This window comes from Anopheles marshallii, chromosome 3, assembly GCF_943734725.1.
Source record: "Anopheles marshallii chromosome 3, idAnoMarsDA_429_01, whole genome shotgun sequence".
NCBI classification, from domain to species: Eukaryota; Metazoa; Arthropoda; class Insecta; order Diptera; family Culicidae; genus Anopheles; species Anopheles marshallii.
In genome coordinates this window covers 12503859-12736086 of record NC_071327.1, presented here as the reverse complement: position 1 = coordinate 12736086, position 232228 = coordinate 12503859, and the positions used below count along the sequence as shown (strand labels likewise).

Genomic DNA, 232228 nt, shown 5'->3' with positions numbered 1-232228 from the left:
AACTCTCGCAAAGTAAAATGGTAGTTTGGCAACCAAGCAAGGTCCTTGGAGAACATTAATCTTTGGAATAGAGATTCAGATTAAAGATTCGTTCAGATTAATGAATCTGTATCAAATTTGTCCATCACTATTTCATTATTTGTTGGCTTCTTTCTTAAATGTATAAAATAGGACCTGTTGATCGCAGTAATTGAATAATTTTAACCCGATTTATTGGATATTAAACCCTCCTGAAATGATCACCGCGATCATGCCATAGAACTACACTGAAAAATCCAACCCCACTTGCTCATCCCTGGGTTAGGTCATTGCGCACATGTAAACACTGATCTAGTCGTGATCTTTACCCCAACACTCGACACAACGAACAGCAGTGCGGTACAACCGAGGTTTTTGGAATTGCCGACGTGCAAACGGATAAATTACAGCTGTGTCTGGTGTAGGTTTTCAACCCTGCACAAATTATGCATTCCTCGGCTAGTAACACCAAGGTCCGATGAGAATTGGTACTATTATTCTAAAATAGTTCGATTGGAATTTCTCAATTGGCCTAGTGATGGCACACAGTTTGCTGCGTTGTACGTATTTTCTGCTGACTCTTACGAGGGAAGAGATGTTGCAATTTCGACGTGCTTCAGCGTGCCGGATGTAGACGGAAGATATAAATAATATTTCTCTCAACCGAACTACTGTATGCAGTTGTGAAAGCGAAACATTACGGCCATCTGATGATTTAGGATAATATTTCCTTTAAAAAAATAACTATCCAGGGCTATTGGTTCCTAACCTCAGCATTTCTAACCGGTGCCGCACATGAATCTTGTGGGGCCATGGGGTTTTCACCCTATGGATCGTGTAGCTCATCTCAATTACCAACGTAACATGAGGTTCCTTTCGACTGTTCCACACTGAAATTAGCTGGCAAACACACAAGGAATGCACGTGAGAATGAAACGAAAACCTCATCAAACCGTGCGAGCAAAACCCAATGCTTTACGGGGGGGGATCCACCTCCATGAGGCTACTTTATTGTATCTGCACCTTGTTAGCCCGCCTAGCCGAAGGGACACTGCACACGTGGTCGTTTGTGGACAATTAAAATCAAACCATTAAACCGTGAGTTAGATCGTCTGGATGCATTAGAACGGCAAGTGAAACGAGGCAAATGAAAAGTGAACGCCATAAAACCGAAACGCATCGTGTCCGCTGCTGGGTGTTACGGGTACAGGGAAAGCCACGCGTTGACAGTTTCACATTCGTTTCCTGGTATCTGGCATGGGAGATATTTTTTTATTTCTGGAGTGGTTCGACTGTGTGATGGGCATCAGGTTTTATGATAGTAGCATCTGAAAGCAGTAAATGACAGTGAGTGTGTCGAGTTCCCTCTTGTACGACATTTTTGATATTTTGTTGGTAAAACAAACTACATGCGTCTAGGAATGTATCATCGACACATGGACATGGGTCCTGTCCAGTAGAGTTGGGTCACAAGAACTGAACCTGTACAGTTCCCATCAGTTATTTTAAGTGAACGAATGAGCTTCGTTCGTCAAATTATGTTGCTGTAGTTCACGTATCTAACTATCTAACTATCGATCTTTATAAAGATAGCAATTAAACGAGCTATGAAACAGGTTAAATGATGCACGTTCAACGGCTTGTAACGCAGGTTGAACGAAATGTAACGCAGAAATGGAACGACCAAGAACTGCAGATTGAGCGAACTGCCCGTCGAGTGTAGGCACAATATGACGAGCGACTTGGAACGACCGGTTGAGGAAACTGCCCGCCGAATGTACGAACATTTGGTAAGGGAGCTGAAATAGCAGGTTGAGCGAACGAGATAAAGTTTGACAGCCACAAGAACGAAAGATCGAGTAGAGTTCGTTCCGTTCATTACAAAGAACGAACCGATTCGCTCAAGCTCAAACAAAATTAATGATTTATCCAATCCTACTGTCCAGAATTAACAAACTCCTCTATCGTGCAGTGTCAAAATCGTTCAAGGGGATTTCCATAGAGCATCACGTGTTAGAAACAGTCTCTATAGAGTCGCCACAGTGGGCTGATCACGTCATGAGAATGACACAGTGTTGTAGCTTCATAATGAGTTGACTTTATAGCGAACGAATAGGCACATACTGTAAATGTAACTAACTATTCCCCTCAAACACCACATTGTGTCCAAGGGTCAACAAATCTCACGCAGAGCGTTACCGATACTTGAGACGTTCCTACGCAAATCCACAGTCTCGTGCAGATCATCCACATCCTCCCATGCTAGAAAGAGGTTAATAGCCATCCAAGAGTAAACATCCACACGGCTCGCTGGCACTTTCTTCTGCCCGAACTCGCTAAACACGGACACTCCACTCCACCATTGGCTCCACCGATTCTTCCCGGTTTTGCAAACGCAATCGACTATGATTTACACGCGTCTCGCGGGATTTCAGACGACGCATCGAGCAATTACTCAAACCCCAAGCGTGACGGGCTACCGTTTCCGTTCGATATATTAATATAATTTGATGTCATCACACCCGGGCAGGCAGACAGGGCTTGCAGACAGGCGGGTCCAGGGCATTGGAAAAACCGTACCGAACGCACTGCCCTTACCAGCATAAGAGGAAGAGGAAAACGGGGGGGTTTTCTGCAGATGAAAGGCGACGTGGAATTTGCAGCAAAACATGCATCACAAACAAGCCGTTGCATCCGGTGTGCTGCGCGTGTTGGTTGGAGCACAGGAACGTCCCAACGTGCCCGCTCACGGTGTGCGGAGATAAATGACGCTTAAATTACCATGCGGAACACAGGAATCCGATGGCGGAAGCCGAGGAAGTCGCATCAGCAGCGAGCACATTTGTGGTTTTTGGTGTTAGGTTCGCCTAGGTCCGATCGCTCGGTGCACACACACACCAGACGAGTGGTGCATTTAAAAATAATGTTTGCCAATCCACGAAGGCGCCTGCCATTGCGGTGGCAAATCGGCTGAATTCGCAGGGTGAAGACGTGTGAGTACAACAACAAGTACGCAACAAATCTGACTTTGAAAACAACCATTCACTGTCCCTGGCAGCAACAGTGACTAAGATGCTATTTATCACTTCCACACAAACCCACAACCGGTTGCCGGTGAAACGTTGGACGTGAAAATGGATGATTCAAAAGCGATCATGACCGTGTTGCGAATAGTTCATTGGTACCCCCCGCGGTAACGAGCTTGCCTTTGATATTTGAGCCTCCCATGACGTGCTGTTCGTTGTTCGGGAAGAGCAATTCCAAACACCGCGCCTACTGTTCGGTACGTCACAATTAATAAACACTCACTTGCAAAAGGAACAGTATCTCGCCGTCTCGCACACCGAACCAACGACAAAGAGTCGCGCGAGGAAAAGCGTATATTGCACAGCGAGGAAATAAAAAAACTGTCACTGTCCAACACGGCACGATGACGGTTCTGCCCACACGCACGGATCCTCGAGACGGAAGCATTTATCCACACACAGCGCGGAACGATGATGAGATTAAGTGTTAAATCCGCTCCGCTTATTGCACTGCTGTGTTGTTTCCCACCACTGGTCGGGAACCGTCGCACGTCACACGCGAACCAAGCGTTTTCGTTTACTTTGTCATCGTGAAGATCTTGCGTTGTCGATGGTGGACCTCATACCGCTCCACCCCTTCGGTGGGGGATGGGATACGAGATGGGAAGAAAATTTACGCCACTTTTGACGCACATAGTGCCGGTTTTCACTCACTTGCACAACCAACACGGACGAAAATACAAGCTATCCGGAGCTCTGTTCTGCGATATGAAGTCCCGGGGTTGAAGAACGCCACCTTGTCGGTTGACTATGAGCGAGAGTGTATTCACCTTGGGGTTTTAGTACAACGATCACTAGCGCACACTAGCACGGTGTTGTTTCAAGAGCGAGGATATTGAGGTACTTTCTTCTAATTTCACTACATACACTACATTTAGTACACTTTTAGTACAAATGTTCGATCGTGGAAAGGATCGTCAAACACACACCACACAATACCCAGTACCACAGGACACACGGGGACACGCCGGTTTTTTTTCCGGACCAGACCAGGACCGTTCCGATGGTATGGTCGAATCGCGACTGCCGGCTACAGCACCATTCGTAAGTGTGTCCCTCAAACCGGCCTAGCCAGCCGCAAGGCGTCGTGTGTTTGCGAGGAAAAATTATAAATACTACAACCGAACCAAAAACCGACGATACTCGGTGGAAGCGTTCGGTGCCCCGGTGCTAGCACGAACAAACGTAGAGCAAGCAAATACAAAAAATGGCCACAAACGCACACACTTCGATACACTTCGCGGTGAATGGGACGCCATGGTAAACCCGAAACGTGGTCCATCAACGTGGGGCCGGTTTGGGGTGTCGTTGAGTTTGCAATTTTTTTGCATAGTTTCTTCCCAGTAATCGTAGCGTTTGAGGTTATGTTTATGGTTTTTTTTTGTTGTTGTTGGGCGGAAAATGTAAGCAAAAAATGCAGCAGCGATCGTTTGAGCCGGTCGTGAAAGATCGCTTCGAAATAAGGATTGGGGTGTGGGAATAGTGATGGGAATTGCGTTCCGAACCTACTAGGTTCGTTCCGTTCCTGCTGTGGAACGATCAAACCTGTTTTTTTTTTCTATCGATACAACAACCTCAAGAGGACGATGGTCTACCTTTTGCTGCTTTCCTTAACCTTATTTACCCGTAGCTGGATAGTCAGTCCTGCGTACGGGAAATAGGTCCGGATGAGATTTTGGATTGGTCCTTTCGTGTGAATACCGGCGCTGTTACCATCATGCCCAAACGGAAGACCGTTAGATGGGGTAGAAAAATTCAGCAGCATTGTTGTTACATCTCAATTTGGACCCATCTCGCTCCCTCCGGCCATGTGGACGACCTAAAAGGACTTTATGGGCTGGGTTGTCCGGTGTCATTCTCATGACGTGACCAGCCCACTGGAGACTGACGAGTCTAATCCGCTGTACAATGAGTTCGCCGTACAGCTCATATAGCTCGTCATTATAGCGGCTCCTCCATTGTCCACACATACGGGGCCAAAAATTCTTCTGAGCATCTTCCTCTCGAACGCGACGAAACCCCTTTCGTCAATTTTGGACAAAGTCTATGCCTCAAAGGCGTATGTGAATACTGGAACTATATAAGTTCTATCTATAGAAAAATAGATGGAAATATGCAAGTCAAATATCTGTAGAACGATTAAATAGATTACCGCTGATGATGAAAATATAAAACTTTTGCAAGTAGGTTCATTGAACCTACTAGGTTCGTTCCGTTCCGTCAAGTAAAGGCCCTGATTCCGTTCCGATAAAATGGATCTTTCCCATCACTAGTGTGGCTGAATATTCTGCAATTGGCTTGCGTTGGGTGTTTTTTTCGCAGACGGTTTGGAGGTATGAAAATCCACAACCCATCGTCAGCGGAATTGAATACGCTTGCAGGTTTGTTGAAGTTGGTTGCGAGATGGACGTCATTTTGGAAAGTCAGCAGTAAGTGCTAGAAATGGCAGAATATGTATCTCCACATGGACGCTCTGCCAACATGAGGCGATAAATGATTGGGGCACAGCTGTTCCAAAAAAGCTGTTCCGACCTCATAAAACACCATCGATCAAACATTCACCACTTGATGACTCATTGGTGAGCTAATTAGCACGACATCCAGATTCCATCTTTCTTTGTCTGCCCAAGAAAGAAATGGAGTCTTTTATCACGTTGTGGGAAGTGGAAAAACACGTCCAATAAATCGAAGCACTTTATGTTGCAGAACAAACGAAACTCCAAAGTTCGTTGACAACATCTTCAGTAAGCAATAAAATCATCCACACGAGGAGAAGGGAACGTCCCTGGCTGCAGTCTGTCCGCTCCGCACGACTGCACAGTGCATCGCCCATTTCGCAAATTGGTCACCATTAATAACAATAAAGGTAATGATTTCATAACTTTCGTGCAGTCACGAAGCCACTAGCTTCACCTAGCCGACCGTAACGTCTTCATGTCGAACAGCACCGGGCACCGGCGTGGACCAAGTGTAGGAGTTAAATGATTGGCCAGCCTGGTAGATGGCGAGGAATGATGCGCGAGCTGTTTGGCTATGTGTTTTCCGTCACTCCATTCTATTTCTCGGTGATCGTTAGTTTCACCATTTCACCACTGTGTCCGAATGTTGCAAGAAGCTTAAGTTTTCCACCGAGAAAAAGTAGCAGCCCCGCTCACGGACGTCCCTCTGGGCGGACGTCCATCAGCGGGTTGACACGGCGATGGCAACTTCGCGCCGATGATTTGTTTTCTGTCGTTCTTTGCCAAAAAAAAAAGCTGAACGGCTGTAGCAGAATCTTAAATTCCGGTTGGATGGAGAAATTTTGTTGAGACGAAAATAGGAATCCCGCACCATCCTTCGTGTGAAGGGTTCGCTCGTTGACCGCCGGATATAGATTAAGCTTAGCGAAACCCGGTACACAAATCGGGATCGCTTGCTGAGGTCAGTAATTGGGGAGGAATCAATGAAGATCGCCGATCTTCCATCTCCGCTTTAATCGATCTAAAAGAATGGCCAACCATTCTGAACCTTGTGCCACGACGGTGACATATGGTCAATTAACGATACGACATGGCGATCAAAATAGCAACAACTACACAAAAAAAAAACACACTGTGAGAGAGAAACCGTGTGTCCCCATATGGCACCGGGGGTGTAGACCACCGCACTGCTCTGTTTAATGTGTGTTTTCGTTTCTTCCCAAGGCAACAGCACAATAAAGCCACAAGTGAGCGTCGAGCGTCGATCGTAAAAGACCATGCGTCGCCATTGCCAAACCAATTCGACATTTGTGGGAAATCCCGGCACCGTTCCACCGGGGTGTTTTTTGGGGGTTTTTTTTCGGTATTTTCGTAATGCGTGCATGATTAATCGTGCTCAATTAATCTGTCCTGTCACAAGAATGCGCTCGAACCGATCGAAAGGAAAAAATGTCACCTTGCCACTATGGGGGTTTGGTTGAACCAAACTCCACCCAACGTCACCAATTGCTATTGGAAATATATGGGAAAATCATGCGTTTGATTCTTAGCCGCCGGTACGATCGAATAGTGGGCAAGTTTAAAAATAAACAATATTAACTCCCCAGTAAAAAAATTAGAATGCGAAAACAACGGGAAGGGAAAACGGTCGGAATGTGATATGTGGAATTTCAATATCCAAAAGACCACATGCCAAGGGGTCCATTCTAGTTGTGTGTGCCTTTGCCCAACAACTCAACAGAGGATGAATGGGGCCATTTAAGCACCACCAGGCAAAAAACCATCACCAGATTGCTTGCGAATGGTGATCGAAACACGCGTAGTACGTGTGTATGCGTACGCGACACTAATTGTCCGTAACCGATACACAAGAAATTCAATCGTGGCGTGGAGCTCCCACTGCAACTGCTCAATTGCACACGTTTATTTATTACGCACTTCGCGCCGTTCTCGATCGGTGTCAACTGGCGGAGGCACGTTCGAGTCCAATCAAAAAAGGGTCATCCGTAGAAGATACACACATTTTCCTTCCTGTTGACGGGGCGAAAGTATCCCATCCGATGGGTTTTGGGTGAACAGCACGCGGTTCACGTTGCACACCGCACTACGAAAATTTCAGTCTGGGCGAATTTTCCGTTACATTAGGCACTTCGTTGCCCCATTTCCAACCCTTCGTTGTATCGCCAAAATTCTCATGTCCAGATCGTTGCGGGTGGTCGCCAAATTGTAAACAGTTCGTTAAAGCGGTACACGATGTGCGAGAAAAAAAAGAGCCCCCTTCGGGAGCAAAGAATATAAATTTAGCGATCGAGAGACACAACCTTTCAACGCCGAGACGCGCCAGTGCATCTCTTATCGTCGGCAAGGATCATTGCGAGTTCCGAAAAAATCACCTTCCAGAATTGAACTATCACCTACCATCCGATCTTTCGAACGAACCGGGGACACCACACACACACACACACGAAAGATGCCGCGTAATTATGCGCTCGTAAGCTCTGACCGCGACGACGCGATCCTACACCGTTGGATGCTGCAGAAAAACTAACAGCGAGCGCGTGAATGATTGCCGGTGTTTGAGACGGTTTAGCGCGGGTAAGTGTGTGTGCGTGGTGTTTCACAACGGCAAGCGCCACCATCGCTGAAAGTGTGGATGTTCGATCGCAATCGTGGTTTCGATCGGCGGTTTTCTTTTTATTTTGCTTTCCATGTCCCGCTCTTCCGTGTTCCAGACTCCGCGCGATCGTGTTCCGCATTGCATTAGAAGAGGTCTGGTTGAGTTGATTGTGATCTGTGTAGGGAGTGTAGCGCGAGGTATTGTTCTTTGTGCCGTATGGTATTGGGTATCGGCAAAAGTAGAGTTGTAAAGAATATGAATGATATGAAATTTAGCATTGATAGTGCTTGTGTATGCAAAACAAACGGCCCTGGCGTTTTCGATAGAGTAAATACAATGAGAAAAACATGAGTTTCTATTTTTATGAATATTTAAAATTAGTGGGTTCCGAAAAATAACAACAAAGCAGCATGCAAGATGTTTGATACATTTTAATTTTTATATCTTTCTTGTGTGAAACACTCCTGCAGTGCAAATGCAGCTCTAATACGGCGCTCCTATAGAGCTAACGCTCCTGCAGCCCTAATGCAGCTCTAATGCAGCGCCAATGAAGCGCATTTGTAACACACTAAAGCAAATCTAATCTAATCTAATCTAAAGAGCAGCGCCTCTGCAGCACTAATGCAGCGCTTATCTAGTGCTCCGGCAGTGTGAATGAAGCGCTAATGCAGTACCAGAAAAAATAACCATAGAATATGGGATTTAGCGTTAAATTGAACAATTTTTACATAGTTTATGTGGAAAAAAAGTATGTTTTAGCAATTAATAAAAACATGGTTTGATAGAATAAAGATATCCGAACACACTTGATACGGCACTTTCAGTGTTGCCAATTTAACAGTAATCCAAAGTTCCAAGTGCCCATCACTACACAGCCAGAACCAGCTGCTGACCATCTGCTCAGAATCCACATCGATTACACACATTTACAGCTTTCGTGGTAATCCGAAAGAATTTGTGAACTACAAATTAACATTTCGCCTTCACATTTCACTCCGACTTACCACATTTCGGTGATATTTTACCCGAAACGGAACGATTTACGCAGTTTTCAGCACAGTACGTATCGTTTCACCGCATCACGTAGCAGTCTTCAACTATGAGTTATAAACTCTCTGACAACGAAAGAAAATAAACCATGGAAACGGCTCTTCAGCAAATAAAACATTATTCCTCACTGAACGTAAACGAGTGTCGATTGATAAATTATAAGAATTCGTGCGTAAGAAAAACTAATATTTTTCATTTTTAATTTTGTTTTAACTACATTTTATAATTGCAATCCCATCGCAAAATATATGGGAACGTATGAAATTCAAGAATTCCGCTGTACAGTTTTATGTTTGTTCTGAAACGTTCGTTTTCTGAATTCGTTCAACTCTCTCGAACGGTACGAAATAACCTTTTCCTGCTGGTTGCCCTACCGTAGCAATTGGTAACCTTCCTGACATACACTTTGCGTAGAACTTGCCAGCGAGAAAATTCGTGTGCGATCAAACAACAGTGAAAGCTAATCACCAGATCACCAGTGTCTCAAAATCGTTTCAATTAACAAAGATTGTGTTTGTGGTTATAGGATAAACGCGTCCCAAAAATCACGGAAACCCTCCCGTAACCCCACGTCGATCGATTCGATCGAAAACAACCCAATAGTGCGTTTAGCAACAAGCGCGTCTCCCGCGACCAGCGTTGTCTCTTCCGACCCGTCCCCGGTGACCCAGTAAAGAAGCGAAAATGATGGAAAAATACAAGTCTTCTTTAGGCAGCTATTTGTAGCCTGGTGTGTGCGGTTGCAGAAGGGTTACAATTTTCCTCATCTTGCTGTGAGCGCGCTCGAGTAGAAGAAAACTGAACCGAAAGTGTAGATGCGCTACGGCAAATGGTGCGTATTTTAAGTTCAATTACATTCCGAATCCACCGTACAGCGTCAGCGGACAAGTGAGCAAGCGAAAACATAAAGAAAATCTGTCCTGTGTGTATGTGTGTCTCCGTGTGCGTATTGTGTAGTTGCGAGTGCGTAAAGTTTCGTTTCGTTGGACTGTGATTTACTTGAGCCGGAGTGGCCCGCTTGCTTTCGAAGAAAATGCGTTAAATTTTTTTCGCATCCAGTGAAACGTGTGTTGCAAAGTGTGTGTCACACGACACCAAATATTCCTGTCCCTTGTTTGGGAGCGTGAGTGAGTACGTGATTTATCAACCGACACTGGAGGGCAGCATCAACCTTGATTCTATCAAGTGCTGAAGGTCAAACAAGGAGTTCATCCTCGAAAGTGCTATAATTCTTGGCCTCAGAATTCTACAAACAGCAAGTTTGAGTGTGTGTTTTGTGCACAAAATTATAAGCGTCCTCAGCGGATTGTGTGGAATTGATGATTTGACCGTAAACAAAGAAAGGTTCAACGAATACGGAGAAAAACTTCCGACCCTTCCAAGAAGAAGAAGCCCTCTTGTGTACAAACGAAACGGGTCGAAGCCGTTTCTACAATATCATAGTGTGCGTGAAACGTGTGCGTCATCTACGTGACCACCAACACACAGGCGCAGCTTGACGCAGTGCTGTTTATAAGTGTGTTTTTCTTGTTGGTCTCATCTGCCTTTCGTCACAATTTTGGTGTGCGGAAGGTATCGTTACGTTCGATTCGGACTCTCCCTGAACTCTGGTACGTTGCGTTGGAACAAGGGATTAAGCGAAAAGCTACTTCAAGGTGTATCAAACACCGTCGTCCTGCAAAACTTTAAGATACACTACTTGCCTCCACTACAGCCGGCAAGGGCAAGACACGCTTTCTCCGTGCTTAAATGTGCCCGCAACCGGTTGCTTCCGTCGTCGTCGCCGTCGCCCCCGTCACCAGCAACAGCATCCATATTAGTAGCCGTATTCATCGACACCACCACCAGCATCAGCAGCAGGTCGCGAGCGCGAAACTGTTCAAGAAGAAGCTCTGCGTTCACCCGACCACCATGTTCAGAATCGCCGTCAAGATCAACCACGGCCTGATAAGATCGCCCAAGATGGTCAAATACTCAGCCGCCCCGTGCCGGAGTTGTTTCGCAGTGAGCCCGCTGCCGCTGGTGCCACTGTACTAAGAAGGGGTGGACATTCTGACCCTTTTTCTAGCGCTGTAGCCAATTTGGCCAGATTTTAAGGAAACACTGTAGCTTGTAAGCAACCATAAATAAGGCATCGTTTAATAATTGGTTTGGTGAAACTACAACAACAACGAGTAAAGCAAACAACAGAAGCCAGTGCACGCTTATTTAGCAACGCTTAGCAGAGTGAAAAACAAAGCGAGAACAAAACATCATTCTCTCTTAGCATCGAAGTGTACTGTGGAGTATTCACACGCAACAAATATCGAAGGAAATATTGTTCAACAACAACGGAATAAAAAAAAAGGCATCCAAGAAATCCGCGTATACACGAGAGGAAGACGCGACAACGACGAACGAGTTTGATAATCTTCTCTTTTAGCACTTATTAAACCCCCTTATTCGGACAAGATGAAACTCCTCGAAAGTACACGGTTCGAGGCGGTCAACAACAAGCTGCACATCCAGACCGGGGACAGCACGATTTACGGCCGGATCGAGTCATACTCGTGCAAGATGGCGGGAAACGATAAGGCACTGTACAAACGTTTCACCTCGGAACAGTCGCCGACCGATCTGCAGGCCCTATCGCCACCGCAAACGCTGCAGGACATGTCGCCGCAGATCCTTCGCAGCAGCCTGTCCGGCGATGAGGGTGTCACACTGTGCGATACGATTTCGCGCAAGACACTCTTCTATCTGATTGCGACGCTCAATGCAGCGTTCGAGCCGGACTATGACTTCAGCGAGGCTCGGGTAAGCGAATGATGGCCAGGAGAGAAATGCGCCTTTCTTAGAATAAACGTTGCCCTCACGGTATCGGTAATGCGCATTTACGAATTTCCACTACATAAAAAAATGTCATCCTTACGACAGAACCTGAAACGTATAGGATGAAATTTCTCTCCGTCCACTCTCTTGGACGACGAACATGACGAATTTGTTTAGTTTTGCCTCCCTCCGGCAAAAGGATAAACTCACATTTGACCTTGTGTGTAGGTCGGAAAAGTCTTTATATGTTAGCACAGCTGAGTGGAAAAGGGACCAAAAATATGCGATATTTTGAAACGAGATGAGAACAAGGCAAAGGGAACAGAGAGACTGTCGGCTTGTTTTCAGCTGCGTACACAACATTATCATACACGTACACTGGCCGCGCAACGGCCAGTGCCTCTCTGCGGGGGAAACTTCTCAACCGTCAACCGCTCGAGAGGTTTTGTATTGGTAAACATTTTGGTCGGTGCCGTTTTCGGGCGGGAAAACGTTTGCCACGGTATCCTTGATGAGATGGGATGGGATACCGTGCGCCGAATTGATGCTACCGCCTGATGGTCATGCTGCTATATTTATAGTGTGTTTTTCGTACGAGAAAAGCGGCTGTGTCGTGTATTTGCGTCATATTTTTTGCTGGGTCGATATAATTGTTTTGGTAGTTTTACTTGTCCGAATGCTTTCTTTTCGACGGTTAGAAAAGGGTTTTTTTGTAAAGGAAAATGAATGATTCTTTTAGACTATTTTTAATGTTTCTCACTAGAGAGTATCGACGATTCTTTTTCTTTATTCCGTTACAAATACAAACGCTCGATAACAGACATATTTTACCGCCGCTTTCAGAAGCGCACCACAAACTGGTTATTGACCCTTATAGATATTCCTACGTATTTGAACGATACCTTAAAAAGAGAAGTGAAGAAATTACAAGTTCCCTGTACATACCTTATGCTACAGTTGGTCGTCGCAATGGACAACATGTCCTATGATCAAGTTGCCGAAGATTCCACACCGCCAAGCGTTGATGCGCTGATGTAATCAACCACGGTGACCATTAGTGGTTGGTTCACTTTCCACCACAGCACAGTGTGTCAAAAGAGAGCTCGTTGTTAATGGGACAAACCGGATTCGGCTGCAAAAGACGATAATATAATTACGTTCGTTTTACGCTGTCTGAAGGAAATAGACTCACTGTGAACCATCGCTTATCTCAAATGAATTCATTTATCTTACATCTTACATATTTGATCTAGGCTTTTTACAGCTGGGTAGTATCGGTGGCATGGGTCAGTTAAGATTTTAAGAGATTTCGTTTAAAATACAGTCAACCTTCTCATAATATTTGGAACAATACAATGTTACAAAAATACCCATCGAACGAACTAAATCTTGCATTAAAGCTTTTGAGCTGTTGAAACTTTTCTTTTTTTACTTCTTGCTGTCCAAGTTGAAGTCAATGAATAAACTTTGACGGGAAATGGAATGTTCAGTAAATGATCAGAACAATTCCACCAGAGAATGAATGTACTGGTTACGTTGGCCGCTAGTTGTAAACCCCTACATAATACTATAAATACGTTAAAAAAATGCTAGTATTCTTTTAATTGTTATCAAACAGTTGTAAATTGTAGTAATTTGAGGTTTAAGTTATATTAGCGTGGATTAATTTCTTTTTATTCTTAATAGTACAATGAAAATAATTATCACTTGTTTGGGAGTGTATTTTTTGTACACTGTGATCGTACATCTAGTTTGAATGAAAAGCAAATTACAGAGTAACAATGAGGCGAAGATCTATTAATTCCTTCCATCCACATACATTTGTACGGAGTACATTGAGTGTTTGAAACCTTGTGTTTGTGGGTGCAATTGTTTTCCCATGGAAAATGTTGCACAGCATCTCAACTTTGAATAAATTTTCCACCTCCTCCATGTACTCTCTTGTCTACGAGCGATCTTTTCGTTCGATCTCGCTCAAACCCCATCATTGATCGCCGAGTACATGCATCATGCTAAACAATCTGTTTTCTTCGCACACTTTCAGAGTCATGAATTCAGCAAGGAACCATCGCTGCAATGGGTGTTGAACTCGATCGAGGGCAATCTGGGGCCGGTGGCTGGCGAACAGTACAGCAAGATCCGTCACGCCCTCTGGACGACGATCGAGGACGAGATTTCGCTGAAGGACTGCGACATCTACAGCTACAATCCCGACCTGAACTCGGACCCGTTCGGTGAACCGGGCTGCCTCTGGTCGTTCAACTACTTTTTCTACAACAAGAAGCTGAAGCGCATCGTTTTCTTCACTTGCCGTGCGATCAAGTAAGTTTTCTCTCGTCATGCGCGCCTTTTTTCAGGCGGTTTTGTTGATATTTTTGTTAAATAGCTTCCTTGTCTATTTTGTTTTCAACGTTGCAAACTCGCGCTAAAGGCGGGTTCATTTGGTACGGTTGAAAGGTTTTGTTGTTTTTTTTTTTGCGGATGGACATGGTCTAGTGATGCCCGGTGGAAATACCGCAAAAATTCGTATCCAGTCACATTTTGACTTTGTTGTGGTCTTTTGAACAGTTTGTTTCATGTGATACGATTACATGAAAATAGAAAAGCACGAGTGAAATTTTCGACGGTGATATTTCCCTTAATTAGTCGAATTTTTAGTCAATGTAGTTCACGGTATATTATTGCCTTTTCACAATTTTATTAGCTAAAACCGCACGAAGTGAAACTATGCTAGACACATGGTTTGCCATCGAATGCATATTTAATCCTAAAATAGCAACGCGTTGCACGCAGTTTCGCTCACAGCGTGGGCCATAACGCGTCCCTCGCGTCGGATATAAATGGTAGCCGGCATAAAATTGTGGTTGCAAAACAAAACAAAGAAAATGGTGTCTGCCACACACTCTTTCGCACAGATACATATTTCATCAGGAAGAAAGGTATGTATCGAACGGTTTATGTTTAAGCCAACGACCCGAGGGTTGCGGTGGCAATAGTGTCGTGGTGGTGTCGTTACGCGCGAAAAGAAGATGATTTGCGCAAAACTAATACCGCCCGAGCTTGTTATTGGATGACGCCTAAGCGAGGAGCGTGTAATAGTAGCTCTGTGCTCAGTCTGACAAGCGCAATGCAATTTGTGTGTTTTTGTCTTTTGACCCTTGAAAAGCAACAATTTTCTCGCCTTAAATGTTGTACGCGCGCGCCCGTTTGCTTCGGAGGTAGGTTTGCAAAGCGTTTGTTATTTATAGACAGCATTGATTTAACAAAACTCTTCCACCCCGTGGTCTCTTGGTGCAGCCATTATTAGAAGGTCTAGGTGGCTTCTTCTACGTAGTATTGGATTATGGGAACTGTAGCAAGCGTTGATGATTGACATCATTAATTGAAAACTGAGCTTTAGTTCATGTAATAAACAATAAAAACATTAAACATAGTCTAGCGAACCCCGCAATTTTGCTCGTTTCTCTAGAGCGTCGTGGTTACCGAGCAACCAACATCAAAGCAATCTTGCCACATTGAAAACTATCAGCGAAACAAGAAGCTACGTTTTGTCCGAGAAGGTTAACCAAGCCTAGCGAAGAGTTCATTCTCCTCTTTCTAGTACAAGACCGCTTTTCGACCGGTAGTTTAACAGGCAGAATTGCCGCACCAAAACATGCTTAACGTTGGTTCATTTATATGTAATGAGTTCTAATAAAATACGCTAAGTTTGTAACAGGTCTCCTTTGCATAAGTTAAACTTTCTCACGTTTGTTTACACGCGTTCGGCGTTGACGGCCAGAATTCAACAAACAAAACGTGCCTAATAAATAAGTCCACAAACACACAGTCCCCAGTGTGGGACACGCGGGATTGCCAATGTAAGCAGAAATTAGTCTTTTGCGATCGATTTTCTGTGCGTTCTATTATGTGTCGCTATAAATAAATGCACTACTATAGAGGCGTGTATATACAAAGGCATTAGAGACTAAGCTAAATAGCAAGCCTTGCGTTTTAACCGCACAAGTGACATTTCCACCCGATTACTATTTCCGCATCAGTTTATTTCCCAGTGAAAATTTTTTCTTCAATCCGCAGTTTTTAATTTATACCTCTCTCTGTCTTCTTCTCTTCTTTTCAGTTCGGTTTATGTGGATTCTGGATTTTCGAGCGATTTTGCTATGGAGGACGAAGAATGTTACTAAAGCATATAATTCTTAAAGAGCACGGACAATTGATTGGAACATCAACTGGATGACGAATAATTTGCAGTGCATCTACGAAATTTTTCGTTTCGTTCGTAGGTCTTTATTTATAACAATTTCTACATTATTTGATAGTTTTTCATGTTTTCGCGACACTCGTCTGACATTTTGTGCTTTTTTTATTTTCGATTTTCCACCAAAACGGACTTAGAAGAATGTTTTGTTTTTTTTTTTCAATTTAAAGTGAGATTTTCTTGTCCATGTGCATGTCATGTTTTGTGCAGAACAAGAACGATGAGCTCTTACAACTTAGCATCGCTCAAAAAAGGCGTAGAGCACAAGCTTTATGATCGTAGATTACATTACTTGATTACATTCAATATTCCTGATTTGAACTTTTCTCTCCCTTTTCAACAAACTATACTATATGTTCAAAGCGAATTAACTGCATAGTTGGACCGTTTTTGTATTAGTGTGCGTGTTTCTTTTTTTTTTTTTCAAACATACTACGAATGGATCTTAGGTTAACATTTTGTTTGTCTGTGCAAGATTGAAAACCACGACTGTATGAACAATATTTCTTCTCGATATATACAATGTAACGCTGGTGAAATACACCGAAATATGCAAAGTTGCAACAGCAGTGCACAGAGAGAGAGAAAGATAAGTAGCAGAGCACAGTGCTATTGCTGAACGCATCATGCTAAGTAAAACGTATTTGGCAAAAAGTAATAATAACACAGTTTAATGCAGGAATGAAACAAACCAACCAAGAACAAGACACGGCACCGTTACGTGAGGGCAGGTGAGAGCTGCGGCGTGAGAACTCGCGTAACGGTGAGTGCGCGATGCTGGCAACGTGTAGCCAACTGGAGCAGCTGGAAGAGCTTATAAATAGATTAGTATAGGGGTATATAGGCGCTGGTAATAGCGATGTAATGTGTTTGTGGCTATCATAACCCGGGCCAGTTTATGTGAACGTCGAAAGGAAAAGAGACCGATGGAAATGGAACGGTGAAAAAGCACCGTTGTGGCTATGGAAGTTGACCGTCGATTTACATGGTGTGAGAATGTTAAGCTTTTGCCAAACCAAGCACAGGCAGATTAGGAGCGGCAAATAAGAAACACCTTCCATATAGCAAGGTATCAACACAGCCGTGGCACGGCAGCAAATTAGTAGAGTTATTTAATATAAGCATACGGAGTAATCCTCCATCAAAGCAGTGTAACTCTTCCGGTTCACTGGTAGAGCCGATAGGTAACGTTAGTATAAAGCTCTTCCGCGAGAACTCCAGCCATTGTGTGTCACGCGTGACAATCATGGGACTGTAGTCTCCCAGTTGGTGAAATTGCCCCTGTTTCCTGTTTGCGAACGATGCGCTCGGATTTTCCACACTCAACCCTGGAAGCACTGGTAAACTGAGCACAAAGGGGAAGGAAAATCTGTACCATACGTACCATCTTACATGCCTCGTCCGCAAGCAGTTGACAGTGACCAGGTACACTGAGAGGGATAGGGCGGTTCCCGGCGATATAACGACGGGGCGGGAAAATTTAACATAACGAAATGTCCGGCATTTGCTCACCGGCACATCCCACCATCGCATCATGCATTCCATCCGCATGCCCGTGGTGGGTGTGTGCAGGGTGAGTAAGAAGTGGTCTAGAGATTGCCGGAGTTTTAATGAAGGAAATATGTTTACCAGCTTTAGAACACCACCGACTTGTTGGGGTGTTTCATCCTTCTGAGCGTAGGCGTAGTGCATTCCCGGCCACCATCGACGGTCCTGTTGTCCGATGGTGGGACCGCACGTGAGAACTATTTCACTGACTGTACCAATTTTGTGATATTAGCAACCTAAGTTTTATCAGTTCGCCCTCGGCCAGCTTCTACTTTCTTTAACAGCTCCTTCGTTGATCTTTTTTTCTCTTTATTGTTCTGTTCCATTGCAAGTTGGAAGTTTTGGAAAGTTTGAACAGCAGCATTCAATTCTCGTACGCAAATGATTAATATTTCTCAATGATAAGTGAGGAAACATCTCTGGGACACAATGTTACCCCTGCACCGAAAACGCGCACGTCCACAAAGCAGCACACCGTGCACCGTGTGTTATTGTCCTATATCTTATCTATCTAATCACAAACAAAGATAGAGAAAAGATCAAAAATAACAAACGTCTTCGTGATCATCATTACAAGCTGAAGTACAAACTACACGAAATGTGATAAGTAGCTTTTAGACCACGGGGGGACATAAAATCAACCAGCCAGCGGACGTATGAACCGCGCACGGACGATAACACACATGGAGGTGTATGCAAAACGGGTGAAAAATAAAAACAGTGTTGCACGGTAGATATCTCGCGTCACTTTAACACAAGCGCATAATTTGATCTCGTTTAAGTGAAGTGTTTTATTCTAACCTACCATATACCATAGGCAAAGCACCACGGGGAAATTAGACGACGGAAGCACATATGCCTGTTGTGGAGCGTAGTTTAAACATTTACATTTTCCTGCATGTAAGGTGTGTAACGCACATATATATTGATCAAGAACAAGAGCTGAGCTCCCAATAAGTGACTCAATTGCGGAGCTGATGTATACATTAGTGCACCGTGAACTTTTACACTTCTCGCTTGTTATCGTTCGCGTCACATACATGCTGTGATAAGAACCATTATCAGTGTTGTTGCATCTCCAAGCTTGGGTTAATGTAATCCCGGAATGATAGGAATGGTGGTTGCTGGTTCGGTACAGGCGTAAAGTTAAATGTCAGTCTCAGGAGGTACATTTGTTTTAATCCTCATTAAAGGGAGCTGAAGAAATTTCTACCAAGAAGTAGTTAAATATTTTTGTCCTATTATCTTCAGGATCTATAGCACAAGCAAATCGCTATTTTTTTCTTGATATCTGGAGTGAATTGTGTATGAGATCGACTTGTGAAAGTAGATAAACTCTAATAATAAATGTTTAGCATTTCCCTTTTTTGAAATAGAAGAAGAGAGCTGTTACATTGGGCAGGATCCGAGATGGCGAATATTAAATTAAAACTAAATATATATATACACACACACGCAAACACGTAAAGATTCACTTAACATAATTTAAATCACGTTTGCGTAGAGAGCGGCGCGGGTGCATACCAGCAAATGTTGTTGCGCATAATCTACTTTTTGCCCTTGCAAACAATCTCCCCGTTTCAAGTTAAATATCTTTGTTAAGGGTAATTGCTAGTACTTGTGCACCGTTCAAGATGATGGTTGGATTCTAGAAAAGGCGGTGACAAGGCAAACGGATTCACAACACAACTGTGTGTGGAACTGCATCCTAAATAGATGCTAAATAGAGGCGAGGACCGTAATCTAAATAGAAGCGACGAAACTTTTGTCGCAAGCGTGCACTACTTTATCCATTATTTTAAATGTATTCTCTTTAGACAATGCAAGATTGAACCGTCATAACACCGTAATGGTTAAGAAAAATAAAATATGGAGAACAAAAAAAAGTTTAAAAATGTAAAGAAGAATAGTATTTGTTCGAGCATAGAACTGTTAGTAGGAGTATCGGAAAAAGCAAAAGCGAAAGTAGTAACGAAAGAAAACATTTACGTTTACTTTGGAGAATTTTGGGTATCGTTCTTATGGTCTAAACTCTCTTTTTAGCTACCAATCAGTGCTAGAGCCTTCTTGTCTCTTTACTAGAATGCACACTGAGGCATTTTGCAGTAGATCAAACAAGCATAAGGTTAAGCGATATACGAATTGATGATCAAAACTGAGCTAAGGCTACAGATATTCCGGTGAGTATGGCAGATCAACCAGACTATTTACTATTGTATATTTTTCAGTGGCGCGAGGAAAATGATCCAAAGAAATTTTGGATCCCCGTATGTGTGGAAGGACAATGGAGGAGGTGCTACAATGACGAGCTCTTTCAGCTGTTCGAGGAACTCACTATCGCACAGTGAATTAGACTCGTTAGGCTGCAGGATATGGCTGGGTTGGTCATGTGATTAGAACGACACCGGACGGCTCAATTCATAAAGACTTTTTAGGCCGTCCACATGGCAAGAGGAGGAGTGTTGGGTCCAAACTGTCTTCATCGTTGATACGTCCGCCAGAAACGACGGGATAATGGATTTTTCTGATGAGGGCGTTCGATCGTGAGCGGTTGAGAGGATTCCTGCAGCAACCCAAGACCGCGAAGACCTTGTCTCAAAATAATTCAGTTACTAAGGTATAAGGTTAGTTCTAGTTCGGTCGCTTGTTCAGGTAGAATCCTTCGCAGAATATGTACAGAGATCGTCGCAGTAAGAGTATTGGGAATGGATAGAGAGAGACGAGAGAATAATGAGCCCGCGGCAATACATTTTAAAGGAAATAGAATTTCGGCAAATCCCCGTACTATATCATCCTCTTTACCGTTTACAAATTAAAAGAACAGACCAATGTTACATGTCAGCGTTTATTGATTTTTTTCTGTGTTTTGGCCATTAGTTGTTTTCCGATCTCGATCGATTACTAACGTTGGTTTCACTACACACTCTTTTTCTTATTCTGCACTATGGAAAGCGGCTCTTCCATCTGCTGCTACTGTAGTAAGAGAACATCATAAATAGTTGTGTAGCTGCTTCTACGTTTATATCACCACCTGCTACAGGACACATACACACACACGCGCGCTAGCGTTGACGGGGTTGTCATCCTATTTACCAAGTTCCGTCGAGAACTGCCCGCGGTATGTGTTGCTTTTTAAGCGTTTTGGTGTGTGAGTGTCTTTTTTTCGACGAACTCCACTATTTTCGTTAGGACATTATGCCCCGACACAAAAAATCACTCCAACATCTTCCTGAACTTGGCCTTCCGGCACTCGCCGTGTGGTTTGATTTGTATTATTTCGGGCGCATTTGTTTTGTTCGTTTTGTTTTTTTTTCACAGTTTGTCAGGTATCCAAAGGGGGAGTAGCAATAAGAAAAATTGGATCTCGTAAGGGGTGAGTAGTGTGTAGCTATATAGCGTATATGTATAATTAGATGCTAGTATCGCCATCCGATAAAATGGGGAAGGAAGTAGTACTATGTATGTGGGTGTACCAACCAGCTATTGCATTGTTGTTGTACTTGTTTGTTCGTAGATATTATTTGTTTCGCACTTCTGCTTCATCAAACACGGTATCATAAGCGCATAAGAGTTGACCCTCCTTTCGATTGCCCCTGGTTTATCTTTGCTCAACAAACACTGCTCGTAACCGCACTCCACTACGCACAAACTGTATACAGACGTCTACTACACGTTTAGAAAGTAACCCCATCGCATCAAACTTCTTCTCCCCTAAACAAGACACTTTTCTTCACAACACCAGCTTCTCTGTTTCCGGTCGTAATCGGTTTTGAAAACCACGAGAAACCAAATCGTTGGCTATAAATTGTTGTTTCCGTTTTTAGGCTGTAGAGATATAAGATGCAGTGTAGAAGAAGGTAAGGAGAGTGTGAGTGTGTTTTTTTTCTAACATTATTAAGTAGCTGTTTCTTTTGTCTTTCCAATTTGCTACTTGTCAGGTATCGGAGGTGTTTTCATTACAACATGAAACACGAACATTGAACAAACAAACCCCTCTTTATGGCAATCACACCACTACGGTGCGATGCTTTTCCCACATGTGATATAATGTTTTCATTTTTAAAAAAATATTTTCACCCGCTAATATTCATTCTACGCTTGATTTAACTTCCACAAAGTGGCGAAACTTGTTTTGGTTCACATTTAACTGCTGCTACTGTGGGTGAAACTCGGTCCAAAAACATCCAAAGCTTCCTGCTGTTACCATTTTCTTCCAGTAAATCGAGTACATTTGCGTTCGTTGCAAGGATACTACTGTATTACCATCGTGCAACACGCCTACTTTAGTAACGCCACAAACACATTCCCACGTTAGTCAAGGTTTTAAGAAACAATTATGAAGCACCTCAAATAGCACGGCAAACTTTGCAACATTAACCTACTGCTTTGTTCTTCTATATTTGTTCGTTTGAGATAAATACACTACAAAAACACACAACCCATTCAAGGGTTTGAAGGGAAGCGAAAACTGGAGTGCTTACATGATGGTGGTTGCATAGAACTTAAATCCAGTAAGCAACGGGTGTTAGGCAAAACTAGTCAAATAGGGAAATTGTCGAGAAATTTGTTGGAAGAAAATTTCCTCCCTTCCATTTATATCAATAGTTCGATGTCTTCATAATTGTGCTTCTTCTAGGGGGTAGTAGAATGAGTGCCATAGAGAACAGACCCGCCTAGGTTTAATTCTTTATAGAACTGGTTCCGCGAGTAGTAACTATTCAGCTATGAATATTTCAAATCACAGATAGCCAACGCAGACCAAAACTATGAAATAAAGTCACATAAAAAAATTCCTTTAGATGTGCTGGAGAATTAGGCTTTTTAAAGACATTGCAATGGATCATCAACCAGCCATACGTCTCCATTGTATTAACGTTTGCGTATGGTTGTTTATCAAGCTCGACTAGCACACTGTAAGCAACACCACCATCACCTCCATCTCCATCCTTCTTATAGTTTGCTGCTCTGCTTCAAAAGCTTCCATCAGCTAAATCATGCTAAACTACCGCCGACACGGTTGTACTTAAGTATTTTAAGTGTTGCGACATGTTTAAGGCTCCTACAGCTCAAAGATGACTTTCGTCATTCAAAGTGGCAAATTCTAAGCCTCCTAAACAAATTCAGGTATATATTATAAGCTGCCAAACGAATAGTATGCCATATCTTTAGTGACAGAGAAATGTGTAACACCACTAATAAAATTTAAAGGCTTTTACCAAGCGTCCATTTCTTCTTACGATGCTCACGACCAAGAAGCAAATTCGATCGCTTACCCCCCGGATACACAATGTAAACCTCAAAGACAGGCCAGCTGTCATGCGCATAATCCTTACGCTTAGTTAGTGTTCAGCTTAACAAAATCTTAAAACCGCTACGTACCTACCACTACACAGTTGGTCATGCCTACTACTGCCAACTATCCTTAACTATCCCCGTTCCGCAATTGAATGCTTCTTGGGCCAACAGTAAATTGCATTTTCCGCGTGAACTCTTATTTAAATTCCATCATTTTTCTTTCGTTTTATTTTTTGCTGAAAATCCGTAACTCCACCTACGTCCAGTTAGCCACCCTTCAAACGCCATAGGAAAACAGATAACCACGGAACATAATGTGTTAGTTGCGCATACCTCTTGTTACTCTCCATATGCCCTATTAAATCGCTATTATTGCAAATATTTTCACAAACTTCTTTCCGATTTTGGATGCAGACGATTTTACATCTTTGTCCTAGGTAAGTGTGTGTGAATTTGGTTGTTCTCCGTCGCATTTACGTTCAGCTCTATTTGTCACTGTTTCTTTTATTCTTTAAATTAAATCGCGCAATCATATAACGCTCAACTATATCCCGGCCATTTTGCTTTTCTGCATAGTAAAGATAGGTTTGTCCCAGTTTGTCTAGTTCTTTTTCGATTATACTTCTAAAGTATAGAGTTTGCTCTGAAGCCGTTCATACCACCGTTCGATTGCCAATTCTTGTGTTGTTTTCCTACTTGTATAATGTATAAATATATATATAATATAGTATACATATATTATTTCTTTTCTTTCGTTTTTATATATGTATAGATGTATAAGTATATTCTCTTTAGATTCTTGCTTTGTTTTCATCTAATCGGGGTATTTTTGTTTTGCTGTTCCACTGCGTTTAGTTTTACGCACTTCGTTCAATTTTCTAAATATTAAAGAACTTTTAACCAGGCCTTTCTCACTAGCGTATATCGCCTTAACTCTAAAGCATAATCATCCTTTCTTCAACCGTTACTAGCAGAAAAAGTAGTACATTTTAGGTCAGTTGATGGAAATATGTAGCATGTGTGTGTATGTTTCCAGTTAGTTTGTTTTCAAAACAAAACAAAAGCCTCCAATAACAACGAATCCCGCTGCGGTGTTAACTCACTCCTTTTGCCTTTTTTCTTTTTTCCTTTCATCTCCATCCCATAGCGGGTTTGGTCCAAAATTCTGGCTCAACGATACTTGCGTTCGTGTTACCCTCAATGTTTGTTTAAAACGTTTTGCGAAATTCCAGCTGGACATTAAGTGAGCCATTCACACCGTTTTCAACATTGACTGTGTGTACCTATCAACACCACCGATTCAATCAGGAATTGCAACAACGTGTTTGGATTTTTGTTTTGTTATAAAATGTTTGACCATTGACACAGAAATGGACCCAAGTTGTTATTTATCGGTACATCATAACGTCGGTGCTTTGGTACATGCACATGTACGCATCGCACAGCAATCGCTTGGCATGTTCAGGTAACATTTTGTCGTTGACTGCCTCCTCGTTTAGCGCCCGCGAACCTTCCTCCGTCAGCCAACGGGGTAGATCCGGCACCGGAACCATTTTTGGAATATTGTAACCATTTTGCTCACCTGGGCGAGGGAAAGTAAACAAGGAGGATTCAATTAGGGGAAATTCAAACCACGATAAGGAACTTTCACATCCTTACCATTACGGTCAGCCATGGAATCAAAGAAACACCAGGGAGCATCCTGACCGGAGGCTGCCTTCACGAACGCTACGTAATGGGACGTTTCGATACATACAACCGCGAAGAGCTCCATGTACAGTCGAGGCACTTCGCAGTGTGGAGCCATCGGGATGAAATCTTGCGGCACCGACAATGGTACCGGTTTATGGTTCAACCGCTTGCTGTGGTGATGAACGCTATCGATGCAGCTCTTGCAAATTGCCGTACCCTCTAAACCTTCGCATTGCATTTTGCCGAAACACTCGCGACATTCGTATTCCGCTAGCTTTCCGCATACCCAGCACTGACGTGGAGCTGTAGAGCAGTTAAGAGGAACAAAAGAGTCACTTTTTGAGGTGTATATGTTGTCCGCAACAATTCCACTTACAATCCTCAATGATGTCCGTCACGTCGAGGACCTGGGAAGGAAGGATACGGGGATACATCTTGAAGTTTTTACCGAACCGGGGCATCTGGATGATCAAACAGGACGGTACTTCCTTCAGCTTTATGTTGGACGCCAAAAAACTCTGCTCGAACAGTTGCTGTACCGAGGGCAAGTTTAAACGTTCATCCTTCTCCACAAATAACTGATAGTAGAACGTGTCTAGACCGGAACTTAGCTAAAATAACGACATATTTAAAATTAATCAAAAGTTGTCTCATTTTCTTTCGAATAATGTGCTCCTTACTTTTAAAAACGGATCAGCACGAAGGATCTGCGCGAGCAAACTGTTAAGAAACTCTTCCGGATCTTTCTCTTCACTCATCAGCCCCGTAACGGAGCTTAGTCGATCGAGCAACTGGCGCAGCTTAAGCACTCGATCCGCCCGTACGAAGTGATTCTTTCGCAGTGGGTTTACGATCTCTTCCAGCAGTACTCTTTGCACCTCCTCGTATTGAGGATTGTCCTGGAATGGAAACAAAGGCCACAATTAGAACCAACGTTTTCTGTTTTTTTTAAATCAAGCCCCTAATGGACATACGCACCTCAGGCTCTTTAGGCCGAAATAGCAACGAATCGAATACACTAGTGAAGGTAAACATCGCAAAGAGGGTTGCATCTAGGTAGCAGGAATTATGGTGCCCCTGTATACCCTTGAACTTGCCACAAATTTCTTCCAGTTCCTCCAGTTTTAGAATTTCTGTAATAAACAAGTCGGACGTTAAGGGGACCCGCCGTTGCGAAGCTAAATCGATGTCAACACACTTACTCAATGGTGGCATCCTTCCTTTCACGACCGGACAATCGACTTTCCCAAACATGGTGGTGTCGGTTTTACTGCCCGCAGACGATACTTGAGTTGTTCGTGAGGTGCACGGTGACATAGGCGGTATGTCCTGGAACCGCCGGTCCCGGCTGCACTGACTCGTATGCACAAATATTGCACGATTGGCAGGACATTTGAATAACCTACGGGAAGAGACAGGTTAGAAATGTGTGCGTTACACCGCACGCAGCAAAAATGTATGACACTTTATGCGAGTTCGCCGATTTTACAAGTCGTTCCGCAATGCGGCGCACAATTTGCATCACAAATTACCTCACACCGTTGTGCGTTCCGTTGGTCGTTTCGAGCGTGGGATCGATTGGTTCATCCTCCAGCTCGACGCCGACCATCGCCTTACGATGGTTACTGCCACTGCCCGCTGTTGGCAGTGGTCCAATCCAGCGTATAACACCGTACAGCAGCGGATCTGTCGTTGCCGGCGTAGAACCGGGCGTTTCGAACGCGTCGAGCGTAACCTCCACCATCGAACCGACGCCAAGCGACGGATCGTTCGGAAGCTCCTGCAGCGGCGATACAGCCGGTGGTCCACCGTTGTCCGATTCTGGCGATATGGAACCGATGCGGGGGAGTAGACCGTTGGTCGTGATCGTTCCGTTATTATCGTTGCCATTCGATACTGCCGCCGTTCCGATACCGTTCGATGTGATGTAGCCTCCGGTTGTAGCACCGTCGTTTAGTTCTGTGTGAGAAAACACAACATCAGTAATGGTATGTAACACTTTGCAAAGCAGCGACCAAAGGGACAACACTATCAACCAGAATGGGTTAATACGTCCGGTAGTGATGATTATTTTTTGCGCGCTCATCGAAACGTTTGTAAATTTGATGTTTGATTTAGAACACTTAAAACAAAAATCACCAATTACGATTGCTATCGGTCAACGCATACTAGATTGATTAGTGACTGTTAGTGAAGTTCTACGTCAACAAACGTGTTAGTAAACGTCATTTCAGCAGTAAACTTGGAATTACAGTGGAGCGCCAATTTTCCGTGCTCATCGGGACTCGACGGTTCCCGGATAATCGGTTCATGGATAATAGGTACATTTATTTTTTCATGATAAAAAATAGTGTATAATGCATCATTGGTAGGCCACTTTGAATGTATTTTTGTGATGTGTTTTATTTTTCTGTCATCGCAAGCAAGCATGGAAAATCAGACACTCGACATTAAATGGCACCCGGCTAATCGGTGCTCCACTGCATTTCAAATTTAAACATTAGATCAGCATCAGCAAACTACTAAGAAGCTGAAGAAGGAAGGCTAACCGTTGATGGATTTTACAGGTCAGAATTACATGTCACCGTAGTACCGCTACATCCTCCATTTTTCCTGAAAGATTCCGGATGGCAGTCTGAAGATTACGGTAATTCTAAGACATAAAATAATAATAACTCGCGGATCTTGGTCTCGGTGCTTTTGTGTCCGGTTAATGCACAAAAGATTCAACAAAACTGGACTAATCTACCTAGACGCAATCGCATACAAGACGAATGCTTACTAAAAATGGATTGATTGACATTGAACATTCTGACTTGTAACCCCCGTACATAGCATTCCGCGAACACTCGCCGTAACACAACATATGTACACCACAAACCTTCCTCCGCGTCGCCTGCCACTCGTCGTTCCGTTTCCGGCTCATCTTCCCAATCGAAGTGTTCCAACACGGTCAGTGGAATGCCATCGAACGAATCCTTATCGTACGTGTCCGGTAACATATTTGTGACTGTGCTGCTACTGTACTCAAATTAGGAACGATTAACTACACAATTTTAACCTTCCCACTACGCGGAGGGCTTCCTTCAACCAGTACGGTTCGAAACCGGTGCCGTATGACACAACAAAGGCAGCGATCAAGTGATCGTTACAATGCGCATCGGATTACGCCGCTCAGCAGCATAGTTGCGGCGACCACAAGAACACTACACCGATCTGCTATGTGTGCCTTGACAGAGATGAGCGCCTTTGGTGGAGCTATTTTAGAGTGAAGAATCGCACGGGATGCATGATGTCGAACTGTACATGTACACGCCACGGACAATGGGTACCAATAATGTTTCGCCTCTTTGTCTACTGTTAAGGACTATATTAGACACTAGCTTATCACGCGACACTACGAATTCTTTCTATATGTCACACATTAAGAAACGTTTTGTTTTTTTGTTTTCGCCAGGTTTAGCCACATTCACAGTCATTAACCGTACAAAACATAACATGGAGAACGCATTAAACACAGTAAAGAACACGTGAACCTGCAGTCGGTTGCATGATTTAACGTCTGGGGACACCCGTGAGCGTTGAATCGAAAGAAGCTGACAACACCGAACGTGACGGTTTCGACGAGGAAATATTATATGCCTGCAGTCGATCGGAACGCGAACCGTTCGCACGCCACTCACGAGGATAATTCTGGTGGGTATCTAACGCGAATCTTTAACCGAACTGCGACAGACGGCGGCTGCTGTTGCGATTACCGAAATTATAAGTGGAGCAACGCAACGGATCGACAAGACAACCAAGCGAACGGCAGCAATAGCAGCAGCAGCAACAACAGGGACGGTGCGGCATGATGATGAGTTCTATTTTTAAGAAGACATCGTGCCGGCGATATTCTACCGTTGAAGCGCGTTCTGTTTACGGTTGGGAAAACGGATTGCCCTTCCTCCGGTTGTTTTCTACAGTGATTTGGGGGGGTGGGGGGAATTTTCGCCCAACATCGGTAAAGTATGTAAGTGCAGCCATGTTTGTGAGTAATTCGCTTTGACAGGGTGTAGATGAGAAATTCGAAGATCGACTGGGAAAGTGTTGTTTGACGGATTTGAAAATTCGAGTAGTTTGTATCGTTTTGTAGTTTACTGTCATGGGAGTTTTACCATTAAGAGATCAGAATGTTAATAGCCTCAATAACATTCCAAGAAGCCTAACACTACCGCAAATCACGATACTATCAAACTGAACCCAAGAAATGTGTACTAAACTGAACTGGAACGACTTTGGGCCGTTTACGAACATAGTAGAACGTCGATTATCCGGGCAACTGCTGACCGGCCGCATTCACGGATAACAAGCACTTAAGCTTAATACGTTCAACATTTACAAAAGGAGGTGACAGGTCTCTTCCTTCTTTTGAATTGTCCTACCTCATAGCCTTCTCGATAACATACGTGATATGTGTTGAGCGTACTCGAGTGTGTCATCAAAGATGACGCGCAAGTACTTTGAAGATCGCCTTGAGTGTATGACAAGAGGTCAACCCTAAAAACATTCATATGTTTTTAATATCAACAGCTGTTGTGGTCATCTCGAGTCCTCCTACTATGAGGACCATAGTACGGAATGGAATATTTGCCGTATATTTGTAATTTTTTAGCTCACAGATAACCCGCCCCCCGGTTAATCAGGCCCCAGATAATCGACATTGTAGGAAAACTATTAAATTACCAAGCCTGTCTAATATTCAATTCCCACACGTATTTACATTGTACTGGAATAATGAACTAGTTTTAATGAGCAATAGTAATACTTACTCGTCATTGTAGCTACATCCACCGTGGCGGGTTTAGTATCGCCCGTCCGCACCTTTCGTAAGCCAGACGCAAGTGTTTCAACAGGCTTCGGACTCCCGATGTGCGCAAGAGGATTAAGCGATTTATTCCGTTCATAACGGACGGCTGCCGTTGACCCATTGTGGCTATGATAGCTGTGATTGCTGTTGGCCGTACTATTGCTACTGGTACTGCCGCTGGTGTTGTATCCAGTCCCCGTTGCCAAACCATTTCCGTACGACAAGGCAGTCGTCGTTGGAGTTTGCGTTTTCTTATCGCTGCTGTTCCCTGACAGTATGGCGGCCACTTCGCCAGCTTCCGCCGGCCAGCTACCACTGCCCAACAGATCCATCAGCTCCACCTCCCGGTTATCGGTTGGGCTGAGTACTGGCGGTGGATCGACCACGATCACATCACTTGCGCTCTTGATCGCTTCATCGATCTCGTTCGAATCGATCACAACCACATCCCGATCGGGTAAGCTCAGTATGGTGCTCTGTTTGCTAACAGAAGGAAATCCACCCCCGCCCGCACTGTTTACGGACGAGTTGGATCCGGACGAACGGGCCACCTTTCCCGATCGTGCCTTGGAATGTTTCAGCGTGCTACTGTTCGAGCTATTCTGCGAGCTACGCCCCGAGCTACGGTACGCTTCGTCCGCGAGGTGGTGATGGTGGTGATGCTGATGCTGCTGACTATGCTCGACAAATCGGTGATACTCATCCCCGTAGCTATCCATTGGATGGCTGTTTACGTACCGACCAGAGCTTCCCGTACTGCTGCTGCTATCTTGCTTCGACAGATTCGGGCTCGATATGGATGCAGCAATTTTCTTATGGTGCATTGCCTTCGTACCGGCCGGGTCCATCTGCAGACAGCTGAAACTATCGTACAGCGTACCGATGTCGGTAGACTTTCGGTTCGATCCGCCCGCACCGCTGCTCGTCAGATCCGGCGTATAAGATCGTGCGTACGGTGGGTATTCGCTGTTGATGACCTTCCCACTACGGACTGCTCCACTTTTGCTCGACGCGTCGTCCGTCGAATGTTTGCTGCTGCTGCTGCCTGTCTTTCGCGACAAGCGATTGTTAAGATCTCTTGCACCGCACACTAAACTGTCCAACAGGTTGCGCTTATGATGATGCTGCTTGCCGGCAGCTTCGTGTTCGGGAAATTTGATCCAATTCGCTGCTACAATTAATGCTAACCGCGGCTCGCAGTTCATGTAATCGGACACAAAATCGATGTCATCTTTTTGAGGCGATTCACCATTTTCTAAATTCTGTGCACATCCGGAAATGGCCAGCCAAAAGAAACAATAGACAAAGAACAGTTAAAATCGTATTATGAAGATAATTTTGATTGAATTTAATGTTCAACGATGAATTAAATACACACAAGTGTAAATTTTAGGTTCAATCTTCCATATTCACACACTTTAGCAAATACAACTGGTCCAACGTCAAATTCAAGCCAATTCCATGCCAATTCAAGCCAATCAATGTTGCTAAAGTAGTATTAAAAGAATATTAACGAAGTAACACTACAGTGCTAATGCTATTTACCAGAAAACAAACGATATTTAGTAATAAACGCTATATTACAGGGTTTCACAGGTCAATCACGGAATCAATTGTTCATGTGACAACTTACAATTTTGCAATACTTTGTGCATTAATTAGTACTAGCTTATAAGTTCGCCTAAATATCACTTCAACCTTAAACGAAATCAATATTGTAATAGAGAGTAAGTTCGGGAGCATGAGCAATTGATTTTTATAAGCATGTAGGAATAATATATTGTTTCGCCATCAGTGTGGCCAGTGCGTCACTTATGAAACCCCATAATAGAGAAAAAAAGCATAATAGGATAAAAGCGTTCAAATGATTAATCTACCAAAAAGGGATAGCTAATTCCACGCTGTAATCTCGGATGTCTGTGTTACCTGTTATGCCGATGATAAGTAGTTGGGATGTGGATTGGTTTATAAGGGGTGATACGGTTTTGTACTAAATTTTTACAATTTCCTTTCCCTTGCACTTGCTGCCGTAGCGCTTTCTAACACAATTTTGCCATACAGTATTTTTGGAGTTTATTTGCAACGGGAGTACATCCTTCAAATTTTGCGGTGCAATATAGAAACATGGTAGTGTGCGTCTGTGTGGCTGTATGTGTGTATGTATGTATGCGATGTGTGTAAGTGGGGAAAAAATGCGAGCGTTACGATTTGGTGTGGGGTGGGTTAGGTAAATTGGTGGAGTGTTTATAAATCGTGTATCATTAAACAATAAACGTAAACATGAATGAAAGGAGAAACGCTTTACCAGTAGCTCGAGTCCAAAGTAATAACCGGGTCCGATTTTCGGCACCGGTCCCACGTAACGTATAATGCAATCGTAAGTTACGTGCCGATTTTTGGCCAGCCACGAAACCATCACTATGTCGCCGGTGCGGAGCTGTTTTACCGAACCGAACAGTTTCGGCCGTTTCGCGAACTCGCACCGTTCTTGTGGATCCAGTATTGCTATGATGTACGGCCATATGTCGGAGGGGATCCGCTGCAGGTTTGCCGCCTGGCATTGAAATATTCGATTCTCGTATGGGTTTGTCTGTACATTGTTCACTGCGCCCGGTGTTCCGGCGCCACGGCTGTTCGCTGTTGCCGTCGTGCCGTAAAAATCTTTGATCTTGATCAACGCAATCTTACTCGACGGTTGTTCGACGATCTGCAGTGTCATACCGGGCTCGATGTCGATCCTATCATCGATCGCCAGCGAATCGGCTGGTGCTGCGGCAATTGGCGAACCGGTTGCGGCCGCATCACTGCCCGACATAAGGCTGCTACTGCTACTTCCGCTTCCACCGCCTCCCGCATTAATACCACCCAACGAAAGCGGAACATTTACCACCTTCGCACGGAACCGTTCCGTGCTGATGGCATATATGTTTCCACCTGATGACATTTCGCTTCGCTACCTTCTCACACGCGCAAACAATCCGTACCGTTGTATCACAGATGATTAGTAGCGATCGATAAGATCTTTCGCTTTTTGGCAGGGGAAATTCGCGCGTAACGGTGTATATATTTACTAGGAATGTTAGATTTCACATGCGCGCATTTACACCCGTTTCCGATGCCTTTCGATATTGCAAATACTGACGGTAGTGCCTCATCGCTACAATTGAGAATAAATTATATCTGGCCGTGTTCCATCGCCAATCCACACTATTGTTGACCACAGTAACGACATTCAGCATACACCAAATTAAATACCTTTGCGAAGAAAAACACAGGCATATGCAGCAGATTGGGTGAGGTGTGTAAAACAACCTAAAAATAATAATAAACATAAATTAAGCAAAACGTGATAAATGTGTCAACGAAAGGTTAACCAAAGGCAGAACGTTTAGGATAGGAAATATAAATCATTAAGCACCCTAGATCGTAATCAGACAGCCTTATCCTTCAGTTCTAGCGGGAAACGATGCCCACACACACACCAGACGATAACGATTCCATGACTAACTTTTCGCGGCCAACCGAATCCCACTTGGATGGATTCCAGGAGGATTAATTTGTCTTCGCCTACCGAACATAATCTTTTTTTTTACTGTAAAATTTGTTATATGCTATGGCGCAAGGTTTACAGATTGGTCGTAAATGTTAACATGAAATTTACATACAATTTCAAATAGCAATTAAAAAATCTTTCCAACACGGCCTGTTAAAATAGAAATTTAAACGAAAAATATCTCAGAGATAATCTTTCCTGCATCCTTGCTAATAGGTGTAGAATTTCGAAATAGCGTTCCTAAATCTGGCCTGCCAACCCTGCAATCGGTCACGTTGTAGCTGCAATGTGTTTAGGGCATTACCAAAGGAACAGCTGGGACAGCTTAGACTACTCATGTTACCTCTCCTTTTACCACCATTTCAATCTGTTGTAAACAGCATTAGACCAATTAATTAGATCATGACTTAACTTCTGCGTTACGTTTCACTGTGTCTGACAGTTAATTAATAGTTAATTTTTAAACAAAACCCTATGAAACTATATTACTTCAATGTCCACATTTCAAACCGGCTAGATAACTAAAACCAACTGAGCTGCACAAATTTTAACCCAGGCGCTGCCCTTTTTTTCGCTCGCGCAGTACTTTGCTCGCTATGGATAAGATTACCATCACGCTTTGTTTGGTAAGTTCTCGTCACTCGTTTGCGAGATTTTACACGCGAGCCGTTTACATTATCGTGTACTCGCATCCAGCGCACACTGTCAAAGCACGTTTGGAGGATTTTTTTCTCGCCTCCGTACACTAGATGACTCACGCAAAACAAGACGACTCAACCGGACCGTCCCAAAGAAGGGTGTGGAAAACCGTAGATAACGGGGGAAGGGCCAGAGAACTTGACACAGATGTGTGACAATGCGCGTGTATTGCGACATCGACGGATTGAATAAACGCGCCGCGGTCATGAAGGTCATTTGGGCCTTGTTGAGGAGAATTGTTTTCCGCATCGATGAATGGGAAAAATATCGAAAATTGTTCTGGGAAAATTAACCGCCAGCTTTAGTGGGAGACGTGCACAATTAGAAATAAATTATTACATTAGCACCCCGTTATGCACGCCAAACAAAGAACCTTGCACCGCGAATATAGAAAAATAAAAGAAATTAGGAATGACTGAACAATAAAAAAAAGATCAAAGTAATGAGATCAACACACAATTCTAGCACGTGCAATCAAAACACGACACACACACACTGCTTCTCATTCCCCGGCAGCTGAGATTTTGGAAATGGAGTTGAAAGTGTGACCACTAAAAACAAACTAACTTCGATACTTAGCATGCAACAAAGCAACACAATTAGCCGGAGTTTTACTGCCGACTTTCAGCAGCTTGCGATGTATATCGAAAATCCAATCTTAGTCACTTTCTGAAATCTTTTCACTTTGCGGATGAGACACTCTATAATGCTTTATATGAGCTATAAATAAGGAATCGATACGTTTTGTCCTCTCCCATTATTTTGGCACCTTTCCCTTATTGTGTTGCCTGCAGTACGACAATTATCGAGCAGACTACCTCGTACGCTATTGCAGGTCCATTTCTTCTACTGATTGAACTTCTCCAGCTTAAACAAAAACAAAACAAACATAGCTAACTAGTATCGATCGTCATCGAGGGTAAATGTGGCATGCAATAAAGAGAGAATCAAGTTGAACAAAAATACATCACCAAACAATACTACAATTTTAGGACATTTCTAATTCGTGGTGGAAAACATTTGGCGTGCGCGCGTTTGGAGAGTATTACGGTAGCCTCCGGAACTCGCGGTTCACGGGGCTACTACTGCTGTATGACCTATGATGATTGTAAAAACAACAACACAGGAACAGGAAAGGGCCAGTGCAAGGACTGGCGGACTTTCGCTCAGGAATGCTTTCCATTCCTTCGGTAGTCTGTGTTTGCTGGGATTTGCACCTGTAACTAATCGATGCACACCTTCTCTTCCACCGTGTTGTGTTACACTGTTTATCCGTACATTTCGTTCGTTTCACTGCTAAATTCACGGTTGAAGGTTGCACGTAACTTCGTTTAAGGTGTGCAGAGGCTGTCTGCTTAATTGATTTTGCTATTCGCGTAGCCCCACACACAGTGCTCCACGCGAAGGTGGATTGGTCTGTACTGCAGGATTTTAACCTCAAACCACTAGGTGTAGCACAGCCCGAACGTACCGATGTTACTTTCGTTTTCTGCAAAACATGCCCGTCTGGCACAACCACTGACTCTGCGTTGCACTATTTTCCCCGCTGGTTGTTCTGGTTTTGTGGCAAAGAAAACATCATCACAACTTTTCCTCCCTCTCGATGCGCTGTGTCGTTGCTGGTGCACGTAATGACAACCGAATGACATTTACCGTTTCGCTGCGCTCTGGCTGAGGTTGTTTTTCACTTGCCCGTACGCTTACTCTGTCACACGCGCACCGTGAAGGTGCTGATGCTTGCCTGCTCACGCAGTGGTGTATTTCGTGTCAGCTTCATTGTTCATTACACGTGAGGAAAATAGAGGTAGACTTAATAATGAAAAGTTATCACTATTTTTAGGTTAAACACTTCACAACTGCAAAAATCACAATTTTTTGCGCTACGCGTTGATCCCGTTTGCAAGCAAAACTGTTTGTTATTCTTCGAACTGTCAAAGTGGTTTCATAGTGTGTGTTTATGTTTAAAACACTAAACATACCGCTGTGGAACAGATGTCTCTTTTTGTGCGGTTTGAAATATTTCAACATTCTGATCCCGAAAACGTCAAAAATGTATCGAAAAATGTAAATCCGTTAATTGGGCATGCCAGCTTACTGCGCAACTGTTATGCTAAATACACATTCATTAATCGATCGTTGCCGAGACATCCGTTCTTGCATTCTTCCGTTCTTCCGTTCGGTGCAACCAATGACATTATTAATACGCAAAAGTACTAAAAACCTCCGAATATTACAATTCAGATTGATATTATGTTTTTCAAACAAAACGACTCGGTAGGACATACTGCATTTAAGGAATATTGTTGCGTTCTTTTATGTAATTGTAACACTTAGAGACCCTTTTGTCAATGTTGCCCTTCGTTGTGTATTTATGGAGGACGGGTGACGATTTGAACCACCCTGTTTTGCGTGATGGTTTTTGATCCCTGATTGGAGAGACAGTTGAGAGGACGATTTCACTCAAAAGTTTCATGATGGGTTCATGTTTCATTTTATTTCAGTTCCATGAAACATGCACTATTTCAGTATCCGTATACTATATTAGTATCTACATACTATTTTAGTATCTGTATACTATTTTAGTATCCCCCATATGCTTGATATGTACTATTTTAGTAGCCATATACTATTTTAGTTTACGTATACTATTTTAGTAATCCACCGTATACCATGTTTGCACTGTTTTAGTAAACGGTTACTAAAATAGTATACTTATACAAAAAGAGTACATGGTTACTAAAGTAGTACAATCATTGCGGCCCAATAACGGTATTATTGGGACTGTTATCAGGCAGCCCGATAAGGCTGTTATTGGGACTGTTAATGGGCAGCCCAATAGGGCTGTTATTGGCCAGCCCAATAAGGCTGGTATCGGGCAGCCCGATGTTCTATATATGTACATATAAAATTTATACTCAACTACAGTGAAGGTAAAGAACCTGCAATGATTCCAATGGTGGACTTTTTGTTCTCAATACTTTCACCCAAAAACGCACGATCATGCTGAAAAAATGTACCAAAAATTTTCTTTTTATTTCGCACTCCACTGCACGCCGTATAATTTCTTAACGATGAAGAAAAAAGGCTACCCACAAATATTGATCTATAATGCATACATGATGCACGCACTACATACTTACATTGCTTATCACCTCCCTTACTAGCTAAGACATAGCTCGGATTCTATTACATTACCTAATGCATCGTATATTACAAACCCGCTCTGGCTTATTCTCGCTGCATTGCTAGCTGTATTACAATTTCTTCAATTTCAGCTGAACAATGGGGGGCGTATATCCGGGGCTGCAAATGACCTACCGAACGTTACGGGTATGAGCATGACTACACACAACATGTAAAACGATCGATGCTGATTTTACTAACTTATGGAAGATTTTAACAAGCGTATTCCGCAATAATCAAACGTGTGTTGCAGCTAACTGTGAACGAAACGCTTACCAACTAACTAACTATTTCCTACCAGAGTAAAGAGTAGTACAGCTGGCTACATCTATCATGAAAAGTACAATGGTCCTGATTAAATAACCGTGTATGTCCTTCGCCTCTAGAGAGGTCCAAGGGTGCTGTCCGGTGAGAATAATAATAACTCTGAATCATAAGGCCACACACACGCTAGTTTCATATATCCTAAGTGCGTCCCCAGTACCGCACAACATTACTCATGCTAATCGCCCAGGCAGATTCTTGCTTAAGCTTTGTGCCGCCATGGGCATTTACTTATCAAATATCAAACTCTTGCTATTCTCTTTGTCAAATGCTGCAAGTCTTTTGTTGAATTGCATTACTTTTTATGGTTGTATCATTTAGGCCGGCTGACTGAAGAAAAAAAATACATTCGAAATGCGGTAATAAGTCTTGTATGTAGGAAACGGAAGGCGTAAGCTTCGCCGCAATGAGAGGAAGTTCTGTTGTTCCTTCGATTTCAGTCTTTAGCGGAAATATTGGTTAAATATATCTTGAAGGCAGAACACACATATCGTCCAGATAAGTGTACGCCGCGTTTTGCCTTTTGGTATTATGCAGCAATAGGTTGCCTCTGCTCGCCTGTACTAAGTAAACAATCTCTAGTTTCACTTATCGGTTCTCTAGCGTCGATGATTAGCAATCAATCAACCTAAACTAGTCCTTCGTTTGCAAAACAACAACGGTAAACAAGAATGCTTGCGTATCGAACGCCACATTGTGGCCATTAAAAGCACATTCCACTGATTCCCACTTCAAACCGTTTCGTCTCAGCTAGTTCCCTCTGTTCAGATACCGCCCGGAGTATCATAACTTCTTAATAACTAATAAGATCAATCAATATTATAGTACTGCATAATGTTTAAAGTGGCCAATGTTTGCATAGTTGGAAATTTACTTAAAATAAACATTGTTTTAGAAGGCGTTTTAAGATAGGGTAGGTGTTTATGGATGTAGAACCTTAATCTAACCAAATACAACGATTTATCAGATCGTTTTCAACGAACTGTTAATTTATCATTCTTATTCATCGTCCTAAACAGTCTTGTACAGCGTACAAGAAATGAGGAGAAGAATTGCACCCATTTTCCGCACTTGCACAATGTACAACAAACACCCAAAACACAGGAAATAAACAAAAGGGAGAAAAAGACCCGTACCAATTTGTGTCTGATACAGAAGTCAGTTCAGCACCCTATCGGCCAGGAAAGGGGGGAGAGAAAACCGTTGTTATCGGCAAAAAAAGACGCTGCGATAACGGCACAGAATGAATGTGTAGTACAAAACGGCAAACATAAAAATCCAACCGCATACATTGGGTTGGGCCACAATCTGCAAACAAATCATGGACAAGCCATGTTTACAATCCCGTCTTTACTGCCTATCGCGTCCAAAGACACACAAAACCGTCTAGTGAATACGCACGCAACAGGTACAAATAGTCTTAGTTACATTCTTGCCAGCACCCTACAGTTACTGATTTTGGGACGAAACGCCCTATTAAACGCTTATCGTATTAAATATGTTTTCAGGGTTAACATTGAAATCTTTACAATTGCCGCACTGTGCATGCCTCTCTGTTTTCGTTGTTTTTTTCCCGTCCAGGGGTTCAGTTGTAGTGGTTCACGAGCGGTTGACAGATCGACCGATTAGGTGGCTGGTAGATGCCTTTATGAATGCCGTCACCACCACCTGCCGGATCACCATCGTTCCCTACCGGGCTACCCACCTCCGATGGGGACAACTGTTGCAGCTGGTTCTGCTGCTGTTGCTGCTGCTTTTGCCGGTATTTGGTGGAATATTTGTAGAAATCGGACATCTCAAACGGTTTCGTCACCTCCTTGTAGGGCATAATCTTGCCTTGTTGGACAACGGTCATGTTTTTGGGTGATTCCATCTGTATGTCGGATGGTGGCGCGGCTGCTGTTCCCTGTACCTTACCGGCGGAAGGTGTTGGCGAGGATGGACCAGAAAGTCCGTTTTCTTCTAAACCTCCAATGACCGGTAACGCCTGCACAACGGAGGTAAGCGTGTGGGAGGATGCTTGCGATAGCGTGGGTGAAATGACCAGATCCGGATGCCGGGAGGAGAGCGTGTTGGAGAGATGTCCTGCAAGCGGATAATAGCCGGAATCGGCCTGATGCTGAGCACTCGTTGCACGATGATGACCGAGGGAGGGCGAATGATGGGCGGAAATAGATGGCAAGAGGTCCAGATGTTGTGGTTGGGCAGGCGTTGAAGGTGGATGCTGCAACCGATTCTGCAGCTGCTGCGAATGGTGATAATGGTGTTGGTTCGGTGGTGGCAATGGAGGAGGTGGCGGATGCTGATGTCGCGACTGGTAGGGTGGCATAATTGGAGGGTCTGGTTGCGATTGATATGAATTACGTATTCCACCACCTATCGAACCCATCGGTGACCGGGGCGACACGGATTCCTGTTGCTTTGAGACGGTGTGAAATTGTTGTTGCTGTTGCACCTGTTGCAGCTTTATCCTTTGCCGTTGTTGTTCCAGCAGCTGTTGCTGTCGTTGCTGATAGTAACGCATCTGTTGTGGCGAAAGTAGCAAAGGCGAGCATGGTCCACCGTACCCAGAAACGTTCGTGTTAATGTGTAGTGGAGCCGTGGAAGGATTGCTACTCATCGGTGGAATATATGGCGGGGACTGTGGTACCACGCCACCATGCGGTGAACCCATCAATTGTCCGCTACCGATTGACGATGGTGACATCTGACCTTGCCCGGACAATGAAGGTGGAACCGGTGGCAGTGCTTTATGTTTCACCACCGGACTGTCAAGTGACGTTTCGCGCCATACCTTCTCGCGCTTTTTATGCTCGCTGGAACCGGACGTGACAGAGATGGCATCCGGCTGCACAGACATCATGTCATTGTCATCCAGCGACGACGATTTCCCGATATACTCCTGGAAGTTACCCAGGGAGGAAGATTTCACAGCCGGTGTTACTGCACCGAACTGGCCCGATGATTTGGGGCCACCTCCGCTCAGCTTGGTGCTCGTACGCGATAGCTTCATACTCCCACCAACACCGGTACTTTGTTGCTTACGGTCAAGACTCGAAAACTGACGACTATCGACGGAGCACCATACTTTTTCACCGTTCTCTAGCGTCATCCAATATCCTCCAAGACCGGCTGGGACAGATGACGCTGCTGGATCGTGCGTCGTGTAGTCATACCCAGGAGCTCCACCTGCAGTAGTTACGCTTTGTCCCGCAGCAGTCATCGTATTGGGGCAATAGTTCTGATCATTTACAATGTGACCGTAAGACGCTATCACTGCTTGCGGTGAGCGAGCATTGTTGTTAACACCTGCGCCACCACCTTGCAGCCTTGAGATCACTTTCGCATCGTAAACGAACGCCTGGCCGGTTCCGTTTCCGCCCGGCGAAACTCCAACTGACGTAGGGGAGAGCACATATCCAGGAGTGGTGGTGGTGCTGGCGCCACTCGGAGCCGGCGGACTATAATTCATCCCCATTTGTTGCTGTATCAGTCTGTTCATTCTACCCGGTCCCGGACCGATCTGATGATGGTGATGGTGATGCGGATGTAGATGATGATGGCCGTGGGTGGACGACGCTGCTTGCTGCATGTTGCTGCCTCCACTGGCAATACTTCCACTTCCGCTGAGCGGCGACATTTTAAGGCTTTGCTCCGTTGTGCCGGAACCAGCCGAGGCGGAATCGTAATTTGTCGCTATACCCGGGAAGCTATCCGTTCGGGCACGGTGCCGTAGCATGCTGAGCTGGGATATCATGGCAGCCGAGGCGGCCGATGTCATGCTCTGCGAACCGGACGGTATAATACCGCTGTGAATTGAGTAAGGCGATATCTGTTGACTCTGGTGCTGTTGCTGATGCTGCGGTTGTTGCGAAAGATGATAATGACCACCGGGTATTTGTACCTGTAGCATCTGTTGATGATGCTGATGTTGCTGCATCATATGATGCCCCGTAATGCTACCGGACGCATTGGAGGAGGTATTGGATTTGACAGAATTGCGCCGTTCGGAAAGGTGCATCAGCATGCTGCTGCTGTTGCTGTTCGATCGGAACCGATTCACCTGGGCCGTTTTATGCAGATCGATATCATCCCGTGAGGTGGGCCGATGATCATTGGCTTGCTGTGCCTGCTGGTCCTTTAGCTGTTGCTGCTGCTGCTGTTGCTCTTTCTGCTGTTGGCGTTTCTTCAGTACGCTTAAGTTCTGATTGATCGCTAACAGCTTCTGCTGGGCCATTTCGTAATTTTGTTTATGCGTTCGGCGTACGGATTTGGGTTGGCCGGTATCGTTCGCCAACCGCAGCGATGCTTCTGATATTTGCTGCTGTATTTGTTTCTCCAGCAGCAGTTTGTTAATGTCGTCCTCTTTGTTGTTGAGCAGATTTTCCGGCAGCTTAAAGCTGGTACCGATTTTGCGTCGTAACGTTGGCGCAGCTCCGTTGCCCGTTCCAGCACCGCCACTACCCGTTCCGGACGTTCCATTCACCCCATCGGACGAACTGGATGGGCCGATGCCGCAGCTGAAATCGCTCGGATACATCCCAATCAGTTGCGCTTCTTCGCGCTTTATTTGCTGCAGTTGGCTATATTTTTCATTGAGGCGCTTTTCTAGCTCTTGCTTGCGAAGTTTCAGCTGCTCGTACTTAAGACTAGCAGGACTCTTGTCTTTTCCCGCAACAGGTGTACCGTTGTTACCGCTCATTGTATCCTTGCCTGGTTGTTGTTGGGGGCTTACCGGTAACAGCCCACCTGTGGCATGCTTTGGATCCATAACTACCGTTTCCATGGTAACGGTACCGTTTGCTTTCGATGTTGTACCGGAGGGCGATTCGTGAGTCTGATGATGATGATGGTGATGGTGAATTTGATTCCCGAAAAAGGGCTGCTGCTTTACCTTCGCATCACCCATCGTTTTTAATAACACACTCACGAGCGCGATTACAGGCTTTATCACCGATTAGTCCCCTCGGACGTATTTCGATGATAACCGCTGCAAACCGTACCAATAAAATGTCTACGGTCGTGTTTTTTTGCCCCTTCTATACAATACTTCAATGAAGAGGCCTTTCTGAAAAACGCTCGTTGCTTTTGCAATCTCCACTATCAGGCAAGCTGCTTCTATTCGTTCGTTCGTTGCTTCGAAGTCGATCGTGAATCATTCATTTGCACATTCAATCCATCATCCAACGCGAGCGACCGTCATCAAACCGAGCGCATCGGTCGCGTGAAGGAAGCTTGCGGCAACTGCATTCGTACACTCATCGTCGTTGTTGAATCATACATGTTTCATACGAACATTCCCACCACTTCGGGGCGAGTCGGCGGTGCCAACAGTCGATAAGGCACGGATTCCGCCACCATGCACGGAACGGTTCATTTTTCACAACAAGAGCTTCACACGTTCGGTGCCCTAAAATTCAAAATTTGAAACACATTATATATTATGCTAGCGTGCAGAAAAACGATCTTTTGTTGGTTTCAAGTGTTATACCTTAATATCGCGATCTTCCGTAGGCTGTTGTGCTGCGAACCGTTGCATTTCGTTATTGTTCTCTATTCTTGTGTGTGACTCTGGCTCTTATGCTGCTGTCACTTTTGTGGCGGGTTTTAGGGGGATCGAAAATTTCTCCCCATTTGGTATGGATCAAAAAGGGGCGCGATTTCTTCTTTTGCTGCGAATCCTTGAAGTTGGTGCGGCTTTGCTATGCACAAAAAAGGGAGAGTGGGCCGTATGTTCCCGTTGCACTGTGGCGCCTTGAGAGACCCGCCCGAAATGAAAACGCGAACTAAGAAAAACGCCCTGCTGGCGATGCACACCCGTTCGTTGGCTATTATGTACGGAAATTTATTTGCATTCGCAAGTTTCCCGTTCCGCTTCGCTTTCTTCTCCACGTTATTACAACGTTTATGATCCGTCTCACTCGCGCTACACCGATCGACACCCTGCCCCGTGGGTCCTGCCAGTCCCACAAGCGAGGTCAGCACTTTAACTGCTCTGCTTTGACGTGCTGTGATGATGGGCCAGCGAAGAAGAAGCCACTTTGTTAAAAGCGCACGAACAAAACCAAAACTCACGGCAACGTAAAAAGACACCACAACGAAACGCACTTCACTTTCTGCGAGCCACTGCACAGCACTTAAAATGGGTCCAAACAAATTAAACTAAAACGCAACGCAACTAAAGTAAATAATAATAAAATGAAAATTAGGACGACGGAACAAATCTGCTCCGAAACACAATCAACGCGCTGTGGAATTTTTGTACATAGTTGAGTCAGTGTGTGTGAATGCGTGTGCGTATTATGCTTCACGCACACTATGATTATTGCACAGTGGAGAGTCGCGTCGGACAACCGACCCCGACATTCAAAAGACATTTCGAGCATACAGTACCGCAAAGCTAAAGCTGTACAATTTTAAATTCCACAGTTTCGGTATATTGAAACTTGCATTATTTTAGGTTGTTTTTACTATTCATTTGTATATTATTATCGAATCTAATATCCTTTGTTATTATTGATAAGTATTCCTTTTCAACCTTATCTATGAATATGTTGTACTTTTTCGATTCGTTCGTACAAAGTGAATACTGAAAAGTCGTACAAAGTTTATGCCAAAATAAATACAATAAATTCAATTATTACAATAGTCAACATTATTTTATCGCCCTCTAGATTATTTTGAATGCAATTAGCAATAGAATGCCTCAACAGATAATACGATTTGCCATCTTCTGTTTCAGTTCTACAAAGTTGCTTGGACCATTGCCTAATAATTTCCGGATGAAAACAACGATTCCAAAGTTCAGTCCTTCCACTGCCAAAGTGTTCGAATGGTCTTCCGCGTGAACACAGAAGGCTCTCGACATGGCTCTCAAGGGAATAAAGGTTATCGAGTTCGTTGGATTGGCCCCGGGACCGTTTTGTGGCATGCTGCTAGCCGACTTTGGTGCTACTGTTACGAGGATTGATATGGTAACGTCTTTGGGAAGTAATAGAATCGGCTCTCATTAACATGGTTGTAATGCTCTCTACTTCATGCTCTAGAATCCTCGCAACTCGCTCGATGTACTGCAGGGAGGTAAACGATCGCTCGCCTTAAATCTGAAACAACCGAAAGCAATTGATATGGTCCGTTCCTTGTGCAGTGGGTCAGATGTACTGATAGAGCCATTCCGACCGGGTGTGATGGAAAAGTTTGGTCTAGGTCCCAGCGTACTTCTACAGGACAATCCTCGGCTTATTTATGCGAGATTGACGGGTTTTGGACAAACCGGGACACATGCAGTTCGTGCTGGTCACGATCTTAACTACGTTGCGCTTTCCGGAGTACTTTCGATGCTGGGACGTAAAACGAACAAACCGACAGCACCGATCAATTTAGTGGCCGACTTTGCAGGCGGTGGGCTGATGTGTGCCTTTGGCATTCTTGCAGCCATCGTCGAAAGACATCGTTCCGGCAAGGGCCAGATTATAGATCATGCGATGGTAGAAGGTGCTGCATATGTCGGAAGCTGGCTGTTCCGATCTCAAAGCCTACCGGTGTGGGGTAAAGCGCGTGGCGAGAATATCCTGGATGGTGGGGCCCATTTTTACGATACATATGAAACGAAGGATGGGAAATTCCTATCCGTTGGTGCGATCGAAAACAAATTCTACCGTTTGCTACTGGAGGGGCTCGGCTTGAATGCCGATTTGCCACAGTTTGAAGATGATGAAAAGCGAAGAGAACTATTCGAAGACACGTTTAAGACAAAAACGCGTGATGAATGGATGGAAATTTTCAACAATAAGGATGCTTGTGTCTTTCCGGTATTAACGCCAGACGAGGTAGAATCGTACCAGCACAACCTTGACCGCAGTGTGTTTGTAAATTATCGACAAACTGAGGATGACGTGCTGGTTCCTACACCGGCACCAAAACTAAGCCGTACGCCAGCCCGTTCCGGTGCGACAGTGAAGGAAAGAAGTGAGCTAGAAATGGCTGAGGAAATACTGAGCGAAATCGGTATGGAGCGCAAGGAACTTGTTCACTTGTATGAGGAAGGTGTTTTACTGCTTTCCAACAAACCAAAGATGTGATACAGTTTATTGGCCATAGAAACAACTTTTTTAACCTTGTTTGGTTACGGGACTTTTATCTTATTCATAATAAATATATATATGATACGTTTTTCGCTAATCAATATTATCAATATTCGCTGATGTAATTCGTTGCAAACAAGCCAAAGCCAAATCGTTGAGATCAGGATAATTGGCCAATGATTTGCTTTTCATCATCTCCGTAAGCAGTTCACGTACTGTAATTAGATCGTACATCACGTGGTTTCTTCCAAGCACATAACTATCAATCTGCTCCACATGTTTACCATCCTTAAGGCTCCTCAAACGTTTATCACAGACATGTTGTATGATGGCCAAAAAATCAGCATAATCCATACCGAAGCTAGCCTTCAGCATCACCTGACAGTGCTCGTCAAAGTTGTCCATATCGCGACAATCATCAATCTCACGCTGAACGTCTCCCAGCGCCTCACGAAGATTGCTCCATATCGTCATCACGTTGCACCCATTAAACCAATTATGATTAACGGATATGGCATCCTCAACGTTTGTCACCTGATGGTACCATCCGGACGGTACGAATATGGCTTCACCCGGTTGCTGCAGAATGGAGAAAAACGACACACCGGCATCTTGGAGGCTTTGTTTCGTGATGCTGAAAGGTAGATTTCGCAAACTATTGAGCAGTTTTTGTTCCTCGCCGGGTGGTAATAGATACCACTGCTTCTGGCCAAATATGTTGACAGACCAGCTGTACGATCCAAAGACATCCGCATGGAACGCAGTCCACGTGCCTTTCGGTCCAATGTACACGAAGCGATAGTCATCGGAACCAGTTTCGACGAGATACTCGTTCAACCAATCCGACGCGAAGAGGGCTGGTGTGCGATAGAAGTTATACTTCGGGCATTCACTGCGAAGGTGCCAATCTTTGAGGTAGTATCGATTGCGCTGTACTTCCGGCATCGACGAGCCGTCACCGTTCGTTTCATCGTACTCCCAAGATCGCAGGAAATCAAACAGCGATCGCTCAATTTTCTCGTGCGAATTATAACGCTGCTTTCCACAGTCCGCCACCGGTACAGGAACATTCGGCAAAATCTCTTTCAAATACGTGACATTGAGTTTCGATGGAATCACGGACCAATCAATCCAGCGCCGGAAGCATTCCCAATCGGTTGCAATTCCTTCAACAACAACGGCACGGTTTAGTTGGATAAAGTTTCGAAAAAAAATATCATACGAAATATTGCTCAGCGTTACGCGTTCAATTTTGTCATCGCAGACGTTCGAAATTGTGGTATCAGTTGTAGGGGACGTAATTTCGATTTCTTCCATCCAATTGCGTTAAGGAACTGAACCCGCGGGAACTGTTTGCACCCGGATAAACAATGCGCGCGTACTCCAGCAAAATAAACACACCTTGCACACTGGGCGACGATAACCGTCACCACAAATGACAGCTTGCAAGATTTCCCATAGCATCAATTGTAAATTCTTTGCAAATATAGATTTTTCGTTCGATTTACGATATCTCCCTAAATTTCAGTAATTCCCATACTTCAGAACTATCTTACAAATGCAGCTCGTAAAAAATAATCTCGTTCGCTGCAGCTAGCTTATCGAAACTGCCATCACTGTTGAACGATCAACTGACATCCCACGAGAAAAAAAGACAACACAAGAAAAATACCAGAACATCAGAAAAGCCACAAACGTTCAGTTCACTTTCGCATACATCACATTAAACCGTAAAATATAACATCTTCTGTTGGTTCAGGCGCATTGCAAAATGCTGGCAAGATTTCTTGCCCAATCTGCCGCCGATTCGTTGTTGAGTGTAACAGTGTACCTTGTGTTTTCGTGAAACTATTCCTCTAAAAGTCAACTTCATACGACGTCACCTAGTACGATGGAGGAGAAACAAGATCATTCCGATACTCCAGTGAAGGAGGAATTCCAGTGCAAAATCGATGGATGCAAGCAGAGCTTTACCACCGAGCTGCATTGCAATGTGCACACGAAAAAGCACGACTTGAGCCTGAACCTGGAGATGCCGCTGAAAGGTCCGGGGGTCATCTTCGCCGACCAAACACCCACCCCGACGCGTTTGATTGGTAAATGTGAAGAGGTTGGTTTGTTCGAGGACCTACAAAAGGTGAATCCGTTTGATGAGACGTTTCGCCGAGCGGTTGAATCGGGTGCGAGCAGTGGTTCTTCGTTGTCCGGTGAACAGACCCCTTTGGCCACTCCACACACGACTATCTCGCTCTCCTGTCGAGCTGCAGACGGGGAAACACTGCATACCCCGCACATATTCCCCAGTGGTGTCGATCGATCGTCGCTTGATCCCGTTGGTAGCGAGAATGTCGCTGCTAAGCAACGACAAAAGATTAAAGCAAGCGGAACGTCTTTGCGAACTAAGCAACAGCAACTAGAACATGCGGTGACTGTTAATAAAAGCTCGAAAAAGACACCCACCAAGCGTAAAACGCCTTCTGTGGTGGATATACTTCCGAAGCCGTCCGTACAACACATATCGCACGCAAGCGAATCAATTCCAGTCATAATCATTCCGTCCGGCCCTTCGGATACAAAGCTACCTGCGGAAGGAAACGTTCATGTCAAAGAGAAGCTAAAAGAACATTTAGCAAAAGTGCGTGAGACGTCGCAGGGACCGAAGGAGAGTACGTCGGCTAAGAAACGTGTAAAACACGAGGAGGGTAAGGCAGAGGCGCCCATCAAACCCGCGAAACCAGTCGATCTCATTAAACCTACGGACGAGAAAGTCGATTTAAAGCATGAACGATGGAAGGAGGCCGCTAAACGCTATCGGTAATAATAATCCCTGGAATTTCGAACGCAGCGTTATTAATATAGTGTTTTTTTTTTCCTTTACAGCTTGCGCGTTAAGAAAAGCCAAGATCAGCAACTTCAGCGCAACCGCCTGCTGGAAGAGGAGAACATTCGACTGCGAACACAGCTCGCCGAAATGCAGTACGCCCACCGCAACTGTAACGTAACGCGTAGCAACGGTTCCTTAAAGGTTGCCCTGGTGCAGGGTACGTTGCAAAGTACTGCGAACGCCTCCGTTGCGCAGCAGGATGCGAGTGCCGCACTGCTCAACACAATCGAACAGCAACAACAGCAGCCGGCTCCACTGTCCGTCCCACAGCAACGATTAATTACATCGCACATCATCGATAGCAACACTTTTAACCGTATGCCAATAATCATTTTGATGGGATCGACGGCCGCGCAACCAGCTGCGCCCGCTGTAGTGAGTGGTGTATCAGATAGTGGATCAGGTGCCTTACAGGATGGGACTGGGTAAACATAAGAGTTTTGTTTTTTTTTTTGGCATTTATTGTTAATTTCTTTTTTTTATCAGTGATTTTAGGACTTTGTCGGTTAAAACCTGCTGCAATAGGCATTTTTGTTATTTAAGATATCAAGATAGATCATAACTCCGACAACGTCGTGCATTACTGACCATACAAATGTTACATTATATAAATTCACATGGAAATAACCGGTATCAATCAAATTGTTTTATGCTTATTTCATCTAAACGCTAAATATGTCTAAAGGGCAAAGGTATGCAAGATATTTATATAGAAAAACAGCTGTACAAGTAAAGTAAACATTACATTTGTTAGTGGATTTCAAATCGCATAGTTAGAGTAAAACTTTAAGACACAGTGAGCTTGTTATCGTTTTGTTTAATATTATCAAATCTGATTCAACCTGATTAACAACATGTATTAGTTTGTGTGAAAGGACTTTTAAAGTGTAACTGCTAGCCCATAAAGACATTTTCAAGATAAGACGTCTACTAGATCAGACCAACATGGATGCAAACGATCAAGCAAAGCGATAGAATAGTGCCTGATTAGAGTGTTCCCGGTCCCTAATCCGGACCCGCCCATCTAACGCCCTTTAATAATGGGACTTGCCCTCTAGTAGTTTTGCTTGAAACACGTAGTGTTTCTTTTTAAAAGATGGGAATAGTAGTTGTTCAGTACATTTGTTCCTTTGTACAACATCGAAAACATTGTAATTGTTAGTACGCGTTATATTGCTTAATAAACCTGCTCAGCAAATCTACAACGAGAAGTAGTAAATATATGAACACAGTTAAGGTATGAGCTACACTCCCAGCTCGGTAGAGATCGGGAGAGAAAGTAATGTGCGTAACGCATGCGCCGTTCATGCGGCTTATGTTTGATCACATGCGTGTGAAGAATCACGGTAAGAGAAGGTGGTTTAGTCGTGAATCTGATGCTCGGTAGTGCGGACGTTTCTCTGCGGTTGTCAATATTATGCTGTTAAGCAGTGTTGATAACTAACGGACAGTATTGTAATACAAGCGTAAAGCTGAATATGCGATGAGTTTTGTGAGGAATTAGACGAAAGCGTTTAAAAAGAAGTGGTACATTTCTTACTTTCCGTGCAGCTGTTCGGGCTCGCTTCGTTTGAACCTGGGTTTGGTTGTGTTCGGGATTTGCACCATTCGTGAGGTGAGTGAATATGAGTTTATTTACGGGTCGAAAGCACCTAAATAATGCGTGCATTACGCGATCGAGATCTCGCGTATGGCAAACACGGATTTGCTCAAGGCACAGGAATGTTTCGTATCGATTTGCAGCACACCAATCGATTTTCCGTCCATCAACAATGGAATGGACCCGGGAAGATAGATAACCGTATGCTACATCTTCCCACTTTCCGTTGGATCTTAAATCCAAACGGGTAAGCAGTAAACACGTTCCTGTTTCTTGACCATCTCCAGCGCCTGCCCGCAAGCTTGTTTTGACCTTTAGCTACTTGCCAACGCTGGTCAATTTCGATGTTTCCTTGATCCGACGAACGCAAACAAAATCATTTCACAGCGTAAACGCCACGTTACGCCTTCCTCGGTCCGGAAGGTTTTTGCCTGCCCGAGCTATTGGTGGCCCAGCACACATCCGATAAACACAGTGATCGAGTTTAATGATGTGTTTATATTCGCGATCACGTTATTCCAGCGATTTAATTCCCCTGCAGCCAGCAAATTAAATGGCCAATCCCGCGTGTGCGAGGCGTGTAATGTTCCGAAACACCTTCACGCGGATCAAAGACGGAACAGAATGGGATGAAATTTTGCGTGGTCACGCTTTGGTGCGAGCGCCAGCAGTGATCCTGGCATTGAGTGTTTTCGTGAGGTGAGGAAAGATGGGAGAACACCAAGTTTTCTTTTCGAAACAAACCGAAAGAAAACCTTGAACTAATTCTTTTCATTTTTTGCGTTTCGTGTCGTAAACGCCAAAGTGTCACATAACAAGAGTTATGAGGTTGGTCGTTTGGTTGCAGAAGTATACGGATCATTGGGAACGGAGCAGGGTAGGAAAACGGATTGGGCAGTGTGGAATGGATGAGACGTACGTACTAGAACTGTTTACACTGCGTTGTCATTAGCATTCCAGTTCCGCATGTCTGCCTGTGAAATCCGAAGTATAGTTGAAAGAGATCCCCGACCGGTTTGAAGTAGCCCTTAGAACGAATGTATTCTAGCTCACACCTTTGAGGCAAGAGATATGCGTACCAAAAAAAAAACACACATCTCTCTCTTCAGATCGGCATCCGGCACAGTGTGGTTGGTCAACGGCCGCATATGAATAGTAGCATGGCTAGGTAGAGCAGCATGGATGCGACCGATGTTGCTGTTTCGTTTACATTCCGTTCCGTCGAAGTATTATTTATAGGTACCTGATGGCGGGCCAACAGCATCGGCTAAGGCACTGATTGATGCGATCCAAATGGCCCGGAAAGATGGAACGGACCTACGGCAAAAAGTCACGTACCGGCGTCCGGGCAAAATCGCGCCTTTACGAGGTATGAAATTAACTGTGAACACTTTGGCACCGTTCGAGTGGACTACGGGCGTTAAAAATTTATTCACTTTTTGGGTGGATGGAGAGTTTTTGATGAAGCAATGTTTTGGAGCGGGTTGCTTATTGGTCTCCAAGATTTCCATTCTATAGCGGATTCGATATTTATTTCTCAACAGATTTTGTTTTAGCATTCGAAAATGAAGTTGATATTCATGTCAGCAGCGAGTAGAAGTTTCGATCTTGTGGAGGACTATTGGACGTTGCAGAGTGCAACGTAGTTTGACTCTCATGTTCCGATAGAAACTCCTCATAAATTAGAATCACGGGGGCCTGTAACTATGTTGTCACAAGTACCGATCGTACTAAGTGTTCCGCTCCAACTTTAAGATCTGCGTCATTAACCAATATTCTGACTCTTATCATGGTTTTATAACGGCTAGAGCCTCCATCATAGCCTTTGCTCTGTTCCTCTCTTATGGATCACATGACGACATTCTCAGATGATGTCTAAATTACCTCCGAAGTCTACTATTTAGAGAGAACCGACATCATCCAGGTCTTCGTTGAATTATAAGGAAGAGAGTTTGATGTCTTGTCTTAGTGCAAGATATTGTACCAAGAACTTCCACCAGTAGTACCACAGAACATTCTTAGAACTTGTATATGTTGAAAGCTGGAATAGGCATTGGCGCATCAACGCCATAACTCCATCTCAACTTGGGAATACCACGCCTCCTCTGACCATTAGGACCCCAAAGGACTTTACGGGATGGTTCGTCCGGTGTCATTCTCATGATGTGACCAGCCCACTAGAGTCTGGCGAGAAAACCCGCTGTACGGCAGTGAGTTCGTTGAACAGCTCGTAGAGGAGCTCCTCCATTGTCAAACAAAAACCTTTTAAGCATTTTCATCTCCAATGCGGTATAGAGGGTTTCCTCAGTTTTGGATAAAGTCCAAGTCTCAGAAGCGTATGTGAGTACTGCAATTATACAAGTTCTATATAGTTCTAGTTTCATTCATCGCGACAGTTGTTTTGAGTAAATAAGTTCCCTCCGACTGTAGACCAGCCTGAGATTGGCAGTCAGCAATCTCTGTCACGTATCTCATCATCGATGTTGTTGTCGATGTGTAACCTTTGGCCCAAGCTAGGTGACACTTTGGACGACTTCGATAGTGCATTCACCTATTTGTACTTCACCCCTGCATAGGTTAGGATTTCTTAACAGGATGCTGCTGAAGTTTTTGAAGAAATGGAAGTACTGCCGCATGCAGAAGTCCTGAACTGATTTCCCGTTAAGGAATCCCTTCGGATAGTTTGCAACTATTTTCTCGGCGAATGGGACAAGAACGTTTTTGTAGTATAAGGGAGAATATATACCAAATCTCCTGTCCTGTTCCTGGACCATATTCACCTTAGAATTATTTTTTCTCGTTTCAGGATCTTTCCTTTAAACATAATAACCATGACTGTTGAACGTATCGACACCTTCTACGACCTGGACAGCATCTATAGCACCATCGAACGGATGCTGTTGCTCATCCGGCAACTGTCAGGTGTGTCCCGGCTGGGGGAAAACGGCCGCTCACTCTCCTTCGAGCTCCAGTGGATCAACGAGATCGACGAGCGCAAGTACCAGATCGAGGAACTGCGTAGCGCGGTACAGTACCTTTTCGCCCAGTTCCGCAAGATCTATCTCGTCAACAAGGATCTGTACGCACAGCTGAACAAGCGCGGTGGCCGTGTGTTCGAGCTGGACAAACAGATTGAAGCGCAGGGTGACAGCAAGTGTTTGTACTTTCTGACGGACGCGATCAAGTACGAACCGGCCCTGCTCGCCATGCAGCGTGTGCTCGATCGTACGATGCGTGAAATACGCATCTTCCGGAACCAGCGCAACCAGCACAAGCTGGAACTCTGCATCGGGCACATCCGGTGTGAGAACTATGACAAGGTGTACGACGAGTACTGTTCGTTTGAGAATGGGCTACAGCAGCTGCCACTCATCATCGAAGCAGTGTTCGAGCGGGACATGAAGAATCTGCTCAAGGTTCTGCTGTTTCTTACCGGCTATCGGAAGCTTAACAAGGCAAACTCTGCTGAAACGTTTGTGACCGGGTGCGAGTACTTGCTGCAGCAGATAAAGCAATCTAGCGAATTGTTCGAACATCCACTCAGCCTGCTCCTGTACGGGTTTGTGGTCGATGCTCTTCAGGAACCACCAGAACTGTCGGTGGCGTCGAGAATGAAAGATGTTTTCCGGGAGCGGTTGGAATCTGTCCGATCGGAGCTGATCGATTGCATCCAGCGCGCAGTGAGGCTCATACAGACGAAACCGCAAGCGACAGCATCGTTGGCCAAACTGTTCCATCACATTGCGGAGGAGATCCTGATCGAGCTGCTCAAGCGGGCGTACGAAGGCGATGTGCGGAACCTGCAGAACATTCTACAGTTTGTGGCACACTTGTCGCGCATCGACCATGACATCGTCAGCTACCGTGTGCTGTACGCTCAGATGGAACATTACGATCATCTGCATCAGCCAGAGGTATTTCTGCTTGCCTACCGCATCAAACAGACCATGCTGAAGGCGGGCTTTCCGACTTCGAGTCTTCGTGGAGACTTGGAACGCCTAAAGGCAAGTCTTCCTCCGGTCGTGGTGACGATCCTGTGGAGCACGGTCACCATATCTCGCCACGAATCTCGCATCTTGCTAAAGTTCAGCGCTATCGGGAAGGATGTTGGATTTTCGCGCTACACTGCCGACAAGAATCGTGTCGAGTTTGAACCACTGGAGGAGGGTAACTGTTTCCGTATTCGGGCGTGCGCCATCAACGGATTCCTCGGCGAAAGTGGCACCGGACTGCCAATCGTTGCGCCCAAGTCGGAAAGCCTTTCGAATACGAAGTTTCGCTGGAAGCTAATCCCGGTGGTGGGTTGTGAGTTCTTTCGCGTGCAGAATTACGCCAGCGGAGCGCTGCTACACTCGCAGATCCCGTGCGCGGAATCGGAATACGATTTCTACAACAGCCAGGAGGTGCTGCAGCTAACAGGCAGCGATCGTTCGCTGACCGCACAGAACAGTTACTGGAAGCTCGTGGAGTTTTCTCGGCGATCGCGCACTGGAAGCGGTGGTTCGGGTGAGGGCGAGTGTCGCATACTGTGAGCGAGGGACGTGTGAACCGACCGAGTCCATTTGTTTGCCCATCAGCCGGCTAATGACACGCGCGGTCGCCTGGGCTAAGTGCTAACGATCGCCGCTAACGAAACCAGATGCAGCTGAGCAAATAGAGTACGCTAGCGATCCGGTGCGGACGTTCCATTTGCAGGATGCGATTGTTATTTTTGCTCCATCTCAGCCACCACACCCACCAACGTGCGGCCATAACGCAACGTGTGTGCCCACATCCGGCCCCTCGTGCTCGATCGGAATTACTCCAACCGGTAGTGAATAAGGACCATAAATAACCCGCCCCATTGATGAGTGTGTATGTGCGGTGCGGGACGCGCCGTTTGTTTTGATTGTACTACCCTAATCGAGGCCGGGCGTGAATGAATCAGAACAAACGCATTACGGTGGGTGAACTGGTAGGGCTAGAATGTGCCCGCCTCCGTTCGGGTCAGCTATGCTTAGTGTTTTTACACGTGGCACAACGTCCGGGACACCGATGATGACGATACCCTTGGACCAGTTTTTTTTATATGTTCTTCTTTCGTCCAAATCCACGATTGGGACAGCCCCTTACCGGGACCGTGATATTCAAATACGTAGTGCTATATTTTAGGAATGACGAAATGAATGTGAATTCCAAGCATCGCCAAGAGTACAGGGGGTGTAGGAAGAATGTTTGGTAGGCAACCGGTTGATTATCTACGAAACATTGTTTACATTTCGTTGTTCTGCTTTTGATCTGGTTTGAAATTTGAAAACGGCCGAAAACAATGACGATGCGCCAGGATTGTCCATTACTCATCGCTCTCGTGGAGACTGTGTGGCATGCAGTGCCGTTATTATTATAAGATACGTAATTATAGTGGAGTGGGTAGCGTATATATTTGCTATAGCATATTAGAATTTTTTTATTAAATTTAGCTTATTATTAATCCATAAAACGATGAGGAAATGAATAAAAATACGATTTTTATGAAAAGCACCAGGCGTCTCCATAAAAAAAGATTTAATGAAAAATAAAAAAAACATAGGTTAAAACGCATTCAATATTAATTGTATTTGCTACAGTTTTCGTAAATTTCATTCTGAATTAATATTTTGGCTGCAACACATGCAATATCGACCCAAAGTTGTAAACATCACACAATTTCTACTGTGCGTAGTAAACTTCACGCTAGCGTAAACTAGAGGGCGCTAGTATAAGTAACTTTTCATCCTAACAGAAAGCTTTCCACGCACTTTCATTGTATTTTTAGCATCCTCTACTCTCCTCCCCCGACTTATACTTTCCTCCTTCTTCGTACCTTCGAAGATACCAGTTTTAACTAACGAATAATCGTAACGTAAACAAATGCAACGTTTATACTAAAATTGCCGGACCGGATTTACGTGCACCGTTGCTCGATTAAAACTGATTTACGATCACTTACGTTCGATCTTGCTTGTTGCATGCACGCTGAAACATGGACGAAGTTTGGAACCGGGAAAATAGGGTTGGTAAAAATATGTTGTTTTCAATTCGTTTACGGCTTTTGCCTCCTGCGGGATGAGATTTTAGAGCAGACTGATTTATTGGCCTAGCATCAACAATTGCAACCCGTCAATCACTCCGCCAAAGAAGGGTTTGAGTTTGATTTTGAATGTTATTGGTGGCTTTCGGCGAAAGATACTTGCATATGTTTTAGCATAAAAAAGTAAAATTAGATACACAATTTTCCTTGGAATATTGCGGTAAAATGAAATATTTTCAATAATATTGCAAACATTTGAAATGTTTGCTTCAATGTTTAATTTACAGTGTCGTTTTCCCAGTTCAAGAAATACACACGCACACATTTACACCGATACAGGGCCAATGGCCATTTGGGGTTTTCCAGCTGTCATCTAACGACAACAAACCAAAATATTATATCTCGTTTGTTTTCATTCTCTCACAATTGTTCTCTCTTCATGTAGCAATTTTCTCACTGGAAATTCTCCACCATTCTAGTAAATTATAAAATTTTCCACCCTAGAGCATAGAGAATTTGTTCAATTTTCAAATAAACCTCAATCAAGTACAAGGTTCTTTAAAATAATATCTAATTTTGCTTTCACTCTTTGAATAATCCGTACAATGACCCTGTTATAATAAACATTGTGGGCCCATGAATAATTTTCGCAATTAATGCCTATCTGCGATTGAGAGGAGAGGATGTGTGTATACACTACCAACACAGCAAAACATTACGAGGACGGCCGTTGACGACCGAGAAAATGCGGCCTGCCGAGCAACATGCGACGATGGTCAACAACCATGCAGACAACCATGGCCATTGAGTAGTCAGATAAATTTGCATCCTCGTGCGACAAAACGTTCCGGGAGCGAGAGAGAGAGAGAGTGCGAAAATGCTGAGAGCGAGAGATTATTGACCAACGACGACGTACGACGCGTACGTCGACACGGATCTTGACTTTCCCTTAACAGAAAGAACGCCACTCAGCAAGGGCCAGTTGTGTGCCATCATCAGTTGGAATGACTTGAGCTGTTTTAGAACAGCACAACATTGCCCATCTGTGCAAAGGGGAACTTTACTCCCATTGAAGTGTATACAATGTAAGCGAATAACTTAGTCTGGTGGTATTTAGTGCGACATTTTAACTCACAAAAAGGCAAATGGCAAAACTTCCCCGTTCAGTGGTGGTAGTGACTGCCCGAAAAGTGCTCTTCAGACAGTTTTCCGCGATGCCCGATCGGACGAAATGATATATATTTTTAGCTACACATCTTCAATATAGTGAAAAAGAAACAGTGAGGTAGAACTCATTTTAGACCCGCCGCCTGCGTATTCGCAATCATCCCCGCTTTTAACTACCATTGCCTATTATTTGTGGTTCGGTTTGTTCCGTGCTGTTATCTTTTCTTCCATGGATCAAAAGATCTGCAAAGATATGATAATTTTCCATCCCATCTTCACGCTTTTTCCACCATCCACCGTGCGGATTTTGACAGTTGACAGTTTGATAATTCGCGCAGCCCGTAGGCAACGCAGGGGGTGGACGACGATGACGGCGCTGGCCTGCCAAAACGGTAACCGGTGACAGCAGTCGCTTTGGCAGCCACGAAAGCTTGCCCGTGGTGCCGTGAAAATTCCGTCCCGTTCGGAAAACTGTCAATGTCGCATTGCGGATGAGCGTCGCGCTGCTGCGAGTCGGTTGTTACGAGCCCCGTGGTCCGTGGTTCCATGGCAGTTGTGCTGCTGAAATTGGGTTTCTAGTGTAAAACGCCATCCTTTATAGTTTAGGGCCTAGTTGGATCAAACGCTGTGTTAAAAAGTGTATCCGTGGGGTGGTGATTAGGAGCAGATTGTGCACTGTAAATAAGCTGTAGCATTGTGTAAATCGGAGACCACCACACTACTCTAACTGGCCGTTTTCGGTCGCATCTATTTAGTATTCTTCAGCAGCTTTCCGTAGCTCACCATTTACATAAGTGTACTATTTTTGTCGTATCGATTACAGAGGGCCGAAAAAATGAAACGAGTGAAATCTGCATTAGCATAAGCCATCCATAAGTGTGTATGAGTGTCTGTGTATTCGGTGCCCAAATCTAGTAGGCCATAAAAATTCGTGTAAAAGTGTAGAGTGAAGCGGCAGTGGAGAGCAAAGAAAAAAAAATCAATTATCTGCAACATAAAGCAGTGGGAGCAGTAGGAGCGGCTGGCAGGGGGAAAAGTGGAGGGAAAACAAAAGTTGGCACCAGCTGCACCACAAACCCAGCAGTGCGGGCCGCCTGAAATCAATATCTGGTCCACCGGGGGACAGCACCAGTGACAGTGGACTGTGTCGAGACCCGTCGGCAGTAGTCATATAAGGTGGCTCGGTTTAAGGGTGTCGGTGTCCAATACAATGGTACGACTCAGTTAGGGTTGCTGTCGACCTAGCCCGGAACTCAATGTCGCCATCAGTAGTAGCAAAAGAAGCAGCAGCAGCAGCAGTAGCAGCAGCAGCAGCAGAAGTAGTAGTACCAGCGTCAACAGTATCGTGTCCTCGACGCCACCAACGAAACCACGGAAGAACGGAATCTTCGTAACCTTTTCTTGTGCGCTTCCTACATTTCTAGCGCACTTCCCCTATCTGCTCTCCTGCTTTTTTTCTCTTAATACACGACCAAAAAACGCACACTAGAAACGCGCGTGAGAAATATCCCCAACACACACACACACACTCACACACATACACGTACACATATTATCCTTCTCTCGCTACGGAGTGTGCTCTCTGCGGTTTGCCGCACACTGTTGCATTTCAACCGCGCCAAACATCACACCACTAACGGTCACCCGTTAAGTTTCCATCATATGGTACGAGCTTTCTGCTCCAGGAACCGGCACAAAAGGGTTCCATCTCGTCTGCACTGCGAAAGGATTAAGCGACCGGAGTGCTGCACGAACGCAAAAACGTTGTTATTAGGATAGGCGATTTTTCAATTGCAACCAACGCATAGAAATGGATCGAAAGCAGTGGGTTATAATTCCTTTAGGTAGGTCGTACATACAAATTTACTGTAATGCACCCGAACAACACTGCTGACACAAACACATCATTCATCGTGCATACACACACATTCGCATTTCGCAACAATTCATAGCCGTAGACGGAAATTGTCAGCACGTGGCTGCGTCTGATGGAGACGCCTGGTACATCAAGTGGCATTGGAAAGTTTCCATCTATTTGGTGGACTTTTCCACATAGTCGAATGACTAGTTTATTGTTTTTGTATATCAAAACGTAAGGGGGGCCTTTTTATTGTGTTAGAAGTTTTTGTTATTTTTTGTTTTTGTATGTATTACCTTTCTAAACTGTTGATGAAATACTTCAAAGTTGTTGCCAATTTAATTGTTTTAATTGTGTATCTTTTACACATATTTAATTTCCCAGTAAGACGTCACTTGGCACCGCATTTTCTTAATAAAGTTTTTCATCGTCAAACTAATTATTTATTTTTAATCAACTATAATTATTTCAATTAATCTAATTAATATAATTAATTCTATAAACCTTTTAAAATAATTTTTTCGAATTCGATTGTTTGAAAGATTCTATTATATGTTCATTAATTTTCAGAATCTTTTTACAGCTAAACTAAGTTAGTACATTTAAAGTTAATGTTTAAATTTCGGTCAGGGGTAAATAGTGACTAAAATAGTTTTACGAAACTTGTTCCTTTCTGGGAATTAATGGATAATAAAAAACTACAAAAAATGAACGTAATTTGCTACTAACAACATTGAATTAACCGGTAGAATCAAATGCAATGAAATACCTACAGGCACTTAAATTAGAGGAAAGCACTTAAAATTTCCTATTTTTTACCCTTTTTTTATTTTTTTCTCCATGTACACAGCTCACAATACAAGATTTTGTGCCTGTCCCACCAAAGTCTAAATCTATTTTGTTTTTTTCTTTCTTCTTGAGATATCCAGCTCCAGCTTTAAAGTAATGTTTCAAATAGCGCATATCACAGGTCAAAATGGCATATATCAAGCTAAAAAACTTAAACCCCCTTACGTTTTGCGTAAAGATGATCATATTCGCACACTAAACATGTTCGGTTGATCGCGTACGAGTAAATCTCTTCTCGTTTCCTTTACTCCGTTTTCTTTCTCAACGTTAAGTGATTCTGTTTTCGTCCATTTACTTATGTTCTGCGGACAATTGTTTTCCATGTAAGTTATCGGTTTCGTATCGGTTGGTTTCGCCCCTTCATCCCCATACAGCTGTTTGCAATGTGTTTTTGCTTGATTTTGTCTGTTGGTTTGACATATAACTGTCCCATGATATGCTGTTGTTTATCGTCGACCGTTAGAATTTTACGTTGCTATTGCTTCATCTGGTGTTTAGTTGGTTTTGTGTTATTTGCTTTCGTTTCGTATGTCTCTATCACTGCACAAGTGTATGGAAAAAGGCCTGTGTTATGTGACCTCTCTTCTTGTTTTTGTCAAAATGTAACGCTCTAATGGTTGTTGCTACGTATGCATGCATCAATCATCGCCCAATACCGAACCATTCCGGGGTTGTGTTTTTTTTGTTTGTTTGTTTCAACACACCATTCACACGCAAACTTTGTTCAACAAAACTCATGCAACACATTTTCACAAAATGCTCACCAAACCAGTGACTGGCTGACCGGCGCTCCTTCTACCCTGCCTTCAAACCACTAACAGCCGAATGTATGTTCTTTTTTCTCTTTTTCATTCCAACAACAAACGCATGCTCTCTTCAAATCCATAAAATCGTACGAAAAAACTACAAATCCTCACACATAACTCGCCAACAAAACCTTCGCATCCGGTGTCCATCTGGAAAATACATCCTGCCTTTGAACAACGTGCCATCAATGGTTTAAAAACTCTCACGCCATCGTACAACGCCAATGTCATAATGTTGCCACTTGGAAAACTCGAAAATACAAAACAAAACAGCACTGGTAGGAGTGTTTTGGTTTTGGATTCCACAGGTTTCCGCAGAGTGTCAAAGTAAGCACAAATGGCTACCGAATGTAGCATTCCGAAGTTTAACGCATTCATCACCTTTAATGTGTATTATGGCGTTGATGAAAGAATTAGAAAAGTTTTGTTTTTCTTTTTCGTATTTTATCCTCAATCATTATTTCTGTACCACCTACTGTAACCATCCCTCATAATTTCTCAATCCCGTTTGGAGAATAGCGAGATAATCAATATCTTGTGCGCCGTGGGATAGTGTTGCAATATTCCGCGTAATACTTATGAATTTCCATCAATCAATAACGACGTCTCCTCTTTCGGATTGGTTTTCTTGTGATGGATGTTTTTGCACGCTTCGGCTTGCAAACACACAACACACAGCGGGGATGATTGCTTTCGAGAACGTCTCACTGTCTGTTTGTTGCATTCTTTCGCCCACTCTTAGGATGGATTCAATACCATCCACCACTACGGCCTCTGTCATGTCCAATTTCCGATCCCTCAATCAACTTCTAAACCATCAGAAGCAGCATTCCTGTATCGGTGGTAATTCAATTTTCATCGCCATCTCGTTCCTTCGATCGTCGTGCTCGCATCGAACGTAGTTTTCGATCTTCTCACTGCGTCACATCGTACGGCACACTCGTTAATCGTTTATTTATCACACTGAATTTTGTTTATGAAACCGACCGTCTTGCCCGTCTTCTTTTTCTTGGCCAACCCCCCTACAACTCCGAATCGTTTACACCACCGAAGCGCCTTCTTTGCTTTGCCAAGACTCATTGTTTACAATCAATCGGGTAGCGGCCCACAATCGGAACGATTTCGTACCGCCGCTAGTATGCACGCAGAAAATTAAAACAAATACCACTTTCGATGGATCGATGGGTGCAATGAATGGAAATGGAATTAATCTGGCCCCCCGGGTTACGATTCGGAAGTGATCATCATACGGGAAAGCCGTGGAACACTTATAGTGCGAGTTGTAATATGAAACACTTGGAATGATATCGCGTTTGATTGAAATTGCTTCTCAGCGCGATGCATTGGAAAGGGGCTGTTTTGAAGTGGCTTAAGAGTCGATCTTCAAGCGGTTACAGGTTCAATAGGTGTTGGCTACATTACAGTGCAGGACAAAAAAAAATGTTTTCTCTCATTTTGGTTTAATAAAATATTCATAGTTAGTCAACTTGTAGGAGGATTTCAGAGACTTATTTATGTTTTTACATCATGGATCGTGGACAGTTCCAAATTTTCGTAGGGATTTTTCGTTCTTGCATGCACACCGAATTTGAGTGCAATATTGTTTATACTTTAAGACCAAAGAGTCAAATTTCTTATTTGACCGTGATGCATTCAGTACCTTTGACGACTTTTTGAATATCACTTTATTTTAAACATTATTAACTAACGAATGTAATCTATGAACAAATTTATGAAAACAACTTTTTGATATTTATTACAAGTTAGTGGTACAAACTAACTAAACTATTTCATTTTAAAACTCGCAAATTTGCGAATTCTCGTCTAGAAGATGAGAAATGTTTCCAGTTTTCTATGTATAAATTTTAAATATATACATTCTGCACGATAAAGTCGCAAATGCTAGGAAAAAAACAACTTTCCTATGCTATTGACTTCTCCACGAAAGCCGTCATATGGTAACGCAAGTGATTTATTCCTGGACCTTTTTCTACAATTGTAGTGACTTGAGTGAGAGTCCAAGCTACTGACGCGTATTCTATAATTAGACGCACGATACAACGAAACAGACAACGATACAACGAGTTTCAACGCAGCGAATCGTGCAACATTCTGCTGCAACTGAAAGTTACAAAAAAAATTATTAATGTTATTAGTTTGGAACCTTTAAACAGAATTTTTGACAACTTTACATTGTGCAACTCGCATTACTTTACGTAATACGTAATATTTTTTTATTGTGCCGGGCACTGTAAGCTGACGATGTGACGGAGTTATCGGCGAGCTGGAGTGTTATACACAAATAACTGTTGCATCGACTACCGTACATCTTTCCCTGTTATGCTTGCAGAGAGTTGAACTTATAATCCCGTAAAAAATTCTACCGTTTAATAATTGCTGTTGCATCAGCTCGTAGTAGATCGTTTGTGCACTTCGTTCTACAGCCAACTAAAACTGAACTAAGTATGCCCCTCTCTCCGTCATCCTTTGCGATCCCTTTTGTCGTCCCCATGTTCCAATTGTTATTGTGTTGTTTAACTATTTGTATGTTAGAGTATGTTTTTTTTCTTCTTAGTTTAATTATAACAAAATCCTTATGTATCCTCTTAAGCACGAATTGTACATGACGACTTTTACTAATAATCTTTTTACACCTTCATCGATCAACTTAAAGCACGTTCCATCTACTGCTACGAGTGTGATAGCTGGACGGATGCGCGATGCAAGGATCCCTTCAATTATACCGCCCTGCCCCGCGATCAGCCACCGCTGATGACCTGTAACGGATGCTGCGTCAAAATGGTTCGCCATTCGAGAACACGTAAGTAAACGCCGAGCTACCAACGAAACATTCCAGGGAAACATTGCTTGACATTAGTTACGGAAACGTATTACCCAACCAATACCGGTTATGAATTACGATCGTTTGTGTGTATTGTTTTCTTCGTTCTATACGTTACCCGTACCAATTTCGTACCGTGACGATTGTTACAGAATGGATAAAATATGTTATTATTTCTTATTAATCCGAATTTATCAAGCTTTTCATTTAATATTAAATTAATTTTCATAGTTTAAAAAAAACGTACCATTTACTCATTCCCTTCGACGTGTTCATCGTTGTCCGCTTGTGTAATTTAAGTTGTCATTGCCAAGTATTAAGACACTTTTCATTTCATGATAATGTACAATAGAGTAGCAATTAAGTATAGAAAATATATGCAAACTGAATAATACATGTTTCACTAATTCAACTTGACAATAAAACACCATCAAAACCAAGCATAGGTATTAATGCAAATATTTCTCTTTTTTCTCTTTCCCCCAATTTCTTTCTCTTCTCTTTTTTTATTGTTTTGCCGTACTTTGATATTTACTTACGTTCTTATACATTTTTCACACTTTCGCTTCAAACTTTTAATCGTTTTTTTTATACAATAAAATAATTATCATTCTTTTTACAATTTTCTCTTCTTGTTCTGTATTATAATGTTTCCAACCCTCTCGTTTATTGATCTCGTTTATTGATCTCGTTTATATATTTAATAAATTACTTTTTTTCTATTTGCCACCGATGAATGGCTTACACACCATACACTTTGTCACTTTTACTTGAATTTAATTCGCTAACGCCAAATGCCACCGCGCCGCAAAATGCAATCTCCCCCGCCACATTGTTTCATCGAATGCAACGATGCAACGATGAACCACGCGCACACATATATTCCGGTGATGCGAACCACACACAACTGATAAACGGAACCACAAAATGCAAAAAAAAAAAACAACTAACCAATCAACGCCCAAAAACACACACAATCGCGCCGTCGATCGTAACGTCCACCGATGTTCGGATCGTCTGGAACTGTACCTAACTAACAACCAACACTAACGCACACTACAAAACACACCATCGTGTCTCGCGCCTTTTCGGGGACACATGGTGTCGGTTTTTGTTACATTCCTCGTCATTGTATGATCGAACGGAATGGTGTACACGTGTGACGATTGACATTGACCGTCATGATGGTACACAAACAAACAAACGTCACACATCCCGTGCTCTGGCGTGCGTTTCTCAAACATTTGCCGAACGCACAAACACGCACATACACGCAAACACACATCCACACACACACCCACACACAAACACATAAACAAACATGTATGCACCTAACGTTCGTACAGCGTACGAAGTCGTGAGGCGGATGTGTACGTCACAGTTGCAGATCAATCTGTTCATGGTAGATCATGTGTGTATGATGGAAAGTTCTGGCAATGGCCATATGTGTTTCTGTGAGGAAGATATGTGTAACTCCAGTCCCTCCAGCTTGCTCACCGCAAACCATCACCGGCACACCGTGCACACGTGCATCGGTAGCGTGCTGGCCGTGTACTTGCTACAACTCCTCCAGCGGGTCTTTCGGTAAAGCGTGTTGGGTCGGTTCCGGTTGAACAGCACACGGTTCCCCAACCGACAGCTGCTGTCACCTGTCCATGGCCGCTTTCCCTTTTTCTTTCCCCGTACTCCCTTTTCCCTGTCCCGGTAGTGCCCCGTTTCCAAAGCACCTGACCCTTTGCGGACCTGTGCAGACAGCTGTTATACCCGGCGCAAAACAATGAAAGACTCGCGTACTCGTCCGTATTATTATCCCGCTTTAAGCGCACCACGCTCGCCTCTTTCTTATATGTTCCTGCCGAATATCAGTTCGATCTCCGGTTCACCACGTCCGCAATGTAATGTCACTATTCGTTACCGTCACGAGTAGCTACCGTGTACCGCCACCACGCCAGGCTAATGTGAAAAGGGTGACTTATCACTCCACTCCTTGACGGGTGTCCTTCAACCGGGCGCCCTGTACAGCCCTCACCGTGTGCACAAGGGATGTCGGATGTCTCTTATGACTTAAGGACACCCCAACACCACTACGCACCGGTCCAATTTCCCAACCAGCCGAGAAAGAATACTTCCACTTGAAGCACCCCAAAATAGACTCGATGTGATGTGAGAAGAATCCTTAACCAACAATCAAACGGATGGATCACATTCTTTCGGCATAGCCTTCGGCACACGGTACTCAATACGTAGAACGCCATCTTGTGGCAGCCCATCTTCCCATTTCACTATCACCGTTCCTTTCACACTGCGTTCCAAAAACCACACTCACACACCAAAAAGCAAAAAAAAAGAAACCACGTCCACTCCATCGCTACTATTGTTCGGTTTATTTCTGTTTATTCTTTCCCGTGCAATCCGTGTAGAAAACAAACACAAAACGTTTTTAAGTTTTTCAATTTCATTTCCCCACAACAACCAAAGCTGCACCGAATCGATCGTTGGGTAGAGAACGTTTGTAGTTGAATTTCGAAGTTTTTTTTCCTCCATTCTTTGTTCAGGGTTAGCTCGTGTGAGTTTTACCACATCAATTTTGCTCCGATTTACAATCTGAAACTATTTTACGTTATATGTTCTACTTTTCAATTTATTACGTTTTGATTTGTTTTTACAGTAGGTAGTATTAGAGTTTTGTTTTTTTTCTTCTTTAGTCTCATCTCTTCTCTATTTCTCTGTTTCTCTTCCTATATTCGGTTGCTGGATATCGTACGATTAGCGTTGTTCATAACGATATTCCCATAACCTGAAAAGCTTTACCCATTTTCATGCTCATTAGAGATTAGACCTACACGCCTGTAGGTAATGCGAGCAGTTGAACCTTTGCTATTTCCTAAAACAATGAAGAATATTCTCCCGTACTGCATCCTAGCTTTAAGATATTGTACCGAACCATCTCCATCATCGGCCGCCACAATGTGTGAGCAAGACAAAAGGGGAATTTAATTGCACTCTGACGATCTTACAACGCATCGTCCCGACCAAATCCAAGCATCGTGCATCGCTGTGCGAGGTTCATATTTGCAAAACACCTCGCCAAACATGTAAACACACGCGCTCGGAAATGTACGAGCACATTTCCGACCGAGTAGCATTAGATAGGAACAAAAGAACCTTAAAGCAGACGCAATCCACATTGGAAACTCGCTGCGTCAGCATTGCTCCGCACTCACGCAATTTAACCGCGCACTGCAAGAACATTTGCCTCGATGTGAAGCGGGAATCGAGCTCCAAAACGAATGGTTGTCCACCAGCTGGTAGTGTGGAGATAAAGAAACAGATTCCCTGCATGAAGCATTCTAAACTGGTTGCGAAGATGGTTACTAATCCGCGCCTGTGACTATGGCGCACCATTGCATTTCTTCGATCCGTTACTGTTTTGGCACTTCGTCCCACGTTTGATTTTGTCTCTGTTTGGAACTATTTCGCTGTATAAAGTTATACATTTTTCCCCCGCTCTGATTGGCGATGAATCTCCTGTAAATACCGTATATACTTATAACCCCAGTTACATCGTCCACCTGCTGCTAGTGACGTTCGGTTTTTTTATAGTGGCTGGTTTTATCATGTTTTTTTGTTTTGTTTTTTTTCTTCAAATAACATTTACAACTGATAACAACTAGTTCTTACTATTTTTTAAACCCTTTTTACAAATCTTGTTCTGTTTAGTAGAAGCATGATAGGAATAGAGAAAGAGTTTCTACTAAAACACACTAAGTCACTAATCTTTTTACTGTTCACTACTCATTCGGTTTTCGTTTGTTCTCATTCTCACACTGTAACTCTGGTTTTTTCTCTCTCTATCTAACAATTTATCGAGTTTTCTACTAAAGCCTAGATATGTACTATATCTTTTTCTCGTGTTTCGTTTTTTGGTTTCACTTTCACTAGTTTGACGGTTGACAAAGTTTGTTCGTTTTTAACTACGTTTACTGCAGTTTCTCTTTTATTGTCTTGTCTTTTTGTTTCTGTTTTTAGTTTTTTGTAATTGTTTTTTGAAAGTAGTAACGCGTTTCTCTTGATTCTTTACCAAATCCTTTCCCAATCCCCGCCCACTTACACATTCCTATCGACCCTTTTGCTCAAACTCTATCCCACTTACATGTAAGTGAATTTGGCACCTTTCCCTAGAGTTGGACCATCTTGTTCGATCATCCAAATAATATCGCCTTTAATAGTGTATTCCTTTATCCTACACAAAAACACACTTACCCGCACACACACACACCAACCAACAAAACATCCTCTCTTAGATAGCGCATCCCGAGTTAAATAAAGTTTTTTTCTATGCTCTACACCTGCTATTACCTTAGAGAGCTACCTTAGACGCCGTTTAGTTCGTTTTTTGAGCAGTTGTAGACAGTACGTTTTTGATACGAAAGCACAGCAATAGTTTTCACAGCCACGTTTGCTGAATTGTGAAACTGAAAGCGCCAAGAAGAAGAAACCGTTGTATGTGTACATGAAAACTAGACAAAAACAACAAATCTCATAAACACACACATTCATCCGCTACCGGAATCGAAAGATGCTCGAAACGATGGACGCTAATGCAGTGCGATAGATAGATACATAAATTTATATACATACTTTGTGATTATATATGTACACACACCCACACCTACACACACACATACACAATCATAGCGTTGGATGCACAACAGAACCAAACCATACTAGCCACGTGCTAAAAACAATGGTGGGTGTAGAGAATGAAACCATGCCCGCACCCACTCAGCGCAAAGCAATACTAGACGAACATTCGACCTCTGGCATCTGATTCATCTTCCCGGCCCAAAACTATCGCCATTTTAGTTTGTTCATTTTAGAGTTCCACTTTTATAAACAATCATTAAAGCACCGCTGTCATCGGTACCGGTACATCGAGCATTTGTTTGTTGCCCTTTCATCGCTTACACCCGTGTGTAAACACGAACGCTGGCCTACGTGTAGGCATTTCCCTTGCGTTGTAAGAAGTGGTGTGCGTACTGAAGCGTGTAGCATAGTGATTTTAATTATAAAGCATGTATAATTTAAGAATCAAACCTAGCGCCTACTTCGATTTACTACTTAATGTCAAACTCAACTGTCAAATGGATGATAAACAACAATGGTAACTTTTAGTTTCTCTGTCCAAACGATATTAATGTATGAATTTTAAGCACTATTAAATTTGAATGAAAAATTGTCATATTCATCTTACAAATGACAGTAAATTGCTTTAATTACTGACATCCATATACTAAGCGTTTATTGATCGCTTTTGATCGTGTTTGACACATCAAGCGTTTCATTTGTTATCACACTTACCAATACTCGTTACGTTGTTTGGAAACCCGATAAGAAGGGCAATGAATTGCCAAGTTTTTTATGATATTGACGTAGTTTTGTGCTTCATTCTGTGCTAAAAACCCTTGCAGCATCTTTATTCATGATGCTGCATATATTTCGCATTCGTAATGCGAATATAGCTAGATATGGTTTTATTTTGTTTGTTCTTCGTCGCATATAATGTTGAGCAAACAGCACACAAGCGCAGTGATCTGTGTTGTCAAACAAAAACCGTAATGGGATCGGTTCCATTTTGAATTTTCTTTCTTTTATTTATTCAACATGTCGACCAAACGACTAGTATGTCCCTTAACGTGAACAATAAACACTCCGCAAACAATTGAATTCAATCAAATACACGAGCAATAGCAATACTACTTCACTCACACGTACCGGATCGCAGGTAATGGTTCTGTAAATCTGTGCTAACATGGCAAAAATTGAAAATTGTGTGTGAAAATAGAAATCCTCTAGGTCGGGGGTTGCAAATAAATAATAGATTAAAATAGCTCACCGTAACGCACTGCAACAGGCAGAAAGGTGGCGATCATTAATGTCACACGGTGTGCGAAACAGAATCGGATGAGAGGATCTTATGAGCTTTTTTGACGTGTTAAAATCAATAATAAAATGCAAATCCTTACGATAGAAAGGAAGTAAAAAAACACAATAAGGTAAATGACCTGTAAAGACCTGTGAAGTATGATATACAAAAGCCCAGAAGGAACGATATATTTTTCTTATTGTATGAGAATTTTCAAAAAAAAGACACGCATACACACCGACACAACACACTCAAAAACAACGTGAATAGATGAGCGATTCTATTATTATTAGCTTAGCGAAAATGAGGTTATGCTTTTTCCCCAACTTTTTACGCCTTTATGAACAGTACGGTGTTGCTGATGATGTTGAACGTTGTTCTTATTGTTTTAACCCAACAAGTGAAGTTGTAAGAATATCCACGTTTTGTACTGCTTTAATGCGAATTTCTTGGAAAATACGCTAATAAATTGGACGGAAATTTCGTTACAAAATCATGTTATAACATTTGCCGCCAGCAGTTGCGATCGAAAGAACATCTTTCGAGCGCTCTGTAACTTTACGGAGTTCAGCATATTCAACTCAGGCCATTTTGAGTCTTGTTGGCTTTTGATGCTAACACTCTTCTTAGTACTCCATCGCCAATTTGCATCACAGTAATTGTTATTTATTCTAAGAAAAGGACCAAAATATTCAAACATCATCATTAGAGTAAAGTTTATGCCACACCAAGAAGAAGCGCTCATTTGTAACATGGACAAACACACAAGCTCAGTAAAACACATTCTACACATAGAAAGAACGTACTTAAACATTTGAATGTAATTTTCTACCAGTGTTCCGGCGTTGGGAAGTAACAAGAGCAAGGAGTTTAAAAGCTCATCTAGTGTAGTATGTAAATCATCTATCAGCCATAAAAAAGGTGCAGATATCCTCCCCTTGGTAAGAAACAAAACCTTCTCTTCCCTTTGACAAAAAGTGTGCAAACAGCAGGATAATTTATTGAAATGGATCGTATATCGGTGTGAGTCTTTGTGCTATCCTCGACGGGGAGAGGTCGACTGTGTTCGTGCGAACAAGGGTGCTTCAGCCCCACACAAAACCAGGCATACTGATAAAAAGATTATGAGAACGTAAACTGAGAGTGAAAGTAGAGTAGATTCTACCCTTAATATGCTTCTGTTTTCGCACGTACGTTTTATACAATTACATTGTTGATTGCAAAAAAAACAAAACTCGCTTTACTTGCGCCGAGTGTAATGTGGTTCCATCCAGCCGAGCGGTATGGCTCTTTAATGAGCTTTTTTTAAGTATTCGCGATAGAAAAAGAAAATTAAAGATTTAGGCAAAAAAGCAGATCGGTCTACCAATTGTATCGTTATGTTGAGTATGTGTAGTTACAGCTTGGTTTAGAAAAGAAAAACAGAAACTTGTTAATAATGTTGAAAAATTGCAAAAAAACGAACTATTAAACCCAAAATCGGAAACTAACTATGCAACCAAACAGAAATGGATTTGTAGCATTTGGTGGTGCAAGGAAAAATTTAAACAAATAGAAACGATATATAAAATACTTATACAAGTTTTTTGACATTTTTTGAGTATCGTTAATTAAGCGCAGGGGCATATTAGGAACAAAAAAAAGAAACAAGAAGCACCGATGGAGAGCAGCAGCATGCGTCAGGATTAGATTATTTTGGATGATACTTTTGCGAGGAGATATGGAAACACACAAAAAACCTAAAAACAATCCACTAACGAGCCGTAAATCAACAAAACAAAAACCCAATAATCCTGTACAGTTTGTGTGTGTGCAACAGGAAGAAAATTTAGATAAAGTTACCAAAAATCAAACTCAAACAACCTACACATACTCACCAACACACAACAAAAGTATAAACAAATGGCAGACAGCATAAGTGCAGTGAAACATGCAAGAAAACAGGAAAAAGAATACCAAACGAAACACAAAAACAAGAAGACGAAGCGTGTGAACGGAACACGTAACTTAGCGTATGATCAATAATAAATGCAGCTATATTTAACTTTGGATTACGGGTTTTGTGTGCTGATTATTTCTATTTCCCACCCCCATCAACTGACAAAGGGTGCATCCCGACGTTAATTGGGCGGCAGAATCTGTGCCTGGCAAGCCTTTTACACCATTTTAATTGCATATTTTTAGAAGCAAAACCAAACAACAACAAACCCTAAGGCAAAGCGAAATAATGTTGTCGGAAAAAATAGAAAAAAGAAATGCAAACCGTTTCTTATTCCATGCTTTCCTTTGTTATGTTCCTTTTTTTAAGGAGAATTTATTATTAAAAACAAATAATAATAAGCTTAACAAACCCACAACGGAGGCTATTCTTCTGATGAAAGCGTTTCGCCTAATACCCATTAAATTAGCCTATTATTTTCCATCTTCCTTCATATCCACCAACACACACATTCTTTTCGTGCTTTTCTCGCTTTCTCGGCCAATGGAGTCGTTTTGGCTCAACGCTTACAAACACTTACTCTCACATAGCAAAACAAAAAAAGCAAACAGAGCATTTGAACGCTTTGAAACGCTTTACTGGGTACGTTACGAGGTAAATTGCTTTCTAGCAAACTATCTAAACACACTTTCTGACAAACTTAAAAAAGTGGAAATACCAACAAGAAAGTACAACAAAATAAACAGCCATTTAAACCAAAGTCGAAACATGTATCCGAACAAAATGCACGAAACTCCGACGACGGTAGAACAACGACAGTGCCATAACAAGGCCAAGGAACAAAACAGTGTACTTAGAAAAACAAAAACCAAACTTACCAAATAAAAAGCTGAAATATTGCATGCTTTCCGCGATCATACCGAACTGTCGTGCTTTTGTTATTATTAGGCTTCTGCTGAAAACAGAAAAAAAAACGAATCAATTTGCCAATTTAATCTCGTAGGCTTACGTTTAAACTTCGCTTTGTTTTCGTTTAGTTTTACTATTGTCAACTTTAGCTTCATTTTGTTTGAATGTGCACATTATGTAATCTGTACAATACAAGCCTTCTGTTTGATAGTGTGAATATCTTTCTATTTTCTACCACTACTCGCTTTGTTCAACTGGGCTGAATGTGTTTTCATGTGTGTGCTTTTGTTATGTGTGTTTGTTTACTGTTAATATAGTTGAAATGTCTTATGTGTTATCTGCACGTGCTGTTATTGGTTATATGTTTTACTGCATACAACAATTTTCCCTTTTTTCCGTATTGTTGTACAAACATAGAGTTTCATCGCAATCGTGTCCTTTGTCCTTTTTCTTTTCTTATGTACTCTCGTTTTTCCTCTCGTTGGTTGTGCCGATGGAATCAAAACATGTACGCGAGCTTAGGTCAATGTTTTATCTTTCATTATTTTCTTATCAGTGTTTTCTTACCTCCAATGCTTCGGTGTCGGTGTATTGTGCGTTGTACATTTTATTTCTCTCGCTCTCATTTCTCCCCTTGTACTTGTTGACTTATGATTTATTAAGCGTCCGATGGCGTACCTTTTGGGAAGCTCCACTGAAGCTCACGGTACAAAAGGGGCCAATTATTCTGTTTTGCCCTTCTTCAGTCCTTTTTGCATTTTTGTTTTTGTTGTGTACGTTTCCTACCACTTTTTGTAGCGAGCTCAACGACCACAAACCGTACCATTTGCATTCTACAAACATTACGCACACTCACATACCGTTTTTACATTACTCCCCCTTTTTCCAGCTCCAAAGATACTAACAAAAAAATAACAAAATAAAAACCCTTTCGAATACATGCCGGGCAAAACCATTGGCTGCCAGGATGATTTTTCTCCTTTCCAATCCCAAACGTGCCTTTAGCCCTGTTTGCGCAGCATAATGGTAGCCTCTGTAAAGCAAAATACCCCATATAATTCAATTGATGGCAATTTATGTCGATATTTTGCTGTTTTATCAACACCATTTTCAGGCGCAAAGGGTGTATTTGAAGGTTATCTATGATGGTACACGAAGGAATGTATCGGAGGATGACCTTTCACCCTTAGCATATTGCCTGGAAGTACATAACCGACCGGCCTTCGAAAGGTTACCTCTGCCGTTGGAACTTTTTTATTGTTTCGCAAAGATAACATCGTTCAACAATCTTCGGAAATGAAATGTCAAATGCCGGAGGCTGACACCCACTAGTGCACGACCATACAATCACTCAATTCTAATGCATAATGTTGTAGCCATTTGCGCAAAGTCTCATTCGCTCATTGTTCTTCTGTTCGGTTTCTTTATTTGAAATTATACATAGTTTGGTAACTGAAAAAAAAAACGTTTCAATATTTACCATTTCACAAAACACCAGGCGTCTCCATTAAGGTTCGTTGGGATACCGGGCGTCTCCATTAAGTTTGAATGGAGTACAAGGCGTCTCCGTTGAATTTGACTCAAGACCAGGCGTCTCCATCGGAAATAATTCATGCATCGCAAAGAGAACGTACGTTTCCACCGGGAGAATTTGTTAGCTAGTGCTAAGATGCACGGCATAAAATATGAATATCGACCAAAGCCCGTAACACAACCAGGCACAGGTCACGTTTCCGTATCGAATCATCCGAACTGGGTCAATTGGACGCTCCGATATGTTCTGGCTCCGCTCACAGTTAATTGTACCACAGTCTTTGCACGCTACATTGTATTCTGACCCGCGTAACGAAAGTTCTATTTCAGCAGCTCATTAAACGCAGAAAAGGGCAAGATGAAAGAATTATAACCGCTACCGTGCAAAGAATGCGAGAAATGTTCTTGCCGCACCGTTCCGTTTTATGTGCGGATTTGCAAAGCTGTTCTTACCATAAGTACCATTCTAAGCACTACCAGCGTGATGGAGAGTTCCATCCCAGTATGTGTGTGTATTGTGGTCATATTGTGACAGCAGCGCTATGTCCGCGAAAAACTCACGTACTTTTGACTTCTAATTCCTCTTTGTAGAAAGTTATGAACGATTCGTTAGACTTTAAGCGTCATTGAACCTAAACAAAAACGTATAATTGATATTATTTTTTAATTTCAACTCAATTTTGAACTAAAAATGTTTTAAACCCATAACAAAATATCTTTATGTCTACGCTTGCAATACATATCGAAAAGAGACCTCAGTGGTCACTTTAAGTACAACTTCTTCAGCGGCAAATGTAGTTAAAGAAACCTTACACATTGCGTTCTTTCAACGGACAGACAAAAGAGGTCACAAAAAAAGGGAAAGCAAACAGAAATCAATTTCCTTCACGGAAGCTTCCCATTTCCTGCTTTCATTACATGTTGTTCGTACGCGTGTTTTTTTTTTCCTGTTCCGCAGAAGGACAGTACGTGCAGAATGTAATTTTCCACCTTACACTTCTTTATCCTCGCACACTGAAGTAAATTGTCCGTAGCAGAACGTTAGCGAATGAGTCTATGGGCGAATATTCTCAAGGAATGGTTTTTTTTTTGTTGCTGTTCGAAAGAATGAACGAAGTGTAACCGTATAACCGAGACTGTGATTGTAGGCTAGTACATGAATTTTAAAAACGACATGTAAGGGTAATATAAAAACTGAATAGAATGAGATGAGCACGAAACTGAACGGCAATGAAGACGAAAGGAACAAAAAAAAACCATTCAACGTTTGAAAACTAATTGCATTACCAGATTGGGTGAGTGTGGGCATACAACTCGTGGCACTCGTGAGTCAGCTTCCGTGCCGCATTGGGTGGCAGCCTTGAACGTGGTGAGCTACAATTGAAAGACATACTACCGGTCGCGACATGAATCGAATCGAACTGAAACATGGAACTACAGAGAAAAAAAAAAACAACTCCCCTCAACAAAACCAGCAGCAGTAACGGCGCGCTCATGATTGGCGCACTTAACGAAACACATATTTTTCTCACAAAACGATGCCAAATTAAATGTTTTGGCTCCGATGGATCACATAGACGCAAAAAAGGAAAAAGAAACAGCAATCCAACCAACAATCTGCGTTCGTTTGCGCTCGTTTTGGCAAACACGTCGACACGCTTGGACGTGTTTGATTAGAGACGGTGGGCTAAGCTGCGTTGCGCAGAGTTGCTTACAAAATAGTAAATCAATTATGTTTAAACATAAAACCAAGCAGGCCATAGTTGTCACGAGCTAGGACGAACGCAACTGTGGATGGAACTGTGCTTTCTGCTGCGCTACGCACGTATGAAAGCCAATGCTACGATATTTTTTCTCATAGACACAGGAATGATCTACCGTGAAAAACTAATACTTTAAACCAAAGCTTCCCATTTACGGCGGCGAACGTGAACGTTTCCTGCAAAGCGCCATCCCCATCACACACGTGACCGAGCTAAGCTGAATGAAACTATTGTTCGATGCGGTGAATAAGTATACAGCAGGACAGTTGAAGGTAATGAAACTTGACCGCAGAGCTGCTAAGTGTGCGAAATGAAACAGGAGGAAAGTAACAAAACATTTCGATCGTAGCTAAAACTCTTCACACTCTAATGCACACACACGAGCGATCTACTTGGTCAATTTTTATTTGTAGTGTCAATACTAATGTGGTCAATTTTTTTTTAATATTTAACTGTTGAAGAAGGAAATCCAGCAAAAACGGAACTAGAAAATGAGGTGAAAATTATGTTATTAAAACATTAGGAAACAGAATCATAACAGAAGAATGTTTTACGAAACCCTTTTTAAATTCACTTTTAGGCTTCCAAGTTAAAGAATGGCAGAAATAGCAGCAGTTACTTATAGGCAATGCTTAGTACATTATAATGAACCTTTGTTTCCCACCCGCTATTACTATATAAAGGATACATAAACGAGAGATAGATGGTTTTGTAAATAATTTTACATTATTAGTAATAGACCATTTGTTTCGGTTCCGTGCATAGACCAGCAAGATAGGTTATTTTCCTTCGCTCATTCGGGTAACGTTAACAGTGGCGAAAGGATGAAATTGTGTGTGCAAAATTATCATTTATTCCTTCCAGGTCCACTGTCCACGGTTCTAGTTGCTGGAAAATAGTTTAATTCTGTTGAATATTTTTATAGTGAGGAAATGCGAACGGAACACGAGTGACATCTCGTAGCAGAGGGGTTTTAAAATAACTTCCACGCGATAGAACGCAAACCGGAGGTAAAAACAGAGCTCTTATAAGGCTAGTATTACGTTAGTATATAAACTGATATATCATAAAAAAAAAATAAAACCCGAGCCGAAAAAACTCAAAGCTCAACTTGCTTTCCTTGCATTATCCCGAGGAACAGTTGCACGCACGCGATCAGGAGACAAAAAAAGCAAAGGAAAATACAAAAAAAAACAAGCAGAGAAACACGTACAGTAATATTAAAAACAAACACACAGAAATACACAATTTTGATTAAACATAAAAGCTAATACGATAACGAAATCATATTTCTAGACAATTCGATTAAGCTGAGACGCCGCGCTAAAACCTGCTTGCATGGCGCGATCGCGTTGAACAATTCTCTCTTTCTCTCGTTTTTAACCAAAAAAAAAAAGACACGTGTTTCTACCTTTGACTATTTATCACGCTGTCGGAGCTTTAACGGTTGACTAACACCTGCAAACTAGGGGAATAGAAAATGGTGCCCGAAAGTAAACCAATAACAGATAAACACACAACACAGCAGAGATAGAAGCGTTAGGGTAAGCTGCTATAAGGAAACGAACGTGAAGAAACAATTTGTTAAAAAAAAAAAGATGTGACAACAGTGCAGGAGCAGGAACAGTGATGGCGTAACGATAAATAAATTAATGTTTCTTACCCTGTTTATCCCTCCCCGAAATGCATCCTCAGTGAACAGGTGAACTGAATCCCATTTCACCATTATTATAGTGGCAGAAAAATACTACTCTCATAAACCGTGCATCGGCCATTGGGCAGCGGGAAAGCCAATAAAAGTTTTGCCGCAATCTGAAGGATGTGTGTTGCGGAAAGAACCGTGCAAAATGAAATTGTTTCTGTATGTTCCCAAACCACCAATCACCGATTGGAAAGATGGATGGAAAGGTTGCTTTTGTTTCACCAACAATTAATTAGTGCCATGTTTCTATTTTATTTATCTCTTCCGTTTTTACAATGCAACCATCAACGAGACATCGCTGTGGCTTTACGTTTCTGTTTCCTCTTGGATAAAAAGTTTATGCTTGTCGCTGGCTCTTACAATTAGTGAGCCATTTTGTTTTCCCAGCCCATAATGGATGAATGGTGACAAACTTACTAAACCACACACGCACACACATACACACGTACAGAACCAATTTACAAGCTACTCCGCAAAAGCAAATGAAAGTTTCAACATCAAATTTGTGCTTGAGTGTATGTTTACTTACTGTTTTCTGTTTCACTTTTTCGTTTCGTTTTGTGTATCGAAACCGTACATCTATTTTACAGTACTAGAAGTATTTCCGTGTCGATGTCGTGCCTCGAATAGAAACACTTTTATGGTAAAAAACAATAATACAGCAAGAAACAAACACTTCCCGTATGTCTCCTCTCTCCTTCTTTGTCTGACTATTTCGGTGTTTTCTTTTACGTTTACGTTTAGTTGCCAGAGGACAAATCAAACACACATCCACACAAACAAAACTTTATCGCCCGATAAGTACAGCAGCCAGTATTCAAAGTACGTTGGATAATGTTCCAATGTTGCAAAAATTCTTGCGAACGTATTTAGTTTATTAACTGTTTAACTGAACATAACTGGTTTCGTTGCGTAAAATTCGACGAAGTCTGTGGTTTAATTCTATTTTAAACTTTTTTATCATTCTCAAAGTTTAAGAGAGCTTGTCTTTTCATGTCCTCTCTTAATCAAACAACGGGTAAAAATACATTAGCGTCATCTAGAGTGTAACGTAACGAACTAAAATAGCTACATATGGGGCAAATTTTAAATAAATTATTTATTTTGGCCCTGTCAGCAATACTTTATCACTTTAATGAATCGAGAATATCGCTTCGAAAAAAAGACCACTTTACGATTCGCAACTGATTGGCGGTCTAATTTTTTTTCCACTGCACACAATAACACAATACTTATCTCTTCACTTTTAAGTGTTTTAATGACTCGCGAAACCAACGATAATTTCAAACGACTGAAAGCATCAATATTTCAGCAAACAGAGGAAAAAGACAAACTATCGTAAATGACGGACTTGGCGTAAGTGAAAATGTGTATGTTTTTTTTCATAGTGCTAAGCTAATCGAAAGCAACAACATAGAAACGAAAAACTCTTTTCTTTCAAACCCACTTTCCACTAGTCATACTCTAATGAGCTTTGCACCTGTTTCGACTGTTTCTTTACCTAAGCTCAAGCGCGCGCGCGATACTTTTTCTTCCACATTCTCATACGCTTTAACGTTTTTTCCTTCTACTTTTACCATATGTACGACATAATTTTTGCGCTGGAAAGAACAATTCTTTTCCTGAGGATAAATGAGCTTTTCCTAGTTACCTTACACTTCCCGATTTTATCAGCTGAATATTCTTCAGGAAAACACCCCATGGATGATTATGGATTATAATTCTGAACCTTTTGCCTCAATGCTGAACGTGAAAGCCAAAATATTGGTGGATGTTTTTTTACGTTTCCTCCATTCTTATGATTTCGTAAATGGCATTAATTCTACTTCTAGCAGAACTTATGGCAGCCTAAGATCCTATGCAGATAACTGATGTGATGCCCTGAATTGAACGGAACAGACGCGACGAGACAGATGATTCAATCTTCCAGTTTTACCGCCGATACATACCGCGACTCAAATGATTGTAATAAAGATTGAATTGTTATTTTAATACGGATAAATGTGTGTCTTACTGTATCCTTTCCAAATTTATCCGAAAACTATATAATTTCAAAAACAGATGAATTTACTGTACAAAGTGGATACTTTTGATCGTTGATCAGATCTGTGATAAAGGATAATAAAATAATGGAATTGACATAAAACATGTTCAAGATGAGAAAAAAACACATTAGACAACATTAATTAAATGCAACCTTATTATACATCCGAATTTTGCTTACGATTCTCCCCGTAACCTGATGCGTTCTAATCGATAGTCATGTTTGCTGGATTTGTCGTGTTTAGCTGCGACACATCTAGATTAGCATCTGAAACGTTCATATGATACGAAGAGCCCATCACATCTAAATCATCCTCGTCTTCGTACATTTTCTTCATTCGCTGTTTGTAGCTGAAATATTAAAAGATGAAATAAAGCAATTTTTCTTCGGTAAAGAAGTCGATCCTTTCCACTCACATCTGGCTGTCGGGATTATTCTCCTGATTTCGACATTTTTCGAGCTTTTTCTCCAGAAATCGTACACGATCCTTCGGCGGTAGTTCGATGGTCCGCACCATAGAACGAACTCTTCGTACGGCTTCGATGAGTACGGGTAGCTTATCTTTGGCGGACCCAAACAGCGATTCCGTAACGTAACTATCTAAATTTTCCTGCTCTTTACTAGCGGCATGTAGGACGGCGGCAAGTGCTATCTGTGATGGTGCGTACATCAGTGGCGCATCGGTAAGGAACGTTTTATCAATGAAATCTTCTATACCAGGTCGCAAACGATCGGGATTGCTCATATTGCATCGTGTCTGAAAAGGATATGATATTAAAAATTCAGGCAATGGAAATTGAACTATTCATTGCAAAACATCATACCTTTATGTCGATGAGAAATCCCTCTATCGGCCTCATCGGGTTGTGGATCGTGAGATAGTAGTTTAACTCCTGCATTAGCAATAGCTCGTTCGATAGAATTATATCCATAGCCTTGACTCGGTCACCCTTAATGTTAGCCACAAACTGTGCAATTGATACGTTGAATTCTTCCACCTTGCAAGCCAAGTAAACGCAAGTTGCCCTACAAACACAGAAGAATCGGATAGATGTATCAATTTACTTATATGATAATTGAAATCTCTTCTAGCGCATAGCAACTTACAAAATTTCCTTTGGATGGTAGTCCATAGACGAATTGTTCAGATAAAAGCGTTTAAAGTAATGAAATGCGGTTCCCACGACATATTTCGGCATCGGAGGTTCGAAACGTTTACAAAACTCTTTAAGCTGTAACTCATACTGCTTCAGCAACAATCGCTCCTCGTCTGCGGAAAGAAAGTGTGCCTGTTTCTGTTCCTCCTACAAATAAATTTCAACGCAAGTTAGCGACTTTGCTTGCGTAGTAAACAGTATCTAACCCACCGTCATGCTGGCACCATGCTTGGTAATGAATCGATCATTTTGTTTCACACGCAGTTCGGCTAACTCCTGTTCCGTTTTGAAAGTCCAATACTTTTTCTGTGAGCTAAGGGAATACATTTTTCACTTGTTAATGCACGATTAGTTTTATTGCTGAGGTGTTATGCCGCTTCTGGATCAAAACACTCTGGTTTTTGTATTTTGCGAGCGAGTAAATGACATGTTTTGTATCCTCATGTGCTGTCAACGTACATTTGAACAGCGTTGCTTGATGAAAGAACCCCATATTTTATTTTCTTTTTTTTGCTAAAGATATTTAGGCCTGACTACACGTACGCAAATCAGCGTGGAATCAGCCCAAATGAATGTTTTGTAACATATGATGTAAACGATTATATTTTGTGGTTCAATTTGGAAAAGAGAATAAACGGAAGGAATTGAATGGAATTAGCTATCTTTTTCAATACAATGATTAATCTTTCAATTCGCTGTAAATGGCAATGGCAAACATTTGCCAGAAAATCGTAATGAACGATTCGTGTACGCGGTCCTGTAGCAGAGTGTAAACAAAGATGTACTTTCATTCGCAATCTTGGTGTGTCTCAGACGTGATATCTTCACCTTGGGAAACCATATGCAAAACGTCAAATGTGTCAAAGTGTCAACAAAGAAGAAAAATAGTTTATCAAAACCACAAGGGAAAACTTAAAAAAAGGCCAGAAAACAGACAGGATCGCTGGCTTCGCCGTCCGAGCTGTGCCATCTGCTCGGTTTTATCGGTTGTTTCTGTAGATTGTTGCAACAATACAACCACGTGTCTGAGACCGTATGGTAGTGCTGGTGCAATGTGTGCCCACTCTGCAGTTCCTTCAGTGAACAGGATAATGCAGAACACCCGTCGTAGGTTTTGGGTTGTACAACGTTTGTGGGCTTGTGCAAAAGAAAGAGAGTAGGAAAATGCAATCATAAAAGGTGTGTTGTACCCTTCCGTTCCGGGAACAATAGTTACACTTAATGGCGTAGAAATATTCGTGTGTTTTAAAATCACATTAATGTGTACATCTTCGGATCATCTGCTGACTGGGTCTCATCCAAAGCAAAACAGCATCCATTGTCGTTTAAGTTTCTCGTCCTTGTCGTTTGGCCTTACGCACGCATTCGATCATGTCCGGTATGTACGGTCACAGCCGTGAAGCAGTGCGAGTGAAAGTGAAGGTAATTGAATACGTTAAAGCGGAAGAACAATCGAATGTTCAAATTGTAACGATTTTTATGACGGTGTCTATTCTACCTTACCCTTTTTTGTACAGAAATGCGAGAAGAATGTCCCATCGGAAACGAGGAAATTTAGCGTCGATCCTCAGATTACCAATCTCGAGGTGCTCTACTCGCTGCTTGCGAAAGCGTTCGATTTGAAAACCGATTTTGGTATCAGCTACAAGGTGATTGAAGCGAATGGTCAGGAAAGCTATCTCGTCGTACTGTCCGACTGGGATCTGGAGGCTGCCTTTCTGCGTGCCCATAATCAATCGATCGCAAGCAAGAGTGAACCCTGCCTGAACCTTCGCGTCGACATAAAACCGTTCTCCGAGGCATCAGAATGGGACGGCAACGGTACAGCCACTTCTACCAACATTCCGCGCGAGCTGGTATCGTTGCAGCAATCGATCGGTGCCGGACAGAAATACGTACAAAACAAGCTGCCCGGACTGATCATGAACCAGATGGAGAAAACCTTCTCGATGGTGCAACGGGCGTTCAACCTGGTCGAGGACCCGCTCCTAACACAGCCAATAAGGCCGCCCCTAGCAGATGCAGAGTTTCGCAAGTTGCAAGATTCTGTTGGTCAAATTTTGGCACCTGAACAGCTTCGCAAAGTGATCTATCTGGGTGGAATTGACCCCAGTCTGAGGCGTGTTGTGTGGAAACACATACTAAACGTTTACCCCGATGGCATGACGGGCAGGGAACGGATGGAGTACATGAAAAAGAAGTCAGGTATGTGCAACTGTTTCTTCCATTCAGTGCAAGGTCAATTAATGTGTAAAAGCTTATCATCAATGTGCAGCACGAGTGTAATCGTTTTTATTGGGCTGTTGCCTTTCGGAACCATTCGCCTGTGCAAATTGTTGGTGATGAATAATGCATTACAAGCTTTAAACATCCGTTCAAAATCCGACATAATGCAATTTATTGTTTTGCAATAGTGACCCATACTCATTGTCCAATTCGTTTTGTATCTTGTTTTTTTCTGTAAAATTCTTTAGCGGAATACTTTCGATTGCGTGACGTTTGGCGCAGCACGATGCAGCGAGGTAACATCGTTGGTGAGCTGGCGTACGTGACAAGTATGGTGCGGAAGGATGTTCTTCGCACGGATCGGTTACATCCATTCTATGCCGGCAGTGACGACAACCAGAACATTGCCGCACTCTTCAACGTGCTCACGACGTACGCACTGAATCATCCGGCCGTCAGCTACTGTCAAGGCATGTCGGACATTGCCTCACCGTTGCTGGTCACGATGGGCGATGAAGCGCAAGCTTACATCTGCTTCTGTGCCATTATGGAACGGTTGAGCTGTAACTTTATGCTGGACGGCATAGCCATGACGCTCAAATTCGCTCATCTGTCCGAGGCGCTGCAGTACTATGATCCGGACTTTTTCGCCTACCTTAAGCATCACCAGGCAGACGATCTGCTGTTCTGCTACCGCTGGTTGCTACTCGAAATGAAGCGAGAGTTTGCGTTCGATGATGCGCTGCGTATGTTGGAAGTGCTCTGGAGCTCGCTACCACCGATGGCACCGAAGGGTGAGCTGGCACTGTACGAACGGGAATACGAGCCACCACCGCCCGACGAAAGCATTCATCCACCGCCCAGCCAAAGCCCTTCGGTTATGTTGCGAACACCACGCGAAAATCCGTACACGAAAGTGTGCGCCCTTCGACGACAAAGTTCGGCCCTGTCGCTTAGCTCGTCCTGTTGCACTTCTACGAATCCACTAGCGAATCAGTCGAGTCGGTACGAACGGTACGGTGGCGTAGGCGTTGGTGGGCGTTTAGATGCGTCACGGCGTCTCAACCTTAGCTTGGATGAGAACATAACGCGCGAAAACATTTACTCCACAAAGGTTGGGCACGTGCAGAAGATCCATCAAAGTCTGGACGAGGCAAAGATCGCACTGGTAAAGCAAAGAAAGATCGTGCGCAGTGTGGGAGATGACGATAACATACAGGAAGGGTTCGAGGTAGGACATTCAACGGGCCAGGGCGAGGATGACAATGCGACCGATGTGGACGATAGTGTATTCCATTCACCGCAGCATCAAATCACCACAAAGTGCAACAGCAAAACGAATCCTTTCATCGACGGATCGATGGAAAGTGTTTCGACGCAAGAGCAGTTGGCCGGAGATGGTGAAACGAGAGCGCCCACCGATGCGGCGACAGACTTTAAACCCGAATCGACAACTCCCGGCACGAACAGTAGTAGCGCGGCTAGCAGTGTACGAAACTCGCCGGTGATAGGGCGTAGTCGAAGTCTTTTCTCGACGTCGGCCGCAACGGGAAAAATGATCGCCAGGCAGCTAAGCAATCAAAAGAAACATTTCACTTCTGCCGCCAGTGCGACGGGCACGGGTGGAACGACCGGGGTGGGACATTTCCATGATCTGAAGGAAAAGCTAGTGGCCAGCAGGAAAGGAATATTTGCTTCACTGGATAAAACGCACAGCGTCGATGGTGGAAATATGATCGATGGCACTGTCCGTTCCAACAGTCAAATGGAAAAGACAAAACCGAAGCTGGTAAAAAATTTCAACGAGTTCCTTAGCTTTGCCGCCATGAACAAGAGCCGCATTAGCGATCGGTTGGTTACCAAAAAGATGCTCACGAACGCTAGTATCGCGAGCAACGCCAACAACAGCTGTTCCATCGATTCCACTACCAGCAGCTACACGACGACCACGACCGGTGGTATTGGGGGCGAAGTGTCACGGGACGACTCGACGGAAACGATCGAGTACAACGAGCTGAAGCCGAAACCGGTCATCAAGCTGACGAAATCATCGTTCGACGATTCCGATTCTTCCGCCACGAGTGTCGGCATGGGAATGGATTCGATGGCAACAACGACGGCACTATCGCGATCTAGCGACAACAGTAGTTTTATCGTTGACGATAGTTCCGCTTCCGTATCACCTATTCACATTAGACGCGAGGAATCGGCTACAAACGATGAAACTGAAGCGAAATCTTATCTCCACCGACCGGCGGACTTGTTTGTGAGTGGAACTTCCACTGTAGCTGCAACGGTCGGAGAGGGGAGCAGTCCGGACGATTCGCAAGAATACTTCCCGATGACAACTTCCATGACGAGGGAATTGCGCCTCGAGCTGGAAAACCTCGACCGCCATGTATTCGGTAACGATTTTCACAGCAAGCAGCAACGGTTCTATACGCTTAGTAGTTGCATGGATCTGGAGACGCCACCGGAGAGCGGTGATTCAATTGCTCCGACACAGGATCGACGTGTACCGCTTGCCGTGACGGCGTCGACGACTTCAACTACCACCATAGCGTACAGCAAGCTCGACAATAATGGTAGCCTACCGCGAACGTTTGATACGGCAATGGAAATTGAATCAATTGATGAAATCTGTGATCGTTCCCCGCTCGGGCAAGGAGTTGAGGAGCCAACGGGGGACGTGGTACGTTATCGGGAGAAACCGGGACGGCGCCGTACGGGAACTGGCGGTGCAACGGGTAGCATCGTGAGTGAGCATCGTGATAGCAAGCGCATCAGCACGTCCAGTGCAAACGTGAGCAGCGATGTATTTGTGTGGGAAAATCCGCTCCATCACGAGTGCGGTGATGAGGATGCGGTAAGTCCGGTATCGGGTGGTATGGTAACTGGTGAGGTGACCCAGATACAGCAGCGCACAGCAACCACGCCCGATGAACATCCGGAGCTGGAGTACGATGGGGAAATTATCGAAGAGACAACGCTCGGCAAGAAATCCGTCACCCCGATACGGTTGGTGCGAAAAAATGGCGAACGTTCCGTGCCTGGTTCGGCGCGGAACTCGATGATCTTGCCCGATTCCTCTGACTCGTCGGATGATTCACCGTTGTCGCGCTCACCGGCAGCTGTGAAGTTTAAATTTCACCCAAATAATCCTTTCTTCGATGCTGCGTCGAACGCAATCGATAACCGACCATCGGCTCTGCTACACATGACGGCGGATGATGGAGACGGCGAGATGCTGGAAGAGGGTACGGAAGCGTCCGTTGTTACCGGTGTTGCGGCAGGAACACTGCACGCGGAGAGCACTACTGCTCAACAGGAAGGCATATTACCGACGGAAGTATTAGCTTCGCCAACCATTATCTCCTCACTTCCACTGGAACCGAGTGGGCTCGATGTGAACTTTGGTGAGGTTGGTAGTACCGCCGTCACTGTTCCGCTGTCCACCGCCAGCACAGTCACCAGCACCATTCCCAGCATGAAGGTCGCCGGAGTGCTTCCGCCGCCCCAGGAGTTCGGTGGTGGCAATCCCTTCCTAATGTTTCTCTGCCTAACGATTCTGCTGCAGCATCGGGACTACATCATGAAGACGGGCATGGATTACAACGAGATGGCAATGCATTTCGATAAGATGGTGCGCAAACACAACGTGACACGGGTGCTCAATCAAGCCCGCCAAATGTATGCCGAGTACAGGCGAATGTACCAGCAGCAGCTGATGGCGAGTGGTGGTGGTGGCAGCAGTAAGGGAAGTTTGCCAGGTTCTGTATCGTTGATGGCCAACAGTTACCATGGGAGCATGAGCCTCGGCAGTGGCACCACCGCGGATATGCTGGCACGGAAAGCATCCGCACCGGAGGTAAGCTCGGCGCGAAGAAATACTGGCGGCGATTTAACGCTCGTGACGTAGTTTGGCGTCGCGTTTGGCCACGCGTGTTGAAGGTAATTATGTTTATTTGTGTTCCTTTCTACATATACCTCTGAGTTTGTAAGCAAAAATTGATAAGACTTGTGCAAGACTATTTACAGTGAGATTTCATTTTAAAACACAGGGAAAAACTAGTTTGGTCTGTGGGTTCCTTTTATTGGGTCGTTCGATACGAACACCGCATGGGCGGTTTCCGTTTGAGATCTCTGTATAGGTAGACAGTCGACTGAATGTGAGCGATAGGTCAACAAAATCACAGGTGTTCACACAGGGATGCTGGCATTTAAATTAATTTTATTTCTAACTTACACTGTCAGTCTTCTCCAATCGCCAATCGACTTCTCCTATCTCAGTACTTTGGAATTGTGTTTTTTTTTGTTTTTAAAAGTAGTGAAGTTATGTTGGGAAGCGTTACATTTAACCGCAAAGAGATAATATCGTGATATTTTAATTAGAGATACGCCTATCGAATGATGATTGCCGAGATGGGGAGTGTTTTTAACCTATTAAGTTTCCAGTATACAAGGCAGCAAAATCAGAAACCGCATGACTCAAACCGGACATTTTCCTAGTAGAGGCACTAGGGAGACAGCTTAAACATTTCTCGCAAAAATAAAGAAATGGCACGGCCGCTTTAGTAACGAGCAACGTCACATAATAATTAGTAAATAATCAACATTTCAATTATAAAATGCCCGGTATATATATAGGAAAACTGCACCTCCGTCACAGCAGAGAACGCTACACTACACTCGCTACTACATCCACCGAATATTTCATCTGAAAGCATAGATTTAGCAGAGAAACAACATGGAAGCAAAGCATAACAAAGCAAACAAATGACGCAATCGAAAAAAAAGCATATAAGAAGGGCTGCATTCGCAGCAAAGAGCTATTTACAGTGAGTAGATTCTAAATACGGAAAAGGCAAATGCTAAACGATATTATGCACCCAAGAAAGCAGACACCCAAGCCTATTGCAGCCTGTAGATATAGATAGAACACATCCAATTATAGCGACTAAAAACACACCCGTGTTTTGTTCGTGCGCTGGTATGGTAAACGATGGAATGAGAATGGAACACTTGTTGGATCTTGGATGGGAAACCCTCAAAATTTGCAACAATCAAGCGATAGCGGGAAGGGATTCGTAAGAATCAGTTTGTGTTGAGTTATTTTCCAAAGAACAATCTCCTCAGTACGTTTTCTTCAAGATTTGTACGACTACAACACCCGTACGGCTACATCGAAAGCACATGTTTTTTGCTTTACTGGCATCAAATTCACCACAATGAGCACCAAATCTGTTAGTGCCGTGCTTAGTGAATCGTTTGCAACGAATCATTCATATGTATTTTCAGCGAATCATCCCTCAAAATAATTGAAAAACTATTAACTAATCAACACAGATTAATGAACCGTCAAAGATTGACGAATCCTTCACCAAAGACCCATGATTTCCAATTCTTCCAATTCAAGATTTCCAATTCTTCAAAGGTTCATAAATCGCTTATTAAGCTTCTGAAATATCTCAAGCATGAAATATCTCGAATGCCTACACCACCAAGTCATTCATATGAATCTTTTGGGACGAGTCGTTCATACGAATCTGTAGTGAGAAGTCATTCGAATCAGGCATTGACTCTGCAAAGATTCATGAATCCTACTGGAGGAGCACGCCCCGTGGAGACCTAAAGCGATAACCTAAATAGAGTTTCTGACCCAACGTTGCGTTGACCTATGAAAATGACCCAACGTCAACGGTCATAAGTGTTTGAAGATTCAAAAATGTTTGAGGATTCATGAATCTTTAAAATAAAGATTTAGAGTCATTCATTCAGTTCAAAGATTCATTCCGATTTTTACATCTGGATCAGACTAAAGTCTACTAAAAGAGGAGCAGAAAATGCTCAACAAACGTTACTTTTACTCCCGCTGTTGCATGTGTAATACGAGTCGTTGTTTAGTGTAAACGTTACGTGCACGGCGTCACCAACAAGATGATAGTGGATCCAAATCTCGACTAGACCGCTGTGTTGTGGGTCCCGTTACCACAGCACCCCCCTATCCGTAAAAGGATTCGTTCTGCTGTTATAGGTCAATCACATGGTCCAAGATCTCACCCAAAAAGCCCATCCTGCCCCCCTGCTCAGAATAGACCGATCATAGGCGCCTATGGCGGAGCCACCCAATAGGTAGAAGAAAGCAAAAGAAGAGTGTATTATGTATATGTATGCATGTATCTTTTACCCAGGTTTTTCTGTGTACGTGTGATAGAGATCAAAAGGCTAGGAAAATGAAAGGGAAAAATAGATAAGAGCAGAAAACTATTCCATACTTGTTTGTTGGCTAGTTGTTGGACTTAGTGTAGGGAGAAGAGCAATCAATTGTTCGTTCGTCGGTTCGGAATGCTGTTGCAGGGCCCAAAATAATTACAACACCATGTTAACTGTATTGGTAGGAAATGTCACGGCTTTGCACCGTTGCAAAAAATTGTTACACAGCGGCTTTTGATTTCCTTTCCTGGCACACTAATACGCATATGGTCACTTCCTTTCGAAAGCATAATTGAACGAGCTGTCTGATGTGTGTGTGCGTGGGCGTTTAGTGATCAGCAGCAGCTTTTACTACACACTCGCTATTTTCGAACGTTTCTAAAGACTTTAATACGTGCACAAAAAGCGCCTATCACTAGTTTATCGTATCGATCGGTTTTGCAAACAACCGACGCGTAAGAATGTGTAACGATATTGCATTCCGTGAAGGAGTATTAGTAGGAGCAGTGAAACACACTCATTAAACGTAAAATGTCGTTCTTTTCGTGCTCAAAATGCCAGAAAGTACACTAACAAGATACGGTTGCTACGATGGCGGCGGACAAGCGTGTGTCTTACTTATTTGAACTGACAGTTAACTGCCTCACGAGGGAGGAAATCATTACAATTTGCGTTCGAAACACATTCCTAGAGCGGAAAGGAAAGAACATGACGTAATTAAAGACAAAACAAAAGTATTAAGCAACAGGACCCAGGCATTTGGGCAAACAACAGGCATCAATTTCTCTCATAATACCGTAAAAGCACATGAAGAATTGGAATAAAAACATTCTTTCTGAAGAAAGAGCGTTCTGTTCGTGCACCGGGAAAGAACATATACTAACGAGCGTGTTGGCATGGCCAGGATATCAATTCTTTTCCTGGAAACTCGACCCAAGCGTGCTTTCCACCAACGCTGGTTTTATCCAATCTCCAACAGGTTAAGCTCTCTAAGCGCCGTTCCTCTGCACCACGCTGCCGAACGGATCGCTGACGAACACCTTCCTGGAAGGGCTTAAGTCTCGCATCTTCATCACGGTCGCTAGTCCCGTATCTTTGTCTATGTCTACGTCTGTTTCGACAAACAGCTCAGTTATTTCGTAGTTGATTCTCCTTCTTCAGACGCCCTGCTCACAAATATGGTCGAGAATGGCGAGAGCTGTACGATATCTTGTTGGAGACCTTTGGATCACAGGACTTTGAGGAGCCCATACTAAGCGAGGAATGGCTTAAGTTATTGTCCGAAGTTTGGTACTCCACTCCATCAATTAATACTCTGCTTCCCAGGCGGTCCCTATCATAATCAGAGCATCAGGCAAACAGGTACTTTGTCTTGATCGCATTGATCCTCACTCCAATGCTAAAGGCCTCGCTTTACACATCGCCGAAGATGTCCGTCCGATGATGTCGATATCATCTGTGAAGCTAAGAAATTGAAGTGAACCGATGACCATCGTGCCGGATATCGGATATTATGACCGGATATCGAATCCCGCCCCTGTCATGATACATGCTGGCACTTCTCATGTCTCCCACAGCTATATTCAATAGCAAATAGGAGAGTCCTCTTGCCTTAGTGACCCTTGCGATTCAAATTGTTCCGACAACATATTTTAAACTTTCTCTACACTGTAGAGAATCTTGTACACACAAGATTCATCAATGAACTTCCCTTTTGAACCCGGACCCTGAAATTTCTTTCTTTACCAGTTTCCTTGAAATACTTAACGTTTTTGTTGCATTATTGATGATAATATTTTTCTTTTAAATATTGATCATCTTTTAATCGCCGCTCTACACAGACCTTTCGGAGCGTCGGACAGCGTTTTTAGTTGGCTATTCACTTCTAGCGATTTATTCTTTGTCTACCGTTATCCAATCTTTGCTATAAAGGTTTCGTTTCTCTGCCAAATTCTAATTTAACCATATACCACCTCCGCTTATCATGCCATCTGGGCCTTGCTGCAGTTCAGCCTGCACTAAAGATTAGTTGTGAAAAAATTACATCTTGTTACATATTTTTATTCCTTTTCGAAGGATGGTTTCAAATGTCCACAACGGGAAAGATGGGATCTTTTTTATCAGTTACCTGAACAATTGTCTTATAGAAAACATCCTTCTGTTCGCTGTTATCGCAATACTACAAGAAATTAAGTTACAGCATTTTTGGTTTTATTAATTTATAATTTTCTTTAGTATATATACTGCAAAACTTTACCATCAACTGTGGTTCTATTTTCTCGCTCATTCTTGCCTTTTGCATTAATATGTGAAGTTTATCGCTCTGATAGAATTTTGGGATAGAAAGGAAGATTGTTCACTACGGAACAAGGTAATGGAATATCATTAGATCATTTATTGAATTTTGTTTCAAACATCTACATCCGTCGCACAATTTAACTACTTCATATGGTTGGTTTCTTCGCGTTTGTACTCGCAACATTGAGATTTCGTACTTCACTCGCTCTCATTCGTCCTTGTGGGGGGATTAGATAGAAATTAAAAGCAATGCAATATCTTTACCTTACTCTTTACTTTTTCGGCCCCGCCTCCGGGTCCCCGGGGGGAAACTGTCTTTTTCGTGATCTGTTCCTCCTAGACCAGTTATTACCAACCGATGTGATGTATGTACGATTAAATACATATTAATAGGTGCAAATTGTCTTTCCATACATTATGCACCGTGACGGGGGCCACAAACCATTTGGACGACCTTTGTGTCTACACGCTAAAACCTCTTCCTCGATACAAAGACTTTCATTGTGTTTGATAAACATGTTGAAGGTGTTTACATTCCATTGATACGGCTATGGTGGATAGATTGTGTTTGGTACACACTTTTGCTACACATAATCCTGCACTATCCTGATGCTGGAACTTTGTTTGTTTAACAAAACAGAAAAAAAGAACACTAAAACTAAAACATATTAGCGGGAAAACATAAATATAACTCCCTTTCTTACTATATTTGCCACAATAAAATACATCATCTTACCGATCGACTAAATTGGGTATGTTTCATCTTGATCACTTAAAATTGGTTCCGTACCGTCAAACAGTCTAGGTACTACCGGTTGTTCGTAGTCTTGGAACGATGTTTGGATCGTCCGTGCTTTCCTCTGTTTCCTCGCTGCCTCCACACAAAACTATTAACAACAAAATTAACTTAACAAAAAGCGCGGAATTGTTCTATGTAGGAAAAAAGAAACGATATCCTAATTCGAATGTTAGCGTTGCGTGGGTATGGTATGAAATATCAACAAAAAAGCGTAGGATAGTAAACGATCAGTTATCATCCATCACTGATCCATGCATTCCTGTAGAACTGATACTTTCCGATCAAGATCGCGTATGACTTTACTGAAACTGGTGTGCTTTTTCCTTCACCCGGTGCTTCAAACTAGGTTTGAACGCAATTGCTAACAGCACTTTCGCACGGAAGAGCCAAACACACACTCTAGTTCGGTGCTTCACAGTTTCGCTGGGGAAATGGGAAATGGATCGATTCGATTCGGTGTTGCCGTACACGGTCATCCATTCATAACCATGCACATCTAACAATCGACCGTGCTGTGGCAGAAACAAGTAGCGGTAAAGATTCCTTAGCAGGAGCAATTTTCCTTGTTCGTTTGCGCATCGTTACTGAGCGTCGTTCGGCCGGGTTGGGCCGGCTTATGCTGTACGCCCGTTTCGGACGAGTTCAGATCGAGTCGGCCATCCTTGATGCTTTGGTAGATTTTTCGCGCGGTTTCTAGAAATGCTTCTTCGACGTTTTGACCGCTGCAACGGTAAGGAAACGGTTAAAGTTTATTAGTGCTAAGGTTCGAACAGGGCTTGAGGATTATTTTGCGCCCGTTGGATGATTATGAAAGAAACAAAGCATTAGAACGATTACGTTCATAAGTAATCATAAAATGCATTTAGGTGCATGATGCCCTAAGTTGGATTTCTAAAATTATTTGATGAAACTAAATCAATAATTAGATAACCCTCCAAAGAGAAAAAGTTTTAATCGCAAAGCGTTCAGAGTAGCAAAAATTATTGATTGCTTCCTAACCTATGACTTCGGGAGAGAAGGAACTCTTAATGAACATTGAGTTGAACTTGGACTTTAAATCATACCCATAAACTTGAGCCATAACCATGAGGCGTTGTAGTTGGTAGTGGCACCGATATCAGGTATCAAATCCCATTCAAAATGTTCTCCCGTAGCCGTATACTGACTATCAGTCTACGTGGTAAAACTAAGCCTAGTAACCCAGTTATAGCAAACACGATCTAGTAGGTCGTTACGCCAAGAGGAAGTAGAAGAAAAATTCCATATACTTACGTCATTGCACTAGCTTCTGCAAACAGCAGGCCATGCTCGTCGGCAAAATTTTTTGCCTCCTCGTACGTCACCTCGCGGGTGCTTTCTAGGTCCGATTTGTTGCCGATTAAAAATATCACAGTACTGGGATTCGTTAGATTGCGAGTGTCCGTCAGCCAGCTGGACAGATGGTTGTAGGTTGACCTACAAACAGAGAATGCGCGTTACAAATAATGCCCATATTTCGAACGGGCCATCGTTTCCTACCGTCGCGTGATATCGTAAACCATCAGCGCACCGGCAGCACCGCGATAGTACGAACGTGTCACCGCCCGGAACCGTTCCTGCCCAGCCGTATCCCATATTTGCAGCTTAATTTTCTGCTTATCAACCTCGATGATGCGCGTACCGAACTCAACACCAATTGTATGCGGACAGCTGGCCATAACTGGTGAAACAGGAGGAAAAGGAATGCATTAGCATCCGTTGGAGATGGTTCGATTTGGAGGGAAAAAAAACCTTGCACACTTACACTTCTTCTCTGTGAACTGATGCAACAGGCAGCTTTTGCCAACTCCCATATCGCCGATGATGATGTACTTGAAGATATACGAATAATTATACGGTCCAGCCGACATGATGAATACTGAAAACGGACAGGTAAAAGAGGTATTTGTAATTCTAAAAATTAAAAGCGATGGTGAGCTATTCTATAAAAAAAACCGTTTACTTTTCTCGTAGGTTTTATCGAAGCCATCGTACAGTTTTTGAGACACAGAAGCAAGTACGCTCATATTTCGTGCTTGTACAAGGGGCCGCACAGTGTGTGTTTTACAAGAATTCTGTTAACAAACTAGCGATAAATGAAGTTAGCTATACAACCGGTCGCAATATTCTGCTGCACGGTTGTTTCTGTTTGGCGCAGAGAACGGAAAATTGTACCAACACACATCCGGTCCGTAGCGAATTTGCATTTTGCTGATAAGGCACCCATTGTTTAGTGCTGCTATTGAAAAACTGGGCTCATATGAAACCTAACTGTAGAACGCACTTTCTTCCATCATCGAAATTCATTTCTGCGCGGATAGTTCGATGGGACTGGTCATTCCGAAAGTACTGTAGTGCGCTCGTGCCCATGTTTTTTTTTTATCTGTCCTTCTGTGAAACGTTCAAATATCATATCATTCTTGGAGTAAAAATAATTTGGCAAAACAGAATGATAAGAAAGCATACGGTTTTCTAATGGTCAATTGAGACGATAATGATAACTCCAACCATCTCCGTAAGAGTGCCAGTTGTGATTGGTGAACTGTTTTTGTTTCTCTGAATCATCCAAACATATACGTACGTGCGTAGTTAATTGCAGCTTTCTACTGGTCAGATGGGAAGTTGATTTTCGCTTAGTGCATTTTCACACCCAACCTTTATTACTTTCTCATTCCACCCCCAAAAACTGCAGGCCGTATCTTGTTTCAAGGCCATGGGAAAACATAACGATTTTATCGACATGAGTAATTCAATCGGGAAAACACTTCCTGCTGAGCGAATGGAGCCACTGATATTATGACTACCCATGCACACACACACACACACGCCTTCCTTCTCTTGCCCATGCCCACCTTTTACCCTGTACATCTACTTACTTCCTAGATTCCAATAGTTTCACTTGATACACATCCAATGGGGAAGAACAAAATCTGCCAATCGACTGAAGAGATCTTTGTTTCAGGTACTTCCCTGGCGCAAGTTGTACCGAGCCCTTGCACAATTCCTGTATCCCGTATTTTGTATTTCGAACAACTCTCGGTGAAACTCAATCACAAAAAAGGCGTAATTACACTGTGTCAGTGCATGAAATCGGTGTCGATGGCAGGATCGATCGAACGTATTTTGCTTCACTTCGCTGGCAGAAAGTCCCCGATGTGCTGGCGCAGAAGATTGTGGACAGAATTCCAGCAGAGCATTCCTTTCCACACAGGGACTGGGATTTGCGTTTTTATTGCTCGCTTTTGTCCTTCCACCATACGTTTGCAAAATTTACAACAAATTCACACTGAATGTTGTTGATGAAGCGGTTGGTGTACGCTGCGATGGTAGGAAAAAGGTTGGAACTGTGACAACTGCTGACCGTACATAAGTACAGGGGTTTTCATCAAAACTTTTGATGGCATGTATATATACATCCTGTTTTTCTTAATTAATATTCATTAAAATGTTTCATACAGACCACCGTGACCAAAAATTCGACCATTATTATGTTTTATCTTGTATTTCTATATTTTTAAAGCAGTCTGTCTGCATATAAATCGTGGAAAGGAGATAAAACAACTCAACAGTCAGGGGTGTCAAAAGGACAGCATGAACCAATACGTCATATTTCATTAGTGATCCAACCCGTACGTTCGCCGGTGAAATTTAAATGGCGGTCGCATTCAAACGTCTGTTTCTGTCAAAGCTTTGATGTGATCCCAAAACAACCGATCGTACGTTCCCCCTGTTGATTTGCAGCTAATTGTTTTTGCCAATTATTCATTAATTACTCGGTTTAAATAATGGAATCGTCTGCCAGCGCGATGGAGCCCACTTCCAACATCGCCAAAATATATTTACTTCAAGAGGATCGAGAGAAAAGTTTCAAACATTGGCCATTTACCACCGACAAACAATGCAGCATACAGAAGGTAAACATTCGTGAAGCTAGCGCTCGTTTTGCTTTTGAGAACGCTAATAATCTTTTGTTACGATTGATGCTTGTATATTAAATGTAAACGATTCCGTTTTGCGCAGATGGCAGAGGCAGGGTTCTATTGGCATGGAACGGATATCGAAATCGACATAGCCGCCTGCTTCGTGTGTGGCAAAGAGCTGGATGGTTGGGAAGAATCGGACGACCCGTGGAGCGAGCATCGGAAACATGCACCACAATGTCCGTTTGTGAAATATGGTCGAGCGGAAGCGAATTTAACGGTAAGAAATTAGACCGGGATCAATTGGGAGATACGGTACCAGTAAAAACTTTCGTTGCCTTCCGATACAGTGTGAAGAATTCGTAAACCTTATGATGGCAACGTTGAAAATGAGGTTTCAAAACAACTACACTACCCTTAAGACCAACGGCAAGATGCTAATAGAGAAGAAACGGAAGGAAATGGAAAAACTGCTACGAACCAACTAGGACAAAGACGCCCACATCCTGACATCAACGCAGCACCTATACAAAACCGTGTAGGATAATCTTCCGGCCATACACGACTACGTACTGGGCGTTATGTTATGGTAAATAATAAGAGGAAATATTTTAAAACTAAAGCAAAGCGTCGGAGAATGCTGTTTCAGTATCATCATCCAAAACGAAAGGCGTGTTCCGCATGGTAATTAATCTTTTAGTGGTACATCTAGGCTAAATTCATCACTTGTAACCTCATTTGCTTCGAACATTCTTCGAAGGCGTTTCTGGATATATTGCTTCTCCGTTGTCTTTCATGTGGTAAAAGCAACACGTCCACCGATCAAGCAAATAAAACACGCATGTCATTATAGGAAAGAGTTTAAAGCTTTTAAATGATTGCTAATAGAATACTCATTAATTTTAGAAAATTCTCATTAAATTTCTTTCATTATCAAACATTTGTTCTCAAATGTTGCTTTGTTGCTGAATTAAGATAATTGTCTCTTTTATTTTCGATTATTATAGTTCATATATGTAAAATAACAGGTAACAGATACTATTGTATCTATATTTACTTTCATTTATAAACTTTTAAACCATCGGTTGAATGTGGGTAGTCACAACAGCGAACAACCCCTAAACCAACAGACCCATGCGGCAACAGTGAACCCACACACCCCTTTACACTAGTAATGACACATTTTAGAAACGCGACTGTACGCGAAAGTGACGATTGTGTGTGCCTAGTTTTCTAAAAATACTCGGCGCGCAGATTTGAGCCGAACGGCAAGCAAACTCCCTCGTTGAAACCGATCATTTTCTTCCGAGCTTATCCGGCCGGCAGAGCGATTGCGGCGTACAATGCTCTTTTCCCCGCATGCGTATATTACGCAGGCGCATCAGCAAAGTCCTGCACTGCGGAGCTGAAGATATTTTTACATCCTGCTCGTAACGGTTCAGTTACAGGCCAATGGTCCGCTCTTGCGCTCGCCTTTTTCTCTCGTCGTCGGTTCGCGGTGCGTTCCTGCGGTCCAACAAACTTGTGCTGCAACATTCGCGATCGGTCGGAGGCGCGGACGATGTGCGGGGGAAACGGTTGCGATGCAGCAGCAGCAGCAGGGTCTGTTCGCAGGCGGCATTACACGCTATAAATAGCCGGTATACCATGGCTAGAATGAAGGCGTACGTGCTGCTGCTGCTATTTCGCTGGTTGGGAATAGTTTTCCGTTTGCGACGGTTCATGGGCCCGTTTGGTTGTAAGTTTCGCGGGGACATTTTTGAACTTGATGAATTGCTCAACCCAGCGAAAGGATCCTCGTTCCCAGTTGGACAAGCTCGAGCGCTCCATACTTCTTTACATTCCATAGGTTTTTCAAACGGCACTATTGAATGCAAGGAAGCATGGAACTTTCGCAGCTGCTGGTTTGTGTGATTTGCTTCACAAGCAAGAAAGATGGCGCACGTTACATCACAGATGCTGGAATAGTTGAAGCGTTCGAAAGGCCAGTAAATGCTACAGGAATAACGAAAGTAAAAAGGAAAACCACATATGTACGACAACTCCGAAAGGTTTCCAGCTATGGAGATCTTCCGTCCTAGTCTTTTTTATCGAGGTTCTTACAAACGTATGCAACATCCATCAGGATCAACATGCAGATCTACCATGCCAAAGAATTGTCGCACATTTGAACATGTCTGTACCGCACGGAGGCGAGACTCGACCGTCTTAACGTTTCATTTTTGTCACCAATTTTTTCCTTCGTCCAACGTTCACACACCGTCTGGTGATCACGTGTTTGTCATTCTCGCACGGCTGCAGCACAACATTCATATCCAGTTTTGCCTTGTTACGCTCTTCTGCCATATCTCTGTTCGTCCAGGAAAAAGGAAAGGAAACCCAAAAAAAAAATTAACCCTCCCATGTGGTACCGTGCGCGTATACGAACCAACTAACGCCGGTTTTTGTTTCTACTGTACCACTGACAACGATTGCTGCAGTTTAGCTAAAATGCAACATTTTGCCGAAGCAATCGAGAAGCCACAAGGACAAGGGCGTGAAGAATGAAAGAATAAAAAAACATTCCCAAACAGCCTGCTTTGGGAGGGAATTATGCAGGAAAGCGTATCTTCAAGTGAAGCAAACCTCTTTCCGCGTAGAATCTCAATTTGCTGGTCACATTAAATGTATCTCGGCAGATATTTGTCTCCCCTAAACGTACACACTTTTACTGTCTACTATTCTACAATTTGTTGGAGCGCCATCTTGGTACTTCTTTTGCTGGGAATCTTCTAGCTAACTCCGGAATTTTGGAAGCTTACCCGGTAGAATTAGTTTCATAGACACACTTGCACTGTTCACCTTTGATAGCGTTTATGTCGTCATTTACAATTTCAAAGCACACTTGGATACACTGTACGAAGCAAACAGAAACCAGCAACATTCACACGCAATGACTGACGCAATCAAAGTGTTTCCGCCAATTGTCAGCTCACTCCGCAGATTTTGGGGGCTCGAAAAAAGAAAAGAAAATGGCCGCGATGGTCAAAGAGATGCTGTGGTCCGCACGAGTTCGCTACAGTTTTTTTTTTTTGCTCTCCGGACTTAACGCGGCCGCGCGTACAGTGTGGTGTGGTCACCGTCTCGAGTCGAATCGTAGCCCGCAACCCGGAATTTTGGGTAACACAGCGTCGACGCGTTTTCTACCACTACCGGCAGGACAAACCGAGATGTGCGCGCTGTTCGGCAACTGAACGCAGAATGCACTGGATGCATTGACTATTGCTCCCAAGATGAAGCGCGCACCCGGCCCATCGGCTCGGGGCGGTGGGAGGCCTCTCCTGAGGACGAAGTTCTATAAATGGCCACCACCCGTTAAGCCGTGCGCGGGCTGCGTGCGTGTGTGTGTGTGTGTAAGTATCACCGAAAGGATACCTCGCCTTCCCTCCTGTCACTGCTTCGCCCGCTCGTGTGCTTCCTTTCGGCAAGCAAAAGCACCACCAGCAGGGGTTTTAGAATGTATACCGTCCTGCGCACATGTTTCTTATCCGCAAGATTTTCTCTTCACTCTTCGAATCGTTTCGTTCCATTTTCCTGGCGTTCCGTTTGGATAGCGGAACGGGGGTTTGTTTTTTTTTTTTTCCTCGTTTTTTGCACTTCCAACTACGGAACGTCGTTGGACGACGTAACAAACTTCTTCACTACGGAGAGGGTTGGGAGGAGGGGAGGGGGGGGGGGGAGTGTGTGGTGTTTTTTTTGTGTTACATTGGTTAAAGTTTTCGAAGAAAAAAAACGACTCCAACCGGGAAGATGCGCAGACGCGCGCACCGCTCTCGCTTGGATATCGTAATGTCTACTAACACTAGTGCACAAACTATTATTTTCCTGTGTATTAGTCCCTGTTGAGTAGACGTTCCAAAAACCAACACGCACGTGTTTCGATTGCGATGTGTGCGATGGAAACGTCGTCCACGAGTGCCAAGAAGTGGGAAAATATATATGGGTGTGTGGTTTTGCTTTTTTTTGTCTTATTCTCGTCTAAGCCATCTTTGATTCTATGTAAATTTATGAATACCGTCTTTTACCGATTCGGTTCGTTCAAGCGTGTGGATATGGAGGATAGAATGATGAAGGATGTAGGAGATGAGGTGCGTTTTTAACAGTATTAACCTTCCTCCTATCGATCGGAAAATCGACATCTCGAGAAGGTGGTTGGGCCGCCGGTTTTTCCATCCCGCATCTGCGGGGTGGATCCTTACTGTGGACTTGGGCCATAACTCATCATCCCGGACAGAGCGGGGTGCGAATTGAACGGTGTGCGATCGGTTTGGTTGTGATCGCGACGGTTACATAATCGCACGACGCGTTTTCCGTCTCGAACAACACGCTACAGCAAGTTGTTGCATAATTCACGAGTTGTTTTTCTTTTGCAAAGCAACAGTTTCCGCTGGCACATTGTCAAAGATTTGGGGATTTTGTAGAAGTTAGAAGTTGTGGGAATTGCAGGAACGACAGACCTTCAGGATATTGCAAAGACCGACCTTAAAGGGAATGAACATTGCACAGTCGACGAAAAGCCAATCGATAGCTTCAAACCATCAGCTTACCATGTGTGTTTTGTTTTCCGTCTCTCTCCTTTCCGTTCTCTCCCTCTTTCGTCTAATTGCAGCGCCTACTAGCCAGCTGAATCCCGAAAGGATCAGAACAGAGTGGTGGTGATCCTGTTTTTCTCCTCTTCCCGCATCTCAAGCAGCATTCCTTGGGTGGAAATTGTAAACGTTCCAGATGTTTGTGCTACAGGACACGAACGTCCTACTGCAGAAGGACGCGCCTGCCTACACTCTAGCAACAGTTCGCGTCCGGGTGGTAATGGCGTGGCTTGGGTAGCTAAAATTTACGACACCAAATGCCAAGCAACTCGCACACAATCGTGATTGTGTGTGAATCAGCTCGACAGGAAGCGGGATTTTCACAACACCAAAAATGCACTCACAGGAAGTCTTCCCCGAGCGGACCATGAAATTTGTGTGAAACAAAATTCAAAAATCGGTAGGTTGTAGTGCTGTGCCTAACCCATTACACCCCGAGGGTACGGAATCTCAATTCGAATGGCTTGAAACTTTGTAGTCGTTCTAGAAATGAACCACAGCGAGGGGACTGGGACGTTATTTTCCTTTGGACCTCTTTAGAACTGGACTAAACTATCTAAGGAAAAAAAAATCAATTTTTGCATACACAATTTATACTTTTTTTTTATTTTATTTCGAATTTTGTTCAAAATTACTTTGTAAAGTTCGTCCACTGTCATTCTATCGCAAATTTGATTAATTTTTTTGTGATATAATGGGTTAATGAATCTTTTGAGAAGAGTCATTCATATGAATCTTTTGAGGAGAGTCATTCATGTGAACTGTAAGTCATTTATGAGAAGTCATTCACATCAGGAATCGACTCTCAAAAGATTCATGAATCCTGCTTGCGGAGCATGCTCCTTGGAGATCTAAAGCGGATTGGTAGTAGAGCGCAATAGAGAATCAGATTCATGCATTTAGTCTGTGCTCACGAAACTCAACCTCCCTCCTCCCCAATTCGACGATAAACTCATCCCAACGTTCATCAAACTCTAATTAAATAATTTATATCTTTTAATAGGTGAACGGATCCAGCCTGCACACGCTTTCATGGACGGACCATGTTGGGAGTAGCGACCACATCCACGTCACATTCCACGGTACGGCAGATGTTTTCCAATTCCAAGCGCTCCCATTCGCCTTCTCGCTAGCCTGTTTCGCGCGCTGGTCAAATGGTTGTCGAACTACTAAATTTAAATCTCTAGTCCCTCCTAGAGACATTAAAGTCTCTCCTCTTGCTGCCGTCCTAGCCGGTAGCCGCTCCCTGTCGACCGTACGGACGTTTGTCATCTTGAGGTCGTGTGTCCAAACGTTGGACGCACGGTACACGGAGCGACACAGCACAGGGTGTGATAAAATCACGTGGTAGCGCCACGGTGTGTGCGTGTGTGCGCCCATCCCCTGGAGATACATATACCTCCCCTGGAGGTGTTTGCTGTGGGGCTTAACTGTTGTGTGGAGGCTATTTTTAGCCCACCAATAGCCAATATCCCAGCGCTCCCGGGGCTGGAATGTCGGGGATATGCTGCTTATGTGTGGGGGGGGGGGGGGCAAAAGAGATGGCACCCCTTAACGGAATCCGTCGCGTGTGGTGTGTTCTGGCGCGGGAACCGATGATGCAAATCATGCCCGTAAAGTATTGCTTGCTTTTAGTCACTATCTAATTCGGGGATTCGTTGTGTGCGGATGCGTGGATTATGAGAGGCATCTAGGAAGTGAGTGTGTTCTGGTCTGTTTAAGACCATTACACCTTAATGTTCGGTTTTTAAACATTGGATAGATTAGTCCTCTTATTTCTAGATTAGTCTTAGATTCTTCATTTATGAATGTTCAAACTACTTTGCTGATCGCACCAACCTCAAAGTGATGTATCTAGCGCACACTATCTAGTGCGGATGCTGCAAAGTACAGGAATGGGGACCACTTACTCAATCCCCAATCTAGTACCCATACCTTGGCGGCCGGAAAATGTGTCCACCTCACACTCAAACCTCAATACATGCGCAGGCAGGGAAATGCGTTTGCGCATGCCACTCCTAAAACGGGACACACCACCCGACACCATCGCGCCGGGCCCGTACGTTGCCACACACGGTTACCGATGATCTACACGACGTGCATCTGCAGCGCACCGCTTTCTGATTCAACGGCACAGCCAGTGGCGGATCAATCCCCCTTGGAGGCCCTGGGTGGAATGATAGTTGGGGCCTCTAATATAAAAAAAAAAGTTCAGGGCCACCTCTACAAGGTTTAGGCGACGCTTTTTGGGCTCATTTCTAGCATAATTCATACACTTTTTTCTTCGAGTTACGCGAATTCAAGATACGCGATTCCCAACATTTTGACAACTCGTGTAATTTTGTATGTGGAATTGAAGTTTGTAGTTGTCAAATTTCAAATTTTCATAAAAATACGTTATATTTTGTTATTAAAACAATAATTTTGGTTAAAATTTACTCTAAATTTACTTGTAATAAACGAAAAAATATCAATTATGAATATGCTTTCATATTAATTTTTCTACTCTCCATATCCATTAGTAAACAAATTGACCAAACAATTGCACAACAAAGTAGTATATATCAACTAAATTAGTGCACACTATGTACCAAATTAGTATACTCTTAGTACACTCACAAAGAGAAGTGCGCTGATATACTAAATTAGAATAAAGCTGCTTAATTTGTATACTAAAATAGTATACACAAACTAAGATAGTATGTGCATACTAAATTAATACCCTTATACTATTCGAATAGTGCAGTTTTCGGACACTGAAATAGTTTACGGACAAGTATAATAAATTAGCATACGTGTACTAAAATGTACTAAAATAGTATACATCTCCTAAATTACTATCGCACTGCATCACATCGTGTAGATCGCCGGTAAGGGAACCACAAACAGAAAAGTCCTGAACAGGTCATTGAGATGTATGGTAGTGTACGGTTTCCGGCCCAATCGAGTCGAGTTGTGGGTGTGGGTGGGTGATGGGAACATAAAACAAGAAAAACCTTCGGACAACGGTGTTTTATTTATAAAAATACCTTATTCCTTCTCCTTGCGCGCGTACGGTCTATTCGGGGAAGGGCAGTGGGATGTGTCTTGTGATTTTATTTCGTACACACAAAATTGTTCATATTTCTCTATTTCGTCTGTGCGCAGATTCATGTCCGAGATCCGGTGCATGGGCATTTGATGCAAATGGAAACGGTTTTTCTTTTTTTGTACACTTACACAATTACATACAGAAGGTCTTTTTTCCTCGCTTGGTTGCAGTGGAAGCAGTACCGTTTTCGAGTGCGATCTTCCAACTTTGCCCTGCGCAAGTGGTGATGGTGACGAGAGCGGGTGCTCGTTCTCGGATTGGTGCAGGTCTTGTGCAATGCGGCTGAAAGGAAATTGCAAACGAATCGCATCGCCTTGCAGTGCAGTGGTCGACGAAATCGTGAGTGTTTGGGAAACCAAATTAGGGAACACAACCGGCCGCCTGAACGCGTGTTTTAATTGGACGTCTAAATCTTTGCTTTGACCGTTACATTTATGCTTAAATAGCTTTAAATGCTTGTATGACATGTATCGCAGTATAGAATAAGAGACCAAAAGAGAGGTTGCAGAAGGGCGTTAGACTATTTGCAATATCCTCTTCTTTCCGATGTCTTTCTCTATATTCTTAAATTATGAATCATTCCAAATATTCCATTTTGTAATTAATATGAATCATCATCCGCAGCGAATTCCACGCCTCCGTTTGTCCGTTTTCGTCATGTCGGATGAATGCTTTAAATTTCCCTCCCTGCACCATTGCTTTGCTGTGCAAACTTTTCATCACTGTCAAATTTAGTACACGCAAGGCCTGCTGCATTCGACCCACCGTACCCCACGGACGTTCCCTACACAAACGCGTTCTGATCGAGGTGCGTGATGTTTTCAAACATGCGACAAAAACATGGGCATTTTGCTCAATGCTTTAAGTGTAATGGTGTTATAGCACATGCAATGATGTGCTAATGACTGACCGAAGTTTGAACACATCAACAGGGCGGGCTTATTATAAGGTATGAAGGTTCTTATATAAATTGAACCATTTACATAATTACGGGACGGAATTCTGTCGACAAGATGCCTCTTTTTCTATTCCTATTCCCTTTAAAATTATAGCAAAAAGCGGTTTACTACCTCTTTGTGCATCTTCGCCTATCAGGCCACAAATCGCCGTACATCTTATAGAATACTTCCCACCATTTTGTACGAGTGGGAAAGATATGAAGGTATGTTTTTTTTACCTTCTTCTTTATACTTTAACAAATAAATTATCTATGGAACACGCTGAAGTGTGTTTGTTTCTGCTCTTGTCCTTTTACAATTCTTTAGCATCTCGGCAAGACCGTCCAACATAGATTGTGGATGAGCTTAGTCGCTTTCAAAAAGATGATTGCGATTATTCTATAATAATAAAGCCTATTTTATTTATGATGGGTCATGGCATGCATGACACGATCAAACCATTCAAATTTTGTGAGTTTGATACAAGAAATGCGGGTGGGCCGGTGGTGTATTGGTCCAAAATCTCATCCCGACCATTCTCTCGTACGCAGGGTTGATTATCCAGCTATGGGTTAACAAAGCCAAATACTGCAAACGTAGACCTGTTGAGGTGGGCCGACAAGGAAGCAATACATGAAAAGGTTCAAGTTTAATTAATTAACAAATATAACACTCGTATAGGTACACTCGCAAGCAATTCAAGGACTCAAAATTGAAAACATGAGTGTTGAAGCTGTTCCGACAATTTTCATTGCATTCGCTTACGTTTTCAACATTAATGGGATAAAATACGCTTTATAATCGAAAACATAGGGTGTATTATGTCCTAATTGGCTCAACATGAACATTCCGGGTCTGATGGGTCTCTATTCGGGGTCTCTATTCTTCTTTGTAACCTGCGAAAAGCGATTGAGAACGAATAGTTCATGGCATGCACAAATTTAAAACCAGTTTACCAAACCTTTCGATACTCCTACTGAGCGATCTTCATTTATATCATGAGCAGAAAGAAAGCAAAATGTCGACAATTTAAAAAGAAATAGTGAGAGCCTCTTGTTCAACAACTTAAATATTGCCCCATTTGGGTAGCATTCAAGCCTGACGACCCCTGCATCCATGTTCCAAATGTAAATATTTGTTTAAATACAACAAAACCTCATCCTAAAGCACATACGCACCTGTTAATAACAGCCATAAATGGTAACAAAGTAACGCACCGATCTGCGATCACCGTGATCGCATGCATTACATGTGAAATTTGTACACTCTTTACAACCCAGCTGCGCGTGCCGGGGACGATTAGTACCGGGCTCATAGCCTACACTAAGTGGTCCGCTGTTTAACGAGCCACTTAAAATACTACTGAAAGGTCCATCAATTTTAACATGTTTGTGCAGGTATCTATACTCCTAGCAGGGTCTCCTCTTGTTCGGCAAAGGTGTAACAAAGAGACACACACATCTGTCGCTCATTTCCTCCAAACAAAGCCGGATAATGGGAAAACTGCACTTGCTCAACATGCATCAAAAAGTGATTATATCGTGGTCCCTTCCAATCGTCAAAACGGTGCACCATTTTCGTCCCCGCTCGTACCGTGTGTGGCTGTGTGCTGTGGCATTTGAAAGATCCCACATCGTCGTCCCTATGGTCGTCTACGTTTTGGTCCGTCTCTTGGTGGTAATACTGGATGGGTGGTGGTGGTCCGTTTCTGGATGGGACAGCATTATCGCTTCGTTGCGTATCTTCCCCGTCCGGATCTATTTTAAGGTCCCTGCCGTGTGGAACATGGAAAATACATCTCTAGACCAGACGTAAATGCCTCTAGACACACAGACACATGCTCCTGTAAACGGGTAGATTATTTCCACTCGGCGCGAAGGCTTCGGTGCATCGGGCCGGATAAATCAAATTTCTCCATTACGCATCGCGGGTGTGCGCGCGTACAGTTATGGTTACCCTGCTCTGCAATCTTACTATGCACCCGAATGGCTACCACTTGTGAGGGTGGAGTTGGGATGTTCATTACGAATTGTGATCATTGTTGAATGGGGGAATGGTTGTACTAGCAGTGAAAATGGACGTACTGATTGTCGGTTCCCTTAATTATTTGTGTCTTACTGTTACCGAATAACAGATCTTCTTTGCTGTTTCCGGTTAGTGTATAAATATCAATTTAATTAGCTTAAAAACTACTTCATAGACATATAAAAATATAATTATGAGACAAATTAACATGAACCTCAATGCCTGTTCTAAGATATTACAATACAAAATATCCATGTCCGCAACTGACTTAGTTATTTGGTCTAACTTCAAGAATCTAGAAGAATCTAGAGGAAAATGTTCGGAATAGTTTTTGGTTGCATGCATGTAGAAGTGTAATGCAGTAGATTCTTTAAGGTGAAGAGATAGTCACATCATGAGAATAACATCGAAAGAACTGCATCACGTAATGTTCTTATGAATTGTCTCTAAAAATAAAAGAAAGATAAGTATTAGAAATGAACCAACGATTTAATCAAAAATAAGGGTATAATGAAATGTTTCATGAAAGATTCCCAATAATTTCAACCATTGAAACTGAAATGTTTCATGCATTTCACCGGTTTGTTTTCAACAGCCACGACCATTGCCTCAGGAGAAGAATACAACACAGCCGTGACATTCCTACCCACCAACATGAACTGTTGTCCTATTGACGTTTCAATTTTCTGCTCACTCCAAATTCGTTCATTTTTTCTTTTGCTGTGGCTATTTCAAAACAAAACATAACATCATTTCCCACGAGATTGATTGCTCGCGGGACACATTTGCAAACGCTTGAGCAACACAAAACCACCTCATTTCCAGGCAGGATGACTTCCAAGGTGTTGTTGAATAAGTTCTCCTCCTCCATCCGGCACGTATACGTGGTCAATCTTGGTAAGTGCGTGTTTGCCGGTATGTGATCTGTGCGCAGCATCCCTTCGCTGGACCGCTTGCACCGCTCTTGATTGCCCTCGTAATCGAATACTGCATTGCGTATTGTTAGTAATTTCATGCGTGCTATTCTTTGCAACCGTAGTTCCCTCGCTGTCCTTCTCAACCAACAAACCACCAACGGATAAACCGGTTAGTCCGCGGATGGAAGAGTTCCAGAAGAAGTTGCGCGAGAAAACTCCCATCGGTAAGCTAGATGAAATCGTCGGCAAGCATCCGTACCAGGAGAAAGAACCTCTAGAACCGTTCCCAAACAATACAAACCCAGCCACGGGCGAAATCGGTGGACCGAAAGGACCGGAACCGACCCGATACGGGGACTGGGAGCGCAAGGGCCGTGTTAGTGACTTTTAACATGCGAACACACACTGTGTGGATAATTTATTTTGATTTTTAGTACGTTTGGATGTTAGCATTTAGAAGATCTATCCTGTTTAAACAAAGATGTTAGAATAGATGTGAAGTTAATTCAGTTTGTTGATATATCAAGGCAGGCAATATTATGTCATCGTGTTAGCAATCGTGTTGAACGCCAAGCTGCATCACGTTGTTGCACAATAAATGGGATGTATTTTAGTTCGTCAGTAGACCGGACTACAATGTTTTACCAGACATTTACCTGTTTTTATTGGGTCTCCATTCCCATCACACGTTGGATCATTTTGTCGCTCAATTCCCACAAGCTTTGCTGGAGCTGTTCGTTCTTGGATGCACCGGACGGATCACACACGTAACAGTTGTTAAAGTAAAGTGCGGTCAATCCGGTCAATTCATAGGCAGTTGCACAGTAAATGGTGGTGCTAGCGGCTTGTTGCTAAAACAAAATAATTATAATTAAATATTTTAAAAGCCTTAACGGGAAAATTTACTCGTTTTACATTACCAGTGATTTGGTGAACGGACGAACCAAACCAAAAAGGAAGCGATAGAACCACCAGTTTCTGGAAAGTGCGGACGAAACCATATTACCTGGATGGAGCACAAAAACCGAGATGCCTCTGGATTTCCAGCGCTAGAAAGAAATTGTTTGAAACAAATATATTTTAGAAGATTTTACGTAGCCGACAACCAACCATCAACTGTCAAACATCGATTCATGATGGTGGACAAATGATAACTTGATCCAACCGTCTCTACCGTAGACAGTTCTCAAACGCCAATGACAGCTTCAACCCCCAGTTTGACAGTAGTGATTCCATTTTGCAATCCTTTTGAAATCTGCACCACGTTACACGGTGTGGTGCAGCAGGAGCCCCCAAATCTTAAAAATCCGTAAAATATTGCGTGTTTTATTGCCAGAACACACACAAAGTAGTGCAATCTTTTCGCGGAAAACGAACAAAGTTGTAAGCTTTTCCCCCAATCTGTCGGTAGAACATTACATCGAGCGTCGCCTACCTGGTGTTCCAGTGTGCTGAAATCGTGAAAGGTATTTATTTCCAAACCTGTGTACGCGTGTGTGCGTGCGCGGGCTCACATGCGTGCGTGAGAGATACTGTGTGGGCCACAAGCAGGAGGTTGGGAAATGGGTGGAGATAGTGTTTTTTTTTCTTTGCTAGCAAAAGCAGTCAATTTGTGGTGTCCCCAAACGATCGAAGATGATTTTCTTCATGGTATTTGAACCGCTATATTGCCACCATTTCAGTCGTCATCATCATCAGGAGCTTCATGTCCTCCCGAACAAGAGCAAGGGTCCGGGGATGTTTGGGAACTTTGTGAAAGGTAGCAAAGTGTGATTGCGTATCTTAAGTAATACACACGACCAAAGGATAACAGCTTCAAATTGATAAAAAAGGAAATGTCTCGGACGACAATTCATCAACTTGGGGGAGAAAAAGGTGACTTCTGGTAGCCTGTATCAGCTATTACACGACACTCTCCGTCCCCGCAAGAAACCGGAAAGAGACAAAATGAGACTCCCCCGTCACTGTCAGCACTGTGGATCCAATGGATTGGGGCTGAAGTCCACGATTGTTGAAGTTTCTTTACTGGACCATAATTTCTAAACCTTTTTAGATCTCTATAAAGCCTTTTAAGTTGGCAATTAATTTTGCGGGCAGTTTATGCTCTCTTTGTTGCTTACATTTTCCCCCTCTCTCTCTCTCTCTTTCCTTCTCTCTATAACGCAATAATCAGAGTTTGATAGGTACGCAGTAAAACACTGGAAAAAAGTCCCGGAAAGGTGAGAAATTGGTCCCGAATTCAAGAGGGAAATCTCGTCAAATTCCGGCACCCTTTCCGGTTGGTAATGTGGATGGGGGAAAGGGATAGTTATGCAGACGGTACCGGATCGTTACCGTGGAGGAAAGAAGCAAGAAACGCAGCAGCTGTCATTTTAACACGCACGTGTGCGTAATTTGCTCTTCTTTCATTGACGGGCAAAATAGGAGGTCCCGTTTAGTGTGATTGTGTGTTGTTTTCATTGAGTGTTGCGTGCGTAGAAAGAGGCGCACATACAACACACAAACGAACGAATGTACTATTTTGCAACCTTCTTTTGTATTAAAAAAAAAACACAATTGGTCAAAGAGTAAGCCGCGTGCGCAATTATCGTTTTTCGCTAATGACACCATCGCAGCAACCCTACAACACAACCCAGCCTACTACTACCGCACACACCACCATGATAATAGAGGTTAGATTGTCGTGCCATGGACAAAAAACCCACACCTCATTTACGTCGACATTTGCGATTGTGTGGAATGCCGTCATCGACGTGGTAGTGTGTGTCCGTGGTGCTAAAATGAAAAGTGAATCTTCCGTGCCCCGTTACCGTGCGTAATATCTGTTGAAAGCGTGTGCGTGAGTGTACCTGTGTGTGAGTGTGTGTGTGTGTGCGTGAATTTGTTGTGCCGTCTTTATCGCACCTCAGGAATAACCCTGCCGTGGTGGTGCCGCTACACTAGCGCGTTCAGAAGGATCCATACGAATGTCCAGCATCAAACAGCAACAGTAGCACGCTCTGTCTACGTGTCACAGTATGGCTTGATAGTGAAGACGTACTTTCGAAAGGACATTCCAATGCAAAACTCGTAAAGAAGTCTTGCGTGCCCTTTACCAAAAGGTGACATGTCAAAACGGCGAGTGGCTGTGGTATAGATATATATGTGTGAGTGTGTATCCATCCATACACACGTGTGCCTTGCAATTTTCTTTTCATTTTAGTCCCCGTTCATGGTCAGCAGCGAACGAATGAGTGGAGAAGTTTAAATACACACCAACACACAGCACAGAGAAACCAGAAGACCTCAGCCAAATGACGTGACAGACAAAAAATCCTACCGAAATTTGCGAATTCGAGTCACACCACTACACGTACGCCAACACACGCATTGCACGGCGACGGAGTAATCATTCCGCGGAACACACCACGCGATGCAGTGATGATCTGTCTCGCTCTATTGTGCCTCGTGGGGCGGGCGTGCGTGTGTGTGTGTGCAGATATGTGTGTTACAAGCTACTACTGCACTCCGTTTCTGCGCCCGACATTGCACTACATTTCGCATGCATTTCAAAGGTTCCAAGGAATATGTTTGATAATGGAACAAAAGTTGTAGAAGAAGTCAGCAACTGTCTCAGACCCTGCCATGCTGGGAAAATGATAAACTTTCACACACATTTCGGTTGCTGAGACTTATCTTCCCTTGGGGTGTATTGTATTGCCTCCACCTTGTACACGTGTGATGTGTTCGCCTTTTTTGGGGGTGCACATAGCAATCGGAGAGTTGCATAAGCGCTCACCGTGTGGACGTGTGTAGTGTAGGTGCCTCGGCAGTTTATTGACGGAGTTTTCGTCAGAAGTGAGCGGTATAAAGTCTATGAAGAGAGAAAAGGGGCAAAGAGGGAGAGTGAGCGAAAGAGACAGACATCGTGGAATCATGAATGAAATATGCCAACGTAGCGATTTTTTTTTGTCGCTAGAATTACTAGTCTTACTAGTTTGAAAAAAGGACACACAAAGAAAGGCATGCCAAGAGCACCAAGATCGGAATGAGTTTCGCCATCGCATGCAATTCAAAGCAATGAATGTTAGTGTCAGCTGTTTCGCTAAAGAATAGGAGGCTTTGAATTGATAAGCCAACGAAGGCTAGGCGTTTTTTTTCTATCAGTGGTTTTGTTTATTTGTAGTTTAAATACGACATACAGCATCCATAAACACACTGGTTTTGCAGTGTTGAGGAATAAGGAGTAACGAAGCGATCGACCTTTTCTAGGTCAAAAAATAACAAAACCATCCGGGCTGTGTTTATAACGCCACATTAATGACGAACGATTAAGGTTCGGTCTAACACAACGCAAGATTGTGAGTTCTTAGTGGGATACATTGGTTTACCTTAAGTGCATAAACCGCATGACCTAAACAGTTCATTGTGCCAAATATGAAGAAGAAAAGCTCCACCCTATTTCTAGATCTCGTTTTAAGATGTGTGTTTTGTCTTTTGAAGCAACTGCAGTTTATGGTTCTCCCGACAAAGACACATGAGGGCAGCTGGGTTGGTGGTCCGTTATTTGCAGTACACACAGACAAACGATGCTTTTGTTGTCTGGCAAAAGTGACTCGGGAAAACATTTTCACTCAATCTATTCGCTGCAAACAAACACATGCGGAGTATAGCACGGATGAATACGGGGAAGGAGCTGGGAATCGGGAACCCGAGTGCAGTGACATTCACTTGCTCTGCAGCAGCAGTATGTCGGGGGTTCATGTGTTTTACACCTTTCCATATCGATTCGTCCTCTGAAGGTCGTGTTATGAAAACATACAACGGGGCTCGTGCCTAGAGTTCTCCCTTTCCATTCAGTAATCTTTGAAGTGCAATTTCCTCTTCCTATGTGTAGCCCCAAAATAGGTAGGCACCACCATGCTTCCACAGCAAGAGCAACGTGAACACGAAAAATGATTTCGCTTGTATTTCAGGTATGCTTCACTATGGCATTTACGAAGGGACGAGAGCTTTCCAATACTGGTTGCTTGAGGCGATTAAAATGCAGTTTCGATCGTTTTGTGGCTATGCCATTCGAAAAAGCTTTCTCCGGTAACTTCACATTGTCAGTTTGCTGGTACCGTTTTGTTTCCAATTGAATTTGTTGAGTTGAAACACAAACGTTGTCTGTACGCAAGAGATAGTAAGTTTGGAGTTCGTACTATAGAAGAGATGTGTTGAACGAAATAATCCATCAACTACAGTAAAATGCTTGAACTCCAAAAATGTTTCTTAAGAGGAAACATATCAGTTAAAATGACTGAACCTAGTAGATACAATAGATTAAATAAATAAAGAAGGCACGGAGTGTCTATAATTCAATCGAACAAGGATAAAGTTTCGTGTTCCAAACAAAAGTATAACATAAATCCACTACCCGGTACCGACAGTGTAGAAGATAGTTAGTTGGATGTTAAAGCACATAACACATAATAGTTATCCATGATGTGACCTCAAATTCCAGGCGCGTGTGGCAGCGCACTGGAAAGAAAAAAAAACGCAAACCGTATCATTCACCGGTCGGGAAACACGTACACGCCAGCGAATTTCCAAAATGCATAAAAAAACAGCGAAACAGAGCGAAAGAGATATATAAAGCTATGACCCATTGAAAGAGAAAAACTAGAGCATCGTGTGTGTGTATGTGTGTGTGTACAGCTCTAGCCCACATAAAGTAGGTAGAGTGTTTTTGCAACGGGTTTAAAGATAGCGGACATCATCATCAAGTCCCTCCGCTCCGGACATTACAATCCAAGGAGAAGAGGCGAAGAAACGAATTCCAATCCGCTGGTCAGGTGTGCCGGATAAAAGGGGGAAATACTCCCGTCCCCCCGTATGTCTATAGGAAGACACACAACAGTATCCAACGGATAGCGATCCCCAGATAGAGGAGTTAGAAAACGGAGGTCCGCGTACGGCAGCAGAGTAAAATGCATCACGCAAGCATCCAATACCTCGTACCAGCGACTAGCTCCGTTTGAACCATTTTTCTTTCATGTGTCGGACTGGAATGCTGCAATGAATGAAAGTTTTGCCCAGACATGCGTCTCTTTCATGGAGTTAATTCATCATTGTGCATGGAGTGAAATCGATCAGTAATATGTTACACATCATGATCATGCCGTTGGGTTGGTGACGTACGGTAGATCAAGGATCAATCTGCGGATCAATCCACTCCGTGATCATATTTCATGATATGCAACGTTGTGTAATTTAGCTAAGGGAAATTATTTCTATTGAGTCGTGTTAAGCACGCCGCTAGATGAAGGTAACACGGATGTAACACTTGAAACAAACTAGAAAGACACACTTTTCTCGCATAACCCCACTACGACTGTGTAGTGAAGAACAGACAAAAAAAAAACCCTCAGAAACCCAAGCAACAGTCTCACGGCGGGTTTTGTTCGCACAAGTTTCTGCAAACTCCATTTGGACAGGATTTTCGCTCATTGCTCGATGCTGCTTCCACACTTTGTTGCAGTGTGTTGCGTGCGAAATTTTCATCAAATTAACTGTGTACCGTGAACGTGTGGCAATGCGGGACAAGAACAAGAAAAACAAAAACCTTTCCATGCAATTCCACATGTGCAGCACGATGACGGGGGTCCCAAAACTACCACACCAAGATTTGTACGCATACCTGGTTGGTAGCAGTAAAGGTAGCAGTAGTAGTAGTAGACCAGCGTGAGATCATAATTATTGCAACCCGGTTTGCAGGTTGGATCGGATATCTCAACTCTCCGCTCGCTCTCGCCTATCGTATTCTGTGCAGACATCTGGACCACTTTCTGCACTTGTTCATAACGACCTTGAAGAAAGGCCTCCATCGTTGCTTCAAACATGCGCCTAAATGCACCGACCTAAACGTGTAACAGTGAAACATTCACAGCATCGCACCAACGCACGACACGTGTGTAACACTTTAGAGCGAGTTTCAAAGTGGAGAGTCGTTAGTTGAGGAGGTAATTAAGTTATCCGACTTAGTGGACTTGCAAAACCCAGTCACCATTTCGCACGGTGATTTCACTTTCACCTGTGCGCGAAAAAAAAAAGACAAAGCACCTAACCACCACACGCTCTCACGGTCGTGTACCACAAATACAACCAATTCTCTCATCCTCATGATCATGGTTGAGTCACAACGTCAGTGTGATTTTGGGAAAAAAAAGATTTAATTTATAGTGAGAGCTTCCCGAATTTACAAGCTTTCCTTGATTAAAAGTTTCCTTCTGGTGGGTTGTAATAGTGTCTCATATTATCAATCCAATTATTGCGCGTGAAACAATTGGCAATTGATAAGGGTGTAATGTTACTCTTTTGTTTCCACCTAATGAAAATGGTTACCTGTGTTTATTGTAGAGGAAGAAAAAAAAACACACATCGAAAACATAGTGGGTGAAATTATCACCAACACACATCAGCAGTGTCCGTGTCACACACAGGCGCGGGCGGTTGTGCCATGCAAATGATAAAAATAGAAAAGACAAGAACACCGTCGTTGACCGTTTTTTTTCTTCTGGTTGACGGGTGAAAATTCAACGGAACCCAGCAGGGAATGATCTAACGAAAGCCGGGCCCAATGCATCTGCCAGCACAGAAAAAAAACATCAAACCTCCGAACCTCCCATGACCATCCCCTCCTCATCATCAGACGAATCTCCCATGATGAGCTATATGCAAACTTCGCCACCAACCACCGGATTCTCGATTGAGAGATGAGTTTTGCTTGAAGTGGGTGGTTCCGTCCGCGGAACCGGGGGGTACGCGATGCGCACTGTAAGATGCGCAACGTCATCACAATGATGATAACACGCAAAGAGAGCTGGCCTCAAATCAGAGTCAACTCGTTACTATTCTTCAACAGGTGTCAGCCCGTTCCATATTTATACACAAGGCTCATCCTATCTTATTTTTTCTCTCTCTTCCTTTTCTCTACTGCAGATTAACACAACGGAACGTGACGAAACGCTTTACCGGCTAGTAGATCATCCACATACGATGGTGGCACACTAGCTCAGTAGCTAAGGAAATCGTCACCAACACTACCTATCAACTGTTTTATTGAGCAGCGAGAGAGAGAGTGTGAAAGAAGCACTCATATTCCAACGGAGCCATACTTAAACAAGACGGACGTTTTTTTTGTTCATTCATACCTGCCTGCGTATTGTACCCAAGAGACTGTTTAACAAAGTTGTGCGTTTGTCATAGAATTAGAAACCTTTCGCCGTCCAATCACAACACAAGCTCCAGCAACACAAACAAGACACTGCCAAGAAAAGGCTTCCACATCCACTAAGGAGCTTCCCCCAAAAATTCGCTAGCACGTCAAGAGTCGTGGTCTAGCCAGGCGGAAAGGGGGTTCGTTCGTTACTGGAAGCGTAGTTTGCAACCTGGAGGAGGGTGTGGTACAGTGTACGAAAGCGAACAGACCGGACAACAGGAGGGCAGGAAGTTTAGCACCGTCTGAACCATGGCAACCGATAGTGGCGATGTCGCCACGCTGGCACAGTCGACGGTGGCGGAAAAGCGCCAAGAGGAGGATAACAACAACAAGATCGATCTGGTAGCGGACACGGTATCGAAGCTTAGCCTGAACGGTACGCTGGGTGAACATGGTGAAAATGAAACGGCATCGGCTGGTGGCTCGCTGGAGGAAAACAAGCTGAACAATAACAGCAGCAGCAGCACCGGTGCTGATGGTGATGAAACAGCAGCGACCGACAGTACGGTCGGTAACAATAACAGCTCGGAACCGGCTACTCCAACCACCCCAACGGGTGGTGTTGCCGGACCCGGTGGTCCATTATCGATCGGCAAGCGCATCCGCCGTACGTCGGAAAAGCTGAACGAGGATGCGGTAAACGGTGCACGCAAGAAATATTCCCTCGATCTGCTGCTTTCGCTAAAGGATTCGGCAATTGGGCGTGAGAAACCAACCACGATACCGGACGTTTGTAAATCGCTGCTGAAATCGAGCCCGGGTACGTTCGTTTCCTCGTCCCGTCATATTGGTGGTAGGGGAGGTGGTGGTGGCGGTGTTGGAAATATCGGTGGTGGACAGGATAACAGTCTGCTGCCCGCGTTCATGAGGGGTATGGGATTCGGTGGTCCACCGTTTGGCGAGGGAGCAGACGGTGGCAGTGGCCGGCCACCGATGAATCGTGCCCCGTACCGTGGCCGACTGTCCGCGAAGGAAATGTCCACCCGTTCGTCTGCCGGTGGACCGGGCGGTGCGGACGACACCGACGGGCAAATGATCAAGGTGAGCCTGAACATCACCGAGGAGGTAAAGCTGAAAGGTTCTGCCAACGCCTGGAAGCCATCGTTCATGATGCCGAAGGTAAAGTTGGATCCCGAAACGGAGGCAACCCAGCAGCTGTCGCGTGAGTTCCGCAGCGCACTGAACAAACTGACGCCCGAAAACTTTGGCGTGCTGAAGGAACAGATCAAGCAGCTAACGATTGATACCGAGGAGCGGTTGGGCAACTGTATCAAAATTCTGTTCGAGAAGGCCATCATGGAGCCGAACTTTTCCGACACATACGCGCAATTGTGCAAGGAGCTCGGTACGGAAATCATTGTCAAGACAAAAGGATCGGACACGGTGATGAATCTGAAGCGTCAGCTAATCTCGCAGTGTCAGGTGGAGTTCGAGAAGCACCATAAGGAGTGCAAAACAAACACGGATCTGCAGGAACAGAACGAAAAGCGCACGGAACAGGGCGAACAGACGGCGGAACAGACCGAAGAGATGAAGATGGAGCTCGAAGAACAGACGAATCGCATTCGAAGGCGAGCCCTCGGCACGATTCGATTCATCGGTGCGCTATACAAACAGGAGCAGCTCGGTACGAACACGATGGTAAGCTGCGTCATGCTGCTACTGCAGGACAGCATGCTGGACGAGGAATCGCTCGAGTGTGTCTGCAAGCTGCTCACGACAATCGGGGCGCGCATCGAGGACTCGCAGGGCCGCACGTTGCAGGATTGCTTCGACAAGCTGCAGCAGATATCGGAACGTAAAAAACTACTGTCGAACGGTGAACCGGTGTGTAACCGTATCCGGTTCATGATCATGGATCTGCTCGATCTGCGTAAGGATAAATGGCGAGGGAAGCATGCGCAGCACGCACCGAAAACGAGAGTCCAGATCCAGCGCGAAGTGGAAGCGGAAGAGAACAAGAACTGGATGCTCAGCTATAAGCTGCCCCGTGGCCGTACCGGTGGTGACCGTGATGGAGGTGGTGGAGGCGGAAGTGCCTCGAAGAACAAGCGTTTGGTCGATGAAGATGGATTTGTGCTACCTGTCAACAATCGCAATAACAATACCTGGACCATGCCATCGATTGACCCGAAGAAGATAAACCTTGCGGTAGGTATTGATACTCCCTAGAAATGGTGGTTAGCCCCCCCTCTAATCGTTGGTGTGAGTTGGTTAAAATTACTCTCTTCTACTTGTACTATAGGTTTCCAAACCTCCCGGTGAGACACGTCTCGGATCAGCCTCTATGTTCCAGGGTTGGAATAAAACAACCAATGTGTTCGCATCGCTGAACCCGGAAGACGCGGCTGCACAACCACCGAGCTTCTTCGGTGCATCCGGCCCGATGGGCGGTGGTGGCAGCAGTGGCGGCAGCGGCAGTGGCAGCGGTGGTGGCCCCAAATCTAACAACAAGAAAGGTGGTGGCGGTGGCGGTGGAGGTGGAGGAAACAATTCCAAAAAACATTACCAGGGCCGCAGCAGTAGCTATTTCTGATAAGGAGGTTATTCCCATCGTGTCATCGTGCCCCGGCCCATCGTCCACAATTGCACATCCGTAATTGGGGGGAAAACACATAAGCAAGGAAGGACAAAATCTTCGAGTGAAACTGCAAAATAGCGCTGGCGCAGGATTAATGTAGGAAAAGCAGGACACGACGTGGAAATTCAAATGTTTTGCTGTTCTTTTTGAGGGAGGAGATCGTCATGTGGACTTATCTCCAACTGCTTTATTTTTGACATAATTTTTGAACGAGTTTTGGAAGTTTTGAATCGGGTGGAGAGAACGAGGGAGGGAGAATTTAGTATCAAATGTCAGCTGATCGTGACCGGAAGTAACGAAGCATATATAACGAGCAGGAAGACAGGTAACTGTATCTGTAAGATACGCATGAACTATCTCACTAACCACAAACATGGGATTGCAATTTAGGATCTTTTCGTATAATGGCCATGTGTGGAGAGAGCGAGAGAGAAATAAGGAAATATTGAAAAACTCCTCGGTACAGAGTTAAGGTAGGCACATTTTATGATGCAAGCACTAAAATTCAATGTATGTTGTGTAATTGTAATCGTGAGAGAAAGGGGGCAATGATCGCACACCAATATTATCGCAGCACATCAATTTGAAAGTTACAACCCTATACTCTTGATACTTCGTGCTCTTAATTGGCATTCACCCTTTTCCGAAGGGAGATATTGGAGATTCTACTGACCTGCTGGAATTTACATCTCCAGATAGATTTTGGCATGTGGTAAGAGAAAAATTATGCGAACCAAGAATAACAGAGAGAGAGAGAGAAATAGAGAAATGAAACCTTCCACATAAGAGTACTCCAGGTAAAAGAATGCTTCATTGAAGAGATATACTCGATAAAAAAAAATCCGTACTACTATATGTATACATAGTTGATTAGTTAGGACACAAACCGATTGCAAATTGTGAGTGAGGTGTTATCTTTAAGATTCCGGTTATAAGCCAAAACCAGCAGCAACAGAAATAGCAGCAAGAAAACAGTGGTTCACAGCGCGGAAGCTGCTTCCGCAATTACAGTTTCCGCACTGTGTAATGTGTGTAAAAAGAAGGAAGTGAAAAAAAAACAAACCATTTACAACAACTCTACGCCAGGGTAATGGTATAGGATCATTATAAGGTATCGGAAAGAGTAACCTAGCAAATAGAATAGTAAACCATAAAAGCAATGAAGCAGGAACAACTCAAACAATGCAAACTGTTGCACGCAACAGTGTACTCTTCACAACAAAACTTGGTTCCCTGGGAATAGCAGTAGTAAAACGGAGTAGATTCCCGATGAAGCAAAAGCTGACAAGCAGCAAGGCATGAAATAAATATTATAGTCACCACAGTGTACAGTGTACTGATGAGCGCAATATAAGGGAAGTACTCTTCTATGAATATTACGTTTTTTTTTAATATTAATCGAAACACAATAAAAACTCTGGATAATGCGTGGAGCGAAAGGAAGAAGAAGAGAGCGAGAGAAAAAGGGAGATATAAATAGAGGGAAGAATTTTGTCGTCGGACATTAATCATTATCAACAGCCACCACACGCGCGTTAATAGAGTATAGTTTAGCAAAGAGAGATAAAAAACACAGTGGAGTAAAATTACCTAGTTATGTCATTAAGCTACATTAGATGATAATTAGGGTTTTAAAATTAAACGAATTTGAAGGGACTACTGTTGTTGCGGTGTAACGTATGCAACTGGCATGCTATACAATCCACTCATATCGCACAGCAAAGTAGAGGTCACCGAACATGCCCATGTTGTACTATCTTCCAAGTAGCGGCAAGCTACTGCTAGGTGCGCAACTAAATTCTCGCTCTGTTTTTTAAGAAAATGTAACTTTTATGGTAAAAAATGATGGTATTTGTAATTTTCATAATTTTCACTACTGTTTACTAAGCGTAATTGCCATAGCTCTTAATAAGTAACACCCGGCCTGGTCTAACAGTTGCTGTATATCTTCACTGTAGTGGGCGGTTGCGGAGGGTCATGCTTCGTCGCAGTGGTTTATTGCAGCGAAGGTATCGGGATAAGCAAGAACTCACTATCGGACATACCAGGGAAAGTATCCTATTTTATACTGAAATGATGGCTCACAGTAAGAGAAGTTGTCCGCAGACAAAAAAGGAGGGACCCTTTGTTTTGAAATTTAACTCCTTACTAGTGTTTGAATCATTCCTAACGCACGCAAACGTTTGGAAGAGTTTTGCGAGAATTTAGTTACGCATCTACCACACAGCAAACTCGGCAGGAAAAGATACAGTGTACCCATTCAGGAAATATTACCTCCCGAAGGTGGTGATTTTTGCTGATTTTTACTAGTTTTCTAACAACAAACCATTACAAACCGATGAAAAGGCACGGTTCCTGGTAGCAGCTTTCAAGTAAATAAAACTTTGTACCGTGAACTACCCCCGTCTTGTGCCGATTCTTTGTGGTACGTTAGACCCGCGAGTCAACAAGACGGTTAAAATATCGTGCTATAACGCTAAGTTTACTTCAGACATGGTGCCGATGATAAGGAACGCCTTGTACGTGGTTTTGGCATTCGCTATTAATATTATTACTATTAGCACTCTACTTTATCGGGCGGATACACCTCAAAATAATATATTCTGTCTATTCTTCTTCGTTTTTCCTCATTTAATTAGTGTATGTAAAAATGTAAAACCTATGACATTGTAAATAAACGGCAGCCTCAATTTGTAACAGCAAGCAACCGAAGATCTATCGTGCGCCTTCTGGACAATATCACCAAATTACTTATCACCTAATGAAAATGTAACAAGTTTCAAGAGCTCCTAAACTGAAGCAAAATTGCTCGAGACAGAAAGATACACAAAAATCGTTTTCATCGTAACAGGTTGATAATCGTAATTTTCAAATTCAAATATCAACCCAAACCAAACATCAATTGATCGAGAGGTTATGAACAAAATCGATAAATGTTCCAGGATAGCTTTCAAATAAAGTAAGGCCCATCCTCATATCGCTATCGAGTGGAGGATAAGATTAAAGCAACAAAGATAATAAACAACCTTACTCACCTTCGCCAGCTCCACCGCAAACAGAACGTTGCACAGCTTGGAATTGTTGTACGCAATCATGCTCCAGAATTTGTGCTGTGGTGGACAAAGATCGCTCTCGCTTAATCCACCACCGCTCGGTAGCGTACTCATCCGATGCGATTCGGAAGAAACCACGACGATACGCGTCGCATGATCGTACAGATCTGACAGCAGGTTCGTCAAGTAGAAGTGTGCCAAATGGTTCACCTGGAATGTACGCTCAAAACCGTCCTCAGTGACGGAATGGGGTAGCGCAAATACTCCCGCATTCAGGATCAACATGTCGATGTGCCTGTGGAAGAGGAACAAAATAAATGAATGTTACCATCATTTGACCCCCTCATTGGCACCACCCCGGGGAACAGTTTCCACGAACTTACTTGTGGCGTTTTTTAACCTCTTCCGCTGCTTGTTTCGTCGAGCGAAGGCTACTCAAATCTAGCGATACAAAACTGCACCGCTGTCCGGCAGCTTCCTTTTCCGTACGGATCCTTTCGATCGCGTCCTTGGTCGACTTTTCATCCCGACAGGCAAAAATAACCTCGCATCCGTGCAGAACGAGCGAGCGAGCCGTCTCGAACCCGATACCAGTGTTCGCACCCGTGATGAGGGCCACCTTGCCATTCAAATCACGCCCGTGCAGTACCTGCAGCGCGTTCGTTCCACTGTCGAACCGCTGGCGTAATTCGCCAACCTGCTCCGGTGCTTCCTCCACGGCAAAGGCTAGCCTTGGATCGGTGTACGATTTACGTTGCGTTTTCTCTTCCACGAAAATCACCTTCCGGGTGTCTTCCTCGATGTGGCGTGTCCAACCGAGCGGTAGTTCACCGGATACGCGCTTCATCTTTCCGGTTCGTGGATGAGTCCACTGCGTGCTTTTGCTTTGATGGCTAAAATAGTTTTGCAAGAACCAAGAATCAATCAGAACGGCCCACGAACGAGTTGCGGTGCCTCCCTTAAGGAAGACTTACTTTACGTAGTACACGAAACCATCACTCGTAGCACGTTCTTCCCATGCTGGAGGAAGCTCATCCTCGGAATCAGATTCCGGCATTAGCGCGGGCATGCTGGTGCTTTTATCGGCTGAAAAGCGATTCTTCGAAACTGAAAGTAGCTACACCGTTGGCTCTGCACGACACAAACTGAAGAAATGGTAGGAAAACAATTGACGAACACGGTATGTCAACAAAGCCGGCTTACGATAAGGTTGACAGCTGGAGAGGTTAGCAAAAAATATCGTCCTGTTCTTTCGTTTTTAAGTTGGCAAGAATACCATGGTGACGAAATGGAATCCAAGGAACGTTGGCGAAATATTGCATGTTTCAAACAAAGTGGTTTTTATGTTTTGGTTTCTATTTCTTTCGCAGTTTCTCTTTCTTTTCCGGTGTCCGGTATACTTTTTGCATCGCCCGCTTCATCACTTTCTTCCTCTGTCTCATCATCTTCGTCCTCCGATTCGGTGTTGGGAAAACTTCGATCTGCTTGCAGTTCGTCCTTTGCATTTTCCAAATATTGTTGTTGCACCTCCAAAATCTCCTTGCTGTTTGCACAGTTTGCGTATGCATCGAGTAGCTCCTGGTTAAGCTCCACGAACGAATGACCCCAGGAAAATTTGTTTAAATACCAGAGTGCTTCCTGCTTGTAGCCGGTAATGTACATCGATGCGGCAATCGCTTCTACGCAGGATAGTTTACATGGCTTTCCATAGTTAACTGTCGCAACATGAAAGATAATTAAATTATTAAAGTTTTGTCCGTATTTTTGCTCAACCGAGAAGCTGCATACTCGGATTAGCAGCAACCAGGAACGGCAGCAATCGTGGATTTGGGGAACGCATCTTGTTGAACGGAGTCTCATCCAATCTAGCCCACGAACAGTCGACCACCGCAATACCAGAAGATTTTATAATTTCCCTATCCTGTGGACTCACGCAATTAACGCCAATGGGTGTCAAAACAAGCCCGGGAAATCTAAAACAATGAAATAGAGTTACTTTTTCGAAGGCTTTTAATAAGCAGCTACCAAAACATTACACACTTTTGTCCCAGGCGTAAGTTTTTGATCAATCCATGCCGGGCTAGTTTACGGCCAGAACACTTTTTAGGATCGCAGTGCTTCAAATCCCACATGCTAACGGGAAACTTGGGCGGTTTTCCAATGTCGAATTTACTTTTGGGTGTTGTTTCCTCTCCAGAACTGTGGCCGGAACACGATCCATCACTTTCCTTTTCGGAATCGGAAGAGGAATCACTATTCACGGCAAGATCGGACAATTTCTCAGCCAAGGGGCGACTCTCTCGATCAGGACGATGCTTACGAAAGTTGTTATTCTTTCGACCTCTTCCACCTCCGCGGGATTTATGCATTATGGCTGAAATGAGTTGATAACCTGCGGTAGGTCAAGTCACATCTTATAATGAGTGAGAATTATTGTATGCTTACCCTATGCGCTATTAAAACTACAAAGAAACTCCGAAATTCCGCTTGTTTGTGTTCTATCGTCCCTGCAAAACACGTTCTCGACTGTCAACGCAAACGAGGTAAACATTGGATTGCATTGCTCCCCAAACAGGTGTAGAAATCTGTCAGCTCACTAGGATGCTTTTTCATTTCTATGTGGATTTTTTAAGATTTCCTGGACCGTGAGCTCAACATATTGTCATCAGACGAAAAGAACTAAACAAAACGTAGATTCCAACACGACATTTTACTACATCCTTTCCAGAAACAATTCATTATAAAGGCGCTTGACGCTGAGCCTTCGTATCGGAACGTTTTCGCTTCATGGCCAATCGTTCTCGGGCAGCTTTCTCGTGCCTTCGGCGTAGTCTTTCGACCGTTTCCGCCGATGGTTCAGTCGTGATCGGCTGCTCAGATTGTCGTATGAACGCGCGTAGCTTTTCCAACGCATCCGCAGTATTCATCTGCTGGGAACGGGTCAACTCGCTTTTGATTACGAGATATCCATCCTTCGTGATTCGTCCCCTTTGCTGTGGGACGGAAACGATTTAAAGGTTAACATTCAGCAGCAGCATTGCTGGTCATAAATGTATTATTACCAACTGAGCTAACCGATTGCGAGCATTTTCCGACAACCAGGTTGCTGTTTCCAGGTGAAATCGTAGATCCACTTTCGTGCTGACGGTGTTCACATTTTGTCCGCCGGGACCACTGCTGCGACTGTACGAGATGTTCACCTTGTCCAGGGGGATGTATCCATTAAATGTTCCGTCAGGTTTAGGCTAGAAATATACATTTGTTTCTATAGTTGTGCAGTCCCATCTTTGCTCTTCTTTGCTAGGAATGCTTACTGCCGGCGGTGGTGGTGTGTACAATCGAAGGCTGCTGTTGGGATAGATCGTTTCCAGGGCAAGATCGCTTTTGTAGCTGAACCGTTTGCCAAGAATGTGAAACGATTGAGCACTGGGTAGGGTCCGACATAATGGAACCGTTCGTAGAACTGTGGAAAAAAGCTTATTCATGGCAAAGTGGACTATTTTGTGGATCGATTGGAAATCGGCACTGCTAGTTATGTATTTGTTGATTTTGTATTCTCTGCAAAACCGGGTTGCGCGAAACGTCACCTGATTTTGACAGATGAACCCTGCAGCAAAACCTGTCCGTTTATTTCTCTAGCATCAAAATATGCGTAATTTGAATAAAATGGCATTTATATGGAAAATTTGTCTAGTTTTATGTTACTTTAAGCACAAAGATCGATATCTGACCTGAAGTTTAACAGAATAAAATCTTTTTCAACCAAAACACTATTTTTCTGAGCCCATGCAGCAAATGTATTTCAAAACTTCAAATTGCGCGGCAATCGCAGCATTTGTTTACGTTGTTCAGTGCTTGCTTTCGTGTTTCTCGTATCGTTGTTTTTTCACAGATTTTTTGTCTACTAATTATGCACCAAAATGTCCTGCACATCAGAAGAAATAGCTGAAAAACGTCGATTAGCTATAGAACGTTTGAACGCACGTAAAAAGTGTATTGGAAGTCAACAAACCAACAACAGTGTTAGCGTAGATGGAAGCAGCGTTCAAGCGGTGCCGGCAACAGGAATTAATAGGACTCCACTCACCATTAGTACGTTTTATGATGGAAACCAATCTTCGTTCGGTAAGTCGAGCCCATCGTTTCATGCGAAACGTGGTCCAACGGCGTACCCGTACACGAAACCAAATCAGAAAAACGGTCCCGCCAAGGTTGCGCCGATTTTCGTACGTACGGTTACCTGCGCTTGTTCCATCTTGTCGGAAAGTAGATTTGTTGCCGAGTCAAATGGTTACAACGAACAAATGATTGAAGTGTTCAAACAAATTCCTTCCAAAAGTTATGGTAAGAGACTCTGCTCTACAAATAGCAAATGGGTATAATTATACAATTTATCTCCTGTTGTTATAGAATCTTCCACGAGAAAGTGGACTTTTGAGTTTAAAGATTACTCAATGCTACAGGAACGGATCACCGCTCTCCACCCGCATGTTGCACTCGGGCCTATTCCAAAGTTTGTTTTGCAAGAGTTTGTTAGTGGACCAAAGTCGAAACCAAAACGCGTTTGTCTGAATGCAATCGAACCTTCGCTCGTCGAAAGTTTACTGGAGTTCCAGAAGGAAGGCGTTGCTTTTGCCATCGATAAAGGAGGCCGTGTACTGATTGCCGATGACATGGGTCTGGGAAAAACTTACCAAGCCATTGCGGTGGCCGATTTCTACCAGCAGGATTGGCCTCTACTTGTATGTACTACCGCCACAACGCGTGACAGCTGGGCGCACAAGATCCGCCAGTTGCTTCCTCACATTCCGGTACATTCCATAGCTGCGCTCAACAGTGGCCAGGATTACATAAACGAATGTCGCGTACTCATTTCGAGCTACTCCATGATGGAACGGTGCGGCGAGAAGCTGCTCGACCGTGGCTTCGGCATGCTAATCTTCGACGAATCGCACACGTTGAAAAACTTCAAAGCAAAATGTACAACCGTTGCGCTGGCGCTGGCCAAAAAGGCACGCCGGGTGGTGTTGCTTTCGGGAACGCCTGCTCTTTCCCGGCCGGTGGAACTTTTTACCCAGCTCCAAATGCTTGATGGCCGGTTCTGTAGCTTCAAGGAGTACAGCACGCGGTACTGTGCCGGAAAGCAAAGTAATTTCGGTTGGGACGCATCCGGACAGTCGAATCTTGCCGAATTAAATCTTCTGCTGGGTCGTAAGTTCATGATCCGGCGTACGAAAGAAGAGGTCATGTCGGAACTTACGGAGAAGAATCGCGAAACGGTCGTGCTTGATCCGTCGTACCTGTGGACGAACGAAGAGGTGGAGGGCAATATGAATTCGTATGCGAGCGATTATACGGCCAGCAAGGGACGGCAAAGGGAAGAGGCGCTCATCAAATATTACAGTGTAACGGCGGAAGCCAAAGCACCGGCAGTGTGGTAAGATTATAAAACAGTGGCCAATTTCTTTGTAGACCTTCAAGTGTGATTTCTCTCAATCGCTAGTGCGTATCTGAAGCAGGTGCTAAAGGAGAAAAAGAAATTTATCGTGTTTGCCCACCATCACGTCATGCTCGATGCCATCGCGCAGTGCTTAGCGAAGCAGAAGGTGGAATTTATTCGAATCGATGGTTCCACACGATCAGATATACGTGCAGTAAGTAGAAGACGGAGAATATTCAACCTAACCTAACCAGATAATTGCAACCATTTTCTCACGATTCTAGACGTTGGTGGAAAAGTTCCAAACTAAACAATCCTGTCATGCGGCGGTCCTTTCGCTGAAAGCATGTAATGCAGGCATTACCCTAACCGCAGCACAGTTGGTATTATTTGCCGAGCTAGATTGGAATCCAAGTGTAAGTGCAAGTCACACCTTTTGTCGTTTTGTTTCGAATCAAGCAATACTTCATATTCCTCCGTAGACATTGGCACAAGCCGAAAGCCGTGCGCATCGTATCGGGCAATCGGATAATGTTACCGTGCGCTACCTGTTGGCGAAGAAAACGGCCGACGACATCATCTGGACTATGTTACAGCGCAAGCAGGAAACGCTCAGTCGGGTTGGACTTTGCAATGAAGATTTCTCCGACGCTTCCAGTGTGCAAGCACCGAGCGATGCGGGCAATATAGAACCATACCTTAACAAATCACTCTCGCCAACCGCTGGGAACTCGAGGAAAGGAACACTTGACGGTTACATACAGCGTTCCAGTCCTGCACCATCGAAACCACCACAAATTGGCGACGTAAAAAACGCGGACAGCTGCGCAATACCCAACGAAAACACGTGCCTAACAAGCTTTCTCAATCCGGACGATGACGATGATGATTTGGCCGGTTTGGAACTGTGAACGAGCGAAAGCAGCGAATTATGAACAATGGTTTTTGTTAGTGAAACAAAGCGGGTACGTTTGCTTTATTGACTCAGTAACAAACAAGGTACGGATTGCGAACAAGTTCATACTCCGTTAGGAAAGTCCCGAACGAATCCTCATCCAGAACGGCCTTGGCCCGTTCGTACAGGGATTCCATGAGTTGCGGTTTGCCATGGTCACGCTCGAACTGAATGTACTCCAGCCAAACGGTTGGTTCTTTCTTGCCGTACAACAGAGCTGCATTCTCGTGGCATTTGCGCCACTCAGAGGGGTCCGGTGGTGTCTGCATCGCTTCCAAGCTTGTCATCTTACGGTGCAATTCCAACGTGGTGGTGTAATTCTTCACCAACCGGTGATATTCACATCGTACCTTTGACATGTTGTTTGTGTCAATGCTCCTCTGCATTATGTACTCCAGAAATAGGGGCTGATAGTAGTTGGAAATTTCCGGCTCCTGATCAATGGCACGCCGGAACAGCTGCTCCAGCTTACCCGGTAGATCTGGTCGATTGTTGTAGTACTGGAAGGCCATCTTCCAGAGTGGCAATCGGCTGACCTTATCCGGCAGACTGTTGATGGCTTTACGGAAAACACCCTCCAGCTCGTCCACCTCGACGTCTTTGTGGACGATCAGGTAGCGCATATACGATGTCCAAATATCTACACATGCCGGATACTGTTCAAAACCCTTGTTTATGACGGTCATGATGAGGTCCTCCTTGGGATTGTTGTTGTGCAGCAGCAACTTCAGATACTGGAGCAACTTGTTCTCGTCCAATAGATCGGCGGCTAGCGCCCGCTTGAACGCATTAGCAAGAGCTTTTCGTTTTTCCCTTTGGTCTACCGCCGGTTCTTCGATGGAATTGAGCTCAAGCATTGTATCAATACAAAGACTGTGCATTTTCTTCGTTGGCAAACGCTCTAGTGCTTCCCGGTATATCTCGACACATTTCTCAAGTAGATCAACAGATTTATGTTCTTCTTCCGTTACTGACGCGTTACCCTCGAGCACTAGATTCGCTAGCAAGTTCCACATCTCCTCCTTATCGGCAAGAACTTCTCGCATTTCCGTAACCGCTTTCTTCGACAGTTGGTTCGACAGCAAACTGGTGTACTTTTTCAATTCTTTTAACAACTCTATAAAGAATGTTATATCTTTATGCTCAAAGTTCTTGTACACCAGTTGGACCGTGTCAAGCGTTTTACTCAGTTCCCGATTATCTTCCGTCGGTTTTCCATCTTCTGTTAATTTTGCGATGAGTTTTTCAGCTTCGGTCAATTGTATAGCGATAAACTGTATACACAGTTCGCGGCATTCTGGATGACGTTGAAGACCGCGGAGCGTAAAGTGCTTTGCGCGGGCCATATTTTGGGCGTGCCGATATTCAAAGTTGACTGCGCACAGCCACGCTTTCGGTTTGTCACCATGGTAACCGAGCATCTGATCGAGAACACGTGAACCTTCGGTGAAGAAACGACGCATCTGGCAGTACTGCAGGAAGTGGACCCACAGGCGATACTCGTAAGCAAACCGAGCCATCGCTCGTTTATAAAGCACCCGGACACGATTATGGATGCTTTTCTCCAGACTAACCCATTCTGCGCGGATGTGCAACTTTCGGCGTCGCTGCAGCAACAGTTGAAACATATTGCACTCGTACGCGATGTAGTTGATGAAGTCGGCCAGTTTTTTCGTCCGGCGTTCGATCTTGTATTCGTGATAGTGTCGTTTGTTTTTGATGTTCTGTATCTCCTCGTCGGTGAACAGCTTCAGGTGCTTCATGCACTCGTACTCGCGAATCGTCTGCTCGCGGCGAAGTTCAACCAATTCACTCATCGCGAAGATAAATGTAAGGAGATTAAAGCGAGGTTGTACAACGAGTAAGTTTCACAAATGTTCCATGAAAAATTCACAAAAAAGTACAGAACTTCACAGAGCAGTTCGATCAAAAACGTGCTTATATGTTTTGACTGCTTTTGTAATGCGTGGTGAATTGTCAATTCAGTTCGTCATGACGTTTCTCGTTTGCTAGTTTTTTTCCTGTCAAGATCGCAACCAAACGGCGATGCTAGAATTCGCGCGTTTTGATTGGTTTTGAAAAATATCATTTAGCATCTCTAGAACATTGTACGGTTTTAATTAAAGACGATCAGCATACTTTTTATCCAGTTACGATGTCTGTCTCGGAAACGGTGACCAGAAACCAGGCGACCTCACAGCAACGGAGCCTCCAGGTGGCAAACCAGCAAGCAAACCCACTGTCGGAATTTCCCGAGTTTCTCAGCTTCAAATGCACCCAGAACGATGGCACGGAGCTGCAGCTAAAGCTGCAGTGTAAGCGAAAGGCCGACATGGATCCAAAACTGCTCAAATGGGCATTCAAGCTGGCCGAACGCAACGTTGGCCCACAGTATCGGGCGTGCAGTTTAGGCTGGCAGCCGAAGATTAAGCAGGCGGATCTGAACAAACCATGGGCACGGTATCTTGTAGCGACAGATGTGGCCACCAAGAAACCGGCAGCATACACGATGTTTCGCTTCGATCTGGACTACGGTCGTAGTGTTCTTTACTGCTACGAGCTGCAAGTGGAAGCTGAATTCCAGCGCAAAGGGTTGGGCGCTTTCATGATGAAGGCGTTGGAACAGATGGCACAACACTTTACCATGGAGCGTGTTGTGCTAACGGTGCTGAAAAATAACGACGATGGCATGCGGTTTTATCGAAGGTTGGGCTACGAAGTGGATGAAATGTCTCCCGATAAGGAGGAAAATGCGGCTTACGAAATAATGAGCAAATCAATGTTTTGAAATAACGAATTGGAGAAATTTGATCTGAATCGTGAGCTGAAGATGCCAGAATAAAACAACATTACAAGACTGCCCTGTAGCTGAGATAGTTGCTATAGAGATTACTGGAAAGGATGTGTTATTATAGTATGATTTATTTGTAATACCTATTAACATTAGGTGCTTCTGGACGATGCTATTAATGAAAAATCTTTTCTTGTATGTATGAATGCAAACATATCGATTATTTCCTTCCCCAGTAGCTAGGACCAACTATTCGAATAAGTGGTAAACAAATATATTAAAAAAAGATTACGAGTTGCACAAATTGAACCAGGAAACGTATCGTGTAGAAGCACCAAGCCATATGCGTCCAATAATGTGGGTCTGAGGTAAAAGTAGTTTAAGGCACGTGTTTCGCTTATGGGCGATGTTGCTACAACAAGTAGAACTCCATTTGATTCTGCTATCCCAGGATCCCATGGCTGGAGACTAACTCTAGTGTCTTCCTGATAGAGCACGATTCCTGCACCCGTATCACACGTTCCAATCGTTGTATCTTTCCGGAATTTGGCAGTGTCTGGTTATTTTTCAAGTACGTCAAACAAATACTCATGTCGGTACAGCTAGGCTGGTTGCCATTGCTTGTTTTCAACGCTTTCTTTGATGGGTTCAAGTATGATTTCCTCAGTTGATTTCTTCAAGTGAAACGTTTTAATGTGAGATCGTGCATTATGTACCCAACGGAATTGAATATCGCAAAAAGGACAGCGGTACACATACTGCAATGCGCTATGTATCATCGTCTGGTGCCTTTTCAGCGTCGCATGGCGATTAAACGATTCATCGCATTTAGCACAGTTGAACAATCGAACGGTGTTCGAATGTAATTTCATATGCGTGCTGTAGGACTGTTTGGAGGAGAACGTCTTGTTGCAGACATTGCACCGGTGCGGTCGAATACCGGTATGGGAAATCATATGTTGGGTAAGGTATTGTGGTTTTTTAAATGCTGCCTTGCATACTTCACACACGTGCGGACGCCCTTTAGTTATGCCTTTCATGTGCTCTGTTCGACGACTTTTAATAATTTTATGTACTATTTCTCCATCGTTTTCCATTTGCTGTGTCGTGTTTGAAGCAGAAGAATCTTCATGCGAAGAAGTTGTATTATTATCATCCTCATAGTCACCACTGGACGATTGCTGTTTGCTGTTGGTCGTTGCCGTTGTAGGTTTTAACCACTGGTCGAACATTACCATCTCACCGTGAATGCGGGCTCGGTGTACTCGTAACCGACCGGCGCATTTAAAGACCGAAGGACACTTTTGGCAGAGAAACCCGTTTGGCAACACCGGATCGTCAAGCGCTGGATGTCGTAGTTTTACATGTGTGGTAAGATTATTTTTCTGTATGAATTTCATCGGACAGAGGCTACATTGGAACTTCTTCTCTCGCAAATGGATTAGCATGTGTATCCCAAGACTTGTCTTCTGTGTGAAGGATTTCGAACATTTTTCACACTGGTGAGGTTTTTCCTTGGTGTGAACTAACTCGTGCCGATGAAGGAAGTAGTTGTCGAGGAACCATTTTCCACACACTTTGCACTGGACGGTGCATCGTGGTGGATCGTCCGAATCAATAGATTGAACCGATTCGCTAGTTTCCGCTGCACGGGTTTGGGTGATGTGTTGTATTGACGGGGATAACTTCAGCACTTTCTTTTCGCTTGTACTTTGTGTAGCATCGTTCGCCGAAGGCTGGAAGATAGAGTGTCTCGTGAGAAAAGGAACTTAACAGAAGCTGTAAGTGCAAAAATACCTGTCGTAGTTCCATGAGTTCATCATTCTTCAAATGGAAATCCTATGTTGCAACTTTTCCAGTAGAAGTGCCGTACAGTAATGTTTTGTCTGCTTCGATTTTGAAACGTCAAACAGACGGCAACTGTCAACAGCAAAAGTAGCTCAGAAAATAAACAAACCAACGCAGAGGAATCCAATTTTTCGTTGTACAATTTCGGTGCAGGTTTGCGCTGCATTTGAAATTAAAATGCAGTGTAGAGTATGTTTGAAGCAGTGTGATAACGATAAATGTGCAACTCTCTTTCATTCTTTCATAAACGGCGTGATGGTTGGAGAGCTGTTGAATGATTTGTTCGCTCTTCAGGTTTGCAGGCAGAGCCGAGCATGTGCGCAAAAGCCGTGCTTACTGATATACATTTTAATGTTGCTTCATTTTAGATATCCGAAGATGATTCTTATCCACAAACCATCTGTGAGCAATGCCACATTGAGCTTCAAATAGTGTCGATCTTTCGAGATAGGCTTCTGGTGTCTGACAAAACGTTACGCACATTGACTCAGCTTGGACAGGCTGCAAAATACGAAGAGGCATTAGTTGAGGAATCCGTTGCATCATGTACAGCAAGTACAGCTACATTGGAATGGACGGAACAAGACTCAACGATGATTCAGTTACCAACTACCAGTTGTAGCGATTGTAAAAAGCGGATATACGAGACGGAACCAACCTATCTGTTTCAGCAGAGCTGCCCTTCTGGTGGCATTTCGAACAAAGTGCTCTGTCAGACATGTTACCAATGTATACCAACTGGCCAAGAAGACACGAAGGCTGCAGTGGAGGAAAATAGCGCCGAAGCAAACCTCGTTATATCCCCTTTAACACTCCAATCACAGCCATCGGAACCATCAGTTGCTGATTCAAAATCATATCGCTTTTGTTGTGTGACACACTGTTCAGAGAAGTTTACCGATGAGGCAGCGCTGGTAAAGCACACAACAGATTTCCATGCGATAAAAGTTCGCAAAAATCGCGAAAATCAAGAACCTGGGAGACCGTTCAAGTGTAACATATGCTGTCGAGCGTTTGCATCATCCAAAAACTTGCGCGTTCATCAGCTGGTTCGATCGAATGTGTATCATCGGAATTTCACATGCAGCACATGTCCTTTTCGAGCCGGCAGCTTGGCAGCCCTAACCATCCACGAACGGTCCCATACCGGGGAGCGTCCGTTTGAGTGTGATTTGTGCGAGAAACGATTTTATTCCGAAACGCTACTAAAGTCACACCAAGTTTGTCACCGAGACGAACGACCATTCGAGTGTTCGTCCTGCGCGAAAAAATTCGCACGCAAACGAAACATGATGGAGCACTTTTGGTTGTGCCAGTCGGACGAAAAACCGTATCCATGTGATGATTGTAGCGCACGGTTTAAAACGATGCAGCACCTTAGGTTGCATCGACGATTGCATACGGGCGAAAAACCGTACACGTGTAGCCTGTGTCCTAAAAGCTTTCACTACATTAACGATCGCAAGCGACACGAACTATCGCACGTGGGAGCTAAGCCGTATCATTGCCAGACATGTGATGCATCGTACACTCGGAAGTATGCACTTTCCATCCACGAACGGACACACACGGGTGAGCAACTCGTGTTTGGATGTACAGATTGTGGAAAACGGTTCTCTCAATCTGCTTTGTTGAAGAGGCATGTAGCGCGGCACAAAAGTGGTGAAAATAATGTTTTCAATAGGCAGCAGAATAGTTCAGTAGGACGTAAAAGTCGATCGAAAAAATCGGAATGAATTAAAAGGAATTTCAAAACAATTTAAAATCGTCTTAATTTCTTGGTGAGTTTGAATTTGATTGTGATGCGTTGGATTGTAATAACATTTTCACCGGGCACAATCATCGACTGTCACTTTGATGAGATGATTGTTTACAAAGCAAAGGCTCAATAACAAAAAAACCAAGGCCGAAAAGCACATACCATCGCGCATCACTCCCAAAATTCCAAAGATGTGGCAAGAGGATTTCAATGTTTTCAAAGATGATCAAACTCCCAAAGGTCCGTCCACACAAGTGAACCGAACGAAACTACCCCGACGAGCAAGAAACTTAAGGTTAGTGGTTCTTGGAGCTGTACTTCGAGAAATTTTATCCATTCACCTCACTCGATACCCTCGATATTTGTTTCACCAAAGCGAAGAACAGCTTCAAAATGCTCTACGTAAGAAAAAGGAATGTAATGCCAAGGCACAACGCACGGTAGAAACTTTGATCGAACCGGGACGCACCGATGAAGAATTGCTGACAATGCTAAAGGATATCAACCAGTGCCACATGCAGGATATTATAGAGGAGCGTGCTATTGTAAAGCTCTGTGGTTATCCATTATGCGATAACCCGCTTGCGAAGTAAGTCCAAGTTTGGCTTTCATTTTTCCTATTGCTGATCTGAAAAGGTAACTTTTCTCATCTTTAACTGTGCCCTCTTTCGTTTCTTTTTAGCATACCGAAGCAAAAGTACGTCATATCTGTGTCGAAGAACAAGGTGTACGACATCACGGAGCGAAAGAATTTTTGCAGCGGTGATTGCTACAAAGCGTCTCAATTCATCATACAGCAGATGCTAACGAGTCCCCTTTGGTTGCGCGACCAGGAAGATATACCGAATTTCCGGCTGTTCAAAGGCAGGCAGCTCATTCACCAGAAAATCGATGTAAAGAAACCATTGAAGCCGGAGGACATGCTGTTCGCAGATTTGAAAATTGTAGAACGATCGTACACTCCAAAGGAACAGGAAGAAATACTAGAAAAAGAACTCCAGCAGCAAGATGAATGTGCGATGGATCAGACAGAACAATCTGAGGATGTTGTCGGTGTAGAGGAAGAATTGGACAGTGTGCTTTCGAAGCTAAACATTTAAGGTATAATTTTGGAAAGGAATTGTTATAAAATTTTATAAAAAAATATTAAACATGTGGTACATAAATGATTTTTTTTTCTATAAACTAGATCTAGATCTAGCGAATCCATCAAGGCTTGCTAGTTTCGGGGAATGATGACGTCACTTGCATCTCTTTGACGTTTCGATGTTATTGTTTATCTGCGAGAAGTTGGGAGAAGACGATTTGTGCGGAAAGATTTATCAGTAAAAACAGGTGTAAGTACGTTATAATTTGGCGTGATTTGTGCAACACATAACTCCAAACAGGTATGGGATTGCTGTAGTTTTGTAAATAGCTTTCAATAAGTTGATTTATCTGCATATTATAACGTTATTGAATGAACCATCACGGTGGTACAAGGTGATAACTGATTGATGTGGTATCAGTTAGCTTTGCTTATCTGGTTCGACAACGGAACTGGATTTTTCCTACATACCCGAATATACTTCAGTATTCTTTTCCGACACCTGTTTCTTCAAAAGCCTTTCAGTCATGGTACAAACGTTAATGCTGTCTTTGTAACATGACCTTACTAAAACACTTGGTGTTTGTTTTGTGGGTATTTTGGAAACGGGACGAATGTTAACAATCCATAACACTCTTAAACACAACTAAAGCACTACTTAGGCTAAACCTTTGAAGCGATTGTATTACTGGATGGTATGGTTCCTTCATAATGGAACATTGAGTTGCTTTCATCCAAGTTTATGCAACTACTTGCAACTGATCAAAATCACGACACGTAGATATCATTACTAATTCTGGAACTAAGAAGTGCCAGTTTCAACAGACGCAACAGGTGTCACAATATGCAAAATACTACTTTGTACTTGTACTAAGTATTTAAAAGTTGCCTCTGTCACCTTTGCCACCCTGCCTTCCTGGCATATAGTTATTCGATATAGATATAGTATAAATTTACTAGAACAACTCAAAACTTTCTTAACTGAAATCAATGACTTAAAGCTGTTAGCAGACGAGATTATAAAATTAATAACGCTAATGGAGTGATGAATACAGATACAGATGGTACGTGATGCGAATCTCAACAAAAAAGGAATAATTTTGCAATTGTTTTGTATAGAGTTGTAGTTACGATTAAGTTTAAAAATGTTTGAGCGGAAATACATGTTTGTTAAATTGATTTTAGTTCAATAAGTATTTAAAGTCGTAGCTTATGATTGATAGAAGTGTGATATCAGATCCGCACGTAGCAAATAAGCTTACAAATGTTAATAATAGCAGTTTCAGGTTTGAAACCACAACTAGATCATACGATCGATGTGCCAACGAGTGCGAAAGTGATGATAGTTAGTGTGTGCTTGTCTGCACGCTCTAAAACGGCGGACACTAAATTGGATTCAATTCTCTCCCATTAACCTAACCGATCGTACATTTCACATCTGCGTCGGTTGTTCGTATCTGCGAACCGGTTCCGGACAGGATCACGCACTGATCAGCTGATGGAAAAGGGGACGACAAAGGCAATTTTGCATATATTTTTTGTACATACCTTCAGGTTCATGTGCCCGAGGACTTTGCTCTAGTCCGGCCGTTGATCACTTTCTTTGCTAAGCTGAACGCGCTTCGGTGATCAATCAGCTGTCGATCATAGCTGCCCGGGCAACACCGCATTTGTGTTTGGTGGAACATTATTTTTAACCAGTAGAACATCCTTGGTATGTCGAACAAAGTGGAACGCACTGGAAGTGTCCGAAAAGCAACGAACACGGTGCAGAGATCGTGGTGTCAGAACCTGCTCACGTCTTCAAAAGACTTTTGTTTCATATATATCCTCCCTTTCTGTGCCGTTGCAGGCGCAATCGCCGGTGATGTAGCAGGAATAAAATAACTCCACCACGCCGACAGCACGACGTCGTACAACATACACATACATCGACGGACCATCATTGCGGAAGCGGAGCGTACCAAGCGGATAGTGGAGTCGCAGCGCGAGACGGGGACATTTCCACTCATAAAGACACACAGAGCTCGCGCAAACGCGAATTGCAAAAACGGTTTAGTCGTAAACGGTCCAACAGTCTCAGTTTCAGTCATAGTTAAGCTTTGTCCGGGTGTTGTACACGTTCTGTTGAGGGTCCAATAGCCAACGTACGGGACGCGACTAGAACGGTTTATTCTGAGAGCATTTTTAGAGCGTACGTGCTTATTGCAACGGTTAAACTCAAGGTAAAACAGTTTCGTCTCTAGTTCAAGGACGTGAAAAACAAAAACAAAACAGAAGTATCCACGGAAACGCGAAGGGTTGTGCGGTTTTTTTTTTTGTTCATTTCGGGAGAGGTGTGCATACGTAATGGCGCAGCAAGTGCAGCAAGTTTTCAAGGTCGCTCTAGCCAAAACGGCTGGCCAAAGGGCGATGTCTACCAGCGGTGTCATCGGTACGTTGGACGGTGAGTAAAACCAGGGAATTCGTTTAGATGCTAAACAACATTTCACTTGCACGCGCATCGATCCGCAAGAAATCAAACCGGTTTGCATCGATGCACCGGAAAGCTCTTCAATACGTTGCAAGCGTTGGTGACTGTACGCTTTGTGCTGTTTGAACGGAGTGCGGAAATATTAAAAAAACTGCATTTGCTACAAGTGCAGTTATGTTGACGCAGATTTAATAGGCAGAGGCGTGCACAACAAAGCACTTGTACGGAACATTATTTAGTTACGAACAGTTCCGTAGTTGTAGAACTGCTGATGCTGGTGTAGGATGTTCTTGTAATATTTCCAAGAAATGATCATTAGCTTCGTCTTTTGAGGTGTGCTTCATTAGCGTTATTCTATCTTCAGTATTTTTCATAGTCAGAGTTCAACGAACAAGTGAGCTTTAGTTTAATGGCATATGTGTTGTTCCGCAATTAATTACCGATTGGGCTAATTATGGGATGTGCCTAATTAAAACATAAAATATAATCAAAAGAATTTAGTCGTATAGTCTAAAAGCAAAACAAAATCATTTTATCTTTTATGTAGTTTGTGAAAAGCTTAACAATAGCATGTTATTAAGCAAAACAAATAGCACGTTATTAAGTTACTTAAGTTAAACACGTAGAGTAGTTCACGAATACTTTAACTGAGTTTGATGCATAATAGTCTTTTCAAACTTCCATCGCTTACAGTCACCTGGAATTTGCCGATGAAAAGAATCGCAATAATCAAAAATAGTTTATCTTCGAAAATTTGAATACACAACTGCGTGAATGTACAAAAGTTCATTACGTGACCGAAGCCCCATACATTGTTGCAATCATGGGCTGTGTCTGTACAGTGCTACTGGTTTGATCCGGATACAATTGTGCCGGGAACACGTTTCATATATACCTCCCCTTCGACGCAATTAGCTTCAACGACGCTTTTGTTTATGTTAATTTGAATCTGTTGATGCAAAAAACAACAACTCCAGCGACAAATATTCACACACCCTTAACGTCTGAATGATGTACAATCTTTGCGCATTGTAATAAAACACTCTAAAAGCGACATTGTTGTCTCTCTGTATTGCAGGTTCTGCTACTCCGGTTACAAAGAAATGCGCAACGCAATCGTCCGGGCTGCACATGTCCGTCCAGCGCAGCTATCCCCTGGCGGCCACACTTCCGCTGCCACCGAACATTGATGCATCGGAAACGCGACGCTTTTCGCCGTTGCGTTCGCGTGACATCAATGCTTCGGCGCTGCTAACGCACCAATCGGCAGCACCGGTCGATGTGAGCGCTGTGCCAGCAGTCGGGATGATCGATGTGACGGTGGACATGAGTGGTGGACTGGTCGATCCGCACGTCGCCTCGTACGATTGTACCGGTGCCGTCAGCCTCAACTCGTCCATGCAAAGCAACGTACCGAGCCCGTTCGGGGGTATGCACAAGTTCACGCATCTGAACATGCCGGGCGGTGCGTGGGCACAGGAAAGCAAGTTCCTGTCGCACGAGCTCAACTCCTCGCACTACACCAACCTGCGGCAGGAGGTGCGCTCCGACTGGAGCAGCTACGAGGACCGTCCGATCAAGCCGGAAGGTAGGAAGATGGTGGGTTTGTCGCGTACAGGCTGCTGGTCAAAGGGCGAACCTTTTAGGTCGTTTTCGATGTTTACAATGATGCCAGGTAGACAGGGCGCCGATTGTGGTGCGTTAGGTATAAGGCAGCGGGCCTTCTCGCTATGCTCAACACACTTATTGGCATGTACTTCCGCGACGCTTAATAATAAATCCTCGCAAGCTAACACCACCGCTACTGCAGGAGAACCAAATTCAAAAGGTAATTCCGTGTCTAGTGAGGGACAGGTCTCCGTCTCGCGCAAAGATCGGCTAAAGAAAGCTATCAAGGAGTACGGCTCTACCGTGCTCGTGTTCCACGTGAGCATTAGTCTCGTTTCACTGGGTACCTGCTATCTACTGGTATCGAGGTTTGTACCTTTAATGTATCTGTATCTGGTCTAGCGATGGGTGTCCTCTTGGCCCAGTTTAACACCGTGGGTTCTGCTACTTACAGAAGAGACAGCTCTTGGTAATCTAAAAATTAACATTATCTCTAATGAATTGTTTTACTCTACTTGCCTTGGTTCAACATGAACAGCGGAATAGATATCGTCTCGCTATTGGATCGCATGGGCTGGGGTGATTCGGCGCTCGCCAGCAAGGCTGGTGCCGGTGCCGGCACATTCGTCATCGCTTACGCCATCCATAAGGTGTTCGCTCCGGTTAGAATTAGCATTACCCTTGGTGCAACGCCGCTTATCGTACGGTATCTTCGCCGGAAGGGCATCCTGAAGCCGCCAGCGCCATCAGTATCGTCCTCTGGATCATCAACGCCGCCGGAGAAATCCTAGAAGATATATACTCTTCGTGCTTCGTGTAACGACCGTTAAAAGGAGTGTGGTTTAGAGTGTATATTTTTGTATTGGTAAAACAGTTATCATTCTGTTACACATCCAGCAATAATAAAGTTAAATAGAAATAGTAGATCTTCAATTCGTGTCATTTTGCAATATAGTTATAATATCTGCTCAGAATGAATGATCACATGGAAATGGAAGTATTATTTTGATAGGATACAGCACTTTTAGCTGCTGACAAGGAAATCTGCTTCTAAACATCATTTAAAGCTATTGAAAATGTACGACGAAGATGCATTGGTTGGACAATCAAATCATAAGCAAGTATTTATATGAACAAAAGTTGTGTAGTAGGCGGGACCAAGCTAAAAAACAAAGAAATATTATGAGCTGTGAAAGCAACATAAACGTATGACAACAAATTAAAAGTTTTACAAGTAGTAGATACGATATTTTACTGCTAGTCTTCGGAATTATCAACGCATAAAAAAGACAGCTACAATCAATTAATTTGCACATGTTTCATTTGTCTTTCATATTTTGTCTAAATACAGCACTTAATTATTTTGATACCCATCAGTGTGGAGTACAGTAACCATAAAAACCTTAACTGTTAATTCTTACGATATTTTCAATGACATCATTCCTATTCCTATTAAATTCCCACATTTGGTTTTACTTTCTATTGCTGTAAAAGAGACGTTTTTGCCCACCAGAAGCGAATTTTTCATCACGAGGAACGAACATGAAATTTTAAAGAATTGTTTTTTTTTTCACGATGACCATCGTCCTTACTTCGGTCTCCAGGGTGTTAATTTAAAGCATATTTGACCAGTCGTTTGAAAGTATTACAAGCAAAAACCATCAGAGTTTTTGTAAAACCAAATAAGAATGTTATGTTCGAACACTAATTGCGTTCATTGGCGGGAAAACGTATTAGTGGGAACCAAAAACCTATTACTGATGCATTCATAATAAGCTACGCTGCCAAATTGTTCACCAAACCATTCAAAGGTATTTAAAAAGAATTTATCTCTGCCTGTTACTAGCTTTACCCCAATACCTTTTTTTTCTTTACACCATTCATTCTCTTTACAAACACCCTACACAGGATACGAGATCTTCGCATTGCTGCTTGGGCGCTTTGTTTGTGTGATGGGACTTTCGCTTAATATCACATATCTGCCGGGAAAACAGAAGCTACAAATTGCTCATGTTTACTTATCCTTAATCCTGTCTCTATCCCGTGCATTGAATCTACCATTACCCTTCCGTTGCCTTTCCTGGGCGTGTTCCGGTAGTTTTCTCTCTTACCTTTGTTGTCTTAAAATTTTACCGTAAATGTTGAACTTATTTGTTGGAGACTGTGGTATTAGGAGAAATACTACAATTGTACTACTAGTAATGTTTGCCTGAACGTGCCGCCAAGTGTTGATTGCTTCAACCAGAACGTTTGGGCTGTAGCAACGAAACGGCTTGCGATGCGTCAGGGAACAGGTTGTAGTAGTTGATCAGTGGCACGTATGCCGCTCCAATAACGCGACCCGCAAACCATCGTCCGTGCAGTGCGTTCACCGCGAGCACGGCCGTGGCAATGCTGGGACATTTGACGTACACGTTACCCGAAGGCGATTGCTTGTCGACGTACACATGCTGCACGCCACCGTGCTTGTTGCACTCCTCTATCACATCGTCCTGTATTTCGAGATCCCAGCTCGGGTTCGTTTCCGTAGCTGGATCAAACATGTTCGACAGCAGGAAACACTGGGTAGCGATCGGTGGTGACTGATGGATCGGTTGCTGCGGTACGGGCTGTGGTGCGGTTGCCAGCAGCGCATCGGCCGCAGCACGAGGTACGGCAAGCCCGGCACCTTCGGCCAGCTTGAACATGAGCTGCAATCGTCCTGTTGCGCCGAGCTCAATGCCACTGCGGTCCATTTCGTCCGTATCTAACGAGGCGTGCGTGGTGACATCCAATCGTTCTGTCACGTTTCCTACCTTCATCGGACGACCGGCCAGTTCGAACCCGTTCAGTTGTTCCAGTGCTTTTTTGGCATCATCGGCATTATGGAACTGGAAGAGAGAAGAATTGATTTTCAGTACTTTCTATCACGCAATGCGATAAGGGGGACATGTAGCTGCGTTGTGGATTAATAATATATCTGTACGATCTCACAGTGGGAACAATTGAATTTCACTGTAGATAAGCAATCTAAATGTTGCAAGATCCGAAATTTTCCGTAGAAAACCTCTTCGTTAATATTGCATACCTTTTCCCCTCGATTGTAAACCAACAATCACAATCAAGTCAAGTAGTATGCTACCGTGAATGAAGTAATTCCAATTTCATTAACCTAGGAGTTTCCAGGCCGTTCATATTTAGTATTGTGTCTAACGTATCTTTTAAGAATTGTTATTCAAATCATGAGTTGACTCTTAAAATATTCATGACTTCGCATAGATTCATTCATTCATAAATGCATAAACCCATTGTCTATTTGAAGATATATGAATCTAGACTCTCATTACTAGTGTCATCAACCTGATTCAGAACGATGAATCTGAATAATTATTTGAACAGCATGAATGAATTTAAATCCCCATACCAATCCTCAAAGATTCATGAATCATCCGAGGAGCTTGTCCGCTTTGGACTCCTCGGTCATCGGTTGACAATCTAACATTTCGCTAAGGGCTTGATCCCCCATTGATCTGAGGATTCATGAATCTTTTGAGAATCGATTCCATATTTGAATGACTCCTCGTTAAAGATTCATGTGAATAACACTTATCGAAAGATTCATTAAGCACAACACTATTCAATACAGTTGGCAAAAAATGAGGCGAGTGCATAAATGTGAGATCTCACCATTTGAAACGACTGAACTTCAGCAAGAAGAGCAATCAAAGTTCGGGCAAGAGCTATTCCTGAGCTGCACGAAGTACAGAACAAGAAACCCATTCCATTTAGCATACCTTTGCCCCTCGATTGCAAACCAACAATCACAATCAAGTCAAGTAGTATGCGTTGCAACTCTGCACTCTTGGGAAACGGTTTAACAGTATAAATGATTCATTCTAAAACAAAACAAAACATTCTTCAACAAAAACTCACCGTAATAAACCCGTAGCCTTTCGAGCGACCAGTATCTGCGTCCATGATCAGCTGAATGTTATCAATTTTGCCGAATGGTTCAAAGATGCCATTTAACATATCTTCCGTGATGTTGAAGTGGAGCGAACCAACGTACAATCGCATCGGTCCGGAAGGATTTTTCGGCGGTGCCGCTGGCGGTTGGCTGGCCATTCGGTTCTTTTCTGCCTGCGTATGTTGCACACTGATCGGTATTCCGAGCAGCTTCTGGCCGGAAAGCCCGAGTGCCAGTGCTACCGATTCGGGATCCTTGAACTCAATGTAAGCGATACCCTTGAATCGCTTCGTTTTGTTGCACGTGATCAACCGTACGTCCCGCACTTTGCCTACGCTCGAGAAGAACTCTTCCAAATCTCGCGCATGTATGCGCTGGGACAGCTGCATGCAAAAGACGGTACGCGCATCCCGATCCTCCTGGGTCATCTCTTCCAGTGGAGAACGGTCACGATAGTAACCACTGGAACCGCCTCGTCCGCGGCCACGGTAGGGTTTCGGTGACATAGAGCGGCGACCTCCCCGTCCACGGACACCGTCCCTCGAACGGCTGCGACGACGGAAGTCCCGTTCGCGTGAACGACGCCGATGGTCCCGTTCACGAGATCGACGCTTTTCCACCACTTCCCGGCGATGATGTTCGGTTTTCACGCGTTCTTTCTCCTTGGGGCGATCTTTAGAACGATCGCGACGCGCTGGTGAACGAGATTTGCTTCGTTCCTTGCTGCGACGCCGCTCCTTGTCCCGGCTCCGACCCGGCGATCCCGAACGATGTTTTTTCGTACGTCCTTCTGCTTCACGCTCGCGTGGTTGTTCACGGTCACGATCCCGTTCGCGTTCTCTATCGCGCTCACGTGACCGGCTACGGTGGCTGTGGAAGGGAAAGAAAAACATAAAATAAAACCATTCTGGATATCTTCTTACTCTGCGTTACTCACCGAGACGATTTACTGTGGCCATTTTCCTTTAGCTTCTTCTCACCATTAGTGGAACCGTTTGCTACGGGTGATGCATCATCCTGAAGGTAATGGCATGGGTTGATTTGAATGCAGCATTGATGTCGGTTGATCGGACGAGCGCACGCACGTCGCACAAAATCGTACCGAGAATATAAGGTCGTATTCGAGAAAATGAAAATGGTGCATACGGGATTTGCATTGAACGGTAGAGGGTTTGGTTGTTTTTTTGGTGTTTAATTTTCAGCAACAACAGACGATCGCGTTGTTCATGAGACACACGTTAAAGGAACGTAGAGTGACAGTGATGAAGTGTAAGAGAAAAAAAAAGATAAAAATAAAAAAAGAAAGGGAAAGAGAAGAGAAAACAACGAAACAACGGATTAATTGAATTCGTTTGCATTTGCAACAGATTGGTGCACTCCCTCGTGGAATGCAGGGAATGGTCTCAGAGTTGCGGCAGACACAGTAATGCCATCCGTCCCGTGCGTGCGCGCACGAGAACGCACTCAAATCCACACACGGCAGAAGTAATATGCAAATATAAGAGAAAACAGATTCAAGATGGAAGACAACAGATGGAACCTTATATCAGCTAGCAAGTCAGTCGATTTACGTCCACACCACATGACGAGACGGGGCTCGCTGCCGCGCTGTTCGGTTCACCTACGCAGAAAAAAACAAAACATATAGGCTTGTGTTTGATTCCGCCGTTACATCGATTTCCAACAAGCCTCCTCTATCATTCTATAATGCACCGGGGTTCCGGCACAGGTTCAATCGATCATTTCGTCTTCGGCAGACCTGGTTCTGCGCAACGGGCAGGTAGAATGGTTTTGAGCGAAGGTTGGAGTTCTGCAATAACAACACATTGTATTCTGTTATGGGGGACACACAAACTTACGTTTGAGGATTGATTCTTTGCAAATTCGTTGCAATTTCATCATTATTAGCAACAGGTTAGCGGGACCTATGTACGTATGTACAGTTTACTTTCAGACGTGACGTGTCCTGGCGAAATGCACAATGCTATGCCATAGGCCATCCGCGGGAGTTATCCACGCAATCAAGAGCAATACATCTGCAAAAGGAAAAACAATGCCTTTAGCGATTGCTCGCGTAGCGAAGCAAAGAACCAACAAAGCACGTATCTAGAGCTTGCTTCTTAAGGTTGTACGTAATGCATATAATCCAGATGCGTCTGACAGAATTACCAATGACGGGCACATACGCATCAGAGACCATATGTCACCGTAGCGAATGGCATCACGCATAAAGCCGGCCAATTTGCATTTAAACACATCAGCTGGTTACGGCATCATCAATTCATCGATCTGTAAAGAATCTGTTCAAAGTTGTCATAGATCACACACAGTAGCATCGTCGTCGTAGTCGTCGTTGTCTTCGTCGCCATCGTACGATGACGAGCGCAGCTTCACACCGATGGGTGGTGGGTAGGGATGAGGAAGTACTCATCTTCCTTTGCCTTTTGGGATTCCAAATGAGCCGAGAGAATTTGCACGATACTATGGAATTTGCCACACATGCCCAGGGCCACCCGACCATTGAAACGATCGCGAACCTAGAAATAATCTATAGATTCGTATTAAGGTGGAGAGAGAGAGGGAAGCCAGTCGCTCCCAACGGACACCAACGGCTGCACCCTGGGCTTGCTCGGGGATCCTGGTGGCTTATCGCGATACAGGGAGGACACCTGTAAAGAGAGCAACGGACGCAACATCGAAGCTATGGTTCCCTATTTTTCGTTGCTTCTTGTACTCGTGGTTCCAGACGATTAAATTCTGCCAAACTGCCGATTAACCTAGAATGAGCAAATACTAAGGCACGCGCGCGTCCCTCACGAGTTTGGGAACCGAACTTTCATTTCCCGGCATTGACAACAAAGGTTACACGTTGTGATCGTTGTTAGTTTCTAATCGTCATAACTAAGGTACCCTTTTTCTGTAGAACTACCCAGGAAATGTCGTGGTATGGGCCAACTCAAAATAAATATACTAGTAAGGTACGTTACGGTGCGTAAGCTGCTGATGCTTTTATCTATCCAGTACATGAGCACGATCGGGAAAATAGTTTCCCCTTTGTGCTACCAATCTCAGTACGTCCTAGCAGGGAAAGATCATTTCTTAGCCACATTCTAGGTCGAAAAGTATGCGAGACAAGTAAACGAGACAAACATTTTCGTGGACACTTGCCGCATCGCATCGATCACGTTCTGCGATGGTGACCAAACATTCGGTCCTATATTCTGTTTTGTTTATGGGTTTAAGCGCTGTGTGGTTATATCGAGGATATCTAGAACAATACGAGCAAATTCTATGAAAGTCCAGTTTGTGTCAACTGGTTTCGAAAAGCAAAACGGAACGGGAGGAGGTAGGAGAAATCGAAACTAAACAATAACGGCATGAATCGTAGGGTCGTAGTGAGAGAGATTCACGTTTTCTCACGATCCTCGATTCGTTGCCCATATTTGTTTGCTTGCATATATGACTAGCCTTTTGTGCGTACTTTATCTTGATTTTGGGTTTCCTTCGTATGTTGTCTATCCCATCAGGGCAGGGGATAATCCTTTGCGAAAGGACGGGAATATTAATGCGAGCGCTTGCGGTTTCTTGATGCGTCAATCGTGACTGATCAATAAATATAGCTTTTAGTGTATTTTTTGCCTACTTTTATTCCAACCAGCAGGCACAGAGCAGCCTTTACAGAGATCAGCCTAGAAAAATAAAGAGAAAGTTCCACTTTAATCACATTGATTCGGTCGTACTTTGCTGGCGGTCGGTAAGTGTATTTCTTTTATTTTCTAAACGGAGAGAGTACGAGAACCGCGAAAGTTATCTCAAAGGGAGGAAGTGTGATGCAAAGAAATAAAAGAACAAACGATAAGATGTAGAAGGGGGCGGGATACGAAAAAAGGACTGCGAGAACATGGATGAACGGATTTTCGAAGATGGGGAATACGGTTTTTTATTGGTTTAGGTTAGGCGCGCGCGAATTGTGACTAGAACTTTGGACTAATTTTTAATTTCGTATCCATAATATTTGGCAATATTTGTGGAGAGGGGAGTACTTCGTAGTATTATTTTGATATTTGCGTTTTTCTTGTATTAATTGGGTATGTACCTTTGTTTTGGAAGCTGAATACACACACTCTCTGTACCAAACTCATACCGGAACCTGACATTAGTATCGTCTATAAAATGCAGAAACGAGGAAAATTCATGTCATTTACCTTTTCGACAATTTGCAGTGTTTGAGTTGGTTGGTTATAATGGTTGTTAATTTACATATAATTATTATATTGCTCAGTTCTCAGTTCCTTTCAACAGCACTTACATGCTACGGAAATCATACAGTACGGTACAACAGTGCTTGATGATTAACTGTTAGGAGCTTATGACGGAGAACTCCTTTGCACTATCGTACATATGTTGGAACATGAAGAAACTAAGTGTACTGCATTAATCGAACAGATGAAAAGGAAAGGCCAGCCAATGCAAGGACAAAAAGGTAAAATGAATGTTGCAATATCTCTAACTTCCGGGGTCTGACGAGCCTCCGGATCAGCTGTCTCTTTCCTTTCCATCTGAGGGTTCGGCAGCGCGATAGAGCAATGTTTGATGTGTCTTGCATTGAGCAATACGCACGAACACACACACAAATCGCTAGCTTTTTTTGTTGGAACGTTTACAGTGCGTTCTCGAACTTACAAATCTCTGGCGGCGAAAGGAGCACGAGTAGTAGAAACAGGATACTAAAAGAATACAATCACACATAGCACAACCTAAGTTCCGATGCGATTTGCACTTACCTCCTTTTTGTAGGGTGCTTCTAGCAGGTTCAACACCTCGTTATTGAGTTCGTCATCCGCCGCCATCTTGTCCGAGATGTGGTGCTCTTTACGTGTTTCGTGATCGTAAAATGTGCTACTTTTCATTCCGCGTACAAACTGCTGTTGTAAGCTGTGCACTCAATCTACTGCAGTTACCGCGGGTTCAGCAAACGATTCTCTATGCGTACGTGGACAATTTACACCGTTAATGTGCTGATAAATAGGATAAATTTACGAATGAATTCCACTGCTAACTTTTGTTGAAATCTGATGAGGAAACAAGATGGCGCTCCGTACGAAAGCTGAACTACATTTGACATAAGCGAAAATGAGCGTTACGTTGATATCGACGGATTGATTTCTCAAAAGGTTGCGTTTTGTCGTTGTTTTTAAACATGACGGTTAGAATTTGGAAGAATTTTATTTTTTACTATTACAAGAAAAACACAACATATTTTATAAAATAAGGGCGATGTTTATTAATCAATGAAAAATTAAATTACAAAAATATGACTTTAATGCATATTGCCAACATAAAAAAGTTAATTGTTTATCGGTGTAATCGCAATGCTAAATTGGAGAGTGTGATTGGTGGCATAAAATGGAGCTGCTGAACGACGAAGAGTGCACTTGTTATTATTGAACAAGGAAACACATCTGTTGTTAATGAGGTAGCATCCGAGAGCGTTGTTTTATATCCGTTCCCATAGCTAGAGCGTCGACTTCCGTACATGGCCACGCCTTTGGGCATTGCATTGGCAAGCGGGAGCATAGTAGAAACAACGAGCAGTATAAAGACAATTGCCGCTCCATATTTATATCCGTTTTCCATTGCCTTTTTGGAGCACTTTGCGTACGGTTTACTTGCGTATAATTTTCTCTACGAATAAGAAACGTAAGATGAATATTTAACATTTGTTCACATGGTGGTTTAGCACTGGCTCGTTGTATTACTTGTTAGGGTTAAAGAGTTTACTCAATCGATTTATTGGCACTTGCTTGGTATTAAATGTCACTTCACTAGCTGCTATTTCGAGGAAAACAACCCTGGTGCGCAGGTTTTGCGCACGCTCGGTTGTGCGCAATGACGTTCTCGATCGTATTGCGCTCTAGTGTGCGAGTGGATTGATCGTTCGTGATTGTATAGTTTTGTTTTTTGCTTGTGAAAATATTTGCAATGAAAATAACTTTATTATTTGAATATTGCTTCGGTAGCACATGTCGCAGTTCCTTTTGTGCATTTCATCAGAATCACTGCTGCTCTCGGCTGCCCACGAAATGAGTAATAAACATATTGTTGCATTATATTCTGTTACCCTTTTGTTCTGCTCTGCCATGTCGTTAGCTAGCATTTGGGCATTTTCCTTGTAAGGAAATTTGTTTGAATTATTTTTCGATTCAATTATAGTTTCAATAATTAATGATACATTAGAGAACGGAGTTTCAATTTGATTTTTTGCACAAAAACCACAAATACTGCTTCATATTATGAAATGTTCTATTTTTCCATTTTTTTAAGATCATACTTTCGTTATCGATATTAACCCGAGCTAATTTCAAAGCAGAAGAGAAAGAACTATATTTTTTAAACAAACTTCTGATTTGCACAGTCAAATTGGGGCCGGAAACAGTGCTGGTTTCTCCATTAGGTGACAGGCAATTAGTTTGCAAAATTTTTATATTAAGTTAATTTATATTTATTATTTGAACTGCTTGTTTATTTTGAGTGTTTTCAAAATTTTGCTGACCAGTTTGATTACTCTGTTTTACTATCTTGCTTTCGTTCTCGTCTTTCTGTATATGCTCCTACGCCTGTTCTGTGTACCAATATGTGTTGTATGGTTCGTAATGCCGAGCTAGCTTTAGTGCATAAGATTAGTATTTAAGTTTAGCCGTAAGTTTACATTTTGTCTAACCGGCGAGGCAAACAATGATAAGAATACATTACAAATAAATATAAAACTTTTTAGTGATTATGACGTTTCAAGCACACTACCTGTTTTATAACACGTAAATGGTCGTTTTACCCAGTTCCCTAGAACCGTTACAAAGCATTCATGTCACGGAAAAAGTTGACGATACAAAAAACTTCAACGTCTGTATTCCGCAAAACCGGTAATCGGCCGCGGTGCCGTTTCGTCACCCGCCTACCTGACGATCGATAAAAACAGGAGTTAGCACATAAAGTATCGTCCCCGGTTGACTATCCTGCCCCATGTTCCCGGCACACTTGGTGTTGTGCTTAAAGCGTCCAATTAAATCTATTCAAGCAGTTAGTTTCACCAAGCAAACCATTTTTGCCGCAGCGAACAGTACGGTAGCGTTCTTAGGCATAACAGTCTGCCAACCGCATCGTAAGAAACAACCGATAGAACCGATTTCAACGACCATAACAGTGTGTTACATCAGTAAAGAAAACAACCGCAACTCCTGGTTTGGTAACCGACAGCAGAAGTTCCGCAACCAACGCGCACGGAAATAAGGTCACTGAGTCAATAAACTCAGCAGGGCAGGGTACGTCTAGTCTAAGGGTTTTTTTTCGGGGGCCCGAGAACTTCCACTAACCGCTCCAGGGAATGTCGGAGGCGAAACGAATTCAGATGCATGTGTCCTGTGTAAATGGGAACAGAAAGTCAGCTGTAAAAGTCCTGTAACACCTGTCCCATCCCCAAAACGGGGGAAAACGCAAAGTCAGATAAAGGGCAAATCAAGGCAGGCCGGTTGGACGGTAGGTGCGATAGATGGTGGTCATTCCCGTGTCGGAGGCGATTTGTAAGGCATGCACAGGCAATTACCGAGACAGGAACGCAAAGGCCAATGCGACGGGTCCCTAAGGCAGATCGGACCGGTCGGTGAAGGTATTGGTGCAGAAATGGCTCACCATTCGAAACGCGAACCTTGTGGTTGATTTGAAAATTGTTGTTTAAATTCAAACATTCAAAACGAACATATTTAAACCGGTCTGTGGTACGCTAGCTGGCAACGGAAACAGGGTAGACAGACGTCGGGGGTTTTGTCCTGTACCCTGCCCGACTCCCAACCATTAACCGTTCATTATTTATACATTAAGGACCTGTGGTGCCATATCGACGATATATGAATTGCACACGTGACCACCACAACTACACACGTGGTACTTTCGTACAGCGCGCAGGCAAGCGTCCTACAGTGTGGCATATACAATGGTGGTAGATTATTTTTCGCAAAAAGAAACACAAATGCCACACGTACACAATGCGATGGCAAGGGGCGATGTTTGCTCGCTGCACTAGCACGATTAGTCTGCAGTACCTAGGAGGCGGAAGTCGGCAGCAAACTACGGCCGCACAACTTTCGCGCTGGCTAATCGTTTTAATTGGGTAAATGGTAATCTACTTTCTCATTTAATACCGGCCCATTGGTATCGAATTATCCTCACATCCGTACACGAATCGAATTAGTTTGACGTGAGTTAATTAATGAATGAGAGAATAAAATGAAAGAGTTATAAGTTATTTCTTGCGTAAATAATACTTCCGATTGTTTTTGCTGACTGGTGATCTTTAAACTGTTTGCTGTTTATGGCACTATTTGATGTCGATAATAGAACGCGGAAAATCATTATAATTAAATAATAGTTATTCTATGGATTATTTAATTTTAGGTTATTATGTGCGGTTGTCAACTCCTAAAGTTATGCAATTCAAATGTATTATTGTCAGTAGCCACATTCTTAGAGGATTTTCTTGTAACTTTTTCATTACATCACTATAAGAGGTACTGCTAATTCTAGTACTTTGAAAAAATATTGCAATAAGCAGTATGTTATTAAAAAAAACATGGAAAAGCATCCTAAAAGACTAAAAATTAGTCTTAACTTTTAAACGATTTAAGTTTATAAACGCCTATAGTTATGCAATTCAAATGCAAGATGTTGTGACACTCATTATTCTGCTTTAATAGCTACCGGTATTTCTAGTGTTGTGAATAAAGATAGCAAATAGGCGGTCAATTCTGTTGTTTATAGAACGTGGAAAATCAGCCTAATAAACTAATAATTGCACTAATTTTGGATCATTACTTACGACTGTAAACGCCTAAACTTATGCAATTTAATTGCGTTTTTTTTGCACATTGCAAGGTGTTTTTGTTGTAAAATTCATGATAATAATTAAACAGGTTCTGCTAATTCTAGAATTATGAAAAAAAATCATTTATTAGTATATTCTGTTATTAATAGAACGTGGAAAAGCATCTTATTTATTTACTTATTTATTTATTTGGTTTAATATGTTTATGGTAATTATTGTTAGTATAATATTATTCTTCATACGACTAATACCACAATCCAATTGTTTTCCAAGCTGTTAAACTCCATTTCAAGACACAAGGAGTTTGTTTTTCATTCCAAAACCTGTTTCGTTTGAAACTTTGAGAAAAATAATAGCAAATGTTTCTATCTTGTCCTCGCAACCACAACTTAACACAAAAGTTCAACGTGGCGATAGTTTTGATATAAAATGACAATAAAAAATCCCACTTTAAGAGGTCAACGTACTGGATGGCCGTAGGATTCATCATACCGAAACCGCCACTAACGAGCCGGGTAGGTGAAGCATCCCGGAACAGAAGATGGAAGTCATTTATCATGTGAACAAACAAAATATACTTCAGTCCACAGTAGAACCCTTAAACGCAGTTCTCTGTTTAGTTTTCCTTTTCGGGCTGGTGTTGGTAAAGCCCGGTGCTTAACTGCGCACAGGAATGGAGGAAAATCTGGTACCGCATGTGCTGTTTGGGATGGGTACCATAAAGCGTGTGCGTGTGTGTGCGGTTAACCTCGAATAACATGGCGCTACTTCCGGTTGAGGTGGATTACGAACGGGGCGGCGTGAGGGCGTGTTCGGCTTGTGTGTGTGTGTGATCTTACGTTATGATTTATTGTATGATCTCAGGTGGTTGAAGCTGGTGAGACACTTTCATGGCCAAGAGCCCAGAAAAGCCTCACATATCCGGCAGGGAAAGAAGATACAATATAAATATAAAATAAGCTGATGATATAATTCATGTATAATTGAATAACCGCAGGAGCTTACGGTGTAGTTTCCGCTTGAGATAACTCTAGATGGCAAACGGTACCGTGTTGCTGGTACCGATAGTCACGGGCGTTTTCCTTTGCAACAAAATCAGCAATCAGCATAGCATAATACGCCCGAAGAAGACATTGTGGAATCTCAAATGTAACTAACAGGTAAGTTAATTAAGTTCGCGCTAGACCGGCTAACGACTGATAGAGTGTCGTTTCCCTTGAGGTAGATAACATTACCAGACAGCTACAATGTGCGTAGCTGGAGCAGCTCCGTCTGTTCCATAGCAACGGCGACCCGTTTGCTTTCTTCTTTCCGTACAGATCGTAGTGTGCACAAAAGGGAATCGATGCCAGAAGCTAACCGTTTGCCAACCGCTGGCAGAAATTCCCACTAAACCCGTCATCACCTTTTGTTCGCACCTTTCGCAGGACCATCCCCGTTGGTGGTTGGTTGGTGCAGCAGAGTTTTATCATAATCAGCGTCAACATTAATGTTGCTTTGGCATCGTCAAAGCACGAGAATGTCGTCAGCGACGCACCAAAAATGGAGTGCAACCGGCCAGACGGTGGTTTTTTTTTCTTTGCTGATTGTGATTGTTTGTGACAGCTGGCTGGGTGGAGATTGAAGAGACGGAAGACTGTGAAGCGTCAGATTGTGTGTGTGTGCTAGAATTTTCATCGTTACCTAGATATTATATCCATCTTTTTAGCATCATCCGTCAAAATGTGCCATACCATCACTCAAAACACATCAGATGGAGATCGGTTCGGTGGATGATGCCTCTTTTGTTGGCTCTCCTAAATCCTCCGGAAGCGAGCCTGGAAGTTCATCAGTTCCACGCTAGAATAGACGAGTTTTTACTTGCGTAATGTAGCGCTTCTGTTTTTACGTGCAATTTAGTTCCGTGCTGTTCAACCGCACCGTTGTGAAATCGGACGAGATGACGATGGTGTTGGCTCATATTAACAGGAACTATCATCAGAAACTCGTACGCTTGATACCGAATGACAAATGGGGTCTTGTGTCCTGTCTCCATGGTGTTGCAACTCTTTGTGCTTCTTGCTGTACACGGTGAAAGTTGCGGTCAAGGGACGTTCTATCACCGCGAACGCCAACGATCGTTTATTTTACCGAGTCTCTTGTGACGGTGCGAACGCTAAATGTTTACCGAGGGAAAAGAAATTTAATTCAATTAGCATATCCTTATATCACGAGGTTAAGTCACGGAAATGCTCCCTTGTGGTCAGACATGAAGCCTCCCCGGATCGAAGCTGGTAAAGTGTGGAGAAATAATATAAGATACACGAAATATCTTGAGACTAACAACGTTTTGCCATCCTTGACAATGTAGAAGATTATGGAGCGTGATGGGAACGTAGGCCAATTTGTTTGCCCCGTCTGTTGTTCATCGCTTGATCCGGCGCGGTAAAACAATGGCAGGAATAATAAATTACGTTCCCCAATCGAGTGGCGAGATAGTTGCATAAGCGCCAAGGTTGCAACACAGCGTGCAACGTTAAAACAATGATATATCGTATCTTTGCAAGGGCATGTTGGGAAGACAAACATGCGAAACTAGGTATAGTAACGCATACAGCAAGTGACAGCGAGTAAGACGAATTGTTTGATGCAGTGAAAATTAGTAACGTTAATTACTGACTCAGCTCCGGAATTTTTTAGATGAAAAGAAAAATAAAAGACGAGTTGTCAGCAACTAACAGCAACTGAGCAGTATAAACATGTAATTATTTTTATAAAATAATTAAAATTAAATCAAATAAATTTAAAAGGAAAAAAAACATGCAATCTTTGCATATAAATGATATTAATAAACTATAAAACAATGGATAAGTTATTAAAGAATTAACAAAACAACATAATAAGAAGAAAAATAAGTAAATAGAAAGAATACTAAATAGAATAGAAGGAATAAACTAGTGAGAAATTAATTAAGCTTTGTTTTAAATTAACTTGCCTTCAAAAGAAATGTGAGAAAATATATAAATAGATAAAAAAATACATTTGATGGCTTTGAAAACAAAAAAACGATCATCTAATGTAATAAGCTAAAGGGCAAAATACATACAAAGCTCATTCGACGCCAAACATTAGCATGGATGTAAAAACCCTCTTTAATCAATTATGCCTCCTCGTGTGGTAGCATTCTCGGGGTGTGCTAAAGTTGACACTGAAAGTTAATACAGAAACAAGATGAAAAAGCCACGCAGAACGCACCATTCAACGCTACAGACACACTCATCCTTCTCCGGATCGAATGGATCAATGACGCATCGAAAATGACGCCACTTGTTATGAAGCCATAAGCGAATGGTGGGGCAAAAAATCCGGTCCGCAATAATAACACAACTAAAAGCGTGTCCATCGTAAGCCGAAGATTTGGGCTTAATGTGCCCATGCGGGGGTTGTTTTTTTTGTGCTTCTCGTGCGTATTCTCTTCCTTCCGGTCTTTGTGGAGCTTCGGGTGATGGAGGGCCAAGAAGGCAAACCGGGCGGTGGACAGTTATTGAGGATGCAGCGAATAACCATGGATGGTGTGGAAATCAATTTATTTTAATATTTCTCATCAATCATTCGGACAGGGGCTGTTGTTTGGGTTTGGCTATGATTACCGTCACCATGTCAGGATAATGCTGACAGGCGTCGAGTGAAATTTACGAGTACGAGCGCGAAAACAAAAAAATAAATAAATAAATGAACAAAAGTTTAACGCAGCTTAAATATTCACCCGCGAAAAAGCGACGCTTCCGCGGCACGAGCGTTCAGTCACTTGTGCAGATTACTGTCACTTTGCACCACAATTCGATAGTTTATTTTCGATGTGTTTGCGGTAGGGTAGTACACAGTCACTGAATATGGTTTAATAGAAAAAAATCAAACTGCAAGCATCAAGAACGAACCGTTAGTATGTTGAGCGCGTGTCTTACAGCTGTAATGACCAACTTCGCACAAAAGGGGTTGTGGCACGACGGCACGCGTAAGCTCTGAACAAAACGCAGCAGATAAACTAGGATACGAAAGGATAATGAAGCGGACAACGTGCTTCAGATCAAATTCCTCGCACGCTGCAGATGATTCCCGAAACCGTAAGAATTATGTTCACATTTCAGCTTTCTTTATTGTCTGCAGCCACAAACTGCGATTTGGGGCGGGTTTTTGCTGCGTCCAAGCGGGTTTTCCTTCACGCTGGCTGTGTAGTATGACGTTTGATGGTGTTCGATTTCTAGCAAACTTTCCGATCTATGTCAGAAAAGTTATCGAGACTGACCGTCTGTCCTTTTGCTGCTGCCTTTTGTTTTTGTTTTCGCTTTGCTCCACTCGGTATCGATGGCAGAAACTTTGGAGACAATAGTGCGCCGTCTGTTAGAGGGTGGGCGAGGAGAAAGAAAAATGCGTCGTGTGCGTTTGGAGTTTGCAGAAACAAATAAAGACAGCTTAATCTCGTACGGCTACAGCAGGAACGTTTAATTCGCTAAGGATAAGGCGAAATCTTCCACACGGGATATTTTCGACAGCGAAACCCCAATAAAGGTCACTGATCTTGTGCGCGGGCCCCATCGGCTCAAGTGCTGTAGGTGGTAGGTGGTAGTAAAACGGTCCATTTGTAGCCAGACAATTGATGTTTGAAAACAGATCCTCACCGTATGGGTGTCCGTTTTTCCCCTATCGACACCGTACAAAAGACCAGGCGTCTCCATCGGCGCAACGTGAAACACTGGGCGTCTCCATCGAAAACGGACGGTGATGCGTTTTCGGCACACCGACGGGCGCCCTCTGTGTGTCACTGTGTCAGATAATTGATACGAAACGGCACATTCGGTGAGTGGATTTGGCGTACAAAACGAGAACAATCGCAAATCGATCCGAGATGGTGTGTCTTCCAAAGTGGTGCATTTTATTGGTGGTGTAAGTTATAAAAAGCTGCATCAAATCATTTTCTGCCAGTGGCGATGTTTGAGCAGTGCTGGGAAAGCACTAGCACATACTCGCACGTCAGTCCTGTTTCTATTACACAGTAAAGCTTTTTTTTATCGGTCCACAATCCGTGTTGATGGTATCAATTCTGGCGTGCAGATTTGTGTTTCCTGCTGTAAGGATGGTGCCCGGGTTGTGGTTCGAGTGTTTCTTCGGTGAGTACCACATAAAGCAGCCGGAACGGTAAGACAGCTGTAGATGAAAATCGATACAATCTTCACTTCGTATTTCTCCCAACCCATCCCTCATCTGGGTGTTCTACCCTGGAAGTTCTTCTTAAAAGCGTTTGGCTCGTAACACGTCAGCGGTACGTGTAAAATATGCGCTCCGGGATCGATCATTCCTTTTAGCTAAATTTAATCAAACACAAAGATAGAGAGCACGAAAGGAAGTCTCCGTGCACTGCGTTGAAGTTCAATGCAAAATCCCACCGATCATCGTTCGAACAGGACGACCAGGACAATGTTTCCCGTGTTAAGCTTTCCTTTCCGTACGGCGAAAGATGACACGGTTTTACAACGGTCGAGATGTAACGTTTTGGGGAGAAGAGAACGAAAAAACTGAACCAAAATCGGCGGCAAAAAAATCGGCCACCCTTTGGATGATCCCGTTGGCGTATCCTTACGGAAGTCGATGAGCCGTGCCTGTGGAGTGTGTGTCGATGATGGTGCAGATGATGATGATGATGGGTGCATTTTTATACGGTTGCAGGAGTAGTCTGACGTTGATGTAGCTGCGGCTGACGTTGTCATTTCGCTGTACACCGTGATGATGGTGCAACAGTAGCCAACCAATGTCTTTCGTGCTCGGTGTGCTAAAGATATTCCATTATCTTACGGCAGATCGTGACTGGTTGCAGATCTGCATCCGATAGAAGGATGCTAGTAACCGCACCATACCACATCGATAAATCGAACGACTCATCTCGGTGGCTTTTTTGTGTTCATCCCAGTTCCACCGTTTCCGGGCGGATTCCGTTTTTTTTCTTTTTTGTTCCTACACCATCTCCTTGCCGGTGGAAAGATTTTTCCGGAAAGCGGTTGTTTGAAAATTTTACCAACAATCTCCATGAGGTAGCGTGCTGGTGCACGGTGCTTACAAAAAGAAACACCTCAACGTGGAAGCGCAATGCCGAAGAATGGGATTTGTTTTTGCGTGTTCGTGGCGTTTCGTATTGACTTAAGAGCTTTTGTGATGAAGGAAAAAAAAGTGTGCTTGCAGTTTTTTCCCCCGTTTTTCAAGCAAAATAATGCTTCTTTTGTGGTAAAGTTTTCCGAAATAATGGAAAACTGTACGCAAATCTTAAATTCAATCAGAGTGCATCGGTTTTTGGTGTGTTTCCGATCATCTGAATTTGTCAGCTGGTTATACCATACATATACCACGCCAGTATGTTTCCTCGATAAATGACACAATGTGCGGAAGCAAGAGGGATTTAAATGAATACAGAACTGGAATTTACATGAATAAAGAGTGACGCTTGTGCTACAGCTATGAACCACAATTCGATCTCTGTTGCGCATTGTTTTAATGTATTTATTCTTCCCAGTGTGTGTGTGTGTACGTGTGAGTGTGAGGAAAGCAATGGATGGTTGACGGTATAAATAAGTTTATTTCAGGGATGTTCTACCCACTGGAGCATGCAATCGACACATCACACATAAACAAGTGCTCTGCTACGTAAAGGGTTTGTGCACGTATTTGCGAACCGACTGTGTGAGATACAGCCCTTTGCTCGTGTTTTGTTAATTTAAAGTACGTTCCATTCGTCACCACACGCTACGGTCACCGTAAATGGTGCAGCTGAACAATTTGTGTGTAATATAATTGTACATATTTTAATAACTTGCCCATATTTGCAAGTCGCGTAATGGTTGCGGGATTTTTAAAATGGGGTCACCTAAAAATGGGGTCTAAAATTGGATGTGTTTTTTCCCGAGCTGAACATCGGTAAAGGCCAAGGTGCAGCAGTAAACATTAAGCACGGTTGTGTCTAATGATCAGTAAAATGTTAAACCACCGTCAATGAAGCTTGTGCATTGTTTTTGCTCCATTTTGCATGTTCTTGAGTAGAGTAAAAATAATATCTACCGTTTTACATTGCCAGTTTCGAGCTATAGGTCAAATAGTTTGGCGTCTTCCTTGTTAGTGTGTAGTAATTAGTGGTTTATGAGCTTTATGTTAAGCTGGAGCAGATTTTAGTTTTTAAGTTTTGTTTTTGTTTAGCACAGGGGTCTTTAAATTACCACCCATATGGCCTGCGGCGCTATTGCCGATGTTAACAGCTTTTAAGAAATTATGTTACTAAAATATTGTGTCAATAGGATTTAACTGTTGAAATATTAATTATTGTTATAGTTACTAATAATAAAAACCAAAAAGAATCCAAAGAATAAATATTTTGGGAGTATTGTATGAGAAATATCTGTATGGAAGTGGGGTACTCTGCTAATACAATGAATAAAGGTAAAAGATAGACTCCATTATTTACCTCCCTTATTCACTTACTTTTATATTCCCTCCCTTATTTACTTACAAGTGTTACATTCATATTTTAATTTAAATAAACAGTTTTCTCGATATACAATTTAAACGTTGCTAAAAACTGATTGCTCATGATTTAATCCCACTTTGATTATGTATTCCACCCTTTTTACATAATTTATCAGCACATGTAAAGCTGTCTTGGAAGTGGTTTCGTTCATTAATTCTCCTTTTGACATTTAACTCACCTAAACACACACACACACATACCTTCACCCTTGGGTGGGTGAAGCCACCCTTCCGATGGGATCTTGGTTCCCGGACGGGAAGTTACATAATAAAATGCAGTCGAAGTCGGAAAAAAATATGCGCCATCAAGCAGGAAACAGAAACGAGGTCGAGTAGAATAAAGCGTGATTTTCTATGGCCAGCGTTTGAAGAGCAAGGACAATCAGCAGTCTGCAGTGCCGTTGGCTTCACCGCCAACCGAAAAGCGGCGATAAAACGAAACCGTACCGCGTTCGCGGTTTGTAACGGATAAATTCGATCGCATTCGAAACGAACGCTACGGGAACGCGCAGAACGGCAGATAAAACGCTAGACCGAACTAAAACCATCGGCCGGAAGTGGTGGTATCAGCTTGAAGCGCACGAACTTCGCCCACTGATGAGAGTCATCGCAAAGGAGCTGACACAAAAAATGAAGAGAAAAAGAAAGAAAACACACACACACACACACCGCTAGCCATATGCGGAATCGCGTCTAGGCATAAAATGTAGGTCAATAAGGCATGAAAGTGAGAACGTTCTGAAACGTTTGGTGGCTGCGTTTATTTTGCGCGTGGGACCTGTTCGTTGATTTTTTTTGTTATGCCCCTATCTCTGCTATGATTATGCACGGAGCAGGGAGAGAAAGTGAGGAACAGGCCGCTTCCATCTCGCATCCCGCCCTTTTGGCGCGATCGAACAGACGTGACAAAAATATGGAATAGCAAAAAGCTAACCATTTACCATCCGCTTACCTATAACACGCGCACCCCAAAACCAAACAGACTCGCCGCGGACAGTGCGCGGCGGATGGAAGCTTTTTGCACATGAATGCACAATAAATAAACGATTCTGGTCAGCAGGCCGGTCGGTCATTATCGTTGTGCGTAATAGGCTTTTTGGGGTGAAATGATGCGTTCGGGCGGTCTGTTCGTTTGACGGGTGTCGAGATGACAGTTGACCGTACGGTGGAGGCGCCTGGTGCGACACGAATACATCCTCAAGAAGAGTTTTGGGTTTTTGTTTCGTTTTGTTTGCACGCGTTTGTGGACGAAAAGCGGAGAAAAATTAGGTGAATTTGTTCGTTGGAGAAGAAAAATGATTAGCGGAGAGTGTGTATAACGTGGGAAAATAAATTAACCATGATAATGGAAGCGGAGCTGGGCGTCTGACAGTGGTTTATCATTGGCGTAACCTTACACAAGTATTAAGCACAGAAGAACCATCTTTGAGTGGTGCAAACAAATCTATATACAGCAACAAGAACACCCTGTGTTTAGACACCATGGTAACTAGGAAATGATGTCTTCCCAAACTATCTACGCAGAAGAAATTTTATCGTCTATCATAATCGCTTGCTGCAAAACACAACAGATCTATAACGATCGGTGCCGTTCTTGCATGCCTGGGCATGGTTTTAAAACAGTTAAAAGATCTGCTTCAGGCTTTATGTGATTAATATTTATGGCCCACAACCGCAAGATGCAGAGAATGGATCATAAAGCCATGACACTCGCCGTCTGACCGGGGCGTAAATAATTTCCATAGGATAAACCGCTCGTTTTCGCGCTCGGTTTGGCCGGCCCATCCCCCCCATCGGCGGTGTGAATCCGTACCGTTGATGAGATGCATCGATTAATGCGCTCCAGGGGTCATTGTGCGGCGTGTAATGCACGCAGGCATTCCAGGCGGGAGGAAAAATGCATTGCATTAGCAATGTCATCGGTTTAACAGCTTACTCGGTGGTTGGTGGCCCATCGGTTGAAGGTGATTGGGTTGCAATTAAATATTAATGCTATGCAAAGGGAGCAGGCGTAAACAACATTTATCCGGAAGTGAAGAAAATATGCACAAGTCAATGTCTCGTTTGAGGACATTGCACTGTGCTGGGGGGAACAAAATGTTGGGTTAGGTTGGGTTTAGTGTTAAAATATCAAGTATCAGGTGCTGATTTTTCCGATTAGCCCTAGGTTTTAAATACTAAAATAAAAAATGTCACTAAAGTGTGGAATTATCTTAAATACAAAAAAAATATTCGATAGCAAATCACTGATGATACATTTTTAAACATTCATGAAAGTTTGAAGATGAATGACTCTTCTCAAAATACTCATGTAGCACAACTGTAGTAAATTCTTTTAAAAGTTTCTCCAAATTTTAGCACAGTTTTAACTGATTCGGATTTATGAAAGTTGCAAATATTTCTTATAATTGTTTCATCTGGTTTCATAGCTGTATAACTTACAGATTTAAAAAACCTTTAATGATTTTACAAACTCCTCTTCACATTTTTTTTTTGGGAAACCTTGTTTTAATCTCATCCCTCTGTTAAAAAATTTCCTATTCTGCGCCAAACTGTCCATTATCGAATGAGATTTCTGCTCAATGTATGCAAAAACAATCTCATTTTCCAACAGCAAGCTATTCATCATTCCCGTTCAGCAAAAACTAAGAGACAATAAAAAGGCATGGTAGGAAAAGGATGACGAACTTCTAATCCTACCAGTACCGTCAGCCCCCCGTCAAGGTAAAATGTATGCAGTTTCTAGATAATACCATTCGGGCGAGCCCTATTCTTTTCCCACTGCTTCCGTCCGTGCGGTTCGGTTTAAAGAGCTTTCCAAATCAATCAATTTCCTGTGTTCTCCGGTGCGAGTTTCGATCTCGAACCGGGGCTGGACGGGCATAGGACCGCAGCAGGCCATTTAAATCTTGCAATTCATCTTACCGCTTCGGGGGGCGGGATCATCAATCAAACAGTTCCTTCAACTCGACCCAAATAGCCCATTCGAACAAGGGGTGGGGCCCGTTGTGGCCCATGTCAAAACCTTTACCGGAAACCATTATGTCACGTTTAGCGTATTGAATTAATCAAATCAATCCAACTCGTTACGCACGCATTAATCGCAAATGTGCTCACATCGTGCTTCACGCACGAACGATGGATGCTGCGGGAAAAATCGGCCACCGATTCGGGTGTCATCGGGGAAGAAATTATCTTTCGCCCATGGCTGCAAAGGCAGCGTGTAGTACGGAAACGGCAGAGCAACAATAGCGAAAGGATAATTATCACACATTGCTGATGCAGGCAGAGTGTTTCGCGGTCTGTCAGCACCATCGTTCATGGCCCGGGTCACATTATGGCCGCCAAACCGGGTGATGGTTGATATGAGGCTACCGCCAACGGTCCACCGGAAAAACTTTTAGCGAGTCGGGACACCTCGGGACACCACGAAAACACCAAACAACAATTAATCATCGTTGGGCGTTGGCGGTGAAGATCGAGTGCGAACGGAACGGTGGTAGTTGATAAAAGTTTGTTACGGTAGGCAGAAATTATGGCCATGTTTGTTTGGTTTAATCGGCCAGATTTTTCAACGTAGCCGACGCTTTATACAGCTGCAGTTCGTACTCTTGCAACGAGAAAATCCATAGAGTGTTACAAAACCACGTTAAATATGCAGCCTAACATACCACAAGCGGTAAACCATCATCCAACCATCCGAAAGAACACCAAAATTGGGCAAATTTTTATCAAAAATATATTGAAATAAAGTTAAAATAAACTAACTGAAGCAGTTGGATGCTTGCAACGTTTTATTGTCAGCAATTATTTAGCTAAATTTACTACAAAAGTAACAACAAATTCTTCCTACGTCATCTGGGCTCCTCATTAACATTAATTTGCTGTTAGTGCGAAATTAAATTGCGATATTCTTCGGTTGTCAGCTTCTGAGACTGTACATTCGACGAGTTTGTTCACATTTTTCTTATCCAATATTTCCAAAAAAAACAGTCCCCTCTATCACTTATACTTCAAGTTCGTCGAAGCCTTTTACAACTACAACTTGAGGCTTCCATGCAGAGATTAAGGTCCGCGTTGAAAGACTCAGCCAAACCAGATCAATAATTCCATAGGTATACTATAATATACAATACGTCCTTCCAGAATAAAAGAAGACCTTCCTTGTTTTCAACCAACTAAAGCAGGGATGGATCATCCACTATGCGATCTAAGCAGTCGCGAGGGTCCTCTAGATATAATAATACCTGAAGATCCTACCGCAACTGTCAAACTCAAAGGAGTCTCAACTGTCATACCGTTTAGGGCTTGCTAGGGAACCTTGATCTACAACTAATCTAAAAGCAAAACGAGAGCAACGTGCACCAATACTAATGTGCGATTGTACGTATTTCAAATAATGTTTATATTTCTGTGAAAAAACTCCTGCTTGTATCCCTAAACAACATATATGCTATGTTTGACATAGCCTATCTTTGAAGTTATTCGTTTTTTTGTAATAAAACACAACGAAATTGAGAGGAAAATTGTCATCTGAATCTGGAAAATATAATAGATTCATCGACACTTGAAAATTTACCATTGACCGAAACATTGCATTGGTATTGAATACTATAAGTAGTACACCGACAGAAAATAGCTAACAAATGTATAAACAGTCTCTCCGAATTGAAAGATATTGCTCGTCCTACACTTAAGAAATCTACATACCTACTTTGTGGTCCTAAACTGACCAGAAAAATGCTTCATTGAAGTTGCTGTTCCGGATCTCTGTTCGTAATAAATCAAATATCATTCAGCATAAATATTTATGCAGCCGTTGAAGCGCACAGCTTTATGCTTGTCATAAACGAGTGATGTTGTTGGAAGATGTAAAAAAAAAGGGAAACTTTAGCTAAAACCATACCGACAGTTTATTTAAATGTCTGGACCAGCGAACGAGCCGGCAGATCAATATCCCACTCAGAATATCCCCCTGTGTTCTAACCACACAATTCCAATTCCAGTGGATGACTAGCGCAACAAAGAGTGCTAAAAGCGAGTTTGCACGCCATGAGGGCAGTTGCGCTAGTTAAGTGATATTCTTCCCACAATGCCACAACCATTAAGTAGAGTATATCTCGACTGGCGGGGAATATATTGTGCAGCCTCTATTTGCACACAAATGGACATCAATCACAGATGAAATTATGATTCACCCGCGTACGGGACCTTCGCATCCCGGTCGATGGAGTGGAAAACGGAATGGCTTCACTAAATCGATTCGCTAATCGTTCGGTCATTGATATTGTGGTCCCGTGCGGCGCAGGTTCGGCAGGGGCAGGGTAGCGCATGTGTGGTTTCCCGTGTACCACCACCTACTTCGATATTGATTGATTTGCTGCTAGCTTTAAAAATAGAACTGCTCTAACACTTTTGCGCCATCTTGAGTGGTGAGTGTTTCGGTGCGGGACAACGCAAGCAGCTGCTGCAATCTGCAAAAGGAAAGCAATTTAAAAATCCTACCGTACACATTTAAACAACCCCCGGTTCGGGGCGGGAAACATTGTGTGCTGGAACAACGTATTAAGCGATGGAGAAATTATTGATGAGCTGGACGATTCGATTTTCGCTTACGACAACTGGACGCCATCGGCTACTCAGCTGCAAGCTGTTGATCCTCCGGTGCATAGAAAAATGTGCCACCCTCCTCCCACTTTGATTGGCCTCCGGCACGGTGCAGTCATACACAGTGTGTTCCCCCCCCCCCCCCCTTGTGTTGCATTTGTTTCTTACGCCTTTGCCGGATCCGGTTTGTAAATCATATTTGGATCGTTACAAAAACCAGACCGTGGAATTGCTGGTATGTGTTTGTGTGTGTCGTTTTGTTGTTGTTGTTGGAAAAAAAAAATACACCACAACCCAGAAAAGTGATCCATTTGGCGGGGTGCAACGTAAATAAATCAGTAAACTTTATGCACTTCAATGTCGAACTCGCATACGTATGGGTGACCGTGTGATTTGCTCTTACGGCACACCATCAAGAATCACGGTCAGCAAACGTGCGAAGAGCACCAACCAAAAAAAGAAAAAGGAAAACAATTCTTTCCATTCGGGGATGGGTTTGTAAATTCACCGGGCACCGTAGTGGAAATGCGTTGCACCGGAATACTACGCCGCTTTACGATTCCATGTGGTGTGAGGGCATATCGCCATCTCATTGGCGTTCCATTTGTGTTCGATGGTTTTTTGTATCTGTCTCCTGTTTGCTCCTCAACCCGATTCGCTTTCTCTCTCTTTATTTCGGTTTTTTTCCTAGTTCGATTGCCAGGCTTTTTCTTACGCGTTTTCCACGCGCTACCGTACAAATGATCGGGCGTCTCCATCGCGTACGGTGTTACTGGTGTGGTGTGTTAAGCTGGCATGATAAGGCGACGGTTCGGTTCGTGGTGAGTTTGATGAGTTCGTGTAGCGTTCGTGCTTACGCTTCGGGTCTTGCACTTCGGCTCGAAACCACGTGCAAACTCAGGACGGAACTGTTTTCCCGCCGGTTTTCAGCAAAACGAACACCACCCCGTACGCTTCAGTGTATGCGTTTGGGTCCGAGTGTAGTGTGGTATTGGTGAGAAAGTTGACACCAGTCCAGAACTCTCGCAGTGCGCTAAATTGTCAAGAATGAATTGCAAGCTTTGAATTACATCGTTTAACAGCCGGAGTTTGTGTATTTTGTTTTTCCATTTGCATGTTTTATGTAAATAGCTCACACGCACACACGCTTACTAACCGTGTTGCTAACGCTGTTACAGCGCTATGATATATTTACCACTACACGGTACCACTACAGCGACACCATGACTTCGGTCGCAATTCCCGTCCCGTGTCGACCGAATGAGGCGCATCGGAACTTACGGTGTTCGGGAACGAGTCAGTCTCGGAGCATACGCGTACGACGCTGGACGTGTAAAGCGCGTTGAGCATCTGGCACGGTCTAACATGTGCAAACCCTTTTCCCGATAGGGTTTAGGGCAATTGTTTGAATCGATCTGGTGAACTAAGGTGGGAAAGAAAAAGGTAACAAGTCCTACCAATTGTGGTGTGTGCCGAATTTGTGGCGAAAAATGTGCTGTGAAGTTGAAATTGGTTTCACTACACGGCTTTAATTAAGTTTGTTACTAAGATTTAACGAAAATCGTCACCCGTCCAGTGCAGTGAATGTGGATGCGTTTGGCAGGCTCAATCTAGTGCGGCAGATTGATTTCCTACCATAAACAAGCAGAGGAAGCTTTTATCTATTGGCGTACGATCGGGCGCGCTTGGCTTTTGTAAGATGTAGACGTAAATTAAAATGCTTCCCAGCGTAGCGTATTTTCGTAGCAATCGAGTCTGTCTCCATCTGTCTCCAGCTATAGAGCAATCCGTTCGTGTATCTTATCTGTCCGTGCCCTGTTAGGGTGAATGAGCGTGTATATGTGTAGCTTAGTTGTGGTGAAACAGTTTTGCATCGCAGATTTGTTACTTCATGTATTGTTCGATGTTTTGTGTGGAAAATGCAAACAAAAAAATCCAATAAAAGCTCATCAAACGAAATAGACGTCTCAAGAGTAACGTAAATATAGCTCCGTGTGAATAAGACACGTAGCTAGGAATAGCGAAAGGGTAGTGGTAATAAATCAGGTTCTTTAAGAAAGATTGTAGGGCCAAACAGGTTTAAGCAATAGCGAAGAAGCGAAAACAATCCTAAAGTTCAAGTGAATGAGTGTGTCAGCGAAAAAGGATGTGTAACCTTGCGAAATTTGGAGGAAAACCATCCTGATTGCAAGGACGTCTGCCGTCAAGGAAGTGCGTTGATATAATTTCCTCGAACTTAATCGTAACAATTGCGCCCAAGGTGTGCTACCAGTGTGTGTGTGTGTGTGGGTTGAGATATTTTATTTCCAACATCGTGCGTGAAAACTGTTCTCCTTCCAGCCAATATATTTCCGTGACGTTTGATTGAGTCCGAAGGGTAAATATCTCAGGGTCGAAGGTTTGATTGAGCTATCTTCTTACGGGATGTAGCCAAGTCAAGCAGGATGCCGCAGGGCAGTGTATTCACGGTAAAATCTTATACAACCATTGGTGCGCGCGTGTGTGTATGTGTATATACTGTGAGATGGTGAAGAATTCCCGTACGTGCCTAACATCGGATCATAACAAGATAGCTTACTTTGGTAGAAAAGAAAATGCAGAGAATGAAATGTAAGTGGCTAAAACCGAAAACTCATCGCTTGGGAAAGGATTACTCGGCTCTGTTTAGAGGAGCTGATCGTGAGATTTCGTTTGATAAATGTTTCACAATGATGAATAACATTAGTGGGAGGTTACATAAATAGGTAATTAATCAGTAAGTTGCACTGGAAGTGATTTGTGGCAAGCGATGTAATATATGAAAGGTTTCTTTCCCTTTGTTCCTTCCAACCTAATAGTAAAAGCATGATTGACATAAAATCACATGCTCTGAACTGCTGTTTGAATAGCCTTAAAGAGTTTAATAAATTATTATTTGTAATGCAAAAAAATAGCATACGAAAAAATAGTGAATAGATCAAATAATATTCGATTTTATATAAAAATATTTAAAAGTTTTTAAAAATTTAAAAGTCAATGAAATATTATATTATAAGATAGAAAAGTTAAATAAATGTCAAATTTATCATAACACTACGAAAACATGAAACCATGTGCCAAAATTAGCCATCATATCTTTATCGCAATGTGCTGTTAGGAGAAAACAGTAGGAAAAAAGAAAACGGAAATAAATAACCAGAAACCAGACTATTATCGCATTAAGTGGGTGTGAAACAAGTGGTTGAAATTAATTGTCACGTGGATAAATTGGAGAACCAAAAAAAAAAAAAGAAAAGAACGAGGAATAACAAACACCCCAAAACAAAACATAAACACGCATTTCACGAACACGTACTTGTTAGGCAAAAAAAAAGAAACAATCAGTAAAACCAAACCAGCAAAAGGATAGCGAGAACGAATTTTTTTCACACAGTGAGAAAGAAAAGTGTGTGTTTCGGTATGGGAACGTTCGCCTGCGTGGAAGAGATTGTGCGTTTCGGTTAGTTTGTGTGTTTAATTTTACGTGTTTCGTGCTACGGAAACGTTCCAACCCGACCGGAAGCGGATATTTTCCCCCTGCCAGCATCGCATAATCCCTTGGCGTTTGTGTGCGGGCAAGGCAATATAAAGAAATTGGATACGAGGACACGTGGTTTGTTTGACGGGCTGCGCCGTCCGTCATGTCGCGCCAGTTTTCAAGTTCAAAACCCGCACCAAACGGATAAAACTGACCATCGAATTGGCAGCATCTTTCGGTGCCCGATGTTCCATTCGCAAAACACCCCGGCGTGAAATAGGGGCAAAAGGTATTTATGCGTTAGTGTTTTTTTTGTGTGGTGCTTCGCGGTGGGTGGGTATTTCCTTTCCAATTTTCCTACTGTTGCTGTTGCTCTCCTTCCATGTGTGGTACGCGTGGCGTGATTAATATCTCGCATCCAAACGGGGGACCACCCTTTTCCCGGACGCACCACGTTTACGGTGAATTTTCTCCTTCCGTACTGCTATAATCTACGCCGATAATAAACGCAGTCCGTCGATACCGTGATGGGTTTGACCTCCGCAAATTGCAAGCATCACGGACGGATGGGTGGAGGAAATGTGGGGCAGGGCCCCATTTTATTGCCCCGTTCGTTCGCTTGCTGGGTTTGTGTTTTATGAGCACATCTGCTCCCAGTGGCTTTTGCAAAACCGCTCAGCCCTCAAGCTCGGTTCTGTTTGTGCGCCTGTTTCGATGATAATTACTGATAAAATATTAGCTTCCTCGTAATGGTGGTTTTACCTTCTCCGCGAAAGGGATCTGGAGGGGTGGTCGGGAGTAGGCGACGGAGCACTGCATTCCTGAACGTCACCGGTGCGTCACTTTTCCCCGTTCAGCCAGCCACTGGTTGGCTGTTTGTACAGACGGATTAGCGAGACAGAAGGTGGCACGTATAATCTGTTCACCTTCGGCCCCGGCAAACGCTCGATAAATGAAAGGCATCATCTGGAAGGAAGCAGGAGGAGTGTGAGACCAGCAAGCCTTTCCTTCTCACCCCAAGCCAGTCCGAAATGCACACATTTCCACGCTCAAACAACCGCACCAAGCACACGAAAGCAACTGGAGCGTGGCGGGGAGCGTTTGTTTGCACAAACGGCGATGGCATCCATCCGTACAGTTGATGGTTTGGAATGGATTTGTTTCAAGTGTTTTGCCATTTTGCGGCACAAGTGAAATTGTGTCTCCCCGTTTTTTTTTACGATCGTGCAGCGTGCCCTCCGCTGGTTCGAAGTGGGAGAAAAGCACTCTTTTTTCCCGGCCACTTTACAATTGAGCAACATTTCCACCACGAACCACCGAGTGTTCGGGATGGATTGTAGTTTCGTGCAAAGAAATGATACATTCTTCTTAAACGCGTCGGATCAAACGGATTAAAACGCTCAAGTGTGCTCCGTGGGGTGGTTTTTTGTTGTTTGTTTTGTACGCGCTTTCCACTTCATTTTCAATTAAATCGCAAACGCTCACATCGCTTTTCCCACCCACCGAACATCCGGTAGGGTCATCCGCACGCGCGAAATGAAATAAATCATTCGCTTAATTAATCGGCGATAAATTGTTCCGTGCTTTGCAGGCGAAAGGAAATGTTGCTTTTGCGAATTTCGCACCGTGACTAGCCAGCGCACAAGGTGGAATGAAATTAATTTGTACCGAAAAACAACATTCGTGTTACCGCACCATTCTCAAGTGGCTAGTTCTCGCCGTGTGCCGCTGTTTCGAGATGGTTCACGGTTCATGCCAACAGCACACTAAAGACTAGGACTTCCAAAGGCTGATGGCTTCATTAAAAAGTATGAAAATAATAAACTTTCCATCAGCAGCACCGGTGGCTTTAGCGGATCATTCGGTTGTGGGGTTGCTGCTGGGACACAAACAGAAATATGGTTCCGCAGCAAACGAAGTGAATTAATAAAGCGCCACAAAATTTGAAGCAACGGCCCACGAGCTTATTAGGGTGAGTCGTTTGTGGACAAACACTACTTTTTCGAAGGATGCTGGTGTCGCTGAGAGGTGCTACGTGGGAGTTTCTTAAGATGATTTGAATCGGTGTCTCGTTGGACAGTGTTTTTCAAGCAATTATTTAGAAGTTGTGCAATACAATTTAGCATAAGGATGAATGATTGTTATGTAGGGAATCTCGAGGGAATTTAGAATGCTTGTTGTTTAATAACTTTTTTTAAACTGTTGTTTATTTTTTTAAGGTTTTTAAATTGTATTCGGTTTAGCTCATCTATATCTCAAGCTAATGCTCTAGAATATTTATTGTACCACACTGCTGCTGCTCTATTTGTTATCTGTCTGTGAACATTTCCTTTCGATGTCAATTTGACAGTTTTAGTGCCAGTGCAGAAATAGTTCGCGATAAGAATGAAATTCTTATCAATGGAAGTGAAATATTCCATATCTATGTAGAAATAACCCTTTACAGAATTGAAAAACGGTTTTACATATTTAATATTTGACATGACAATTGACAGCCTGTAAAACCTTGCATGGTCAAAATTCACTTTAATTTGATGTAACATTAATTTATTTGGGCAATGAATATGACGACAAAGAAAGGAGGAACAAAGGAAAGGAAAGGAAAGTAAAAGGAAAGAAGGCGTATAAGATTTGACATAAGCTACTAGATCAATCCAATTAGAAATAAAATAATCAAAGTAAACTATGCAATTTGCTACACACTTGAGCACCCCTGCAGCAGTCTTGAAGAGGGTATCGTGGGTTTATATGGACGGTAAAAGTAGATAACCGAACCATACGAAGAGGCTACGGGACAAAATAAATCATTTCGCTACACCGGGCCATGCTTTAACACCCAGCAACCCCTAAATTAAAACATCAGCCTGGTACGGGATACAGTGAACATCTGGTTTTCACCAGCATTCGTTAGTAAGATGAACGTAGGCAGAGAACGTAGGGTGCAAGGGGAACAAGGATGTTAATTAATATGACCGATTTAATTTACCATAACGTGGTGAAGTTATGAAACTATTTTTATGGGAATGTCAGATTAGTTACAATTCTTGTAGAATCATAACGATTGGAAAATTGGTGACGGTTGGTCTGTTTAACGCGTAATCCATTAAGAGGCGATTAACTCACCTGTTTCCTGTGCCAGTTTATATTCATTCAAATTGCTTTATCCCACTTTAAATCAACCGAGCTGGCTAGTGATAATCCTATTTGATTAAATTCTTTACCACCACTGTCGGGTGTACCACCACAACCCGCCCAAAGTAATGGAGGAAAACAAAAGGGGTACAAATAGGCATAGATTCCGGGCGATTATGATGTATTTTCCATAGCCAAGGGATACCTATGGGGGAAATAAAATTGGAAAACGGTCTCAATGCCACAGCGTAACGTTGCTCGAGCTGCTCATTCATAAAATCGAAAATCCGTAGATGATACTATCAGAAAGCATGAGCTACCCGTGCGTTTCCATTCATCCCCATATGTGGATCCCTTATTTTCCCATGTGAGGATTATGAAGGTTTGCGTGTTAGTTCCGTGTGTTACCAGTGTGTACCTTTAAAACCCCCTTTTTGCGGAAAAGATAACCAACTCCCCTAAAAGTGGAGCGGATGGGTTTGTTTTTCCCGACCTTACTACACGCCGGAAAGCAGGTCAATCGTAGTTGATTGCTGTTTACCGTTCGCTAATGACACAAGTTCGGGTAATGGTAATAATAACAACGAGTCCCCCCCTTCGACGGCATTGTGAGGGGCACCCGTGCGAAACGTATATGTGAGAGATTTTTTTTTATTTGAAAGTTGCCATTATTTTGCCACATTGTAAATAATAATTGGTGGCGAAGTGTTAGTGTGCTCAATCGCTAGTGTGCAGAGAGAGACATAAATTACGAACCGAGATTGAGAGTTCATTTTAGCGACAAAATATCTTTATGGAATGGGGTGAACTTTGCTGGGGTAGGGAACATCAGAATGCCCTGTGGTAAACACCGTGACCATTGGCTACTGGTGCCCGATGCACGGACAGCATCGATAGAAGTAGGTCATTTTAATACCATCATAAAGATGCGATCGAGTTGCAGCAGGGAGGATAAGCGTTCAAAATGCTGTAGGCGAAGAAAAAAAATAGGGAAAAGAGTTCTACCGAAAAATGCAATGGGAAGAAAAAAAAAAGGTAAATCGAATGCAGTTTTACTGCCCGGGATCATAAATAAACGTTAAAAAAGTTTTATTTCTTTTTACACAACTTAATTTCTACCTTTGCCTGGATTTGCTCACCATTTGTTTTTTGCTCACAGTTAAGTACAATTATAAAATCCTTTAATGGATCGTAAAGCAGAAAACAAAATGGTCATTTAATTTTCCACCCCTAACGAAGCAAAAAAGGAACAACAACAAAAAAGAGTCCTTTCATTGCGATCGAAAGATGTGTTTTTTTTTCTTCAACTCGTGCTAGAATTGTTTGGGAAAATTAATGTTCAATGGAAAGTGTCAACATGTCCGTTCCTTCGGGGACACGCGACCGTTTTGCAGCGCATAAAGGGTTTCCTCAGAAGGTCGTTCCTACAGACGTTCCCGGAAAGTGGGATTTTCCGAAGGATCGAAGATGAAAAATGTTTCTGACAACGATTTTATTGATCGTTTGTTTGTGCTGTTTGTGCGAGTAGCATTTTCGTTTTTTTTTACCACGTTTGGTATTATTTCTGTGTTCTGTGCAGTGTAAAGGGTGCGCGAGAGCGCGTAATTCCGAGAGGAGCAAGGATGATAAATTTAATAACGGTTATAGATACTATCACGTAATAGGTATAAAGAGAACTGATTGGGTGGTGGAATGTTTTTTCATCTTCGGCGTATGGAAAAAAAGACTGTAAAAAAACGTCAAGAAGGATGCGTTAAACGTTCAAGCCGTTTTATGATGGCACGTAAAACAGATCGGACATGTTTTGTTTACTGTTTTACAGGTTGGAAAAAAAAATGTGAGAACAACTTTTAATTCGACCATTTTTAAGTACAAAAAAAAACCTCACGATATTATTAAACTTGTTAACTAAGCAACGCCCTGCTTTAAAAATGCCTTTTTAAAGTCAAAAAACACCAGCATACTAAAACATTATCATTTATGTTGTGTTGTTTAGTTGTAGTTTTGGTACCTTTAATATATTACGTAAATTATAGTATGTTTTCTTATCTTATTTTTACATATAAACAGAAATATGCTTTACTTAATTAATTTCGCCAACTGTTTTATTTTAGCAATTGAGATTGCGAAACAGAATCGAAAATAAACTCGATTGAAATTTTCAAAAAGGTTTACTTAAAAATTACTTCGTCGTTTATTTTTAAGTGGTAATACATACACATGTTTGATTGTTGATTTAAATATGAATTGTAAGGAACAATACAGATATTAAAACCACAAAATTTAACTGTGTGAAATGCATAGATAAATCATTGAATCAGCGGCAATAAGTAAACATTTTAAAAAATATCAAAAATGATCTTTCAAAAAGAAAGTTTTTTAAATACATTATTTACTACAAAAAGCCATTTTCTTATAGCTGTGGTAAGCACTGTATAAACCTTGAATGCATAATAAATAATTGCATTATCTTTTCCATTTGCTCTACCACAAAACAATCCGCAACGGCTGCGGTCCATTTGGACGACAAATTAATTTAAATTCATTCCAAGGTGTACTAAAAACCTCATCCAGGAAATGGTACCCAAAGTGGCCTACGACGATGAGCGCACGGGAATATGTTCGGCACGTGGTGTGTATTTAATAAAATGTGTAATGAATGTGCCTCCATGCCATTGGATGTGAGTTACCATAAAGCAGCGAAAAAAGATGGGACAGGGGAAAATACAAGATACGGTGGCATGGGTAGATATCGATTTCTAACCCAATCTCGGTAGCTTCCTCTTCAAACCACTGCGGGCATGTTCTATAGCTTACAGTGCGCGCCACAAGCGGAGATGAGTGCACTTGAACTTTCATTTACATCCCACCAGGTTACTCCGGCCGATATCCCGCATTGTTCCCGTGTCCCACAAAGGAAGAATGCTGCCTGACGTCAGCAACGATGATGGCAACGATTGTACTGGCACGGCGCGTTGCTTCTACAGGCAGGCGGGCTAGATTGCAAAACCTCCACTCCATTGTCGAAACGAAACCAGAGCCAAGTTCAGGCAAAAGGTCTGTGGCGTACTGAACCGTGTCAGCAATGGACTGAAAGTAGGCCTCCACGGTGTAACCAGGTTGGCCGTTTGCCAAGATACCGGACGAGAAAGAGAGAGAAAAGAGAGAGAGAGAGCGAAAACTTTTAAAACTGCTGACTCGCACACATGGCTGTGTGATTCGATACGTTGGAAGTTAAACTGTCACACTGGCGGGGTTCCTCCGGAATAAAAACACAATCCGAAAATGTTGGCAATGTTGTTGACTCCCTACAATGTTTATACAATTTTTAAAACACTTGTACCGCTTTGGACAACACGGGAAACTCACGTCGGGACATCGGGCAGCATCGACCAACCGGACCGAATGGGCATCAGCAGAACATGGCGGCTCGTGCTGTTTGTGAAATTAGTTCAAAAGCACTCACGTGCCGGCCATTTCCGTTCTACCCCGTAAAGCTATTTGCGATGGCCATGCAGAATTTATGGTAAAAATTTGTAACCTACTTTTCGGGTGCAAAATGGGCCCGTGCTGCTCGTGCTCCTTTTGTCCGTGCAAACGATAATTTCTTTAGCGCAAGTCCTGTCGCCCCGGTTTGGCCTGGGAGCGGGATTAAAAAGTCGTGCCTGCGCACGGATAAGCACTTCACCGTGGCAGTAAGTTGAGTTAAGATGTTTTAAAGCATTGAAAGAGACGGTTTTTTCTGGTCTGTCATCAACCTTTGTGGTTCACTTTCCATGGTCCATTCTCACCCATTCTCATGCGGCTGCAGTTTCGTTACGCTGCAGTTAATCGTTGCGCTGCTGGACACTTGAGCAAATAGCAAAAGTGCTTTGCTGGTGAAAGGATTCTGTAATTTTTTTTTCGTGGTGGAAGTTTTGTAAAATCAAAAGCGACTAAACCCCGATAGGAAGCATGAAGAAGGATAGGGTGCTGCATATTTTTTCTTCCATTATGCACAGAGGAAAACATCATTCCATAGATCTGGTTCATGGTGTTGAAGCATATTTCTTTTAAATTATAATTCACTTTACAATTGCTTTTTAGCCCATTTCTATCAAAACCACACAAACCACTCGGGGTGGAATAATTAATTTTGCCACTTACAATCACCCCGAGTGCTTTGCAGGGATCGCACTATGGGAGGAAGAGATTTCTTTTTAAAATATGCTATTCTAACAGAGTAAATAAGCCGTGTTTCAATGGAAGTAATCTTGGTGAATAGACAACATGAAAATCTAGGAATTACTTAATAAGTCATTACGTGAGAGGCCTGTTACGTAGATGGTTAATCCAAGAGTAGGAAACACCAAGTTGCTTAGAACGTAATGACTTGTTTGTTGATGTTTGCTAGGGCTGGTACTATGAAACATTCAAATAGACAACATTTGTCCAATTGCAACTAAAGGAAGTGGTTTATGATTCTCACAAAAGGAACCTAGAACATTGTCATTGCAAATACATTTAAACAAAGGGATTCAGATATATTGTGGCAACATTTACACATGGAACAAATCGATTTGTTCCTCTTCTGACATTTTATCTGACAGTTGATGTTCCCGTCAAAATTTTCATTGTCCCAGCCCTTAAGCTTACTTTAATCTGACAGTTACTCGCTGATCCAGTGCAATGGAATTCTATACTGTCTCCATGCATATAGTAGATACAGGGTAAAGTGTACAGTTTTCTTTAAAAACCCAATTGCATAACTTTAGGAGTTGTAAGTCACCATTTTAAAAAATCAATGTGAATGGTATATTTTATGTCTAACTGTTTCATCGATATGTAATTTAAGTTTCGAATAGGTTTTTTTAAATAATATAGAAATTTAAATTGTTACACATTGACATTTTTATAATAGTTCATATCGTTGACTTAATTGATTTCTTTAATCATTATTTTATCGTAAACTTAATTCAAAGCTATTGTTGTTGAGGCACGTTTTTTGTCTTAATGTTTTATGAATAGTTATAACTCATACTTTACTACCTTTCGACAAATAAAAAAAAAACTTCAATGAAAAAAGTGAAATAACAACACTTTCACCAGTGGGATCTTTAAACGGTGCGTTACATAATCCGGTCCGGTATGCATTATGCCTCGAAAAGGTAGTGTCAGCACCTTTCTAGAAGGACCAGAGATGAAAGAATAAAATAACCGCCCAAAAATTCTTTCCTACCGTAAGTGAAAGTGTTTTCGTTTGATTGTTTTTGTCCCGGAAAACATTTCATTAGAACACGCTGTACCTTTGCCGCCGGTAACGCTGTTCCAGCGACAGCTTCCAATATGCTGACGGTTTCTTCTTTTGCAAAATTAGAAAACCGAACATTTCATTTCCAAGTGTTTTTTATTCCTTAAATAATACAGGAATGTTGTAACGCTTGTAATAAAAACGACTGCAAAGTAAAGCTTGGAAATATTGTTTTTAGCTGCCGCATTCACGGCGGAAGTTTCGGTGACTAAAAACGAAAGGCCCAAAAAGAACCTGAACGCAACCTCTTTGGTGCTGTTGAGCCTGGAGAAAGAAAGGCTGTGCCTTACATTATTTGCGATTGATTCATTTTTTCATCCCACTCCTTATTTTCCCAGTTTCCCCCTTTTCCTTTTTTCCTTCGTTTGCATCATCGTTCAATCGCGCATCGTTTGAATTGTCGTTACACGTCGCGCTTCGCGCGTTCGTTGCGCGTTCGTTACGCGACAGCGAATTTTATTTCAACCGATTTCCATTCAGCCAGAAAACGGGTAATATTAGCGTAGAAGCCAAAGCATACACGTATGCTATGCAAACCGGGCATGTGTTTCTATTGTGTGCGCTTGTCGACATTTCCGAGAAGCGGCTGAATGGTTGTTTTCGTTTTGCATCCTCGCTGAAGAATTTCGACGACAATTGACTGCGTGATGGAAAGTTGCAAAGGCATAACCCATACAGTGTGTGTGTGGGAGAGATGGCGCCTGAACGCGAAAAATTCCCATAACTCTGGCTGTTGAATCAACATGCTTTTAGGTTCGAAGCATAAGTTTACTTCTCCGTGTGCTTCGGTCACCTAAACACGGTTTGCTCCAAAAGAAGCACGCCAAGCCGTAACTCAATTCGTATTAATATTTATTTTACATCCACCGGTAGAACGCAAAGGGCTTCACACATTTGTAGCTGTGAGACGGAATCGGGGACTAAAAGGACATCCACCTTAACCAAACCATCAGGCTACGGAAGCTGTCATGTAGGATGGACGTTTTCCCTAACTTCTGCACGAAGGACATTTCGAGTTTATTCATCTCCGGTGGGAGAGGTATGCAAATGTTATTAGAACGAAATTCCGCGTTTCCTTTCTTCGCGTTTGCATCGAGTGGGTGTGTTTGCCGTGTTTTTTCCCACCATCACGCCCATCGTCAGGTACGCTAGCCGAGCATGTTTTGGCTAATTTTGCACTCCACATAACGAGTCCTTTTTAGCTGGCCGGGCACGAAACTACGGGAACGGACGACTTTTGTGCTTTGCGAGCTTGTTTTAATGAATATTTACTCTTGCAAGTGCAACCGCAGGTGCCGCAGATGATGGAAGGTACTGGTCGGCACGAACCACCATGGTGAACATGGTTAAAGGATGGTAATGGCAGAAGCAGAAGCAAAAACCTTCATTTGACTTTAATGACGCAAGTAATGAAGTGAACCGGGAGAGAGGTTACGAACCACAAAAAAAGGAACTCGAACAATCGTCGGTGACAGCGGGTTCTAGGACCGGCGGTCCGTTAAATGGGAAACTTTGCAACCTGCAGCCAATAATTGGTCATCGACGTTTTTGAGTTCAAACGGTGCATTACCATTTTTTAACCGCAGTCAGTTGTGTAAAACTTCAAACAGAGCTCCTTTAGGGAGTGAGCAGTTGTTCGTTAATAAGCATGGCTGTAAGTACATCGTAGGGTTTTTTTTTTATTTGTTGAAGATGACTTTTCGAAATTTAGTTTACATTTGCTCAAAAGAACGACTTCATTGCTAATTCTTTTAATATGCAATTTCAATAAAAAAAACGTAGTAAGCCAGTTGTTCTGTTGGTTGTGTTGATATAATTTTTAAGATAATGTCTAAAAAGGGCTGAACATTTTATGATTGCTGATACTTTAGAGAAGTTTTGTGTAATAATTAAGAAATTTCAAGGTTTAAATAGTTTCAAGAAGTAACACTTTTAATCATGTCATCGTCATAGTTTAGTTAAAACCACCAAAGCCTGCTAGTATGCAATTTATTAAACCATCAAAGCCTGCAAATATGCAAATAATTAAAAAAAAAAATATTTAGAGAGCGCAGCTACGTTTTCCGTAGACTCTGGGATTGACTTCAAACAATTGTTATTTCGTAAGCATTCCAAATATGTTATTTTAATGTACTAATTTTATCAAAACATTGTTTAATATTTTTTTAAAACTGTTGATCAGTTGTAAAAGTACCTAGACACACTAAAACAGAACGACCAACCAGAAAAGTAGCTAACACAGCAAAGAAACTCTCGTCAAAATAATTAGTTTCTTCTACTTTTACGATGGGTTTCTTTAAATACTCGGGCCATATTCCCATCTCATTGAGCAAAATATGTTCTAAAAGCAAAAAAAAAGCGAACAAAAAACAAAACTTTAAGCACCATTGTAGTGGCCGTTTCCTTCCATTTCTTTTAATTTAACCTTCATCTCATGAGCTGATTACGCAGATTATTGATAAACATGAGCTCCGGGTTTTCTCCCTAATCCCCCTGAGAATGGGCGAAGTCTGAAATTATGTTGTGCCCTTTTTTTCTATCAACAGCAAGAGTTCTAGCTCTTCATTTCCTTCCCGAGCATCTTGAGACGCACGAATAATGTGTACGGTATAACGGAAACCCTCTCGTTTCTCGGTTGGGCCGGGAAAATTCTTTCAGCTTGGAAGGAAACTCTCTGCTTCATCATAGAGGTACGCAAGAATTGCAAAATAGATACCCGTCCATCAGTTGCGTGTGACCTTATTCGTGCCCTGTGTGGTTGCTGCTGTGTTATTTGGGGGGAATATTTTTCATTTCCGTTTCCGGCTATTCTCGTAGGGGTTACGGGCTCATCGTAGATTTCAAGGTCGGAAAAGTCTTAACTAAAGTCAACGAGAAAAGCTCCCGAGCTGGTTGAAAGTAGCTCAACTAAAGAAACGAAAACAAGAAAAAAACCTCCTCTTTAACCTTTTCCAGCCTCGCAGTTTCCGGTTCTTCGTGCTTCTACAAACTGAAACTTTGATGCGTTAGCATCCACACGGAATTGGAAAATGTGATTGATATTTTGGCCCTACCGTCGTCAATCGGTTCTAACGATGGTAGGGAAGTAACGAGTAGCAACCGGATGGAGTATTGATCTTGAAGAACGCGATTGAGGCACAGTATTTACACAGACACACAAGATGAGTTGTTGTTCACTCGGATGGAATGATACAATGTGATGGGTGCCAATGGGTACGCTGTGTACTGTTTGATCACGTGTTTCTATGAAGATGAGAAAATGCTCCAAACATGCACCTGTCTCATTAGCATGTGTGAAGCTCATTAGAGCGGTAAATTACAGAATTAATTAAAACAGAGTGAGTGTTTGTGTGTTTGATTGTGGTAGCGTTTTCCGACTGGTTGGTGTTTGATCAGGTTAAACAAATCAGTATGTGGTAAAGTTTTGCTGGAAGTTTCGTGACAGTTTAATGTCAATCCAATTAGAATGATTGTATTGATGGGTTCATAATGTTATTAGTCATGATATTAGTAGCAAAATAGATGTTCAGAAGCAAAGAATATTTATTTTTCAATTTGTTTGAAGTTTACTCAGCATCATCTATCAAGAAGAATAGTGAAACTATCTGTTACTAACTGATTTATTTGGAGTAAATTTTTCAGGATTATAGAATGTAAGTAAATTGTGTTTCATTCGTTGGTCCCACTTATTTTCATGAAGAAATTGCTTATGATCTTACGTCAAAATTTTAATAAGACAAAAATGTTATTCAAATTGCCTACTTTTAGGGGCAATTTGTTTTGTACTTAGCAACTCGCACGATTGCTAAGCAAATTGTTTGATAGGACAGTTAAGACCAATTTTAATACTATGGCATACAGTAATAGAGCCGATATGATCGTACATAACGTATATTATCACAGTAAAATTGGTATTCTGCTCGTTTGAAATGTATATGCCCCAGTCTTCACCTTGGGCTGCTAGCACATTGTGCAAACCAAATAGAATAATTTACAATTTTGTACTTTGCACAACAAACCAATTTGAATGATTGCATGCGTAATCAGCGCAATACATCGTACAATCTGGTTTACTGTAAGATTTTGTAAAAAACATCTTCAAAATCGTACCCCAACACTTAGGACGTTGGGTGGATTTCATTCGTTTTTCAATCCGCTTTTCATCCAAATGCTGATCCAAACACCAATTCCAAGCACGTGTTTTCCACCTCCACCGGCCAATTCCGATGACCTTTCCGGTGGCTGGTGGGGCTCGTTGCTTGGCTGGGATAATCTGTGGTCAAGCATGTTCCCATGCCAGTTTGCTAGCCCCGAACTCTAATGGAACCGGGTAATCTAGTTTTGCCGAGCAGCAGCCACCGTCTGTTTGTGATGGGATCGATTTGGTCCCGCTGGCAGAGCATTCTTGTGCTTTTTTTTTGGGAGGCAAATAATTCTTCTGCCTTTCGGTAAGAGGTAACCATTATCCCAGTGTGTGTGTGTGGCTTCATCTTCCTTAACCACGGGCAACGGGTGTGGATGGATTTATTTCCCCACACTGCCGCACACGCTTTTCGCACACTCAAACCCAACGATCCTCTCTGGCCCGGCATGGCGGATGAAGGTGGAAAGATAAATGATCGCTCATCTCAATAATCGTCAATAATATGTTTTCTCTTTTCCGCTTTGCTCGGCGCTTTACATTTGTCACCGTTTGCACGGTGGTGATATCCCGGTGCCGGTTCCTGGAGTGGTTCTATCTAGAGCACGTGGCCCGGGCGTAAGTGCGCCAAGTTCGGCGTACCATCGCTTCAGTGCCTTAATGCTGCAGAAGGATGGATGTTATTTTTGCTGGAAGAAGTAGAAGTGTTTCGCAAAGGGGGAAAATGTTCTATCGAGCGCTCGCAAATGGTCTTCATTACCTCGTTTATAACCGGACCTGTGTAAAACTCGGGATGCGAGAATCGGCAACGGCGAAAGAATGATTACTATTTATATCGTGCCAGAAGCGAGAGTTTAAGACATACATAAATTTGTACGTTTCGCCAATTTTGCTGTGAAAATGAAGAGCAAAAGTGTGTTACGCTTTGAGCAGATTTCACCCTACCATTCCCAACCGACCCGGCACATCATTAATGTCAAGTTGACATACACTCGAGCAAACAGGATTTCCACATCACTGTCATTCGAACGCTAGTGTATTAGTTGATCCGTTTCGATGAAGCATAAGTGATCGAATTTAAACGAGCAAACACTTATCTCTTTTTTTTTTCCTCCCCAAACACCCTCAGACACTGGTGTTGATGATGTTTGCTCGATGGAACGGAAAACACATTCTACAAACGGGCCGAATGGACGAATAAGCGAGAAGGAGCGAGAAAGAATCTGGTGCTAATGATGGTTCATATTTTGAGGCATCCAAATTCCATGCAAATTCTCGGATGGACGCGCGAAAAAAAAAAAGCGAACCGAAAACTAAGAAATGAAAACAGTTGTACGAATAACAGATGTCACATAGTTTGTGTATGATAAGCCTGCGCTTCCTTCTCCCAGCTAGCCCCCTGGTGGGTGTGTTCCAAGGGAGTGGCTGGTTGCATAAGTGGGTCGATTCATTTCTTACATCCCGTGATTTTGACAGACGCTTAGTCTGTTTTTGCTTCTCTCGTTTCGCACTAGTGTCGTCCTGGTTGGTATCTCTTGGGTCCTGTTTTTGTCTCCCAATGGCAACTGTCGTCATCAACACTACACTGGCAGCAGTGGTACCGGCAGCAGTAGCAGCAGCTGAGAGTGACAATGATGAGGGTTATATTCTGGTCCCCGGGTATGTCGGGCACAACACCGGGAGACTAAATTGTTTGCTCAGTTTGTTAGTTTTGTGCCGGGCCTCATCACCGGCAGGCTAACTCTCGGGTGAGCTGTGATGCTGTCAGGATCAGAACCATTTGGTCTGTGGCAAACTGGAAGGATTACATCGCATGTAACATGACAGGGCAAGTGGATCGTGGCAAGTTAGCATAAAAAGGTGAAAAGGTGACTGCATAAGGGCTTTTGACGAATGGCGGTTTGATGTCCGTTTCAATAGCATAACGAGCCTATTGAGAGGCTTTGTTTGGAGGGTTACGTGCGTATTGCAGGGTGCTAGACATCGTGTAGCTCAACAAGAACGTCCAACATACAGGAGCAGAGTCATGATCCTGGGTGAGATTTAATGAAAATATTGATTTCATTGACTTTACAAAAAATGTTTACAAGTGCCAAAGTCATACAACGATGTAAACAATATGTTGCAGTTGAATAATAAAAACACCAAAGCAATTTTGGCAACAAATTATGGCAAATGATTTTACTAGTTTTTAGGAATTAAACCATATTTTAACCTTATATTGACTTATATGACTTATATTTGGCAGACTGTTAAAGTTTTCAGTTAAAAACAAATGTTTAAAATGTTATTTTTAATACGAGTGATGACTTTGAAAACAATATTTCGAACATGTAACATATAAAACTTGATACAACTCATATAAATCTGCCAGTCACTCTCAATTGAACGGGTTTCAAGTAAATAACTGCACTCATCTTTAATGTTCAGTTAATGAGACTAATTTAGCAATGTATCCCGTGCCGGGTCCGGGGATACCGTGAACAATTCAACCTTCACCATCGCAACCCATGGTTCTAACATGTGAGGTGAGAAATCGATTCACAAACTTTAATTACATGCAATCACGGGCCCATCTTCTTCCGCACCGGTCTTTGCGATGGAGACGGATGGGAGGTGTTTGTAATTTTGCTTCAAATTAATTACCGCCCGGAAAGTCAAACCATTGCCTAGAGGAAGCCGAAAAGCGAAGATTCCTAAGCAGGATAAAGTTTTGTGCCAGCGTAAGGTTATCGCATGAATGCAGCATTCGGGTTTTTGGCAGGAAACGCCGATGACGATGGTGTGAGTAGCAACGGCAGACGCTTCCACCGATAAGATGCGAATGTACATGGGGCATTTGGGTTGTGGGTTACGATCTGGAGCGTATTTCCCACAAACATCACGATAACATGTCTTGAGTCTTGGTTTCTTCAGCGGCGGCAACCGACGAAAGCTTACCGTACCGTAACGGGAAGGTTGAGTTGTTCATTCATTTTATTCACATTATTTCTTATGCCCTTTCACGATGCTATAAAAGGTTCTCCATCAATGGCGATACAAAACGGAAAGAGCAGTCCACTCGTAAGGAGGGTAAGCAATTTCCACACCAGCATTACTTCGCAACGTATTTCAAAAACACAATCGTCGAGTCGGAAATTTCCGCACAAACTTTCTAGCGTACAGAGTGAAAATCATTAAAGTAGCACGTAGCACGTGGATGAAGGTTTTAGGAACGTACAATAGCACATTACTCGCTAGTGCCAATTGTCCAAATAACAAATATGCCTTCCTTGCATGCCACCGCGATAGATGGTTCCGCGCGGGTGCGTTTTCGTGCGAACCACGATGTGTGTATCGTTCTTTTTGGGTCTTTTAATTCAAACGCAAAGTTTTCCAATTTTGTTGCGGACTCTTTGCCTTCGAGGTGATAGTGTGTGTGTGTGTATTTGTTTTGTTGTGCTTTTATTGTTTTGGGTACCGTAGAACAGGGTGGCGCAATTGTAAAGAAACATTATTGGGTGTTGTTGTTGGCAGAACGCACGACATCCAAACAATCGAAAAATGTAAATACAAATTAGAATAAGTTTAGAATGAAGTGTGATTTGACAGCTGTAAAGAGGCAGACGATAACAAACACATACACGTACGCGTTGTAGCATCGAAGTAGGGAAAGAAAATTTGCCTGAAGCATGGAGGCGCCTGGTAGCTTTCAGTTTCAGTTGTGAAGAGGGGAATATTTATCGTTGTGCCTTGAACACTCTTGGTGAACCATGCTGGCGATAAAAGTCATAAGAAAGAAGGGGTACGCATTAAACAGAAATGTAGGAAATAAAGGATGTGAAAGCAAGAGGAAACTTCACCATAAAGAACCTAATAAAACGGTTCAACGCGCAGATGTTTTCTTGCTTTGGACTTTTTCCCTTTCTATTTCCTTCACTCAATGTTTGATTCTGAGAGCTGGAAAGCATTCACAACACCAACCAACAAAACCGTAAACACAAACTTGTCACGATTGTTTACCCATGTGAGGGCGAGCCATCCACTTTAAGCCCATTATTGTGAATCTTAAAAGCTTTCCCCGAGACGGTTGGTCACCGTTGATCTTTGGCAAACGTTTGCTTTCTATTCGCTTTCCCATTTCGGCGACAAGGTGTGGGTTTTTTTTCCTTTCATTTTCGCGTAACGTTTTCATGCTATCGGGCGCGTAATGGATGTGTATTGGGTATTGGTTGGTAGCCGTTGGCTAATATTGAATTTCCTATCCTTTTACAAGCACTTGAAAGGAAGTGAACAGGGAAGGAAAGTTGGTTAATGTTTATCAAAAGATTTAAACAAACATTAAATAGAGCATCAAATGAAAATGATGTGACATTAGTAGGTACACTAAACCGATTGTAAAAGTTGATTCAATGAGCATAACAATTGTCTTTACATAAACATTTACAGCTTTGAAATGTTAGGCACGATTTGAATGTAAAATTGCTCGACTCTCGAGACGTTGTTATGGTAATGTTTTTTACAACGATTTTAATGGTCGAGAAAAGGCTTTCCTTTTTCTGAAGCAAGAGGTTACAAAATGTCCTACATGCTGTTGCGAAACCATCATGTTCCGATTGGTGTAATTGGGTAGAGTGGGTATTAAAGCAAACACGTATACACATTACGTTGGTGTACGTGGTATGATAAAAATATGACAAACGTTGACAATGTTTGACTTGATTCAGAGTGTGCATCAGGGATGTCAAACCTATGTGAACGGAGAATTAAAACAAATAGTGTTCCGCATACAATGGAAACACAAATTTGAATTTTTTTAATGTTTAAAATAACAACATTACATATAAATCAATAGAAGTTAAATAAATTTCTCAAATTAATATTTCCACCACTTTCAAAAGGCACATTTGGGGTGTTTCTGAATACTTTTCACCATTTGGGGACATAGCCGTTACTAACTTGATAGCAAATTTTAAATATTTGTTCGAAACATAATTCATTTTTGAATGTTTAAAGAGTTTTCGAATTTCGAATGACTTTTTCATGAAACTCTTTCGGAAAATACTAAAATACGATCGTTTAGCATAATATGCTATGCTTATATGGCATATGCTTTCCAACTTATGGCTCAACTCATCCTCAACCCCAGTAGAACTCAACATTAGGATGTTGGCATTTTTTTGTTGGCAATTTTGGCAATTTTGTTGAGTTACAAACCTCGTTTGAGTTTGACATCTCTGTTGTCCACTGGTACACACACTCGAAGAAACGTGCCCTCTTTACACCATCATATTTGGACGTGTGCTGACTGAGGAGACGATGAAAACATCCATAAACAACTTATCCACGCGTCGGACATCAAATAATCGAGACGAAAGTGCGCTGGAACCGATGCAAAAGCATAAAACTCTTCATGGAGAAACGGCCACATTCTAAATGGGAATGTTAAAAGGGCACACAAATGCAAACCGGTTGGGGGAGGGAAAGGAGGAAAACACGCTTCACACAGTTTGCGCTCGGAGAAGGGGCAGGCCATACGGGTGAGGCACAATTTGTTTACTTTCATCATGGTTATTGTTATTTTTACGGCCATGTTCCACCATACGTACGGCACTCTCGGTGTGATGTGTGTACGTGAAGCGCGATGTAACGTAAACATTATCGATGAGCAATGTCGAAGCCAATGGTGAGGGTGTACGTACGTAGCGTGGCTTCCAAAAAAAACCTTGCGGTATGAGCAAGAACAGAGACGAAAAAAAATACAAAATTGCAACCAACAACCTTGAAGGGGATGCTACTCTTGGCGTGATGAAGATGAAAGAAACGTGTGGTAAGGCAGTGGATGGCAGTCGAGGAGTTTGGCGTCGGCAAATCGGAGCTCGTCTACGTGATCGACGGAAGTGCATGAATTTTTTAGCACACACGATACCGTACGATCTGCGGTGGTATTAGTATCGCGTATGCATGGGTACGTCTTCATCATCGATGGGATTTTCCACCGGCAGGCGCAAAGAAAAATGGAAGCTGTGTTTCACTCATTTTTCTAATCTCGTTTCCTGAATCGTGAGTGAATGTGTTGGCAACGATCGGCGACCGGTGATGATGGAAATCGATTACGGGTGATCAATCAGCGAAAGAGCGGCACGGGCCGGTTGCAGGAGAATGTAGAAGAACAAATTAAAATAAACAGTTAATCCACCGGCTCGGTCGCGAACACGTAAGTCTGCCAAGGTGGTAACAGTTTTATGCCATGGCAAGTTTTAATAACGTATACAGAGCGTTGTAAATGATGAATCGCATAAGGAAAACAGGTTGTATGGATGAGAAGAAAAATAAACCCTACGGGGGTAAAGTAGTTTGCTTGTATAGCGAAGAGGCGATGAAAGGTCGAACGCACTGCGAGTTTGCTGTTCTATTGTTGCCATGAGACAGATTATTTTGAGTTTAACAATAAAAAGAGTGGCACAGTTACTTTGCGGAAATCGTTTAAATTGTGTGTAAATTAATTATTTGGTCAAAGTAACTTCTAAAGCTAGATGGAGACGCCTGGTAGCTTTCGATTTTGCATAAATTTGTATTTAATTTTAAGATTGTTATTGGATGCTGGGTCAAGCGATCGCACAATGAAAATCTAAACAAATCGAATGTCTTATTATATACGCAGCATTCAAAGCCTTACAATTATTTTTTAAAGTCACTTTGTTATGTGTGTATGTGTTAACAATGACGTTGTTTAATGTTAAAGAATATTTATGTTTTAAGTCTTATATACTTCATAATATAAGGTTGACCGTGAGGCTTTCAAAGATTAAATTTGTTGTGAATGGGAGGGCTAAGTAACAGTTTAGTATTCAAATCAGCATTAAGAAAAATATGCAAAATATGCATACTTTGAGGCGCTGTGCGCTCAAATGCCCAAAATTACGCTGCAATAGATTCGAGATATAAAAACAGCCATTTTAAACTTACCAATTATCAAAATCCTTCTTAAGTTTGTGACTCTCCTAAATTAAAGTTGTTGACATCTTAAAGAGCAGCTACGAAGAATAATGCACTGGAATGGAATGCGGATTGTAAGACGTTTAAAGCTTAGAAGTCAACAATGAACAATGCATTAGCCATGCTTACATACATTCAAAAGCCAACCCTTTTCTCACATCGATCGATACTTTCATTAGCAGCTCATTGTTTCGACGCTATACCATTCTCCACATCCTATTAGACACAATTAAAGCCAACTGCCGTCTATAGAACCCGCAGCGGTACAACCGCATCGACATCGGATGATTTCGTTTCCTATACCGTTGGGATCGAACCGTTCGAACGTCATCACGTCTGGCTAGCAAACGCCATTCCGGATGTGTGCATGCGAACGCAGCAGGGAAAGCTTTCTACGATAGTACGCTTTGCTCTTCAGACCACCCTTCAGGATGCTCGTGGGCTACCATTGATGAAGGCACTAGAATGGTTTTGCATGTTGAGCTTCTACCATTGACGTGTCGCCATGAAGACGTGATGCCTACCGTTGAGAAGGAGCCGCCTAACCGCAACAGTCAAAACTCTCCTTTTGGCGCTACTCCAGCCAATCGGATGAAGCGAAATCGTGTGGCGTACGAGCCGGAGATGAATGGAATCGGGATCGGTACACACATACACGAAAAACGTGCCGCGGGAGTGGTGTTTGACACACGCAAAGGTTTCAGCAAAGAAGTTCCATTGTCAGGTTGGCGCTATTATGTCGTACTCTCGCTTTCAAGGGTTCAGCGTCGCCTTCAATTGGCCGTAGGCCGTGGTTACTTGTGCTGCGTTCACTTCCGTTTGCTTTGCGGAGAAAATGGCAAAGCAAAAAAAAAAGCTCTAGCGGGAAAGCGGGAAGTGAAAGGGCTCAAAAATAAATTCTTCATCCCTGTCTCATTCGTTGCCCGGTGGGGTGCTTTTCAGAAGGCTCTTATGTCTTTCACCGATGAAGTTGCGTTTCCTTCCCACGTCCGCTTTCCACCGTGATGACAGCTTCCGCTCGACCGCACGTAATAAACGCCACACATAATTGATTCCTTCTTGACTTTCGTGTGTAGGTGTGATCTGTCATATTGTTCCATTGCGTACAGGGGGGACTCACGGTACCGGGAACTGACAGCAACGGACGCCATTTTTAAACGGTAGTAAAATGTCAAAAGAAAAAAAAAGTCAGTAGATGCATGATACGATTTGTCCGAAGTCAATGGTTGCTTCGGTTGAACGCACGCCTGAAGGTTTTATAGCCGACCGCTTACTGGGTTTCACTAACTTTTCCAATTTAAAACTCTACCTTACTGCGGTGTTCGGATTGTTTTGTTGCTGTCGGTGAAGTTACTCCGAGTGCTTTATCCGGTGGTCAGAGCTTTGGGTTTTGGGCTTTCCATGGATGATGGAAAAAAATCCTCACACACCCAGAACAATCTCTTCCCGGTGAAGTCAGCCGGAAGTGGCTTTGCTCTCATTTTGCTGCCCTAGGCTGAGCAGAATGGAAGGCTTTTCTGTTGCCCGGTGGTTGTAGCTCGTTTCACCGGATGGTGTGCTTCCACCCGTTGTGCTGTCATCTTCATCGTCTAGCTTAGCCCCCGAGTGATGGGATGTAATGGTTTTCCACCAGGTAGATGGCGGATGGCGGATGTTTCCTGCTTTCCCAGGTCACAGTCAGTTGAGAAACGGGACATTAAAGCGGCTTTTTACAATCTCGTGCTTTAAAATGGCGATACGCCATGGGACTGCCGTTATTTACCGGTGAGCCGTCTTTGTCGTTTTGACAGCTTCAATGGGTGCTGCTATTTTTTCCGCCGCACCTTAAAACTCCCCTGTTAGTAGCAGGTTATGATTTATTCTTAACGAATGGAAGAGAGAGAGAGGGAGAAACCACAAATGTTTCACTTGAATATGAGCAAGCGAAAGCCGGATAAAGTGACGCGTTAATGGGCAAAACAACGTGGTAGAAGTGGACTTATGTAAGGATAAAAAAAAACATCAACCGAAGGACGATCGAAATCGGTGGGATAAAAATTTCCTTTTTCTTCGACCATACCACACAATTGGTCCCTTGGGGGGTTTTTTCCTTGGGAGCGAAGGCGGGGTTGATTCTGCGAGACGTGGCGCTTTTATGGTTGCCGTTTGCGTGAGATCGCGGATTTGCTTTATTGTGGTCTATGGTCAGTGCGGTTTTCCGTCCCTTTATTCCCCTTGATCTGCCAGCAGTTCAAGGTGGGAAAGCTTTGTAGTATAACAACAAACAACTAGATATAAAAAAAGCTGTTCGGTTGCCTTTTTTGTTTTGCAATGAGTCTTTTTTCCAAAATTCTTGGGGGAGATGGATGGATGGTGCAAATTGCTTCCACAGCCCAGCACGAAGGGCAAGAGCTTTCACTGAAAGTATAGAAATCATTTTCGCATAGCCCTCGGATGTTTTATGTTTGCAACACTCCGCATTGAAAAAAATCCCCCCTGGTGGAGCTGATTTCCTCAGTAACGCTTAATTGGGAGCTAACTTTACCTACGGCTCGGATATTTCAACCGACTTTAGTGAGTTCCATTCAGAAGTGCCGAATTGGATCCATTTTTTGTGGGAGAATAGCAAAGCAAGACGTTAGACGACACCCAAATAAACTAAGCATAATATTTAAGGCCGTTTTAACAATTTAATGGACGTTAGGAACCTTTTGGGGTGTGAATATTATCCCTCGGAATGTACAGCCGACCTAATGTGACCATTCATCAGATAGCAGACGACCTTCCGAATGAAGAAACTATTTACCAACTGCTCTAGTGTCCCATAAAAAAGAAGGACCGGCTTTCACTTCTCCGAAATGGAATATTAATTCACTTAGTCGATCAACACAAGGGCATGTAAAGATAATATGAACTACACAAACAATCGGCTATTTACAAGACAATAAAATCCTAAAGTAGGATATTTGTGTAAAGTTTCCCAGACGTATTATGGCCAAACATGCACACACACACCCACACACACTGGATTGAAACCATTTTGTCCCAATTTGATGGGTCACTGAAGCGTAAAATAAATTTTCCATGGACTTTCACTTCAAGGCCACGAGCGAACTAGCTTCCCGGGGCCACGGTATATGGAATCACTTTACGTCCCGATTTATCTGGAGCGATATAAATCGGGGGATAAAACAAAAGAACACATCTCATCCGCTCATGTTTTTTTTCCCACAAAATGGATGCCTAAGGGTAGGAAAAAGCCATACCGAACAAATGATTTTCCATCCGCCACGTATCCACGAGGGTCGTACGGCAATGGATATTGGGCCCGTTGCACACAGGATTGCTTTTTACAGCGCATGTAAAACATTCCGCACTGTCCACACTGGTTGGGACAGGTTGTGGTGGTGTGGTCCGGGCTGTTTATTTGTCTATAAATTAAGTCGAGTAGGTTTGTTTTTACCTATTTCCGAGAAAGAGAGAGAGAGATTACTTCGGTCTCGTTTTATGTTATCATGGTTTTTACCGAGCATAATATCTGATGCTGGGCCGTGTGATCATCTGCCCGTTACAGTGTCGAACGACATTCGAGCAGGATGTAAAGAAGCGAAAAACAACAACAACGGAAACAGTGTGGTACTAGAATATGTATAAATAGAATAATGTTACAATTTTTCAACCTTACCCAGACCTTCCGTTCCCCTCTCTCACTAATGTAAGCGGTTTGTGTGATCATGGAGGCGATAAGCGGATGTAAGTTCTTGGGAACCGGAAGGTCTTTTCATTTCTTGCCTTCAGCTGATCCAGCTTGAAGTCTTTCAGTGACGGCATACATTTTAGTATCGCAAGTCGCCAGCCGTTGAGTGTTGGACGGTGGGTGAGGCATTTACGAGGCAATAAATGTTTGTATCACGGGATCGGTACGAGGAGATCCATGCATTATCTGGAAGTTGGTGTGGGTGGTGTTTCTGGGGAAGGGTGATGAAAAATGTTATAAAGATTAGTTACATCGTCAGGTGCAATTTGATACCGATTGGAAGCAGGTGTATATAGGCTTTGCCGAGATCGATCGTATCGGCCGAATGTCAATTGGTTGGAGTGTGTATATCACTTTTGGTTAGGCATTGTCAAGATTGGTGTACCTTGCGTCGTACGGAGACGGCGTGTTTCTTAGATAACATCCTCATTGGTTTCGATGTCATTAAGTTTAGTGAGATGCAGTAAAACATGTACTAACAGGGAGCGAAAGATCCAATGAATGTGGTGGTGGATGGTGAACAATATCCATTAAATTTTCTACCATTTTCTCTCCATCCTCATCCAATGGAGAGTAGTTTAATAGGATACCTCACGGAAAGATATGGAACGTCCTCTTTTTTGATGGCTATTCAATTGATAGCTTCTAAACCGCATGTTCCGGTGAAACATTCAGATCCCCAAGACAGCTGCTTCGAGACGCTGTACGAACGTACGGCTTCGCCCATTTGAAGTACGAGCGGAAAGAAGGTCACAAAGTGATTTCATAAATTTAATATTCGATTACAATATTAATTAACACATTCCTGTGGCTCGTGTTGATTGTGTTGTGTAGCTGTAGTAACGCTGGCTCTATCCCCGACCCAGTTCATTCCACCTTCATTGGAAGGGCAAATTTCTTATCAGGGCGTGGTATTGGCGATGCTTGGTGTACGAGATCTTGCAGCAAGCAAGAGATCTTATTGCTAGAACTCGGCGTTGGCGAGATTCGATGATGATGGTGGTGTTAATGATAATTTTCAATTTTCCACCCGATGGAAGCTTAACTAACAGCTTCGCATCCATGGTTGATTTTCGGATCGAACGATGATTTTAACATTGGGGGGAAAAACTTTAATGAGTTCACGGCAGCAATGTTGCCAACGGATGGTGAAAGTTTCTGGAGTGGTGCTTTCGTGCTTGGTTCTTTGGCTGTTTTTTTCTTTTCGGGGGCACGCGTGCTGTAACATTTTTTCATTGAAGCAAAAATTCGACGTTCGCTGGCGTTGTTTGTGAGTGCGGATTCGTTCCATTACCTTCGCAATGGTAAAAGTTCCAATTTTTGGCAAACTGAATCCCGGGTAAGTGGATAAGAAAGCAGTGGATAAGTGAAGTGAACGCTGGCGATGAATGGTGGTCGTACGTTAGTTAACATGAAAGCTGAAAAGGTCAGGGTTGAGCAACCTGTCAGCTGTATTGTCGTTTTCATCGGGTGTGAAAAATATTGTAGAGTTAAGTAAAACTATGTTAGCAAATGTTAACAAATGTTGAGCTAGTTTACTTCTTCTAAACATGGTGAATAGCGCCATCTATCGGTAGTGAAACTATTTAAATTTTATATATTAAAAGTTATACATCTTCTTACTCAAACTCAAGAAATTCCTCAAGAACAGAGAAATCTGAACAGAAATTTCCGAAACAAAAGAAGTTTACCTGATTCTGATTCAAGTGATTCTGGCTCCTAGTAGTACAACTTCAGGTGTTGTAAATTGTTTTCATTATACGAATAGAAACTTAAAAATGGGATCATAAAAAAGTTAAATAACCAAAAAAAACAAAGGATGATACAAAGTTCTTCGCGCTTCTCTTGGCGAAGACTTAGTTCGTGACAGAAAAAAAACCACTGAAAACTTGTAATAAGTTCCCATAACGAGTTACTTCGCAAAGGCAAAGCGGTAGCAAAATCAGTGCACCAATTGAGAAATCGACTGGTTCGAAATTTCTTTAGCAAAATTTGGCGTGGCTTCGGGAGCGTGCGCCGAAAGGAAGAGACAACCGATAGAAGACACCATAAACATGCATAATTTAAACCTATGGCCATTATGAGCCAGCCACTCGATATCCGGCAGTGGTTGGATGGTGGTGGAAGACACAAAAGACACGAACCATTGAAGCTCATTTCCCGGTGGCATAATTTTAGTCTTCCGTGGCACGTCCGACTCTGTCTAGGGATATAGTGGTTTACCGCCCAAGAAGGTTTACCCACATCCATGCAGCAAGCAGAGCGTACCTGTAAAACCGTAAAGTTAGGGCTGGTTTTCGTGAGCTACCGATACACCGAGGGTGCCTGCGGCACGGGAGGTTTCCCCCCGGGGGAGTTTCGGACCACGCGCCGGAACTGGCTAACCTCCTGAAGGTCGCCATCGTATGGTTTATAGCAGACAGCTTTCCTTTTACGAACCTATGTAACCTGAATAACAAATTATTCGGATGCTTGGTCGTGCGCGGTGAGCGTGAGTGAGTGCGGAGTTTGCATTTTGTTTCGCAACTCCCCAGACGGACAGGAGAAACCCCCGGGTGGAATTATGCATGCCATCGGGTTTTCGGGAGCTTTTACAGGATTAGTCGTGTAATTAGAAGCGAAGCATCCTTGAACCGATGGTCAAGTGAGGTGGAAGCGGGAAAAACGTGGCGGACACAAAATGGGACCATTGGGCCAAGGTAGAGGTTTGAACAGGTTGAAAGTTTTCACTTCCGAGCGGATTGCTGAAAGGAAATAGTTGGTTTGAGAAGCCGGAAGCCAAAATCGAGCGGAAATTCGTGTGGATTGGGAGGTGTTTTTTTGGAGGGGATACAATTTCCGGATTATCGATGTAAAACCGGGTGCTTTGCTGCCCTCAATACAAGAGTGCACAACAAGGTGCTGCCAACAACTAAAGATGATGATAGTTTGAAACACTGAAAGGAGCCGAACAAATATTTGGTAGGCATGGCGTCCGATCGCTTATGAATGACAATAATGCGCACGGTTGTTGAATTCCAAACTTGCATGCGCTACTGGATATCCGACAAACATTTGCGTTGCAATAGTTTCCACCCGATAAATCATTACCAACTTCAATCGCAACCGCATATTTAAACAGATTGGTTTGCAGAATAATGCAACCGAGTGGGTTGCAATATTTGCAACGCAGATCTAAAGCTGATCAGCGAACCGGCTGTTTTCCCGCATATACATCCGCGGCAATAATTACCGGCATATGCGGCATACGGACGGATCGCTTTTATCCTCAATAATACTTCGCACCATAATGCACGGCCTGCTGGATGATTAATTTATCATCCGGCCCATTCACCGTCGGCAGATTTTGCTTTGAAGGGAACAAAACAAAAAAGATGGCGCGCGGTGCCGCCATGTACCTTGCGATGTAAGTCAATGCGGGGCGGCGGATGTAATATTTTTAGAACTCTGAGTTTACTCCGGTTTTCAGACGGGAACGGTTGTTTTCTTTCAGTGCGCTGCATAGCTCAAACCCGAGAGTTACATCCGTGTCTTCAAAGTCAAGTTCGGTGCTACGTGCTGTTTTGGAGATGAAGTAATGTATTATTTTTTAATGAGCTTAATGTCGACAGCAAGCGAAAACCATTGCAAACGGTTGTTAAAAAAAAAAAACATCAACAAACAAACAACAGAACAGGTCTACCGAAAGTGTCAAAAGTCAGCACAAACATTATGACGGGTCGTGTTTTTGACGGCATAAACTGTCAACTAAAAAATTCAACTTTTCCCGGAAATTGGTTTCCGATGGAGGTTGGGATGGAAAAAGGAAGTTAGGAAAGGAAGCCACTTAACAATGTACAAAATGTCCACAAGTGTCAGTGACCCTTTTCTGGCGCAGTATCGCTACATTAGTGTGGCGGGATTTATCTTTATTGTAACAACTTACTTGGAATACTCGTCGCCGGTAGCCAGCAGTAACTTTCGGGCGAATGCATATAAAGAAAAACGTTATCATCGAAGCAATTGTTAAACATTTTTTAGCTGCTCAACTTGGTCACAAAGAAACCACCATTACCAGCAGCGAGCACCGTGCGGGTAGACGCGGCTTAAAAGCGGCCCACCGAGACCGAGCTAATGATGATGGGTGGTACGTTGTGTTTTAGCTAACGTCACTCACCGGACCAATTTGTGGACGCAGATAAACGATACGAAACTTGCAGACGACTTGTGCACGGTGATTCGTGGCTGAAAAGGATGGAAAAGCACAACAACCTGGTATAAGATAATCTGGTTTGCTTTGTACTGCAACGCTAACGCACCATCATCATCTGCGGGGTGGCCCTGATTGGCCATTACGGTCGTAGAACCAAAGCTTAACAAGCGCCGGTTTCTGGGAGGTTGACGTGCTTTGCGTAGGTTTTGATAAGATTGTTGGCACACGTCCTTAACAGGCCTAATAAACGCTCGAAAACTTGTTTTTCATGATGAAAGGCTACAAATTTGACGAGAATTTGTAATAAAAGTTAGGTGAGGGATGGGGAACGAACCCAACGCTGTATTGTGCTGGCTAACCAGTGAGCGGTATATGAACTTTGATTGGAGCTATAATTTAACTGAGGGGATTTTGTAAAAAATGGCATGAAAATTCATTATTTTGACAGTATTTTAAGGACAATATTGTGAAATATTGCTACATGGCTTGCAAGAATTGAGCCGTGTATCCTTAGTAGGAATGACTAGGAATGACTATGGGTAAACAAAGTCAAAATAATCCAGAAATGGCAGGCCTTGAGGTTGTTGTGCCTGTAATGAAAAAGATACAAATCTGAACGACGAATGGTTCTGGTTTTATAATCTGAGGTTATTTTGCAAAGCCTCAATTTCCATATTCGCATGGAGGCTATAAAAAATTCTGGGAACGAGAATCTTTGGATGAGGTGGGATCATGTATGTATGTTATATTAGGAGCTGTTCATCATTACGTACAAATAATTGTCATTTCTTTTATTGTTACATTTCAGTATCTTTTAGCTCTCAATTTTTCCTAGATGATGAGAGATCCGAGATGATGTAAACTATTTTGAGAGCAGTTGTATCTATTCATGAATATTTTGAACACAATTGTGAGGTATGAAGTCGTGGATTCTTCAGCTTGAAAGACATACAGGGCTATCATAGTTGACTTGCTTGAAAATTAACTCTTGTAATTCTGCCAATTTATTTGATCGTGATAACCGGTAAATACGATCTGCAATCAGCGGAAAAAGACATTTTAGAATGCGAAAAGTATGAAGAGCTTGAGATAGCCGTGTCATGCATAATCATATGAAAACTCAGGCTAGAGACAAGTATGTTCCTCAGGCGAAGAAGGAATAATACTGTTCGTTGGTTTGTTGGCATGATCGTCTTAACTGTCCAATGAAAGACATTTTAAAAAAAGGATATAAAGATGCCAGTGCCAGATTCTACGCTGCAATGACAACAATGTTTCCTATCTGGAACTACAGACTCTCTCAGTAAAATAAATTGATGTTCTATGTGCCGTCAATGTTGAAGTTATTTTAATCAACTTTTGTAACTTAACTACTTACACGGTCCTTAAATAAATATCAGAATTTCTTGGTTTTACATACAAAAGTTTCCCGATAAATGTAAGTTCATACTTTTATCCATTTTTATTTCAAAACACTGATGGCATACTTTTTCACTTTAGCACTGCAGTGTGGCTGTATTGACGTTTGTTTCAATGCGATTAGCGAGCTAGTCAAACGAGTCAAAAAAGCATCAACAATCAAATGCAGCCCACTTTTTGTGCGATCCAAAACAGGCAAGATGATATCTTTAGCCTTAAAGTAATCTCTTTTTTTGGGGGGCGATTTTGTATCATCTGGTGGTAGAAACAATATATCAAACAAATGTTACACACCAACAAGAAGAAGTCAGCTGATAATGCGTGATGGAGAGAGAGAGTGTAGATGAATGGGGCAACATTAGTTAAACAAAGACAAAAATGGTCACGTAGAAAAACGAAAACAATACCAACATTTGCTCACACAAAGGAACGCTAACGAGCGGCAAAACGGTAGAAAAGTGTTGTGAAGCTGGAACGATTTTTGTGCACATTATTTTGCCATTGCTGTTTGGGGAGCCATATTTGAAGCGCTGAAGTTTGGAGTGTAGGTATCGGGGGAATACGAAGCCAGTGCGTACCATTCCATTGTTCTAATTGTTGTGTTGTTGTTTTCCTTCGTTTCTGTTCATAATGTGTGTCCTTTTCTGTGTCTTTTTCGTTTCAGCTCATCCCTAACACTCGATGGAACATGGGACTTGCTCGGAGAGGATTGGCTTGGGGCGCGTGTGAAAATAGAAACGATGTGTCACGTGGGTAAAAACCTTTCATTACGGTCTGGCCAAGCGTCCGGATGAATGTTCTTTTGTCGGGTTCTGCTACGGCAGGAGCATACGCTTTCGCCCGGAAGAGCATCAACAAAGTGTGATTCGTATTAAATTTTAGCTTCCAGAAACACGCCAAGCAGCAATGAATTGTTCGTCAGCTTCTCGAAATGTTTCGCTTATCGCTGACGACAGATTCATTATCATGGTGATGAAAAATGAATATCCAATGAGAAGAATGTGCCGTTCTTATCATATGCGGCACGAACAAAACGCATAAAAATACGACAAAGAGCGATCGGGGGTGAACAAGAAAGCGTGAAAACCATTCAGAAATAACGCTGAAAATGAGTTTATGATTGAATAATGGGTGGTGGGATGTTGGGTCAGTTTTCTGCCGGGATAACAAATGGGAAATGGAGGAAAACCATGAAAAGAATTTTTTCTAAATTTTTCTCCAAATTAGATTTACTGTCCACAGGGGCTTCCAAGCTCAGTGAAAATGAAACAAAGTGTTTGGTGGATGTTGAAAATCAGATGTTGAGATGAGAGAAAGTTGATCATTTGACCTTCCGCGTCGATTTGAAAAGGTAAAAAGCAAGCGTGAAACGGTGGTACATCAAAGAAAGTGACAGTTTTAAGAGCAAATCAAAAATCTCATTTCCTGAGTAGATTAATTTAGACAAGTGCTTTCGTAAATCTTTTTTTCGTAGGAGAAGGGGAAATTTGTGTGATTATCTTAATGAGGTTTATCAACATCGTTATTGGTATCATTAGGAAATCAAGAAGAGACGATCTTTTATGTACCATACCTTTCAATGATTTGCTATAAAGTAATTACTTCAAATCGCTTTAATCAGATATTACGTTACAGAGATTTTATTTTAATGTCTGGCAATAACGCTGCCCAAAAAATTAAGAGCAACATCGATGCATATTTGTTCGTTTCATAGCGGTATTAAAGAAAAATTAGATTCTGCTTTCAAACCAACATTTGTGAGCTGCTTTTAACTTCATGGAAATAAGTGAGAGCATATCCCACAAAGTTTTAATTCCATGAATTATAACTTCCTAAACGAAATTTCGATCAATTTTTCTTGGTTTTATTACACCTGAAAGTATGCAATAGCTGTATAAAGTTAGACATATTAGTTGTTTTCACACATCAAAAGTCCTACCTTTGCCTACCTTTAGATGTAAAACCGTTGACAGGAAAAAAATTTGAGTTAACGAGAAAAGTTTATCAAAGATAATGAAGCCAGTTAACTCAAATCAATTGTGTTTGCATCATATTGATATCACTACGATTAAGCAAATAAAAGAATGTGTGTTTTAAAAGTGCAACACATTCCTTTTTCCATTGTGTGAGGTGAACAAATTGGTTTTATTATAGCTTCTCAGCTGCTTTTCTTTTCGCTTGTTTATTGTTATCAGCTCACAAATCCATGTCATTATAAGGTGTCATATTAATATGTTTGATTTTTTACATCGATGCCATTCTACCTAAGAGAGTCAAAAACAGAGCTGAATGTAGAACAAAAAAGAAACCCTCAAAAATGGTTTCATCTGTGCGTTAACGAGTTCACCTGGATCGAAAGCTTTCTAACGTATCATACACAACGACGTCTAATCCCTGTCTCTTTGGGCAAAAATTTCGAGTATCCCTTTTACATACAGTAAGAAGATTAACCCCAATCAGCTTACGAATTGCTTGCGGCGTTGGCTGTAAAGCACCCCGGAGCAGACAGAAGTTCAAGGGCATATAATCCTTGCGCCAAAAAATCACGCTCACTTCAAATCTTCGGCAGATGTGTGTTGACTTGGGAATACTAGTCGCGAAAAATGTAAATGTTACTTCGCACACAAATCACACCGCTGAACCAAAATGTATCCTTCAACGTGGTTAATCCGATTCTTACAACGCGTGTACGTGGCGATGGCAGAAGGTTACGCACAGGGTTGGTGTTTAGATTGAAAAGTTCCACACCTGAAATCGCTCGTTGCAGGTTGTTAGCAGAGAGTGAGATTTGTTTGGACGTATTCCAGTAGTGTTGTATGTGTGTGTCTGTGTGTGTCAGTGTACGGATGTGTGAGGGAGCTTCACAAGTATAAATCCAATCGTTAGAAAGGTGGATACAGCGAGCTGTCAGCTGACGCGTGGATGCTGTTTTTCGTGTGCTGAAAACGTGTCACAGCAGGCGCACTACTGGAGGCGATACGGCGCCAGTCTCGGTCCATAGCGGCACGCCGTGGACGTAAGGTTAAGGTAAGTGTTTCATGGACGTTCGTCCGAGTATCTTCGCAAGCGTTCCGGGTTAGTTACCATTTTACAATCCGCACCGTAAAGCTTCATTTGACACTTTACTTTCCATGGAGAAAGGAGTGTTAAGCATGGGAATCCGGGTAGCTTACAGCGTCCGACGGGTGTGTACTGGTAGTAATTCAATTGTTAACACGCTGGGGACATCCGTCGTGTTGTACCGAGCGCACCTGTCGGTACGGGCACATACAGGTACCGGGCATCGTTTCAACGACATCGAACATTATTGCAGAAAAGTCAGGGATGCATTCCGGCGGGACAGTGACAGTGGCAGCGTGTGGTTGAATGTTTGCCGTGAAGATGCCGTTGTGCCCGGTGGCATTTTACAGCTTGCTCTGTTCGTACCGAGTTGTATCCTTCCAGGGAGTTGTAGCAATAATGGACGCAGGGCACTCAATGGTCGATGCAGAAACATGTGCTCACAAGGGGCGCCCGACAAAGCGGTCCCCTTATTCTTCTCGCTGCTCATTGTGTTGGTGAGCATTCGCAACAACATTCTCGGCACTTGTAAGCACACAAAGCAAACTTACTCCCCCCAGGGACATTGTGCATTGGATCACAGGAAGGGATCAATTTTGACAGGTCGAGAAAGCTCGAAGGGAAATGTCAATCCTCTCCATACGGCGGTTTTGCACCGAGCAGACCAGGTAGTACAGACACCCAGCAGCGAAATGGAACAACTGATGTGTTGTTTCCCTATCGCTCTTGTACTCGTGGCGTAGTATTTCCCCTGGAGCTCACTATTGAGCGTAGAGCAACCATTGACTAGATGTGCACGCAAGTGTGAACCTTGTGGCAATGCTTAAGTGTTTAAACTCGAATAATACCTGCCAGCTTTGACGGTGTCCGCCCATGCTCCTTGGAAACCTTCTACCACCACTCGATGTTGGCATGTTCGGTACCAACGGTAACAACCCGTGCACCCGTATGCGTTTGGGACGTTTGAAGGTGCAACATCCCACAGGGGTACTTTACCGGCGAGTGTGCTTGCAAGTGTTATGTAATGAATTGCATTTTGAAAGCGTTTCCCACTTGCATCAGGACTGGAAAAGGTTCTTCCTTTTTTCCGCTAAATGTAAAGATACTGTTGATGGGTTTGATAATAAGAAGAAGCATCCTTGTGCAAGCTGCTGGAGCTTTCAGACCACTCCATTTTGGTTGGCTCACGGATGCAAGATGCTCGTGCTGGAAAGTTCGTTAAGCGTGTTTTTGTGCGGGATGGCTTTTTTTTTTTGAGAACTTTTGGTGCTCTCCAAATCGCTCGGCTTCAGCCAGTTTGGATGTGACCGTGGAACAATGTGATGCGAATTAGAAGCGAGTCAAAACTGGGGCTCAAGCTGTGGCATTTGCAGCACATGTTCGCTAGGGTTAGAACATGATGGATGGGAGGATTATAATTGAAAATTTGTACTTACAGCATGAGAAAAGCATCAGAGCGCAAGGGACGCGTGTGCCAAGTGATGGCACTAAACTAATTCCATCTCAGATGCTAGTGAAGTGTAATTAGTGTTTGGGTTGCGTTACTTAATCTCCCCTGCGAATGGGATTTTAGTTCGGTCGGGTTCCAATTGATGACCTTCAGAAACTGGAGAGCTTAAGTGTGGTTTATCATCAGCTTAACATTCAATGGTATAATGTTAGTAGGTTAAGTAACAGGTACATCAACGTTTGTAGCTGATTAATTACATGTCCTGTGTGTTATGAATTCATTGATCTTTCTTCTGATTAGCTATGTCAAGTTGCATGAAACAAATTATGAACACCTGGTGATTGATTTGTATTAGTAGTGATTTGCTAAGCAGATAACTGTCTTTACACTACGAAAGTTTTGTAAACGTTTAGTTAGCTAATGGTTGCGTGATGATGATTTGCATACCGGAGTTACATATTCATCATCGATTGAATATCCAGATTTTTAAGTTAGTAGGTGATTTAGAACTATCCTGGCCAGGACCTATACATGATCTATCCCGTAAAATAAATCTCGTTAGAAAATTGTTGGCTTGAATTTATATACCCATAGCTCCTTTGGATATTTAGTCTTCTCAAAGAAACATTTTGCTTGAGTTTTTTGGTTTATACGCCTGAAAGTATGCAATAAATTTCTCATTCATCGGTTTTTACGTAATACTTGAAAAAAAAAAAATCCGATTTAATATAAATCGGTGAAACCTTTTTTTCAGGAAGGCCAAATCCTAGCACCCCATCGTAGGTCAAATAAAAATACAATTTACAATGCCTACCTTCAGGCGCTTTGGTACCCTAAAAGTTTCGCATGCTTCACTCTAATCGAGAAATTTAACATATTTTTGTCTCCATACATAAAAAAACATTAACAGCAATACGGCCTGGCCGTTCTTATTGAATAAAAAAAAAAAAAAAAAAAAAACATTAACGTTAATCATACAAAATTGAACAACGAACTCGCGCATCTAACAGCAGGCAACCCATTACGACGATGAATTAAGGAGAAAAAACAAATATGCAATGGACGCTCTTTTCCGATCGTCATGGCAACACAGCTCGCTGCTTAGTTTTCCAGCCACCCGACGCCAACGGGGTCGAACGTGACACACCAAACAACGGCAACAACATGTCCGCAAACGAATAAAGCCATCGTGGACAAAGTAGCATTCCATCAGTGGCGCAAACGCTTCGCGACAGTCTGTGACAGCTCTATTTCGCATTCCGAGCAGCCGTATCGCAAACTTGTCAGGAGCAGTGTATTTTTTTCGTAATCTGTTTGCTGAAGTGCATGCCCACAATTGTTCAAATGCTGTCGTACCAGTTGGTTCGATGCATTTTTCTGCGCGAAAAACCTTTTTTTTTGTTGGTAGATAATATGCACCGTTTTCTTTGGTGCCGATTTCGAACAATTTCATTCACGTTTTTCATCTGGTGTTTTTTAAAAGGAAAAAGAATGAAGACGTGTACGAGACGCATAAAACATCGTGCCCGTGATCGTGGGTTCATGTCCGTGTAAGAGAGTAGCCGAGTCTGACTTGTCTGTCGTTAGCAGGCCACCAAGCCAAGGTGTGTGTGAGAGAGAGTACATTTGAGACAACAAAGAACCATTGCATTTCCATTCAATAGAATATGTGTCTTGCAGCGCGTCCACCCATCGCAAATGTAAGTAAACGATCTAGGACAAGTTATCATTGTCTCGTACGGCATTTTCCACTTGCTCTCTTTCCCGCAAAATGTATGACGAAAGCTGGAAAATTCAATTAATATTAGCGTCTGGCCGTAGATTATCCTGAACTGGTTCGGCACCTTCAAATCCATTCGTGTGCAACACTGCGCGGCAAAGATTACAGCCAAGAGCTTATCGGCTGTGGAAAGAACTTTCACATCGCTTCGCATTCTCATGCTAAATCGTGTGCTACGGTTTCGTGGCCGAGATTCGGAGGGAAAATGAAGCGATAAAACATTATGAGGATGGAATTAGATTTTTTCCCGAAGTCATTTTCCCGGGCGTGGGCAATGGTGGTGAGACGCGCACGAGAATGAGATTTGATTTTGGTTCGCTTTGCTGGTGTTCTGTGGCGATTAGAGGATGTAGATTTCGTTTCGATTCTAAGCGTGGGTGCGTCATTGCCTTCGTATACGTGTGCAAGAAGTACAATGATTAGCGGCGAAGCATTAACTGACCGTTGCGTACTGTTTTTATTCCATTCTGGGATCTCATTGACTACAGCACTGGTTGGATAGGGGAGGGTGCTGTCTTATCGTTCGTTTATCTGGCTAAAATACGGAACAGAAAGACTAGTATCAGCTTAAGGTGTATGGCGTTGGGCATTGCCTGAATGGAAGTCATTTTCTGTTCAGACTATGCTGGAAAGCTTCTAGCAGAAGACTCTCTTTCAGCGGAATTAACGAACTTCTACAATCTGTTCGAGGGCACGTGCTAAATCCAAAACGAATGGAACCAAATTACCATATCCTTCCGTTCTCTGTCCTCTGTCTGTTCCTCAGGCACCGTTAGCTGTCATTACAACAATTAAGATTTACGATGTCGAATTCACGCACCGGACACAGACGCATCGGCATTGGGCGGTGCCCATTTGCACTGATATTAAACCGTTCATGTGTTGGTGCGTTTGTGATATTTTTAACATCTCCATTGAAATTATGCTACGTTTCGTTCGTGTTTTTGTTTTCACTTCCGATGCAAAATGGTGCCCGACAGAAAACGGAACGCTCAAATTGGAAATAAGATTAATTATCTTGTTTGCGCACTTTTCCGGATTGGCGTTTGGGGACTTACGGGGTTCGTGTGTGTTTTTTTTTTTTTTGTTTTTTTAATCTAAAAAGTGTGTGTGGGTTGACTGAGGGGTGTGGGTTTTTGGGGAAACGGTCGTACATAAATGTTGCGTTACGAACAGCGTTACGAGCCAGCACGGTTGATTATCAATCCGTAGGCTGATTACGCGTTTTAGATAGTAAAGTGCCTTCCGGGGTAGGTAGGTGGGTTGCGGAGAGAAACGATTTTGAAGTACAAAAAGCAATAAATAAAAGTGACCCTTGGGTAGATTTTCTCCAATGAGGTACGATGGTTTCCCGATCGGGAAATTCCTATTACTGCAGGGTGAATTGATTGACGTGTGGGATCTAATAGGAAATTTGTTTGGCACAATTTGAAGAGAAAATAGCTTTTTGACGTGAAATAATGGCCTATAAATGAATTTATTTGTAAAAGTTTAATTAAATATGCTGATAAGATATTTGAGTATATATAATATGTACAATATTAATTTAGGATTGTAACAGCATTAACAACAAATTCATTGAAAAAGAATAAATGCTGTCTATTCTGGCATTATAAAATAATTTAAAGTTAAACAAAAATCCTAATACGAGAAATATAGCAGATGTTATAAAGGAAAATATCTGATTAATTCAGAAATAGTTAATGCTCTAAACACAATCATCAAATTAGTTATTAGCATTAGTTATCATTAGCATGAAAACAATTTATCAACAATTCGTTTCATGAGTGGTTCGAAGCTAGAAAATATCATGTTCTAAATGCATTTTTACCCGTCGCTTGGAATGAATAGAATGAAGCAAACATAGTAATTGAGTATTTAAAAAATACTATGAAAAATAATAATATCTAACTCTTTTTCCTATATTTTAGACGTATTGCTAGTAGTTTTCTTTAATTACATTTAGTTATTAACGCCTTCATACGCCTACATTTATGCAATTCCAATGTAAAAGAAACCTATTTTGATAAAGTTGAGTGAAAATTTGGTATATGTTTTAATTTTTGTACTTTCTATCCTTGAAACAGTACTTATTTATCTATATATCATCGTATTAAGCTTCAGAAAATTCTAATTTCTAATTAAGAGAAATTTTATCCACTCTACTCTTGTGTTGTATTCAATTTTCCCTAAAATTTTCTTGTTTTCCTCAAAATTTCTTTCTTTCTATGGCTTCCCATTTCACTTTTCATTTATGTCTAAATATCTCACGATTTCTTTTATGTTCTCTTAGAGCGTGTCTGTATTTCACAGACAAAACGAGAAAAAAACACTCTCCAAAAAAGCGTTCCAATATCATTCTACAAAGCCTCTAGACAAATTTATAGCTCATTGAGTTCGGCCCAATGCAAAGCCGCAGCTGTAAAAGTAACCATAACAACCATCTAGCGCGCTTATGCTACCGGTATGCAAGAGGCTTACCATTCGTGCCAGTTCGGGGAAGTTATTTGGATGGGAATTTCTCTATCTTCCATCTCGTACATGCCGATCCCACGCCGCTTGAAACGTGCAGAAATTTAAAGCTTCGAAGGCAAATTTCGGCAAGGCGTTCGAGCGTTAACGAACTTTATCAAACCGACCCACCGACCGCCGGGCATGATGAGTAAAGACATCTCGCGTGTACCCGGTCCGAATGGAGCAGCAGCACACCATGCAGGCGAAAGTTCGTGGGCCAATTGTGTGCTTTGCGTACCGGAGCCTGGAAAACGAACCGATCTGCTGGAAGGGTTTTTGTTTGCATAAGTAATTAAGCGCCATTGAAAGTGACAGAAAATGAAGGCGGAAGCCCATCTTCAAGCCAGTTTCAAAATCAGTCTGGTGTCGCGTTCCTTCCCCAGGGAACCACGATGCAAAGATGTCACGGGAATGATGCGTTTTTATGCTAAGTTGCACAACCACAGCATGGCGGTGGATGTGTCATGCGGAAAATTATGTTAAATTTTATCTCATTTTTTGTCGCCTGGTTAAAAGAAAAAGTAGACAACACAAAAAAGGGATTATTTCTATCGCATAGTGTCGCCGTTGGTGTAATAGTTTTTTTTGTGTATATGTGACACAAAGAGCAAAGTGGTAGGAAAAACATAAACTTTTGTCATCCACCCTTTTAAAGTGACCAACAACGACAATCCAACGTCATGATTGCCCACTTGCTGAGGTTGTTTTTTTTTTTCCTGTGGCCAAAACCTATCCTCTTGATGAGTGTGGTCGTGAAGAACGGTTAGATTGAGTGTAAAAAAGCTGGCGGGAAGAAACTTTTCCTCACCAAGCGTTGTTGAACGAGGTCGGGAGTGTGAATGGATGGTTTTCCGGTTTTAAGTTTTTACACCTCGCTTGCAGTGAAGTTTTGTCTCGAGGCGTTCGCTTCACTAGGGAGTGGTTGAAGAAAGCGGTGACATATTCTGCCCAAGACAACTTACGATGACACAAGCGGTTTCGAGAAGTTTTATCGGACTTTTGGTTGGGTTTGGTGAAAATGTTGACGTAAGAGATTCAAATTTTCGTGGGAAATTTTCACTCACTCGATATGCTTGGAGTGAGGGGTGTTGTTGTTGGCAGGGATAATTTTGTTAGGATAGGTTGTTTTAGTTAGCCTAACTTTTGCAAAGTTTGTTGGCCAGAAAGTATTAATTAATCTTGTATACGGAATGTTGTTGAGGAGTTGTAACAATTGAACGATTAGATTGACGCGTTGTTGATGATGAAAAAAGACAGAAATGAATGAACTTTGACGATTCGTGTAATTAATTAAAACAAAGCTTTCGATGTAAGAGCATAATCTTCTTTTTAAATAGATCCTTACTTCAATATAATGTGTTTGCTGCTGTTGCAAGTGTATGAAACAATGTCATATTTTTTATCTTTGCAGTATTAAAACAACCGAATCAATCTAAACTCTCATACCAATGTGATTTACCTCTGTGAATTCAGCAACTATATACCAATCTAGCTACAATTAATTTATTGATGTCGGATGATGTTCAAAACCGCACCACTTAAGCCTGTCGAAAGCACAATTCCATTTCGAAAGTGGAATTTCCGCGAAATCTGCCATTACCAACGTGATAACGCGCGTCCACTAATTGAAATTCCAATCACTTCCGAATTGCCACCACCTAAACCACAGCAATTCAGCACAAAAACGTGTTTGGCAAAGTTCATTAACCCACGCACGGTGTCATCTAGTGAAGCGATCACACATAAAACCGCTCACAAACACTTATGTTGTACACGGCACACACACACACACACACACTTACATACTCATACGTGTGATGTGTAACGCAGCTTCCTGTGAAATCGAATCTCCGCCAGGGCGCAGGAAATCGGTATTCGTTCGGGAAAATGCGAACGCTCTGATAAATTGCTTTTCAGACCACGCAAAGACCCCAATTAAGGCATAAATCATCGTTCAGCGCATCAAATATCGTCAAGCAATCGCACAAGAAGACACAAGAAAAAAAAAGGAAAAGGAAAGAAAATCAGGAACGAGTGTAAATCTGTAGACGTTGTAACGGAGGAGAGAAGCAGACATTTTTCTTCCATCGCACAAAAGTTTCCCTGCAGGAAATCCTTTTCCTGCTTTTTTTTGTTTCGTTCTTGTTACGACAACTTGTTTCCCTTCTCATTATTAGTTTGTTTTCTTGCCATTCCTTTGGGTGAGGTAATACTTTGCAGTGGGTCAGTTCAACATACCACAACCGGGTGGAACCACTGAGTGAGCGCTTGTTTCTAACTTTAATTGGGTCTGGTGAAGCAGTTCATCTGGAATGTTTTCTTCCCTTCCGTTGGAATTATGGAATGTTGCAATCTTTCACATTGTTCTACTGGGACGCTTCTTAGGAATCGTTTTCTTTTTTGTTGGCCATTTCTTTTCCTTTGTGCTTATACATAGCCACATCTAGATTGTAATTCAATGATGTTGATGTGAAAAAAAAAGAATTTTTGATACTTTAAGTTTTAATAGCTTTTTCGGTTAATGCAGATAAAAAAAAGTCTATGCAAAAGGATAAAAACCAAAATGAAGTAATTTTGTTCGACTATTTGCATAACTTTAGGCAACATTTTCTCGATTTCACAAAATATACGCCTGAAAGTATGCATAATTGAGCATTTGATGACTTTAGATTGTTTCCACACCTTGCTAAAGCCTTCCGTACCACATGGCGTTGGCAGTCTTTTCTTTCCTCGATCGATTTTATTTTCCGCGAAACAAGTGTTTGATAAGGGCGGTTCATATTTTAATTTTCATCGTGCACGAAGAATTACAATCTGCCCAGGGCGCTAAATTGGCTCGTTTGCATTTTGAAGCGGATTCACCGAAATCGGCTTTCCCAGATTTCATCTTCCGCATCGTCAATCTTAGGCACGGCGATACTTGCTCGGGAAGCTAATGAATTCTCATCGTTCGTGGAATTGCGAAGTCACTGCTATTGTTGGGAGCATCTGAAAAGATGAATTGGCACGGAATCTAACTATTGGCCCTCGAGGGCGTGTAAGCGATTGTGCCGAATGGTAAAATTTTCTCAAGAACTCAAGAAAAAGTTTAGTTTATTACCGGAATGGACGGTATCTACGCTACGGTGTATATTCAGGCTGCGTAACGTTTGCATCATTTACGTCACCATCGACGCCCGGTGTTGCAGGAAACCTGCTAGCGATAGTTGCGAACAGCTTCCGGAAGGCATCGGGCAACGAATCGGCCACTTGACGTCCGAGCACCTGGGCAACATAGTCAAGCAAAACTTCCCCGATGATTAGAATGTCCTTGGAGTAGACGTTACGCTGCTCGTGCAGGCGCGTAATCTTTTTCAGCGTCTCATGAAACAGGGCCGGATCCTTGAGACCGTACTCGATGAGCGATCCGAACGCTTTGATGACGTGTATCGATTGCGCGTAAAGGGATTTATTGTCGACGAGCGATTGGGCGGTCGGATCGTCGGTGAAATCAAAGTACGAAACGTAGTGTGGATACTTGTGAAACAATCTGCTGGAGAGGGTTTATGATAATGATTTGCTTAATGGGTAAAATTAAAATCCCGTTCCGATAAACTTACAGCAACAGCATGTTTCGCCCATGCACGTCCAAATCCTTGCGAATCAAGCCCCACGCACTGAAGAGGGTAATTTTCTCCGAGGCGGACAGTCCGGTGGAATCCATCGCTATCGTTATGTCCGCAAGTCATCGTCTGCTAGAATGTTGAGATGTTTTCATTCGAAGAAGCTACTTTTGACATGAACACTGACAGCTCGGCGAGGCGCCGCCTACTGAGATGTGGAAAATAAAGCAAACATGAGGCAAATATCCCTAAAGTAGTCGGCGGATTCGATAAGCACACCTTTGTTGATGTGACGGCTCAATTTGTTAGCGTTTAATAAGTAGCTGGTGTGGTGGGCTTACGGTGGATTAAGCGGCTTCGGAACACCTGTTTTCGAAGGCGGGTCACGATCGATTTTATCGATAGGAAATTTTCGGGTGGGTTCGTTTACCTACTGGAGACGCGCAACCCAACCATGAAGAAGAGCCACATTTTATCGCATTTTATTCCGCAAGAAGGATGCCATTTGGGCGGTTACGCACTTGGGTGAGTTGGGCAAAGTAAAATATGTTACCTGGCTCTACTGCTCGGTTGTTAATCAATTTCCGATCCAGAGCGACACACGGTCGGATGCTGATGCGTAAGTCTGTGTGGAGCATTACGTGTGGTATGACGTGATGGAATTTCAAGAAAAAAAAAACATAGTTAGAGTTGAGGACCAGTACTATGCACGGTTACCATTAATGCCGACGTGCGCCTTATCGAGTTCGGCATCTGTGCGCGCGTTGAAGATCGGAAATCAGAATTACGGTCACGTAAGCACTCAAAGTGATATTTAGCGTTCTTACGTGATCTCAACCCGAATCGCCGTACGGTTGGTAAAAACAACCTGGTACAAAGTACCGATTGCAACGTAACTTCACAATCTTCCCAAGCAGCAAGATTGGTCCGGTCCGGTAAATCTTTCCCCCTATTTCGGATCGCGCCGACGAGCACGACCCTGACCATTAGCAAACCAAATTCGCTTAGTGCATTCCGCGTCTGTTCCGAACTGCTCCGCACGGCTCCTTGCGGATGCGCATGGAGTGGGTCGGACGTAGCAATAAAAGTAAGTTTGCTGAAGCTTTGCAAACGCAGACACATTAAGCATCGATTTTCGCCATAATGAAGTAATGAAATTTTGTTTGCGTACCATGGGATCGTTTACTCTTGCGCTTCCAAAAGGCATGTCGTTAACCGTGAAGATGCTTTCGGGAAGGAAAGAGTTGTGTGTGAGAGAGAGAGAGAGACAGAGAAGAAAATCAACTACCCAGTGACACATGAAAAATGTGCCAAAGAATGAATGTAATTTGTATTGTGATATGAAATGATTTCTGGCGTAAGTTTACATCTGGGGCGTGTGATAGCGCTGAGCGATGCAGCAAAATGAAGGAAGTATTAATGTTTTTTTTTCTTCTCTTTTTTTCCCGCTGGCAGATAAGTAAACATTCCAACAGCAGCTAGGAATATACGAGTTGTTCGTTGTCGTGTAATGGTAGATCATTTATTATGACTAGTGCACAGTGGGCAATTGTGCGAAAAAATAATAGCATGATAGTATGCACGTTATTCCATGCCTTTCGTGAAAACGTTTGGTAAAGCTCTTCAGGGTTTCGAATGTAATGAATGGTTAAGTTATGTAAAGTTTTTGTGTTCTCTGGTCCTATGATACGATTTGTTAAATCAGCTCCATGTAAAAACTTACAACTCTACTCTGATAATTTTAATCCTGGTATGCAAACAATACAACAATAACTGATAACAACAACACACAATCAGTTGCTGCTCAAAGTATTAGGACATAATATAAAATATAAAATATTCATTGGCCCATGGAGACGCCTAGTATCTGATGATTTTCACATGAAATAATACTTCTATCACTAAGTATGTGTGACAATCATGCGAAATAAGTAACTTTTAATTCATGATAACATGAGCAACGTTCGCTTTCAGGTTGTTCGACATTTTTAATAGGTCGTTTTATAAAGGTTCAGTAAGTATTAAAATGGAGGCGCCTAGTCACCGTTAGGAAAATTCAAATCTCCACAGAAAGCTTATCATACAAAACTTAATGAATAAACAATCAATAAATTTCGATAAGTTCGGTAAGTATGATAAGTTTTGTAGAGATTATATTTTTTCTTAATACTAACTATGAGTCTCCTTCTTAATACTTACTGCACCTGAATAATTTAGTAGGATATTTTTAGTTATACTCAAAATAGTTGATGTAATAATTTGAATCTCGAGAAGGTTTTAACCCTTTTTAATGGACAAAGACTTGGAATAATGAACTAATCAAGCTTAAACAGTTTAAAATTTAGAATTCTGATATGATGATACAAAAAAATTCGATTGATTAGTTGATAGTCTGATCTGAATCTGACTATAGATGTGCTATGGTTTATCACTAAGAAAAAACAACACATATAATACTCATCTCCATAAATGCCCATTGTGCAGTCGCGTACGTCAGTACCCTTTCAAATGGAAACGGGAAAGTAAAGTCATTTTCTTCCCTCACTAGAATAAATAAGCTCTAACACTGTATCATCTTTGTGACTTTCATCGTTGGCGCAATTGCTCTCGTAAGGAATGGTATGCAAAAGGAAAGCGAAAAACCGCACACACACACACGCATTCTATTCTGTCCTTAGAGAAGTTCCTTCCACTGTTAAGACGCGCACAATCGGCTGTGTACCAGCCACTGAATCTCTTTCGTTGAAGCAGCTCCCCACATAACCTAATCGTCGAAAAGGAAGTATGTCACAGTCTAATAAGTTTTCCCATTTACGGTCTTCCCGGGGCCAATGTTATGGGTTGAGCGACCAGAGAAGACATTCGCGAGTAGTACGCCGTTGGAATTCATTGCACGAATGTTTTGGTGTAGTTGTAGTAGGCAGAGGTACGCAACGATGAAGCTGCTATGGTGCGTATAAAGTTGCGTGTGGAAGATTACAGCACGCCTGCATTCGGTTGTCGGATTTACTGTCCTGGTGGACTTGAGTTTACCAACGGGTCCTTTACGCGACGGAACCGAGAATGGAGCCGTGGCCTGAGAATGGGATTACTAGGCCGGTTTGAAATGTCCGCAAAAAAATGTATCTCCAGCAGTCCTTCCGGACAGTGTGGGCTTCTGGATTGAAGATTACCATCAACGGCAAGTCGGATTTTTTTTGTCTTCACTAGATAGCTAATGTTCGGTGAAGCCAAACACATGTCGTGCGCTTGTTATTGTGGGATGCGATGGTTTCTCTAGTGTGCGTTCTTCACAGCGTACATTAACGCGCCACTGTTTGACTCAAGTGAGAGTAAATGGAATGGAAGCATTACCACGCATGAACGTTTGTGGGTCTTAAAGGCGAGAAGTAGAAATGCTTTTTTATTAGTGCTCTTCATGTGGACAGAGCGAAGACTGTTATTCTATCGTAAGCACAAAAAAAAAAACCGATGGGATAAGGCAACCGCATAATGTGCGGCACTGATCACTCCTGCGAGGCACATTTAGGATTTACGAACCGTGTTCTTCTTTCTGCACACAGTTCACTGACCTTTTGAAAGTGTTTCTTCCAGCCGAATCTGGGCGCATATTACAAATTGATATCGTACCGTGCCGTATTGTTGGTGCCGGTGTACCTTTCACCAGGTAGTAAATAGTAATTTGGTTGATGGTCAGTAAACTCCCTAATCGGCCATCGGGGGTGTGAACGGTGTGAAAACAATATGAGCAAATAATATTCGATCCGTTTTTCCAGCCCGGCAAAGGTGGGACTCCCCCCCCACCCTCGTTTCCATTTGGTCTAATTGCGAAAAATGATCCACCCCCAGCGCGTTCGGGTGTGAGGTTTAGTGCCGCTGGCTGCTCGTTGCTAGCTCAGTGTCGCTCTCAGCAGGATGTCATCGGGTGTCGAGCGCTACGGAGGAACACGCTGTGCCGAACACGATAATTGATCGTGGTTCAATCGAAATGAAACCGAGGGAATTGGAAGCTAATTCCCGGGATGAAATGTCATCACCATGACAGTGACATGTTCATCATGTTGATGTGCGGCTGGAATACGATACGTGTACAGGGTGTGAAGGACGGTAAGCGTTTGCACGACTGCTAATCAGTGAGAATTGGCTCATTGGGGGGTGCGATGGTGTTGGGCGCTGTTGATTGTGTCCCGTGGTGCTAAAATGTTGATGATTTAATCCACTGAACGGTTGGTCGTACGGTGCTGCGGTACTGTAGGAGTCTCGAGTTCACTGAACAAAAACTTGGTGTAATCTCACATGGATTTCAGCAGTCAGTAGCTCTTTAATTAGCGATAATTTAGATCAATTTATGTGTGTTTTTTTTTCATGGAACCATTTTCATAAACCGTTAATAAATATTGTATTGTATATTACTCCTCATGGGATTATGCTAAGGTACGATTTTAATTACTAAATCTTTTCCGTAAATTGAGCAAGTTATTAAGGTAAATCGAAAAGCAAAACAAGTATGTCTCTCAAATGTTGAAATGCTGGACTACGAATAAATCTTTTACAAAAACTCATTCATCCTTGAAACTCATGCCTGCGGACCCAGCTAAAGAGTTAATAAACTTTCAATTTCTTATTTATCTTACCCCCGTTCTCAAACCGTCTTTTTGTCACCACTCTGATTCAAAGAAATACACTCTTGACTGTCAAATATTGCACAAAATCGGTGTACTTCCCACCCTGGGATGACATCGAAAAGGCCTTCGCAAACGGATAAGCTATTTACGTAATTATCTCCCGAGAGAAACGAAAAACACCGGCCTTGAGGGAGAGTGCAGAAAAAAAAACCCAGCATACCCAATGGCAAAAGGGGTTGCTTTTCCCGAAAGGTCACCATCGCGATAATGGACAGTGCAGGCAGGATGAGTCCCGAATCGTTCGGACCATATTTCGCACACCGGACTCAAAGTCCGGCAAAAAGGGTGGCAAAAATAATCATACCGACCGGTGGGAAATAGGGGAGGGGGAGGGGGAAGGGGTGGTGTGTACAGGTGGCTTATCCTACCGGTGCAAACGGTTTGAGACAATCTGGCTTCCAATGGTGTTCGGTGAAAATTAGGTACTTTCGGTTTAATTACTTTCACTTTGTCTTCCGGAGAAAGTGGATGGTTGAAGAAAAACCGTGTTTTTTTCGTAATTCTAATTAAGCTACCTGTGCTAAAAGCATGGCGGCACTGTACACAACCGTTGAGTTATGAAAGGGAAGGATATTTTTAATGAGTGCAGTATCCGAATTCCATGAGCTGACCGATATGATCTTTCGATGATAATTCATTCACCCGGAAAAAGCTTCCCTTTAGTAAAGTCAATTATTTTTGTTTTTTTTTTAATTTTTCATTTCACTACGTCGTTCTAAATGGACAACTGATAATTTGAGGAAAGATTCTCTTATGAGGTATTTTTTTCAAAACCGCTGAACTTTCGACCTAGAAGTTTCTTTACGAAAATACAATAAATAGCAATATGACCCGGCCATTCTTTACCAATAAAAATGAAAACTCATAATTATTATTTCTTGGTAAATTTTAAAAGCGTTTTTGGCCATGTTGTCAAATGGAGGGACCTAGCCGGTGTCGCTGACAGACCCGCAACGAACCAATGTTAACCTTTTTAAACCGCGAGTAAAGCAAAGCAGAAATGAAACATAACCTTTTCCCTATCACCACAGCAGCATGTTGAATGAAAAGTAAACTTTCCGGCCGCGTGTTTATCTTAGCACGGGGAGTCAAAATGTTACTATTGCCATTCGCTGTACGTGGTGCCGTGAAAAAGGATGAATTTTCACCATTTTGGGTAATTTTTCTTTCCATCGATTTTCTCGTGCCCCTAAAAAAACACGTTAAGTATGCGCTGCTCGTTTAGATGTTGCCACGGTAATTACCAGTGACGGTATGTAGCGCTAAATTGCGTCAGATGTGTGAGTGGCTCGGTAGGTGGGGATGGGGTTCGGCAAACCGGTAGATAACCATCACAGCTACCGACAAACGATTGCTGCCATCATGACTGCGATGGTGGTTCCCAATTGCCAACCCTCGTAAATGCGATAACAGAAGACAGTAAGCGGGGGTTCCAATGGGCCCAAATTGCAGCTGATCCTTTACGCGAACGTTGACACACACACCCCACTTTAGACGCGGCACGAACCATTAAATCTACGCGGAAAGGGAGCAGAACTGATGTAATAAAACTTGAAAAAAAAAAAATGTTCGTGATCGTTCCACTGAACAAAGAGGGCTCAATTCGGTCGGTTTGAAGTTTTCCCGCAGAAGGATGGATGCATGAAGGACTGCGCTCATTGCGCTATCTCACAATTTAAAAGCTCGCCAGTGTGTAGGTTGTGGATGAAGACGGAGAGTAGCAAGAACTGGCGGGACACTGGAATGGGAGAATTTTATTTCATTTTCCCCATTTAACGTTGTCATTTAATCTGTCACAACGTGGGATTGTGTATGTTTTTGTACATGAGTGTGTGTGTGTTCCAGTGCTTGGTACTCATTCCGGTTAGATCATGTCATTGTGGAGGATGAGATTGGACAAATTGATCCAGTCGTTTTGATCGTATTTCGTGGAAGGATAGTGTTTTCGAATGCTTTAGTTGAGCTCCGGTACGGTTTAGTTACCTTCTCCGGTGGCACGGATAAACGAGAGCAATTTCCGTGTTTTGGTTGCTACCGGAAATGATTCTGGCAATTGAACATTCGAAGAAAATGATTAAGAAATTTAAAGATTATTTTTGAAATTGTGTGCGTGTTTTGACAGTTGAGAAGCGGAAAATAGCGTTGTTAATTTTTATAGAACTTATTGCATTCTGACTTAATCTGACCATGATTCATGATTCATATTCATCTACGTTTTGACAGCTGTCAAATGTTATGACATTTGATGTCCTGCTTATTAAGACAGTAAATTGGCGCTTTAACATTCGTTACGTGATGAAGATTGATGAAATCGGGATGGGATTCGTTTGTTATCATCCATTCATGCTAAAGCCCTACAGATCTGCCTACAAGCAATACATCCAATGATCTATATTCAAATCGTCCAACCATGCATCATCCAACGCTATTCTCACGAGCCTGAATAGAAGAGACTTTTCAAAGCACAGGAACAAAAGAAAAAGAAACTGTATGTATTTTAATCATTATGTTCATGTACAGTTCATGCGAGTCCGCAACACAACAGGGAACACACCGGGGGGGTGGGGGGTAGATCGATACTTGACAGGACAAATCAGTCTCCTGACTTTACCGATTGGCACGATGAACCGTTCCCACACACGTTTGGCCCACTGTGACATCGAGATGGAAATGAAACTCCATTTACATACCGTAACGATGGCACAATCCAGTACGCCAACACCATCACTAGCGGCCGTACCCACACTTCATTCGGAATCGGAATTGGAAAAATGACAAACCAGTCAAAAAAAAAGAGAAACGAATTTTCCAACAAACGCACCCATCGTTGAAGCCGAAATTCGCTTTTGATCGAGAACCTCACTTGTTTCGGCAATGTAAAGGATGGGTTTTTGGGGGTAGGTAGTGAGTAAGCGATCGATCGGACAAAAAGTTTTTTATTTGCTGGTTCCCAAAAAACAAACATTCAAAAAAGGGCTGGCATCGATTCGCTGGTACCGTTCCGACTGGCGGAAGATTTTAACGCATATTGACACACCCAACGATGCGGGGAAATGGGGCTTGGATTTTTTTTTCTGCGCGCTTGAACAAAGTTTGATGCTTTGCTCATGTTGTTTTACTTCTTTGCTTTGTAGTTGTTGTGTGCTGTACAGCTGTTGCTGGTGACATATGATGAACTATTTGTTATATGGTTCTGCGTTACATTAAGATGTCAAGCTGTTCGTGAGTGCTGCTCTTGATTTTGCTAACGGGAATTTGAGGAGTTCTGTAAAAAATGGCCGTTGTTGTGTTTATATGGCATGTAAACACTTTGTTTTATATCAAATAATATGTGTTCTTCATACTTAAAACGAAAACAATTGTCAAAGGACCTTTAAAGCGATGTTATTAGGCTACAACAATTGAAAAACAGTAATCGCAAGTATAGAATCTTAACCCATTTATTACATGTTTATAAATTTTGCTAACAGTATTCAATAGCCTACTCACGGAATCTTAATGGCATAGGGTATTTAAGGGAGATAGTCGCCATAACTTGGGGTGACCCCGCTGTGCCACACAAGAGGACCGATGAAAAATTCTATCAGGATCATTCCCTGGTAAAATAAGTATAAAAATCCAGAAATGGCAGGTCTAAAAGATCATTACACCCAGAAGAAGTCACCATCACACCATATTAGGGAAGAACAATATCCTCAAATACCTGTAAACAAATAGTGTCCCCAAAAAGAAAAATGTCTATCGGTACGCATGGGGTTTTCCTCATGGGTTTTGGTGGGATAAAATCTCCATTGCGCATTGTGAGCTGCTAGAAGAGAATCGAGAAATCGAATACAAGATTGCACAAATTGATGCAAAGAGAATTATTAGGGACTTTTGAAGGGTTTTGCTAACTAAGATCAACGATTAGAACTCATTTATGCAAGGACTATAATTTTAAATTGAAACATCTACATTCCCTGCGATGAAATAACCGTACCGTAACATTCCCATGTATCGCAGTCGTGTTTGGAATTGTTCCAAAACTCCAACACATGTACGCTGATACCTACTGGTACTGCTGTGGACGGAGAACAAACACGAAAGATAACATGTTGCTAAAAGCGTGCGCACCACCAGACGTGATGAGGTCACGAGATTTTGCTCGTCGTCGAGTTTTCTGGCAATGTTTGCATGGTGTGATAAATAATTCCTATGCTGCTAATGTTGCTTTCCACTGTGCGAATGGCTCTCGGGAAGGAACTTTAAAGCCAGCTTTAAAAAAACGATGCTAAGAGAAGTGTGTGGCTTTTTGTTTATTTAAACCTGAAAGATGCAAAGCTACTAATGCATTAAAAAAGGTGATATAAGATTTGGAGTGTGGCTTTATTTGATTATATTTTCCATAGTCCACTCTTTAGACATATCCACTACACCAGTATCATTATCGACGGCAAAAGACCACTTCACACTGGTGAACAATCTAGCTAACCAACGTATATCTTTCCGGCTTCTAATGGTACGGATTTGGACAACTAATGGTCAACATTTTCCAAACCCGAAGCATTTTTCGAGAGCGTTACAACGGACGAGCGCGGTGGTGAAGAACTGAGTAAATAAGCAACTCGAATCGACCTACTTTTGCCGAGGATTTCCACACCGGCGAATAAATTCATTCGAGAGTCCTACAGGACTGGCTACCACCCACCTAATAGCAAAGGTGATAATGATGGTGGTTACGATTATGGAGCCCGCCAACCCTTGGGTGTGTGCGGAGAACTAGGGCAGGGAAACGAAATCAAAACCGTGCGCTGTGTGTGAGGCAATGTACAAAAAGGTGAAGCGGAAGTCGAAAACGCTTTTCCGGGTTTTCTCATTTGGAAGCAACCATTCCGATTCCCGGGGTAACGATATTTTTCTTTCCGGGTTTTGGTGTACCAGCGTGTGTTTTTATTCTCTTCTGTGACCCGTTTGCTTCACATCCACATTCGATTGCATTGTTACGCGTTCCCGATCCCGCTGAAGGGTGTGTCACGAATTTTTCATCACATCCCGAGAAAAAAAAGAAACCTCGACCTGTTTCGGATGGGGTTGAGGCGAAAGTGTCCCACCGCTGTCCCACTGTTGGACGTGTTCCGAGTGCAGCGTTCCAATTATGTGGGACGCATTCCCCCCGTTCGGGGCCTGTTGGGATGGTAAAGCACGGTACGCATAATGATCCAGTCGTAAAGGCACATTTTGTCCCACCTGAAGTGTATTAATGTGACTTTTGCATTGAGCAAGTGTCAATGAAATCGTGCAAGTTGAACTGAAGGTGCAATTATTACCCATTCAGCAGGGGATTTATCGAGCGTTATAAAGGCAGGACGAAGCGATTAAAAGCTTCCGTTGTGCCTATTGTACTATTTCAATAGGAGGCCGGGTAAATAAAGCGCCCCATTTAAGTGATTTAGGTGTAAACTTGAAGTTGAAAGAAGGCAGGAAACTTAGATAGACACTTAAAGTTACACGCGATATTTCTTGACGGCAGTGAGCCTTTTTCCCCTTTTTATTATCATTGTAATCCTGGTTGAATTATTACAAACATACACATGCTTAGAAACTGACAATCGAAAAAGAAACGCAATCATGTAGCATTGTAGCCGAGTATCGTGATGGATTGCGTTCGGGTTGCCTTCCGCCTAAAAGTATGCAAATTATTTGCTTTGAAGCTTCGTTGATAGCTTTCGGCGGTTGGTTGGGGACTTGAAACAGTATATTGGCTTTAGAGGCGCACATAGCACAAACAGATCTGGTTATAGGGGATAAAAATAATACAATAACATCAAATGATATCAAAAGTCATGCTATTTGTTCCTTTGGAAGTGTTGAAAAAATTTCTAGCAACTCCAAGAAAATATTACACAGTGCAGGAATTTAAAAAAAAAATCAACTGTCAGCATTATCAACTGCCTTTATCTAACAACTCGTAGGTGGAAATGCAACGCAATCAGGAATAAAATCAATAGGACGAAGCGGTAACAGAGAAATAGCGTCGGTGATGAGTCCCGAGTTTGCATTTCCACGTCGTTTAAAACCGTTGCGTGCCAAAGCTTCATTTCCCGAGGATTTTATCCCTGCGCGATTACGAACGAGTTGCAGCCTGGGTTGGGTGCTTCAGAGCATCACCGGATCGATGATGAAGAGCAAGCACTTTATTTTGGCCTTATTTTAACATGCAACATGCAGGTATCGTTTCCTGTTTCTGGGCCCATAACCCGCCAGTAGTAAGTGGGCGTAAGCCGTTGCTGCTCGGAGACGCATGGGGTGGTACATTTTTGCACAGGGTAGCGAAAGGAAATCACTACGGTTGAAGTTTGAGTTTGGCCACGGCATGCAATCGTGGTCAGCTGTGGTGTGCAAAACGGCGCTGAAGAAACGCTCCCACAGTACGGAAGCTTCCGCTTGGGTCAGGATTGGTGTGGCGTGTGTGGTTTCTGTTGCATGTCTTCCACCATCGAATTGATGCACCGGAACTGTGCGGCATTTTCGCACACGGCACCCGGCGGATCGTTATTTAAATGCGGGCGTTTGGTGGTTCGGGCGGTGCACATTTTCCAACAGCAACTTTACGTGCACCCTTTTGCCACGGCCATGCAAATGCCCCATTGCAAAGTGTGCCAAAAAGTCAACGAACTCTGGCGGGAATCGATTTGTTTAGGTGGCGAGGGTTAGACAGCAAGTCATTGCACTCCGACGAGTTGGTTGACCCGGTTGACTGCAGATATTGTAAAGGAAATGCTTTACAAAATGCGAATTGATCTGTCAAAAGGCATGACACACAATTTCAAATATCTATTCAAAATATCGGTTGTAGGGGAGTTGACAGGGAAATGAGTTGCTGTAGATGAAACAACCGAACAAAAGGGTCCCAAATTCTGTTTTTCAATTATGTAGCCAATAATCAAAAGAGAAAAAATCGCGGACGAATCCCTTTTGCCAATCCCGTTTGAATGGTGTATCCAACGGGGATGTCACTGTCCTGTCGCTGATTTGATTGCAATGTTTATTTTCTCGAAGCTCCATTTTCAATCAAGACGATTTCCTACAAATAGGAAAGTGAATAAATATACTTGAGTTTTGATGTTTTGATTTTCTTATCTCGATTTTTTCCTCTTGCAGTTTTCTGAATGGACAGATCATCATGATAATGATGTACCGGATGAAGGTAAGGCAGCTTGTTTTTGTGTACTTTATTGAATGGTCTTGTGTACAAAGAGTATGGCCAAATAAAATATTACTATTTTCCGAATGATGGTTTGAATTGTTCTTCATTAAACTCGAATCAAATTCTGGCGATGAATGAACCAGCTGGCATTTTCATTCGGTTTCATTCCATGTCCCCAGTTCTTGAAATTGTTTGATTTAATAATCTTATTTATTCCATTTATGATGCCCAAGCAGGATCTGTCCTAACGCTTCCATGGTTGTTATTTTTTAAATCATTTTTTTATGTTTCGTTTTCACAAGGTTCGTTCGTGAATTAATCTAATTTGTACATAATTCCCTATCGTTACCTTTATTGAAAGATCTAATTCAGCCATGAAATATTGAACCAAAAGAAAATTTAAGGAAATCAGGTATAACACAAAAAAACTCACGATTTGTTGGATAAAGTTTAAAATTTTAGACATGAATTAAACATCAACTTGCTTTCCTAACCTAAAGTTCGTAAACTTTTTAACAAAATATCAGAAATTTTAAAATCAAAAGATAACAGAAAACTTTGATAATGGTTCAATAAGCAATGTTCCACTATGACGTAAAACCCTGTTTCCAGGCTATTCTTTATTATGAGGATTTTATAGCTTTTTATGAGGTATTTGGTTTAACATTCTAAATAATTTTTCCAAATTCCAATATAACGAAGACGCTCCAAGAACTGCTTGTCTATTTTCCCAAAGAAGGCTCTAATTAATAGACATTCCATCATAACATTTCCACACAAACAAAACGAGCTGTACGATCGATGGTGATGATGAACTCTGGCGTGCTATAAAATACGGGTCATTGCATCCATAACAGATTGCCACCGTGCACTGGCGTGCTGGCATTGCAGCCCACCGTGTTTACCGCGCGTACACTATAATTAAATAATAAACAGACGATTAGGGACGCGATATTTAACCGGTTGCAGCTGTGAAATAAATCAAACCGGACACTGGAAGGGCCGAGTGCTAGCGTGGCATCTATTGCTATTCCCGCCAGACTTTTACAACGTGCATCGTATCGCCAAAGGAAAGCATGCAATAAACAGCCAATCAAAAAGAGGACAGTAGTGAGTAACAAAAGCCCTACCCGGGATAAATCTTCACCCGGAGCTACTGAGTCAGCTGCGCGCGTACAAGTGTACGGAACTCCTGGAAGAGAACACACACCCAGACACTGCTCCACGATCAGGAACGCCGCGAAGAATGACGCTGGTTATTTATTTTCCATTATCGTTTCCGTTTCGATTGACTTGAAATTGAGCAGTGGGCAAGAGGTAATGATTGCGTGCAACCGGGCACTCGGGAAGTCATCGTGACCGCACGCAACGGCGACTATTTGTTTCTCGTAGAAATAAGGAACCAAAAAGAAACATAACTTGTGCAATCTCCTTCAGCAGAAGCCTGCTACGACAAGCAGGACGTTGTCTTGGCAACGGAGCCGAAAGCAATCCAAAAGCGAATCGTGATGAAAGACGCGAATGTTTGCTCCTGTGGCGCCCGCTGTCTTCTCGATGACAGTGGACAGAAGTTATCTGTTTCGGTGTTTGACTCCCCAGTGGACAGCACTGTTTAGAGCGACACTAACAAGGTGACGAAGACAGTTTGCAATTATTGCAATTATTACTTCGCGTAAATTGAACTCTTTCTGGTGGCACGAGTGGACGTAGCATGAAATTCGTCGCCCCCTGAAAGTATGCAATTCGCATGGCAAAAACACACGGATAATATTTTAATCAATTTGCCCTAACTAGTTTTGTCAGCTGGGTACGTGCCGCATCCCGGTGCGAGACAATTTGGCATAAATGAAAGCCGTCCAACACGAATTCAGCTGGGAGACAAAGAAGCAAAGCATCAAATTGGAATTTGATATCCACCGTCCGAGGACGAATTTATCGTTCAAGCAGACAGGGCGCATCTTTCTTGGTGGGTCTTTCGCAAGCACTTTTGTTTGCGTCCTTTGGAGCCACGTTGGCTTTGGTGCTGTGGACGGGTGATATAAGGGTGGCGCATATCAAGGAGCGCAGTGTAATCGAATCATGAGAGGTTGTTTGTTGGCCCGGTTTGCCTACATCACCACCACCACTCCACGCTGTTACTCCATCCTTGTGAGAACGGTTGCAATATCCACTCGCAACACGACCGTATGTATACACTTTTACTTTCAAGTGTGGTTGTTATTTGTCGTTCTGCTACCCAGTAGTGGTTTAAGCTGGTTTAGGATGGCAGGGTCGCCCACCGTGTGGAGGTGATTCGACCGTAAAACGGTTTAACGGAGAGATAGCTTTCGGGGGTTTAGATTGATTGAAAATGGTGTTTATTGCACTAGCAGACGTACGTAGAGATGTACTCGCATGTACTGCGTTTCCCACAGTCGAAAGACGTTTGATTGTGCCGATAGACATAAAATCAACTGTACGATTGTAAATGTTTGATTGGCTGTAGGTGACAGCTGAGAAATTGATTTACTACCAGTGTCAGCCGGGCGGAACCGGTTGAAAAATGGATTTATGGTGCGTGCATGGAGAATGTTTTACTGTGAACACGCACGTACTTGCAGTGCGAGTGTATGTGTGTGTGTTGTGAGTCAATGAAGCTATGTTTTCCGAGAGAAGTGACCCCAGTATCAATGGGGATACTAATTGCAAAACGAACTGTTTGTCTATGACAGAACCAGGCAGGGTTAATAATTTGCAGTACTGCTAAACTGATCGTTTTGTGCTTTAAGCGCCTTGTGAGGATTCCCTTTCTGAGCACTATGAAGTAGATATGCAATCAATCCTTATTTGCGAGAAACAGATGTGAAAAATTACAGCTGGAAACGATTTTCAAGGCGGCAAGAAGGGCAAGTGAATCGATTTGGAAATATTTTATTCAGATCATGCCCTTTCTGCCCACGTGCCCACGTGGTGTCAAGAGTTCCTGTCAAACAGCGAGAAGAAAAGAATAACGTCCGTTAACTTCGACGCGTTGAAAAGTTGTTCGCCAAACTCGTACACTGTCAATCATGGCGAATACGTGTATCACATACACACACAGACACCATTTTAGTTGCCGTGCGCTGGAAAGGCATTCGGCACGCCAAAGATGAGGGGTCATAAATTTGAAATCTATCTACCGTACGTATTGCTACAGAACAGCAGCACGATCGATAATTCCCATCTTTGGTCAATAATTTTCTTTAACACCTTGCTATTTGTGTTGTTGCTGTAAGATGATTTGTTGGCGGAATGGCGTAATGGCGTAATTTCGTTATCGGATGGAGGCGCATGGTGGTTGGTGAAAATATGAAATATTATCACGTGACTTCGATTGCTTGGCTGCGTTCTCCCAAAGGAGTCTGCTTTGAAGCTTGATTATGATTGAAAGATAAAAAAAGGTTACTTGGTTTTTTCCGTTTTGCTACGTTTTACAGCGTGTTTGACAGTTGATGCGTTTACGGATCAGTGTTCCCATTGTAGAGCATTTCAACATAAAAGCATTAAAAACACACGGAATGGAATTAAGTGTAACTGCCAACAGTATCCACAAAATGAAAAGAAGGTTATTAAAAAAAACAGCATCTCCACTCACGCTCTTCCATGCACGAAGCGGAATAAAACCAGTTCCTCGAACGATTACATGCAGGAAAAAAACGCAAACGCTGCTTCCAATGCTCCCATCACTCATCGTCAAACGAATAAAGCGTACCAGCGATCTATTTTGACGTGCAGAATATCATTCCATCATCCTTAATTCACCACCATTCTCGTCAGCCGGCTGCTGCAGGAGTTCTGCATCCAGCTCAGACCTCCAACGCCAAAATCCCCACACCGAAATTATCCATCTGCTGATCTCGCGTATATCTGTCTCTCTCTCTCTCTATCTCTCTTTCTCTTGAGCAGCTCAAAGGGACGAGCCAGTAAGCGAGACAAGAGCAAGCCAGAGTGATCAACCGTGACCGTGCAGCTCGTTACTTCTTCATTTCGCATCCTTCTTCGCCTGCTCGTTTTTTTTTTGTTTTCTCTTTCTCTCGTTCCATTTCGTGCATTGTTGATTTTTCATTCGTTTGAAGATGCAATTGCAATAAAGGATTTCAGAGCTCGATTTATTGTATCCTCTGTGTTTCCTCCTTTGGTTTCCGTGCGACCCCCCCTCGTGATTTTGTCAAGGATGCGAGAATGATGTTGGATTAAATTATAAATGGTACTTGAAACGAATTTTTTTACCAGCATCCCCAGTGTTTTGCATTTGTCTTGTTTGTTAACGTTTGCTGTTCCTTCATTGTGTCTTTTAGCCAGTTTGATTGTTCTTCTATCTGCGTTAGTGTTTATGTTCAACAATCGTAAAGAAATGTAATATTAGCTTTGTGAATGTAAACTTGTTTTATTTCTATGTTGGTACTAATTTTATACCATTGTAAGATTAATCTCTTAAACGTAATTTAAATAAAAAGTGGTTAAATTTTTTTAAACCCATCATCACATTTAAGGGGGGATATACTAGATTTCAGAAATACTTGGTTAAAAACCAATTATCCATTTACAATCCAACGTATTAAGTTTATACAAAAAAATACTCTGTAAAAAACTGCATTTATTATTAATGCTTCCAATGTTTATAGAAAATGCACAAAAAATAATTACAAATTGAATAAATTTATGATGAAATGACACCATTTGGATTGTTATTATCAACCTCCGTGATGGTAAAGGTTTAATTTGTGAAATTTTGACTTAAAACTCTTTCAACTATTCACTATTCGTTCTTGTTGTTAAATTTTATTTAAAAATTAATTGCTCTTCGTTTTACATATGAAAAAGTCCCAAAAACTAACCATTTTTTTGTGTCACACTGTATATCTCCCCTTAACATTATACACCTATTTCCTTAATCAAATATTCCAAAGTCGTCCAACAAATCCACAAATACTTACCCTATTACTGCACCCATGCACGATATTATGTATTGTTAGCAATTCATAGACACACGCAAGCTCAAAATAGATGGCCCCATTCAGTGGAACGATTAACACCCTTCTAACACGTGTTTAGACTACTGAGTTAACTTGTTGCTGGTTTCGGAATTTCGGTTTCTCCATCATTATTTTTAGTTTCCTTCCCTTCCGAAACCCGGAACGGATGTCGATTGCATGTTGATAGTGTGTAGGGATCGATGCAATTGAATTTTTGTTTCAAGTAGTATACGCTCGTAGATACAGATTTGTCACGTTCCAAATCGTACAACATTTCTAAAAGGTGCAACGGAAGCGATAGAAGAAGGGACATGAATTTGTGCACAAAAATATCGGTAGAACGGTAGAAAGCAAACGTTTTGTACGGTTGCGAACGTGCCTTTCTTAATACTGGGTAGCGCGGCTCTGTGTTTCCACGTCGCGTCAACTTTATAGATTTATGCTTCGTTAAAGCGATCGTTAGCGAGTGAAAATCAGCTTCACCGCACGACAAAGGAAAGCGTAAGATGTAGCGCGATGTAATATCGTGTGTAATGTCAGCATAAATGTAACCACTGCCAATCAATCGCAATCGAATCGCGAGGGTGAGCATCGATTGTGTGATGGTAAATTGATGCACATTCCTGGTAGCGGAAGTAGTTTTGCGCATTTTTTTTTTGCCCGTGGAAAACAACCCACAAAAAAAAAAGTCATAGGAAAAGCTTTTTCCGAGCCCGATACTTCCATCAGCTGAGGGGAAGGAATAGGATGGAGACAAATCGGATTACACGTAGCGAAACGACACCGAGCTCGAGTTGCGGTGATGAGGTTTTCCACAATAGACTGCGATCCACGCGAACCACGCGAGCATTGTGGGAGAGCGAGTAATCTGGAATGCACAGATGCATTCAATAAATGTATCACAGATGTCAGCCGGGTCGGATGAGCACTGCGAACCCCGGTCGCTTTTCCCCATTTAGGAGCGCATCAAGCGCACCATCACCCTGCACGGGCGGGGGGTCGGTCACCGTGGGTCGATAAACCGATTGGAAACATAAATTGGCAATCATGATCATCGTGCGTGCTGGCTTTGCTTCGCCAACCGGAAGGAAGGAAGCTGGACGGGGCTATTTTGGGGTAATTGGACAACCCTCCGTTACCGCGACCGTGGTTTCGGTCGATCGATTTGCATGATTAATGTTTAATTCGGAACGGATTTGGTTTTCCTTCCTGCGAGAACGGCTGATTGATACGTCTAAGCACGTTGTGCCGTGTGGCATGTTATTTTGAGATTGATAAATGAAACTGGCGGTTTTTTTTATACGCTGCTTGTGGTGCGTTAACATGAGAGGAACATAACGTTTGGTTGTTTATTGTGTGCGAAGTTAAGAAAAAACCAACTGTTCTGTTGTGATATCGGATCATTGGCTTCTATGATAGCAAACAGGATGGATGTAGCTCATTAATTTATTGTTATAGATTGTTAAGTACGGTAGAGAAGCTTATTAAACACAACATACCAACAACATCAGGGGCTTTCAATCAATGAAATTTTTTTTAACATTTTTCCATGTGCAGTCTGATAAACAAAGAAAAAAATTAAATGAAACAATTATATCATCATTAATGAGATAAATATAATTGTAAATTTATGCTAAAACCTAAAATTAGTTTATTATGAATTATTGATAGAAATGATTGATTATTAGATAGAGCGGCCCAGTGGTGTGTTGATCCAAAATTCCATCCAGAACCAATCCCCCGTACACCAGGATTGCCAGACATGACCTAGTAGATCGTTATGCTAAGAAGAAGAAGAAGAAGAAAAAGAAGAAGAATAAAAAAGGGTATTAAATTAAATTAGATTGCATTTTATCAATTTTGTAATCATTTGAATAAAAAATGTATTAGTGACTTTTTAAATAATGTTAACTAATATATCAATGAGTTCAAGTAATTAAAAACCAACCAAGAGGTTGCTAACCACTGGAACGAATAAAAAAAAATGTACCATGCCAGATAATCCTCCACGAACAATGCCTTATCTGCCTATCCTACATCACTGTGCTACTCCTACTCTCATGGCTTTTATCCTTTTCAACCGGCCGTAATGCTGCTGAACATCAGATAAAGCCGATCATCCTTCACACAAGCGGCTAACTATCGAGCGGTATAATCCAATTAAAAATGACATTAAAGTTTTCCCCGGTATCGATAAATCTTTTAAGACTTTGTGCAAACTAGTTCCGACTCGGCGTGCCGTACATTGTTCACGATTTAAGAAGATCATTTTCTCGTTGTGTGTTCTCCCGATGCCCGAACTAGTTGCGAAAAAAAAACTTTCGCCTCAAATGCAATGGCATAGTTTCCGCAAGAAACACGAACGGATCGGTGTACGATCGCATGAGCCGATAATTGGGAAATAACTTTTCTTGAAGCACGCTTCCTGATGCAGTGTAGCGTCTTACAGTAGGCTAACGCTAGGCTTGTTGTCTTAGTAGGCTGTATCTTACTTGTAGTTGTATTTCGTGTATGTATTGTATTATGTTATGTTCTAAATTTTAGTAATGCAACAATTCTTTTGATTAAAAAAACAAACAATCTAACAGTAGTAAATATAACACCTTAAACATAAATTTCCACTTCGAGTTCCACTTTCACCAAGCGAATTAGCGCCTCAAAGTAGACAATCCGCATGACAATAATAGCTTGGTAAGACTATTTTCTTCTCTTCTTTCCCTTCGAATTGACGTTCCATTTCCACTTGTTTCCTGCTGTATTTAGTGACTGTTACCGTTCTTGTATTTTCTCCTATTCTCTTCGATCTTGCTCGTGCTGTCCATCTCGGTTTCCTGTCTCTAGTTGGTTGAGCGGAATGATTGTACTTTTCTTCTACCAAAAAACCCATTTCATTACCTTTTTTATTCGTTGCATTTTCGATTAAAATCATTCTAATTAGCTGTTTAATCCTGTTGTCTTCAAATTAGAACCTAGCCAGTTCAATATGTACGCTATCTGTGTGTTACATGCCAAACCTTATTCGTCCTACTAATTGCATAAACACACACACACACACACACAATTCCCCTCACGATTGCAGAAAGTGGTGAAGAAAATGTGGGGCAAAACGACTCGATGGAAAGTACAACGCTAAAGAGTAAACTGTTCATCAAGAATGAAAAATCGGCTGCTCGACGTACGTCGACCCCGGAATCCATGACCCAGCGGGCAGCGACCCAACGGGCCAGCGGACCGGCAGCCGGCGATGGTGACTCCACGACGGACCTGACGGCAGCCATGGGCGGTGGGGGACCGAGCGGGGGCTCGGGTGGAGCGGCAACAACGATGGTGTCCAACGATCGTAGGGACACGAAGGTAGACATCCCGCTCCCACCGTACATGACGCCCTCGGCCGAGAAATTTGCAGATAAACGAGTTAAGGTAAGTCTTACCATCCGTGGACCGGGCGGTTGTCGCGTTGATGGAGAATATGCACACTGCAAACCGAAGCGCCTTGAGACATGATGGGTGGGGACAAAAAGGTTAAAAGGCTGTGTGTGTTGTAAACAACAACAGCACGAGTCATCGAAGCACATGGGGACAGCAATGATGTGGATCTTTTCGCGTCAATGTTTTTGATGAAGTTAGTAGAATAAGGGACAGGTTAACCTTTCCTGCTGGAAGTCAAATTTCTAGCCCGTGATCGTTTACTGCTTGCCGAGTGCGGGAAAGTTTTGCGCGCAAAGCTCGTCGACAAATCCGCGCGTGATGTAGAGCAGAAACTGTCACCATCCCTTCATTTATAATGCATTCAGGTGGGTCACGGTGGGTTGGGTCCCCATGTCCCTGAGTCTTACGAGCTGAGCTGACACCTCAAACTCTCCGTCTCCGGTTGCTGGAACACATCGTTTTGTAAGATACCGTAATCCGAACAGCATCGGATGACAATGCACCGTGCATCCACCGAGACACAATGACGGCTTTTGCGGCGGTTTCCGTGCAGCGCACAACGGAAGACCCCAGCTGTTCCTGTTCCCGAGCAAGGGTTTAAGGCGCACAGGTTTGAAATAGAAAAAAATACTCCATACCATACCGTTGTTCGTGGCGCTGCCATGGTGCAGCCCGGGTACGGTACACATCATTATAGTTGGATCACTGCAAACATCATTGCCTGACGGTGAGAATCCAGCACCGAGCGAACGTGCTTTCCCACGCAAGCACCCGGGAACCGGAGAATCACTAATGAAGATGGCCATGCCAGGGATCCGGCATTCGGGTGGAGAAATCTTTGCAGCGCAGAATGTCCACAGACATTTACACACCTACACACACACTCACACATAACTCAGCTCAAGAATGCATCGTTGAAGACGGACGATTTATCTCAATTGCGGCTTATCGGACGAGTGACGAACGTTTCGGGGTTAGGTCGTGTTATGATTCTCCGATAGGGTATTACAATGTGTTTTCGTTTGAGATAAGCATCTTTTTATCCTTCTTCGGGAAGGAGTGCGCAATTTTACGTCCAGTGAGGATGATGTATGATGCGGAAGGTTTTAGATCCATCTTTATCAGATAATTACCTGAGAGTAGCTGTGTGTCCTTCAATCTACAGCATTTTTCGATGTTTGTTGATAAATGATCTAATATTGATTCCCTTCTGCCTGTTTTTCAGCCATTTTACACACAGTTTATTGGATTTTCGGTTACCACGCTAGTCATTTGCGAAAAGTGACTATTCAAAACACACCCCAAAAACTAAAGTGACAGTAAACGGAATGACGCGGCGTAAAAGCGAGGGCCTGTAAAACACTAATGAAATTTGGGACAAAGTTGTGTAAACGAAAAAAAAACATCCATTAAAATACATAAATGCGTCATAATACCGACGGCAAAACCCTTCAAAAGCATCGTAAAGCAACGAACAGTAAGAAATTTCGCGCCGAATGCGTCTTGTGCGTCAGAAGGGACAAAAATGTGCAAGAAACATTCATTCCACCTACCGGTTTTATGGCCATTTAAACGATTGCACTTGAACGCCAATCGACACAGCTGTGTCCACCGCTTTGTCGGAGTGTTGCGAGGGGGATTTGTTTTCTCGTTTTAGAACTGAGCCGGTGTTTTTTTTTTTTGCTGCGCCTACTGCCTCGCCAACGG

General features: G+C 42.8%; 26 protein-coding genes across 26 annotated transcripts; 14 read left to right on the top strand and 12 right to left on the bottom strand.

Moving 5' to 3' along the window:
• Window positions 1-11681: 11681 nt before the first annotated feature.
• Window positions 11682-16225, top strand: LOC128711959 (repressor of RNA polymerase III transcription MAF1 homolog). Its single transcript, XM_053806850.1, has 3 exons — window positions 11682-12026; window positions 14086-14363; window positions 16162-16225. The coding sequence occupies exons 1-3, from the start codon at window positions 11682-11684 to the stop codon at window positions 16223-16225; spliced, it is 687 nt and encodes a 228-aa protein (XP_053662825.1).
• An 8305-nt stretch (window positions 16226-24530) lies between these two features.
• Window positions 24531-32627, bottom strand: LOC128711909 (ubiquitin carboxyl-terminal hydrolase CYLD). The gene is made up of 9 exons (XM_053806800.1): window positions 31989-32627; window positions 29646-30945; window positions 26367-26793; window positions 26037-26236; window positions 25813-25967; window positions 25515-25733; window positions 25211-25445; window positions 24802-25137; window positions 24531-24724 (listed from the first exon to the last, which is right to left on the bottom strand). The coding sequence occupies exons 1-9, from the start codon at window positions 32625-32627 to the stop codon at window positions 24531-24533; spliced, it is 3705 nt and encodes a 1234-aa protein (XP_053662775.1).
• Window positions 32628-39027: 6400 nt separating this feature from the next.
• Window positions 39028-42351, bottom strand: LOC128714639 (AT-rich interactive domain-containing protein 1B). The gene has a single exon (XM_053809515.1). It carries the CDS (start codon window positions 42349-42351, stop codon window positions 39028-39030), a length of 3324 nt encoding a protein of 1107 aa, XP_053665490.1.
• A 1957-nt stretch (window positions 42352-44308) lies between these two features.
• Window positions 44309-45523, top strand: LOC128711710 (alpha-methylacyl-CoA racemase). The gene is made up of 2 exons (XM_053806593.1): window positions 44309-44416; window positions 44489-45523. Exons 1-2 carry the CDS (start codon window positions 44309-44311, stop codon window positions 45521-45523), a joined length of 1143 nt encoding a protein of 380 aa, XP_053662568.1.
• A 96-nt stretch (window positions 45524-45619) lies between these two features.
• On the bottom strand, window positions 45620-46843 carry LOC128710947 (2-oxoglutarate and iron-dependent oxygenase JMJD4 homolog). The gene has a single exon (XM_053805811.1). It carries the CDS (start codon window positions 46841-46843, stop codon window positions 45620-45622), a length of 1224 nt encoding a protein of 407 aa, XP_053661786.1.
• A 574-nt stretch (window positions 46844-47417) lies between these two features.
• LOC128710940 (cyclic AMP-dependent transcription factor ATF-7) lies at window positions 47418-48839 on the top strand. Its single transcript, XM_053805804.1, has 2 exons — window positions 47418-48340; window positions 48407-48839. Exons 1-2 carry the CDS (start codon window positions 47418-47420, stop codon window positions 48837-48839), a joined length of 1356 nt encoding a protein of 451 aa, XP_053661779.1.
• Window positions 48840-52841: 4002 nt separating this feature from the next.
• LOC128715145 (uncharacterized) lies at window positions 52842-54542 on the top strand. The gene has a single exon (XM_053810025.1). It carries the CDS (start codon window positions 52842-52844, stop codon window positions 54540-54542), a length of 1701 nt encoding a protein of 566 aa, XP_053666000.1.
• Window positions 54543-59036: 4494 nt separating this feature from the next.
• On the top strand, window positions 59037-65169 carry LOC128712077 (protein quiver). Its single transcript, XM_053806972.1, has 4 exons — window positions 59037-59070; window positions 61013-61066; window positions 63414-63560; window positions 64928-65169. Exons 1-4 carry the CDS (start codon window positions 59037-59039, stop codon window positions 65167-65169), a joined length of 477 nt encoding a protein of 158 aa, XP_053662947.1.
• Window positions 65170-79602: 14433 nt separating this feature from the next.
• On the bottom strand, window positions 79603-80881 carry LOC128711791 (cyclin-H). The gene is made up of 5 exons (XM_053806677.1): window positions 80765-80881; window positions 80505-80701; window positions 80222-80423; window positions 79814-80154; window positions 79603-79747 (listed from the first exon to the last, which is right to left on the bottom strand). The coding sequence occupies exons 1-5, from the start codon at window positions 80879-80881 to the stop codon at window positions 79603-79605; spliced, it is 1002 nt and encodes a 333-aa protein (XP_053662652.1).
• A 1044-nt stretch (window positions 80882-81925) lies between these two features.
• Window positions 81926-86699, top strand: LOC128713689 (uncharacterized). Its single transcript, XM_053808553.1, has 3 exons — window positions 81926-81976; window positions 82072-82759; window positions 83029-86699. Exons 1-3 carry the CDS (start codon window positions 81926-81928, stop codon window positions 86697-86699), a joined length of 4410 nt encoding a protein of 1469 aa, XP_053664528.1.
• A 5935-nt stretch (window positions 86700-92634) lies between these two features.
• On the bottom strand, window positions 92635-93987 carry LOC128715019 (ras-related protein Rab-14). The gene is made up of 4 exons (XM_053809900.1): window positions 93874-93987; window positions 93609-93789; window positions 93363-93545; window positions 92635-92812 (listed from the first exon to the last, which is right to left on the bottom strand). Exons 1-4 carry the CDS (start codon window positions 93977-93979, stop codon window positions 92635-92637), a joined length of 648 nt encoding a protein of 215 aa, XP_053665875.1. The 5' UTR covers window positions 93980-93987.
• A 1906-nt stretch (window positions 93988-95893) lies between these two features.
• Window positions 95894-96516, top strand: LOC128714214 (baculoviral IAP repeat-containing protein 5). Its single transcript, XM_053809090.1, has 3 exons — window positions 95894-96022; window positions 96129-96308; window positions 96379-96516. The coding sequence occupies exons 1-3, from the start codon at window positions 95894-95896 to the stop codon at window positions 96514-96516; spliced, it is 447 nt and encodes a 148-aa protein (XP_053665065.1).
• An 11024-nt stretch (window positions 96517-107540) lies between these two features.
• LOC128713630 (succinate dehydrogenase assembly factor 4, mitochondrial) lies at window positions 107541-108018 on the top strand. The gene is made up of 2 exons (XM_053808492.1): window positions 107541-107607; window positions 107750-108018. The coding sequence occupies exons 1-2, from the start codon at window positions 107541-107543 to the stop codon at window positions 108016-108018; spliced, it is 336 nt and encodes a 111-aa protein (XP_053664467.1).
• A 271-nt stretch (window positions 108019-108289) lies between these two features.
• On the bottom strand, window positions 108290-122572 carry LOC128711469 (WW domain-containing oxidoreductase). Its single transcript, XM_053806347.1, has 5 exons — window positions 122478-122572; window positions 121887-122396; window positions 121486-121798; window positions 108548-108676; window positions 108290-108478 (listed from the first exon to the last, which is right to left on the bottom strand). The coding sequence occupies exons 1-5, from the start codon at window positions 122570-122572 to the stop codon at window positions 108290-108292; spliced, it is 1236 nt and encodes a 411-aa protein (XP_053662322.1).
• Window positions 116119-118405, top strand: LOC128711468 (eukaryotic translation initiation factor 4 gamma 1-like). Its single transcript, XM_053806346.1, has 2 exons — window positions 116119-118020; window positions 118115-118405. Exons 1-2 carry the CDS (start codon window positions 116119-116121, stop codon window positions 118403-118405), a joined length of 2193 nt encoding a protein of 730 aa, XP_053662321.1.
• A 48-nt stretch (window positions 122573-122620) lies between the features above and the next one.
• On the bottom strand, window positions 122621-123872 carry LOC128710934 (18S rRNA aminocarboxypropyltransferase). The gene is made up of 4 exons (XM_053805798.1): window positions 123544-123872; window positions 123292-123476; window positions 122904-123218; window positions 122621-122634 (listed from the first exon to the last, which is right to left on the bottom strand). The coding sequence occupies exons 1-4, from the start codon at window positions 123870-123872 to the stop codon at window positions 122621-122623; spliced, it is 843 nt and encodes a 280-aa protein (XP_053661773.1).
• A 369-nt stretch (window positions 123873-124241) lies between these two features.
• Window positions 124242-124988, bottom strand: LOC128714753 (peptidyl-tRNA hydrolase ICT1, mitochondrial). The gene is made up of 3 exons (XM_053809633.1): window positions 124818-124988; window positions 124566-124748; window positions 124242-124496 (listed from the first exon to the last, which is right to left on the bottom strand). Exons 1-3 carry the CDS (start codon window positions 124986-124988, stop codon window positions 124242-124244), a joined length of 609 nt encoding a protein of 202 aa, XP_053665608.1.
• Window positions 124989-125423: 435 nt separating this feature from the next.
• On the top strand, window positions 125424-127854 carry LOC128713804 (SWI/SNF-related matrix-associated actin-dependent regulator of chromatin subfamily A-like protein 1). Its single transcript, XM_053808673.1, has 5 exons — window positions 125424-125847; window positions 125914-126940; window positions 127007-127157; window positions 127228-127359; window positions 127426-127854. Exons 1-5 carry the CDS (start codon window positions 125424-125426, stop codon window positions 127852-127854), a joined length of 2163 nt encoding a protein of 720 aa, XP_053664648.1.
• A 73-nt stretch (window positions 127855-127927) lies between these two features.
• Window positions 127928-129715, bottom strand: LOC128714561 (U3 small nucleolar RNA-associated protein 6 homolog). Its single transcript, XM_053809436.1, has one exon. The coding sequence runs from the start codon at window positions 129713-129715 to the stop codon at window positions 127928-127930; it is 1788 nt and encodes a 595-aa protein (XP_053665411.1).
• Window positions 129716-130053: 338 nt separating this feature from the next.
• LOC128714409 (N-alpha-acetyltransferase 40) lies at window positions 130054-130686 on the top strand. Its single transcript, XM_053809284.1, has one exon. It carries the CDS (start codon window positions 130054-130056, stop codon window positions 130684-130686), a length of 633 nt encoding a protein of 210 aa, XP_053665259.1.
• A 605-nt stretch (window positions 130687-131291) lies between these two features.
• LOC128710931 (zinc finger protein 501-like) lies at window positions 131292-132501 on the bottom strand. The gene is made up of 2 exons (XM_053805796.1): window positions 132487-132501; window positions 131292-132425 (listed from the first exon to the last, which is right to left on the bottom strand). Exons 1-2 carry the CDS (start codon window positions 132499-132501, stop codon window positions 131292-131294), a joined length of 1149 nt encoding a protein of 382 aa, XP_053661771.1.
• A 213-nt stretch (window positions 132502-132714) lies between these two features.
• On the top strand, window positions 132715-134273 carry LOC128710927 (zinc finger protein 771-like). Its single transcript, XM_053805792.1, has 2 exons — window positions 132715-132831; window positions 132906-134273. The coding sequence occupies exons 1-2, from the start codon at window positions 132715-132717 to the stop codon at window positions 134271-134273; spliced, it is 1485 nt and encodes a 494-aa protein (XP_053661767.1).
• A 214-nt stretch (window positions 134274-134487) lies between these two features.
• On the top strand, window positions 134488-135396 carry LOC128713645 (putative RNA polymerase II subunit B1 CTD phosphatase RPAP2 homolog). Its single transcript, XM_053808508.1, has 3 exons — window positions 134488-134591; window positions 134673-134885; window positions 134979-135396. The coding sequence occupies exons 1-3, from the start codon at window positions 134488-134490 to the stop codon at window positions 135394-135396; spliced, it is 735 nt and encodes a 244-aa protein (XP_053664483.1).
• Window positions 135397-137732: 2336 nt separating this feature from the next.
• LOC128712016 (uncharacterized) lies at window positions 137733-140255 on the top strand. The gene is made up of 3 exons (XM_053806910.1): window positions 137733-137829; window positions 138935-139832; window positions 140003-140255. Exons 1-3 carry the CDS (start codon window positions 137733-137735, stop codon window positions 140253-140255), a joined length of 1248 nt encoding a protein of 415 aa, XP_053662885.1.
• Window positions 140256-141701: 1446 nt separating this feature from the next.
• LOC128711363 (RNA-binding protein 39) lies at window positions 141702-148320 on the bottom strand. Its single transcript, XM_053806234.1, has 4 exons — window positions 148195-148320; window positions 144348-144427; window positions 143377-144280; window positions 141702-142334 (listed from the first exon to the last, which is right to left on the bottom strand). Exons 1-4 carry the CDS (start codon window positions 148318-148320, stop codon window positions 141702-141704), a joined length of 1743 nt encoding a protein of 580 aa, XP_053662209.1.
• A 61425-nt stretch (window positions 148321-209745) lies between these two features.
• On the bottom strand, window positions 209746-210328 carry LOC128710923 (myoglobin-like). Its single transcript, XM_053805787.1, has 2 exons — window positions 210225-210328; window positions 209746-210154 (listed from the first exon to the last, which is right to left on the bottom strand). The coding sequence occupies exons 1-2, from the start codon at window positions 210326-210328 to the stop codon at window positions 209746-209748; spliced, it is 513 nt and encodes a 170-aa protein (XP_053661762.1).
• Between the last annotated feature and the right edge of the window lie 21900 nt (window positions 210329-232228).

Coding starts and splice junctions, on each gene's coding strand:
- LOC128711959 (XM_053806850.1), top strand. CDS start 11,682: ATGAAACTCCTCGAAAGTACACGGTTCGAGGCGGTCAACAACAAGCTG. Junction 12,027..14,085: donor ATGACTTCAGCGAGGCTCGG/GTAAGCGAATGA, acceptor GCACACTTTCAG/AGTCATGAATTCAGCAAGGA. Junction 14,364..16,161: donor TTCACTTGCCGTGCGATCAA/GTAAGTTTTCTC, acceptor TCTTCTTTTCAG/TTCGGTTTATGTGGATTCTG.
- LOC128711909 (XM_053806800.1), bottom strand. CDS start 32,627: ATGTCATCAGGTGGAAACATATATGCCATCAGCACGGAACGGTTCCGT. Junction 30,946..31,988: donor ACTTTGGACTCGAGCTACTG/GTAAAGCGTTTC, acceptor GGATGTGCACAG/AATTTAGAAAATGGTGAATC. Junction 25,138..25,210: donor GACGGACATCATTGAGGATT/GTAAGTGGAATT, acceptor ACTGCTCTACAG/CTCCACGTCAGTGCTGGGTA.
- LOC128714639 (XM_053809515.1), bottom strand. CDS start 42,351: ATGGGTGATGCGAAGGTAAAGCAGCAGCCCTTTTTCGGGAATCAAATT.
- LOC128711710 (XM_053806593.1), top strand. CDS start 44,309: ATGGCTCTCAAGGGAATAAAGGTTATCGAGTTCGTTGGATTGGCCCCG. Junction 44,417..44,488: donor CTGTTACGAGGATTGATATG/GTAACGTCTTTG, acceptor TTCATGCTCTAG/AATCCTCGCAACTCGCTCGA.
- LOC128710947 (XM_053805811.1), bottom strand. CDS start 46,843: ATGGAAGAAATCGAAATTACGTCCCCTACAACTGATACCACAATTTCG.
- LOC128710940 (XM_053805804.1), top strand. CDS start 47,418: ATGGAGGAGAAACAAGATCATTCCGATACTCCAGTGAAGGAGGAATTC. Junction 48,341..48,406: donor GAGGCCGCTAAACGCTATCG/GTAATAATAATC, acceptor TTTCCTTTACAG/CTTGCGCGTTAAGAAAAGCC.
- LOC128715145 (XM_053810025.1), top strand. CDS start 52,842: ATGACTGTTGAACGTATCGACACCTTCTACGACCTGGACAGCATCTAT.
- LOC128712077 (XM_053806972.1), top strand. CDS start 59,037: ATGGATCGAAAGCAGTGGGTTATAATTCCTTTAG. Junction 61,067..63,413: donor GGTTTCCGCAGAGTGTCAAA/GTAAGCACAAAT, acceptor ATCAACTTAAAG/CACGTTCCATCTACTGCTAC. Junction 63,561..64,927: donor GGTTCGCCATTCGAGAACAC/GTAAGTAAACGC, acceptor ACGTTCGTACAG/CGTACGAAGTCGTGAGGCGG.
- LOC128711791 (XM_053806677.1), bottom strand. CDS start 80,881: ATGTATTCCCTTAGCTCACAGAAAAAGTATTGGACTTTCAAAACGGAA. Junction 80,424..80,504: donor TACCATCCAAAGGAAATTTT/GTAAGTTGCTAT, acceptor CTGTGTTTGTAG/GGCAACTTGCGTTTACTTGG. Junction 79,748..79,813: donor AATAATCCCGACAGCCAGAT/GTGAGTGGAAAG, acceptor TTAATATTTCAG/CTACAAACAGCGAATGAAGA.
- LOC128713689 (XM_053808553.1), top strand. CDS start 81,926: ATGTCCGGTATGTACGGTCACAGCCGTGAAGCAGTGCGAGTGAAAGTG. Junction 81,977..82,071: donor CAGTGCGAGTGAAAGTGAAG/GTAATTGAATAC, acceptor TTTTTTGTACAG/AAATGCGAGAAGAATGTCCC. Junction 82,760..83,028: donor GTACATGAAAAAGAAGTCAG/GTATGTGCAACT, acceptor AAAATTCTTTAG/CGGAATACTTTCGATTGCGT.
- LOC128715019 (XM_053809900.1), bottom strand. CDS start 93,979: ATGTCGGCTGGACCGTATAATTATTCGTATATCTTCAAGTACATCATC. Junction 93,546..93,608: donor GTTTACGATATCACGCGACG/GTAGGAAACGAT, acceptor CTCTGTTTGTAG/GTCAACCTACAACCATCTGT. Junction 92,813..93,362: donor GCAGAAGCTAGTGCAATGAC/GTAAGTATATGG, acceptor TTACCGTTGCAG/CGGTCAAAACGTCGAAGAAG.
- LOC128714214 (XM_053809090.1), top strand. CDS start 95,894: ATGGAATCGTCTGCCAGCGCGATGGAGCCCACTTCCAACATCGCCAAA. Junction 96,023..96,128: donor AACAATGCAGCATACAGAAG/GTAAACATTCGT, acceptor CGTTTTGCGCAG/ATGGCAGAGGCAGGGTTCTA. Junction 96,309..96,378: donor GAGCGGAAGCGAATTTAACG/GTAAGAAATTAG, acceptor CTTCCGATACAG/TGTGAAGAATTCGTAAACCT.
- LOC128713630 (XM_053808492.1), top strand. CDS start 107,541: ATGACTTCCAAGGTGTTGTTGAATAAGTTCTCCTCCTCCATCCGGCAC. Junction 107,608..107,749: donor CGTATACGTGGTCAATCTTG/GTAAGTGCGTGT, acceptor TTGCAACCGTAG/TTCCCTCGCTGTCCTTCTCA.
- LOC128711468 (XM_053806346.1), top strand. CDS start 116,119: ATGGCAACCGATAGTGGCGATGTCGCCACGCTGGCACAGTCGACGGTG. Junction 118,021..118,114: donor CGAAGAAGATAAACCTTGCG/GTAGGTATTGAT, acceptor CTTGTACTATAG/GTTTCCAAACCTCCCGGTGA.
- LOC128711469 (XM_053806347.1), bottom strand. CDS start 122,572: ATGCCCGCGCTAATGCCGGAATCTGATTCCGAGGATGAGCTTCCTCCA. Junction 121,799..121,886: donor GAGGTTAAAAAACGCCACAA/GTAAGTTCGTGG, acceptor CCTCTTCCACAG/GCACATCGACATGTTGATCC. Junction 108,479..108,547: donor GTCCGTTCACCAAATCACTG/GTAATGTAAAAC, acceptor ATTTTGTTTTAG/CAACAAGCCGCTAGCACCAC.
- LOC128710934 (XM_053805798.1), bottom strand. CDS start 123,872: ATGCATAAATCCCGCGGAGGTGGAAGAGGTCGAAAGAATAACAACTTT. Junction 123,477..123,543: donor AACTTACGCCTGGGACAAAA/GTGTGTAATGTT, acceptor TCATTGTTTTAG/ATTTCCCGGGCTTGTTTTGA. Junction 123,219..123,291: donor CCTGGTTGCTGCTAATCCGA/GTATGCAGCTTC, acceptor ATGTTGCGACAG/TTAACTATGGAAAGCCATGT.
- LOC128714753 (XM_053809633.1), bottom strand. CDS start 124,988: ATGAATAAGCTTTTTTCCACAGTTCTACGAACGGTTCCATTATGTCGG. Junction 124,749..124,817: donor ACACACCACCACCGCCGGCA/GTAAGCATTCCT, acceptor GTATATTTCTAG/CCTAAACCTGACGGAACATT. Junction 124,497..124,565: donor GCAATCGGTTAGCTCAGTTG/GTAATAATACAT, acceptor TCCGTCCCACAG/CAAAGGGGACGAATCACGAA.
- LOC128713804 (XM_053808673.1), top strand. CDS start 125,424: ATGTCCTGCACATCAGAAGAAATAGCTGAAAAACGTCGATTAGCTATA. Junction 126,941..127,006: donor GCCAAAGCACCGGCAGTGTG/GTAAGATTATAA, acceptor CTCAATCGCTAG/TGCGTATCTGAAGCAGGTGC. Junction 127,158..127,227: donor CACGATCAGATATACGTGCA/GTAAGTAGAAGA, acceptor TCACGATTCTAG/ACGTTGGTGGAAAAGTTCCA.
- LOC128714561 (XM_053809436.1), bottom strand. CDS start 129,715: ATGAGTGAATTGGTTGAACTTCGCCGCGAGCAGACGATTCGCGAGTAC.
- LOC128714409 (XM_053809284.1), top strand. CDS start 130,054: ATGTCTGTCTCGGAAACGGTGACCAGAAACCAGGCGACCTCACAGCAA.
- LOC128710927 (XM_053805792.1), top strand. CDS start 132,715: ATGCAGTGTAGAGTATGTTTGAAGCAGTGTGATAACGATAAATGTGCA. Junction 132,832..132,905: donor ATGATTTGTTCGCTCTTCAG/GTTTGCAGGCAG, acceptor GCTTCATTTTAG/ATATCCGAAGATGATTCTTA.
- LOC128713645 (XM_053808508.1), top strand. CDS start 134,488: ATGTGGCAAGAGGATTTCAATGTTTTCAAAGATGATCAAACTCCCAAA. Junction 134,592..134,672: donor CGACGAGCAAGAAACTTAAG/GTTAGTGGTTCT, acceptor GTTTCACCAAAG/CGAAGAACAGCTTCAAAATG. Junction 134,886..134,978: donor TGCGATAACCCGCTTGCGAA/GTAAGTCCAAGT, acceptor GTTTCTTTTTAG/CATACCGAAGCAAAAGTACG.
- LOC128712016 (XM_053806910.1), top strand. CDS start 137,733: ATGGCGCAGCAAGTGCAGCAAGTTTTCAAGGTCGCTCTAGCCAAAACG. Junction 137,830..138,934: donor TGTCATCGGTACGTTGGACG/GTGAGTAAAACC, acceptor TCTGTATTGCAG/GTTCTGCTACTCCGGTTACA. Junction 139,833..140,002: donor TGCTATCTACTGGTATCGAG/GTTTGTACCTTT, acceptor CAACATGAACAG/CGGAATAGATATCGTCTCGC.
- LOC128711363 (XM_053806234.1), bottom strand. CDS start 148,320: ATGAAAAGTAGCACATTTTACGATCACGAAACACGTAAAGAGCACCAC. Junction 144,428..148,194: donor AAGCACCCTACAAAAAGGAG/GTAAGTGCAAAT, acceptor CATTACCTTCAG/GATGATGCATCACCCGTAGC. Junction 144,281..144,347: donor GGCCACAGTAAATCGTCTCG/GTGAGTAACGCA, acceptor TCCCTTCCACAG/CCACCGTAGCCGGTCACGTG.
- LOC128710923 (XM_053805787.1), bottom strand. CDS start 210,328: ATGGATTCCACCGGACTGTCCGCCTCGGAGAAAATTACCCTCTTCAGT. Junction 210,155..210,224: donor GGGCGAAACATGCTGTTGCT/GTAAGTTTATCG, acceptor CCTCTCCAGCAG/ATTGTTTCACAAGTATCCAC.